The sequence below is a fragment of the Mesoplodon bidens genome, assembly GCF_964165515.1.
Source record: "Mesoplodon bidens genome assembly, chromosome: 18".
In the NCBI taxonomy this organism is placed as follows: Eukaryota; Metazoa; Chordata; class Mammalia; order Artiodactyla; family Ziphiidae; genus Mesoplodon; species Mesoplodon bidens.
The window spans coordinates 19,042,660-19,261,817 of NC_138175.1; the positions used below are offsets into that span (position 1 = coordinate 19,042,660).

Below are 219,158 nucleotides of genomic sequence, written 5' to 3' on the forward strand. Positions count from 1 at the left end.
TGATTCCAAAAGGGTCAAATGAGCCTTACAGGTGCACCTGAGTACAGCCTCAGGTGAAGGCAGGTAAGAAGAGAAATAATGCAAAGGAAAGGGCTAGAAGGAAAGGAGAACACAAAGAGATTGGGGTGGTGGTAAACGAGTGTCACCAATACTGCCTCAGAAAAGTAAACACTTAGTTTAAGGAAAAATACAAAGAAAAAGCAATTCAAACCAACAAAGAAACCTCACCTGAACAAATCAGAGCTATATGCAAACATGGCTAATCCCAGGAATATAACATTGAGCCAAAAAAGAAGCAAATCACAGAATACAAATGATTCCATTCATATGAAATTTATAACTATTCAACATAGAACAATATATTCTTCAGGGATCACACTAAAAAGCATGGCAGGGAATGAGGATAGTGGTTACCTCTAAGAGGGAGGGGAAAAGGATGGAATCAACGAGGGCCACACAAGGGACTTCAAAAGTAACAGTATTGTTATTTTTCTAAAACTGGGTGGTGGGGGCTTCCCTGGTGGCGCAGTGGTTAAGAATCCGCCTGCCAATGCAGGGGACACGGGTTCAAGCCCTGGTCTGGGAAGATCCCACATGCCGCGGAGCAACGAAGCCTGTGCGCCACAACTACCGAAGCCCGTTAGCTACAACTACTGAGCCCGCGAGCTGCAACTACTGAAGCCCACGCGCCTAGAGCCGGTGCTCTGCAGCAAGAGAAGCCACCGCAATGAGAAGCCCGCGCACCGCAACGAAGAGTAGCCCCCGCTCGCCGCAACTAGAGAAAGCCCACACGCAGCAACGAAGATCCAACCCAGCCAAGGTAAATAAATTTTTTTTTTAAAAATTAAAAATTAAAAAAAACGGGTGGTGGGAATACAGGTGTCCATGATATTGTCATTCTTTATGCCTCACTATTTTTTATGATTACTTATCCACTCCATATTCAATTTTAAAAACAATTTTTAAAAACCTTTCTCCGGGCCTCCCTGGTGGCGCAGTGGTTGAGAGTCCGCCTGCCGATGCAGGGGATACGGGTTCGTGCCCCGGTCTGGGAGGATCCCATATGCCGCGGAGTGGCTGGGCCCGTGAGCCATGGCCGCTGGGCCTGCGCGTCCGGAGCCTGTGCTCCGCAACGGGAGAGGCCACAGCAGTGAGAGGCCCACATACCGCAAAAAGAAAAAAAAAAAAAAAAACCTTTCTCCGTCTGAAAAGAAAACAAAGCCTTCAAATAAATGTCACCAGATGCATACCTTATATGGCCTGTTTCTCCAAAGAGATCTATTTCTGAGAGATAAACACCAAAGCTCAAAGTCTGAAAGTACTTCTCAGCAGATATGGCCTCTCACAGTGCCCTCCCTCTTATCATTCAGAAAACAGCAAGTGTTCCACACTCCCCTTCATTTCTTGATAAACACTGATCCATCATCAGGAAACCTTAGAAAGAATGCCTACTCCACAGGACCCTAAACATTCCTAAGGCATTTTACTGGCAAGAGTTACTTTCTTTTGAAGTTATCTAAACTAAGTAAACACTGAATTCTTACACTAGAGGATGGAGAACAATCTTTTCTGAAAAGACTCAGGCAGTCACTGGACTGGTTCAAAGTAGTCAACTTGTCCTTCAGTAAAACTCTACCTCTAACTCTACTTCAGCATATCTATTCTCTAATTTAGTGGCTCTCAAGCTTTCTGACAACCCCAGTAAGAAATATGCTTTACCTTGAGACACAACATACACACGCACATGTAAAGTTTCACAAAACAATACTTAGTCTTCCTGTAGGCAAGACCCTCTGATATAGTCCACTGTATTTAATTTTTATTTTTTATGCTGGTCACGATCCACTAAACTGATTTAATAACTCACCAAAGGGTTGCAACCTACAGTTTGAAAAGCGCTGCTACAATCAGCTCTGCACATCTCTAATACTTATTATTAAAAGACAGAGTATCTAGAACTACCATAATATGTAATATGCTTTAGATAACCGTGTCCAACAAATGCTGTAGTAGACAAAAGTTTAAAAGATGGGTAGGATTTAGGTGGGTGAGGAGAGGGAGAAAGCACTTCACCAGATTAGAAAGGCTTAGACAATCATGCACAGTGAACTAATCCGTTTAGCTTTAGCTTCACTGAACAAGGAGTCAAACATGTTGGTGGGGTCCATATTGTGAAGAGTCCTGAAACCCTTATCCTGTGGTCCATGTGGAATCAACCATAAAGTCACTTAAAGGTTAAGAGTATAGTAAAGAACTGTAATTTATGGAATTCCCTTTTCATCTATGATGTTGCAGAGGCTGTAACTAGGACCAGTGTCTTTTCAGATCTGTAGAGAAGTCACTGGTTTCATATAAGTCTAAATAAATGCTTGAGGACAGGAACCATGTCCTGTAACCTCTCTGGGTGAACACTAAACATCTTCTATGGATGAATCTCTTCGTATTATTAGGACTTGTCCTCTCCAAGAAGGAGCCCATACTCCAGATTCAGGATACTCTAACCTCCTCCTCATTCTCCAAGAGCTGTGAACTCACACGGTTAATGGAAATCACCATGCCAAGCCCTAATTGCTTTACTAGTCAGATTTCAGGGCAGACGTCTGGTTCATTTATTCAAAATTTACTAGGCACCTTCTGTATGCCAGGCACTGTATTAGGACTAGAGGACTATCATAAACAATACAGAGGAGGTCCTTGTCCTCCAAGAATTTACAGACCCTAATGGGGGAAAGAGAGTAAATATATACAATTAAAGACTACCTGAGGGCAAGAAACCTGAGGGCAAGAAAGGAAATATACAGGGCGCTATGAAAGAGAATAACAAAGTTATGGAAAGACTCTCTGAGGAAAAGGGCATCTAAGTTGAGGCCTACAGAAAAACCCAGGTTAAAAGCTGTGAACGTGCAATGCTCATATTTCAGGAATCCTTACCCCAACTTTTCCAAGAAAAGGTCCTAAGATGTAAAGAACTAGGTGCAGAGTGACAAAAGCATGAGTGACTGAAGCACTTTGAGCAGAAGAAATGATGGGCGACTAGGGGTGGGCTTCTGCAATGTCGGCTGCGGAAAAGTGTTTGGACTTTGTTCTAAATGCACTGGGAGCCACTCAAGGGTTTTAAGCAAAAGAGTATCTACGTTGGATGTACGCTTTTACAGGGCCGCTCTGGCCAGTGTGTGGTAGATAGACTGGTTTCCAACTACTGAGATTTCCAACTACTGAGAATACTGTGACTGGGAAAGACCAGTGAGCCAGGGAACCGTGGCCCAGTCGGGGCGCGATGGCAGGAGCTCCGTTAAGATTGCGGCGCGGGTCTCTATCGCTGAAGGGAGAGGCACCAAGTACTATGATAAAGGTCCCGGCGGAGGTGCTCAGTCACAGGCCCAGCTAGAAGCAATGACCCGACTGGATGGCAGAGCCAGGCACCGCCTAGAACCCCGCACTACCGCCGGCCCGGGAGCTCTGAGCCGCCCCATACGGACTCTAGAAAGTTCCTCCAGCGTCCCGAAGAGATGGGTACCCCAGTGTCCCAGTACGACCATGCAACATTCCTCCGCCGAAGCCTTGGGCTGAGCACAGGATGCTGGCTGCACCCCACCCTTCAACCGCGACCCCACCTTCCCAACCAGCCCGGAGCCTCACCGGCCAGGAGAACAGCTCCACTCACTTCCGCCGCCACCGCCATCTTGCCGCGGCAGGCGTGCAAAGGCGGGACTTCCTTGGGCCCGCTGAGCGTGCCGGGGGCGGGGCCCGGAAGCAGAACTGGAAAGCTCTTCCGTCGCACCCCGCGCATTCCCATAGTGCTCCACGACAGCTGCAATGGAGGTCGGTATGACAGCGGTCCTCCGCGTGAAGCGGAAACGCAGTGCGGAACCCGCTGAGGCACTTGTCCTTGCTTGTAAACGCCTCTGCTCCAGCGCAGTTGAGTCGGGAGCCCAAAAGACGCCTCCGGAGGATCTGGAGAGAGCAGCAGAAAATAATGTCTTCCAGTTGGTGGCCACCGTGCGCTCCCAGGTATAGGGCCGGGAGGGAGCCAGTGTGAAAGGGATCTTAGGGCGCAGCTGGGGCGCATCATTTTCCCTAACCATTTCACGAACCCCTGCTTATGCCGCCCCACACCCTCGCCTTTTCCCCCCTCCCCGCTCCCCGCAGGAGGAGCCAGTACAGCCGCTCGTGCGAGCCGCCCTGCGCCCGTCCCAGGGCAGCCAGCAGCGTATCCGCCGTCATCTCCGTGCGTCGGCTCGGGAGATCCGGCAGAACGGCCGCTACAAGGTAGTCTCTAGCCGCCGATCCTCGGGAATTCCTTCGGGCGGCTTGGGGTCCGAGGACGCGCCGAGAAGCCCAGAAGCCGCCGAGGACGCAGGCTTCCAGCTGTTGGACCTGGTCCACGAGGAAGGAGACCCAGAGGCCGCCGCGATCTCCTGCAAAGTGAGTATACGCCGGGAGTCGAGCTCTGGGGTTCTCGGGACAGAGAGTACGCAGTTAGCACACAGTTAAGGAGGGTACACATGGCTTCACTTTAGAGCTTCACTTTAGAGATGGATGATCCATCCAGCTTGATGGACATGTTTTACAGGTTAGATTATCCATTCAACAAGTATTTACTCAGCGTCCACTATGTGCCAGGCATGGTTCTTAGGTTCTGTGGATACAGCAGTGAGGACCTAACATTCAGGTAGAGGAGAGAAACATCAAACAAATTCAATGTCAGATGGTGAAATGGGCTATTGGGGGCGGGGGGAGCGTGCTCCCATTTCAATGTCATTTTCACTGAGAAAATGACTTTTGAGTAAAGACTTGAATGGCAAGGCACTGCGGATATCTTGGGCAGAGGGATTCCACACTGAGGAGCTCTAAGTGCAAAGACCTTCAAGCCGAATTTGTCTGGTGTTTGCAAGGTCATTGTGCATGGAGCCCAGGGGGATGGGGGAAGATAGTAAGGAATTTGGGGAGAGGATACCTGCTAAACCCTTTCAACTAGGTAGTTGCAAGGATACATTGCCTTTCACCCAGAGATGGGGAATCACTGGAGGATTCTGACCAACGTAAAGATAAAGCAGATGGGAAAACTCATCAAAGGGAGGTTAAAGGACCAGGCCTGGGTAGCATACCAAGTTTGAGGCAGATTTTGGATTAGAATGCAAGTCTTCTCACATTTAATTCAGTGTTACTTTTCTTTTTTTTTTTTTTTTTTTAGTTTATCTTTGGCTCTGTTGGGTCTTCATTGCTATGCGTGGGCTTTCTCTAGTTGAGGCGAGTGGGGTCTACTCTTCGTTGCGGTGTGCGGGCTTCTCATTGTGGTGGCTTCTCTTGTTGCAGAGCACGGGCTCTAGGCGGGCAGGCTTCAGTAGTTGTGGCTCGCGGGGTGTAGAGCTCAGGCTCAGTAGTTGTGGCGCACAGGCTTAGTTGTTCCGCGGCATGTGGGATCTTCCTGGACCAGGGATTGAACCCCTCTCCCCTGCATTGGCAGGTGGATTCTCAACCACTGTGCCACCAGGGAAGCCCCCAGTGTTACTTTCTACTAATTACATTTTCTAAGTTAGTTTTGTACCTCACTTCCAAAAAGCAAAGTCAACTACATGCAATAAGAACAAAGAAATAGAAAATTCTCAATCTAAGGTATGCCCCCTCTTGATAAACATTTTTCAAATCTCCTTTGAAGTTTCTGAAGTTCAAAAAATGAAATTTTGGGCTTCCCTGGTGGCGCAGTGGTTAAGAATCCACCTGCCAGTGCTCAATGCTGGGGACACAAGTTCAAACCCTGGTCCGGGAAGATCCCAAATGCCGCAGAGCAACTAAGCCTGTGCACCACAACTACTGAGCCCGTGTGCTGCAACTACTGAAGCCTGCACACCTAGAGCCTGTGCTCTGCAACAAGAGAAGCCACCGCAATGAGAAGCCTGCGCACCGCAACAAAGAGTAGCCCCCACTCGCCGCAACTAGAGAAAGCCCACACACAGCAATGAAGACCCAACACAGCCAAAAATAAAAAATAAATTTATTTTTTAATGAAATTTTTATTCAAAATATATCAAGCAAAAGATATTTAATCACATTCCTATTATACCTGGATAACAATTTGGGCATAATGTCCATAACCACCTCTTTTACCAAAACTAATTCCACACTGCATCATGAGTTACACAGTTTTAAAAGCAAACCAATGTTCAGTGGAATCAAGTCAATTAAATAGCTCATTAAATCATATAAGAAAAACTAGTAGACAAGTTTAAACTGAAAGCAAACTTCAGGTTTTATGCCTACTAGACTATCAGGAAAAGGGTTGCCAGTAGCTCTGCTGGCAAGGCTGTGATTAAAATTGTACGACTGTTGTGCTTAAAATTGATGCAAGCCTTTGGGAAAACAGCAGGGCTTTACAGTAATATCAGGCATCCTAAAAATAGATTGGAGCCTAGTATTTTAAAACTATTTTTATTGTTTGGATTCTAAAGCTGTCCAAAAATCTAAAGAGATTTTTTTGTTGTTGGCTGCGTTGGGTCATCGTTGCTGCACGCAGGCTTTCTCTAGTTGCGGTGAGCAGGGGCTGCTCTTCCTTGTGGTGCACGGGCTTCTCATTGCGGTGGCTTCTCTTGTTGTGGAGCACGGGCTCTAGGTAGTTGTGGCTCACCAGCTCTAGAGCGCAGGCTCAGTAGTTGTGGCACACAGGCTTAGTTGCTCTCTGCAGCATGTGGGATCTTCCAAGACCAGGGCTTGGACCCATGTCCCCTGCATTGACAGGCGGATTCTTAACCATTGTACCACCAGGGAAGTCTCTAAAGAGATTTTAAAATTAGTGAGAGCATTTCTCTGCCACATTACAGTGGGTTTCTTCTTAAATTGAAATGATCTCAGTTTTGGGTTGTTGTTTTTTTTTTAAGTTTTTATTTTATTTATTTATTTATCTATTTACTTATTTGGTTGCATGGGGTCTTAGTTGCGGCAGGTGGGCTCCTTAGTTGCGGCACACATGTGAGATCTAGTTCCCCAACCAGGGATCGAACCCAGGCCCCCTGCATTGGGAGCGTGGAGTCTTAACTACTGAGCCACCAGGGAAGTCCCGACATGATCTAAGTTTTTTTGGGGTTTTTTTTTTTTTTTTTTGCGGTACGCGGGCCTCTCACTGTTGTGGCCTCTCCCGTTGCGGAGCACAGGCTCCGGACGCGCAGGCTCAGCGGCCGTGGCTCACGGGCCCAGCCGCTCCGCGGCATGTGGGATCCTCCCGGACCGGGGCACGAACCCGTGTCCCCTGCAGCGGCAGGCGGACTCTCAACCACTGCGCCACCAGGGAAGCCCTGCGCCACCAGGGAAGCCTGATCTAAGTTTTAAACAAAGTATATCTGACAACAAATCTGAAAAATTAAAGGGGAAAAGTTCAGTTCATTTTATTTAGTAATTTCACCCCCAGGATTTATCCTAGGGAGATAGATAATTCAGCAGAAGCAAATAGCTATGGTATTAACAAAAGCAACTATTGGTGTACTAAGTAATTACGTGTCAAGTACTGTGTTAGGTACTTTCCCCCCCACTTTAACTCATTTTATCCTCACAAAAACCATATAAGGTAGGTACTTTTATTTCCATTTTTCAAATGCAAGAATTGACACATTCATTGCAATGTTGTGTATGGAGGCTAAAAATTATGTCTAAGAAATTGACATGTGCAACTGCTTGGACCATTAAATTGATAACCATGAAGACTGGAAAGATGGGAAAATACTTATTTATGTTTAATAATAGAAAATGCTGTATGTAGCATAATTGAAAATATAGGTAAACATACACAGACTAGACTTTAAAACAATTTTTTAATGAAAATAATATATGTTCATTACAGGAAATTTGAAAAAAATAGTAGCAAAATTGAAAGTAAAAGGGCAGGGGCGAAGCACCCATTTTACCCCCATCCCAAAGATAACTGGAGTAAAATTGGTTTATTTCCTTTTGAGTGTAAAACTGGTTTATTTCCTTTTGAGTGTAAAATTCTATGTCTGGCGTTTTTCTGTATTGCTAGTTTTTTTTTTTTTTAATTTTATTTTTGGCTGCATTGGGTCTTCGTTGCTGCACGCGGGCTTTCTCTAGTTGTGGTGAGTGGGGGCTACTTTCGTTGCGGTGCACGGACTTCTCGTTACAGTGGCTTCTCTTGTTGCAGAGCACAGGCTCTAGGCATGCGGGTTTCAGTAGTTGTGGCACACGGGCTCTAGAGCACAGACTCAGTAGTTGTGGCGCATGGGCTTAGTTGCACCGCGGCACGTGGGATCTTCCTGGACCAGGGTTCGAACCCGTGTCCCCTGCATTGGCAGGTGAATTCTTAACCACTGAGCTACCAGGGAAGCCCCTGTTGTTTTGTTTTTTTAATTTATTTATTTATTTATTTTTGGTTGTGTTGGGTCTTCGTTGCTGTGCGTGGTCTTCCCATTGCAGTGGCTTCTCTTGTTGCGAAGCACAGGCTGTAGGTGCGCGGGCTTCAGTAGTTGTGGATTGCGGGCTTTAGAGTTGCAGGCTCAGTAGTTGTGGCGCACGGGCTTAGTTGCTCCATGACATGTGGGATCTTCCCGGACCAGGGCTTGAACCCATGTCCCCTGCGTTGGCAGGCAGATTCTTAACCACTGCGCCACCAGGGAAGTCCCTGTATTGCTAGTTTTTGTAAATATTTTAATGGCTGCATAATTTGTTGCACTGAAAGCTCGGGGCTTGTGTGTTGGAACCAGAAGTTTTCTTGTGAGCAGCTTTGAGGTTGGTCAAGATTCTGCACAAAAACTGACATCTCTAGTTCCTTTTGACTTTGGAGCAAGAAAGAATTAATTCCCTGTAGGCTGTAAATGATGAGAACATTGGTCTCCCTTTATCTGCCCTGGCCATGGGACATCCCCTGCTTCCCCCTGTATGGTGTCTGGTTTGAGATGCAGGGCTTCCAGTGAGGAACCTGTCGAGAGTGACTGGCAGCATGTCCCTCTGGTTTCCAAAGTGACCTGTGCTACCCTAGACAACACAGCCTCTTGCCACTGGAGCATATCTTACCTGGGCAAGTTCTATTCTGGGGCAATCCATCTCAAACTATCAGAAAAAGGATTATAGGGGAGGCCACTCCTTGTTTGTGATTAAAAGCAGGATGTCAGGGTGAGCAAGCCAAGTGGTGGGTGATGACTGGTGGTAGTCACCAGGGTCCAGGAATTGCCCTCAGGCCCCTATAGGAGGCCACACAAAATGCAGACCCATTTGGGGGTCAACCATAGGGGTGCTGCTGTCGGCCTGTGGATCTCCAAGGGGAGAACATCATACCAAAGGAGCTCAGAGAAGACCTGTAGAAGCAGAGCCTGGGGGCAAGACTAGCCAGCTCTGCTGGCTCTCCCCTTCCTCAGGCCAGTCTTCCCGTGTGCTCTCTTATGTCAGCCAAGCACAAAAGAGCAGGAAGCTATCTTGTAAGCTTCTATCTTAAAAAAAGTACTAAACTGAGAAGAGACTAGTAGGCCATGCGGATAAGAATTTTGAATTCAACATAGAGAACTGCAGGGAGGCTTCCTTCACCGAGGTCTTAGGTTCCTCCTCTTGGGACATCCATGTTTTAAGTTATGCATGTATCATCTGCTGTTCTCTTTACAGACATCTGACCCAGATGTGATCCTCTGCAATTCTGTAGAGTTGATCCGTGAGCGGTTGACTGTATCTGAAGATGGACCAAGAGTTGGGTACCAGGAGGAACAGAAGGACAACTATGTGTATGACATTTACTATTTGGACATGGCCACTCCAGGATGGATTGAGAACATCCTCTCTGTGCAGCCCTACAGCCAAGAGTGGGAGTTGGTAAGGGGGCCCATGAGGCAGGGGCATGAGGTAGCCTCAGTTCATTTTCCAGTCACAGGCTTTGCCTCCCTAGGTTCTACTCCTGATCACCATTGTTCTTAGTTCTTCTTATCCTTGCTTAAAAGGAAAAATTTATGCTAAATGCCTTTTAGAAACCTGGGTTTAGTGCAGGAATTTTGGGAAAGACAGTCTACATGGATAATTTTTGCTCTTAATGAGTCTCTTACGAGGTTTGCAACCTAGTCTTGTTTATGCAGTTGGCCCTATGTAATTTGCAGGTTCCGTGGGCTCTGCATCCCCAAATTCAACCAACCACAGATCAAAAATATTCCAGTGGGGGTAACTCCAGAAAGTTACAAAAGGCAAAATTTGATTTTGCTGCACACTGGCAACTATTTACATAGTATTTGCGATGTATTAGGTATTACAAGTAATCTAGAGATGATTTAAAGTATATGAGAGGAGTAAAGCAACTATACTCCAATAATAATTAATTTAAAAAATAAATAAGTAAAAATTTAAAAGAATAAAGTATATGAGAGAATGTGCATGGGCTATATGGAAATACTTAGCCATTTTGTGTAAGGGACCTATGGAAACAAAAGCTTTTTTTTTTTTAATTGTATCTTAAAGGATGAAAAACCTTGGATTAAGAAAGCTAACATCCTGACGTTATTAAATTCTAAAATTGTTAATGAGAAAAGTTAAGGTCTACCTCTCATCCTCTTATTATGAGAGAAGCACCCTATCCCACACCTGCACTATAACTAGTCTCACAGTCAGGTACCCACCTTGGACTACTGCATAGCCCCCCTCCTTTCTGCATTTCACACTTGGGTTTTGGCGCTAACCTTTGGCATCACCTGTAATCCATCTAATCCCTCTCCTACCTGGCTGGCCTTCAGCAGTTTGAAGATCACTGCCATCACCTGCTCAGAGCTGTCTCTCCTCCGCACCCTGCTGCGTTCCCTTCTGGTGGAGTTCAGATCATCCAACCAGGAAATGTGGTTCCTGGAGCTGGACTCTTGAGTAGGGCTACTGTCTCCCTCTCAGAGCCTAAGGTTACTACAGCCTCTAGCAAACTAACACCTGTGTTTTCTCTTTTTCACACATCACCCTTAAATGACACCTCTCCAAGTTGGTCTGCTGATAGCTTCCTGCAGAGCATAACTTTAGAGGTTTTGACTTATACTCATGTTTCTATTGAGATGTGCAGGTGAATGATGACCAACAACCAGAGGACATTTATGAAGATGAAGATGATGAGAACAGTGAGAATAATTGGCGCAACGAGTACCCAGAGGAGGAGAACAGTGACGGAGATGAAGATTCCAGAGGTAGGTGGTCGCAGCCCTGGTTGGGGAGGGACTGATGGGATCTGGGACTGAGGTGTGAGCAAGGTTGACAGGTGTATCCTAGCTGGTTTTCCTTTTCTGCCCTTTGAGCTCCACCAGCTTGACCACAAGCTTGTGGAGCTGTAGGACATGCAAGGACCAGTGTTCCCAGGGGGGCTGCTGGAGGTATAATGTCAGTTAGGCCTGGATTCAAATCCTTAGTTCTTTCATTGCCTAGCGATGGGCCCTTTCCCTCCTACTTTGAATAGATTGCTGGAGAGGTTTGCCAGTAGGAGTGGGCCCAGGGTTTTCACAAACCAAAGAATTGTTGCATTTACCTTTGCAACAACACAGACGTGGTACCTGGGGGAAGAGGAAGGAAGGATGCTCTGGCACCACAGTTCTTTGACTTTCTTGGTGTTTGATGATAGAGGAACAGTTAATCAAGCTATGGGATATTCTATTGGGGAAATGGCAAGGAACAAAATTATATTTGCAATATGACTACAACTATAACAAGGGGAAATGAGGGGAAATGAGGGGAAAATGGCAAAGCACTCCAATGTTAAAGGACTTGGTTTACATGGTAAGAATTTTATTGCTTTTTAAAAAATTGTTCTATATTCTAAATTTTTTTTATTGAGCAAGTATTTTATAATAGGAAACAAAACAGACTTTTTTGAGAAGGGAAGGGGCTTTTGTGGTCATATAGAAAACCATACAATTAGAGCCCATTCCTGTTATCTCATTCTAGTCTCTGATGATTACAACAGCCTCAGTGAAGAAGGAGACAACAGAGGACCACAGATGTGGAGCAAATACCCTTTGGATGTGCAGAAGGAGTTTGGCTATGACAGCCCCCATGACCTGGATTCAGACTGATGATCCTGTGATATCCATGAGGTTCTACCACAAGCCCCTGAGGGTTCTGTGACTGCAGTGTCAGCCACACTAGTTAACATCCTCTCGGGTTTCCTAGCTTAATACGTGGAAGGAAAAAGCATATCCAACAGCACCATTCCACCATGGTGAAAACTTGCACTAAGGGAGTCCGTCTTTTCTACTATCTGTAGGGCCCCCCTTTGTCTCAGTCAAAACTGACCTTAGAGTCTGGGGGCAGGGGAGATGCTGCGAAAGTGAAGCTTCCTGGCCCAGACATTTTACCTGCATTCCCATTCTCATCCTATGCCAAAGCCAATTAAGGGGAAGAGAGTCTCCCGTTTTGTCAGCACTAAGACTGGGCTTTCCCAGGCCACCTGCCTCCAGTAAAAGGCTGTTTCTTTTGATAGAGGGACTCTACAAGGGTTGCAGTGGGTCCCTTAGGAAAGAAAGTAGAATCTGCCTGAGCCATGAGGGGTTTTAGTTAAAAGCTATCTCTACCTCCCTGCTTCCTGACTCTGATAATGGTTGTAAAGATTGCTAGTTTCCTCTGGCAGTGGTGCCAAGGAACAGGGTATGTATGAATCTCTTTAATAAAAACTAACTTTGAACAGGGGAGCAAGTAATTCCTTTAAAACCTTTTTAAATCTGACTATCTTATGTGCTTTCCCACCATACTCCCTGATCCCTTTACCCCCAACCAAAGAGGGGGAGGGGTTGGTGAGAAGTTTCAGACACTAAGAACTTAAGGCAAGTGAGGAAAAGCAAAGTACATCCTAAACTTGGCTTTCCATTGAGAAATGTTTAACTAGACACAGCACTCACCAAAAACAAACTACAGTCAACAGGACCAATTTTTTTTACCAAAACTGGTATCTCTTGTAAGCACACTCTCTTTCCCTATTCCTTTCCAAACCACAAATGCCTTAACTCTGACTGAGTTGGCAATTCTGCAGTGACGAATAGGTTCTATATCTGCACTGTGCAGTAGTAGCCATTAGCCACATATGGCTGTTGAGCACTTGAAATGTGATTAGTGCAACTGAGGAATTGAATTTTTAAATTTTATTTAACTTAACTAGCTACATGTAGCTAGTAGCTACCATACTGGACTGCACAGGTCTAGGGAAACAATATACAGGAACTTTGATTCAAGGTGTGCCCTCTTGACCTGTGGCACAGACTTATTATCATATGGGAAGATAAATACATGAGGAAATGTCTTCTTCCTGCCAATTCTAAGATTCCATAAGCATCTCTACTTTTCTATCCTACCTGCACCCATTTCACTTTATATTTTTTGTACATCTTTATCTTCTTGTCTACAAGTTGTTAAACCTCCCAAAGTGAGTAATTTCCATGTGTGTGTATACTCGGGCCCTACTGTTGCAGTTATAAAACCAACAAACAGACTTGGTTTCCTAACCTAACTATCCACTAAGGTGCAATTCAGTGCTGCAATAACAGGCAGCAACTTACAGATCTTAATACTAGTCATCTCAGTCTCCTCTAAGCACAGAAACAAAGGAATGAAAACCACTCTGCCATTATAATGTGCTCACTGCTGTTTCTGTACTCATTTACAGTTTGCCAACATTAAAGGGCTGACAGCTTCACAAACTGTACCCACTGCAAAAGGGATTAGCACACCAGGAGAAGGATTGAAGGAGATAAACAACAAAGGCCTTGCAGAAATTAATTCCACTAGGAAGCTTGAGTGCTGTAAGGAGTCTCTGGCATCCCTCCCTTAGAAGGCTTCCTGGGAGAAGTCTGTATCCAGCACAGAGGGGAAGAATGCGGTCACCATCCAGTAATGAGAGGAGGGTGACAGGGCTCACTAAGCAAGTACTAGGGCACCTGGAGTGTGAGGGCCTTGCTTCCCCCTGGAGCCGCTGGGAGGCAACAAGTTCCCAAGATCAGCTGGTCATTTACTTCAGTAGAGAAGACTAAAGCCTGGGTCAGGGATCCTTCAAAGACAAGTACAGTCTGCTTGAAGAATTAGCTCCAGAGGATCCCTGGGATAGGTGCCAGATTGGGTCAGACAAGAGTCATGTTTACACAGTCTGGGCAAGTCAGCCTTTGCACAAGGCTCCCTGTTGTCAGGCAAATCCCCAACCCATGACAGTAGGAATGTACTCCGATGTTCTCACAGATGCATACAAGCCCTGAACCAAAGGCAGCTGTGAGCTGCCCTAAATTGCCTTTATTGAGCAAGTGTGACCAAGGTTAGTCCCTTGTCTGCAACTGGGGCCGGTTTGGTGGAGAAGAATGGTCAGAAAGGTAGACTGCCTCATGGTTCCCGTCTTTATCATTGACCAATTTTCACAACCTAAGGACAAGAAGCCCATGGGGCATACCAAGCCAGCAGGTTCTTCTGGGTCCAGGATGACAGTGTCTGGAAGCATCACAGGACAGTTGTCCAATCCAACATGTGGCCCACGAAGGAACATCCATTAGGGCAAACCTACCCCTTTGGCCAGACCTGGGTGCTAAAGCACAGCCTGAGCACCAGAATTAGTTGCTTCCGATCATGAATCTGCTGATGGAGGTTGAAGCAGCTTTATTTCGAGTCTTCACTGATCTCCACAGAGAGAAAATAGAAGTCTCCAAAGTACCAAGCTTTTCCTGAGACTGCAGCCCCACCAGACCTCAGGCAAGGGGAGGCAGGCAGGAGATGAGTGCATTATCCTGATGATCCACACCAAAGTGGCTCAGTGTAAAAAAAGCCTGGTGTCAGGGACAGAAGAGGAGGAGGATGCAGCCTGGTGTGAGGTTTTCAGAAAAATGACCACTTCTAGCACCAAGATGGGCTTGCATGGGTCTGCACAGCAGCCCCTCATACCGGCCCTTACAGAGAGGAACAAGCTACTTGTCACTTTGGGTCCAGGAGATGTTCTCTAAACCACTGACAGCTGAAAGAATTCAAGTGATTTACCTGAATCCTAGGACAGTTTCTGCCCTCTTAGAGTTCATACCAGAAACCCAGGGATATGCTTTTTGTCAACTAGAACAAAGACCTAAGGTCTCAAGTAAAATAAAGGATTATCTTTCAAAGTAGCAGTATTACCAGACCTCTGACTCATGAATTTATTCACCTGTCCTTGTGGAACTTGAGCAAGGTTCTTGTAACATGTGACCTATCTGTATACTGAAGTGTAACTGGTACGTGAGTAAAAAAATCTCTAAAGTTCACCTCTGCAGGTAAGACTCAACAGAAGACTGTGCTAAAACCGAGCAAAACAATCTGTGGTCAGTCTGACCCACCACCACAGACACCTCTAAAGTCAGAGGGACTTGCTTTGGGATACTTTGAATTTTTAAACACAATCAGCCTACTGCATCCTGTAGATTAATGAACACCAATGCTTTGCTAGAACTGGTGTCCTGGATTAAATAATATCAATAAATAATAGAATACAACTCTCACCAGGGAAGGATTTTGAGCCAGAGGAAGAAATGGTAGCATTTCAGGCCTCTAATGTCAGATGCTTGGACCTGGTCAGAGGAAAACTTCCCATAGAGCAGCCCCTTTGTAGAAACTCCTGGTTCAAACCTCAAATAAATTCAGAAACCACCAGCCACAGCTATTAACCTAGCACTCCCTCTTCCCCCAATGCAGCTCACCAAGTAAGTGTTTGCAAGGGCTGCACCTACTCACCAGGAACAAAACTAAGCAACCATTCCCCTATTCCCCGAGCTCTCCGCCACCACCACCCTCTGAAGTCCCTACCTTCGGGCTGACCCCATACCCTGAGACCCATAGCTTACCGATGAGAGTGACCACCTGAGCAGGCCATCAGCCCTGAGCCCCCTTATGTAATGTGGGCCAACAGCCCTCCTTGAGTATAAGAGAGCTGGGTCCACACAGTCTTGTCATCTGGACTTTGGTGGCTGTGGCCACAGGTAGCGGCCTTCCAGGCCTCAGGGGATATCACCTCTGGCCTCTACTCAGTTTTCCTCTCAACCTGTCTCTCTTCAGCTACATCTAGCTCAGTCAGGACGCAAAAGCAAAGCTTCTGGGTGACTTTGGTGATAGCACCTAAATGAAAATAGAGAATAGAATTTAGCAAACTGACATTTAGCCACAGCCCCAGTCTGAACACCACAAGGCTGATTAAAAGCATGTGGTTCCCTCCCCACCTGTCCCCTGGGTACCCTGTACCAGGCTCACCCCCAGCAAGCCTCACTGTCCTCCATCCCATGCCCCACCAGAGTCTGATGCATGACTCCTTGTCTTGCTATATGGACTGAACTTTCAGGAGGGAGTGTTTTAACCCCAAAATACAAGTCTAAAGTTGGAATTAAAGTGATCATGTCAAGACCAAAAGGGGCGGCCAGGCTTCCAGCATATCACTAGTATGCGGAAGCTGTTAGCCACCACACCCACCTGTGCATGCGTCTTTGTATACACACACACACAAGGCCAGTGTGTGATAGGCAAAGAGAAGCTCACCAAGGACATTCCGAATAAAGAGTGGTCTCCGGGACTCTGGCAGATAAACACCCAGGAAGTAGATGGGGAACCCAGAGAGGGCAATCCCGATGCCAATGAGGGAATTGATGGTGTCACTGAAGAGGGGCACAACCACCAGAAACAAGGAGCATACGCAGAACACGATGGGAAAAAACAGGCTCAGCTGAAATGAAGGGAGGTGAAATATTAGATAAAGCAGGATGGGGGAACAGGAGAATGGGGTATGGGGAAGAAGTCACCTTGGGGAGATGGCCCACCCCTCCTAGTCTGCCACTAGGGGACAGGAGAATGGGGTATGGGGAAGAAGTCACCTTGGGGAGATGGCCCACCCCTCCTAGCCTAGAGCCACTGACCTTGAGAGGCCGGGGCCGCTCGGGCTCCTTCCAGCGAAGGTAGAGCTGTCCAGCAACAGACAGACCCACAAAGAACCAGTAGCTGAAGCTGAAGTAGTTGATGAGCAGGAAGACATCCTCCACAGTGAGGTAGATGAGTGTCATGGTGCACTGGAGGGGGAGAGGTTGGGGAGAAGTGGGCACTGTCACCACCAAGCCACCCAGGAGACTCACCGTCAAGCAGTCAGCACCAGATCTGCTGACTGCTGACTTAGCTTCACCAGATTACCTCCAGGTCTTTTCAGTGATCCCTTGGCATCAGATAGGTCCATTCTTCGCAATGGCCTTCTCTCCTTCTTTTGGGGGCCCTTCCTGCACTCAATGCCTCCCTTCTTTTTGTAAGCATTTCAGTAACAAGCCAGACTCGGTTCCCCTTCTGATGGCAGACAGTGAGGCCCTCCTCACTGCAATGCACCAACCTCAACATGAATCACACTGTGCCCTCTGGAGACTGTTATACGTGGGTCCCAACTACCTGGCATACAAGTGGAGGAAATGTCTCCAGAACTATCTCACTGTCTTGGAGCCTTAGAAATGCAGATTAGCAAAATGGAACCATCCCCCTGGGAAGAAGTATGACAGGGTTTGTCCTCTGGAACAAAAGAGTTCTAGAAGACAGGAGTCAGGGACTAGAGTCCTGGGACAAGGTTAGATTTGCTTTAACAGCCAAAGCAGTCTTGAGGGAAAAAAACGAAGCTGGAGGAATCAGACTCCCTGACTTCAGACTATACTACAAAGCTATAGTAATCAAGACAATATGGTACTGGCACAAAAACAGAAATATAGATCAATGGAACAGGATAGAAAGCCCAGAGATAAACCCACGCACCTATGGTCAACTAATCTATGACAAAGGAGGCACGGATATACAATGGAGAAAAGACAGTCTCTTCAATAAGTGGTACTGGGAAAACTGGACAGCTACATGTAAAAGAATGAAATTAGAACACTCCCTAACACCATACACAAAAATAAGCTCAAAACGAATTAGAGACCTAAATGAAAGACCAGACACTATAAAACTCTTAGAGGAAAACACAGGAAAAACACTCTGACATAAATCACAGCAAGATCTTTTTTGATCCACCTCCTAGAGTAATGGAAATAAAAACAAAAATAAACAAATGGGACCTAATGAAACTTAAAACCTTTTGCAAAGCAAAGGAAACTACAAACAAGACAAAAAGACAACCCTCAGAATGGGAGAAAATATTTGCAAATGAATCAATGGACAAAGGATTAATCTCCAAAATATATAAACAGCTCATGCAGCTCAATATTAAAAAAACAAACAACCCAATCCAAAAATGGGCAGAAGACCTAAATAGACATTTCTCCAAAGACATACAGATGGCCAAGAAGCACATGAAAAGATGCTCAACATCACTAATTATTAGAGAAATGCAAATCAAAACTACAATGAGGTATCACCTCACACCAGTTAGAATGGGCATCATCAGAAAATCTACAAGCAACAAATGCTGGAGAGGGTGTGGAGAAAAGGGAACCCTCTTGCACTGTTGGTGGGAATGTCAATTGATACAGCCGCTATGAAGAAGAGTATGGAGGTTCCTTAAAAAACTAAAAATAGAATTACCATATGACCCAGGAATCCCACTACTGGGCATATAGCCAGAGAAAACCATAATTCAAAAAGACACATGCACCCCAATGTTCACTGCAGCACTATTTATGGAAGCAGCCTAAATGTCCATCGACAGACGAATGGATAAAGAAGATGTGGTACATATATACAATGGAATATTACTCAGCCATAAAAAGGAATGAAATTGGATCATTTGTAGAGACGTGGATGGATCTAGAGACTGTCATACAGAGTGAAGTAAGTCAGAAAGAGAAAAACAAATATCATATATTAACACATATATGTGGAACCTAGAAAAATGGTACAGATGAACTGGTTTTCAGGGCAGAAACAGAGACACAGATGTAGAGAACAAACGTATGGACACCAAGGGGGCGAAAGTGGCAGGGGGTGTGGGGGGGTGAATTGGGAGATTGGGATTGACATGTATACACTGATGTGGATAAAATGATGACTAATAAGAATCTGTTGTATAAAAAAATAAATAAAATTTAAAAATAAATAAATAAAATAGATTTGCTTTAACTTCAAGAATATGGAGTTCCCCCTACCTGTCTTTTCACCCAAATTATCAACAAAGGATTTAAAATAAGAAGAGCCCATTCTAGAGAGAGAAAAGAGACCCTATAGTAAGAGGCGAAAAGTGGGGTGGAAGGTGATTAATTTACAAGACACGATGTCAGATTGCCCTAAATTTATAAGTTCAGTGCTATCCCAATCAATATATTGAGAGGATATTTTGTTATTTTGATAAAATGATACAAAAGTTCATCAAGACAAATAAACAGGTGAGAATTGCGATGAAAATTCCAGGGGGGAGAGGGGAACCGAAGAAGTACCCTCAGCCCCTCTTTAGTTCTCAAATATTCAGTATAAAGCTAAATAAGGAAGCTTGGTGCTGATGCAAGGATGAGGAAGGATGAGTTGAGATGACTGTACATTTAAGGGGCAAATCATGGTACTTGGCACATAAGAAGCACTCTAAAAATTAGCTATTTTTAGATAATAAAAATTTGAAAAATGTGGAAAAGTGGATTATTCAATAAATGATATTTGTACAGCTGGCTAGCCATTTGAGAAAAAAATTAAGTGAATGCCTACCTCACTCCATTCACCAAAATATAAATTCCAGATGAATCCAAAACTTTAAGTAATGAAACCATAAAGGAAAGAACTAAATGACAAGAAAATGAATTATTTTTCAAATCTTGGAGTAAGGCCTTCCTCAGGGTCCCTGTTAGCCTTTACACCTAATAATACCTTAGTGCAAATTAGAAAATGACAGTCCTTCTTCAGGACTCCTTCCATCTGTCAGAATACTTAATAATTTACTGATTTTGTTGAAATAAAACTTTAATGCCATCTACTATATATAAATCTATGATGCCTATGATATGAACAGAGGCCCCTAGGGTAGCTAGTGTACAACTGGCCTGGCTTTTCTAAATATGATTTAAAAAAAAAAAAAAAAGGAGCTAGGAGGAGGAGGGAAAAAGGAAGCCACTGACAGAAAAGATAGATCAATCTTACCAATTCACGTTTATATTCTTTTGTAGTATTTGCCTTCCCTAATATAACTATGCTTTACTTTTATTTATTTTATTTATTTATTTTTTTTGCGGTACGCGGGCCTCTCACTGTTGTGGCCTCTCCCGTTGCGGAGCACAGGCTCCAGACGCGCAAGCCCAGCGGCCACGGCCCACGGGCCCAGCCACTCGGCGGCACGTGGAATCCTCCCGGTCCGGGGCACGAACCCGCGCCCCCTGCATCGGCAGGCGGACTCCCAACCACTGTGCCACCAGGGAAGCCCTACTTTTATATTTTTAAAAAATTGTAAGAAAAAGGAAGAAATGCTGAGAGGCTCAGGAAGTATCCCAAGAAGCTAGTACACCTCCCCCCAAACAGTCTTCTCATAAAGTTGGCAGGAGTACCACACAGATACGTCCAATCCCCACACTCCCCAGCACAGCTTACATTGAACAATAAAGCAGGGATGGGTGTAAAACGCTCAACGTGGATCATGGATAGAAGGTCCGGGAGGTGGCCCTCACGGGAGCCCACAAAAAACAACCTGGAAGGACAAAAAAAGTGTGTCAGGAGGATCTCTATACTCAGTCATGCAGCCACACTCCTCACTCAGACAAACCAGGCTCAGCTCCAGAAGAAAGCAGGGGGCAGTCTCTCAGGAACCTCCCATGTTCTCTATGCATGACCAACCCAACCTACCCCCCTTTTACCCACAGATGTCTCCACCATTACCCATGAATGCCCTACCCCACTGTTACCCGCTGACACCCCCAGCCCCTCAGCTATGCAACCCACCATCACCCAATGGATACCTCACCCTGCCATCATCCATTGGCACCCCAATCCACTCCACCAGGGTACCCCACTCTGCCACCCCACACATTTCCTACATAACATAATGACTTTTTAAAGAAGGGCAGCCAGACTTCTGATGGTCTGCCCTCCATATACCTTCCCTGAGCTCCTGGTATATGAAACGTCAGGGAGAGCCTGGGGCTCAAAGAGACAACCCAAGCTTTCTCTCTGCACCTAATGAGTCCTACTGACTGGGAAACAGAGCAGCAGAGAAATGGAACGCCATCCAGGTAGTCAGTGGCATCACGGAGCACACAGCACCAGGCTTGGGGGTGGGCTGAGGGACAAAAAGCTTCACAAGAGATGATCACATCTGGACTGGGAAGAAGAGTTGGGGTTTTCCAGAAGGTGAGTGTTGGGTGGAGACACAGCATGGGCAAAGGCAAAGAGGCTTAGAGGCATAAAAGAGTATAGCCTCTTTGAAGGTGGGTGCTAGAATGCCTGTAGTCCCAGGATAAGGTGTGTGAGGAGAGTGCTGGGAAAAACCTGCTTATGAGGCCATGCTGTGGAGTCTGAACAAACACCAAGAACCAGCTGTGGCTCTGAAGTAACAGCCTGACCGGATTTGACACAGAGACTCTGGTAACATCACTGAGGCCAACTAAAGCAGGGAGAGGCTAAGGTATGGGGGGATGGCCAGACATCTGTGACAAGGGCCCATAATAGAAGAGGTCTGAATGAGGGTGGACACCCTGGCAGAGGACAAATCTGCTGGTCTTCTGTGTGTGCCCACACATTTGAGCTGGGAGATGAGGGTGGACTCCAAGGGAAAAAATCAAGAGGCTAAGAGGCTGGGAATTCCCTGGCAGTCCAGTGGTCAGGACTCTGCGCTTTCACTGCTGAGGGCCCAGGTCTGATCCCTGGTTGGGGAACTAAGATCCCACGAGCTGTGTGGTGCATCACCCCCCACAAAAACAAAAAGAGGCCAAAAGGCCAAGTAAGGAGGAATGACAGACCACAACCTCACAGCTGGAGACAAAGCACACATGGGGCGCATGTGACGTTTGAGATACTTATGGGCCATCCAGGTGGAGCCACAGGAGTTGATGGTATCATCTGGAAGGATGTCATAGGGCACGATGTTGAAGTTGGCTCACAAGGCTAATATCCGTACTAAAGTAGAGGAGAAATATGCAGAGGGAATGCTGGAGAGGATGTGAAGGTGAGGCAAAGGTGTCTAGTACAAAGCCGAAGACAGCTGCATGGGTAATAAAGAGAAAGTGAAGAAGGTAACACAGGCAGGAACGGTTGTGCATTATCTTGACATTACTGCAGTTCACTTCATGTGCAGGTCCAGATTCTTACTCTGAGTCCCCTACCCTCACCCTCACCCTCATCCTGTCAATGCCACAAGATAGCTGAGTGAGATTAGAATATACCTACTACCTAAATATTTTGGGACAACTGGCAGAGTCAGTTGGGATGTCCTGGGCCTCAATAAGGGTGAGGCTATGGGGAAACATCATCTTTGAGTGGGCAACTTATGAACAGCCACATGGGGTGCAACGTTGGCCACACCAGGCTGAGGTGAGGGAAGATGACACCATACTTTTTTTTTTTTTTTTTTTTGGCTGCGCCACACGGCTTGCGGGATCTCAGTTCCCTAATCAGGGATTTAACCTGGGCCACGGCAGTGAAAGCCCAGAATCCTAACCACTAGGCCACCAGGGAACCCCTGATACCATATTCTTTTACAAGGCCTTGATCTCTTTATTACTCTGGTTGCCCTACAGAGGCCCCAAGTACATGGACTGGGGTGTCAAAATTAGTAAGAAGAATGAACAGGACAAAACTATCTCTTTCATGAATTCATTCTCCTATCTGTTCATGTGGCAGATATTTATTGAATGCCTATTACACTCCTGGCCCTGGAGACAGCAACATTTATAGGGTGAGTGGAAGAGAAATCAAGAAAGAAGACTTCCTCTTAGATATCAGAGGGTCACAGAAGCCATGGGAATAGTTTCAGAGGAAGAAGGGTGGTAAATATCACTTGCTTCAGGGGTCCAGTAGGATAAGAACTAAAAGCAGGCTAAGAAGGAAGTCACTGGCACCCTCGACAAGAACATTCTTAAGGTAGTAGAAGCCTACCTATGGGTAGAAAGATGAATGACAGTCAAGATGCAAACCATTTCCTTTAGAAGTATGTCCAATAAGGAAGAGGGGAGATGAGAAACTGTTTTGTGATTTCTCTAAGTGAAGATGAGAGAAGCTTGTGCACAGCTGCCTCCAAATGAACATCCACCAAGGAGAAGGGCCAAGTGATGAAGTGAAGTGCTGAAGTGGGGACGTGCTGGAACCCTGAGACCAGGTAGCAGAATCAGCCTGAAAAGGCAGAACTGGTCCTCTCTATGAAACAACTGGAAGGACAGTGCTCTTACAGGTAAGTCTCTGTGCAGAGAAAAGAGCTGGAGCCTACCTGTCGGCCGCAGTGTTTTCTGTGATGTGAGGGGCAGACTCATCCTGTACCAGTACCCAGTATACAGCAAGTGCTCAATAATCATTTATTACACGAATGAATCCTGGGCCTGCAGCATAATCTGCAGGAGCCTAGAGTCTGGTCCCCAACAGGATCCCTCCTCCAAGCTACTGTCTTCTTCCCTTCTACCTCTTACCAATCTGTCCTCATCTCACATGGAAACGTAAGCGACCAGCACACAAGTGTTGTACAAAGGCAAGGACACGCATGCACACATGCATACACAACAGAGTACTAACCACTATACGATCATGGCCACACATGCATACACACACATACACACCCTGCATGTCCGAGAGAGGGCTAAGGGAAAGAAGGGCTCCAATGGATTCACCTAGAGCCTCAGAAAATTAAATACTGGTCTGTTATCGGTGAAGCAGAAACACAGTACCTTGATGAAGCAAAGATAGATGCGTTGAGGCCCCCAAAGCAGGACAGGGCAACAGCAATGGGAATGGTCCAGCTAAACATGCCAAATGTCTGGTCAGCAAATGTCTGGGGACAGAGCACAGAAGGGGCACTCAGCACAGGACACGTTTCCACAGCCTCCTGCACCTCTCAGGACAAATGTCGTCACTGCTGAGCAGCCTGCCCTCTGGCTCAGACCCACCACCTGGCCCGGCAGAGCTGGAGTGGCAGCAGAAACAAAGATCCAGCCGTTCAGTACTACGAGATGACAAGCAAGTGGGGGTCCCCACAGACTCACCACGGCCACGGCATCACTGCCAAGGACATCTGAAATGCTCAGCACTGTGTAATAGGCCACATTGGTCAGGATGTAGATGAGCGTCACAATCGGCATAGAAATCCCAATGGCCAGGGGCAAATTTCTGTCAGGACAACAGAAATAGGACTACCTGGAACCAACCTCTCCTTGGGCGTCAAAGTCACCCAGGAATTCCCTGGCCTCTGGATCTTTGAGGCTGACTCCTCTTCCCCACGTAGCCTAAGGGAAGTATGCACCCCCCACCCCCACCCCCCAGGCTCTTTCTCCTGAGAGAGAGAGGGAGAGGGGGGGAGACAGAGAGAGAGAGAGAGAGAGAGAGAGACCCTTCCCCGTGAAGACGGCTCATGATCAATATTTGATCCTCGCCCTAGTGGGACCACTGGGTCCCACTGAAGGAGGAGCACTGTCCTCTAGGGACTGGAGGCAAGGCTGGGAACCTGGCTGCCCAGAATAAGCTTCTGGCTCCCCAGGCTTCAGTGTCAGCACCAGAGTGCAAGGTCTTAACATCTCAGCCCCAGCTGGGTTAGCTGCTGCCCACCGAAGGACCTCTCCTCCAGGAAGGACCCTGGGGATCCTCCAGTGTGAATATGAGGCCAAGGAGGCAGGGGTTTCCCACCTTCACTCACTCCCATCCTCACCCCTAATCCCTCACAGCTGGAGAAGGGGGAACAGGAAGAAGAAGGGATGAGAGACAGAGGGAGGAGGGGAGGGAAGAGGGCAAGCGTGCCCACTATCAGCAGGAGTTCCAGCCAAGTTGGGGAGAGTGAGATCCCACCTTTACCTTTCTGGGTTTTTGATTTCTTCTGTTACAAAATTAAGGGTGTCCCAACCTGAGTAAGAGAAGAGGGCAGAGTAGAGGGCGAGAGAGAGGTCTCCCAAGTCCCAGGAGGAACCCTTAAAGGCATCCTGAAAGTGCTCAGAGTGTCCTGTGGGGGCAAAGGCGGCGGGGCGGGGGGCGTGCAGAGAGGAGAAAGAGGAAGAAGGAGAAGGACAGGAGAGATGGCAGGTGTAAGGAGAAGAGGAAGGAGGGGGAGGGGCAGCAAGAAAGAGGAAGGGGAGAGGCAAGAAAAGGAGAGAGGAGAGTCAAGGAAAGAAGGGAAAAGCAAGAGGGCAGGGAGAAGAAAACAAAAAACAAAAACAATTTAATACCAAAAGAACCACCACCACCAGCTCCTCGCACCCCACCCACTCCCTCTGAAGAGTTCATTTTCCTTTAGTAGAACTAGACAATCTCAGAAAAACAAAGGCATTCCTGGCTGCCTTCTGTCGTGATAACACCTTTTCCAAAGCCCTAGTGAATTTCCATTTCCTGCAGGAGACCACACGGTAGGCCACAGTTCTTCTTATTTTTAGAAAGAACCCTGTTTCACATAGAGGAGTCATTTTTCATTAACGATTAGATCTTCCTGTGGAACTACCTCTCACGGCCCAGACAGTTCCACAACTTGGTCAGATGGGTTTCTCAGTCTCATGGAGAGAACTCTGTTGCTCTACTCGCAGTGGCTATGGTTGTGTGTGGCAGGAAATCACAGGCTTTGAAGGAACTGGGATCTTATTTCTCACTGGGTCTGGGGTAGGCCTGGGCCATCTCCACCTTTGGAGAGGCAGCCTAGACATCTGTCATCCTCCTTGGAGGCCTCCAGACACTGCAGACTTGCAAGCCAAGGGAACAGCACCCAGCTGTCCAGGAGACAGACCTTCTAGACACATTGGAGGTTTTTAATAAGACCCAGACTTCTAAGGAAACCTGCTGTCACCCACTGCAGAAAGCCTAGGCCCATCCCCCAATGTGGCAAAAAGGGCTGGGTGTGCGACAAAGAGGAGGGAAAGTAGAGACTCCTGAACCCCAGGGGTGCCACTCATCATACACAGTAGTTGTTCCCTAGGGCACAGATCCTGGAGGGAGAATTACTCAACTACCCAATTTGACCCCAAGATGTTTCAGAGACTCTAGGAACATCCAGATGGCTGGCTGTATTAACTTGGCACACAGGCACAAAGGTACTGGACCAGCTGCCTAAGATTCACCCAGGGTACTTCTTAAAAACACACCTTTTTCTTTTTTTGTTTTGTCTTGTTTTTTGGCTGCGCCACGCGGCTTGTGGAATATTAGTTCCCTGACCAGGGATTGAACCTGGGCCCTCGGCAGTGAAAGCCAGAATCCTAACCACTAGGCCACCAGGGAATTCCCCAAAACACATCTTTTTGAACACCAAGCCAACCAGAGTTTGATCCAATAGGTCTGAGATTGGAGTCTCAGCTCCTCAGAGGATTGTAAACACAGCCAAGTTTAGAGACAGATGACCCAGAGAACTGTGTTGTCTAATGATTGAGACATCCTTGGCCAAGGGCACCTCAGGACTTCTCTAAGGGGTCAGGGAATATTGGGGAGGCCTGTTTCCCTCCCTGTCAGCCTACTCTGATCTGGGAATGAAAAGCTCTCTAAAGCCAACAGGCAGGAAAGTCAGTGCCAACTTCACAATATTTTAATATTTTGCTGAGAGCTGACTTTGGGAGGAAATGCTAAGTAAGAGCAAGTTCAGATGAAAAGTAAAGGCTTCAAAATAACCACTCATCTCCAGACCCCATCTCCCTGCCACCCACACACTTCCCACCCCTCTCAAGGAGGGCCAAGCCCTCCTCCCCACTGATTGGCGGTCACAGACCAAAAGCAGGAGCCAGAGCAGGGCTCACTCTATCTCCACTGATTACTTTTATGACCCAATTACAACCCAAGTTTCAAAAGCTCCTAGGCCTTCGGCTGGCTTCTTGCAATGCTCCCCACCACCACAGAGGGAAAGTAGCCCTGAGGGAGGGGCTGACTCATGTCCACTAGACCAAACCAGCCTCGCCCAAGAAGCCCGAGAACAGATTTCCTGTTCTCACTGACACAGTCTAGCGCGTATACAGAAAGAGCTGAGCAGTAAAGCTAACGGAGTCCCCACATCCTCCTCAGGGAATCCAGGGGAACTCCCGGAGTCACCCACCCTCCTTCCGACCTGGGGCCCTTCTTACCCTGGCACAGTTTAACAAGGCCCATGACAATGATGGCAATGAGTGCCAGGACCTTGGCGTAAGTGAATGTGTCCTGCACACGTGTGCCCCACTTGACGTAGGCACAGTTCACAAACGTCAGCAGACCTAGGAAGAAAACCATAAAGTCAGTGGCAGGCTTGAGCTGAGGGCACCGATGCCCAACCTCTCTTTACAAAGCGCATCATTTCTATCCTGTCTGCCTAAGGCAAAGGGGCCGATGGACCGGTCAGAACCAGGAGAACAGGCAAATGGGGGACATCCCCCATCTGCCCCAGCTGAGAGGAAAACATCCCATCACTGTTGACAAGTAATGATACAAAGGCATGCACTACCACATATTCATGCATTCTGACAGCCCGAAACATTTTTGGAAATTCCCCCCAGGCCCAGGAATGGTGAACTTCACCCATTCTTCCCCACTCAGATTCCCAAAGTTTCAAACCACCTGGGGCACAAGACCTCTCCATGGCCACATTAGCGAATGGGGACAAGAGAGGCCCAACAACAAGTAAGGTCAATTTAAATGCAGGTGGCAGGTCACCTAGCAGTTAGGGAGACAATGTTTTGCATGTAATTATTTTTTAAAAAGGCTGTCATGTGCCTGACAATTTCACATACATTCTCTCAATTAATTCTCACAACCACGAAACAGACATTCCTATTCTCATTTTACAGATGAGAAAACAGGTTGACAGAGGCTAACTACCATTCCCAAGCTTACATAGACCCCCCTGACTCCCCCACCCCCATTCCTATCCAAACCTCCCAGTTCTCAGATAGGCCCATGGAAAAGTGGGCTCTCGTCAGCACTGCTGGCTTTACGTTCCAGTTCCAGCTCCTCACGTACCTCAGTGATACCTGGGTCCTGTGTTAGAGGTCCCACCACCTTACCCCTGCTAAATAGGGACTGCTCTGATCCTTGGAGAGGACACGAGAACAGGCTCCACAGTGACACCTCTAAGTACTGCCCCTAGCCTCCAAAAATAGAACTTTTACGAGAACCTCAAATGTTATTACAAAATTTGGGGGCTCATCCTCCAGTCCACGTCTACCTACTTCTACCCACGTTGCACTCTCTCCTTCAGCCAGACTCTCTCCTTACTGATGCCGGATATACACATAAGAGAAATGTCCTCCCCTCCTCCTCCTGCCATAGGCAATAGCAACTCCCACTTTCAAGGTCTAGCTCCGTCCCCACTTCCTCTGTAAAACCTTTTGCTAAAATATATCAGCCAGCTCCTCCCTGAGCTCTCTCTCCCTGAACCCTACAACATTCTCACTTCACACACAGCTTAGTACCTTGCGCTGTGGTCATATGGACATATGTCTCAAGAAGGTTCCTCTCTCTCCCTCAGGCATCTGGGTGGTACTTCCCCAAGGAGATCACAAATTCTTAGGGGGAAACAAAAGCATACTGTTTTCTTAAGCTTACTGCCAAGCAAAGATGGGAACTGATCAACCCTGGTTGGAATCAAGACGGTGATGACTTCTGCTTAACTGCCAATCCCCTGGAGCAAGGCAGTTTTCAGAAAGTTGGACATTCCTCCACTCAAATGGAGAGGAGGGCCTAGGGCCAGCCTGTGGATATAAACATGAGTGGCTGAACAGCCTCCATGGCACTTTAAGAGCTTCCATTCAGTACTTTGGCAAATGACATGGGTGCTTACTAGTCAGTCATATAGGGTGCGTGGGGGCAGGGGGGTGGGGGAGAAACGAGGCGGTGGGGAGTAAATAATGGCCAAGGGGGAGGGAGAAGACCAAAGGGATGCACACTGCTGGCAGGTCTTCCCGGGGACCTGCCCTGCTAATCAGAGTTCACTGTGTGAAGCTAAGCCTAGATCAGCTAACATGAGGATTACCTAATAAATAGCCACCAGTAATCCACAGGCCTCTGTGCAATACAGTAAGCATATTCTGAAGTACCTGCCAGGCCCCTTCTTGGGAATTGCTCCCCCTTCCCTATCACGGCTGATAGAGTCCAACAACGGACCCAAGCTGAGCCTATTTGATTATCTCCCCCAAGAATATGGAGTCAGGATACCAAGAGACTGAACCTATCTAACAGCAGCGGAGTCAGGAGCCACAGCAAGTCCAAATCACATGTGAGCCCCTGTAATAGAGGAAGAAAAGCCACAAGAAAGCAGAGGAAGGAAGCAGGACTACAAAAATGAGCAGAAGTGAGAGCAGCTTGTAAGAAGCTGTGCAGCTTGTGAGAAAAAGATTGATGAAGGAGAAAAACAAATACCGTACGCTAACACATATATATGGAACCTAAAAAAAAAAAGGTTCTGAAGAACCTAGGGGCAGGACAGGGATAAAGACAAAGACGTAGAGAATGGACTTGAAGACCCGGGGAGGGGGAAGGGTAAGCTGGGACGAAGTGAGAGAGTGGCATGGACATATATACACTACCAAACGTAAGGTAGATGGCTAGTGGGAAGCAGCCGCAGAGCACAGAAACTAACACACCGTTGTACAGCAATTATACTCCAATAAAGATGTTTAAAAAAAAAAAGGTTGACGAGGAAAGACACAGAAATATACAGAAGACAGAGGCAGAGGCAAGACAGACAAGAGACAAAGACAAGGAGGCAGAGACAAAGAGATGGAGACAAGAAGAGCGACAGAAACAGAAAGATGGACATACACACGGAGAAAGAGGCTGTCTCACAATGTCCTGGCTGTGCTTGCTGTGCTTCTGGTTTGTAGCACTGAAATGTGGCTGCAAAATGGGGAGAGAAGCTGACACACTCCTCAGCCCACTGACAGGCACTCCCTCCTCTGGGTTCTGCTCCTTTTCCTTCCCTCCATCCTGCTACAAACTGCCCCCATGGCTTGGGCCTCTCTGCACACAGTGGGAATTCATGAGTGAAGGCAGCACCTCAATGGAAGCCCCTGCAGAGCCCCTTCTCAAAGACCGGATGGAAGGATGCACAAAAGCCTGGTCACAGCAGCTGCTTCAGGGAGGAAGACTAAAGCTCTGAGAGGGAGGAGACTTTTCCACTGTATACCATTTTATATACTTTGACTTACTTACCATGCACATACACTTCTTTCTTAATAAAAGTACTTAATTAAGAACACTATGTAGGACTTCCCTGGTGGTGCAGTGGTTAAGAATCTGCCTGCTAACGCAGGAGACATGGGTTCAAGCCCTGGTCCGGGAAGATCCCACATGCCGCGAGCAACTAAGCCCGTGAGCCACAACTACTGAGCCTGCACTCTAGAGCCCATGAGCCACAACTACCAAAGCCCACGTGCCTAGAGCCCATGCTCCACAACAGACAAGCCACCGCGATAAGAAGCCCGCGCACCACAATGAAGAGTAGCCCCCACTCGCCGCAACTAGAGAAAAGCCCACGCGTAGCAACGAAGACCCAACACAGCCAAAAGTAAATTAAAAGACAAAAACAAAAAAAAACCCCACTGGTGGCGCAGTGGTTGAGAGTCCGCCTGCCGATGCAGGGGACACGGGTTCGTGCCCCAGTCCGGGAGGATCCCACATGCCGCGAAGCGGCTGGGCCCGTGAGCCATGGCCGCTGAGCCTGCGCGTCCGGAGCCTGTGCTCCTCAACGGGAGAGGCCACAACAGTGAGAGGCACACATACCGCAGGAAAAAAAAAAAAAAAAAAAAAAACCCACTAGGTAGGACCTCCCTGGTGGTGCAGTGGTTAGGAATGCGCCTGCCAGTGCAAGGGACATGGGTTCGAGCCCTGGTCCAGGAAGATCCCACATGCCGCCGAGCAACTAAGCCCGTGGACCACAACTACTGAGCCTGCGCTCTAGAGCCCACGAGCCACAACTACTGAAGTCCATGCGCCTAGAGCCTGTGCTCTGCAGCAAGAGAAGCCACCGCAATGAGAAGCCCGCGCACCACAACGAAGAGTAGCCCCCGCTGGCCGCAACTAGAGAAGAGCCCACGCGCAGCAACAAAGACCCAACGCAGCCAAGAATAAATAAATAAATAAAATAAATTTATCAAACAACAACAACAACACTGTGTAGCCAGGGAGCAGGACCAGGAGTAGAGTAAGCTGAGTAAGGAGCCCAGGGCGCAAAATTTAAGTAGGCACTCACTGTCGGGGGACGACCTGGCAAACCTGAGAGTGAGTGCGTCCTTAAATGCTGGCCCCAGGAGCCCTGCTTGCTTCACTGGACGCTCAGCCCTGCCAGAGAACAGAGAGCTCCGAGAACAGTCTACCAAGCAGAAGCCAGCTCCCTCGAATGTTTTCCTGATTCTAATTAAGAAACAAAATTTCACCATCTGATCCCCCACCTCCCCACCCCACCCCCCACCCGCCTCCCAGAACTCCCATTCCCATCTAGCAGCAAGGACTACACCAGAGCTCAAATACAAGACAGCCAGGCTGAGTCTGGAGGCCAGGCGCTCAGACTCAACTACAACAATTAAAACATCCACGCCTTCCCTCTTCCTCTGATCTCATTTCCTTGCTGCAAGCCTGCACCAATGAGTGTGGGACCCATGTGAGGGTCTTCCAGGCTCTCTAGGGGCTTGTTGCTGAGAAATACTCAAATAGCAGATCCAGATCCAATCCCTAAGCAGAAACAAATCCCCAAAGTCTCTCTGTGGCAAAGATGGCTACATATCTTCTAATATCTGTTCTTCCATCTTTCCTTAGTAATAGAAGTTTTAGCTAGAGTCCGGCTGCCCAAAATAATGATGACATTTCCCAGCCTCTTTTGCAGGCAGGTATGGCCAAGTAACTAAGTTCTTAACCCAGGGATATAAGCAAAGTGTCGCATAAGTAAGACCTTATAGGAGTATCTTTGAAGGGTGAGAGGTGCCTTTCTTTGTCCTTCCTGTCAGCTACAATGCAGACATGACTAGAGCTTGAGTAGCCATCCTGGACCACCAGCCAGAAGTCACATGCTGAGGATGGCAGAGCAGTAAAACAGAAGGAAGGAACCTGAAGAATTATGAAGTCATCCTACTAGCCCCACGCTGCCTACTTTTAACATGTGAGAGAAATAAATTTCAACATGCTTGAGCCATGCTCCTTTTGGTTTTCAGTTGTTTGAAACCCAGACTAATCCTGAGTAATACATGTGCCCACAGACAAAACTGCACCTCTCATACTCTCCTTCTAATGAGGAGATGGCCTGGTGTCTGAAGCTGTAGTTCCAGTTATGCTGACTGTCGCAGCTCCCTTCTCCTACAAGCACTGGGAGGAAAAGGAACCTTCCAATTCCTCCCACAAGCAGGCCTTCAAGGACAGAGGAGTGCAATCCTTAACAACAATGACAAAGTGGGAAAAGAAAAAGAAGGGGAAAAAAACGTTTACAAGTCTCTTAGGAGAGAAATGTTCTACAACAGTCCAGGAGAGGTAAACCCTTCCAAATGGAGATCCTGGAATCAGAAGCTACCTCTTGGCATGTGTATGAATACATAATGTACATGTCTTTTTTAAAAGCCTCATTTTTAATTACACAAGTATACATATTTAGTCTTATGATCAAAACATTCAAACTATATATAGGGTTAGAATCCAGGGTTTTTGAGCAACTGTGGTCAAGACCAGTCCTCCTCAGGCCTGCCACTGTCAGAACATAAAAGCTGTCTATCCATAGCAACAACTGAACAAAATAGGGGAGAGTATCCTTCCTACTCAGAGCCCTGCCCAGGCATGAGTCCAAGACAGCAAGAGGCAATAGGAGGCCATTCAGGCATCACACAGTGTTTCCTCACTGCAGTCTCACCCTTGACAGTATCCCTTTCCTTCTTCCTTCCCCTCCTCCTCCCTTCCCTGTCAGCCTTACCAAACAAACCCTCAGGGACAATGGAGTCTCAGCTGTGAGCAGACCTCTGCTGATGCCACTGTGTCAGTGCTGAACTGACTTCCATGTCAGTTCATGGCAAATACTCTCCAATGATGTATTTGAGGTTACACAACAGACAGGATCCCACAATGATAAATGCACCAAGACCTAAGCCAGAAACACACACTTCTGCAGACAAATCAAGTACTCCTACAATGCTGGGCACCTGGGCTACTGAGAATACTGCTGGTCACCTGGTCAGAGAAAGGACCTATGGACCTCAAGAAGTGCCATTTTCCCCTACAGTCCCATAAGTGAATAAGAGCCCCTAAGCATATGGAGTTCAGCAGGCAGCCTGAGGCCCCACCCACCACAGAAGAGTCCAAGATCCCAGAATACATAACAGCAGAATGACAGTTTCTCAATCTCAGCACAATTGACATTTTGGGCCAGATAAGTCTGTCATGCGGGGCTGTCTTGTGCATTATAGTTGCTCAGCAGCACTCCTGACCTGTACCCACTGGATGCCAGCAACACCCCTTCCTAGCAGATGCGACAACCAAAAATGTCTCCAAACCTTGCCAAATGTCTCCTGGGGGTGGAAACTCATCTCCAGTTGAGAACCACTGTTCTGACATAATGAGTACCTAAGACAATCTGAAATCCAAAAAAAAAAAAAAAAAAAGCTGCTTGGATGTATCTCCCTGCCATGTATAACCTGGGACTGGAGTGAAGGGCTGCTGGAAGCCAGGATCTGAAATAGCAATGCCTTCAGGGCCCGAGAAGGTAATATAAATGAGCAAAGGCAAGAATGCCTGGACATAAAACAAGAGGGAGTGGGGGACTGCAGTGAATGGGAGAATATATGCTCCATTTAAAGGAGTAATCACTACTCAAATGCAGCTGATTGTGTGAGGCTGGAATATGGGGCCAAGTGTGCCAGAACTTTTGATTTTTCAAGAGAAAGGGCAAGTCCTGATTTTTAAATGTTGGCAAGTAATTCAAAATTATTTAGAACACTGTGCAGTATATATCTGTGGGCCAAGGGTGGCCCGTGGGCCAACAGCTTGCAGCTCTGTCCTAGAGTTAGTTATATGGAGACTGCCTATAGGCCCTTTCTTCTAGGATGGAACTTTAATTGTCTAGCTTAGCATGGATATAACTTCTTTAAGCAGTCTCCCAACTAACCTGGACCCCTCTCATGTCTCAGTTTCAAGACTAACGTAATTCTCCTACCCAAGCCTCACCGAGCATTCAGTGCAGATCTTTGTTTTTTCCCCTAATTATGACATAGTTGGTTTCTTCCAATTTAGGTCTCTTGAGACTAGGCTGCTCTCAGTGCCACCTCTGTCCAAGGAGGTTCCCTCCAGAACACCCCAGCTTAGCTGGATGATACATCAGCCTGATTCTACACCCTAATTTCCAAGAAGAGGAGTAAACTGAGCCCTAAAACCTAGTCTGTTAGGATGGGACAAGGTTTTAATGACTTGGCACCACCTCTGACAAGTTTCCCGCCCTCAGGCCTGCTTTATGGAAATGCCTTGGTTTCTGGAATAGGTGTTTTTGGTAATGCATATACTGAGTAGTCTGCGTAAAAGTACATTTGAATGAAAGAAGTTATATGATACCATAACTTTGAATTTCTAAGAGGTGAGGTCTCTCCTCCAATCAAAAGATCAGTTCCTAGTGTGGGGATGGGCTTCCTAAGAAAAAAACAATGGGAAAAATCATAAAAGAAAAAAGATTTAGCAAACAAAAATCTTCTTTATGTGAAAAATTATGTACAGAGGTGCCCTTTGATTTGGTTATTCTTGGAATTCATACTAAGGCCATCAAGGGACCAATGCACAGGCACTCACAGGTGCTCAGAAAAGAGTACAAATTCACGAAACCTTCTAGAAAGCAACTGGGTAAAACAAGAAGAAAATTAAAACAGTTTAATTCTTTAGACACAGGGATTTCTCTTTTATAATTTTATCCTAATAAAATATGAAGAAACTCTGAAAATGATTTCTACACAGCAGCATTATTTTTAATAATGATATTATAGGGCATTTACTGTATGCCAGGCAGAGAGAAGTATTGTACTTTATTTGTATTGATTCACTTATTCCTCACAACAATCTTTTCAGATAGGTACTATCAATGAAATGAAAAAAAAAATGTTGCCTGCCATATCAGTAAACAAAGAATGTTGCAGCCATCAAGCCATCACAAAACAGCTGCTCCACGGAGAGCCCTAAGGGAACTCAGGATAGAAACAGATGCCTGCCATCTAGCAGTCAGCCACCCACTAACTGCAGCCACCCCCGACAGTGCACCCTGAAGAGACTTAGGTTGAGAAACCACAGGATACTGGCCCCAGATAGCTGAGCTACATATCAAAGGAATGATTTCAATGAGCCCTGACTTTTGCACTTTTCCATACATAGAAAAGCGCTAAATTCCTTAACGAGATATCTGGTTTTCTTTAACTAACAGTAATCTTTTGGGACTTCCCTGGCGGTCCAGTGGGTAAGACTCCAAGCTTCCACTGCAGGGGCATGGGTTCGTTTTCTTTTCGGCAGCGAAAAAACAAAAACAAACAAAAACAGTAATCTTTTTATGTTCTGATTACCTGGTCTTTGTTGCAAAAACTCCTATATATCCCGGCCCCTCCCTTACCTCTTTGCAGCAGTGTCTGAGAGCTATCTGAGATGCTGTGCCCCAGTCTTAAGTCCTCAGTTTTGTCTGCTGAATAAAACATAATTCTCAACTTTTAGGTTGTGCATGTTTTTTTCAGTTCACAGTACAATCGATATTCCCATTTTACAAAATGAGAAAATTAAGGCACCAGTAAACTATCTCCTCCAAGGTCAATAGCTACTCAATGGTAAAGCTGGAATCAAACCCAGTCTGGCATGGGAGCCTATGATCTTCCCCCTCCCCCCACCCACTGGCCATGCCGAGAGGCATATGGGATCCTAGTTCCCCAACCAGGGATTGAACCCACACCCCCTGCAGTGGAAGCTCAGAGTCTTAACCACTGGACCGCCAGGGAAGTCCTTTTTTTTGGAATCCTAACCACTAGGCCACCAGGGAACTCCCAAGGGAGGCTATGATCTTAACCACTATATTACACTGACTGGAAACTACTTGTGTGTCCCAAACCATGTTTTCTAAGAACATTTGGTGAAAGGGATTAAATATTAAATTTTTTAAAATGCAGTATACAAACCACAAAGAGTATGATCTCAAGGGTACTTTTTTAAAATGATGGATAAGCAGAAAAAAAAATAGCGGAAGGTATTTCACACAAATAGTAACAACTGTTCTCTGGGAGGTAAAATCATGGGTGATTTTTTTTTTTTAATCATGGGTGATTTTAACTGTCTTTTTTCTTTTTTGCATTTTTCTAATTCTCTGTAGGGTCTATGCATCACCTTTTAATAAAAAATAAGATATATATATATATATATATATATATATATACATATATATATATAACTTTAAAAAAATGTTTCTTTTGGGACTTCCCTGGTGGACCAGTGGTTAAGAATCCGCCTGCCAATGCAGGAGACACAGCTTCGAGCTCTGGTCCAGGAAGATCCCACATGCCGCAGAGCAACTAAGCCCATGCGCCACAACTACTGAGCCTGCGCTCTAGAGCCCACAAGCCACAACTACTGAAGCCTGCGCACCTGGAGCCCATGCTCCGCAACAAGAGAAGCCACCACAATGAAAAGCCCACATGCCACAACGAAGACCCAAAGCAGCCAAAAATAAATAAAATAAATAAATTTATTAAAAAAATGTTTCTTTTGAAGAACATTTCACAAAAAGGGGGGAAATCCATGATATACTAAGTTTAAAAAGCAGAATATCAAGTTATATGCAAAATATGATTCCAATTCTATAACAGAAAGAAATGAAGACGTAACTGAACTATTAAAAGTACCCATACGTCGGGCTTCCCTGGTGGCACAAGGGTTAAGAACACGCCTGCCAATGCAGGGGACACAGGTTCGAGCCCTGGTCCAGGAAGATCCCACACACCGCGAGCAACTAAGCCCGTGCGCCACAACTACTGAGCCTGTGCTCTAGAGCCTGTGAGCCACAACTACCGAAGCCCGTGTGCCTACAACCCGGGCTCACAACAAAGAGAAGCCACTGCAATAAGAAGACTGCACACCACAATGAAGAGTAGCCTCCCCACCCCCGTCTCCGCAACTAGGCAAAAGCCCAGAGAAAAGCCCACGCATAACAACGAAGACCCAACGCAGCCAAAAATAAATAAATAAATTTATTTTTTAAAAAAAAGTACTCCTGGGCTTCCCTGGTGGCGCAGTGGTTAAGAATCCGCCTGCCAATGCGGGGGACACGGGTTCGAGCCCTGGCCCGGGCAGATCCCACATGCCGCGGAGCAACTAAGCCCGTGCGCCACCAATACCGAAGCCTGCGCGCCGTGCTCCGCAATAAGAGAAGCCACTGCAATGAGAAGCCCATGCACCGCAACGAAGACCCAACGCAGCGAAAAATAAAAATAAATAAAATAAATTTATTTTTAAAAAAAAGTACTCCTGTCTGGGGACTTCCCTGACAGTCCAGCGGTTAAGACTCTGCGTTCCCAATGCAGGGGGCACAGGTTAGGCGCTGCATGATGCGGCCAAAATAAATAAATAAATATTTAAAAAAAATAAAAGTACTCATGTCTTGGTGGTAGATTATAGGTGATTTAAGGCTAATTTTAATTTTCTCCTGAACAAACATGTTTTATAATCAGAAAATTATTCCCTTTTTTTAGAGAGCTCAGTCAGGCTAGAGTCCCCCTGGTGAAACCCTATCAGATATACAGCTGGGTTCCCACTTTCTCTCCTCCCAGGGGTATCTGTGGAAGAGTTCCCTTTTAACATCTGTCTTTAATAAATTCCTTAAAGTCAGGAGTCACAGCATACTGTACAATCCTTTACGGCTAAGTCCAAGGTACTGTCAGTCTATTTTTAACACTGTGGATAAACTACACATACTGCCAAAGCTTTTGCAAGCAAAGATATGGAAAGAACAGAGTATAACTAAGTGCCTCTGGCAGCACAGTGCTAAGGAATACAGGGAATTCTGGGCCACTTCTCAGCTAAAACACTAGCTTTACTAGACTAAGTTCACAATAATCTTCTCTCCCTTCCAGTGTTTTCACACAGAATTCCTCCTTACAACCTCATAAGAAAAAAAGGAAAATAAAGAGAGATCCACTAGGATCTCAGGTTCTGCCCTCAGAAACCCAAATACAGGGTAGAAGCCACCTTCCTCACTGGCTGCAGGCAGAGCTTGTTTACAAAGTCAGCATAAAGAAATCTGAAACACCAGTGGGAAACAGCCATTTTGGTGTGGTGCCTGCTGCTTAGATCGGCCTGTGAAGAGTGGCAGCGGCAGGAAGGAGTGGTCCTCCTGTGAGCCTGCAGGACACAAAGCCTTGGGACCCCCACACTCTAGAGAAGCCCATTTCCTCACTGATGGCTTTAAACTGGTCTAAGATTAAAAGCTGGGAAGCAAAATAACTTTTTTTTTTTTTTTTTTTTTTGGAGCAGCAGAATAAACGCTTCAGCACTGAGGGTTTTTCCTGGGTTAAGTTACAACTAGTGATGTTGACACCAATCAAAACAAGACAAATATAAGACATGCACCAACCTGTCACATAGACTGGGGAACAGAACTCAGGGACACCCAAGAAGGAAAGTGAGGCACGAAAAGCCACAAACAGATTCAGACTCTCCCCATCCCCATCCTTTACCCTTACTTATCTCAGGAACAAATGACTTTGGTGAAATTGCTTCTTCAAAAAGGTAAGATGCCTCTCTTCCCCACAGAAAAAGAAAAGCAAATTATGCTGTTCAAATATAAATTACCATTAGCATTATAAAAATAACCCACAGCCCCACGCATACTCCCCCGCTAAGCCCTCAGACTTACACATGCAGGCTGCAGCGAGGAGACGGCAGGCCAGGTACGGGGGCTCGCAGGTGGGAAAGGAGGGCTGGATGATGTAGTTGGCAAAGGTGATAGCGATAATGGCCTGACTGGTGGGCTCAACAATTAGCAGGGAGGCCCAGAGGCGGATAAAGGCAATGAAGCCCCCAAAGGCCTCTAGAATATAAGCGTAGCTGGCCCCAGACTTGGTGATGGTGGTCCCCAGTTCTGCATAGCAAAGGGCACCCACAACGGAGAAAAGCCCACCAATGGCCCATATGATCAGCGACAACCCATAGGAGGCAGTGTAGACCAGCACGCCCTTGGGTGAGACAAAGATTCCTGAGCCGATCATGTTGCCCACCACCAGGCTGACCCCATTCAGCAGAGAGATCTCCTTCTTTAGCTGCATAGTTTCTGTGGACCGCTGAGGTAGCATGCTGACATCTTCTTCCTCCCTGGGCCGGCTGGCCTCAGGAATGAGATGGTATGTGCGTGCGGGGCTCTCCAGCTCCCTGGCTTCCATGGCAAATAGTTCCTTCACACCTGTGTTTACTATGGCCTGGCAAAGAATATAAGTATGTCAGTCTAGCGTAGTGGCTGATAAGGCTCTAGTTCAGACCTGCAAGGCAGGCAGATTTCCCTGCCTACCTCTTGTGTAGGGACAGCATGACTCATACACAGACCTAAATAAATGAGCCTGTCTGAGTTCCCACCACAGGATACAGAGAAATGGAGGCAGGCTGACCTCCACTGCTCCCAGGAAAGACACCAACAGGGCTCAGACATGACACGAGGGTGACTTCTAACAAGAGGCTTGATGCCCAGGGTAGGCTGGCATTATGTTTATCCATAGCATGGATTCTCCCTGAGGTGTAGGTTTTGCTCTGTTCTTACCAACTTAAAACCTACAAACTTGCCAGAGTCCCAGCACTAGGTTCACAGCACTAGCCAGCCTGATGGGCCTCTCAGTTTCCATACTGACTCACCTCCACCCAAACATAAACAGGGACTTCTGCAGTGTCCAGCCACATGTGGAGAGGTCTGTAGCTACTCTCAGGCCAGGAAAGAACATGAACAGGTGGTGGGAAGGGCTAGGAAGATGCTAAGACAAGGGCATATCGCTATTGCAGAGACTAGACCAAGGAGAGAACATCCATGAAAATACACACCCTTGTGTCGCTATGTCCATTAACACCCACCTCACTTCCCACGTTGCTGCTTGCTCATTCAACACCTTTCTTCTTCCAAAGTGCCTAAAAGAGAGAGATAACATAATAAGACCAGATGAAGAAAGAACATTCAGAGGGCACCCTAATGTGGGACTCATCTGCTACTGGCTTATTTGCTTTCCTCCTCAGCCTGCCTCTCACTACCACCTGGGGCTGCAAAGAGATTCCCCCAAAACAGGACCCAGTAATCTTGACACCAAAACAAAGCTATAAGTCTCCTCTTATCCACAGATCTGGCATTGGAAGGCATCCTGTAGGGAGATGGTGTGCACACGTACACACATGCACACAACTTCTTTTGGATCAGCATTGGGCCAGTCCAGAAACCTCAAGGAAGTTGGATCCCGCACCAACCTATCTATGAAGGACCCAGAATCTGTCGGAGGAAGACAAGCACCTTCCTGACCCTGCACTCAGCAGGACCTTCTCTCTTCCTCAATTTCTGTGCCCTAGGAATTGGGAATTCAGATTCCCAACTCCTACTTCATCTTCTGGAGAAAGGAATCTGGTAAGCCACTTGATTCCCTCCCAGGAGTCAGTCCTTTAAGGTCACAGAGATAACTTCCAGGAATAAGAATGGGATCAGTACGTCATCTTCCCAGAACCTTCTCATCTAGTCAACAACGGATGTGCTGGAATCTTGCCTCATGGAGCTCAGAGCAAGTGAACCACAGTCACTTAAGACTGAGTAGTTCTCAGGGAAAACCCCATAAGAATGGGATCAGTATGTCATCTTCCCAGAACCTTCTCATCTAGTCAACAACAACGGATGTGCTGGAATCTTGCCTCATGGAGCTCAGAGCAAGTGAACCACAGCCACTCAAGACTGAGTAGTTCTCAGGGAAAATTCCAATCTCCACAGGCCCCACTCAAAACTCCTGCCTTGGGCTTCCCTGGTGGCGCAGTGGATGAAAGTCCGCCTGCCGATGCAGGGGACACGGGTTCGTGCCCCGGTCCGGGAAGATCCCACATGCCGCGGAGCGGCTGGGCCCGTGAGCCATGGCCGCTGAGCCTGCGCGTCCGGAGCCTGTGCTCCGCAACAGGAGAGGCCACAACAGTGAGAGGCCCGCGTACCGCAAAAAAAAAAAAAAAAAAAAACCTCCTGCCTTACCTGTCCCAGTACCCCACCAGAGTCTAGACCTGAGCCCAAGTGAAAAAGCTCCTCTGGGGCCATTAATAAGCCTTCCCCCACTCCTAGAGGAGTTGAGCCAGCCTACTTCTGCTTATTATGAGGCCTGGCTTTAAGGCAGCACCACTTTTCCTTTCACTCCTGGCACCAAGCCATGAAGGTGACTCTATGCAGGCACGTGGGAAAATATGTTTTCATGTGTCTGTCAGGTGAGCTCAGATATGCATGAAAACAAAACTAGGGAACACCTGAAGAGCCTGTCTCACATAAGAGTCAGGTGCAGGGACTTCCCTAGTGGCGCACTGGTTAAGAATCCACCTGCCAATGCAGGGGACACGGGTTCGAGCCCTGGTCCGGGAAGATCCCACATGCCGCGGAGCAACTAAGCCCGTGCACCACAACTACTGAGCCTGTGCTCTACAGCCCACAAGTCACAACTACTGAGCCCATGTACCACAACTACTGAAGCCCACGCGCCTAGAGCCCATGCTCCGCAACGAGAAGCCACCGCAATGAGAAGCCCACGCAATGCAACAAAGAGTAGCCCCCGCTCGCTGCAACTAGAGAAAGCCCGCACTCAGCAACAAAGACCCAACGCAGCCAAAAATAAATTAAAAAAAAAAAAAAAAAAAAGGGCTTCCCTGGTGGTGCAGTGGTTGAGAGTCCGCCTGCCGATGCAGGGGACGCGGGTTCGTGCCCTGGTCCGGGAGGATCCCACATGCCACGGAGCGGCTGGGCCCGTGAGCCATGGCCGCTGGGCCTGCGTGTCCGGAGCCTGTGCTCCGCAACAGGAGAGGCCACAACAGTGAGAGGCCCGCGTACCGCAAAAAAAAAAAAAAAAAAAAAGTCAGGTGCAGCCTCTTCATCAGTGAGTGCTTCCATGTGTATGCTCTATGCACGTTAATAAACTTGATTGTTTCTCTCTTGTTAATCTGCTTTGCCAGTCTAATTTACAACGCCCCAGCCAAGGAACCTAAAATGGGTAGAGGGAAAGGGTTCCCCCCCGCCCCGCACCTTACATTCCTTTAAAAAACAAAAAAGTCAGTGCACAGAGACTTAGGTTGCCCTTTTCCACTCAACCCAACATGGAGGCAAGCAGAGAAACCTGGCCCCAGTGGTCACTCCAGCCTCCCCCTATTCATCAGACCCTAGCTGGTGGGGAGGGGGAGGAGGTTACCAGGTATTCTATTTGGACTTCTGATACCAGACTGTGCATTTTCTATCAAACAATTCTGCCAACACCCAGCAGATCTGGTGTCTGCTACAATTTAATAAATTCTAACACCACCTACTTGGAAATGGCAACAGATTCCTCAGGTTAAGGGCTCAATCTTACAAAACAGCCCTCCCCACCCAACTTAAGATGCCAAATCGCAAGTCCAGGTTGTTCCTGTGCTTCTGACCAACTGGCTATGAATCGGAGGTTCCCACTATCCCCTCCTCGGGTTCAATTAATTTGCTAGAGCTGCCCACAGAACTCAGGAAAACAGTTTACTTGCTAGATTACCAGTTCATTATAAAGGATATAACTCAGGAACAGCCAGATGGAAGAGATGCAGAGGGCAAGGTATGGAGAAGAGGCACGGGAAGCTCTCCAAAACCTGTCCTTTTGGGTTCTTTATGGAGGCTTCATTACAAAGGCATAACTGATCAAATCACTGACCACTGGTGACTGATTCAATCTCCAGACCCTCTCCCCTCCCAGGAGGTCGGACCTGTACTAAAACTTCCAAACCCTCTAATCACAGGGTTGGTTCCCCCGAGGAGCAACCCCATCCTTAGAGGATCTAGATGCTTTCAAAAAAATCACCTCATTAACATAAACTCAGGTGTGTTGAAAGGGGCTGGTTATATAAATAACAAAAGACATCCGTTTAACCTTTACTAATCTGGAGCTATTTCAGGAACTGGGAACAAAACAAATGTTATAACAAAAGATGCCTCTATAGCTCTTATTAGGAAATTACAAGAGCTGTGGGATAGGAACAGTGGACAAAGACCAAATAAATAATCACAATATCAGAGGGAGGGAAAAAGAGAGGTAAACTCACTCACTTCACTGGAAAATGTAAAAATAGTATGAAATGTAACTGCCTTGACTTCTAACTTTCACTTAAGATGTAGAAATCTGGGAAAAGCATCACTCCCACTCCAATGACAAGAAAAAGGCAGATAATCTACAGAATTGTAACTTTTCTTGAAATCATTAGAGCTGAGGTTACAGGCCAACCAACCAGACTGAGATTTAAGGAAAAACAGATACCTCCCAGAGAGATGCAAGTTCTGGCTTACCTGTGGCGGAGGGAGAACAATGGAACCACCATACAGGCAGGAAAGAAGAATTCAATTCGGGAACAATTTTTAATGAATTACTAAAGGTCAAATATGGGTTAGCAAGAGCCGTAGACACTTAGAGGGTTTTCTCCAGTGAGACCTCAGTGGGTGCTCACAAGAAATACTAGGCCAGAGAAAGCCTCTCAGAAGTGCTGGCCTGGAGAAGGAAAGCAGTCACTGCTCTGGGAAAAATACGAAGGTCCACCTGCTCCCTTCTCTAAAAATCTTAAACCCCTGGGGAATGGGGAAACTCTGTCATTCCCAAGGCAGCTGGAACAGGGTGAAAGAAAAAATAAAACAATCCTCTCTGCCTGGGGGAGGAACAGGAAATTCTGGTCCAGACCATTAGACTTGGCAGGCTCACCCAGAAAGATCCAACCCCCCGGACCCAGGGAAACAGGGCCTGCCTAAGGCTGAGGCCGAACCAAGACAACAGAGAACCCCTTTACTCTCCACCACCAGGTTAGCAAGCACCCAGCAACAAGGCTGTGGTACACTGTGTGTGGAGGCACAGGTGTACAAAGAAGACCTAATGCTGAGGGTGGAGCATAAACACAGAAAAATCCACCCTCAGGGCAATAAAACACCAGAGGAATTTGGAGCCACTGGTGCACCTAAGGTAATCATAGCAACAGCAAAACCCAAACCCAACTCACCTCCTAGCTGACTCAAACTCCCACATTAACAGGCTAGCAAAAGAAGACGTTGTACCCATTTCCCAGAATAAAGACTATGTACCTCAATCTCTACTTTTCCACATATTACATCTGACAATCAGTAACAAATCACAAGCAACATAAAAAAAGCAATAAAAACAACCCACTATCAAGAGGCAAATTAATCAACAGGACAAGACTTAGAGATGATCCAGCTATTGAAGTATCAGACAGGGAATTTAAAATAACTATGACTGGGACTTCCCTGGTGGCGCAATGGTTAAGAATCCGCCTGCCAATGCAGGGGACAAGGGTTCGAGCCCTGGTTGTGGAAGATCCCACATGCCGCAGAGCAACTAAGCCTGTGTGCCACAACTACTGAACCTACGCTCTATAGCCCACAAGCCACAACTACTGAGCCCGTGTGCCACAACTACTGAAGCCTGTGTGCCTAGAGCCCGTGCTCCTCAACAAGAGAACCCACTGCAATAAGAAGCCCACGCACCACAATGAAGAGTAGCCCCTGCTCGCCACAGCTAGAGAAAGCCCGCACGCAGCAACAAAGACCCAATGCAGCCAAATATAAATAAATTTATTAAAAAAAAAGAATATATATATATATATACAATATATATATACATTTATATGTGAATCATTTTGCTGTACAGCAGAAATTAATACAACGTTGTAAACCAACTGTACTTCAATAAAATAAATTTAAAAATAAATAAATTAATTAAATAACTATGATTAATACATTAAAGGCTCTAATGGAAAATTTGGTCAGCATGCAGGAACACATGTGGAATTTCAGCAGAGAAATGAAAACCATACGAGTCAAAATGTGAAAAAATTCAGAACAGAGCATCTAAGAGTTGTAGGACAATATCAAATGGTCTGAGGTAAAATTAAAAAATATACTTTTTTGATTCTATTAATTGCCTTAGAAAATAACTAACTGCCTAAAGCAAAAATAGTAGCAATGCAGTGTTAATTTATTGCATAGGTAAAAGTAAAGTGTATGACAATAGCACAAAGATAAGAAAGAAGAACTGGGAGTTATACTACTGTAAGGTTCTTATATAATATTATATGTGAAAATTGATGTAATATTATTTAAAGGTAGACTGTGGTTAATTAAAGATGTACATTGTGAAACTAGGGCAAACACTAGAAAGTTAAAAAAGGTATAAATAATAAGCCAACAGTGGAGATAAAACAGATCATAAAAAATACTCAATCCAAAAGTAGGTAGAAGAAAGAAGAAAAAAGAAGCAAAGAACATATGAAATAAGTAGAAAACAGAAAACAACTAGCAAGGTGGCAGATTTTAATCCAACCATATCAATAATAACATGAAATGTAAATGATCTAAACACACCAATTATAAGACAGACATTGTTGGGTTAGATAAAAATGCAAAACCCAATATGCAGTCTACAGGAAACCCACTTGAACTATAAAGACACAAGTTACAGGTAAAAAGATGGTGAAAAAACATGTAAACACTAATCAAAACCAAGAGGGAGTAACTATATTAACATCTGACGAGACTTCAGAATAAGAAGTATTGCTAGGGATAATAGAGAACATTATATAATGATAATGAGGTCAATTCAGCAAGAAGAAAATCCTAAATGTGTAGTTCCTCCAACAGCATAGCTTCAAAATACATGAAGCAAAAAGTGATAGATCAGAAAGGAAAAATAGACATCCACAATTATAGTTGGAGACTTCAATACACCTCTCTCAGTCATCAATAGAACAAGTAAGCATAAAATCAGCAAAGATCTAGAACACCTGAAAATGGAATGTTCCAACATAGTTCTTGTCTAAAATTACGTGAATTCTGAGGGGAAAAACAAACAAAAAAGGCACCTGCAATAGGGCTTACCTCCATGCAGGAGATGGGGGCAGATCAGGGGTGGGAGACAGCCTTCCAACAGGGAAAAACTGCTTTGGCTCCTCAAGTTTCACAACAGAACACCGACCTTACTATCTACTGAGTTGGTTGCTATCAGAGCACAGTTAGAGACCCTTCCTCAGGTGCTGCCCGAGGTCTTTAGGATCAATTCCAACCTTCTTATCAGGGCCTTATCACTAGACCCCCTACTGCATATGGTCCCTCCCATGGTCCAGCCACACTGAATTACTTACAGTTTCCAGAACCTGGAGTAGTCCAGGGTTTCCAGAGCCCATCAGAAAAACACATCTTTGCTCATACTGAGTCCTTTGCCTCTAACACCCTTCTTCTCCCACCATTTTCCTCAACATCCTGGCTGACTTCTTTCTCCACACATATCCTTGTGTCCCTGCATGTGTGTGTCTCAGTCTCCCTCTCTCGAAAACACAGTCTCTTGGGAATTCCCTGGCGGTCCCTTGGTTAGGATCTGTGCTTCCACTGCAGGGGGCCCAGGTTCGATCCGTGGTTGGGGAACTAAGATCCCGCAAGCCCCTGGGCACGGCAAAAAAACCCAAAACAAAACAGCCTCTAAACTCATTGTTGAAGACAGTGTTCATTAAACAATTCCACACACCCTATAAGTAAGTTCCTGCCTTGAGAAACTAGTGTTAAACCCCACTTGTAAGGACATAACACAGCTTTCTAACAGGTTTTCATCATATTTTCCAAGCTCCTGTGCAGCAGATAATAAAGGAATTCACCAGACCACTAAAATTTCCTCATGAAAATTTAACCATGAAACTATCATATGCAATTTTCAGGGAGAAAAATTGTCTCTTTCAAAGTTCAATTACAAAGAATATTTTACAAGCCGTATTCTAAAACTTTTATAATTGATGACTATGAAAAAAAAAAAAAACGCTGTTGAGAAAGACACCAAAATCTTAAATTTCGTGAAAACACAGAAGACTTTTTTCTTTTTTATATTTTGAGTTTTACAAAATTTCTACAATGAAAATGTATTACTTTTTTTATGCTTAAACTTAAATTATGTGACTCTTTACATTTGTCTTTTCACCTAGGACACCAGGAAACTCAGTATCAAATTCAGCTCCCAATCACAGTGAATAGATACCCTCACTTTTCAACAGTACTTGATATCTAGTCTTTTCCATGGCTTTGGTTTCCTATTTTTACTTCCTCGTTGCAAGTATCTTTAAATATAAACCACCACAATTACTCTTTAGAAAGAGATATAATAAATATATAATTTATTTATCTAATAATTATAGTGTTACATAACTGTTAATTATGTGAGCCATTCTCTTTACTAGTATTGTACTCAAATAACTAACTAAAACGCTTTACAACTCGCAAAGATCCAAGAAAACTTACGAAGAACAGAGCAATAATATTCACCTGTGAGGAAATAAGCAAACATCACACTTTCATAAGCCACCTCATCATAAATGGTCAGGTACGAAGAAGAAAATGAAGTCTCCACAGCCAGGCCTAATTCCACGTGTCTCCAATTAATCTCTGCAACAAAGAGTGAGAGGCAACTTATCAGAAAATGAACCTAGAAAATGAACCTAGTAAGCAGCAGGACGATATTTCCTTTTGTAAAATCTAATTTTTACATGCCCGACAGGGGTAGCACTCAATTACTTAGAAGTTCCATCACACCCACAGTGGGGTGTAACTGAACACGTGCTTGAGAACCAGCCTGGTCCTTTCAAATCATGCATGTCTAGACAACTGCTGTTCCCTCTGTCCCAGGTCCCATAAGCACCACTTGCATCACTTTTGTAGTAAAGTATCCACACATCCTGGAGACTAAAGCAGGAAGGACAAAGGACAGAAGAAGTCAGGAAATTTCCTGTACCAAGAAATGCCAGAGAGATCAGTCACATAACTGGTATTTATTTTTGGTTTGTAATAAAAATATGTCCACAGTCAGGGAAGGAGGCAGACAGGAGAATATCAGGCTTGTGGTTTCCCACAAATTTGTCAGGAAAGGAAAATCAAATATAAGAACTTTTAATGACACGCTGAGACCAAAGTTGGGAAGCAAAAGCCATTAGCACACAGTGGGACCTCAGCAATGTAGGCAGCCTGGGCCGTTTCCTCAGGGGCTTCCCTACAAGAACAGAGAGTTGAAAATGATCTCAGGAAGCTCTCACAGGCTTTCAGAAGTCTGCTCCTCCCAGATCTTCAAAATCAGGGAACAGCTCTCAGAGATAAGCACCAGAGGGCTGAGCATTCTGCTAGCCCGGTAGTGCTTTTTCTTCCCCATCAAGGGCAGAGACTGAATTCTTTTTACCAAGCACACAGTCCAGTGCACACAAGAGGTACTCAAAAACAAATGTTAAATTAAATATTGATTCCTGCTTATCACTGGCTATAACACAAGTGGTGCCAAGACTGTTCGCTCAGTGCTTTGTGAAGAATTCCCTTAATGTTTCACAAATATCGCCTTCCATTTACGACATGAGATGATCAAACAAGATGACAGGATGTGAAGACACTAAGAAGAGCCATAGTAGCAGGAGCACATACCGTGCTCCCTCCAACGGGCCAGTCTCCCCGCGGCCCCAGGAAGCTCTGCTCAGGTGCTCACATCCTCAAGCTCGTCCCCCGGGCCTTTACTCATTTTCAGAGTCTCTCCCACGCAGCACAGGTTCTTTCTCAGCACCAGACTCACACTGGAGTATCTCACACGGTCTCTTTCACGTTCACAGGGTCGCACTCAGGGCCACTCTGACGGCGGTCTCTCTCACACTCAGTCTCTCACAATCTCCCTCTCTCAGTCCCTCTCACACTCATGGAGTCACCTCCACACTAGGGTCTCTCTCTCACACACACCGAGTCTCCGTCACACTAACAGCGTCACCCTCACACTCTGCGTCTCGCACACTCAGGGTCACCCTCAGACTGAGTCACACACACAGACACACACACACACGCAGCGTCCTCCTCACACGCTCAGTCTTACACTCCTGGAGTCCCCCTCACGCTCAAGGTCCCGCTCACACGCACGGCGTCCCCCTCGGGCACGCGCTCACTCGCAGCGTCTCTCACGTGCCCGCGGCCCGCCTGCCCGGTGCTGGGTTCCGGGAACCGCATCCCGCATGCAGTGGTGGCTCAGAGAGTTCGGCCCCAGCAGAATGCGGCCCCGGCCCGGCTCCCGCGGCCCTGCTCCCTCGGCCCGGCTCCCCCGGCCCCGCTCCCACGGCCCGGCTCCCTCGGTGCGCTCGCCCGCGGCCCGTTACCTCGTGGTGGCCCGGCGCCTCCGGGATGCTCGGTCGCCCTACCACCGCCCCCGCCGCGACCGCTCAGGCCCCGCCCCCGCCACGTCATCCGCCGCCGGATCGCGACAGCGCGCGCCGCGTCGGGACAGGGCGCCTGGCTCTGCGCGGGGCTCGCGGGCGGCGGCGCTTCCGGGCCCCAGGGGACCGCTTCGGCCTCTGGAATTCCGCCGGCCGCGCTCAGGCGTCCGCAGGTGAGGTCCCAGTCCCCGGCGAGCCGCGACCCGGGCCCAGCCCCACTAGCCGACTGATTGGCTGCTCCCCGACCCTGGAGTCTCTCGGGGCCTCCGAGGGACTCAATACGGGGACGCTCCCGCGGGAACCTCTAAGTGCCCCCACACCCGGTTCCTCTGTGGCCCTTGGCCTGGGCCGCACTCCCGGGGGACCCCATACAGCTCACACGAGGAGCTCTAAACAGCCTCCATACCCCGTTCACAGCCAACCCTCCGCCTGGAGACCCTAGGGAGACAGACCCAGGATTCGTCCTCCGAGTCACAGCTCCGACCACCGTGCATCCTTTAAGGTCCCAACAGACACATGGACACCGCTGAGCTTCCAGAGCCAACCCCAGGCTTCCCTGGGGCCCAGGCTTGAGGACAGTTTTCAGTCCTCATCCTGCCTGACCCCTCCTGGAGCTGCACCCTCCTGTCCTCTTCCTCTCCCTGTGGTTGCTCCTCCTCCATCTCCTTCTAGGGCTCCTTTTCCTCTGGTAGCTCTGGGGCTCTGTCTAGGGCCTCCTGATCTCATGGAAAGCTGAGCCCTACCCCTTAGCTTCCTGTCCACACCTCAAGCCATGATTCTCTCCTGGGCCATGGAGTCATTTCCCCCCAGACACGTGTTCACAACTACACATCCTCTGGTTCCAGACTGCCTACACACAAGACCCTGCTCCCCACCACGTAGTGACCCAGCAGGAAATGGGCAGCATCCTGAACCCTTCCTCCTCCTGCCCCCCACCCAGGCCCTGCATCTCATGGTTTTCTTCTCCCCAGCCATAATAGCCTCTCAATCCCTATCCTGCTCTCTCTAACCCATCCCCACAGGGTAACAGCTGCTCCTAAAATACAGATTGGAGTGACTTCGTATCTCCTCTGCCTAAAAACCCTTTCATACTCCTACCTATAGACCTGAGGTGATGATCCTTGAAGAGCGTTCACTGGTGCTGCCCTCCTTGTGCTATCTGCTTGGAGTACTTTCCCTAAGTGTGAATGAGAGTACAGGCATAACATGTTTTATTGCTCTGCGCCTTATTGTGACTCGCAGATGTTGCATCTTTTATAAATAGAAGGTTTGTGCCAATGCTGTTTTGTCAGATGATGGTTATAGCATTTTTTTGCACTAAAGTTTTGTTTTGTTTAATTTTGGCTGTGTTCGGTCTTCGTTGCTGTGCACAGGCTTTCTCTAGTTGCAGTGAGCGGGGGATACTTTTCGTTGTGCTGTGCGGGCTTATTGCGGTGGCTTCTTTTGTTGCGGAGCATGGGCTCTAGGCACGCGGGCTTCAGCAGTTGTGGCACGTGGGCTCTAGAGCACAGGCTCAGTAGTTGTGGCACACGGGCTTAGTTGCTCCGTGGCATGTGGGATATTCTCGGACCAGGGCTCGAACCTGTGTCTCCTGCATTGGCAGGCAGATTCTTGACCACCGTGCCACCAGGGAAGTCCACTAAAGTATTTTTTAATGAAGGAATGTACATTGTTTTTTTAGACAATGCTATTGCACACTTAATAGGCTATAGTGCAAACAGCTTTTAGATGTACCAGAAAACAAACAAAAAAATTCATGTGACTCACTTTACTGCAACCTTCACTTTATTGTGGTGGTCTGGAACCGAACTCACAGTATCTCTGAGGTATGTCTGCATGCATATATTTAGAGTCATTAGAATCTGACCCTTTGCCCCCTGGATCAGTTCCTCCTGCCTCCCTGGCCTGGCAGAGGAAGGGCTCTGGACACTTGTGTCACTCAGTAACAGCCAGTCCACTTGTCCTTGTATCAGCAGCATACATGACCTACAAGCTCTCAGAACCTCTGGCTTCACTGTCTCACAGCCAGTTACAGCATCCTGCCAGCTGAAAGCCACCATGAACCAAGCACTGAATCAAATGTTCTCCAAAACCATCAGTGTATCCTCAGGGCCACCCTACAGTGTACATTTATTCATCCCCATTTTTCTTTCTTTTTTTCTTTTTTTTGGCTGTGTTGGGGCTCTGTTGCTGTGTGCGGGCTTTCTCTAGTTGCAGCGAGCAGGGGCTACGCTTCGTTGCGGTGTGCGGGCTTCTCATTGCAGTGGCTTCTCTTGTTGTGGAGCATGGGCTCTAGGCACGCAGGCTTCAGTAGTTGTGGCACACGGCCTCAGTAGACCAGGGATCGAACCTGTGTCCCCTGCATTGGCAGGCGGATTCTCAACCACTGCACTACCAGGGAAGTCCCCATCCCCATTTTTAAGATGAGCAAACCGAAGCTTAGGGAGGTCAGGAGACTCCCCAAGCTACTTGGCTAGAGGTGGTAGAGCTCAGATTTGAACCCCAGTCTGCTGGCCCTGAAGCCTGCTCTGACTCCATACCCTGTCTCTACGGCTGTGAAACTGAGGGTAGAAGTGGGGTTGAAACAGATCAGGGGTGAGAGGGCGGCAGCAAGGCCATGAGTGGGTATGTGTCAGGGCACTAAGAGGCTGGGCAGGACCTGGGGGTAAGGGTTTACTCCCTTTCATGTTGTCATCCTTTTTACCAAGGCCATTGATGCAGCTGGACCTACGTATTCCTAGGCATCCTAACCCTCTGGGCCACCCATTTTTCCAGGTCTGGCCAATAACTGGTGTAGTGAGAAGATTCAGAGCGCCCTCTAGCGGCCCAGGGTGTATTGACACCTAAAACCCAGGCTGGCCAGGCTCCTGTGGAGGAGGCAGGAACTGGGGCTTCCACCACCCCCACTGGCCCCCAGCTCTGGGCTCTGCACCACAGACTTCTGGCCTAGTCTCCATCCTTACGCACGTTTTCCTGTCTCAGACTCTGGTCCTCTGTCCTTATCCATCTCCATTTGGTCCCCAGTCTCTCAGTCCCTATCTCTGCCCATCTTGGTCTCTCTCCCTCCCTCCTCAGTCTCACTCTGTTCCCAAAGAGGGACAGATGGCGGATAGATGAACTGATGAAACAAAGTAGAAGGGTAGCATCCTAAAAAAATTCAAAGGATGCTGAGACCTGCAAGCTGAGGGAGGACAGAAGGCTGGGAAGGAGAGTCCAGACAGGGCGACCGTCAGGACTGTCCTTGGCTCCCAGCTGTGGGGTGGCATTTGGGGCCTGTTGACCACATAGGAGCGGCAGGATGGGGTGGTGGGCAGGAGCTTCATTCCAATAGGAATGTTTCAGGTCCTGGTTCTCAGTCAGATCCCAGGAGAGGGGGAAGGAGGATAAAACCCAAAGAGGTGCACAGGAGCCATGCTTTGGTGCTGAGAGAACCCATCAAGGGCCCAGGAAGGTCAAGGTCCAGCCTCTGATTACTTGCCTCGCTAGCCCCCTCACCCTTCCACTGCCTCCTTCCTCTCATGTTCAGAGCAGAGGCTAGACCAGGGCACTTTACAGCATCCAGAATACTTTTATTGCCAGAATCGAGGTACAGCCTGCTTAGAGCCCCATGTGGGGCCCACCACTCAGGAACAAAGGGAGAGACAGATGCTGGGTATGAATGCAACAGAGAAAATTCCGCTTCTCAGAAACCTTGTAGGAGCGAAGCACAGTCCAGCCTGACTGTGGCTTTGGGGCTCCACCCCAGAGGCTAGACCCAAGTCTTGGCCTTTAGGCATTGCCCACTTGGAGACCACCAAGGCAGATCCACATCCTCCATCCCTGCTACCACAGGGAGATCCATGCAGCACCTCTGGAGCAGGAGGAAAACCCCTAGGGGGCCCCTAAGGCACCTGGCTCTCTCAGGGGCCCACTCAAGTTTCTGGGTGAGTCCCTGCTGACTAAACACCACTGAGCTGCCTGGTGGGGATGTGTGCTGGGCAGAGTGGGCAAGAGTCCTACCTCCTCTCAGTCCTGTGCCAGCCCACGTGAATGCTAGAGAGATCCTGGGCAGGGTGGCAATGTGGTGGAGGGTCAGCAAGAGGGCAGCTCAGGGTGGCTCTGATTGGCCTTGGCTGCTTCCTTGAGTCCTCTTTCTTCATGAGTACCTACAGGGCATGGCACCAGGCTCTGCTCTCATTCTTGAACCACAGCCCCAGGGCAAAGGGAGGCTGCATCAGTACTGTGGGTAACGGCCCAGCCAAGGAGATCAGGGCTCCTGGGACACAGCCCCGAGAACTGGGGCTCCATCTGCTGCCCAGCCCTGAGCTAGGCTGTTCTTAGAAGTAAGGGAGGTAGGAGTGAATGCCCCAGGGCCTGGAAACCATGGAGAACCTAACAACCCACCCCTGCCTGCAGGGGGAACCGGGCTGCCCCCAGAAAGCCACAGTCAGGCTGTGTGAGCAGCTAGGCCACAGCGAAGACAGCAGCTCCAGCCACCCATGGCCAGTAGCAGGCCGACTTGTGGCCAATGTGTGAGAAGGTACACCCTAGGGACCAGGAGCCCAACCTAGGGACCACAGTTCAGTAACATCCCTCACAAGAAAGCTGAGGAGCCAGGCCCTGGTGGGCGAGTGTGAAAAGGCCACAGGGGTAGGAGGAACACAAGGCCCCAGCACTGGGGATTGGGGCAAGGTGCCAGCCAATCCACCTGCGGAGCCAGTCCTGAGGTCACAATTCCACCATCAGCAGCATTCTTTCCAAGGGTCCCTCAAGTAAGTTCAGACTATGTCTTCCTTCCTCATTCCCAGAGACGAAGGATAAAAAACCCAGCATTTCCCCACTTCACAACCCAAGATCCAGGGCCTTAGATGGTCAGTCACAAACTGCTCAACTCATGGGCCATGGTTGCCCTAGAGTCCAGGAGAAGCAGTGGTGGCCAGGCCATCCCAGAGCCCTGCCCAACATAGGAATCAGGGCCCGAGGAGCACACGTTTCAGATAGGCCAGGGTAGTGGCGTTGGCCAGCATCGCGATGTGCTCGGTGCCCGGCAGTGCCTGCAATGACACTTCTTGCTCCTGGCGGCCGTGCCAGGCCTGGCACTGCAGGGCGCTCTGCAAGTTCACAGTGCCGTCACCATCACCAAAGCAGATTTTCGGGTCACGGTCCGGGAAGCTTTCATAGTAGAAGGAGTCTGGCGTAGGGACACCAGTGCCGTAGAGGCAGTGCAGTCGCACGCCAGGTGGCACCATGGCCTCAACCAGCCCCTCCGTGTCCTGCCGCATGAGCCAGCCATCTTCGAAGCCGATGTCCTGGAAGAAGCGGCGATAGTCCTGCAGCGTGTAGTTGGCTGTGGGTGTGTGCACAAAGACCTTTTTGGGTGACCAGGTATAGTTGTAGGGCAGCAGCCAGCTGGTGGAGACGGCAGACCGCTGCTGCTCCCGGATCTTCAGGGGCCCAATGACTGGGATCCGGTTGTTGTCTCCTGCGGATAGAGGGCTCCAGTCAGTCTGTGCTCGGGAATGCAAGCCAGCTGGGCAGCATGCTCACCGCCAGGGCCCCTGCCAGCCCCCAGCCCGGGCCTGGCCAGCACTCTGGCATCTCTAAGCTGTTAACGCGGTGACAACTCCCCTATTTCCCTGTATTTTTGCTCTATCTAGGAAGTACATGACCAAGATTTGTTTCTTTCCTTTTGCATTTTGTCACCAGGGATTTAGGCAGCACAAACCCATAGGGTGATTTATGGTAAAAACAATACCTTCCCCAGAGCACTTATCACCCGGCCTGTGGGTACTGACCTTGTCATGGGTGAATCAGCAGGCGGGCAGCCCAAAGACACAGTCACAGTCCTCTTAATCTTTTATTACATTGAGCTATGTAAACATTTTTTCCCTTCCTAGGCTCAGACCTACATCCAGCCAGCCCTGGTCTCATCCCACCCACCTGCCTGGCACTAACCTGGGCAGCCAGGACTGCAGGAGACAGGGCAGGAGGGGAGGCTGCAGACAAAGTGAGAATCTTTCTCACATAGGAATGCCAACAGCACAAACGCACCCACCAGCCAGTGAGATCGCCAGAGGATGAGCTGGAACTTGGGAACAGGGGCCTCTGCCCTGCTCAGGACCCACGGCCACCCATCACCACACCACTGACTGCAGGCCTTCAGCTCTGCTGGGGCCTGGTTCTAGGAGCCCTCAGGAAAGGGAACCCCTAGCTAAGGGTCCACGACTACCGCCCGTCCTGTCCCACCCCCACTCCCAGACTGCCAGAGCCTGACAGCAGTCTCCCAGAATCTGAGGCAAAGCTCTAACTAAGGCAGGGGTCCCCAACCCCCGGGCCGCGGACCATTACCAGTCTGCGGCCTGTTAGGGACTGGGCTGCACAGCAGGAGGTGAGCAGTGGGCTAGAGAGTGACGATTTACCTACCGCTCCCCATCACTCGCATTACCGCCTGAACCATCACCCCTCCCAAGCCCCCCGCCCCCTCCGTGGAAAAATTGTCTTCCACGAAACCATTCCCTGGTGCCAAAAAGGTTGGGGACCACCGCTCTAAGGGGACTCATGGAGAAGCTCTGAAAGGGCCAGTACCTGAACTCCACCATGGTAACCTGTCTCAAACTCAGAAGGGCCCACATCTCTCCTTTCAGGTCTAGGCTGGACAGAGTAGGTAGCTGTGATGAGTCCTCACTATAATTGGATTCACTGTCCAGCTAATCCAGGGTCACTACTGGGAGAGGACTGATCACAACGATCAGGTGACCAATAAGCAGGTCAGGCAGTGGCAGTCACTTGAGGAAGAAAGCTCATCAGATGCTTGTACAGCCCTGGCTCACAGCTCCTAAAGTGAGCGGTCACGGTCACGGGGCTCACATCCAGTCCTAGCAGAGGGAGGAAAACCCTGGGGCTACAGCTGGTATGTTCTAACAGTCGTGAAAAGGCAGGTGGATTGGGGAGGAACAGGGAAGGAGGTGGTTTTCCCAACTGCCAAGCAAGCAGGCCCAGACAAATCTGCACCTGCTTCCTCTCTGTGTGGCCCACAGAGGCTCCCCGCTGCCACAGAGGGAGGTGTAACTCATTAACAGGAAACTGTAGCCCAACCTTCCTTCTCTGGGGCGAAGGTGGGGATGAAGAAGTGAGGATGGGGGTAAGAGAGGGAGAAGGCTCCTCCAGAGAAGTTTGGATCAAACCAAGTTAGGCCAGCCAGGCCCAACGCGGGGTGGTGTGTGTGGGGTGTGTGTGTGTACACGTACGTACACGTGTGCCCTATGACCAACGGTTATGCCACTCCATGTACATGTAAGAAACCTACACAGATAACAAGAGTCATCAGCTGGAGAGGTGAATTTAGAAGTAGTGTTATATTCTCTTTTAGAAAGAGATGTTTGGAAAAGAACACAACTCTGGAGAAGGAAGGGTCCTGACCCAAGAGAAGAGACATGAGGGTGGCCCAGGAGGCCACTGTAGAGGGAAAGAAAGTGTGTCATCTCTGATACCAGCACCCCCCATGCTGGGCCAGGCAGGGTCTTACCTGAGGCCAGGACGCGCAGGGTCTTGGCCACGCCCCCCCAGGGCGGACCCAGTGCCACAAAGGCATGGATATACTTGTCCTTCCAGGCCTGTGGCTGCTGCTGCAGAAAGTAGAGCGTGTACATGTTGCCCATACTGTGGGCAGCCAGCACCACGGGGCCCCCATACAGCTGGTGCATCTCCTCGATCATCTCACGGAGGGCCAGGAAGTAGGGCCCGTTTTCATCTGCAGGCCAGAGCCAGGCGGGGGTCAGGCAGGAAGGGTCCTTGGGCCTGAACCACTGACTGTGTCTCAGGCTAGACCCAGGACTAGGTGGGTGGGGAGCGTATGAAAATCCAAGTGGGGAGGGTCTGGTTTCCCCTCAATTTCCATGAAGGGAGAAGAAGCTCCTTTTCCCCTCCTCAGCCTCATTCTCTCTCCCCAGGCCTCAGAGGCCCAGAAATCCTGGGCTGAGGGTGGGGGAAGGACAGGACCTGTGATGGCTGGGCTGGATGCCAGAGACACGGGAGTAGGGAAAGGCCCAGGGCCTTTGGTGGCTGTGATCTCCTCCTCTCCAACCCCCTCCCCCATGACCTCAGGGAGGAAATGAGAGCAACCACTTACTTGGAGCTCGGCGCCAGTCATAGGGGGCCCCCCGGACGTCCTCTCCTCGTGTGTAGCCCCAGCCCACAAGGCTCTCCACCATGGTATGGAAATAGGAACCTACAGACATAAATCCATAGGATTAGAGAGAGTACAGTCATTGTCAGCTGCCCACACCACGCCTGCCAAGGAGACTGTGACACCTACAGCCGGGAGATCCCCGAAGGAGTGCTATAGGGCTCTGTGGCCACACTGGGCAGAGACGGTTCACAGGCTACCCCCACTCAAACCAGCAGGGCTCCTCCCACTCTCGGAGTCCATCAGAACCTCCATCCCCATTCCCTGGGGGCCATGAGGAAGGGCTACACACCCACACTGCTTTTGCTGGGGTCCAGGAACTCCAGTGAGAAGGTCTTCCCAAAGCCAGGGACACGCACATCCACACCATCAGGAGACTGGGTGGTGCGGGACGTTCGGTTGTAGACCAGCCTGCCAGGAGGGGATATTGAGCCAGTGACCCAGAGGTGACACCTAAGTTGGTGTGTCCCAATACTGTCTTGTGTCCTGAGCCATATTCCCTTCCCATCCTCAGGTCTGGTCAGATGTATAGGGGAGACCAAAAAGTAACAAAGCAAATTTGTAAAGCACAGATCAGAGTAACCACATCCAAATGAGGACCCCACCAAGGCTCACTCCAGAGACTGACTCCAGGACCCCTGTGAGGCAATATTCCCTTCTCCTCAATGTCACCCATACTGTCTAATGCAGGTCTTAGATATGGTTGGGAGAGGGGTCTGGCTGCCAGGCCTGGCTCTGCCATGAACATCACACTTGACCCCAAAAGGCAGGCAGCCTAACTTCGCAGGCTCCCATTGCTCCATCTCCATGGATCCAGCTCCTGCCACCTACCATAACACAACACAGGGCAAAGGAGATGATGAATGCAACACACAACAGAACCGGACAGAGAAACCCCGAGCACCTGTGGCTGCTGTGTGAGTGGGTGGGCAAGGCCTGGAGACATGATGGGGACAGGGTGGTGGAAGACAGGAGGAAAGCCTTGTGCCAGGCCAGGAACCCTGCTCCAGCCTCCCCTGATACTAAGGAGGCAAATGTGCCTGAGAAAACACAGGCTAGACCTGCAGTCCCCAGTGGTCCTGAGTCCCACCCACCCTTAAAGATCAGCCACAGAAAGCTGACAAGATACCCAACACTGGCCCAAATAAAAGTCCTGGGGACCCACTCTCTCCAGGGCAATCTGTAGATCATCCCAATGGCCACTGAGCAAAGTTCTAGAAAGCCAAAGCACTCTGTGCTGGATGCAAATCTAAACAGGTCAGAGCCCAACAGAAGTAGATAAGCCCCTCTCAGTATCAGCCTGTACCTCCAACTGGCAGTACCTGAGACCATGCTTCTGCAACAAAAATAGAAATGCGGATCAACATCCCAGAAATAACCCTGATCGCACAAGGGGGAGGAAAGAGTCAACAAAGCAGGTGTCATAAACAACAGGGAAAGGCAGGGTGCCCAGAGAACCAGCTAGAACCAGCTAGTGTGTCTCCAGGGGAAAAAACAATCTTAATTTGAAAGACTCCATTCAGCTCAAATATTTATTGAAAGCCAATCGTGTTTCTGGTCCTACAGCTTTAAAGATAAAAGAGACACAGTCCCTGCCTTCAGGGAGCTCAGGGTGGGCGGGAACCTTAGTTCAGAGGCATACAACTCTGGGTTCAAACTCTAGTTTGTCACTTATTAGCTGAGTGACCCTAAGCAATTTTGTAACCTCTTTGAGCTTCCAGATTTCCTCATCTGTAAAACAGGTCTAAAAACAGCACTTGTTTCACCAGATTGCTGTAAGACCCAATGAAAGAAAGTATGTAAAATGTATAGTGTTTGCATTCAATAAGCAGTAATTCTCATTACATGATTATCTTATTATGGAAGAAATATCCTAGGAAACAATGTTTGGCAGGCAGGGAATGCAGGTTAGAGGAGCAGCCTTGTGGCCAGGGGGAAGGGGAGGTTAAGAGCTCTGGAGATGGACTTCCCTGGTGGCAAAGTGGTTAAGAATCTGCCTGCCAATGCAGGGGACACGGGCTCCTGGGCCGGGAAGACCCCACGTGCCGTGGAGCAACTAAGACCGTGCGCCACAACTACTGAGCCTGCGCTCTAGAGCCACAACTACTGCGCAGCAACAAAGACCCAACACGTGCAGGAACAAAGACCCAACGCAGCCAAAAAATAAATAAATAAATAAATTTATAAAAAACAGACAAACAAAAAGAGCTCTGGGGAGTGGCAGGGAGACTTCACAAAGGAATCAGGCTTGGGTTTTAAACAGTGAGTGGGAGGGAGTTTATCAGGCAAAGGGTGTAAAGGGTGATTCCAGGCTGAAAGAACAGCCAAGTGGAAAGGAATCCCCAAGTAGGTGGAGGGGGCAGGTGTGGCCAAGTCAGAGGCAAGGGAAAGGGTGGGGGCCAAGGTGAGGCTGTGAATAGGGGCTGGAGCATAGAAACCACAAATAGGGCCTGAGGCACTGGAGAGGGTAGGGACAGGAGCAGCAGGAAAGGGAAGAAAGTTCTGTCTGGGAGAGTGCCAAGGTGGCGTGGACCAGACAGAGGAAATGGGAAGGGAGAGAGGTCAATGACGCTGAGCCTGAGATCTCTTGAGGCGCAGGTGAGATAGAAATGGGCTCTGGAGGCGTCAGCGAGCAGCGCCCCACCTGTGCCCCAGCCCCCACCTGATATTGTCAATCCAGCAGTCAATGATGACAGGCAGCAGCAGTTCCAGGTTCAGCCAGAGTGTGAAGTAGCTGTCTGTCCTCTTGGAGCAGAGGTAGTGCACGACTGTCGGCTTGTCCAGCTTTGCCTCCAGCTGGTTGCCCAAATCACCGGGCACTGAAGGGGGACACAGAGCATGAATGAGACCCTGGGCCTGGCAGGCTGGAAACCCAAAGGCCTTCTACCCACGGCTATCCCAGGCTGCAGAGTAGGTGATACCTGTGGGGCTCCTAGGCACAAAAGCCTTTCTGTGTTCCCCATTTCTTTGATTACAGGAAATAGGCTTCATTCAGCCTCCTTGACCTTCCCTGAGTTCCAACTGGCAGATTCATGCAGTTGCTAATTAGGGAAGGGAGGGGATGCAAGACAAAGGAAAAACAGTCAAAGAGAAACCATAGTGCAGCCTTGGGGCAAGGTCCTGGTTCCCCATCAAGCAATATACACAACAATATCTTTGAGCTGTTTTGCAGAAACTGAAACCCCCACCAGATGGGAGAAGCCAGTGGTTAATGGGTTAACGATGGTATGCTGCCCACAAGCACGCAGACCCCAGACGCGCTGGAACCAGAAGGTTGATGATGCTGACTCCCACTCACCTCACCACCAACCAATCAGAAGAATGTCCATGAGCTGATCACACCCTCTTGAACCATTACTATCAAACTTCTCACTACCCTCTCCAAGTTGGGACACACAGTTTTGAAGGCATCAGCCCGCTGTGGCCCCCTTTGCCTGGCAAAGCAATAAAGCTGTTCCTCTCTACTTCACCCAAAACTCTGTCTCTGAGATTGAATTCAGTGTCGGGGTACAGACGCTGGTTTCAGCTTCATAGGCAGGGTCCTGTATACAATGAAAGAAGGGCTGGGAAACAGGACAGAGCACTGGGCCACTTAACCAGAAAAAAATAAATCCAGAGGCGGCAGAACAGACACAGTTGAGAAGCAGGCACCTGCCAGCCTCCTGAGGTCCTCAGGGCTTGCTAAAGGCCAGAGCCCAGATGCTAAACCCTGCTAAAGGTTCCAGAGTGCACCTCACCTGGAGGGCCCTAGCATCTTGGCACACCTGTGTTGGAAATGGCTCTCTTGAAGCAACATACCATTCCAGCTACAGCCCAATGGGGGTGGGTGTGACCAGGCTCCAAGGATGACTTCACTCTACTTATTCAGTCTATACAGAGCCCTGGGGCACTTGTGACACTCAAACCCCTCCCCCCCTCCCCCCTTGCTTCACTGCCTAACATTCAAGGCCCTTCACAGTCCATTTACTCCCAGTGACTTTTCAGGCCTCACCTGCTCCCACATGCCATTCTCTTGACACTTTCCAAACCCCATTTAGGATCCAGTGTTTGGCTCTGGAGGGCATTCACTGGCCTCCAGCTGTGAACACAGCCCTGCAGAGGACACGCCCTCCTTGTGCACCATCCCACTGTGTCCTCAGGGCAGCCATGGGAGGGAGGTGTGGCACCTGCATTCACCTCCCTTCATGATGTGGTGCAGAAGTGGGGAGTCCCCAGCATGACAGCCTCTCGATGAGATGCTTGTGGACTAGACAGGGCAGTGAAGAAACCTTGGTCACTGTTTCCACCAGAGAGAAAATAGCTGAAAGAGGAAGTCACCTGATCTGCTTTGCCTGGATACCCTTTGCCTGGCCAGGCTGTGTGGCCTCTAAAAATACCAATGGTCACTTCCTGGGTCCCTCTGTGCCTAGAACTAGATAAGAGCCATCCACATGCCTTTCATCTCAAGTAACACTGGGAAGAATATCCTTATTGTGCCTACTTTACAGATAAGGAGACTGAGGCTGGGAGAGGTGGAAATAGCTTGCTATAGTCCCTTCCCCCACCCAGGGCCTTCAGTATCCCTTCTCTAGCCTCTGCTTCCTCTATCACCAATTTGAGTCCCACCCACAGAGACTGGTCACCCTTGGATGCTGATCCTCTGATGGCCAAGGTTAGGTCCCTGCTCTGTGCCCAGGAACAGCTTGTCTGTTGCCCACCATGGGGGTTCCCAGGATTAATGCCAATAACCTCATTCTCTGAGAAGCTGGGCAGGTTACGATTCCAGTTGCTCAGTGCCTCTAGGTACAACCTGAGGCTCCTCTGCTGTGACCTAGGATAACTAAGAACTGAATGAATTAATGAGTGCATTTAGCACCAATACAGGTGAAAAGGCCTAGGACCAGTCCGGTCAGAGACCACACACTTCCCAATGCCACACCCTTCATATTCAGTACTCCTTAGGTCCACACAAGGCTCCCTGCAGGCCCCCAAGACAAAGTCCAGATGACCCAACCAGTCACGAGCCCTGCACCATCTACCTTCCCCCACTCCATTCCAGAGAGCCTGGATTGCTTAGCTCCCTCCCTCTGATACGTAGTTCCCTCTGCCTGGAACTCTCTCCTGGACTCAGCTCCAGCTGCGTACTCCAGGAAACCTTTCCTGACTGGGTCAGTGGATTCTCTGTGCCTGCCCAGCACAGACCTCACCTCTGGGAATCATCCTGCAAGCTTAGGGAAGGCAAGGCCAAATCTGCCCAAACTCCATGGTGAACCTGGGCCCAGCATTCCCCAGGAGCATTTCCTGGCCCAGAGCTCCTGGTGGAGGACGCCTGGGATCACACTGCCTGCCAACCCTACCCTTCTGTGATCTGCATCATCCCCATTAAAATACTCCCAGCAGAAAGAGCATGGGGGTCATGCTGCAGCAGACTCAGTATGTAATGTATACCTCGGCATGCCTCTGCTTTTAGGAGCCCTGGATGGTCACCAACACACTAGCTCTTCGTGGGAGTGATGGCCTGAATGAGGCACCCAAAGACCCCAAGACAGAGAAGTCTCATCCCTGCCACACCCACCACAAGGAAATACTACTGGCTCCTGTACAGTTGCCTGGGCCAGCAGCAAGGAGGAGGTAGACAGGGGAGGTTGCCTAGCCACAACATAATGTAGTCCAAGTAGGTCTGGCAGGAGTAGGGTACAGTATGACATCTGTTCATAGCCATTGTCTCAACCCCTCCCTCTGTCTATAGCCATCCTCAGATTCCCTTGGGCCTCCTCCCTCAGGCCCAATGCCACATATTTGATAAGTTAGAGGAGAGCCCTGGTGGCAGGTTAGGAGAGCAATCCTTCCCCAAAGAGCTCCCTTTCAGTAATGCCCTCTGAAACGTGTCGGGCTGGAAGGGTGGAGGAAGACAACGTCCGAAGCCACCCTACCTCCTACAGGCCCTCAAGAGTGGGGCCAAAGAGCCTCGGTCTTTCCAGCTGAAAAATGGGGATGAGGCGAGGCTTGGGAATTAGATGAACAGGCGTACCGATGCGCAAACGGGTGGTAGCCCTCCCACTTACCCCCATATTCTATTGGGTAAGGTGACAAGAGTTTGACCACAACCGCGCCCAGCATAGCAGGAAGTGGATGGGCCGACCCAGGTGACAAAACAATCATACGCTCCCTCACACCATGATTAGAGCAGATGCAGACAGCCCCGCCCGCACCCCATCCAACCGGGCGCACGAGCGAACGGACCCACGACTAGACGCGCGCCTCACCCAGCACCACCGGTGGCGGACGTCCAGCCGGGAGTGCCAGATCTGTGAGCATAAGGAGTAACAGGAGGCCACGCGGGAGCAGGGCGGCGCGGTAAGGGCAGAGGCGGAGGCCCATGGCAGTGACCGCAGCTCCAAGTCCGAGGCGTGGATTCAGCTCTGCGGTCTCGCGCCTAGGCCCGGGCGGCGGCGACGCGCTTAACCCCGCCGCTCGCAGCCTTCACAGAGGCCGGACCAATCAGGACCCGCCTCCTGCAAACGGCCTACCAATAGGAACTCTCCTTCCCAGTCGGAGCTCGCCGACCAGCCCCTACTCATCCCTGGCCAACTCCCTTAACCGCGGTGCACGCCGAGCGCATCGATCTATCGAGGCTCAGCCTGGTTTTCGCGCACGCTCTCAGCTGATCAGACCCAGCTCGCGTCTGCTGGGTACCCAGCCCAGCCCTTGGTACCCTGAGTCCACGCAGCGCAGCCCTCATCCCCGATTCCTGGCGCCTCCTTGACGAGGGATCTAGAATGCACCGGGCCGAATGGGAATTCAGGGTCCAGTGCTCGCCGCTACTGAACTACCCGGGTCAAAGCAAGAGGAAGAAGGGGAGAAGTGAGTCCCAGGCTGTTCTCGAGCCTGAGGAGACTGACCAGGACCTTTGGGCAACTCCCAAGTCGGTTCTTTGCACCCTGCCCCGAGGGCATCTGGGTTCAAGCTACACTGGCCCAGGGGCCACCTGCTGTCTGCCTGGGAAAGGGCCAGGTCAGCGTGTTTCGCTTCCCAGTGAGAGTTCAGTCCGCCTGTTTCAGGGTCTGGAGAGCAGTATCACCCACCACCCCGCTCCCTCCCCCCCGCCCCCTCCCCCCCCCCCCCCGCTGACTAAACAGTTTGCTCGCCGGGTTAAGAGAGGGCTTGAGCCTCAATCCTGCGCCAGCCCATCTGGTTAGTTCCCCTGAAGACCGGAAGGGGTGTTGGGACCTCATGTCCCCCTACCACTCCCACCCCACGCAAACCGGGGATCCAGAGAGGACACAGACTCTCTGTGCATGGAATCGGGGGCGAATAGAGTGGGCAAAGATTTGACAACCAGTAATATTCTGGTACCATGTGTCACTCTGGAATAGGGTGACAAGCATGTTTGGAGACTGGAGGTCTTGATCCTTCACACACCCACTCCTGAGAGCCAGTCAATACCCTGGTCATCCCTGGCTGGTCCCAAGACCTCTATCCTGCCCCTTCCTTCCTCCCTCCCTCCTTCTCTTCCTTCCTTTCTTCCTTTTGGTCAGTGGCTGACCCTTTACAGCCTCTCTGCAGTGACCCTCAATGAATCTACTCACCATCTTGGCCTGCCCCCCCTATATTCTTTTAGTGAAACACATTCGTGGTTGGAATACCCTCCTCTCTTAAGGTCCAACTATCTCCCACCTCAGACCCTGGCCCAGTGACCCCCTTTCAAAACCCCTGCCTCCCTCACCTCCATCCCAGGCCCCAGCAGAGGGGCTGCTGAGGACCAATCTGGTGCAGGCCCAGTATGGGAGACCATAGAGACCCTTCTGCCAGGGCTAGGACAGGCAGGAGTCCAGAGCCAAGGGTTAAGTGGGGGTAGGGTATGGATCAGGACAGCCTGGGCTGCCTTGGACTCTGGCCACAGTCTGAACGTCTTGTCAGCCCTGCAGCCTCAGATGCCCATGGGCTCCTCAAAGGGTGGCCCTGTTCTTGGGAGCGGTTCCCCGTTGCCCCACTCCCATAGGCCCTGAAGATGATAGGACCATAGCCATTGGGGCAGGGGGTGCCAAGGTCTGGTCAGTAATAACCAGTGCTGGCGCTATGGAGAGGGGTCAGAAGGTGAGGTTCCCTCATTTTCACCATGACCCCATCATTCACATGATCCCCTGGGCTGCAGACCCCGGGTCATCCTGGACTCAAGATACCTCCTTGAGTCTCAGACCCACAACTAGGTGGTCACCAAGTTTTGCCAACTCTACCCTCCCAAAGCCACATTACCCTCATCTCCATACTAGCCTCCTTACTGATGTCCTAACTTATGCCCTTATTCATGTGGCATTAAACATTAAAGCAGGCCCCATCACTGTCCACCTAACCCCATTTATGACCCTCTCATTGCATGCATCATATGCATCTCACTCACAGTAAGTGAGGACCCTGGCGAGTATTCTGGTTTCCCCCAACTTCTACTCTCCCTCTTCCTCAACTCTCTCATCTCCAGCCTCAATGGCTTCCTTGCTGCCTAGAACAGGACATCCTTTGTCCCTCAGGACTTCTGCCCTTGTTGCACTGGGACCACTTTGCAGACCCCACTTTTGGGGATCCAACTGATTTAGGTCTCAACCCAGACATGATAACTGGCTTTGAAGCAGCTCCTGCCTAGCTCCCATTAGAATATAATTGCTGGAAGAGCAAGCCCCTCATTTGTCCTCCTCGGTTACCACCTGCATAATCCCTGGCACACAGCAGGTGCTTAATATATGTTGAATCAATGAGTGATGAACCCCCTTCTCTATAACCCTCCCTCTTTCCAAGATAGGGTCCTGGTGCCTGTCAGACCTAGAGAAGAAGATAAGGGACTGAGAGGTCCACAGGTTGGATGTGAATTCTGGGAAAGAGGGAGAGTGTTCCTGTGGAGCAGAACATTCTGAGCAAAGGCTAGAGGTGGGACTGAGGAGCCAGGCCAGTTGTGGTATCTTCCTCAGGTGAGAATCCAGCCAGCAGCCTCTGCCCTCCTCTGTAACTGGGCCCTCTGCAACCACCCCTCCCTCGCCCCAGCTCCAAGCTTCCCTACCTGAACCAGGTGGGTGGCTGGGCTTGGGGCAATCCAATCAACACCAGGGCTTCTAAGCTGGTGTGGTAGCCAGAGCTAAGTCTATTTGGAGGCAAATGATTCTCCCTAAAGCTCACAGCTCAGCAGCCTCCTAGTCCTCTGCTGCCAGAGCCTCCCTAGAGTCATGAGAGGCCAATACTGACCCAATAATGACAGAACCCTGGGGCAAGGGGCCCAGAACAGGGCCTCTAACCTGGTCTAGGCATCAAGGAAGGCTGCCTGGAAGAAGAATTATTAGAGATGGGTCTTGATGGATAAGTAGGAGTGTGCCAGGAAAACAAAGGGATGATTAGGTAGGTGGGTGCTCCAGGCAGGGAGCTTAGCATGTGCAGCAGCAGTCTGTAGACCAGAAGAATAACAGCAGTGTAGAGCACAGTGGTGGGTGAAAGTGGAACAGAGCGGTTTGAGGGCCCTGAAGACCAAGCTTAAAATCCTGGCCTATGTCCAGAGAGCCAGGAGCCTCGAAGACTCTCAAGCGGGGGGTAAGTGGCCTGGGGGGCGGTGTCAAGGGCTTCCCCCTTCACCTGGGGCGTCCTCCGGTCGAGCCTTCCAGAGCCAGCTCCTCCTCCCTGCCCCGCAACACCTGGTTCCGTCTACAGAGTCAGTGCGCCCTCTGGTGGCTATTCGGCGGCAAAGGCGTGGAGATGCGAACCCCAGGGGAACCTAGTGCGCTTGCTACTCTGGAGGCCTGGGAGGTAAGGAAGGGTCGGAGCTGGCCCAGCTGGGAGCCGCTGACCGCTGAGGGTGGGGATGGGCCTGGGCCGGCGAGTGTGGATCGCCAAGCAAGCACCCAGTGTCGAATCCTCTTCGACAGCGGAATATTTCCCAGGAGGGAGTGAGGAGGGTGTTTTACACCATTCCTACACGCCCTGGAGGTCCACGAGAAGAGCCACACTCCCCTGGTGAGGAATCCCACCCTGTATCTGCCCAGACTTTCACGTACCTGCGGCTGGAGCGCCGGCTGTCTTAGTGGCAGGCTTCCAAGGGCTGAAGTGAGGATGGGATTCCGCTAGCTTGCGGGCAGGCTCGCTGGACCAAGTTCCTTTTTCCCAGGTATCCAGAGTACGGTTTGGGAAAGGACTCTGGGTGTGCCGTTGGAGCCTCGCTGATTCCTCCCGCGTACCGTATCTCCGATTCACTCATTTGTGATTCGTGAACACTAGCTAGTAGGTGTGTGGGGCTGGGGGACATTTATCAGTGAAATACAGAAATCTCAAACTACACTGGGGACCCCTGCTAAGGAGGGATGTCCCTTGAGAGGGGAAAATTTGGAGGGAGGGCAGAGGTTAACTAGGGCAAGGTGTGTTGGGAGGGGAGGAAAGGGCACAGATGAGACTCTAGTGCAAAGGCCCTGTGGCCCCAGGGAAGGTTACTTTTCATGGATACGGGAAGAGAGCTTAGTCAACCATTCATTCATTCTTGAGCTACTACTATGTGCCTGGCAGGCCCAGTGATAGGCTCTGGGGTTGAGCCTTTTCTCCAGGATCTGATATTCTCGCGGGTGGGTGGATGGTGGGGTAGGGAGACAATAAATGATTTATCTTGTTAGTAGCTGGTTTAGTGCTGGCAGAAAGGAGACATGAGAGCCGGCTGGGGGCCAGGAGTGCGGGTTGTTTAGTATTAATGGTGTGATCTGGGAGGACCCATCTGAAGATGAGTAAGGGAGCTCAGCAAAGCAGGGGGCCTAACGTTGTTTTAACGAATTTAGTTTTTCAAGAGTCCAAACATTGGGAATTGTCATGTAGGTGGAGGCGGTCGGACAGGTGCACGGGAGTTTTGGGGGAGCCGCCCCACGCTTGGGGTTACTACCCCGCAGGGACCTGTACACGCATGAATGCCTCTCCAGTGGGAATGCGCTCAGGACGGCACCTCGAGGGGGAGGCTTCCCCTGGAGCCCGGCTTTGAGACCCGCGCTGAAGGAAAAATATGGAAGGGCCCAGCGCGAAGGTCTAAAGGTTGAATGGATGGGGGCGCCAGGAAGGGTGAGATTTAGATCAGGTAGCGCCGGGATGGCCCGGGGCTCTGTCGTCTTGGAGCAGAGCCCAGTCTGGAGTCTGACAAGGGGCAACGCACGCCAGGGAAGTTTTAGGAGAGGCTGGGGTGCTGTTGGGGTGAAGTGCAATTAGGTGCGAGGGCGTGGCCGGGAGGAAGGCCCGATTTAGCCTGGCGCACGCGAGCTCCGGGCTGGGTGGGGGAGGGGCCTTACCTCGCAGTTGCGCCCCGCCCACCGAACAAATATTTGACATTCCAGGCTTATCTAGAGGAGGATGGTACCCGAAGAGCGCATTTCCTCCTCCCCCCCGGGCCTGATTGGCTTAGCGCCTTCGGGGGTGGGGTCAAGCGGGTTGGCAGTAGGGTGGCGGTCTTACCAAGGACAGCGGAGCGTGGACATTCGCCTACACCGCAAGGGAAGCGCTGGTCGCTCGAAACCGCTGGAAAACCAGTCTACTTCCCTCTCCCTTCCAGCCGCCGTGTCCCGGGCGCCCTCAGTCTGTTTATCCGCCAAATGGGGACGCGGTGCAGTTTGAATTAGTGGGCAAGGCCTCGGAGGCGCCTCCTCTACGCCGGGCTCTTTCGCTCTCAGTTGTCTGAAGGTCCGAACGTAGCGCCCAGCTTGTCCGAAAGCGTGAGGTGCGGCTCCCGCCCCAGTTCCGTCTCGGGCTTCGCAACCCTCTGTGTCTGCTCCTGCCGGGCTGGAGCCCCTTCTTCCCGCCGGATTCTTCTTCAGTTTCTCAGTCACATAAACGGGAGAATTCGGTAAAGTCCGGGGCGGCCTGGAAACTCGCCGTAAAGGAGCCTCACCAAGCCCGACAGGGCCAAAGTGTGCTGGGAGCCCTCCACGAAGGGCTGTCGGAAGAAGAGAAGAGATGCAGGATTTGCGGCTCCCTTACGCACACTGCACTTTTGCCTCTAGCCCCAACCGGCCAGCACGCTCACATCTCCAGGCAACATGCCTGTTGTCAAGGGGGAAGGGCGAAAACAGGCGGCAGGCCTCACGTGCGGTAGGGGTGAGGCTCCTTGCCGGGACCATCCGGCTCAGCGCCGGGGAGCCGCTCTCGGGAGCTGGGGCCGGGGGTGGGGGAGACGCGCTTCTTCCTTCCCCAGCACCGAGGCCTGCGCACCTCCGACCGCTCTTTGGCACCGCGGGCACTTCCTGGAGCCAGGCTGAGGCCCAGCCTTCGCACTTGTGTGCACAAACCCTGCCCACTGACCTCTGGTGAATACCCAAATGGGTTTAATGATCTCCTGTGCTTCCTGCCACCCTCCCCCCACCCCAGTCGACCTCTGGCGACCCCCCTACAAGCCTTTGGGTGATACCTGGTAACTCTTACCGCCCCCTTTGACCTTGGGTGACTCCTTTTACCCCTCCAGACCGGCCGTCGTGACCCCCGCAGCCTCCAGGCTGCCTCCTGGTGATTTTCACAAGTCCAAAGGACCGTTACGGACTAAAAAAGGCCCCTGGTTTTGCACTTTTCTTGGCGGAGGCCCGGTGGGGGAGCGGAGAGGGAAGGGGGTCGCCCCAGAAGTCAGGCAGGGCCCGCTGGGGGAGCGCGAGCCCAGGCCGGCCTTGTGAGTGTGCGCGTGCAGGACTAGAGTCTAGCGGCCCTCCCCCATGGTTCCCGGGGTCCGCCCTAGGTCACGTGGCCGGCGGGGCCGACAGGTAACTCGCCCAGAGAGGGCGGGGGCCGGTAGCCGCCCCGCCCCGCGGGGCGCCTTGGGCGGGTCTCAGCAGCGCCCACTGCGGCAGCCGGGCCGCAGGTGCCGCCCATAACACACGGTGTCCCGCCCAAGCCGATCCGCGTCTGCCGTCGGTCGGTGAGTGCGTGCGCTTCGTCGGTCCGCGTGTGTCTGTCTGGTCGAGCACCCCCTCCCTCTGCGGTCATGACTCCGCCGCCACCCCAGCCACCGCCCTCAGGCCCGAACCCCGTCGCAGACTCCGCTGCTGACCCCCGTCCCGGGCCTGGACCCCTGGTCGTACTGTTCGGGGCCACGGCGGGTGCGCTGGGGCAGGACCTGGGCTCCGACGAGACCGACTTAATCCTCCTAGTCTGGCAAGTGGTGGAGCCGCGGAGCCGCCAGGTAGGGTGGAAAGAGGGCGGTGGGATCTCCAGGGAGCTTCAGGATCCGAGGGGCGCAGCGGCTGATCGGTTTTCCCCGCCGCTCGCAGGTGGGGACATTGCATAAGTCGCTGGTGCGCGCCGAGGCGGCCGCACTGAGCCCGCAGTGCCGCGAGGCGAGCGGCCTGAGCGCCGACAGCCTGGCGCGGGCCGAGCCGCTGGACAAGGTGCTGCAGCAGGTGAGCGCTGGGGCCGGGGTGAATGGAGGCCCGGCCGGGCTGCAGGGACATTTCTCGGCGGGAGAGGCGGCAGGAGGCGAGGCCTGGCGCACCACAACCAACTGGCCGGGGCGGTAGGACGGGTTCCTGTTGTTTGCAACTTTCAGCGACTCCCGCGTGTGCGTGTGTCCGCGTGTGCCGGCCATTCCTAGGGGGGCGTCTTTTCAGACTTTTCAGTGGTCCACTCCTACTGAGGGGGTGGAGATGGAGGCTGCGAGACCCCTCCCAGAGTCCCCGGCCTGCGGGAGAGCTAGGCTGAGACGCCTCTGGGGACCTGCCCGGCCAGGTCTCTCAGAACAGCAGCCGGAAGCTGAAAGGGCCGAGGGGCCCAGACTTGGCCATAGGTCACGGTCCCTGCTGCCTGCGTCCTCGGCCCACCCACCCGCCAGGAAGACGCTGCAGCAGGGGCGTAGGGCGGTTTCTGCCCAGGAGGCAGGCGCCGCCAGGTGTAAGCTGCTCGTCCAGGCCTGTCTCGGCCGGCTGGCCAGGCGTGGGCGCTGTCCGGACCCCGCCTGGAGGCTACCTGCCTCCAGAGTGCAAAGGCCTGGGGTGCCTCCCGGCCCTGGCTGAAGTGGGAGTCGGTTCCCTTTGCTGTTTTTCTTATCTTCATTACTGGGCTCACCCTGTGCCTGACTCTTGAGTGGAATGAGTGAAAGTGCTTTACTAGCACAAGTTCTTTCATCTTCCAACAACTCTGGTGGTTCCTGATGAGGAAACAGGCACAAAGATGTCGAACCTGAGTCTGTTCCAGCCCAAGCTAGCCCCCACTTGAGGAGTGTGCTGGGTTGCCTTGCTCTACCAGCCTCAGATTGTATAGCTGGGGTTAGGAGAGGTTCTTGGGCCTGTGGTTTGTGCTTGTACCAGTTCTCCAGCAGGGATAGAGGGTGGGGGAGGGGCAAGGCAGCTTTCCGCCCCCTCTATGAGCAAACAACTCAGTGCCAGCCGGTCGATAAGATCTGGGTCAAAGCTCATGCTGCCCCTGGCGTCCAGGTGTGGAGTTCTGTCAGTTCTGTCCTTGGAGTTTCTCTGCCCCTCAGTTGGTCAGACCTAGGGGCGGGGCTGCCATTGACCATGAGCAGGCCGGGCCTCAGGCAGGACTGGGCCTCCCCCACCTGAGGGTGGTGCCTGGTCTGGGACAGGTTTAACCTGCTTTGCCCCGCCCTTTCCCACCTGGCTTGTCCTACTCCACCAGGTGTTTGCTCTGGCCCCATTCCAGACCTGGAGTGTGTGTGATGGGGGCTTGGGTGATATGTGACTGCTCCCATTTGGCCTGGAGAAGGTGACAGTGGACTGGGGGAGAAGGAGGATACAGAGCCAGGCCCAACAGGCATGGCCACCTCCTCCCCAGGCAGGGTAGGGCTGAACATCTGGCTGAACCAGCTTTGCAAGCCTGTGCCCTCCCTCCCCCTGCCTGCCTAGCTGTGAGTCCCTCTGTGTCTCTCCGCTCCCTATTCCTAGTTCTCACAGCTGGTGAGCGGGGATGTGGCTTTGCTGGGCGGGGGCCCCTACATGCTCTGCACTGATGGGCAGCAGCTGCTGCGACAGGTCCTGCACCCTGAGGCCTCCAGGAAGGTATGCCACCACTGAGGGCACAACAGGGGGTAGGGTTCCTAGGACCCCTCTTGTCACGGGGGTGGGCAGGGCAGCTCAGTTTCCCCCATTCATCCCCATTCCCATGTGCCCCCAGAACCTGGTGCTCCCCGACACCTTCTTCTCCTTCTACGACCTCCGCAGAGAGTTCCACGTGCAGCACCCGAGCACCCGCCCTGCCAGGGACCTCACTGTGGCCACCATGGCACAGGGTATCCGTGACCTAGCAGGATTATGGTGGAGGGGCAGCTGTAGGCTGAATGTCTCTGAGTATGTGCATGCTGGTGGGTTGAATGAACACATACAAGTTTACATTACCTGCTGCGTCCCTGCCTGCATGTCTCTGTGCCTGTGCTGGGGCACATTTGGAATGTGGGCATATGTCTACATATGTCTGGGCTGGGGACCTTTAAGGGGATCCATGAGCTGGGCCAAAACAAATGTGTTTGCCAGGATTCTGCATGTGTCTATGTAGGGGACTTGAACCTCGGTGGGACATGCTGGTTGCCCTTACATGCTGGGATTTCCTCATTGTTAGTTCTCTGCTCATAGACTTGGGGCTGGAGACAGATGCCACAGAGGACGATTTTGGCGTGTGGGAGGTGAAGACAATGGTAGCTGTCATCCTCCACCTGCTTGATGGACCCAGTGGTAAGGTTCCCCCGCCACCTTTCACCTGTTCTCAGGGCTGGGTGACTGCCTATTACTTCCTCCAAGTTCCCCTCCCCATTTGTCACCTCTGAGAGACCACAAGGTGAAAGCCCCTTTGTTACCTCCTCATCCCCCTCAACTGTCCTCTTTTTGCAGCGCTTGGTGGGGAGACCCCCCTCCACCAGACCCTGCTGACCCCCATGCCATCTCCTCTCAGGTCAACTGTTTTCGAAGCCCGAAGTGGTAAAGCAGAAATATGAGACAGGGCCTTGGTGAGTGAGGGGGCAGGGTTGGGGGTGACACCAGCTGGACAGCTCTGACTGAGCCCCGCCCCACAGCAGCAAGGCCGACGTGGTGGACAGCGAGACTGTGGTTCGGGCTCGTGGGCTGCCCTGGCAGTCATCAGACCAGGATGTGGCTAGATTCTTCAAAGGGCTCAATATTGCCAGGTGGGTACAGCAGCATGGGTGGACCCAGGAGGGCAGGCCTACCCAGGAGGCACTAACGCAGCACTGGCTCCACAGGGGTGGTGTAGCACTGTGCCTCAACGCCCAGGGCCGCAGAAATGGTGAGGCCCTCATCCGTTTTGTGGACAGCGAGCAGCGGGACCTAGCACTGCAGAGACACAAGCACCACATGGGTGTCCGCTATATTGAGGTGGGGCTCTGGGCTTGGGAGCGGAGCAGGGCAGAGCTGAGGGCGGGCAAGCATGAAACTCATGGGCTGTTCCCACAGGTATATAAAGCAACAGGAGAGGAGTTTGTAAAGATCGCAGGGGGTGAGTGTGCTCCCAACAGCATCTAGATCCCCCTGGTTCTTGATCCATGTCCTGCTTCCCCGACGCCCCTTGCCTTTCTGCTCCCGTGTGCTAGGTGTGGGTGGGTATTTGGAAGGGCACAAATGAAGTCAGTAGGTGACTCCCACGCCCCCCACCAAGGCACTTCACTAGAGGTGGCTCGTTTCCTGTCACGGGAAGACCAAGTGATCCTGCGGCTGCGGGGACTGCCCTTCTCGGCTGGGCCAGCAGATGTGCTAGGCTTCCTGGGGCCAGAGTGCCCAGTGACTGGGGGTGCCGATGGGCTGCTCTTTGTGCGCCACCCTGACGGCCGGCCCACTGGTGATGCCTTTGCCCTCTTCGCCTGTGAGGAGCTGGCACAGGCTGCATTACGCAGGCATAAGGGCACGCTGGGTAAGCGATACATTGAACTCTTCCGGAGCACTGCAGCCGAGGTGCAGCAGGTGAGCCACCCAGGGCTCCCCCTACCCCCGTGTGCTTCTCCAGGGTGCCCCTTCCATGCCCTCCTTGGCCCTGCCCTGCTTGGCATAACCAGCCTGCTGCTTCCTTCCTTACTAGGTCCTGAACCGCTATGCCTCCAGCCCACTCCTTCCCACACTGACTGCTCCACTGCTGCCCATCCCCTTCCCACTGGCAGCTGGGACCGGGAGAGACTGTGTACGCCTTCGAGGCCTGCCCTACACAGCCACCATCGAAGACATCCTAAGCTTTCTGGGGGAGGCAGCGGCTGACATTCGGCCCCACGGTGTGCACATGGTACTCAACCAGCAGGTAAAGCTGCGTCCAGTGGGGGAGCACGCTTAGTTACAGAGGGGTGTGTGATTGGGAGGAAGGCATTTTTGCACACGACAGACTGCTTACAAGATGGTGTGCACAGGGCCGGCCATCGGGTGATGCCTTCATCCAGATGACATCAGCAGAGCGGGCCCTAGCTGCTGCTCAGCGTTGCCATAAGAAAGCAATGAAGGAACGCTATGTGGAGGTGGTCCCCTGCTCCACAGAGGAGATGAGCCATGTCCTGATGGGGGGCACCTTGGGCCGCAGTGGCATGTCCCCTCCACCCTGCAAGCTGCCCTGTGAGTGTCCCAGGGGGCTGGGGAAGAAGGAGGCATGTGGGGGCCAGGATGGTATAACCCTCACTTTCTACGGTGGGGACTCCCTTCTGGCTGCCCCACCCAGGGCAGTGCTGGGCTCCCTGCAGATACGCTCTCTACTTCTGCCTCTAGGCCTCTCTCCGCCCACCTACGCCACCTTCCCGGCCACCCCAACACTCATTCCCACTGAGACAGCAGCTGTGTATCCCTCTTCAGCACTGCTCCCAGCTGCCAGGGTGCCCGCTGCCCCCACCCCGGTTGCCTACTACCCAGGGCCAGCCACTCAACTCTACATGAACTACACAGCTTACTACCCCAGGTACCCTGCTGCTAAGATTACTTCACAGTCTTGCCCCCTTGTCCTGGTTTGGGGGAGGATCATGATCCCCTTCCTGGGCCAAATAACTCAAGGTCTGCTGGAACTTCGACTTTACTCTGAGACGACAAGCGAGTGACAGATGTGGGCTGCCTGATGCCATCTACAAACTAGAACAGAGATGACTCTGTAGAGACAGGGGTATTAGGGAGGAGGAAATGAACCAAACACAAGGCAGAGGCAAGGGAAGAGGCAGGTAGGTCTTGGTCTAGGCCACAGGTGGCACTGCACTACTAAATCCCTGCCTTTCCCACCCTAGCCCCCCAGTCTCCCCCACCACTGTGGGCTACCTCACCACGCCCCCTGCTGCCCTGGCCTCTGCTCCCACCTCACTGTTGTCCCAGCCAGGAGCCCTGGTCCGTATGCAGGGTGTCCCATACACAGCTGGTATGAAGGATCTGCTCAGCATCTTCCAGGCCTACCAGGTGAGGTGTGGCTGGAGGGCTTGGGAACCTGGCTGAGCCTGGAGGTCCCTGCCTAAATATCTGTCACTTCTGCAGCTAGCCCCTGATGACTACACCAGTCTGATGCCTGTTGGTGACCCACCTCGCACTGTGCTACAGGCCCCCAAAGAATGGGTGTGTTTGTAGGTGAGGGAGCCAGGAGGTAAGAGCTGGCTGATGTCCTCAGCTAACGGGACTCTCCTGCATCCAGAGAACCAGCGCCCTCAACCTGGTTGGTAGCTTCTTTCTGGTTTGTCAAAATTCTCAGAAGGCCCCCAGAGGAGCTCAAGCCCCAGCTCCATCCCCCCTACTTATTACTCTGCTTGTTCATCCCAAAGATGATGGCTGGACCCTGAATGCAGGGCTGGGGGTGAAATGGCACTACCCTGCTCCCAGTGGTCTGATCTGGGCCTCTTAAGTAGCAGAAAGCCTTTGTTCTGTTTTGGCTATGGTCCATGCCTACAGATTCCATAGGGCGGATGTCCATAGCAGGCTTGCTTTCTTTTTAAAAAATGTAAACCCTGGTGCCTTCAGCGTTATGACTCCAGGGGGCTTCTGAGTAAAGATCCCAATGTTCTACCTTCCCCTGTCCCTTCTGGTGGGGGGCAGGGTGGCAGAGAGCGCTGGCCCCAGTCCCCAGGATACTGACCTCCGTGGTCACACTGCGCCAGGGGTGGTCCCCCCTAAGGATGCTAGCCCCCCTCTAGCTTGACACAGAATAACAGATGGCAAAAATCACAGGCTGTTTTGATGGACTGCACTGCAATATCCCCAGAGGACAATAGGGGGCAGGAGGCCCTCACACAAAAACTCAGGCTTGACTTTTAAAGGGACTTCTGCCTACTTTTCATGCACACCTTGGGCAGGTCAGTTGTCCTGAACTCAGCAGACACCTTGGAATGTCCTTTGCACCCATTAGAGGGTGCTGAACTGAAGCTTCGGAAGGAATTTGGAACTCTACCCTCTCCTCCGTAAAATAAACAAAGGTTCCCAACCAAGTGGACTTTTTAAAAGCCAAAGTGCCCTTCACTTTGGCACCGAGTGAGGGGCTCCACACCAGCCCCATGCAGAGGAACACTCAGGCAGATTTCAAGGAGACTGTTGACCTGTCACCGTTTATTAGTTCAGCACTGTAAGTGAGGAGCCTGGACTGCTGGCTCTGCTTCCCTTTGTATTTGTGTGAGGAGCACTGTACTCCTATAAAAGGTTTTAAAATACAAAATGTACAAGAAAACACAATCTCAAGTGCTGTAAACATAACTGAGAATCAGTTCCTTAATTGAACATCATCCATTTTATAAAATATAAGGTTTCAACTTGAACCCATCTGAGCCTTACAGGTGACCATCTGTTGTTCTGAGTATCAAAAACAGCGCTTTACAGCCAGACTCAGCAGAGCTCTGGTGATAGTGGCTAACCCTGGGCAGGGGTGGGTTGCACCCCGGGCAGCAGCACCACACTTGAACCCAAAGACATCTGTTCCTAGCTGTTTTCAGCCATGTTTCTCTGTGCATCTCCAGTAAGCAGAAAGCTGCTCATCCCATTCCTCAACCCAAGATATTGCATGGGTTGGAGGGGGAAGGGGTGGGTCCTAGCACATGCCCAGTTGCTCAGTGCTGTTACTAGAAATCAATTTGCATAGTCCAATGGATGTGTGCTGTAACACCACTATGTTGCACAAAAATTAAGGTATTTATCTACAAAACCAAAAAATACTGTCTTTTACACCAAAGCTTTTACAAAGCTGATACAAAACTGCTTACATAGTATACAAAGCTCTATTTTAAAATTTAATTTTTATTTTAAATAGGAAAGAGCATTTCTAGTGCTACAGGCATCAAGGTATTTAAAAGGCATCAAAATTTGGTGCATAGCAACTCTGTATCATAGAGGCTTTTATTCTTGAGGGCAGCAGAGCAACCCCCAAAGGGTCTTGCAAGGGAAGCTCTTGCAAGAACCCCATGTGAGGCAGCTACACCAGGGGCAAGAGGGAGGAGGCAAGTCTGGCCAACTCTCTGGAACTTCATCTCAAGGCGGCCAGCTGCCACAACCCCTCCAAAGCAAACTCTGGGCTTCCAACCACAGGCCCTGAAGCAAATCTCATTATCCACACTGTGACACAAAACTCACTTTCAAAGAAAATGTGACAACAACAGGCTCCAAGAAGGACTAGAGTGATTTGCTGAAGTACAGGCATTTTTTTCTAACTAATTTTAGGGAGAAATCTAAAACATCATGGCTTAAAGGTTAAAAAAAAAAAAAAAAAAAAAAAAAAGGACCATACTTCCTCATCCTCGGTCAATAGCTCCTAACTGGTTGACTAGAGGTGGTAGACAATGAGCTGGCTCCCTCCACCCAGGCCTCACTTGGCCTCAGTAGACAGTCCTGGCATCTAGGACCCACAATCTCCTCGAATAATAGCATAAAGCCTTTGACCAGCCCAGCACACTGTCTCACATGTAGGCACTCAGAAAATTTGCTTCCTGAACAAAAGTACATTTCATTTGAAAACATACTGCAAACTTCAGGGGTGTTGAAATAGGCCCAAGCCTTGGAATGGGAAACTAATCCCATTAAGGGGAGGGCTAAGGGCAGGGTTTGAAAAGAGCACCCAAGTCGGGCACCTCCTTTGGTAGACAGCAGGCTGGAGTTTCTTGCTGGCCCCGCCTTGGGCACCAGCCTTACCAGCAGCACCACCAGGACATCTTTGGTGTGGAGGGTCAGGTTTAGAATGCTATCTCAGTTTTGGAATTGCCTCAAAGCCTTTTAGAAAAAGGCTGTTTTTTAGGCCATGCAGATGGGAGGGTAGGCCAGAATCATTTTAGGCTGTAAACAGAATGAGGGAAAAGCCTTCCATGCCAGTGTAAATCTTAAAAGCGTCCCATCTGGAATCCTGAATGTTCTCTGCTCCTGATCTTGAAGCATAGCTCATTTGTACTTAGCTTCTGACACAGCCTGGCCTCTAGAGATAAGCTAGAAGCAGCAAAGTTGCCTAAACAAATCATCACAAGATTGTGGCAACCAAATGCAGATGCTTCCACTTGGAAAAGGTCTGGGACCAGAGGACACAAAAGGGAAGAGGACTCCACAGTCTACCTGTTTGTAGGATGTCAGGAAATTAAACCTACCAAGCTAAGAAACCCCACCTTTCAAAGTTCCCTTACATGTAGTTATCTTACCCAAGGCCCTGAGGGAAAAAAGCAATTTCAACATGGAGACAGCATGGAGAGATTGCAGGAAGATTACCTAGAAAGTTACAAAAATGCTATGCTCTGGAATGTCATTTTATATTCCAACACTTCAATGATTGGAATGGTGTCATTTTATCTAACAGTTTACTTTTATAAAGAGGTATGAGCTACATTTGGCTTTACTTCCTATGAATCTATGAAAGGCTTCAGGACACATGCTGAGTTTCCGAGGCATAGGTGTGGGCTTGGGGGAATAAATTTTTTTTTAATGTTTGCCTCTGGAAGGTTTTATCAAAAGTTTCTACTTTAAAAATATCATCAAAGCTAAAGAGTCCTTCAAATGACAATAAAGCAGTACAAATCACCAATCCTAGCTAAGCAACCAGATCACCTGCAAAAGCAGCACCTCTGAAATGGAGAGCCTGCTGCATTCACACTCAAAGCACCCATCATATAAAAAGTATCCTATTTAAATATAAAAAGCAAAGCTCATTTCCCCAAAGATCAGACAGCCTGTGCTGCTCCTGTTCTTTTACAAAATCTACCCAAGGCCTGAGTTGGAGGAATGCTGCTTTCCCCACATATGGTGATCCCAACTCCTGGCTCCATCCTGAAGGTTGCAGAGTTGGAAGCCCAAGGTCCAAAGAGAGAAACATGCTGAGAAGTACATGATGGTGGACACAAGGCTGCAGTCAGCGCTGTTAGAGCCCGTCGGATCTTCCTAAATCCAGGGAATCAGGACCTGGGAGGGGAGCCTGCTTGCTCGCCCCTGTTCCTTGGGAAACAGAAATCTGGGACATGTCTCTCCCAATTACCTCGTTCACTGAAAAACAAGAAAGGGAAGAGTGATTAGTGACCTCTGTGTGACTGACCATATGATGCTCAATGCCAAGCACTATTTCAAAGACATTTTTTCCCTTTCCATCGCTTTCTATAAAGATAAAGGCAGTGCTTAAAGTCTGCTCTTGAACTGGATGGCAACATCACTCCAAAAGTACCTTTCAGTTCAATTTTGCTTGGGAAGGGGAATGGCTGAGGGAAAAGGTAAACGTTCTTACCCTCACTCTAAAGGCTCTTGCTCTAGCAGAAGATAGGATACTTTTGAAATGTGTTCACCTTAATCTAACTTTTCCTTAATTTCATCCTTTTAGGAGGGTTTTCCCTCTCTGATTCCTGCACTGCACCTGTATATAAAGTAAATGAAAATAAATGCTTTGATGACAGTAAACCACTGAGATTTGGGGGTTATTTTGTTACCCTATGCTAATGCAAACATCCTTTATCATGTGGGGGCATTTGTATTATTTCTGATCCTTTCAGAAAAGCCTCTTGATTTTGTTGGTTTCTACGATGTGCCAAGCACCTCAGGAAGCACAGTCTTCTGTGAGGTCCAGTACAAAGAGTTTTAATCTTAAGGAACCAACATAGACGGGAACACCCCAAATAAGAAACTTTAGTTCTCTCACCATGAGAACTCTGCTTTGAAATGAAACTTCTTTGCTTTATCAACTAAAGATTCTATTCTAATTCCACTCCTAGGCATATACTCAAAAGAACTGAAAACATACATCCACATAAAAACTTGTACTCAAATGTTCATACCAGCATTATTCATAATAGCTCCAAAGTGGAAATAACCCAAACGTCTACCATGAATGAATGAATAAACAAAATGTGGTCTATTCCACAAAATGAAATATTATTCAGTCTTATAAAAAGAATGAAGTTCTAATACATGCTACAACATGGATGAACCTTGGAAACATTATGCTAAGTGAAAGAAGCCAAACACAAGACGTCATATATTGTTTGATTCCATTTATATAAAATGGCCAGAACTGACAGAAAATAAATAGGTGGTTGCCAGGAGTAATGGGAAGGAAGGAATGGGGAGTGGCTACTCAGGGGTATGGGGTTTCTTTCTGGAGTAATGAAAATGTTTAAAAATTAGATACTGATGATGATTGCACAACTCTATGAATATACTAAAAAACCAATGACTTGTGTATTTTCAAGGATGAATTTTATAGTAATGAACTATATCTCAATATAGCTGTTATAAACAAAAACAGACCAAGACAAAAAAAATCTCTATAATTAGTATTTGAAGTGATCATAGAGGAAAGGAGACACTAATGATTGTTTAAGAAATCTTCAAGGACTTCTCTGGTGGTGCAGTGGTTAAGAATCCGCCTGCCAATGCAGGAGACACAGGTTCAAGCCCTGGTTCGGGAAGATCCCACATGCCGTGGAGCAACTAAGCCTGTGCGCCACAACTACTGAGCTTGCGCTCTAGAGCCTGCGAGCCACAACTACTGAGCCCATGTGCCACAACTACTGAAGCCCGTGTGCCTAGAGCCCATGCTCCACAACAAAAGAAGCCACCACAATGAGAAGCCCATGCACTGCAACAAAGAGTAGCCCCCACTTGCCATAACTAGAGAGAAAGCCCACGTGCAGCAACGGAGACCCAACACAGCCAAAAAAAAGAAAAAAGAAAAGATTAAGAAAAGGAAAAGAGGACTTCCCTGGTGGCACAGTGGTGGTTAAGAATCTGCCTGCCAATGCAGGGGACACAGGTTCGGGCCCTGGTCCAGGAAGATCCCACATGCCATGGAGCAACTAAGCCTGTGTCCCACAACTACTGAGCCTGCACTCTAGAGCCCATGTGCCACAACTACTGAGCCTGTGTGCCACAACTACTGAAGCCCACGTGCCTAGAGCCCGTGCTCCGCAACAAGAGAAGCCACCACAGTGAGAAGCTTGACCACTGCAACGAAGAGTAGCCCCCACTCGCCACAACTAGAGAAAGCCTGTGCAGCAACGAAGACCCAGCGCAGCCAAAAATAAATAAATAAACTAAAAAAAAAAGAAATGGGGGCCTCCCTGGTGGCGCAGTGGTTGAGAGTCCGCCTGCCGATGCAGGGGATACGGGTTCGTGCCCCGGTCTGGGAGGATCCCATATGCCGCGGAGCGGCTGGGCCCGTGAGCCATGGCCGCTGGGCCTGCGCGTCCGGAGCCTGTGCTCCGCAACGGGAGAGGCCACGGCAGTGAGAGGCCCGCATACCGCAAAAAGAAAAAAAAAAAAAAAAAAAAAAGAAATGGCTTCAAACCCCTTTAAAAACATCTTCAAATATTAACATCTAATCTTTTTAAAAATTAATTAATTAGTTAATTTTTTTGGCTGTGTTGGGTCTTCATTTCTGTGCGAGGGCTTTCTCTAGTTGCGGCGAGTGGGGGCCACTCTTCATCGCGGTGCGTGGGCCTCTCACTCTCGCGGCCTCTCTTGTTGCGGAGCACAGGCTCCAGACGTGCAAGCTCAGTAGCTGTGGCTCACGGGCCCAGTTGCTCTGCGGCATGTGGGATCTTCCCAGACCAGGGCTCGAACCCGTGTCCCCTGCACTGGCAGGCGGATTCTCAACCACTGCGCCACCAGGGAAGCCCCCCATCTAATCTTTTTATTGTTTAGGTAGTTAAGAAAAAAATTCTTCAAACTCATATACTCATCATGGCTATAAGGAGAACGGAACTAACATTCACTCCACAAATATTTATTTAGTATCCATAGGTTAACTTTACAATCGAAATTTATATCTTATTTCAGTTAATCTTCACAGCATTTTAAGATCACTGTTACCCCACTTTACAGATCAGTTAACAGAGGCTTTGCCAGTTCACACAATTTTCTTAGTAAACGGTAGAATCAGTTTCAAAACACCTGTTCAACTTCTTGAAGGCCAAAACAGTAGAAGAGCATGGAAATCATTTAGACAAAGATAATGCAAAGGACCTGGACAAATGTGGTGCTCACAGTGAGTGTGGTGATGGTAAGAAGAGGGAAAGAGGAAAGGATTGATTCGCCACTACCACCACCGCTTTAAGTCTAGGAAGAACAGTGCTGTCACTACTGGAAATAAGCTGAGGAGGAATATAGAGGAGGAAGGTGGTAGGTTAGGTCTGGAGTTGGATTTGGAAATTAGAACATCCAAATGGAAAAATCCTATGGGTAAGGGACTACACTCAATGGTCGGAGCATGAAGAGATGTATGTACCTTCTTACTAGAGACCTGGAAGTATGGGAGCAGTTTCATAGTTCCACTGAGGAGCAAAAGGCTGAAGAAAAAAAGAGTGGGAGTAGCCTTGTGATCTGATGAGAAAATAGGACCTGGGAAAGCAAATATGTAAGCAAAGGAATGGCCTGGAAATTAGGTTTGGCTTGAATACAGGCTCTGCCACTAATTCCATGTGTGTCCTTGGACAAATTACTTCATGTATCTAAGACTCCCATTTTCTTAGCTATACAATGATGGTGTTAAACTAATAAGGTCTCTTTAACTGTAGAAGTCTGTGATTTGTCATCAGACAAATTTTCAAGTGGCAATACTCAGAAGGGCAAAGAAGTGAAGGATAAAAATTTGGCTTGGGCTTCCCTGGTGGCGCAGTGGTTGAGAGTCCGCCTGCCGATGCAGGGGACACGGGTTCGTGCCCCGGTCTGGGAAGATCCCACATGCCGCGGAGCGGCTGGGCCCGTGAGCCATGGCCGCTGAACCTGCACATCCAGAGCCTGTGCTCCGCAACGGGAGAGGCCACAACAGTGAGAGGCCCGCGTACCGCAAAAAAAAAAAAAAAAAAAAAAAATTGGCTTGACTGTGGTATTTAATGTAGAATAGTAAAGTGGGACTAGTAAAGCAATTATATTCCAATAAAGATGTTAAAAAAAGTTTTATTAAAGCAAGGCAAAGAAGTAGGAGTAGAAGTTAAAGGAATCTAACTACAAAAGGATGAAGATTAAGCAGTGTTGGCTAGCTCTAATAATCACTAATTGAGATCAATTTTTGAAGGTCATTGGTACAGACTTATGAAGGTCTTTGTCAGATAGAGGATGCTTTTCAAGTAAATTTTCCAGGCTAGGATTTATTGACCATTCATGATGGTTTGCAAAGAAGGACAGAATTAATCTAAACAGATTCTTGACTGTTAGAAATAACTCACTGAAATAGTTTCTATGTAAATGAAAAGTTATGGGGATGCTCTGCATGACAATACATTTTCTCTTCAGTTTCCTCATAAGTATAATGGAGATTTTTAAAAAACCTCTTATATAGTAAATAAAGGGACATAAATAGACAAGGCGGCCTTTGGCACCTCTGTCTTAACAAGGGAGCAGTGTTTTCAGTGTAGATTCTATGTGTGGGTCTATGGGGTAGTCTCGTGCTAAGAAAGAGCACAAGGATGGCCCGTGATCTCTGTGCATGGCTTCTAACACTACTCATCACATTAGATTGTCAGTAGGCATCAGTATTATCTGTCTCTTGAATAGCCTGTGAACTCCTGAAGGACAAGGACTTTACTACCGAGGAAACATCAATTTCTGATGACTGAATAAATGGATAATTCAGTACAATTACTTGGAAGCTATTTGGAATAGTACCCTGAAAGTTCATTAGGTGGTGGGGTTGGAAAGGGACCAGAGAATGTTATTAAGACTAACACAAGGTATCTGATTTTGATTTTGGCAGTGTCTATTTTAAACAGGTCTCACAGCAGCAGTGGCAAAAAGCCAAATATAGAATCAAGTACCCAAGTCACATTCAAGTCATCTTTCCTGTCGCTTATTCCTTCCAAAGACGGTAACTTCAGAGATGTTCCAGGCTGCCATTAAACACACCTTTTTCAAATCTTGTCTCATTGTTCAAGTTTTAAAACACGATGATTAAAAATGGTGCTTTATCATCATCGAAAACCATGTGATATATTGTTTTCTTATGTCTTTATGAGGAAGTCAATGCTTACATTTTCTTGAGGATGAGGGTCTATAACAAGCACTATCCACCCACTTACCAAGTACACTTTGATGATAAGGATAAACACATCATTTTCTGAAGAAGTCAGCTGGTGACCTTTATAGCAAAAGCCTGATCGAAGGTGTGTTATTTCTGTTCCCCCTTACCAAAGTTCTGCTGTTCTTTTGCCTAATGTGCGTAACCTCATTTAGTTAAACCAACCTGCAAGGTTCCTGACAGTTCAGGATTTTAAGACTAGGATAAAGCTAAGAAGATTTTCCACAAAGAAGCACTCAAGCCAACTATACTCAAATATACTTTAATATATAATAATCAGTCAGTAGATTTAAATTCCAAAAGGGCAAGGAACTTGTCTATCTTGTTCTCCATTGACTCCTTAGTGCTTGGTAAATATTGAGTGCTGATTAAAATTATGTGCCAATTGAATCTTTAATGTAATATGGGACTTGGCAAAACAACAACAAAAATTATGCTCAAATAATAGCTACTGAATACGAATTTTAGGCCAGGGAGTCAGAACTGTAACAAAGCAGTCCCTTCACCATCCTTTAGCAGTAACTTGAGCACAGTGTGGTATCCAAGCCCACTGCTCTCCTTTGCCCCCTCACTTCACACTTAGGCTGGGGGCTCTGGGCTCTGGCTCCCACCTCTGGGTTCCTGAAATAGCCTTCTAATGTGACTGGCCAAACTTTGTCAACTTGAGCAAATTAAAATTATTACTGGTAAACAAATCTATAATGTAATTTATATGTAAATCATTAGCAATCTTGATAAATACAGTACTTTTTTTTTTTTTGGCGGTACGTGGGCCTCTCACTGTTGTGGCCTCTCCTGTTGCGGAGCACAGGCTCCGGACGCGCAGCCTCAGCGGCCATGGCTCACGGGCCCAGCCGCTCCGCAGCATGTGGGATCTTCCTGGACCGGGGCACGAACCCATGTCCCCTGCATCGGCAGGCGGACTCTCAACCATTGCGCCACCAGGGAAGCCCAGTACTAATTTCTTTAAAAAATTAGTGCTTGCAATTTTCACTTCCTTTTGAATGTATCTATGCATGAATTTATTGATTTATTTAAGTCCTACTCCACAAAGCATGTGAGTTGGCTTTATTTTTTTTCACCAGTTTAAGGTAGAAACATAAGAAGTTGTTTATTCCCCTACTGTACAATTTTATCACTTCCCCCCTATAAAGAGTAAAGTGAATTAAAAGCCTAGAACAAGGGTCAACAGCCCTCAACACCCGTGGTAACAGGTTATGTAGGTCACAGCATTTGGCCTACTTGTGGCAGCTACCGTCCTTGACTCCCATTACCCCAACACCTGGCTTGCCACAACAGAAGTAGTCAGAGCCAGCAGCAATATTTGCTGTAAGAAAAAACAACTTTTTTTTTTAAATCCAAGAAATGTTCAAATTAACAGTCCACTGTAATGCTATCTCTACACACAAGAATGAGGTGTTTGAGTAACAACCGGCCTCTTATTTAGAGCTATTTCCAATGCTTATGGATTCAGAGTTAGAGCTGGCAAGCATGGTAGGGTATGAAATCTCACCACCAGGTGGAGGGGCAGGGTAACCCAGGGCACTGCCTTTGGAATAGGCGGATGCACATTGTCAAACACACAAAAGTTCAAAGGGCCTTCATAACTAGCATCTGAGCACCTTGATCACTTTTGTAAAGTACTTTTTGGTATAATCAGTCTCCATTTATGTATACTATTTCATTTTAAAGCTGCAATGAACATTCATCAAAGTTTAGCAAATTCATCTTTTCTTCCTTTCCTTACACCCCAAGATTAAAGGTATAATTCATCCTCTGGGTGAACAATTTTATGGAGATATTACTTTTTATAAAATGAAGGCCATATATAAGTACAATCATTTTCTGAATTTCCCTTGAAATGAAGAAATAAGAGAAATTTGGAAGTAAAGGAATAGAAATTATTTTAAATGGATGAGAAACTAGTATTACTTTATGGTTTATTACTCTATAAGCATAGTTTTCCTAATATTTACTTTTAGGTTATTAGATAAGTTATAAGAATACCATCTAAATGAAATACATAAAATACTGAATTCAACTATTTATGGAATGAGCTGAAGAATTAATTTGCATTTATCAAAATCTGATTAATTTGCCTTTTCAAGCTGAAGACAGAAAAAAGTTCCTGAAAACTTAGAAGGTACCTATGGTAGACTGCTAAATGTCCTAATTCATCCTTCTCTAGTAATTGAGTTTAACTAGTCACAGGGCCACTCAGCTACAGACTACATTTCCTGGCTTCCCTTTTGTAGCAAGGTATGACCATGTAACTTGCTTTCTCTAATTAAGTGGGAGTAAAAGTGATGTGTGCATCTTCCTCATCACTTGCTCAGTAACCTCTTCCCCTCCTTTTCACACCCCTTGCTTTGGGCTAAGACTCAGTCAACGTGGTGACTCTGCTTTGACAATACCTGAAGAGGTAGAGGAACAACTAAATGAAACAGGAATCCTGATCTCTGAATTACCATAAGGTGTGAGAGAAAATTCCAGTGTAGTTAAGCCACTGTATTTTGGGATCTATGTTGTAACAACCTAGCTTACATTATTAACAAAAATAAGGGCTTCCCTGGTGGGGCAGTGGTTGAGAGTCCGCCTGCCAATACAGGGGACACGGGTTCGTGCCCCGGTCCAGGAAGATCCCACATGCCGCGGAGCGGCTGGGCCCGTGAGCCATGGCTGCTGCACCTACGCGTCCGGAGCCTGTGCTCCGCAACGGGAGAGACCACAACAGTGAGAGGCCCACGTACCACAAAAAATAAATAAATAAAAAAACCTCACCACCATAAAGGTAAGACAGAAAGAATATTTAAGCATTTTAAGCAAGAACCAAGATAACCAGCTTGAGCTCTATCATACCAAGTTTTTAACTAAGTTATTTTATTCCATTCCATTCTATTCTATTTTTTGGCCGCGTTGTGAGGTTTGCAGGATCTTAGTTCCCTGACCAGGGATTGAACCTGGGCCCGGGCAGTGAAAGCACCAAGTCCTAACCACTGGACCGCCAGGGAATTCCCTAAGTTATTTTAAGTTTTACACTGAACTCTAGATAGCTTCCAACCATAGGACAGATTGAAAATTACATGCACAATGATCAGAAGATACCCTTCACTTTTAACATTAGATTTAATACTACTAAAGGGAAATTATGACACTTTTTTCCACAACTGACTGAGGGGGAGATCAGTCCTGTTATTAAGGGTCCTTTCTTTCTAAGAAACCTCTTATATATGTGATACTATAGTAAGTGCCATACAGATCTTTCCTCTAGAAGAAGTTGTAACTCAAAACATTCTACAAACATTAAGTCTCCAGCTGAGTAAACAGTACACAGTTACTTGAAAGTATATTCAAGTATCAGCACGTATGTTTTTGTATTAGTAAAAACTGAAATGTGGGGGAGAAAAAAAACCCCAAAACAAAAAACTTCTTTTCAACTTAGGTTAAGATGTGAGATTCTGGGGACTTCCATGGAGGCAGAGTGGTTAAGAATCTGCCTGCCAATGCAGGGGACATGGGTTCGAGCCCTGGTCCAGGAAGATCCCACATGCCGCGGAGCAACTAAGCCCGTGAGCCCCAACTACTGAGCCAGTGCTCTAGAGCCCGCGAGCTACAACTACTGAAGCCTGCGCACCTAGAGCCCAGCTCCGCAACAGGAGAAGCCACCACAATGAGAAGCCCACACACTGCAACGAAGAGTAGCCCCCGCTCACCGCAACTAGAGAAAGCCTGTGCATGGCAACAAAGACCCAACACAGCCAAAAATAAATAAATTTTTTTAAAAATGTGGGATTCTGAATTTTAGGCTTATCAGAAGACTGTCCTTTTCCTTATTTTTTTTCATTTTGTACATTTTCTCTGAGTAATCTTGTCCATTTCTATATACTGTAGTGTTGACTCCCACATCTGTTGTCTCCAGGGCCCAAACCTGAGCTCCAGAGCTGTAAACCCACATGACTCATTCCACACCTATGCTATGAATCCCACGTGCTTGCCTCTTCAAGACCTTGCCCCATCAATTTCCTGCACTCTTCTCTTTAATCAATCTACCCACCAACCCTCTCCTCCTGGATTCTTTTCATCATTGCTTAAATATGGGTAAGTCTCAATCTCAAACAAGCGAGCAAGCAAACAAATAAAAACCCTAGACCCCATGTGGCCCTCTATATCTATTTTTTTTCTTTCATTGTTTAACATCTTAAAGGAGTTATCTACACTACCTGCTGTTTCTCTATTCTTTTTTTTTTAATTTATTTACTTTATTTACTTATTTTTGGCTGTGTTGGGTCTTCGCTGCTGCACGTGGGCTTTCTCTAGTTGGGGCAAGCAGGGGCTGCTCTTCTTTGCTGTGCACGGGCTTCTCATTGCAGTGGCTTCTCTTGTTGCGGAGCACAGGCTCTAGGCACGTGGGCTTCAGTAGTTATGGCTCGTGGACTCTCGAGTGCAGGCTCAGTAGTTGTGGTGCACGGGCTTAGTTGCTCCACGGCATGTGGGATCTTCCCGGACCAGGGCTCAAACCCGTGTCCCCTGCACTGGCAGGCGGATTCTTAACCACTGTGCCACCAGGGAAGCCCTGTTTCTCTATTCTTACCTCCTCTTCATTCCTTAGTCATCCATTGATCCCTTCACTCCACAGAAACATTTCTTACCAAGATCACTAGTGACCAACTTGTTGCTTCATACACAGGAAGGGCAGTGGGGTAAACACTGGAAGAAATAAGCTTTAATTTTGGTTCAGCTGTGATGTGACTAGGGCAATTTAATCTTTTTTCAACTGATTTTCTCAACTATGATACAAGGAAATTCATTTAAATCCTTCTATAACTTTCCTGAGAGTTTTATAGATATGTAGAAATTTAGTTGCCAATGATGTGAGACCAGGGTAGGCTGGCCCAGCTTCTGGGAGAAGCCAGGGTTTTGCTGCCTTGTCTGATCAGGAAGCTTTAGTATCTTAAATATAACAATTTGGGTAGTGGACATGATTTCTAAGTCCCCTTTCAAATCCAAATTCATTAAAATGAAATTCAAATGGCATTTTGAGAACTACAATCTGTATGTTTATAATTTCTACCACAGACTTTCTCACGTGGCTTTGAGAGTCTTTGAAGAAAGAAGCTGTGTGAGGGAGAGGGAGTGGTATGGTTGCTTGCTGAGGCAGAGAGGCCTGAGGCCCAGCCCCCTCCTCACTAGCACTGACTCCTTCCAAATGGAGCCCCAGATGAACTACCAGCGTGCAAACATGGGCCTAAAGGACAGGCTCAAGGGTAAACGATCCAGGTTGCCTCTGGCAAATGGCTAACATTTCCTGCTTTATTTCCATTCCATACTGCCTCACATCAAAACTTAGAGCACTTGACCAGAAATGAGTAGGCTTACACACCTTATCAGCAACCAAATTTACTCCGCATCCAAGCCACAGAATTCATATAGACAGGACTCCCTCTGCTTTGGTTCAATAAATCCAATCAATACTTGACTTTTATTCAACCCCAGACTAAAATTATAAGTGTGAGAGCCTGAGTGTAGTTAAATTTAAAAAGCACTCTTACAGTCAAAGTTTAGCTACAGAGATAATGAGTGGGCCCCTACCAAGAAGATGCCCATGTATACCCCCTCCTCTGCAGCACATGCAAATCTGGCCACTGCATGCAAATATCAGACTTGGGCACAAAAACAGTGACACATTTCAATCAACACTCACCCTCTAGATTCTCCAGAAAGGAGGTGGACATGAGAGCTCACTGTGGTTAGGCCATTTCTCTGCTGAACCTGATGGCTGGTGTTCCAAGTCAGACATAAACTGGTCTGTGTCAAAGAAGACAACATCACTACTGAATGGCACAAACCAGAGGGTAACAATCTACTACATGCCCACTTGTTTTTTTCTATAATTAAGAGGAATTTAGTTGTCCTTTATCTGTCAATCACTGCATAAAATGGCTCCCCGCATTTTATTAGATAGTATAAATATTGGAGTCCAGAGAGTTTAGGTAACGCTGATTTATTTTCTAAATTTAAAAGGGCAGCTATTTAAAAAAGTTACAGTGATGGTTTTCAGTGATTTTAAAGGACAGATTTAGTTTTAAATAAACTAGCTTTGTTTTTTTGTTTTTTGTTTTTTGTGGTACGCGGGGCTCTCACTGTTGTGGCCTCTCCCATTGCGGAGCACAGGCTCCGGACGCGCAGGCTCAGCAGCCATGGCTCACGGGCCCAGCCGCTCCGCGGCATGTGGGATCTTCCCGGATCGGGGCACGAACTTGTGTCCCCTGCATCGGCAGGCGGACTCTCAACCACTGTGCCACCAGGGAAGCCCAATAAGCTAGTTTTTATTAGATTAGATCTATCAGTGGTTCCCAAATACATGTCTGTGGCAACATCAGAGTTATCTGGGCACTTAATAAAAAAAAATAAACTCTTGGGCTCTACTTCAGAGCACAGAATCAAAACGTCTAAGGGTACGAGCCCAGAACACTATATGCATAGGTAAATTTGTGGGTCATGGAGGAATATTTTTTAAACTGAAGTTCACATCCATTAGCAGGCTATGAAATCAATTCAGCAAGCTGAAATCAGTATTTAAAAAAATAAATAGAACAAAATAGAAGATAAGCTACATTTTTTAAAAATAAAGGTTAAGGATTGGCTTGTGAGCCTTTCACGTTAGTTGTGTATATGTTTTTTGTGTTTGTTATGTAATGGATCATGCTATAAAACTTACTTCTTATTGTTAGAAGCTGTCAAAAATGTTGAAAGTCACTGTACTCAAGAAGAGTCACTATTACCAGTTTTGTGATAATCGCTGACACACACAGATGCCCAGTTAAAGAGTCCAAAATACAATGAGGCAAAACCTCCTCCTTTGACCTATAAGGAATTATTTTTGGCCTTTGCTGTACGAATTCAAATAAAAGGACCTAACCTTTTATTAGATTCTAGAAGAATGCTTATTTTATCTTGGAAGAGAAGAAACTGTAGTCTCTGTGAACCAATTAATACGCTCCTCTTAGGCAGATAAAAGAGGGAAAACAGGGCTTCCCTGGTGGCGCAGTGGTTGAGAGTCCACCTGCCGATGCAGGGGACACGGGTTCGTGCCGTGCCCTGGTCCGGGAAGATCCCACATGCCGCGGAGCGGCTGGGCCTGTGAGCCATGGCCGCTGAGCCTGCGCATCTGGAGCCCGTGCTCCGCAACGGGAAAGGCCACAACAGTGAGAGGCCCGCGTACCGGGAAAAAAAAAAAAAAAAAAAAAAAAAAAAGGAGGGAAAACAAAGGAGGAGCCAATCTGTTCAAAATGCAGTCTCACTAAAGGGGTCAAAACAAAACACAAAAACCAGAAATCCTTTGTGCGTAGGCAAAATTTTTCTGCCTTAAGCTTTTTTATTACTAAATTTGAGATCACTCACCTAGCTTTCAGGGGTGACTTAAGGATTACAGTGTGTATGAAGTATTTTAAAGACTCCAGATATATTGTCAAAAATCTCCCTTCTGAGGTTGCCCAATCTTCACAACTGAGTCCTTCAAAACAGATTCTGAAGTGTAGAACATGTGAGTCCACGTAAATCAGCACATAAATTAGAAGAAAGAAGCCCAGGCCAACAGACGCTGGGGGCTTTTGTGAGTTGTGTGATACAGTGGTAGTTTCAGATTGTGCTTATGGAAACTTGCAGTCCTCGAGACATTTTTCTAGTTCCTTGAAACACTGGTGACAGCTCCAAAAAATACCTGATTTCTCTTCCTATCACAAAAACTTTCACCAGACATTTAAAGAATTAACACTAACCCTTAAACTCTTCCAAAAGATTACAGAGAAGGGAACACTTCCTCTCTCATTCTATGGCCAGCATTACCCTGATGTCAAGGCCAGACAAAGACACTACAAGAAAAGAAAACTACAGAACATCTCCTGTGAATATAGATGCAAAAATCCTTAACAAAAGTACTAGCAAACTGAGTTCAGCAGCATACTAAAACGGTTATACATCATGACCAAGTGAGATTTATTCCCAGAATGCAAGAATAAGAATAGTCCAACATACGAAAAATCAATGAATGTAATATAGTATACATTACTAGAATGAAGGGAAAAAAACCCACATGATCATCTCAATTAATTCAGAAGTATTTGACAAATTTCAATACTCTCTCAAGATAAAAACACCCAATAAACTAGGAATAGAAAGAAATTTTCTTAACATGTTAAAGACCATATATGAAAAACCCACAGATAACATCACACTCAATGGTTAAAGACTGAAAGCTTTCCCACTAAGAGCAAGAACATGACAAGGATGTTCACTTTTGCCACTTCTATTCAACACAGTACTGGAAGTTCTAGCCAGAGAGATCAGGCTACAGAAATAAAAAGAAGAGGTAAAATGACCTCTGTTCACAAATGACATGATCCAATACATAGAAAGCTCTGAAGAATCAACATACAAAAAATGTTAGCACTAATAACTTACAGGATATAAAATCAACACACAAAATTTAGTTGTATTCTATACACTTTTAATGAAAAATCTAAAAAGGAAATTTATAAATCAAGTCCATTTACAATACCATTAAAAAGAATACTTAAAAATTAACCAAGGAGGTGTAAGATTTGTACACTGAAAGATACAGATTGCTGAAGGAAACAGAAGATCTAAATAAATGGGAAAACATCCCATGTTCAAGACTTCATATTGTTAAGATGATAATACTACCCAAAGCAGTGTACAGATTCAATGTAATCCCTATCAAAATCCCAACAGTGTTTTTGCAGAAATAGAAAAACCCATCCTGAAATTCATATGCAATCTCCAAGGACCCTGAAAAGCCAAAACAGTCTTGAAAAAGAACAAAGATGGAAGACACACTTCCTGATTTCAAAACTCACTACAAAGCTACAGTAATCAAAACAGTGTGATATAGGCATAAGGACAGACATACAGACCAAAGGAATAAAATAGCCCAGAAAGTGCTCACTTCAGCAGCACATATACTAAAATTGGAATGGTACAGAGAAGATTAGCATGGCCCCTGTGCAAGTATGACATGCAAATTCATGAAGCATTTTGTATTTTTAAAGAATCTAAAAAGAGTGGATATACGTATATGTGTAACTGATTCACTCTCCTGTACAGCAGAAACTAACACAACATTGTGAGTCAACTATACTCCAATAAAAATTTAAAAGAAAAATAGCCCAGAAACAAACCATGACAATATACAGTCAATTCATTTTCACTTTCAAGCAAGGGTTCTATTGGACATGCAAAAAAAGAATGGAAGCTGGACTCATCCTTCATACCATATACAAAGTTAACTCAAAATGGATCAAAGACCTAAACATAAGAGCTAAAATTATAAAACTCTTAGAAGAAGAAACATAGGGCAAGTCTTCATGACCTTCAATTGGGCAACAATTTCTTAAGTATGACACTAAAAGCACAGGCAACAAAAGAAAAAATAGACAAACTGGACTTCATCAAAATTAAAAACATCAAAGGATCCTATCAAGAGAGTGAAAATATAATCCACAGAATGGGAGAAAATATATGCAAATAACTTATTTGATAAGGATTTAATATTCAAAATATATAAAGAACTCCTACATCTCAACCAAAAACCCAAACTCAACCAAAAAAATGGGCAAAATATTTGACTAGACATTTCTCCATAAAAAATATACAAATGACCAATAAGCTCATGAAAAGATACCCAACATCATTAGTAATTAGGGAAATGCAAAATAAAACCACAATGATACCACTTTATACCTATTTAGGATGGCTTTTTTTTTTTTTTTAAATAAAAAGTAAGTGTTGGCAAGGATATGGAGACACCGGAACCCTCGTGCACTGTAAATGTAAAATGGTGCAGCCACTGTGGGAAAAATATTAGTTTGGCAGTTCCTCAAAAAGTTGAAAAAAGAATTCCATTTGATCCAGCAATTCTACTCCTAGAATACCCAGTAGAACTGAAAATAGAGACTCAGATACCTATACTCCAATATTCAAAGCATCATTATTCACAACAGCCAAAAGGTGGAAACAAACCAAATGTCTTTCAACAGATGAATGGACAAACAAAATATGGCATATACATACAATGGAATATTATTCGGCCATAAAAAGGAATGAAATTCTGATCTATGCTTACAACATGGCTGAACCTTGGAAACATTACACTAAGTGAAATAAGCAGACACAAAAGGACAAATGTTGTATTCCACTTATACGAGGTATCTTTAGTAGGGAAAGTTATGGAAATGGAAAGCAGAATAAAGGTTACCACAGGCTGGGTTGTGGGGAGAGAATGGGGAGTTATTGCTTAATGTGTATACAGTTTAGGGTGATGTAAAAGTTCTTGACATACACAGTGGTGATGGCTACACACTACTGTGATTGTACTTAATGTCACTGAACCACACACTTAAAATGGTTAAAATGGTAAATTTTATGTTATGTATATTCTACCAAATTTTAAAAATTTCAAAAACAAACTGCATGGGACTTCCCTGGTGGTCCAGTGGGTAAGGCTCCGCGCTCCCAATGCAGTGCACCTAGGATCAATCCCTGGTTGGGGAACTAGATCCTGCATGCATGCTGCAACTAAGAGCCTGCATGCTGCAACTAAGAGTCCATATGCCACAACTAAAGAAGCCCACATGCTGCAACTAAGCATCCACATGTCGCAACTAAAGAAGTCCACATGCCACAACTAAAAGATCTCGTGTGCCGCAACTAACACCCAGCACAGCATAAATAAATAAATAAATAAAATAAGTATTAAGAAAAAAAACTGTGGGTTTTCTCATAGAACATTGCATGAAATGACTAAATGAGGTTTTCACAGATCTAACCATTAACTCAAAGCAACACCTGGAGGACTTCTGTAAATCCCTCTTAAAATTTATAAATCTGGGATATGGAATCTGTTCCTTTTTAAAAAATTTTTATTTATTATTTATTTATTTAGGCTGCGCTGGGCCTTAGCTGTGTCATGCAGACACTTAGTTGCAGCATGCATACAGGATCTAGTTCCCCAATCAGGGATTGAACCCGAGCCCCCTGCATTGGGAGTGTGGAGTTTTACCCGCTGGACCACCAGGAAAGTCCCAGAATCTGTTCCTTTTATTAAAAAGTTTTGAAAAATTAAATATTTATAAATTATGAAATATGTCTGTGGGAAGATGACCAAAATTTCCCCACTTATCCAAGCTGCCTCCCCGTTTGACCAAGCTGCTTACTTTAGCCACCTTATCGATATATAGGCTTTTCTGGTTTATACAAACAAGACAATGATCTGGTGGGTATTAGAAAAGAAAGGCTTTGGAACTGTAGTGTCATCACTTACTGGATTGGTGACCTAAGGGAAGTTGTTTAACCCTTGTAAATCTGTTTATTTACTTGTGAACTTGTTTACTTATTTATTCAAAGTCTCCTGAAATGTAAGTGTAGGTACTCTGCAACATTTTACAGAAATACAATTATTATTACCTAAATTGATAAAGGCAGGACAATTAAATTATCACTTAATGACCTCATCTAGTCTTGTGGCTTTAACTACCTCCTGCATGCCAATAACTCTCAAATTGATATCTTCAGTCTATAACTCACTTCCAAACTCTAGACTTCAGCCAACTGACTACTTTATATCTCTACTTGAATGTTCAACAGATACCATAAACATAACACATCCAAAATTGAACACCAGATCTTTCTCCAAAACCTGCTCCATCCAGAGCCTTCCCCATCTTACCTGACAGCAACTCCATCTTTTCAATTGCTCAGGCAAAACCCCATTAGTGTCATCTTTAACTTCTTTCTCTCACATCTCACATGGAATCTGTCAGGAAATGCTACTGGCTCTACCTTTAAAATACATCAAAAATCAGTCCATCTCTTAGTCCAAATCATCATTTCTGGCCTGGATTACTATAATAGCATCTTAACTGGTCTCCCTGTTTCTGTCCTTGCCTCTCTACCCAGCAGCCAGAGTGACCCTGTTAAAACCTATATCAGGGGCTTCCCTGGTGGTGCAGTGGTTAAGAATCAGCCTGCCTCGCAGTGGTTAAGAATCCGCCTGCTGATGCAGGGGACATGGGTTCGAACCCTGGTTTGGGAAGATCCCACATGCTGCGAAGCAATTGAGCCCATGTGCCACAACTACTGAGCCTGCACTCTAGAGCCTTCGCACAACTACTGAGCTCACGTGCCACAACTACTGAAGCCCATGCGCCTAGAGCCCATGCTCTGCAACAAGAGAAGCCACCACAAATGAGAAGCCCATGCACCGCAACGAAGAGTAGCCCCTGCTCGATGCAACTAAAGAAAGCCTGCGTGCAGCAACGAAAACCTATTGCAGCCCCAAAAACCCAAAAAACAAAAAAAACCCAACAGTAATTCTTTTTTTTTTTTTTTTTTTGGGGTATGTGGGCCTCTCACTGTTGTGGCCTCTCCTGTTGCGGAGCACAGGCTCCGGATGCACAGGCCCAGCAGCCATGGCTCACGGGCCCAGCCGCTCCGCGGCATGTGGGATCCTCCCAGACCGGGGCACGAACCCGTTTTCCCTGCATCGGCAGGCGGACTCTCAACCACTGCGCCACTAGGGAAGCCCACAACAGTAATTCTTAAAAAAAAAAAAAAACAAAAAGAATCCACCTGACAGTGCAGGAGACATGGGTTCAAGCCCTGGTACATGCCATGGAGCAACTAAGCCCATGTGCCACAACTACTGAAGCCCACACGCCTGCCTAGAGCCCATGCTCTACATACAACAAGAGACGCCACCACAATGAGAAGCCCATGCACCGCAATGAAGAGTAGCCACTCCTCGCCACAACTAGAGAAGGCCCGTGCTCAGCAATGAAGACCCAACACAGCCAAAAATAAATAAATTAAAAAAAAAAAAAGAAATCTGTATCAGATCATGATGACTCATCTGTTCAAAACTCTACAACAGGGCTTCCCTGGTGGCGCAGTGGCTGAGAGTCCGCCTGCCGATGCAGGGAACATGGGTTCGTGCCCCGGTCTGGGAGGATCCCACATGCCGCGGAGCCTGTGCGTCCGGAGCCTGTGCTCCGCAACGGGAGAGGCCACAGCAGTGAGAGGCCCGCATACCGAAAAAAAAAAAAAAAAAAAAAAAAAAAAAAACCTCTACAACAAAGGCCTACAAGACCCTATGTAAGAGTTCTTAAAAGTGTGATCAAGGACATGTGGGGTTCCCTGAGAACTTTTAAGGGAGCCTTCGAGGTCAAAATTCTTATAATAATACTAAATTTTTTTGCTTTTTTCATAATCATTCTCTCCTGAGTTTACAGTGGAGTTTTCCACTCGGAAACATTAAATTGTATGTGATGACTTCATTGCTGTGATGGGTGATGGAAAGTGTCTGTGTATTCTTGTTTTCAAAAGTTCTGTTTTAACTGCTAATACAAATAAAAACTGATACATACAAACCACCTAAATAAAAGTTCCTGGGGATCCTCAAAAATTTTTAAGATTATAAAGGAGTCCTGAGAAAAAGACAGTCTCTTCAGCAAGTGGTGCTGGGAAAGTTGGACAACTGCATGTAAATCAATGAAGTTGATTTACACACCCTCACACCATGCACAAAAATAAACTCAAAAGGGCTTAAAGACTTAAACATGAGACATGACACCATAAAACTCCTAGAAGAGAGCATAGGAAAAACATTCTCTGACATAATACCAATGTTTTCTTACGTCAGTCTCACAAGGCAATAGAAATAAAAACAAAAATAAACAAATGGGGGCTTCCCTGGTGGCGCAGTGGTTGAGAGTCCGCCTGTCGATGCAGGGGACACGGGTTTGTGCCCCGGTCCGGGAAGATCCCACATGCCGCGGAGCGGCTGGGCCCGTGAGCCATGGCCGCTGAGCCTGTGCGTCCGGAGCCTGTGCTCTGCAACGGGAGAGGCCACAACAGTGAGGGGCCCACGTACTGCAAAAAAACCCCAAAAAACCCCAAACGGGACTTAATCAAACTTACAAGCTTTTGCACGGCTGAGGAAACCATTAAAAAAAAAAACAACAACAGGGGCTTCCCTGGTGGCGCAGTGGTTGAGAGTCCTCCTGCTGATGCAGGGGACACGGGTTCGTGCTCCGGTGTGGGAGGATCCCATATGCCGCGGAGCGACTGGGCCCGTGAGCCATGGCCACTGGGCCTGCGCGTCCGGAGCCTGTGCTCCGCAACGGGAGAGGCCGCAACAATGAGAGGCCCACGTACCGCAAAAAAAAAAAAAAAAAAACAAAAAGACAACCTAAGGAATGGGAGAAAACATTTGCAAATGATATGACAGACAAGGGCTTAATCTCCAAAATATACAAACAGCTCATACAACTCAACAACAAAAAACCAAACAACCCAATCAAAAAATGGGCAGGGGCTTCCCTGGTGGCACAGTGGTTGAGAGTCCGCCTGCCAATGCAGGGGACATGGGTTTGTGCCCCGGTCCAGGAAGATCCCACATGCCGCGGAGTGGCTGGGCCCGTGAGCCATGGCTGCTGAGCCTGCGCGTCCGGAGCCTGTGCTCTGCAACGGGAGAGGCCACAACAGTGAGAGGCCAGCGTACCACAAAAAAAAAAAAAAAAAAGGGCAGAAAACACATGGGCATGCTAACAGATGCTCAACATCAGTAATTATTGGAGAGATGCGAATCAAAACTACAATGAGGTACCACCTCACACTGGTCAGAATGGCCATCATTAAAAAGTCTACAAATAAATGCTGGAGAGGGTATGGAGAAAAGGGAACTACACTGTTGGTGGGAATGTAAGTTGGTACAGCCACTATGGAAAACAGTATGAAGATTCCTCAGAAAACTAAAAACAGAATTACCATATGATCCAGCAACCCCACTCCTGGGAATATACCCAGACAAAACTATAATTCAAAAAGATACGTGCACCCCTATGTTCATAGCAGCACTGTTCACAATAGCCAAAACATGGAAATAACCTAAATGTCCATCGACAGATGAATGGATAAAGAAGATGTAGTACATATATACAATGGAATACTACTCAGACATAAAAAAGAATGAAATAATGCCATTTGCAGCAACATGGATGCAACTAGAGAGTATCATACTAAGTGAAGTAAGTCAGACAGAGAAAGAGAAATGTCATATGATATCACTTACATGTGGAATATAAAATATGGCACAAATGAACTTATCCACAAAACAGAAACTGACTCATAGACATAGAAAACAGACTTGTGGTTGCCAAGGGGGGCAGGGGGGAAGGAGAGGGATGGACTGGGAGTTTGAGTTTGGTAGATGCAAACTATTACGTTTAGAATGGATAAACAACAAGGTCCTAATGTATAGCACAAGGAACTATATTCAATATCCTGTGATAAACCATAATGGAAAAGCATATAAAAAAAGAATGTATATGTGTGTATAACTGAGTCACTGTGCTATACAGCAGAGATTCACACAACACTGTAAATCAACTATACTTCAATTAAAAAGAAAAAAAAAAGGAGTCCTGAGACCAAAAAGTTTGAGAACTGTTGCCCTACACGTTTGGCTCCCCATTACCTCCTTGACCACATCTCCTACTACTTACCCTCTAGATCCTTCATATTCCAGCCACACTGGCCTCACTGCCATTCCTCAATAAGCCAGACATGCTCTTACCTTAGGGTCTTTCCTCTGCTTGTCCCTTTGGCCTAGAATACTCTTCCCCCAGGTATCTACATCGGTAATTTCCTCATCTTCAAGGTTTTTTCGTCTCATCTTCAAGTTTTTGATCAAATGTTACCTCATCAATGAGGTTTATTTACTGTATTTAAAATTATACGGACTTCCCTGGTGGCACAGCAGTTAAGAATCTGGCTGCCAATGCAGGGGACACAGGTTCGATCTCTGCTCCAGGAAGATCCCACACACCGCAGAGCAACTAAGCCCATGTGCCACAACTACTGAGCCCGTGTGCCACAACTACTGAAGCTCACGAGCCTAGAGCCCGTGCTCTGCAACAAGAGAAGCCACTGCAATGAGAAGCCCATGCACCGCAATGAAGAGTATCCCCTTCTCGCCCCAACTAGAGAAAGCCCTCACACAGCAACGAAGACCCAACACAGCCAAAAAAATAAATAAATAAAAAATAAATAAATAAAATATTTTTGTCCCTGTGAATGATTCATTTCCAAAGGAACTCAGAAACAGAATATGAATTTTAAATTAGAATACATCTTTAGACACTGGCTTTGTATCTTACACTTGACAGACATCGGAAAGTTACTATGTTTATTGTGTTTATTTTTATTTTTATTTTTTTTTTGCGGTATGCGGGCCTCTCACTGTTGTGGCCTCTCCCGTTGCGGAGCACAGGCTCCGGACGCGCAGGCCCAGTGGCCACGGCTCACGGGCCCAGCCGCTCCACGGCATATGGGATCCTCCCACACCGGGGCACGAACCCGTATCCCCTGCATCGGCAGGCGGACTCTCAACCACTGCGCCACCAGGGAGGCCCTATTGTGTTTATAGAAGTGAGATTATATAAAGTAATCAACTATAGTTATTTCAGAAGCCACTAAACACGTGCAAGACGATCTAAATTTCAGACAGACCTGGATTCAAATGCCAGTCCCAGTGTCTGTGGTCATATAACAGTGGTAAAGTGCTTAAGCTCTCTGAGCCACATCTCTGAAAATAAGGTTAATAATTCACTTTTTACAGATTGTTGGGAAGAACTAATGAGCTACTAGCAAAGTGCCTACCACAGGGTTCAAAAAAAAAGTTTTATTATCAAGAAACAGTAACCATAATTCATTATTATTATTTTTAGATTGTAAAACATTTATTTATCACAGATACATCCAGGTTTCAGAGATGTTAACATGTTTGAAATAAAAAGTGCCCAAAAGAATCAATGAAATACATAATACTATAAATAGTGTTGGGGCAACCAGCGAAGTGTTTAAAAATTAAATTTAGATCCCACCCTCAATATCTTACAACTCAGTGTCTTATACTCCAATAAAGTCTAGGTTAAATAAAAAATTTAAATATTAACAGTAAGATCATTCAAGTCCTAGAGGAAAATATAAGTGGGAACTTTGTATAACATTGGGGTGAGATAAGCCTTTCTAAACAAGATTCCCAAAGCACAAATCAATAAGAAATGCTGTGGAGTAACTAAGCCCGTGCGCCACAACTACTGCGCCTGCGCTCTAGAGCCCGTGAGCCACAACTACTGAGCCCATGTGCCACAACTACTGAAGCCCGTGTGCCTACAGCCCGTGCTCCACAACAAGAGAAGCCACCACAATGAAGAGTAGCTCCCGCTCACCGCAACTAGGGAAAAGCCCTCGCGCAGCAATGAAGACCCAGTGCAGCCAAAAATAAAAACAAACAAACAGAAATCAAAAAGAAAAGATATATTAGGTTGGACCACCTAAATATTTTACATTTCTACAGATCAAAACACTATTTTAAAAACTGGTAAACAAACGAACTAGCAAAATATATATGCAATACATGTGAGACAGAAAATTAATTCATTAATTATTTTTAAATACACTTTTTGAAGTGAATTTATTTTGAAGACTTCTGATATGCTGTGATATGCTGGCTATTTACTGGTAACCTCTCTTGGATTTTTCCCAGTTTATGTATAAATTTTAGTGTCAAGTTGATTCAAGGAAAAAATTTTGTTCATATACAATATAACTAATTTGTGCCATGTGAGATAACACAGACACACCTGATATGAGAAATAAAAGGTCTTCTCAAATGCTTGCCCTTGCTTCACTGGGTCTAAAAATTAAATTTTCTTATTATATGTCCAAGAGTGGTTGTGTCTAAGGTCCTGAATCCCCATCATGATCTGTTCTGCATAAGCCATGATCCAAAGCCTACATGGGTATTATTTGTGGGACATTTTGCCTCTGGAATTATCCATCATAAATATGTTTGAGGCTGGATGGTACATGTATGCCTCCCAGAAGAGTATTCATGAGCTACCCAGAGTCCTAGTTGAAAGAGAAAGGTCAGTATTATTTACCTCCCTTCACTACTGAGCCCCTAAGTGATTCAACACCTCATTTGGGACCCATTCTCATCACTGGCTATGCATGGCTTTCTTTTGTTTTATTTATTTAAATACAATAAACACCAGTAAATGAGTATCTAACAGGTGGGCTAGCACACTGACAATAATATTTACCATTCTGCTCCTCCATACCAGTCTCCTGATTTCCCATCCAAGTTAATCACCTGAATCTTGTATTTATCATTTCCCTGCAACTGAAAAGCAGGTTCATCTGCTTGTCACCTATATAGAACTGCAGTAGCAGAGGTCACGTCTAGAGTCCCTGTTTACAGTCAAATTAGCAATTGCCCTACATTCAGGATCAGCATGTTACTGCACAGAGCCTGCAAGTGGCAGTGTCAGTTTTCACCACAGCAGCAGGTCAGGCTATATTTAACATGTACCCTCTTCTCTGCTGAAGAGCTGCAGTTAAGGTTCTGTTAGTTTGTGAACAAAGGAGGACAAGAGGGAATTGAGGGACTCTAATGGATTAAAGTTCTTACTGGATTCAGCTCAATCACAAATTAAATGGGCCTGTATTTAAAAGTCTAAGACAGTCTAGTTTAACAATACTATAATCTTAATTAAAATGCTTAAAACACAGCTGTGACAATTTCTATATTTTTGTACTGTTTTAATGTATATCACTTGGTCCAAATCTGGGGCATACACACCATAATGCACAGAAGTGTTTAGAAAAAATTATAGCTCCAGGCACACAAACTTTAACATCTGAGTAAAAACTCACTGATAATTTTACAGAGTAGCACATGCTTTCCAAGCAGGGGCAATGGTACACTTAGGTAGCAAAGAAAAATGAAAGTAGCATAAGAATTTTGAACAATACTCTAATTGGTTGAGTAAGTATATATTACAGCCTTCCAAGGAGACTGCTTGAAAGAGAACATCAATTGGTAGAGGTCAGTATTCTGCTGCTGCTACTACCCCAAGGAATAATCCCCCTGAGGAGGGAGCCACATTACTCTGAAAACGAGAAACGCTTCTGGGACTCTTCTGAGTTTGGAAGATTGACATGAGGGGTCAAAATCACCTCAATGAAACTGAACAAGGATTCAGTTTCTGAACAAACTAAACTGCAAAGTTTAGTCCTGGGTTCTAAAAACATATGTAAAAATCCATGGTGGAGGGGTGAGGGGTGGGGATACAGAATGGATGTGAGTTAGTTATGACTAATTACTAGCACTTATGACTCACTAAATTAACAGCAAGATGGAGCTAAGAAAATCCCCTGACGTAACACCAAACTGATAAATAAAGTCTTCTGAACAAGAAAGGTGTCGGTCCCAATCCACTTTGAGCCGGCTAGAGTGTTCCCTTCTGGATACGCCCTACGAAAAGGAACTAAACACCAGGGTTCAAGCAGAAGGGAACTACCATGTTAGTGAGGCTGAGGGAAGGATGAAATTGCTGGAGTGTTTTTAAGACTTGGGAAAGAGATCAAGATTTCACACATGTGAAGGATTATTACAGAACAATGATTAGATTTGTTCTGCATGATTCCAGAGGCATCAGAGTCCACATAAAACAAGGGCAGCTGGAACTTAAAAGGCCCTGAGATGTTCCAGAGAATCTGGAGATGAAGAGACCAACAGGAATATAAAATCACTAGGAATACCAGAGTATGAATTCCAGTGTGAAAGACGAGGATGGAGCAGACAGCCTTTAAAACTTCATCTATACTGAGGATCTAGAGTTTTAAGATTGCCCTGGCCCCTCTCACAAACCAAGGCTCTGCTGAGAAAACAGCACTTTCTTTCATCTATTTTGCTTGCTCTACATCCACAGTCTCAAACCACAGACTGATGAAAAACATGATTGCAGATACTGAAAAAACTCTTAAGAGTACTGAATTAGGAACCAGGAGACTCGGGTTTTAGTCTTTACTCTGCTATTAAATCAGTGTTACCCTGGATGAATACCTTAAGCTCTGTAAAACTCAGATTCTTTATCTATAAAATGGGGGAGCTGTATTAGAGTATTTTTAGTTCTACAAGTCTAGAATTTCTGAGCTGAGGTGCACTAATATCTTCTCTATTAAATGTCACTGAATTTATAATAAAAAATTAAGGTGAAGTAACAGTCAAGTGATACCTGAATGATTCTTGACAGACCCCATCTTAATTAAAAATTTCGGGCTTCCCTGGTGGCACAGTGGTTGAGAGTCCGCCTGCCGATGCAGGGGACATGGGTTCGTGCCCCGGTCCGGGAAGATCCCACATGCCCTGGAGCGGCTGGGCCCGTGAGCCATGGCCGCTGAGCCTGCGCGTCCGGAGCCTGTGCTCCGCAACGGGAGAGGCCACAACAGTGAGAGGCCCGCATACCGCAAAAAAAAAAAAAATTCAATAATAAAAAGGATATTTTATGTTTTAATCTTTAATTTGATAAAAAAAGAAAGGGGTAAATAAATATAAAACAAATAGGATTAATGAAAGTTATTAGGATTAGATGATAAGTATATTTAACTAGTATAACACAAATTTAAAGAAATTACTTGTGTCCTCTAGTTGCGGAGTGGACATTACTTTGTACTTAATGCTTAGCACAATATAGAAAAGTTAAAAGAAAACCTGAGCTCAAGTTAACTGCAAAGTTCGCTTTAAGTACTTCTAATCCTTTTTGGCATGTTTTATGGCTTACTTTTAAAGCTTACCAGAAAGGGGCCATTCAAGTACTACAGAGTTCCAAGTACTAGGGAGTTCAAGGCCTATGAAATATGTTATTATTGTTTTTTTAATGAATTTATATTAAAACTCTGCAGAACTGTAGGATTTTCTAAGCCTCTAGTTTACCTTCAAAGGCAAATCCAAATAACATAATCAATGAGTCAGTTGGCAAACATCAAAAATTCATTTGATATTTGATAGCATCAAAATGTAAATTGCAAAAATTATACATCCAATAATCTGAGGTGCCCAGGAGTGTATTTTAGTTCTCCCACCCCCTCTTTAATTACTGCTAGCATCACTGAGCTTCTATTTTTTTTTTTAAGCTTTTTTGTGGCTGCACCGCACAGCATGCAGGATCCTAGTTCCCTGACCAGGGACTGAATCCATGCCCCCCCTGCATTGGAAGCACAGAGTCTTAACCACTGGACCACAAGGGAAGTGCCACCACTGAGCTTCTATCAAGTCTCTTGATAGGTGGCAATAAGGAAATTCGTTAGTCAGTCCTTGTCCTCTGTGGGGAACTTTGCTTAATTGTGAACGGAACAAAAATGAAATTGCTTTTATATTTGCCCGCACAGACCTCATTTTTCCAGATTCTGTTTCTGCAACATACCTTCACATATTCAAAAGATGAAATAAATAAAAATTCCATAAAACCTTTCTAAAAGTTCCAATTTGCTGTCCCCCCAAAAAATCACTCAATCTGTGGTAAATTAGAAAGAGCAGGTTCCAGCTTTGGTCTCTTTTTAGAAAAACAGTCTTCATTTGGAAAGAAAACGAGCTGGAATACCCAGCGCTAAGAGACCTGCTTAATAAATCTTGTGTTTTCAGTGGCATCACTGAAGTGGTAGGTTATCACACTCCAGGTCTCACCCCTTGTTTCAGGGATTAAAATTCTAAACACAAACCTTGAAAGCAATACAAGTGTGACAGATCAGATGCTGCTGTGAACATATATTCATGCAGTGAAATTCTGCACATGCATTCCTAGAGAATGTTCCACTGTTCTCTAGGAATTAAAAGAGCTTGGGGGATCCCCTTTAGCGCTGTGCTCTAACCACCAAGGCCTGCTGTTGCTGGGGGGCAGCTGTAGTACTGCAAGAAAAAGACTAGACTGAAAAGACCTGCCTCCAGTCTCAGCTCTGCTACTTACCAGTTACGTGACCTTCAGAAAGTCTGATTCTCTAAATATAGCTATCTAGAGAATTAGTAAGAGTTAAATTAGACAACAATGCTACGCAAATTGTAGGTTTTGCTTGTTTACAGCTATACCTTCTGTTTATACACAGATGACCTGGCATATCCCCATGTGGCTTTGAAAGCCGTCCTCTACTATGCCATCTGCCCTCCAGCCACAGAAAATCATGCTTTCCCAGACATAGCTCTATGTTTCTGCTTCTGTTGTCTGGTTTTCCCTTTGATTCTCATTTACTGATACTACACTTGTTCTTAGCCAAAAGGATAAGAAGTGATTGATCCTTATTTACTGAAAAATATACTCATCCTCCAAGACTGGCTTAAAAGTCATCTCCTCAAGGAAGCCCCTCTGAATCCTTCTTATAGAATCTTTCACATCTCTTTGCTGATCTCCCAGGGTGCTTCTTTTATATCTTGGTTGTAAGTGACTAAGACCTACTGCATCACTGTATCGTCATATACTGACCTGACAGTAAAGCCCTGGTGCCAGGTCAGGGGTAGGGTGGGGGCTCCCACAGTTTATCATTTTATATACCTCCCTTTTCCCTTATGTTTGGAATTTGGAATTTAAAACCAGCTTTGCAACTAAGTAGTAAATAGCCTCTCCAGATGTATAAAGGAGATGGCTGACCTAGAGTTACTTTTCTACAGATTAATACAGAGAGAGAATTAAAATTCTGTGTCCATGTTTTAAATTTTTCATATTGTACAACACTTACACACGTAGCTTTCACTGAATTCCTATTTCGACAAAATTTCACTACCATATACATGACAAAGCCAAGGATAAACTCTAAAATTATTACCTGAAAATCTTACCTTGGGGGAATTTTCAATTATTAAAATAATTAATTTCCAGAGTTTGCTGTCCAATTTATGATTTCATAAAAACAGAGGTCTGCATACCAACTTGCTACATTTACATAAATAGCTTCTTTTTATCATGGTGCCAACAGCTGTACCAGCAGCAGCAAACCAGTCTGGTCTTGTACCATCACCACTGTCTGACTCAGCAAGGTGGTAGGGCCACAGAGAAGCAGGTTCTTTACTTTTGTGAGTCTCCTCAAGGACAGGAACTCTATCCTCATACCTTCCTAGTATTCCTAGCATTTAATTCTGTGCCCTGCAAAGAGATGGCATTCTGCAATGTTTAATGAATTAACACTTCTGAATTCCATTCTCTAGACACTGTGACCTCACTGTATGTTCTGAAAGGAAAAATGCTCAATAAAAGCTCACATCTTCAGTTCCATCACAAATAGGTGATAGGTTATTACTCAAGGTCTCACCCTTCCCAACAGATATAAGTGATAAAATAGACTTTAAAGCATGTATGTTCATGTCTATCTTCCGAGTCATATATCAACATATTTCTAGTAAAAACAACTTATTAAAAAGCCCAACCATATGCCAATAAACAATCCATGTAACTTTCTCATGACTCTTAAGGGAAGGAAGTTCCTGGATCTTCACTGCTTCAAAGCATAAAGATGAACTTACCATCATCTAAAGTGATGTCCTGAAGACCAATTGTAGAAAAGTTAGGTTCCTGCTCTTCAGGTTCAGGTTTAATGTTCACAGTTGCCTCATCAGGTGGAAATGAAGCTGGATCGCACAAACTGTGACATAAGGATGAAGGTGCAGAAAGACCTCCCTGGCCTGTACTTTGTGCTTGAGTTGAGTGCTGTCCAGAATGCATTCTGGTGGCTAGAGACTGTGATGAGGCAGTTCCTGAGCTAGGAGACTGGTAAGGCATAGGCTGCAGCTGAGGAGATGGTGGCCCAGAAAGTGGTGAACTGGCCAAGGGACGAGAGGTTGCTTGGGAAGCTGTTGTAGCAGTCCCTGAATGTGAAGGACCATACGTAATGGGTTGTAACTGAGGGGAAGGCTGACCTGTGACCTGATCGGCCACTGGAGAAGAAAGAGATCTTTGTCCTGTGTTTGAACAACAGTATCCCATTGACTGCAGATGAGGCAAGGTCTGCACAGAATGAGGTGTGTGGGCTAAGAGATGTCCTGTTGAGCCTGAATTTGAAGAATGAAAAGGTATGGATGATGGTGGCTGACAGCCAAGATTTATTAAATTAGGAAGAGTTGCATCCTGCTGAAACAAAACTGGATCAAATTCTTGACTAGAGGCAGCATTAACAGGAAGACAAGTTGGTCCATTGAATACATTAGTTTGCATAGGCTGATAGGAAGACCCTACAGGAGGTGTTGGTGTGACTTGAAAAGGCTGGTGCACAACTGAAGAAGGTATCATATGCTGTTCTTTACCAGCACTCTCATCCCTACACTGCAACTGTGGCAGATGGGTTGAGGTTACCATGGATGCATATGTTAGCTGGATGGGACAAACCAAGCTTCTCTGTGCAGACAGTACACTGTCATGTAGGTGTCCTGTATCTGAGGAAGGCCTCTGGGTCTGGACAGGATGAGGCAATGATGGAACTGAAGACAAATCAATCTCTTCTCTGTGTTCTTGCTTCATCAAAACTGAAAAGAAAGTGATTAATGCAAATGTTATTACATAACACATAAAATAATTATGAAAGGCCTTCATTCTAGGCTACACAGCTGTAGTGCACACACAAGCCAGGGGTTGAAAACTCAAATGCCTTCAGGGAAGGCAGATAATATAAAATATGTGAAACCAGTAAATAGAAGACAACACGGAGTGGTTCTTGCTTCAAAAGTATTCAAGTTAAAAAAAAGAAAAAACCAACACTGCATAGACCTCTATGAAGTGATATTGGAAAGATCTCTAAGACACGTTATTAAGTAAAAAAAAAAGTCAATTGCAGAACATGTGTATATGTCACATTTCACGTAAAATATTGTGTGTGTATATATACACACGCATATACACATGTACACATGTTTTTGCTTATATATGTGTGGATATCTCTGGAAAGATGCACAAGAAACTGATAACTGTTGTGTTTATTGCTGGGAAGGGAAACCAGGTGAATAGGGGATAGGAGCATGAGGAAGATTTACTTTTTACTGTCTAAGTTTTGGGGCCTTTTGAATGTTTTCCACCATGTATATATATTACTTATTTAAAAATAAATAAATTTTTAAAAACCCCACCATCATTATGAGGTAGGGATTATTAGTATCCCTGCCTTACAGATGAGTGAGTATACTGAAGAGGAGATTAAAGACACTAAGATCTCACAGCAGCTAAGTGGTATCATAAGGACTTGAACACAGGTTTTTCTGCCTCCAAAGTCCATGCTTTTATTCATTGCAGTATACTGTATTACCAACGGAAATTCTACTTCACCATTCCACCAAGCAAGCAGAGGTTACAAATACCAATCATCATCCTTTATGACATTAGAAAAGTAGCAGATCCATGATTTAGGATGAGTCTACTTGATGAAAGGACTGCTTAAAGTAGGAATCAATGCATTTTGCTTATTTTATTTAATATGCATATCAAAACAGAAAAGAACCGTCAGTTAATTTATTGTGTGTCAAAACAACTGATGTCATTGTTTCTCTTAGCAAGCACTTCAGTCTATTTTTCTAAAAATTATCTACTTTAGCCTCCTATTGAAGTGCTATAATACATTTAAAAATAATTTTCCTAAATTCACATCTCATTGTTCCTTCCAAGTTTGTACTAAAAATTAACATAATTAAAATTTTCATGATCTTCACAAAATATAAGAAACTCCATTTTATGTCAAAGGAAAATAACGAGACCCAAAGCAAGGTCAAATCTCATCTGTCCATTTATCAAACGTTTGCTGAGTGCAAGTCTCTTCACATAAGCATGGTCTCAATCTGAGAAAATGAAGGTAAGAATTAAGATAGCCCTGATAGTATATTTTACTGTAGAAGAGGTAATTAATGGAGGACTTGTTTGGGGTGCATTTGAGTTCTGCACTTTGCTCTGGCTTCCTAGAAGAACAGGATGGGTTCATTATTCATCTGCTTTAGCCTCTAAATCTGGCAACTGGTGAGCCCACCTCTAACAATGAGACAACAACCCTAAGGACCGAGAGAAAGGTTTATCACCAATCTTGTTGCTTCTGCCACAATGCTCATGTTCTTGATCCAGACCTCCATCCAGTTTCTGATTATTGCTCAGGTATTTCAAGTATGGTTCACCGTGTCTATTGGCTCCTGACCTCTCCAATGTCTTTTTTTTTTTCTTTTCTTTTTTTTCCCCCCCAAATGTCTTGATGCTCTTACTTTTCTTCTGACTTTGGCAGAACTAGAACTTTGTCCTTGGACTACTGGATTTTTTTGTTTTCTACTTCAGCTCCTACTCTGGTCTCAGGAAAGCTACAGTGAATCCTATATCCAGACTCCTATTTCTACATAAGGAAGGAGAATATCCAAGAAAGCCTACTCTCATCCCTTAATCCTGAATGGAACAGGTGGGGCCCTTGGTTACATAAGTGGTTGGTTATCATGCACTAAAAAGGAGACAGAGAGACTGAAAACTACAGCATAACGTCCATATTTTTTGCATGATCCAATCCTTATTTCTATGTTCCTGACTGACATCTGGGTACCCAGATTGAGAATTCTGCTCTACTAAATCGACTGCATTTCCACTCTGCCAAATCAAGTATCACTCTTTTTGTCTATAAGAGATTCAGACTCCAACCTGACCAAACCATAAGAAGTCCTCACTGCTGGTCTATGGTAATTTATTCTTGTTTGGAGGGAAATACAGTTAAACAGATCTTATAATATCTACAATGAGATGAGTTTTAGAAACAGAATAACTCTACCTTTTGTATTATACATGCTAATTCTCAAACTTAGAATGTTGATGAACAGAGGCATCCAGAAAAAAAAAAATCAACTGGTCTAGTGGTTTTCAAACCATGAGAAGCCTCACACTCTTCTTGAAGTGGTGGATGTAGAAGAAGAGGATGTAAAGAGAAAGAGCTCTGGATTTCCTTTTCCAGTGCAAAGAGAGCACCCAAGCTAGCTTTCATCCTTTTTCATAGACTGGCTTTTTGTATAAGATTTTATTTGAAGAATAAACAACCTAAGCAATTTGAAAACCACTGCTTTAGTATTATATCCTCATTTTATAGAGGTTAATCAGTAGGTACAGTCTGTGGCAGAGCTGAGATCTGATCTCCTGACTGTAAGGCAGGCTTTTTCTCCCAATCAAAACAACCACAATACAAAAGTCAGTCTGTCCAGTCAACTATTTGGAACACAGAATATACCCTTCCACAGGCAAAATATTATACACGAGAGTTTGGCTCTAATGCTGCTCTGAAAAATCCCCATGATTCCAAAAAACCAGAGCTCAGATGGTACCCCCAAGTACAAATAACTTCTGCTGGGCTTCAGAGGGAGACACATTTCCTCTAGGGTGGGGGTAGAGTCTCCCACATTGGAAGTTCTGAAGCTAGAAGCTGGGCAGAAGTTCAGACAGCACCACTAAGGAAGGGCTGTGTGCTCTATTACCATCTGTGGTAAGGGTAATTTGTGAATCATACACATATGCTGCTAACTGTCTTCATTCTACAAAGTAAATGGATAGTGGGACAAATAATACTAAACATAATCCCTAATTAAAAAATTTTTTTTTAAATCAGCCACTTGCAGCTAATGATTATTCCTCCATTGGATATTGATATTGGTCAGATCCCTATTGCTAGGGGGTTGCCAAAAAGGAAACAAATTAACAAATCCTTTAATAAAAAACATGCAACTTACAAATATCTAAAATTTTTATAAAATTTAAAAAGGAATTATTGCCCCAACATAAACAAATGACTAAAATCTCTAATATAAAGAATTCATAAAATTAAAAAGACAAACACAATAATTCTAAAATAACAAAGGGGCATACAGTAGAATACTAAAAAGCGATCAAAAGTCTGTTAAACTCTATCTGCTGTTAAGGAAAAATAAAAATGTTCAGGTTACAAAATTAGTATATATAATATAGCATGGTCCCATTTCTATTTTTAAAAGGATGTATCTATATATGGATCAAAAGGATCTAAAAGGAGAGAATGACATAGTGGAAGAGAATATGGGTGTTTAAAAAATTTTTTTCAACTTGTCTTTTAAAAAAATTCAGTTATGTATTTGCCTTTGTAAAAACTTTATTCAAAATTTCATTTTAGAAAAAAAGTGAAAAAAGCCAAATGTTACAGACAAAAAGCAGTAATCAACCAGAATAAGGACTGTCCAAACACTCCTGTGTGTCCACTCTTCCTTCGTTAGTGTGTGCCATTTGATTTGTATTCTGTCAACCATAAAGCCAGTTATGACAGCTCCAGTCCAATCCAATATCTCCCTGCACTCTGGAGCCCCATTGATTTCCATTTTTACATGTAATGCCCTCTAGGACTCTGCCTTTATATTGTCCTCTCAATTCAAGAGCTGATAATGTAAAGGCATTAATATTTGCTCCTTTCTGTTTGCCTATTACCACCACTATGATGGTAGTAATCAACACCTCTAACATGCTGACCCTATTGTCTTTTTACCCCAATTCTAGAAGCTCTCTCCTTTCTTATTCAAGTTAAGATTCTATAGTTCCTCACCTCAAAAGAATTTGCTAACATTCTTGGACCCTATTGTCTTTAGTAACTCTCACCATGGAAGAGCTCTACTATCCATATTTTACCACCTGCCCTGAAGAATCTGAGTGCTGCTTAAGAAAGTTACACAGCAGAGCTAATTAGTATCCATAAATTAACAAATATCAACATCAAAGGTGCCCTTTGATCATGCCTAGAATCCTATTACATTTCTGTGGTAACTTACTTTTCCCTCTTTACAACAACTTTTTCAAACTTCTCCATACTGTTAAACTGCCAAATCACCGCCATTCCCCTCTCTCTGCTCACAATAGGAGACTTCATGTCATTCTTTACAGAAACAAAATTGAAGCTATCATATGGAAACTCCCTAAACTCTCCATTACTAAATCTGTAAACCTTCCTAATGTATATCCATCTTGTTCATCTCCTTTACCTTCCCTCTTGTTCCTTCTCCCATTTAAGGTCCATTCCAACTTGCATATTTTAAATCCTATCCTTTCCCACCTTTCCCAGAAACCTGATATTCTTTATCATCACTGATGCTCTCTCCTCTGTATACTCAAAATACTCTAGCTGTCTGAATCACCTTTTTAACCTTCTTGGGCCTCTCCCATATAAATCTCACCCTCCAGTTAGTAAGTTGAGAAAAGACTAAACTGGTCAATGACATCTTATAAAGTGACAGAAGAAACATGGGAAAAATTATTTTTGAATTACAAATCTGATCACGTCACCTCCCTATTAAAACTCACTTCTTAGAACTCTTTCAATACTCTATGATCCAACCAACCATAAGGCCTTTGCATATGCTACTGCCTTTATGTGGAATGTTCTCCCACACTTTATCTAACAGTAATTAACAGTATAGACTGTATAGCCACACTGCCTGGATTAAAATCTCACCTCTGCCTTTATTAGCTGTGTGGTCTCAGTTCACTCACTTGCCAAATGGGAAGGGCAACACTATCTACCTTATAGGGTTATGGGAGGATAAATGAGTTATTACGTATAAACTGCTGAGAATAGCACCCAGCACACACTAAATGCTCTATATGTTTACTAAATAAATGAACAAACAGATGTAGTCTAGGATACGTTATGAGCCCAGACTCTGGAACCAGACTGCCTATGTATGATGTTTGGCTCTAGGACTTATGCTGTGAGACCCTGGGCACATTACTTAGCCACTCAGTCTCCTCATTTGTAAAATAAGAGAATAATCTATCCCATAGGTTTTTTTTTTTTTTTTTTTTTTTGCGGTACGCGGGCCTCTCACTGTTGTGGCCTCTCCCGTTGCGGAGCACAGGCTCCAGACGCACAGGCTCAGCAGCCATGGCTCACGGGCCCAGCCGCTCCGTGGCATGTGGGATCTTCCTGGACCGGGGCATGAACCTGTGTCCCCTGCATCGGCAGGCAGACTCTTAACCACTGCGCCGCCAGGGAAGCCCCCCCCCATAGGTTTATTAAGAGGATTAAATGAATACAGAAAGGTCTTAGAACAGTACTAAAACATAGTAAATGTTACATAATTATAAACTATTTCTATTATTTTCCAGTTCTCAACTCCTCATAGAAGTTTTTTCACAGCCAGTTAGCCTAGACAAGGGTCCCTCTGTTATTTCCACCGACAGCACTGTTTCCCTTTCCTTAACGTTCCTTACCTGTTTCTAATTACAAACTTGTAAGTAATTTATTTATTTAGAGGTTTATTAGCTTCTATTTGTTCCACTAGATTATAAGCTCCATGAGAGAAGCTAAGAGAGGTTTTACCCAACTAGTGTGCACCCTTAAATACTTATTGAATTAATGAGTAAATGAAATGGCTAATCAAAATCTTGTTTTCAAACGTTTGTATTCTATTTGAAAATTATCTGAAATATTTTATTACCAAGTAATGTATTAACACGATCAAGTAATAATAATTTTCAGATTCTGGAATATAAGTGGCTTTCAGAGGCTCTAAAGCCAGGCTTTAAAGAATATGATGACAAATGAATGACATAACCAATACCCTCTGAAATTCATGTGTTTGTTCTTTTCATTTACTATAAACCATTTAAAAGTTTTTACAACAAGTTTTGAAGAATAAGGTTCACTATGATTTTTTTATCATTATGTGTTCTGGTGACAAATGCAGCACCTAACACAGAGAAGACCTCTATAAATGTCTGTTCTCTATGTAAACATCAGCGTGAATTAGTGCATATAATATTCATGTGTCACAATCCAGATCTGGAAAATTACAGCACTTGAACTGCTGCAGAAAGAGGTGTGAAAGCCTCCTTTGTTATGGTGTCTCTATAAAATCAGGAATTCTGCCATCAATGTTATATTCCCCCAAAGCCAATAATATATGCTACAGTTGCTGCTTGTCAAATGAAAATTTAATGAGAGATTTTCCGTTTTGATTGGGAATGGTTGAGATGAAGACACTATGAAACAGGCACACTGCCTTTCTGCAGTGCTAAGGACACTGGAAGGGCACAAGGAAAGTTCACACGTATTCACAAACACCTACTATTCCAACAGTGCTGGTGATTTTTGGTAACTCCTGAAAAACAGACTTCAAATCTATTGATACAATCTTTTAATTTCCTTATAATAAGTGACTACAAAATAACAATTGCTATCAGATCTAATACTTAAAGTCAATACAAACTTTACAGATTAAGCATGCGCTGGGATTTTTATTGATTATAAGGACCCTACCTTTAAACACTCTAATACAGGATTCATTTAATAACTTTTTATTCATTATGAAAGAAAGCTCTATAGTAAACCATCACAACTCCTCGTACCTGGTGTGTAAGTAAAACGTTGAGACTGGCTTTTTTTCCTCTTGCCATTGCAAAGATAAAAGTGCACCTGCACTGCAGCTGTAACTGCTGGGTTATGATATGGAGGAACTTCAAGGACAATGTGAGCCTAAGGAGCATGGAAAGCAAGATTGTGTTACACTCAGAACTAAAAATGAAATGCACCTGCTAAACTCAACACGTCTCATGAGTCTTAACTATTCAGGCTCATTATGTGAGTAAACTGGTATATAAGTCATCTGGAGATTTACTCTATGGATACTTCAGTCTTAGCAGAGAAAAGCTCTTTCAAGTAAACCATTAAAGGAGAAATTGCTTTTCACTCACCCACTTGGGTTTCTAGTTGTAACAGAAATCAAAAGTCTTACATACTATATAGCCAGATATTTTGCTCTAATAAATACTACATATTACTATACATCTTAAGTGGAAGTCTGTTCTAATTTTTAATCAAGCTTAATAGTTCCCAAGTTGTGTTACAGTTTAGATTTCTTATCTTAATTTTTTTTTGGCGGGGGGGCCTCACTGTTCAGCTTGCAGGATCTCAGTTCCCCGACCAGGGATTGAGCCTGGTCCATGGCAGGGAAAGCACCGAATCCTAACCACTAGACCACCAGGGAACTCCCTCATCTTAAATTTTATATTCAAAATGTTCTAAACTGGCAATACACAAAATCTGCACCTATATTAAAAATAATTTTACATATGCAGGGTGAAAACTTTTAGCCCCAAATCAACTGCAATCCTTTTTTTTTAAGCCTTCGGCCGCTCCGTACAGCATGTGGGGATCTTAGTTCCCCGACCAGTGACTGAACCCGCTCCCCCTGCATTGGCAGCGTAGAGTCTTAACCACTGGACCACCAGGGAAGTCCTCAACTGCAATCCTTAATCTAACTTCTCTAGGTCTTTGGAGAGCACTGTAGGAAGTGGTACTGTCTATCCCAGAAAAAAATTCTGTCTCCATTCCAACCAGGATGAAGGGACCACAACTTTCAGTGCTGATTCCTGGAAGGCTTAATGTGAAGGAGTTGGAAATAGTGTATTAAATACACAAAACCCCGAGGGCTTGTCCTCCTCCTATTTTTTGCCCACTGTATAAGTTCTTCACTGAATTTGTTTGATCTCTTCACTGAATTCAGAGAAATAAATCAATAACTTCAGTAAGAACCTTGTAATAATCTTTCATTCCTAATTTCTCCTTTCCTATACACAAAAAAGGGGAAGAAAGACACCAACTGTTTATCTTTCTTAAACTTTAATTTTAGTACCAGGAAAGTATCTATCTCACGTCCAAACTTCTAAAAATTCTAATTTACTTTTCCATTACTCAACAGATAAGACTCCTCACCTATACCATAAAGCAGCATTATCCAATTTTCTCATTAAGTTTCTTACATATTTCTAAAGAAGTAAACTTCTTACCCCTTGACATTTTTCTTTGATGATTTTCCCTTCTACTTCCCACTGAGGTCGTCCATCTATTGACAGAAACAATATACAGTTAAAAGGAATTCAAGTCAAAAAGCATACAAAATCTAATGTATTTAGTATCACAAATTTATTGGCAAAAGGAATCTTTACCCCGCTGACTTCCATTATGAAAATAAAATGTGTACCCATGGGGAAAAAATGGGGAGAAAGATCTTGGGCTGCCCAAGTTTGCAGGGCCCAGAGAGTTTATTCTACTAAGTGATGTTTGAAAATCTTCTGAAAACACCTCTCTACCAAGTGGTGGTCAACTTCTGCTTGTATGCCTTAAGTAATGGGAAACTCATTCCCTAACCAAGTAACCCATTTCATCTTTGGATAGTAACTGCTGCTAGAAAATTGCATCTATCTTCATGATAGACGACATCTGTCTCCTTCTAGTATCCAACCTCTGGTCTAAGCACTACGCCTTGTAGCCACTGCCCCAAAATCTTGAGCATTTCTGTGAGACAATACTTCAGATGTTTAAAAGCAGCTGTTTGCCTGTGTCTCCTTTTCTGCTGGCTAGCACCCCCAGTTCTGCATTTATCTCTTAAACAATATTTTACCCTTCCTGGTCACTCTTCTTTGAATTCTCCTCCAGTGTGACCATCTCCCTCCAAATGCACCAGGCTCAGGACTGAGTAGAAAAGGTGAGAAATGATCCAGAAATGATAGAGTGTGACTGAGGCTCTTGCCAAATTCTGTGGAGATGCTGTGTCTCTGTTAATAAGTTTTCTGGGGCAGCTACACCATGCTGACTCATACACTTAGTGTGTGGCCAGCAGTGTCCCTCTGTCTGCCACATTTCCTACTGCCAAGCTCAAGCTCCCACACTGTGTACTTATGCAGCTGGCTTTTTTTTTTAACCCCCAACCCTTGTTATGTTAATTTCCCCCTACTAGACTTCACTTTCTAGGATTGCTTGGCTTGTCAAGATCTTCTTAGATACTGATGGTCTTATGAACTATTTCCTAGGCTTTCCAGATTTGTGTCACCTAAAGATCTGGCCAGCTCATTTTCTGTCTCTTCGTCCCAAGTGAATTATTTACCTGGGGAAAGCCCCACCTGCTACTAGAGCTCTCACTCCAGCATTCTTTTTATGTCATGGGCATTTACCCAGTGACTAACCCATACAAGTATCTTCACAGCTAGCATGACTTCATCTGGTCTGTGAAAATATCAGAAGACTCAATGAAATGCTGTCTAGATTGTGACTATCACTTTCCAGTCCAATATAGCTAAGAGCTACCCTTGTGCACAAGAAATACTACAGAAAAATGCTTAGAACTACAGCTCAGTTCAGCAATCATCTGCTGGGTCCCAACATGCCAAGCACTTTGGGTTGCTGAGATAATGGAGATAGGATACCCTGCCTTCAGTTTGTGGATGAAAGGCAGATATAAACAGCTCATTATAATGAAATGTGGTGGTTACAATAACTAATAAAGGTGCATTTTGGATGTACTAAGAGCACAGAGGTCAGGGTCTTTAACCTAGTCTTGGCTACTGTAAATACTGCTGCAATGAACACTGGGGTGTATATGTTTTTTCAAGTTAAGTGTTTCTGTTTTTTTCAGATAAATACTCAGAAGTGTACCACTAGATCATATGGTAGTTCTACTTTTAATTTTTTGAGGAACCTCCAAAATATTTTTTGTAGTGATTGCACCAGTTTACATTCCCACAAACAGTATGCAACGATTCCCTTTTCTCCACATCCTTGCCAACACTTGGTTTTTTCTAGTCTTTTTAATAATAGCCATTCTAAGAGGTGGAAGGTGGTATCTCTCCATGGTTTTGACTTGCATTTCACTGATGATTAACAATGTAGAGCGTCTTTTCATATCTGTTGGCCATCTGTGATCTTCTTTGGAAAAAAATGTCTGTTGGGATCTTCTGCCCATTGCTTAATTGGGATTGCTTGATTTTTTGCTATTGAGCTATATGAGCTCCTTATATGCTTTGGATAGTAGCCCCTTATCAGATATATGATTTGTAAATATTTTCTCTCATTCAGCAGGTTGCCTTTTCATTTTGTTGATAGTTTCCTTTGTTGTGCAGATGCTTTTTAGTTTGATGTAGCCCCTCTTGTTTATTTTTGCTTTTGATGCTTTTGCTTTTGGTGTCAGACTCAAAAAATCATTGTCAAGACCTATGCCATGGCTTACCACCTATGTATTTTTCTAGTTTTACGGTTTCAGGTTTTATATTCAAGCCTTCAATTCATTTTGAGTTAGTTTTTGTGTATGGTTTAAGAGAGTGGCCCACTTTCATTCTTTTGCATGTGGCTAATTTTCTCAATACCACTTATTGAAGAAACTTGTTCTTTCCCCATTGTGTATTCTTGGCTCCTTTGTTTTATATTAATTGACCATATACATGTAGGTTTATTTCTGGGCTCTCTATTCTGTTCCATTGATCTATATGTCTGTTTTGATGCCAATACCATACTAATTTAATTACTATAGCTTTGTAATATAGTTTGAAATCAGGGAGTGTGATGTCTCCAGCTTTGCTCTTCTTTCTCCAGATTACTCTGGCTATTTGGGTCTTTTACAGTTCTATTAGGATTGTTCTATTTCTGTGAAAAATGCCACTGGAACTTCGATAGGGATTGCACTGAATCTGTAGATTGCTTTGGGTAATATGGACATTTTCACAATATTAATTCTTCCAATCCATGAGCACAGAATATCTTTCCATTTATTTGTGTCTTCTTCAATTTCTTTCATTAAAATCTTGTAGTTTCTGATACATAGGCCTTTCACCTTCTTGGTTAAATTTATTCCTAGGTATTTTATTCTTTTTGATGCAATTGTAAATGATATTTTCTTAATTTCTCTTCTTTTTTTTTTTTTTTTTTTTTTTTTTTGTGGTACGTGGGCCTCTCACTGTTGTGGCCTCTCCCGCTGTGGAGCACAGGCTCCGGACGCACAGGCCTAGCGGCCATGGCTCACGGGCCCAGCCGCTCCATAGCGTGTGGGATCTTCCCGGACCGGGGCACGAACCCGCGTCCCCTGCATCAGCAGGCGGACTCTCAACCACTGCGCCACCAGGGAAGCCCTTAATTTCTCTTCTTGATAGTACATTATTATATAGAAATACAACACATTTTTGTATATTTGTTTTATATCCTGCAACTTAACTGAATTTATTAGTTTTAACAGTTTTTTTGATAGAGCTTTACGGTTTCCTATATATAATACCACATCATCTGCAAATAGTGACAGTTTTACTTCTTCCTTTCCAATTGGAATACCTTTTATTTCTTTTTCTTGCCTAACTTTTCTGGCTAGAACTTCCTATACTATGTTGAATAAAAGTGGCAAGAGTGGGCATCCTTCTCTTCCTGATCTTAAGAGGAAAAGCTTTCAGCTTTTCACCATTAAGATATTAGCTATGGGCTGGTCACATATGGCCTCTATTATGTTAAGGTACATTCCTTCTACACCCTCTTTGTTGATAGTTTTTTAAAGTTTTTTTTTAATACATTTATTTTATTTATTTATTTTTGGCATGTTGGGTCTTCGTTGCTGCACGTGGGCCTTCTTTAGTTGAGGCGAGCAGGGGCTACTCTTCGTTGCGGTGCAGTCTTCTCACTGTGGTGGCTTCTCTTGTTGCGGAGCATGGGCTCTAGGTGCGTGGGCTTCAGTAGTTGCAGCATGCAGGCTTAGTTGTTCTGCAGCATGTGGGATCTTCCCGGACCAGGGGTTGAACCCATGTCCCCTACATTGGCAGGCGGATTCTCAACCACTGCGCCACCAAGGAAGCCCAACAGTTTTTAAATCATAAATGGATGCTGAATTTTGTCAAATGCTTTTTTTAATCACGATAATGTGGTGTATCACGTTGACTGATTTGCCAATGTTAAACCATCCGTCTATCTCTGGAATAAATCCCACTTGATGATGGTATATGATCCTGTTAAAGTACTGTTGAATTTGGTTTGCTAATATTTTGTTGAAGATTTTTGCATCTATGTTCATCAGGTATATTGGCCTGTAATAGTTTTGACATCAAGGTAATGCTAGCCTCAAAAAATGAGTTTGGATAGTTCCCTCCTCTCCTGTTTTTTGGAAAAATTTAGAAGGCTTGGTATTAGTTCTTCTTTGAATGTTTGGTAGAATTCATCAGATCCTGGACTTTTGTTTGTTGGGAGGTTTTTTTTTTTTTTTGCGGTACGTGGGTCTCACTGTTGTGGCCTCTCCCGTTGTGGAGAACAGGCTCCGGACACGCAGGCTCAGCGGCCATGGCTCACGGGCCTAGCCACTCCGCGGCATGTGGGATCTTCACAGACCGGGCCACGAACCCGTGTCCCCTGCATTGGCAGGCAGACTCTCAACCACTGTGCCACCAGGGAAGCCCTGTTGGGAGGTTTTGATTACTGATTCAATCGCCCTACTAGTATTTGGTCTGCTCAGATATTCTATTTCATCATGATTCAGTCTCTGGTAGGGTGTATGTTTCTAGGAATTTATCCATTTTTTTCTAGGCTGTCCAATTTTTTGGCATATGATTGTTCACAGTGGTCTCTTATGACCCTTTGTATTTCTGTGGTATCAGCTGTAATATTTCCTCTCTCATTTCTGATTTTACATGAGTCCTCTCTTATTTTTCTTGGTGAGTCTAGCTAAAAGTCAACTTTGTTTCTCTTTTCAAAGAACCAACTCCTAGTTTCACTTATATTTTCTATTGTCTTTTTAGTCTCTATTTCACTTATTTCTGCTGTAATTTTTGTTATTTCCTTCCTTCTACTAACTTTGGGCTTCATTTGTACTTCTTCTAGTTCCTTGAGGTGTAAAGTTAGGTTGTTTGAGATTTTTCGTGTTTTTATTTTTTTTAATTAATTTTAGTAAGTTAAAAAATATTTATTGATTGATTTATTTGGCTGCACCAGGTCTTAGTTGCAGCACATGGGATCTTTGTTGCAGTGTGCCTCAACGTGGGATCTTCAGTTGAGGCATGCAGGATCTTTTAGTTGTGGCATGCGGGCTCCAGTTCCCTGACCAGGGATCGAACCTGGGCCCCCTGCATTGGGAGTGTGGAGTCTTAACCACTGGACCACCAGCGAAGTCCCTAGCAAAATGTTTTTAAGGGTCATCCATGTTGTAGCATTAATCAGTACTTTATTCTTTTTTATGGCTAAATAATATCCCATTGTATGAATATATCACATTTTGATTATCCATTTATCAGTTGATAAGTATTTGAGTTGTTTACATTTTTTGGCTATTATGATTAATGCTGCTAAAAGCATTTGTGTCCAAATTTCTGTGTGACTTATATTTTCAATTCTCTTGAAGAAATATTGGGGGATTCTTTTACTTTTGAGATATCCTTAATGAGAACTTAATATTCATATGAAAATTTAATAAATGTTTGGTTTACAGTAAAATCTGTGTAAATGATGCCTATAGCTTTAAGAAAACTATTTTGTGATTAATGTCAGTGAAACATCTGAATAATTCACTTTAACCTTTTGCCCCTTAGTCTGAGTTCAATCAACTCAAATCTTATCTATCTATCTATCTATTTATTTATTTATTGAAGTATAGTTGATTTATAACATTATGTTAGTTTCTGGTGTACAGCAAAGTGATTCAGTTGTGTATATATATGTATTTATTTATTCTTTTTTGGATTCTTTTCCATTATAGTTTATTACAAGATATTGAATATAGTTCCCTGTGCTCTACATTAGGACCTTGTTGTTTATACAGTATATATAGTATATATAGTAGCTTGTATCTGCTTATCCCAAACTCCTAATTTATCCCTCCCCGCCTCCTATACCATTTGGTAACCATAAGTTTGTTTTCTATGTCTGAGTCAACTCAGATCTTATATTATTTACCTTGTCCTTTTTCAAGAAAGATGATTTTGGATTCTGGAAGAAAATTAGATCCAGTAACAACCATTTCATGACCTCCATTTACAGAACAACTGTTGATACTGTACTTCTCAATATGAGGAAGTTCTTGAGCAGATCGCTGGGCTGTTTTTTTGTTTTTTTAAGAGTTGAGAAGAAACAAAATATTAGTTTACACTCTTTCATATGTAAATGACAAAGTCTAGCTATAAAAGAAGCAACTCTGGGTTTTTAAAATGCAAGGCAATGGTAACAATATCCACTAAAATAACTGTGCTATTTAGAAAACAAAATACATTTATTACAGTCAAGTGATTTTAAATAATTTTCTTAGACTACAACTATAGAGAAACTAATAAAGAGAAATTAATTAATGCCTACAACTTATACTGACTCCAACACATTCACCTCATCCACTTTTCTTTTTTTAGCTTGTCTTTAGTACATTTCTTCCCCACAACTTGTCTGTTACAATTGATAAATTTAATATAATTATAAAAAGCAAATTAAATCCGAAGATGCATAATTATATTGCATACAATTAAAAGAAGACAAGTTTCTAAAGGACAAACACCAAGTAGCCCTTTCATCAAGAAAATAACCAGATCATCAGTGAGGCATCAGAATTACATTTTGGACATCTTCCAAAAACTGAAGTATACATGAAGTACACATTTCAATACAGAATTTTAAAAAATGAACATAAATATTTCTTAGTGCACTATACTCTTCCTTCCCAGGGTATGTGAACATAATTTTTCTTAAAGCCTACAAGTTATTATGTAAACTATTAACTTTTCCTTGTTGCTGCCTTTTTCTAATATCTACTGATTTCAAGTTGCTGTATTTTCTGGAGATCCTACTTCTGGCTTTTCTTTCCTTTTTAAAAAATGCTTGAGTTTCAAGCTATACATTATACTTCTTTTGACTGCTTAGGTTCTCTAAGGGTTTATTCCTGCCAAATGCCTCAATAACTAGGTTTCTCTCTGGAATAAAACAAACAAAAAGGGTGGATTATACCTTCTTCTTCACATTTTGGAAACAGGTCTACTTTTAGTCCTACTACTTGGGTGGAAAATTGGTGGCTTTGAGGGTCAGCTGTGTTTTGTTTGGCCAGAACAACATTTTAAAGAAATTTAAACAACTTGACTGCCTTTATGAAGCATGCAGTCCCAGTTCACTATGCCTCTTCCAACTATTTATTTTTTTGAAGATGTATTTATTTTATTTACTTTTAGCTGTGTTGGGTCTTAGTTGTGGCATGCAGGATCTTTCGTTGCCATGCGAGGGCTTCTCTCTAGTTGTGGTGTGTGGGTTTTCTCTTCTCTAGTTGTGGCACGTGGGCTCCAGGGTGCGTGGGCTCTGTAGTTTGTGGCACGCGGGCTCTAGTTGAGGTGTGCAGGCTCAGTAGTTGTGGCATGCGGGTTTAGTTGCCCCGCGGCATGTGGAATCTTAGTTCCCTGACTAGGGATTGAACCCCCGTCTCCTGCACTGCAAGGCGGATTCTTTACCACTGGACCACCAGGGAATTCCCTCTCTTCCAACTATTTAATACCAAGACACAAAAGGTATATGAATTAGGATCCCAGCCCCAAAGAGAATGTTTCATAGGAGATGGGTCTGGGATTTAGGATGAACTACAACTTAGAAAGTACCAAGCACAAATCTAGATCTCAGAAAACACTATGTCCTTACTTATGTTCTAAATGGCTCACAAAGAAGGGGCATAAAAACAAGCACTGACTAGCCTATGGAGTAAGACTAATTCAAGTTTTAGATATTTATAGTGGAAACTAGCTATCACAAGTACATTCAAAGTAACAGCAAAAATGTGTTCACCAAGTGGCATAGCCATAATAAAATATTATGCATGTGCTAAAAGCATTTTTGAAGAATATTTAACTATATGAGAAAATGCCCACTGTAAGTGAAACTACCAAATATTGTGTGTGCGTGCACACGCACGCACACACATAGACCAAAAAAAAAGGAAAAAAATCCAAAAAAAGGTTAATAGTGACTATCTCAGAGAAGTACTATTACAAAAAAGATTCTAATGCTACTCTTTGTACCATTTTGCATTTTCTATACTCTCAACAATAATCACACAATAATTTAATAAACTAAAAGAGAAAACAGAATAATTTTAGAGTAAATTCATCTCAAAAACTCAAACTACTCTATGAACTTAAATTATTTAAATTATGTTGCTAAAAATTAGAGAAATATATGCTTAAATGGGCATTTGTCGGGCAGGGTAACAAAGATTGTGGCAATGATAGCTGTTTCTAAGAAAGGGAACTAGCTGACTTGAAAATTTACTTTTCATTCTATGCTCTTTTACTCTTTTTGAATTTTGTACCATGTACCTGTATTATCTATTAAAAATTAATACAAAAATTACTTCTACAGTGATTCTATTACCATGGATTTGCTCAGTGATTCCCATAGTCGACTGGAAAATGATAAAGTATTACTCCAGTGAACAGCAAAAGGAGGCATAGGAAAGTAATACAGTAGGTATGATCCCAAATTAAGAATGCATGTGGTTAATAGAAATAAAATGATATAACATAATCAAAAGAGTACTAAGAAAACCTGTGTTCTAGCCACAGCTCTGTCACACCAACAAGCAAATAACCTGGGAAGAGCACTTAAGATACTTGTGCCTCAGTTTCCTCCCACACAAAATTAAGACAAGGAATTAGAACACTTCTAAGTCTGTGCTCTAAAAATCTAAATTGCAATCTCAATATTTCAGTCCTATCAGCTAACTGCCAGAGGTCCACAGTTCTCAAGGGCTTGAGTAGATATCAGGTTCTAGGCCTTTTCTCATTTCTTGGCTCTGAAAAACCAGGGAAAAAGCATTCACTTTCTCAACCTGGTGTTGTACATAAATTTATGGTAAAAAAAAACCCAAAAACCAAAATCCTGTAAGTCCCTATTCAGCTGAAGTGTCAGCTTGCAGAGACAGGCATCTTCCAACATTTTAATGAAACAAAGATGACCAAGTATCAATGACACTTAATGTGAGAATCATAGCTTCATAATTTGGTCCTCAGGTGTCATCAAGCCCACCTTCCTCATTTACAAGTAAGAAAACTATGGTCAAGAGAATGTCTATAGCCACACAGGCTACCTAGGGTCAAATTATAATGAGAAGCCACTTTCTAACTCCAAGATCAGTACTCCTCCACCTAAACATGTAGCTTATTTCCATATAAGAAAATCACACCAGCTATCCAGACCCTGGGTTTCAGTTGACTTTTTAAAAAATTTATTTTATTTATTTTCATTTTTGGCTGCGTTGTGTCTTTGTTGCTGCATGCAGACTTTCTCTAGTTGCAGCGAGCAGGGGCTACTCTTGGTTGCGGTGCATGGCCTTCTCACTGCGGTGGCTTCTCTTGTTGCAGAGCATGGGCTCTAGATGCGTGGCTTCAGTAGTTGTGGCACACGGGCTTAGTTGCTCCGTGGCATGTGGGATCTTCCCAGACGAGGGCTTCCCGGACCTGTGTCCCTTGCATTGGCAGGCGGATTCTTAACCACTGCGCCACCAGGGAAGCCCTCAGTTTACTTTTTTTTTTGGAAACATTTTTTTTAATATTTATTTTATTTATTATCATTCAGTTTTGGCTGCATTGGGTCTTTGTTGCTGCGTGCAGGCTTTCTCTCGTTGTGGCGAGCAGGGGCTACTCTTCATTGGGGTGCTCGGGCTTCTCATTGCGGTGACTTCTCGTTGTGGAGCATGGGCTCTAGGCATGCGGCTTCAGCAGTTGTGGCGCACGGGCTCAGTAGTTGTGGCTTGCGGGCTATAGAGCGCAGGCACAGTTGTAGTGGCACGTGGGCTTAGTTGCTCCGCAGCATGTGGGATCTTCCTGGACCAGGGCTTGAACCCGTGTCCCCTGCATTGGCAGGCGGATTCTTAACCACTTTGCCACCAGGGAAGCCCCCTCAGCTTACTTTTGATCCAAACATTACATTATAAACAAAACAGAAAATAACCTATTATAAACAAAACTTTAAAATATCACAGTCTCACTTACAGCATTCAACAGGTATAGAAGCTGTCTGCAGAGAAAGGACTTTTCCATTGGGCTGTGGGATGTGTACACGAAACACAAGTCGTACTCTAGTATTCTTTCTGCCAATATCAGTTTCTCCTTTTCGAAGTTCTATATCTGAATTGCGGAGTTTCAAAATACCTGCACAGTCAATACTAGGAAAAAAAAATATACAAATTTTATTTGCTTACTAGAAATTAGTGGTTCTAAACAACTCAGCGAAACAATTATTGTTAATTTGCCAGGAAGAACTATCACTATCTAAAATCAGGTCAAAAAAGAAAGATATGATTGCTATTTTCTGCTATTTAAATTTTAGGATTAAAAATGTTTTTGTATGACAAAAGTGTAATACTAAGTGTGGCATATTGTCTGTAAAGAGGGCTGACAATAATTCCTCCCATTCTTGTATTCACATGCCACTTCTCCAATTAAGAGGTGGAGTAACTATGTCCCCTCTCCTTGAGAGTGAGCCTTATGACTTGCCTTGACAAACAGAATGTGGCCAAGTGATGCTGTGTAAGTTACAAGCCTAGCACTTAAGAAGCTCCATAACTTCCACTTTTGTTCTCTTGGAGCCCTGAGCCACCATGAAAATGTCCAACTACCATGCTGGAGAGAAAAGCCCATATAATCCTCTACTTGAGCTACCCCAGCTGAGCTCCCAGCCGAATTCAGGGGCATGAGAGATCCCAGCCAACACCACATGAGTGGATCAGCTGAGTCCAACCAACCAGAAGAATCATGAAAAACAATAGTTACTACTTTAAGCCACTTTAAGCCACTAAATTTGGGGAGCAGTTTGTGTTACAGAGCTAGATGAGTGAAATATAAAGTAAAAGACTCTAATTCTATAAATATAATATAATAATATAATATAATAATATAAATATAATAGGCCAGAAAAGATTAACTTATAGGACTACAAATAAGTCATTAATAACATATTTAAACTTTTATTAATAAAAACAATCTCTCAGGCTTTCATTTCTTTCTTTCTTTTTTTTGGGGGGGAGCACACTTCGAGGCTTGCAGGATCTTAGTTCCCCGACCAGGGACTGAACCTGCGCCCTCGGCAGTGAAAGCGCAGAGTCCTAACCACTGGAACACCAGGGAATTCCCAGGCTTACATTTCTAAGAAATGCACATATAAGATTAAAGTTTTGGTATTTAAGGTCTAAAATTTCATTATCTTCAAAATTTATTACTAAGTATAGCTGCTTAACACACAATCATGGTAGGAAACACCAGTACCTATAACATATCTTTGTTATTCACATATTAGAAGAATAAAGCAAGAGGTAACTAACAATCAAACATTCTAGTTAAAGTTTACTCTCTCTTATGGCATTCCTTATTATCCATCCTCTTACTTTATCTACCCACTCTAATGCTCTAATGTTCCAACTCTAATGCTCACTGCTCAGAGGTTAGAGAAGTCACTCTGAAGGATAATATATGTTACAAAGCTAGGTTATCAAGATAAGAACCAGTAAAGCTCAAGGAAGAATCTGAAAAATATAAATATTTTCATCTTAGGAAAGACAAAGGAAAAGAAATTTCTAAAAAAGTAAATATTTTTGGAAATAAACACTTCATTTATGGATAAATTATATTTAATATTGAAAAACTGCACTTTAGCTCAAAGCAGTATTGATCAAATTGTATCAAAGTAGTGATTATTCATGTTAATATGCCAACATGAGTATTTAGTAGGAAATACCAGAGATTATCCATTCTTGAGTTTTTTGTTTGTTTGTTTTTTTGGCTGCGTCTGCATGTGGGATCTTCATTGCAGTGTGCAGGATCTTTAGTTGCAGCATATGGGATCTTTAGTTGAGGCATGCGGGATCTTTAGTTGCGGCATGTGGGATCTAGTTCCCTGACCAGGGATCGAACCCAGGCCCCCTGCATTGGAAGCACAGAGTCTTAACCACTGGATCACCAGGGAAGTCCCCATTTTACTGAGTTTTGGTTTTTTTTTAATACATTTATTTATTTTATTTATGTTTGGCTGCTTTGGGTCTTCGCTGCTGTGCGCAGGCTTTCTCTAGTTGTGGTAAGCAGGGGCTACTTTGTTGCGGTACATGGGCTTCTCACTGCGGTGGCTTCTCTTGTTGCGGAGCACGGGCTCTACGCGCATGGGCTTCAGTAGTTGTGGCATGCGGGCTGAGTAGTTGTGGCTCGCGGGCTCTAGAGCACAGGCTCAGTGGTAGTGGCACACGGGCTTAGTTGCTCCACAGCATGCGGGATCTTCCTGGATCAGGGATCGAACACGTGTCCCGTACATGGCAGGCAGATTCTTAACCACTGTGCTACCAGAGAAGTCTGCATTTTACTGAGTTTTAAGGGAAGGTATTTTAGCAGAGAGTTAAGTTTCTAGCAGAAGATTTGGAATAAGAGTATCAGAAATGACAATCTTAAAACTCTGGCTAAGAAATGCAAAAAAAAAAAAAAAAGAAAAGAAAAGCTACCAAACCACCAAAAAAACTACATTTATAGGAATGAAAATAACTATTAAATTCTGTTTACAACACAATTATATTTTAGATCAGAGTGCAACACTGCCACATTCATATTCATCGAGTTTTAAAAACAGGGAGGAGTTATGAGTACGGTAAGGCAATGTACTAGCGTGCTATATTTAAAGCATCTTGTAGAGTGTCTCTATAGTTTATGGGTTGGTATACTGGTCTTAAATAAAGGGTCTTACACATCCAAGAGAGATTAGGTTTGAAATGACCAAGCCTGTGTGATAGCAGGCAAAACAAGGGGACTATCTACCAATCTTTCCCCACCTTAAACAACAGAGCCTTTTTCTTTTTTTTTGGCCATGCCACATGGCATGCAGGATCCTAGTTCCCTGACCGGGGATCGAACCCGTGCCCCTTGCAGTGGAAGTGTGGAGTCATATGCTTCTAGCGTGGACCACCAAGGAAGTCCCCACTAGAGCCTTTTAATACATACCTACAACTCACTTGTGCATAAATTATTTTGAACAACGGTCTTATCATTCGCAATTTTTTAATCTACCACTACCTGAAACTATATTACATTCAGTCACTACAGTTTATCCTAGTAATTAGTTCCTGGATAAAACAGGCTCATTCAGCATTAGCTGCCCCGTTATCTAAGGTACTTAGAAAAGGTTTCTTAGATTTGGGTAACTTCCTAGTTGCTCCTTACTCAACCCTTTCTTGGACACACACAATGTTGTTGTCACAAACCTTGGTTCCTATAGAATTCCTGTTCCCCAATCTAACAGTTCAGAGTGGACAGATAGCCAGAGAAGCTTCAGGTGTGTGTATGGCAGAGTAGGATGGAGTAAGGGGGATAAGCTGCTTGCTACTAGTAATAATGGTATTTCTACAACTTTGTTCTTTCTGGTCTGATCCAGGCAGGCAGTATATGCCAGCTCTGGTTGGAGAAGGGAACATGAATCTTGAGAACCACCTCTGTTCCATGTGAAAAGGAGGAGGAAGATATGTTCAGATCCTACTGCTCTGATTTGTTCATGCTATTCTGTAGGTAAGGCTCTCCCAAGTTCTTGAGAGAATGTCTTAGAAACTCATGTACTCTGTTTTCTTTAATTTATTGATTTATACATTATTTTAAAAAAGGATATGAGGCATTTTACAACATAAATACAAATAAGGTCAAGAAGAAAGAAATAGGAAATATTTTTGAATAGAAGAAACAGAAGATAAATATATCCCAAATCTAGGGTTATATGAATTACTATAATTACTATAATTGAGCTTGATCATGAACTTTTGGGAAGCTGAGGCAAAAAGTAAAGATGATAGGGACTTCCCTTGTGGTCCAGTGGCTAAGACTCCACACTCCCAATGCTGGGGGCCTAGGTTTGATCCCTGGTCAGGGAACTAGATCCCACATGCCACAACCAAGAGTCCCACTGCCTCAACGAAGAGTTTGCATGCTGCACATGCCACAACGAAGATCCCGCGTGCCACAACTAAGACCCTGCACAGCCAAATAAATAAATAAATATTTTTTTTAAAAAGTAAAGATGGGGCTTCCCTGGTGGCACAGTGGTTGAGAGTCCGCCTGCCGATGCAGGGGACGCAGGTTCGTGCACCGGTCCAGGAAGATCCCACATGCCGCGGAGCGGCTGGGCCCGTGAGCCATGGCTGCTGAGCCTGTGCGTCCGGAGCCTGTGCTCTGCAACGGGAGAGGCCACAACAGTGAGAGGCCCGTGTACAGCAAAAAAAAAAAAAAAAAAAAAAGTAAAGATGATAAAGCTTTTGTAGGTCTCTCCTTGTCTGGTAAAGCAAAATCTACCGTGTCAGCAAATACCAACTTTTTTCCTTTAACATGAAAAGACTGTGTGTATGTGTGTGTAATAATGACCAACTTAAAAGATAAAAGCTTTTTAACAGTCCATTAAGTTATAAGCTTCTGGTGATTTCTATTTACTTGATTCAAGTTCACTGCTTGAACTATCCAGAGGAATCAATGGAAACATGGTCTGCAAACTCACCTAAGAATCACTTTTATGAGTTCTTAGAAAAAGATAGTTCAAAGTTGAGTTTCAAATTCCCCTCTGCAGCTGAATAATAGTATATTCATATTGCTTTTGATGCTAGATGAAAAAGTAAGATCCTAGGGAATTCCCTGGTGGTCCAGTGGTTAGGACTCTGTGCTTTCACTGCCGAGGGCCCAGGTCTGATCCCTGGTCGGGGAACTAAGATCCCACAAGCCACGTGGCGAGGCCAAAAAAAAGTAAGATCCTAGAGTAAAAGAGAGGAAGCCTTCTTGTATCCTCATTCAGAGGCTGGCTACCTCACCTTATTTGAAGATTGGTCAAAATAGGATGCCTGGAGTCAATGTTTTTCTTTCTCTCTTTTTTTTTTTCAATGTTTTTCTTAAGTGTTTTGCTCAAGTACCTGAACAAAGGATTGGCTGAGAATTCAAAGTTCTTTTTTTAATTATTACAGAACACAGAAATTTAATAGTAGAGATTATCAGCTAGCTGTCTACCTCTGCCATGAAAAAACTCTATCGTAGCCCGTGTAATGACTTAGTGGAGTTGAGTTCTCGAGTACTGTTCCTTTGAACAAAGCAGGCAAAGATAAGGTTTTATTTAAATCAGTATTAACTTGTCTTTTCTGGTGATAAGTAGATAAGAGGCAATTCTTATTTTATACTAGTACAATTATGTCATAAGTTACTATGTCCTCAGGGGTATATTCAGTTTACCTAAAAAGTTATTTAGGGCTTCCCTGGTGGCGCAGTGGTTGAGAGTCCGCCTGTCGATGCAGGGGACACGGGTTCGTGCCCTGGTCTGGGAAGATCCCACATGCCATGGAGCGGCTGGGCCCGTGAGCCATGGCCGCTGAGCCTGCGCGTCCGGAGCCTGTGCTCCGCAACGGGAGAGGCCACAACAGTGAGAGGCCCGCATACCACAAAAAAAAAAAAAAAAAAAAAATTTAAAAAAAGTTATTTAAATATAAATTTAAAAGAGAAGAACTCGAGACTGAAATCTGATTTTAATAGGACTATTCTTGCAATAACCTGGGACAGATATCATTGCCATCTTAAGAAAGACCTATATTATAGTTTGAACCAATTTCTCTAACAAACTACACTGTAAGTTTCACATACCTGGTTGTGGCAGAACCTAGTTGCCTACTAAATATTCTTTTTTTCTGTTTTTCTTAGTAACAGACCCCCATCTTGTTAGCGGTGGCAATGCACTCAGGTAAAAAAAAAAAACATACCCAGGTCTTCCTTATATACAAGGATGATCTATGAGATGTAGTAAAGGTGTTGGATACGTTTCTGGGAAAAGCTCTTTAAAGAGGCCTGACTCAGATGGAAGTTCTCTCTTACCCTTCCTCTTACCCATTCTTCCTATTCCTTCCAGGATTACAGTTATGATGGCTAGAGCTCCAGTAGCTATTGTGGATCATAAGGCAATCTTGAGGATGGAAACCACATGCTAATAATAGCAGAGAAGAAAAAACAGAAGCAGCTTGGGGCCCCAATGACTTATGGAACCACTGTGCTAGCCCTAAGATGCCTATGTGTATATTTCTTTTATGGAATAAAAAATTAAACCTCTAGCTGTTTAAGCCACTGCATTTCAGGTTTCTGTTACAGGTACTATATATATTCCTAACTAATCCACCTGAACAAAACTCTACTGCATTCTCATTCAGAAGTTGGCCACCTCATTTTATTTGGAAACGGGTGAAATGGGACACCTGGAAGTAGAGTTGAAGTTTTCCTCAAGGAAACTTAACAATCATAATTTTACTGCAATTGTTTACTTACTGTCTACCCTATTAGACTGTGAGCTACTTGAAAAAAAGTCCATATACTTTTGTCTCTATCACCTGGCATGATGCTTGGCTGGTACTACATGGTCATAAACTTTTGCTGAATAGAATTTTCTTTATGGAAATGTGGTACCAACCTTAGCAAATATACTATAATTATTTACATAATGTTATTCAGTTAATTTAGAACAATGACTTTTTTTTTTTTTTTGCGGTACGCAGGCCTCTCACTGTTGTGGCCTCTCCTGTTGCGGAGCACAGGCTCCGGACGTGCAGGCTCAGCGGCCATGGCTCATGGGCCCAGCCGCTCCGCGGCATGTGGGATCTTCCCAGACCGGGGAACGAACCCGCATCCCCTGCATCGGCAGGCGGACTCTCAACCACTGCGCTACCAGGGAAGCCCCAATGACTTATTTTTGTACTATAAAAATAAATATACTTTTCTTCTGAAAGTTATTTTAGGAAAAGAAAGAACAGTCCATTTTGGGATATGTTTCAAGATACCTGGCTGACATATTGTTTTCAGGAAGAAGTGGAATTTCCAGAACCTTTGTGCTGGCAATTATTATCTCTTGGCTTGCAGTAGCAACTGTCTTCCCAGTGATCCGATGCACCTGGTAAAATGCATGAGGCCGTAAATATCGATCATCTGCTGTTCCAATAAACATCTGTAGATTTACCGGCTTTTCACTATAGCCCAGGAGCTAATTTGGAAGAGCAAACACAGAAAAATACAATTCATTATCCATGCATTTTACAATAAGCTTACAAGAGTAAGTCTATTATATTTGTATCATATACTATTGATACATAAAATGTTATTTCAAAAAAGATAATAATAAAAACAAGTAATAAGTGAACAGCCCTCTAAATCACAGAAATATTTTAAGAGTTATAAAATGCTGCAATATATTACAAAGGGATGAGGGAAGTTTTTTTAATTAAAATCTAGATCAACCTAAATTTTGAAAAGCCTTGGTAGAGTGCTGTGGAGAATACAAAAGAAATGTTGATTCTGTGCTCCAGGCAACATTAACCATCCAGACCAGACCTAAAGATCAGGGTATGTGGGAAGGTCCTATAATGGGCTGTTAAAATCAGAGACACTTTTAGTAGAAAGGATCTGAAAAATCCTACTGCATGTTTCCAAGTTAAAATTTCAGCTGACTTAACAAGCTAGGCTACTTGACTTTCTTTGGTACCCTTCACTACTGCTGAGATTAAGATGGCTACACAGGATTAATAAGGGTGATGACCAGGAGGTGCTGGAGGTAAAAACAGTGACCACAAGAAAGGAGGCAGTTAAAAGAAACAGAGCCTAAAGCACTTAGGGAGACTCCTATGTCCAGTCTGATGGCTGAGTAGCACCCATTGGACCCACCTTGAAAGAATGGAGAGAACACCAAAGTAAGCAGATACTGGAAACAAACTGACACATGTAAGAAGAGAATAACAAAAGGTGTGTTTCCTGTTTTTAAGGCTTTTAACCTGAGGGAAAGCCACAGTCCATGCCTTACAGTGAGACTAAAACTACCAAAGAAATCTACAGTCTGAAGGGCTTGAAGAACCAAGGACAGTCTGTCACAACCTCTGGAAAGAAAGAGGCAAATCCCAGAAAAGAGACAGCCAGAGAGGAGAAGCTCCAAATTTTATATATATATATAGACTCCGCCCAATCCTCTGGCTGACCTGTAAACCATTCAAGAACAGGATAGATCCAAGCAGCCTAAGGCTAAAATAACTGAAATGAGATTATAAACTACCACCAACCACAGAGAGACAGATTTTACAGGTTGACTTCAACCAAGTTAAGTGCCTGCTTAAACAAAAAAACTCAACATTCTTTGGGAGTACATATGGGTGTGCATTTATATTAGTTTTGATGCTGAGTTGTACAACTTCTTTATATATTCTGAATATTAATCCCTTGCAGTTATGTGATTTGCAAATATTATCTCCCATTCTGCAGGCTGTCTTTTCACCTTCTTGGTTGTGTCCTTTGATGCACAAAAGTTTTTAAATTTTGATGGAGTCTAATTTTTTTTGTTTCTTTTGTTGCCTGTGCTTTAGGTGTCATACTTAAGAAACCATTACCAAATCCATTGTTGAGAAGATTTTCCTCATGTTTTCTTCTACGAATTTTATAGTTTTAGGTCTTTGATCCATTTTTAGTTAATTTTTGTATATAATGTAAGGTAAGGACCCAACTACATTATTTTGCATGGGGATACCTAATTTTCCCAACACCATTTGTTGAAAAGACTGTCATTTCTCCTACTTAATGGTTTTGGAACCCTATCAAAAATGAATTGATCATACATGTTAGGGCTTATTTCTGGGCTTTCTATTCTATTTCATTGGTCTGTCTTTATGCCAGTATCATACTGTTTAAAATACTGTAGCTTTGTAGTATGTTACAAGTCAGGGAAAGGGGGTCCTCCAACTTTACTCTTCTTTTTCAGGATTGTTTCAGCTATTTGAAGCCCCTTGCAATTCCATATGAATTTTTTAAAAAATAGAGTTATTTATTTATGGCTGCGTTAGGTCTTCGTTGCTGTGCGCGGGCTTTCTCTATTCGCGGCAAGCAGCGGCTACTCTTTGTTGTGATGCGCAGGCTTCTCATTGCAGTGGCTTCTCGTTGCAGAGCATGGGCTCTAGGCACGCAGGCTTCAGTAGTTGTGGCACATGGGCCCAGTAGTTGTGGCGCATGGGATTAGCTGCTCTGCAGCATGTGGGATCTTCCTGGACCAGGGCTCAAACCCTGCTCCCTGCATTGGTAGGCAGATTCTTAACCACTGCGCCACCAGGGAAGTCCCCATTATAAATTTGAGGATATGCTTTTCCATTCTGCAAAAAGGGTTGTTGGAATTTGGGTAAGTATTGCATTAAATCTGTAGACTGCTTTGGGCAGTACTGATATCTTAACAATGTTAATTAAGTCTCCTCTCCATGAACACGGAATGTCTTTATTTATTTTTGTTTCATGTATATTCGGATTTTATTTTCACTTTATATATTTCCATTTATTTTTATTTCTTTCAGAAATATTTTACAGTTTTCAGCATACAAGTCCTTATACCTTCTTGGTTAAATTAATTCCTAAGTATTTAATACTTTTAGATGCTATTGTAAATGAAAACTGCTTTCTTAATGTCCTCTTAGGGTTGTTGATCACTGATACACAGAAACACAATCGGTAAGTATGTGTTGATCTCCTACCCTGAAACTTCGTAAACTCATTTATTAGCTCTAGCAGCTTTCTTGGGGATTATTTGGGGTTTTTAAAGTATGTGAGCATGTCATCTGTTAATAGAGATAACTTTACCTCTTCCTTTCCAATTTGGATGTCTTTTATTTCTTTTTATTGCCTAACAGCTCTGGCTAGAACTTCCAGCACAAATGTTGAATAGCAGTGGCGAAAGCAAGCATCCTTGTCTTGCTCCTGATCTTAGGGGAACAGCTTTCAGTCTTTTACCATTAAGTATGATGTTATTAGCTGTGGGCTTTTCATAAATGACCTTGATCATGTTAAGGACTTTCCCCCTTTTCTTAGTTTGCTGCTTTTTTTTTTTTAAATGATACGCTGGTACGTTTTGTCAGATGCCTTTGGTGTCAACTGAGATGATCATGTGGTTTTTATGCCTTCATTCTATTAGTATGGCATATTACAACAACTGATTTTCATATGTTGAATCATCTGCATTTCTGAGGTAAATCCCACTTGGTCATGCTGTATAATCCTTTTAATGTGCTGCTGGATTTGGTTTGCTAGTTTTTTTTTGAGGATTTTTGTGCTTATATTCTTTACGGATATTAGTCTGTAGTTTTCTCTTCTTGTATCTTTGTCCTTATCATTATCCTTTTGATTAGAAAAATTTTTTCCCATGTCTTTATTGAAATTCCTTCATCTCTTCACATACTTAGCCCACCTTTTCTACTAGATAATTTAGCATTTTCATCATTGTTATGTTCAAGTCTCTTTCTGATAACTCCAACCCAGACACAGAGTTAGATTTAGGCCACCTCTGGGCCAGCTTCTATTGATTGTTTTCTCTTAGCTGTGGGTCACACTTTCTTGTGTGTGTATGTATAGTTTAACATATACTAGACATTTTGTATAGAAGAACTCTAGGAACTGAAGTAGCAAGTATTTACCTTCAGAAAGAGGCATGCTATTTTTTTTTTTATTTTATTTTTTGGTCAGGTCACAGTTCTTAAGTTGTATCGGCTTTACTGCAGTTTTAGTCAGATTCCTCTGCTTTGAGGTGGTGGCTTACGTGCACTTGGTGGAGATCTTACAAATTTCAGACAGATCTTGCTCAGCAATTCCCACTCCTACTTTTGGCCCCAAATGCCTCTGGGAGGAAGATCTGCTCTATGGCTGTTTTATTCCATTGAACCAGCAAGGGTGCAATATGATAACACAGACTGCCTAAAGTCAATTTTTTGGTAAGCACAGTGGAGTGCCCAGCTCTTCAAGACGGTAGTGGTGGAGTTTCTGATGCCCAGTCCTAAGCACTGTCCCTACAAGTTGGGATTGTGAGTCACAGTGTCAGTGATGTTTTCACTAGAGCAAAACTGGGTAGGGTGGCTGCACACTGTTCTAGGCCACATAGCTTCCAAACCTGAGATTTTATGAGCTACCTAATAACCTTAAAAGAAATTCTCTTCTGTTTCTTCACTATGGTTTTGTAAAGTATCCTGACACATGATAGCAAATATAGAGTGCCTAGTACAGTGTCTGGCATGTACCTAACAAACGTTAGCTATTAGTGTGCATCCAGATTCTAAGTATGGAATCTAGTCAGTTTCAAATATGTAGAAGGAGTTTTATTTGATTATGTTGTCCTTCAGGTGACTGCTTTACTCCCTCCTGCTTGCTCATCCCTGGCTTTACGGTGGAGTTTGTAACCAAGCAACATCATAATTTATTGATTATCCTCCTCTACCCAGGAAAGGACATGAAGTCTTTTGCCTATTATCAGATAAAATAATTTACCCAGGATGATTTTCAGCCCTGTGCCTTTACAGAGAAGCAAATAAAGCCTGGACCAATGCAATAGCCTTATAACTGCTCTCCCTGTTCTTACTCTTGCTCCCTGATAGCCTATTCTCTGTCCAGGAGTCAGAACAAACTTGTAATATTAACCAGATAACTTTACACCCCTGCTCAGAACTCTCTAATGGCTTCCTTCCATACTCAGAACTAAATTCAAATGCCCTATGATGATTTACAAGTCCTGTGTGATCTGGGCCCTGGCTACCTTGTTGCCTTACCTTCTCCTACTCTCTCCCTTCCACAGTCTGCTCTGGCCATCTTGGCCTTATTGCATGAACCACTCAAGCTCATTCCTAACCTCAGGACCTTCATACTTAATATTTTGTCCCTCTGGAATATTCTTCCCTCTGATCTTCATATCACTTCACTCCTTCAGCTCTACACTCAAAGGTCAACTTCTCAGAGAAAACCACCCTATCTAAAACATCACATTTCTATCCCTTTATCCTGTTTTATTATTTTTCATAGTATTTAGCCCTATCAAAAGTATTTTAGGGACTTCCCTGGTGGCGCAGTGGTTAAGAATCCGCCTGCCAATGTTAAGGGGACACGGGTTTGAGCCCTGGTCCGGGAAGATCCCACATGCCGCGGAGCAACTAAGCCCGTGTGCCACAACTACTCAGCCTGTGTTCTAGAGCCTGCGAGCCACAACTACTGAGCCTGCATGCCACAACTACTGAGCCTGCATGCCACAACTACTGAAGCCCGCACGCCTAGAGCCCGTGCTCCACAACAAGAGAAGCCACCGCAATGAGAAGCCCACGCACCGCAACGAACAGTAGCCCCCGCTCTCCACAACTAGAGAAGCCTGTAGGCAGCAATGAAGACCCAATGGAGCCAAAAATAAATAAATAAACTAATTAATTTTTAAAAATTATTTTATACATGTGTTTATATCTGTTTTCCTTATTACCACATAAGTTCCCAAAAGGCAGAAACTTTGTCTTGTTCACCACTCCACCCCTTCCTCTTTTTACTGAGGATCCATTATGTAAATATCTATATCAAATGTCACTGCTTCAGCCAGTATTATATAGGTGACACACAAAAAAAGAACAAGTGGCATGTATCAAATCTTAAGGAATTAGTGAACACCTTAACAGGCAGAAATTTATTAATAATAATAATATAGGATATAGGGAAGCACATGATAAAAAGCAATTAAAGCTCTGATAAGGAGAGAAAAGACGAAATCATGGAAACCAGCTAACAGGCTGAAGCACTAAAATCACGTGTACTGAAAGTTTAAAGAAGGGTAGAAGTGAGAACATAAATAGAAAATAGAAATGAAGGAGGATTAATGCAATAAGTCTTTCTTATGAGATCCTAAAGAGATTTTTTGTAACTGGCTACGTATAGAATAATAAAGAGAAGGGAACAAAGAAATTAGAAGTTCTGAGCTTCAGTACCCAAGAGAATGATGGTATCACTAGCAAATAAAGAAATGAAGAAGTCACTGATTTAGAAAAGGTTTGGAGGAAGATAAGGTAATGTTTTCAATGTTAGTCATGTGGTATTCAAGCTAACAGTGAGACATCTAGATGGAAATGTGAGGCCATATAATACATACGTTCTTTTAGCCCAGCCATAGTGTTATTGCACAATAACAAAATACAGTCTACTGTGCTTTAAAAGGATGACTGAAATCCTGTCTGTTTCTTGTTTTGACATGATGAGTAGAATGATGACATCATGATGACATGATGAGTATGCACTGTGAAAGTTTCAGTACTCATAGCACTTTAAACACTACTGAGTTTTAACTGCATCACTGTGATTTGTAGCTCCCTGAGCAGCAGCGTAAAATGATGAGAGTGCCAGTATACTCTCTATCTTAACTACTCTGCCATTGTTGCTGCAAAACAGGCTCAGTCAATTTATAAATGAATGACTATGGCAACATGATGAGTGAAGTGCATATAGGTATTTAATGGAAAGGGGCCAGAAATTCAAACTCCTATCAATGCACGAGATAATCATTGTTCTTCAAAGAGAGGAACTAGCCTATGTTGCACAGAACTTCAGAATGTCCCATCATATATATTCGGTATACAGAAACGTTTACGAACTTGGAACCCAACTCCTTAGTATATATAAATACCACCCAAATCGCAGTTTTAACACATATGAATTTTTCATGAATGCAACTGCATGTAAACTGAGGTAAACTTTATTTATTTTGGCCACTCTGCGCAGCACGTGGAATCTTAGCTCACCGACCAGGGATCGAACCCGCACCTCCTGCATTGCAAGCACAGAGTCTTAACCACTGGACCGCCAGGGAATTCCCGAGGTAAACTTTAGCAAGAGTTGATCATTTCAGAAAATCATGTCATTGCTAATAATGCCACTCACTTGTGGAATTTAGGTTGCTGATCAACACACTTGCCTATGTGCAAGTGTGATGTAGTGATGCTGTAGGTACAAGTATCTGATTATTTCATTGTTTTCTCTATAGTCATTACCAAGCCTTTTCATTTTGAAATATAACTTTTTGTTATAATTTGTTTATAACTGTTTTCTAAATTTATTTCCCCTTAATAATAAAAGTATTATATTGGTATTTCTAAAATTACACGTGTAGGCTGATTATATTGTCCTTGAATTTCCATTTCAGGTAAATAAAGTATTATAAAATATTTGTTTAAAATTTTAAAAGAGTGGGGTTGGGTCTGATAGGGTTGAGAACCACTAGCCTTAGAAGATTTGCAAGTCAAGAGGCACACTGGTATTTTATCTTGGACCAGTTTGGCTAAAAGCAAATCCTCCAGTCTCCAGTCTAGGGAACATAAACCTACTGCAAGCATTTTGGGAGTTAAGAGGAGTAAAAGCTCTCCCTATTCAGTACACAGACTTTCATTATGCCTCCCCTTTCATCCCCACCCCATTTTCTGTACAGATCCTCAAGCCCTGACTTTAGTTATTCTAGAACCTAGAACTTCTATTTCACTCCCTCTAAAGAATAAATCTCCAGAATCCTCCCAAGGTAAGCCAGTGGTTATCACTTCGTTATACAACATAAGGGAGAAAAATCTGGGAAGTTTAACTGCTTCTTTTGTAGACCTTCAACAATATTTCTGTTTTTGGCCTCACCTCACATCCCACTTTTTTTTTTTTGCAGTACGCGGGCCTCCCACTGTTGTGGCCTCTCCTGTTGCAGAGCACAGGCTCCGGACGCGCAGGCTCAGCGGCCATGGCTCACGGGCCTAGCCGCTCCACGGCATGTGGGATCTTCCTGGACTGGGGCACGAACCCGTGTCCCCTGCATCGGCAGGCAGACTCTCAACCACTGCGCCACCAGGGAAGCCCACATCCCACTTTCAGAGACACCAGTGCCTCAACACCCTGAGCCTTTCCAAGGTTCTTTAGTATAAAATGATTTGTGCTTCTTAATTTTTGGTTCTTTCTCTCCAACCAACAAGCTTAAGTTGTAACTGTTTAATGTCTAATGAAGGTAAAAACATGTGTTTAACCTAGTATATTTAACTGGAAATTGCAGTTTTCTGTAAATATTTAAATATTTGTGTATTTAAGAAATCTATCAATATTTCAGTTTTGATTTCTTTTTACATATTTTGGTATAAACAAGTTAATAAATGTTAAAGCTTGAATTGAATGGAAAATATTCCATAAAAAATAAAATGCCAACATGATTACAGTAAAAAAAAAAATAAAGCCTAAATAAATCAATAACTAAAGAAGAAATAGTAACAGTGTGGGTGTATGTATGCATATGCACACAAATATGGTTCAGTCACTTTTCCCTTTTGGTTTGTATGGAGGCAGATGGGGTAAGTGATAATGTAGAATGAGAGTCATCCAAATTTGGATACAGAGGTGAAAAAGTAAAGGTAGAAAGTGGTAATATACTTTAACTAAATTAGTTTATGTAATTCTAAAACTCCTGTGGAGTACACGCCATTTTTTCCAGTTTATAGATGAAGAATCTGAAGCTAAGAAAAATCAAGGAACTACTCCAAACTCATGGCTAATCATCCTTTCTGCTATACTTATTGTTGCCCTTTCATGTTTAATCTTACATTGAACAAATTATTCTATGGAACCAACTGTTCTTGTAGTGGAGGAAGAAGTACCAACAACTTTATCACTTGCCTCCAAGTACTGTGAAGGGGGCAGTGTCATTCTTGTTATCTCCAGAGCCTAGTATAGTACCTATCACGTTATGGGCATTTAATCATTGCTGAATGAGTGAATTTTGGAATGAGAGAGTACAATTTGGTGGAACAAAATAACACGAGGTTAGTCAACAGAATTATTTAAATAAGAATTATAGGGCTTCCCTGGTGGCGCAGTGGTTGAGAGTCTGCCTGCCGATGCGGGGGACACGGGTTCGTGCCCCGGTCTGGGAAGATCCCACATGCCGCGGAGCGGCTGGGCCCATGAGCCATGGCTGTTGAGCCTGCGCATCCGGAGCCTGTGCTCCGCAACGGGAGAGGCCACAACAGTGAGAGGCCCACATACCGCAAAAAAAAAAAAAAAAAAAAAGAATTATAACCACTAAAGTAGCCGTTTAAAATGAAGTAGTAAAATCTAAAATAGAAAATACAAACTAAAAATTTTATTGCTATCTATTAAGTTACCCAAATATCACGTAACATACCAGTAAGTACTATATTCCAAAGTATCCCAGTCATATTAGATGACTCATATTAATACCAGCTTGGCAAAGACATAAGCCACCTGTCCTTTATACTTTGATAGTAAAATGAGCCAGTGATGGGGGAAGGTAATCAGGCATATAAGATTTCAAAGGGAATATATTTCATAACACATATTTCAGCCAACATCTGCTCCAAGCATATATACTACAGCATAAGAAAAATAGGGGTTCTCCTTTGCAACTCAAGGACTTTAAAAGAACATCAAATAAATTAATTAGACTATCATTCCATCCCATCCTATTTGCTGCCAATGTTATAGGCAACAAATTATTGCTACTGTTAACACTATTCTCTAAAATCTTTCATCTAGTATCAGGATACTTCTCTTCAGGTCACCTTCTGCTTTGTAGAAGAAAGTAAGCTAAGTTGTTTGTTATGTTTCTGTACGTTTCCATAGCAAAGGTCTGTGCCTGCTTAATTTAACTAAAGCTGGAGGGTTAAAGCCTGAAGGTATACGACAGACTAAAGCAGCTTCAATAAGAGGAGTTCTATTATCAGTCCTGCTACATTACTTGGAGGGAGCGGATCTGAATATATTAGAAACATGACAACACAATGTAGAGATAATAAAAATACAAAATTAAATTTCCAAAATATAAATTGCTTCAAACTGAAAATGTACATATAACAACATCAAACAAAAAATCATCACCTAGAAATGAATCTTGGTGTATAATGAAATACAAAGTCTAGTTATGGAAAAAAATACTACAATCTCCATTTTAAATTTCAGTAACTTTTGGGATAAGGCTCAAAATATTTATTCCTTCATAAAACTTACCACTGTATAATAAAGTATGTGTGTAATTTTATGCAATTTTATCTCATATGTAGATTCAAGTAACCACCGTAACAGTCATGATCCAGAACTCTTCCATTACCACAAAGGAACTCTCTTGTGCTACCCGTTTACATTCACAGTCTTCAACCAGTTCCTGTTCCCTGGCAACCACTAATCTAGTGTCATCTCTGTAGCTCTGCCATTTTGAGAACGTTATATATATAAACGGAATCACGGTATGTAACCATTTGAGATTGCCTTTTTTTCCACTCAGCATAGTTCCATGGAGAACCTTCCAACCTGTGTGTATCAACAGTTTGTTCCTTTTTATTGCTGTATAGTAGCTAGTGCATTGTATGGATATACCAGTTTGTTTAACTCTTCTTCCGTTTGGCTTGTTTCTAATTTTTGACTAAGAAAAATGACACCACTATGAACCTTACAGGTTATTGTGTGAACAAGTTTTTATTTTTCTGTGATAAATGCCAAATGTGATTCCTGGGTCACGTGGTAAATGCAAGTTTAGTTTTTTAAGAACCTGACAAACTATCCTGCGGAGTGGTTATACCATTTTAAATTCCTAACAGCAGTTTAGGTGGGATAAAGTTTCTTGGCATCCTTGCCAGCATTTAGTATTATCACTATTTTTTTTTTTTTTGCGGTACGCGGGCCTCTCACTGTTGTGGCCTCTCCCGTTGCGGAGCACAGGCTCCGGACGCGCAGGCCCAGCGGCCATGGCTCATGGGCCCAGCCGCTCCACAGCATGCGGGATCTTCCCGGACCGGGACACAAATCCGCGTCCCCTGCATCGGCAGGAGGACTCCCAACCACTGTGCCACCAGGGAAGCCGATCACTATTTTTTTATTTAACTGTTCCATAAGGCATATAGTGATATCTCATTGTGGTTTTAATTTGCATTTTTCTAATGGCTAATAATGTGGAAAATCTTTTCACGTGCTTATTTGCCATCTTATCTCCTCCTTGGCAAAATGTCTGTTCATGTCTTGTGCCCATTTCTTAACTGAATTGCATTTTTAAAAATTTTATTTTATTTATTTATTTATTTTTGGCTGCACTGGGTCTTTGTTGCTGTGCACGGGCTTTCTCTAGTTGCGGAGAGGGGGCTACTCTTCGTTGCCGTGCATAGGCTTCTCATTGCAGTGGCTTCTCTTGTTGCTCTAGAGCACAGGCTCAGTAGTTGTGGCTCACGGGCCCAGTTGCTCTGCGGCATGTGGGATCTTCCCAGACCAGGGCTCAAACCCGCGTCCCCTGCACTGGCAGGCGGACTCCCAACCACTGTGCCACCAGGGAAGCCCCCTGAATTGCTTTTTTACTGTTGAGTTTTCAAAGTTCTTTATATATTCTAGATACAAGATCTTTGTCAGATATGTGGTTTGCAAATGTTTTCTCCCTGTCTATAGCCTGTCTTTGCCATCCTTTTTGTTTGTTTGTTTGCCATGCTGTGCAGCATGTGGAATCTTAGTTCCTCGACCAGGGATTGAACCAGTACCCCCTGCACTGGGAGTGCTGAGTCCCAACCATTGGACCACCAGGGAAGTCCTCCATCCTCTTAATAGGATCTTTCACAGAGCTAAAGTTTTTAATTTTGATGAAGTCCAATTTATCAATTTTTTCTTCTAGTATCATGCCCGAGAACTTTTCTCATAGCTTGAGGTCCTGAAGATTTTCTCCTATGCTTTCTTCTAAAAGTTTTATGGTTTTACAATTCACATTTAATTTAACAATCCATTTTGAATTAATTTTTGTATAAGATGTGAGGTTTAGGTTAAGGTGGTTTTATTTGCTTAAAGATGTCCAACTGCTACAGCACCATTCGTTAAAAAGACAATGTAAAAGCTCTTAAAGAATATTCATCTTGGTCTATAAACAGTGTATTTTTTATATAAATACAGTTGCCATTACCTATACTAAATTAAAAATTGATGTAATTTCAAATGATTTTCACATTTTGAAAAATGAGAATAAAATGTTTCTGATAATTCCTAAAATACTAATACTTTTTGGACAAATGAAATCAAATTCTACTGTTGTGTATTTCTTGTAATTCATTAACATGCCATATTTCCTTTGGTCTCAGAGCCTTCTAAATCAGCACTGCTCAACAGAACTTTCTGCAATGATGAAAATATTCTATATCTGCATTGTAAAAAAAACCCCATGATCCATGTCATATCAATTGTTGTGTAAGGTGTGAAGTTTAGGTTAAGGTTTATTTTCTTGTCTATGGATATCCAATTGCTACAGCATCATTTGTTCAAAAGGCAATGTAACCATTACCCACACTGGCTACCAAGCCTTGAAGTGTTGTTAATGCAAGTGAAGAACTGAATTTTTAATTTTAGTTAATTTAAATTTAAATGTGGCTAGTGGCTGCTGGATTGGACAGTGTAGCTCTAAACCCTTTCCTCTGCTTAATACTTTCACTTTCTTAGTATTTAGCTTTTCCCTGGCTAATGTTTATTAATTAGCTAGGAACTTCACTCAAATAAGCAGTGCCTGATTCAACCCCTTCATCTGGGTTTTAGGTCCCTATTTGCTCTCAGAGAGATCTGAATTTCCCCCATTAAGGCTTTATCATACTTTTGTTATTACCTTGTTTGCAAACTTCACTGAACTAGAAATTTCATGAGAGTAGGAAACATGTCTGATTCCACTCCCCCTCTTGGATCCCCAGCTACAATAACAAACTACCCTGAGTGTATTACATATTTGCAGACCATATTAATGAATAAGATTATTTACTTGGAATAAAAGAAAAAGTTAATTTATTAGCTGGCTAGAAAGTAGGTGGTATTTTTCAACAGCTTCATAGTTTGAGTTTTTAAAATTTCAAGAAATACATACTTCAGAAAATTCTTGGCTCTCACCATATAATTATATTGAGAACATCTGAAATCCTCCTTTGGGGAGTATCAGAAAGATTTATAGAACTTGTGCTTAAGTGCTCTTTCTCTTTTCATTTTGATACAACACTGGCCAATGGAATGCAAACACAGCTCTTTAAAATGACAGCAATCAACCCAGCTGAATTCTAAGATGCCAATGTAGATATCTTATTCTGCTGCATTTTCTCCATCAGGGTTCACAGAACATTGATCAAGCTGCTAAAAGAAGCCTAAGTAATAATATCAAATAATATTTACTGAACATTTACTATGTTCTTTACATGCAGTGTTTCATTGCATCCCCACACCAGCTCTTAGGTAGGTGATATTATTCTCATTCTACAAAAAAGGAATTGGAGGTAACGTTCCTTCCATAATTAACCTCTATCCCATCATATTCTAATTTCCAATATAGCCCTTAATACATTCTAATATTATTTTGTTTATTTGCTCATTGTCTCTTCTCAGTATAATGCAAGAAAGACCCATAAGGGCAGGGACCTTTTCTGTCGTATTTATCTCTGGATCCCCAGCATCTACAATATTGCCTATAATGTACTGAGCAATCAAAAAATATTTATTGAATGAGTGAAAGGATAGGTGAACGAATAAACTAAGCAATGAATGATTCAATAAAAGGTCTAGAAAAGTTAAACTGCTTGGCCAAAGATACAGTACAGCTCAGGATTCAAACCCAAGCAGTATGACTGCAGAGCCCATACCAGTCATTTAGCTACTAGTATTAGCTCCTGAATGTACTTAAAGACCAACACTGTATAGGGAATGTGGACGAGAAGACAAGCTGACCACCAAAGATTTATGTATAGAACTGTATAGTATACCTTTCCTAGTCCTCTTGCAAATGAGTAGGGCCACTCATTTGCACGTGATTACTCCTGGACAGTGAGTAGTAATAATTGGTAGTAATTTCCAGGTTCATGTATCTTATGTGCCTTTCCTATACTTTCTTCCCTTTTCCCAGGGACCAGGGAGGCTGTGTGATGAACATGATTGTATCAAAAAATAGACAGACCTTGTATTCAAGAGTGACAATACAAAAGAAAATAAACTTTTCTGTCCCAAACCAACAAGAACTAGAGATTATTAGTCATAGTAGTTAGCCTACCACAATTAATCTAAAAGAGCTTAAACTAAAATAATGGTAAACAAGGTCCAAGATTTTTATTAGGAGCTCCAAACGTTGTAGAAACAGCACTTGTCTTTAAATCAAACACCAGGTTTTCTAAAAAGGCTTATTTAGAGAATTAAAGGAGATAGTGTGAAAGTACTTTATAAAATGAAAAGCACGTGAAATTATAAGATAACTATAAGAGGCAACATGGTACAATGAAAGTGGAACAGCAGAGTCAAAAGACCTGGGTTTAAGATCTCTACCAATTACATTAAGTGTAATCTTAAATCATCTATCTGTACAATATACTTGCCTTGCCCTTTTCAAAAAACTTTAGCAAATATTAAATATAAACTCTGAGAAAACATTTTGTAAACTACAAAGAACTACAAAAAAATCAATTTTTGCAATTAGCAACAGAACAAATATGCAAAATGTCACTAAATTAGGCAATTTAAGAGCATGTTGGCGTCTAGCATTTCTTGGATAAATGTCAACATTAAACCAAATTCTTTTAAAATTATTTGTTCTAAATCCTAAACATTATTCTAAAAGATATACTCTATACTATGTTAGACCATCTAAAACAAAATTCAGAAAGTTAAGACCTGCAAAAGTCTCTTTGAATCCTAGGACTGAAAATGTGTATTTTCATTAGAGGACTCCAATAAAAGCTATTGACTTTAATTAAACAGACAATTTTCCTAATTTGGATAAGAAAAATAATCTGATTAAGTACTCATTATACACTATGTTAACTTTATTAAAGATTAATTTCCTGACAAGTAAACAAGTTAGTTTCATTTTAAATTAAACTGCATCACTCTATTTACAATAGCCAGGACATGGCAAGCAACCTAAGTGTCCGTCGACAGATGAATGGATAAAGAAGATGTGGCACATATATACAATGGAATATTACTCAGCCATAAAAAGAAATGAAACTGGGCTTCCCTGGTGGCGCAGTGGTTGAGAGTCCGCCTGCCGATGCAGGGGACACGGGTTCGTGCCCCGGTCTGGGAAGATCCCACATGCCGCAGAGCAGCTAGGCCCGTGAGCCATGGCCACTGAGCCTGCGCGTCCAGAGCCTGTGCTCCGCAAGGGGAGAGACCACAACAGTGAGAGGCCCACGTACCACAAAAAAAAAAAAAAAAGAAATGAAACTGAGTTATTTGTAGTGAGGTGGATGGACCTACAGTCTGTCATACAGAGTGAAGTAAGTCAGAAAGAGAAAAACAAATACTGTATGCTAACACATATAAATGGAATCTAAAAAAAAAAAAAAAGGTTCTGAAGAACCTAGGGGCAGGACAGGTATAAAGACACAGACGTAGGGAATGGACTTGAGGACGTGGAGAGGGGGAAGGGTAAGCTGGGACGAAGTGAGAGAGTGGCATGGATATATATATACGCTACCAAATGTAAAACAGATAGCTAGTGGGAAGCAGCTGCATAGCACAGGGAGATCAGTTCGGAGCTTTGTGACCACCTAGATGGGTGGGATAGGGAGTGTGGGAGGGAGATGCAAGAGGGAGGGGATATGGGGATATATGTATATGTATAGCTGATTCACTTTGTTATACAGCAGAAACTAACACACCATTGTAAAGCAATTATACTCCAATAAAGATGTTAAAAAAAATAAAAAATAAAAATAATTTAAACTGCATCTATTTCTCTATTGTGCTTGTATATTCTGAAGGCACTACAGAAATTTTTTACCCCCACCACACAAAAACATTGTGGAGTATGTAAAACCCAAAAAACCTCCTGGGAAGTTGGAAGAAGTTTCTTAACAGTGCTCTATAATTCTACAGTCCCTAACCATGAACAATAAAAAGAAATGAGATTACATATATTTTTCATCTATCAACCCAATTTGATAATAAAAGGACATTCAGTTTCTACTTTGTACTCTCCATCTATAAATTCATTAGATTACAGAAAATACAAGGAAGAAGTAGACACTGGCTGTATGGTTCTTTTTAAAAATTTTTTTTTTTGCTTATTTATTTTTGGCTGCATTGGGTCCTCATTGCTGCACACGGTTTTTCTCTAGTTGTGGTGAGCAGGGGCTACTCTTTGTTGCTGTGCGCAGGCTTCTCATTGCAGTGGCTTCTCTTGTTGTGGAGCATGGGCTCTAGGCGCATGGGCTTCAGGAGTTGTGGCACATGGGCTTAGTTGCCCCGCAGCATGTGGGATCACCCCGGACCAGGGATCGAACCCCTGTCCCCTGCACTGGCAGGCGGATTCTTAACCACTGCGCCACAAGGCAAGTCCCCCAGGGGATTTAAAGTAGTGACACCCGCACCTCATTTTTCTTTTTCCCCTTCTAAAAGCCACACATTAAAGACTAGGATATTTAAAAAACAACTGAATCTCTGGGGAAAATTAGAAAATAATCACCCATGCCCAGGGAAAGGCTCAAAAAAGACCAGAGAAGACCTTAAGTTCATACCTCAGGCTGATCCTTGGCAAAAAAAAACAAAAAAAAAACAAAACAAAACCAGCTTACAACAATCAAAAAGACAAAAACAAAAAAGAGGGCGAGAATCTGATTTCTAGCTGTGAACAAAACTTTACAACTTAAGGAACTAGAAAAAGAACAAACTAAACCTAAAGCTAGCAGAAGAAAGTAATAAAGATCAGAGCAGAGGTAAATGAAACAGGAAACAAAAAATAGAGAAAAATCAATGAAACCAAAAAGTTGGTTCTTTAAAAAGATCAAAATTGACAAACTTTTAGCTCAACAGACCAAGAAAAAAGGAGAAAATACCTGAATTACTAAAATTAGAAATGACACTACCAATTCTACAGGAATAAAAAGGATTAGGGCTTCCCTGGTGGCGCAGCAGTTAAGAATCTGCCTGCCAATGCAGGGGACACGGGTTCGAGCCCTGGTCCGGGAGGATCCCACATGCCGCAGAGCAATTAAGCCCGTGCGCCACAACTACTGAGCCTGCGGTCTATAGAGCCCACAAGCCCAACTACTGAAGCCCGTGCACCTAGAGCCCGTGCTCTGAAACAAGAGAAGCCACCGCAATGAGAAGCCCACGCACCACAACGAAGAGTAGCCCCCGCTCGCTGCAACTAGAGAAAGCCCACACACAACGAAGACCCAACGCAGCCAAAAAAATAAAATAAAATAATTAATTAATTATTTTTAAAAAAGGATTATAAGAGAGTACTATGAACAACTGTATACCAGCAAACTGGATAACCTACATGAAGTGGACAAATTCCTAGAAACGCAAACCCTTAAAACTAAACCACAAAGAAACAGACAATATGAATATTCCTTTAACTAGTAAGAAGATTGAACTGGTAATTAGAAATCTCCTGACAGGGGCTTCCATGGTGGCACAGTGGTTAAGAATACGCCTGCCAATACAGGGGACATGGGTTTGAGCCCTGGTCCAGGAGGATCCCACATGCCGCGGAGCAACTAAGCCCATGTGCCACAACTACTGAGACCACGTGCCTAGAGCCTGTGCTCCGCAACAAGGGAAGCCACCACAATGAGAAGCCCATGCACCACAACAAAGAGTAGCCCCCCACTCACCGCAACTAAAGAAAGCCTGCGCGCAGAAACGAAGACCCAATACAGCCAAAAAAAAAAAAAACTCCTGACAAAGCAAAGCCCTGGACCCAGTGAATTCAACCAAACATTTAAAGAAGAACTAATACTCATCTTCTTCAAACCTTCAAATAAGTTGAAGAGGAGGGAACACTTCCTAACTCATTCCATGGAGTCGGCATTACCCTGATACCAAAGCCAGACGAAGACAATACAAGAAAACTACAGACCAATATCCCTTATGAGCACTGATGAAAAATCCTCAACAAAATACTGGCAAACCAAATTCTGCAGCATATTAGAAGAATTATACACCATGACCGAGTGGGATTTATTCCCAGAATGCAAGAATGGTTCAACACATGAATATCAATCAATGTACTAAACCACATTAACAGAATGAAGGGGAAAAAAAATCACATGATTATCTCAACTGGTTCAGAAAAAGCGTTCGGCAAAATTCAATACCCTTTCATGATAAAAACACTCAATAAAGTAGGAATAGAAGGAAAATATCTCAACATAATAAAAGCCATATATGAAAAACCCATTTGGGACTTCCCTGGTGGTCCAGTGGGTAAGACTCCATGCTCCCAATGCAGGGGGCTCAGGTTCGATCTCTGGTCGAGGAACTAGATCCCACATGCATGCCACAACTAAGAGTTCGCATGCAGCAACTAAGAAGTCCACATGCCACAACTAAAAACATGCAGCAATGAAGATCCCGCATGCCACAACAAAGACCCAGTGAGGGAGGGAGGGAGGGAAGGAAGGAAGGGAGGGAGGAAAGGGGGAAGGAAGAGAGGGAGGGAGGGAGGGAGGGAGGAAGGAAGCCCCACAGCAAACAACATACTCAAAGGTGAAAGACTGAAAGTTTTTCCTCTAAGATCAGGAACAAGTAATGATGCTTGCTTTCACCACTTCTTTTCAACATAGTACTGGAAGTTCTAGCCAGAGCAATTAGGCAAGAAAAAGAAATAAAAGGTATCCAAATTGGAAAGGAAGAAGCAAAATTATCTCTGTTCTTAGATGATATAATCTTATATATAGAAAACCCTGGGCTTCCCTGGTGGCACAGTGGTTAAAAATCTGCCTACCAATATAAGGGACACAGGTTCGAGCCCTGGCTCAGGAAGATCCCACATACCGTGGAGCAACTAAGCCCGTGCGCCACAACTACTGAGCCTGAGCTCTAGAGCCCACAAGCCACAACTACTGAGCCCACGTGCCACAACTACTGAAGTCTGTGCACCAGAGCCCATGCTCCACAACAAGAGAAAGCCACAACAATGAGAAGCCCGTGCACCACAACAAAGAGTAGCCCCCGCTCACCACAACTAGAGAAAGCCCGTGCACAGCAACGAAGACCCAACACAGCTAAAAATTAATTAATTAATTTTAAAAAAAAGAAAACACTAATGATTCTACCAAAACCAAAACAAAAACTGCTAGAGATAATAAATGAATTCAACAAAGTAGCAGGACACAAAGTCAACACATGAAAATCAGTTGCATTTCTATACACAGTGAACAACCTGAAAAGGAAATTATGAAAACAATTCCATTTACAATAGCATCAAGAAGAATAAAATACCTAGGAATTAACTCAATCAAAGAGGTGAAAGTTTTACACAATGAAAACTATACAACATTGCTGAAAAAAATTAAAGAAGACATGAATAAATGGAAAAACATCCCCATGTTCATGGATTGGAAGATTTATTATTGTTAACATGTCAATACTACCTAAAGCAATCTACAGATTCAATGCAGTCTGCATAAAAATCTCAAAGATATTTTTTGCAGAATAGAAAAATCCATCCTAAAAGTCATATGGAATCTCAAGGGACCCTGAATAGCCAAGACAATCTTCAAAAACAAAGAACAAAACTGAAGACCCACACTTTCAGATTTCAAAGCTTATTACAAAGCTACCACAATCAAAACACTGTGGAACTAGCACAAAGACAGACACAGAGACCAATGGGACACAATAGAGAGCCTAGAAATAAACCCTTGCACCCATGGTCAAAGGTTTTTGTTTTCTTTTCTTTTCTTTTTGACTGTACCACACAGGGATCTTAGTTCCCTGATCAGGGATTGAACCTGGGCCCTGGCAGTGAAAGTGCTGAGTCCTAACCACTGGACCGCCAGGGATGATTTTTAACAACTATGTTAAGACTATTCAATGAGGAAAGGAGAGTCTTTTCAACAAATGATGCTGAGAAAACTGGACAACTACATGCAAAAGAATAAAACTGGACCCTTACCTAACACCATATATAAAAATTAACTCAAAGGGAGAAAAGACCTAAATGTATGATTTAAACTACAGAACTCTTAGGTAATCTTTTTTTTTGGGGGGGGGGCACCGCCGTGAGGCTCGTGGGATCTTAGTTCCTTGACCAGGGATTGAACCCGGGCCCTCTGCAGTGAAAGTGCTGAGTAATCTTAATCAAAATCCCAGCAGGTTTTTTTTTTTTTTTTAATTTTGGGGGTGTGCTGGGTAGAGATTGACAAGCTGACTCTAAAATTCATACAGAAATGCAAAGGGCCTAGAATAACCAATACAATCCTTAAAAAAGAGCCACACTATCAAATATCAAGATTTACTATAAAGAAATTATAATTAATGCAATGTAGTAATGGTACTAAGATAGAACAAATAGTCCAACGGCACAGAATGAAGAGTTAGGAAAGAGAGCCACAGATATATGGTTGGTCACCTGATTTATGACAAAGGCACCAATGTCGTAGAGTAGAAAAATAATGGGCTTTTCAATAATGGTACTGGATCAACTTCTATCCATAAGAAAAAAAAAGTACCTTAATCTTTACCTTTAATTCATATACAAAAATTAATTTGAGATAGATCACAGACCTATATGTAAAAGGTAAAGCAATAAAGCTTCCAGAATAAAACACAGGAAATTATCTTCATAATCTTGGAGTAAGCAAAGATTCTTGAAAAGGTATGAAAGCACCTTCCATGGAAAAGAAGACTGATAATTTGGACTTCATTAAAATTAAAAACTTCCATTTATCAAAAGAAACAATTAAGAAAGTGAAAAAGCAAGCAACAGGGCTTCCCTGGTGGCGCAGTGGTTGAGAGTCCGCCTGCCGATGCGGGGGACACGGGTTCGTGCCCCGGTCTGGGAGGATCCCGCGTGCCGCGGAGCGGTTGGGCCCGTGAGCCATGGCCGTTGAGCCTGCGCGTCCGGAGCCTGTGCTCCGCGGCGGGAGAGGCCACAACAGTGAGAGGCCCACATACAGCAAAAAAAAAAAAAAAAAAAGCAAGCAACAGACTAGGAAAAGAAATGTCATTTGCCATACATATAGCTGACAAAGGACTTATATCCAAATATTAAAAACTCCTACAAATCATTAAGAAAAAGAGACAATTTAAAAATTGGTCAAGAGATGTGAACAGACACTTCACAAAAAAGGACAGCCAAATGTCTGATAAACATATGAAAAGATGTTCAACAATAAACAACAATTTAAAACCAGTGTGATACCTCCACATCCCTGTCAGAATGGTTAAAATTAAAAGACAAGAACCAAGTGCTGGTATTATTGGTGAGGATGTAGAGTAACTGGAACTTTCACATATGGCTGGTCAGGAGTAAAAACTGGTACAGCTCCTTTGAAAAACCAGCAATTCCACTCTGAGACATATAAACATATACCAAAAAAATGTGAATGCTTCGTCGATCAAAAGATATGTGTGAAAAAAGCATACAGCAGCTTTACTCATAATATTTCAAACCAAGTGGACACAAACCAAGTGTCAATGAACAGAATGACAGATAAAGAAATTGTAGCAAATAAATACGATGGAATATTATACAGCAATTTTTTTTAAACTACAAAAAAACCCAAACTGGATGAATTTCATGCTCATGTGTTGAATAAATGAAGCTAGACAGAAAGCTGAACATTTTGTATGAGTCCATTTATTAGCAATTCATGAATTAAAAAACTAATCAATGATAATAAATGGTCAGAAGCACAGTTACCTTTGGTTAGAAGATATAAACTGGGAAGGGCACAAGGGAGTCTTCAGGGGTGCTTAAAAATTCTGTATCTTAACCTGTTTGTAGTTTTACCTGTGTGTGTGTGTGTGTGCATGTGTCTGTGTGTGTATGAAAAATTCATTGAGCTATACATGTTAAGATTTGTGTACTTTAATGATGCTTTCCCATACAGCAATGAAACATTTTTTAAAAGTCTGCACATACAGAACAAAATCAAGGCATTTTTCCCAGGCTTGAGAACCAAGCACACCACTCTTATGTGTAATGGTCAGACTGGTCTGGAATGGCAATTGGTGCCATCCTCTTTCTCTTTCTGAGTATTAAAAAATTCACAGAACATCCAGTCCCTACCATCAGGAAACTTGCACAAGCCTCTTAGATAGCCTCATCCACCAGAGGGCAGACAGCAGAAGCAAGAACTACAATCCTGCAGCCTGTGGAACAAAAACCACATTCACAGAAAGATAGACAAGATGAAAAGGCAGAGGGCTATGTCCCAGATGAAGGAACAAGATAAAACCCAAGAAAAACAACTAAATGAAGTGGAGATAGGCAACCTTCCAGAAAAAGAATTCAGAATAATGATAGTGAAGATGATCCAGGACCTCGAAAAAAGAATGGAGGCAAAGATCGAGAAGATGCAAGAAATGTTTAACAAAGACCTAGAAGAATTAAAGAACAAAAAAACAGAGATGAACAATACAATAACTGAAATGAAAACTACACTAGAAGGAATCAATAGCAGAATAACTGAGGCAGAAGAACAGATAAGTGACCTGAAAGATGGAATGGTGGAATTCACTGCCAAGGAACACAATGAAGAAAAAAGAATGAAAAGAAATGAAGACAGCCTAAGAGACCTCTGGGACAACATTAAACGCAACAACATTCGCATTATAGGGGTCCCAGAAGGAGAAGAGAAAGAGAAGGGACCAGAGAAAATATCTGAAGAGATTATAGTCAAAAACTTCCCTAACATGGGAAAGAAAAGAGCCACCCAAGTCCAGGAAGCACAGAGTCCCATACAGGATAAACCCAGTGAGAAACATGCCAAGACACATAGTAATCAAATTGGCAAAAATTAAAGACAAAGAAAAATTATTAAAAACAGCAAGGGAAAAATGACAAATAACATATAAGGGAACTCCCATAAGGTTAACAGCTGATTTCTCAGCAGAAACTCTACAAACCAGAAGGGACTGGCATGATATACTTAAAGTGATGAAAGGGAAAAACCTACAACCAAGATTACTCTACCCAGCAAGGATCTCATTCAGATTCGATGGAGAAATCAAAAGCTTTACAGACAAGCAAAAGATAACAGAACTCAGCACCACCAAACCAGCTCTAAACAAATGCTGAAGGAACTTCTCTAAGTGGGAAACACAAGAGAAGAAAAGGACCTACAAAAACAAACCCAAAATAATTAAGAAAATGGTCAGAGGAACATACATATCGATATTACCTTAAACGTGAATGGATTAAATGCTCCAACCAAAAGACACAGGCTTGCTGAATGGATACAAAAACAAGACCCATCTATATGCTGTCTACAAGAGACCCACTTCAGATCTAGGGACACATTCAGACTGAAAGTGAAGGGATGGAAAAAGATATTCCATGCAAATGGAAATCAAAAGAAAGCCGGAGTAGCAATACTCATATCAGATAAAACAGACTTTAAAATAAAGAATGTTACAAGAGACAAGGAAGGACACTACATAATGATCAAGGGATCAATCCAAGAAGAAGATATAACAATTATAAATATATATGCACCCAACATAGGAACACCTCAATAAATAAGGCAACTGCTAACAGCTATGAAAGAGGAAATCAAAAAAAAAAAAAAAAAAAAAAGGAAATCGACAGTAACACTTTAACACCTCACTTACACCAATGGACAGATCATCCAAAATGAAAATAAATAAGGAAACAGAAGCTTTAAATGACACAATAGACCAGATAGATTTCATTGATATTTATAGGACATTCCATCCAGAAACAGCAGATTACACTTTCTCCTCAGGTGCACACGGCACATGCTCCAGGATAGATCACACCTTGGGTCACATATCAAGCGTCAGTAAATTTAAGGAAACTGAAATCATATCAAGCATCTTTTCTGACCACGACGCTATGAGATTAGAAATGAATGACAGGGAAAAAAACATAAAAAACACAAACACATGGAGGCTAAACAATATGTTACTAAATAACCAAGAGATCACTGAAGAAATCAAAGAGGAAATCAAAAAATACCTAGAGACAAATGACAATGAAAACACGATGATCCAAAACCTATGGGATGCAGCAAAAGCACTTCTAAGAGGGAAGTTTATAGCTATACAAGCCTACCTCAAGAAACAAGAAAAATCTCAAATAAGCAATCTAAACTTACACCTAAAGGAACTAGAGAAAGAAGAACAAACAAAACCCAAAGTTAGCAGAAGGAAAGAAATCATAAAGATCAGAGCAGAAATAAATGAAATAGAAACAAAGAAAACAAGAGCAAAGATCAATAAAACTACAAGCTGGTTCTTTGGGTAGATAAACAAAATCGATAAACCGTTAGCCAGACTCATCAAGAAAAAGAGGGAGAGGACTCAAATCAATAAAATTAGAAATGAAAAAGGAGAAGTTTCAATGGACACCGCAGAAATACAAACCATCCTAAGAGACTACTACAAGCAACTCTATGCCAATAAAATGGACAACCTGGAAGAAATGGACAAATTCTTAGAAAGGTATAACCTTCTAAGACTGAACCAGGAAGAAATAGAAAATATGAACAAACCAATCACAAGTAATGAAATTGAAACTGTGATGAAAAATCTTCCAACAAACAGAAGTCCAGGACCAGATGGCCTCACAGGTGAATTCTATCAAACATTTAGAGAAGAGCTAACACCCATCCTTCTCAAACTCTTCCAAAGAATTGCAGAGGAAGGAACACTCCCAAACTCATTCTATGAGGCCACCATCACCCTCATACCAAAACCAGACAAAGATACTACAAAAAAAGAAAATTACAGACCAATATCACTGATGAATATAGATGCAAAAATCCTCAACAAAACACCAGCAAACAGAATCCAACAACACATTAAAAGGATTATACACCATGATTAAGTGGGATTTATCCCAGGGATGCAAGGATTCTTCAATATACGTAAATCTATCAATGCGATATACCATATTAACAAACTGAAGAATAAAAACCATATGATCATCTCAATAGATGCAGAAAAAGCTTTTGACAAAATTCAACACCCATTTATGATAAAAACTCTCCAGGAAGTGGGCACAGAGGGAACTTACCTCAACATAATAAAGGCCATATATGACAAACCCACAGCAAACATCATTCTCAATGGTGACAAACTGAAAGCACTTCCTCTAAGATCAGGAACAAGACAAGGATGTCCACTCTCACCACTATTATTCAGCATAGTTTTGGAAGTCCTAGCCATGGCAATCAGAGAAGAAAAAGAAATAAAAGGAATACAAATTGGAAAAGAAGAAGTAAAACTGTCACTGTTTGCAGATGACATGATACTATACATAGAGAATCCTAAAGATGCCAGCAGAAAACTACTAGAGCTAATCAATAAATTTGGTAAAGTTGCAGGATACAAAATTAATGCACAGAAATCTCTTGCATTCTTATACACTAATGATGAAAAATTTGAAAGAGAAATTAAGGAAACACTCCATTTACCATTGCAACAAAAAGAATAAAATACCTAGGAATAAACCTACCTAGGGAGACAAAAGACCTGTATGTAGAAAACTATAAGACACTGATGAAAGAAATTAAAGATGATACCAACAGATGGAGAGATATATACCAGGTTCTTGGATTCGAAGAATCAATATTGTGAAAATGACTATACTACCCAAAGCAATCTACAGATTCAATGCAATCCCTATCAAATTACCAACGGCATTTTTTATGGAACTAGAACAAAAAATCTTAAAATTTGTATGGAGACACAAAAGACCCCGAATAGCCAAAGCAATCTTGAGGGAAAAAAACAGAGCAGGAGGAATAAGACTCCCTGACTTCAGACTATACTACAAAGCTACAGTAATCAAGACAATAGGGTACTGGCACAAAAACAGAAACATAGATCAATGGAACAAGATAGAAAGTCTAGAGATAAATCCACGCACTTATGGTCAACTCATCTATGACAAAGGAGGCAAGGATATATAATGGAAAAAAGACAGTCTCTTCAATAAGTGGTGCTGGGAAAACTGGACAGCTACATGTAAAAGAATGAAATTAGAACACTCCCTAACACCATAAACAAAAATAAACTCAAAATGGATTCGAGACCTAAATGTAAGACCGGACACTATAAAACTCTTAGAGGAAAACATAGGAAGAACACTCTTTGATATAAATCACAGCAAGATCTTTTTTGATCCACCTCCTAGAGTAATGGAAATAAAAACAAAAATAAGCAAATGGAACCTAATGAAACTTCAAAGCTTTTGCACAGCAAAGGAAACTATAAACAAGACGAAAAGACAACCCTCAGAATGGGAGAAAATATTTGCAAACGAATCAATGGACAAAGGATTAATTTCCAAAATATATAAACAGCTCGTGAAGCTCAATATTCAAAAAACAAACAACCCAATCCAAAAACAGGCAGAAGACCTAAATAGACATTTCTCCAAAGAAGACATACAGATGGCCAAGAAGCACATGAAAAGCTGCTCAATATCACTGATTATTAGAGAAATGCAAATCAAAACTACAATGAGCTATCTCCTCACACCAGTTAGAATGGGCATCATCAGAAAATCTACAAACAACAAATGCTGGAGAGGGTGTGGAGAAAAGGGAACCCTCTTGCACTGTTGGTGGGAATGTAAATTGATACAGCCACTATGGAGAACAGTATGGAGGTTCCTTAAAAAACTAAAAATAGAATTACCATATGACCCAGGAATCCCACTACTGGGCATATACCCAGAGAAAACCATAATTCAAAAAGATGCATGCACCCCAACGTTCATTGCAGCACTATTTACAATAGCCAGGACATGGAAGCAACCTAAATGCCCATCAACAGAGAAATGGATAAAGCAGATGTGTTACATATATACAATGGAATATTACTCAGCCATAAAAAGGAACGAAATTGGGTCATTTGTAGAGACGTGGATGGATCTAGAGACTGTCATACAGAGTGAAGTAAGTCAGAATGAGAAAAACAAATATTGTATATTAACGCATGTATGTGGAACCTAGAAAAATGGTACAGATGAACCAGTTTGTGGGGCCGAAATTGAGACACAGATGTAGAGAACAAACGTATGGACACCAAGGAGGGAAGTGGCGGGGTGGTGGTGGTGGTGGTGTGATGAATTGGGCGATTGGGATTGACATGTATACACTGATGTGTATAAAATTGATGACTAACAAGGACCTGCTGTATAAAAAAATAAAATAAAATTTAAAAATTATAAAAAAAAATTCTCAGAATAGTGTAGAAATCTTACAAATATTCTTCTTAGTTCCTGGAGAGGGGCCACCTCTGCTGGTGGAAAAAATGTGGCCTCAGAAGTGGGCATGCACAAATAGAGTGTTCCATACAACGCACAGAGTTCTGCAAGTGTGGTAGAGTATGTACAATCAGGAATGTTTCATTTTCAATTTGGCATGACCTGCTCTCATCATATAATGCTTATTTTCCTCTTGATATTAGAAAAAGAAAAAGAACTTCTGGATAAAGACAATGAAATGAAGTAGTATCACAATCTTCTTCCCCTAATACCTAACAAAATAAACAAAATGTATATGTGTGGGGGGTAGGAAACAGCCAAAAATCTACCTGTAATAACCAAACAAAGAACACCTTTGAGCTATAAACTTCAAAAGGGCAAGGGGGTGGTGAGGACTGTGAAACAGAAGACTCTGATGCAGTGTGGCAGAGCTGCTAACCAATCCATACCTTCACTCACCAGGAATGGTAATAGGAAAAGTGAGCAAATAAAATTAAAGAGTAAATTAATGGAATAAAAGTAATAAAGTGCGGAAATAAAATAGCAGAGAATGCTAACTAATTTGTAGCAAAGTAGACCAAAGTTCTAAGTAGGCAACTCTGAGGCAAGTCAAGGAAAAACTCTCAAAGAAAAGATCCTACATTCTGCTCCAGGGCTTTTGGCAGAGGCAAAAAAGGTCAGGAGTGCTTACATCTTCCAGAACTCTGCGTTGTACAAGAGGAACAAGCAAAGCTCATGAAAATATGATACATACTAAAATACTGGGAGTGGGCCACATACATGATATTGTTCACTTTCTTGAGCCAAACCCAACAAGGCCTATCCTAAACTAATTCTCTACCTCTTTACCCCAATTGCCTCAGGTTATAGACCAAAGCTCTCAAACAAAATGGGAGGAAAACACAAGGCAATTAGGCAACCATAATATACATGGTTTGTTTTTGTTTTTATTTAAGGAAAAAAGTAAGAAATTATGCAAAAGACAGTTGAAAATACAACAAAAATGAAAACAAAACCTCCCCTCAACATACACACACAGGAAACAGAACCCAGAAATTGACTGCTGGTGAATGCTCCACACTAAAAGATTCAAGAATATAAGTTCAATAAATCATGAGACCAAATATAATGATAAAATATCAAATGAGTGGAAAGTGGAGCCAAGGAACCAATTTAAAATTCAAAACACAAAACACAATCGCAGGGGGCTTCCCTGGTGGCTCAGTGGTTAAGAATCTGCCTGCCAATGCAGGGGACACGGGTTCGAGCCCTGGTCTGGGAAGATCCCACATGCCGTGGAGCAACTAAGCCTGTGGGCCACAACTACTGAGCCTGTGCTCTAGAGCCCGCAAGCCACAACTACAGAAGCCCACATGCATAGAGCCCATGCTCCACAAGAAGAGAAGCCAATAAGAAGCCTGCGCACCACAACGAAGAGCAGCCCCCACTTGCCGCAACTAGAGAAAGCCCACGGGCAGCAATGAAGACCCAATGCAGCCAAAAATAAATAAATAAATAGATTTACTGAAAAAAAAAAAAAAGACATTAAAGTATCCCGAGAAAAGAACATAGATATGGAGGACAGACAAAGAAGTCAACATCTGAATAGTAACTGGAGCCTCTGAAGTAAAGACAAAACATATGGAACAGGAAATATATAGATACATAAAGTAGAAAATTTTTCTTGCAGGAAGGAAGAATCTCAATTTGAAAGGGAGCATCATAGGTAGTGGGGAAGACTGAAAAAGAAACATCAACCTCCAGACATACTCTGGTTAAGTAAATAATTTCAAATATAATGAATGATATAATTTCTAAAGAAACAAGTTAGAAAAAAAAATAGGGCTTCCCTGGTGGCGCAGTGATTGAGAATCTGCCTGCCAATGTGGGGGACATGGGTTCGGGCCCTGGTCTGGGAGGATCCCGCATGCCGTGGAGTGACTAAGCCCGTGAGCCACAACTACTGAGCCTGCGTGTCTGGAGCCTGTGCTCCGCAACAGGACAGGCCGCGACAGTGAGAGGCCCGCACACCTCGATGAGGAGCGGCCCCCGCTTGCCACAACTGGAGAAAGCCCTCGCACAGAAACGAAGACCCAACACAGCCAAAAATAAATAAGTAAATAAATTTAAAGATCCTCAAATTTAAAAATAATAATAATAATAAGTCACTCACAAGGAGAATATAAAACATTGATAATATTCAAAGCGTTAGTCTCCCCTTAAGCAGGGAGCCCTGGCAGTGGAAGCACCGAGTCCTAACCACCAGGCTGCCAGGGAATTCCCCCGCCCCAGCCCCACTTTTTTTTGGCAGGGAATCAGTTTTTTTTTTTTTTTTTTTTTTTTTTTTTTTTTTTTTTTCTTTTTGCGGTATGTGGGCCTCTCACTGCTGTGGCCTCTCCCGTTGCGGAGCACAGGCTCCGGACGCGCAGGCCCAGCGGCCATGGCTCACGGGCCCAGCCGCTCCGCGGCATATGGGATCCTCCCAGACCGGGGCACGAACCCGTATCCCCTGCATCGGCAGGCGGACTCTCAACCACTGCGCCACCAGGGAGGCCCAGGGAATCAGTTTTTAATTAAAGGAATACTATGGAAACAAATCACTTGTACTCCCAAAAGATTTTGTTCATGTAACACTTGTAAATAACTTCTTTCAAAAGGCAAAGATACAAGAAATGGGGAATTCCCTGGCAGTCCAGTGGTTAGGACTCTGTGCTTTCACTCCCAGAGCCTGGGTTCAATCCCTGGTCCGGGAACTAAGACCTCACAAGCTGCTTGGTGCAGCCATTTATAAACAAAGGTGGGGGGGGGCTTCTCTGGTGGTCCAGGGGTAAAGAATCCACCTTACAATGCAGGAGACTCTGGTTCGATCCCTGGTCAGGGAACTAAGATTCCACATGTCATGGGGCAACTAAACCTGCGTGCCACAACTACTGAGCTCGCACGCCTCAACTAGAGCCCGCATGTGGCAAACTACAGGGCCCACGAGCTCTGGAACCCGCGCGCCACAACTACAGAGCTGAAGCGCCCTGCAGCCTGAGCGTCACAACTAGAGAAGAGAAAACCCGCATGCCACAGCTAGAGAAGCCATGAAGAGCCCACATGCTGCAACAAATGATCCTGCATGCCTCAACGAAGATCCCGCATGCTACAACTAAGACACAACGCAGCCAGAAGTAAACAAATAAAATAAAATAAAAAAATAATAAACATATAAAAATAAATTTTAAAAATTTTTGAAAAAGAAAAGAAAAAAAGATACAAGAAATGAAGCAAAGAAACCTTCTCCTAAATTAAGCTGTCATTAAGAGCAAACTGTAACTCTGATAACAAAGGGTAAAATTCCTATGTTGAGTTTTCCTGACCGTTTCTTTCTTTCAGTTTTATTGAGCTATAATTGACATACAGCACTGTAAATTTAAGGTATACAGCATAATTACTTGATTTACACATATTGCAAACTGATTACCATGATAAATTTAATTAACATCCATGACTTCATACAGTTATATGGGGGAGGGGGTTTTCTTGTGATGAGAACTACTCTCTTAGCAACTTTCAAATGTACAACAGTGTTAGCTACATTCACCATGCTGTACATTACATCCCCACTACTTATTTATCTTTTTTTTGTTTTGTTTTGTTTTGTTTTGTTTTTTGCGGTACGCGGGCCTCTCACTGTTGTGGACTCTCCTGCTGCGGAGCACAGGCTCCAGACGCCCAGGCTCAGTGGCCATGGCTCACGGGCCCAGCCGCTCTGCGGCATGTGGGATCTTCCCGAACCGGGGCACGAACCCGTGTCCCCTGCATTGGCAGGCGGACTCTCAACCACTGCGCCACCAGGGAAGCCCAACTTATTTATCTTATAAATGGAAGTTTGTACCTTTTGACTACCCTCATCCAGTCCCTCCCACCAACCTCCTGCCTCTGGTAACCACAAATCTGATCTCTTTTTCTAGAACTGACATTTCTTGCTACAAGTCATTTTAAAACCCACCTAAAATGTAAAGGTTTGTTTGTCAAGAACTGTAAAACATGTTTAGATAATGACAATAAATCACAAAGCATGGCTGGTATAGGAAATGATAGCCTATAAACTGTATTAGTTCAAATTTACTTCAGATATAATTAATTTCTCCACTACAATACACAATGCCATAAGACAAGTACTGAGAGAAAAAATGAGTATCAAGATTATTATACATAGCCATTCTGATGTTTGAGTATATAAAGGCAACAAATAAACATTCTCAATCGTGAAAGAATGCAAGGAATATAGAATCCAAAGTCCTCCTTAAACAAACAAAAACACTTGAAAAAGAAAAAAATAAAAAAGAATTAGTAGTAATCATTGAATCCAACTATCAATATATATAGGACTAAGCTAAATAACAGGAGTGGTGGGACATGAGGCAGGGAGATGTCTATAGATCTAAAAGGAAGAATACTATAAGCAACAAAATTCAGGAGGTAGAGGGTAGTGCAGGGGAAAGAAGTTTAAGAGAGACAATTACCTCATTTTCAGAGAAGGGAGCAATTTATACCATCTAAATCTAAAATAAAAATTCAATCTTTCAATAATTTATTTAATCTCTTTGACCTTAGAAAGATCTTTTAGGACCTCTTAGAGTGAAGAACAATATCTAAGATTCAGTAGTTCATAGTTTTTTTGTTTTGGGTTTTTTTTTTTTTTTTTTTTTTTTGCGGTACGCGGGCCTCTCACTGTTGTGGCCTCTCCCGTTGCGGAGCACAGGCTCCGGACACGCAGGCTCAGCGGACATGGCTCATGGGCCCAGTCGCTCCGTGGCATGTGGGATCTTCCCAGACCGGGGCGCGAACCCATGTCCCCTGCGTTGGCAGGCAGACTCTCAACCACTGCGCCACCAGGGAAGCCCCCATATAGTTTTATTTCTGTTTCATTTTTTAAATGTTTCATTCAAGTAAAATGAAAATTAATATTCAATTCTTATAAGTCAAAACTTACATATTATATTTTATATACTTGAATATTATAAAATTATAATAATTTCACTTTAGTTTTATTTTCTTCTAATAAATTCAAATAAAAATTAATTTAATTACAAAGATGTTCAACATAATCCTATTCTTAAAAAAAATCCATGCATTTTTCTAGCCATCCATCTAGTCTTCCACTAAACATACACATAGAGAATTATCTGGAATGTTAATCAAAGTTAACAACTGCTTATTTCTGAGGGGTTTAGATTTTAGGTATTTTATTGCTTTATTCTTTCTACTTTTCTGTATTATTTGGACTTTAAACAAGCATGTATTGTACTTATAAACATAACACAATTTTTTTCTTTTTTAAATCAGAAAAACAACTATTTGACCATTATAATCTTTCCCCAGAGTTTCACCAGCTGGAGAGGCAGTCCAGGAAGAATATCTTTTAGCCTAGCAAAAAAAAAAAAACCTCAATGCGGAAGTGCTGCTATATCAACAAGGACACAAAATCTCAATGTAAGCTTTCTAGGTTTTAAAATTTTCTCTCTTCGGGCTCAGCAGTACCTGACTGAATAAACTGTATCATTAACAGATGTATAGTATCTGCAGAAACACCCCCAAAATCTCATACCTTCACAACAGGATGTCCCCCAGTAGATGCTTTCACTGCTCCTCGGCTACCTTCAGTTTCATAATGGGCTCGATGATGAGTTTTAGGTTGCACTTCTATTTTCAGTTCATATTGTCCAAAATGAGTTGGTAAAGGCCAGTCTAGTGGAGGTAATGAAGACGTGCTATAAACAAAACACACAAAGATGCATTTCACCACACTAGTATTGTCAAGCAATGATTCAAATTACTTGCACCAACATTTCTTCCCATGATCATTGAAGCAAAGTATTCAAAAAATAAAATAAAAAAAATAAAACTTCACTTAATAAGTTATAACACTGGATATGGTGGGTGTTTAAGAAATAATTCTTTAACCTGAAGAATAAAATCAATTTTATCTACTTTTTAGTTTCATATATATATTTTTAAAAGGATAAATTCTAACATTTCATAAAACTGTAACTTTCTCAAGTATGTGTATATAATTACAAAAACAATCAAAATAATTTAAACAGCTTAAAAGGGAGAGGTTCATTTAGATATATTAGCATTGAAAATATGGCATTAGAAAAGAAACAACTTCTATGTCCACAGGTCAAATATTAATGGACCAAAACCTAGAATGATCTGTATTAGAAAGTAATATCTTCTTAATGATTGGTGAAATGGGACTTTAAAGGTCTCTTCTACCTTTGAAATGCTATCATGCCTACAGTAAATTCCTAAATCATTTCATTACTTCCTTGAATGTCCTCAGCCTAGCTTTACCAGCTACTCTGAAGCTCAAAGGTATTAATTTTTATTAGTCTGAAGCAACAACTCAACTTCATCAACTCTCAGCGAGTTTCTGCACTTGTTCAAGCAAACCCCTAAAAAGATTAAGATAATCTTCAGATGCAAAGTGATGGGCTCAAAGGAATCTTCAATACCATAATTCCATATTATATTTTTCTAAAGATCTAGATCCAGAAATAAACATTCATACCAACAAAAAACCATTTTTTAAAAAAGTAAACAGACCCAACTCCGTGTGGGGATTTAATACATTGTAAGTTGTCTTTTCTAATCAATTATAGACTAGATTGATTCTATAAATGGCATTGTGGTAACTGATAAGCCATTTAGAAAATAAAGTCATTACAATAGTCTTTACTCCAGTCCTTAGCCGGACTCAAGATTCAAAAAATATATATACATATATATATATATATATATATATATATATATACATATTCTACATATGTTACATACATATATTATAAAAATTATACATAGGGGCTTCCCTGGTGGCGCAGTGGTTGGGAGTCCGCCTGCCAATGCAGGGGACGCGGGTTTGTGCCCCGGTCCGGGAGGATCCCGCATGCTGCGGAGCGGCTGGGCCCGTGAGCCATGGATGCTGAGCCTGCATGTCCGGAGCCTGTGCTCTGCAGCGGGAGAGGCCACGGCAGTGAGAGGCCCGCGTACCGCAAAAAAAAAAAAAAAAAAATTATACATAAAAATTTGTTAGAAACTTATGAAAGTTAGATTTTTTTATTTGTAGTTACTTTAGAGTGGGGTATGCTTTCAAATATAACATAAAATCCAAAAGCCGTGAAGGAAAAGACAAACTTGAATATATAAAATTTAAAAATTCCTCTACAACAACAAAAAAATCACAAACTTATAAAGTCAAAAGACAAAAAAAAATTATGGAAAAGAACACTTGCTACAAATATAAAAAGCAAATTTCACTTGTTCTTAAAAATATAAAAAGCCTATTCCCAAGTGGTTTTATTAGTAATTTAATTCATACTATAATCAATCTTTTACAAGAAGCTTTTGTGGATAAGAAAATTCCTTCTAGGGATTCTTAAATGTAATTAATTTGTTATTATCTACAACTCATTATACACTTTAAAAATTATAACTTTAGCCTATCTAAAGACACTTTTAAGACTAAAAGGAAAATAAATGTGGACTTTGTCTGGAAGAAACTGAAGAAAAAAAAAAAGGAGGAGGAAGAAAAACAGTCAAATAATTCTATATAGATAATGTAGTTACATGCCACCAATAACACATAAACATGAAAAATGACCATCATCTATTTCCATCAACTCACCGAAATATAGGGGTGTGACCAGGCTTTGGTTTGCTCCAGGTAAAGGGTGAAGGAACTGAAAGAAATTGGTCACCAGATGAATCTTTCTTTAAAGGATACTGAGATCCAAGGCCATCATCTATTGAAGTTTCCCGGGATGGTGAAAGATTCCCTTGGTCATCTGAACAGAGCTCTAATTTTCCTGGTAGTACGGTAGCTTGATCTTCAGAAGTCTTCCTTGTTTTCAGAGGAATATCAGTCTCTACACAGTACTGAAATGGAAAAAGTGCAGGGCCAAGGCCTGATCCACCCTGGACAGAAGCATTGAGCCAGGTATCTTCTGTTACACTTCCCCTGGGGGAGTGACCAGGAGAAGGAACAGGTGAGTGATGAGGCGAAAGGGACCCAGCATAACAAACCTCAGCACTAGAGTGCCGCCGTTTCCCACAAGGGGAAGTAGGCCTTGATGAGGGTCCTGAGGCTGGCCTGGGGCTCAGCCAATTCTCATCAGTGACACTAGATCTAGGAGAGTGGCAAGGAGACTGCCTAGGTGACAAGGAGTGTCCAAGTCCATACTGTTGATTCCAGGACTCTTCTCCATGGCAGCCTCCTGGGGAGCCACCAGGAGAAGTCAGAGGGGATCCGAGAGTAAATCGGGCAGCAGCTTCATTCAACTCCGAATCCACATCATCATAAATATGTGAAAGAGATTCACAAGAAGACGCATCTGAGAACCAGCTCCTAGAAGAGATACTGCTGGCAGGACTAGGACTAAGGGAAGACTCCCGGTAGGATGGCTCAAGAGGAAGATAGAGATGATCTCTAGAAGGCCTTTCCAAATATTCCCTTTCTGGGTCATTTATGTGTAGGTCATCTTCATGAGCATCAATTTCTTGATGACAGTTAGGAGAGATGGATGTAATTTGAATACTTGGGCACTCAAAGGGTTTGGGACCACCTAATGGGCTGTATTTAGATTCAGGAATTTCACAAGTTCCTTCATAGTTTTTGTGACCTTGGAGCTGAAACGATGGTGACAAAACAGAAGAGTGAGACGGTAATCCATGATGTGGTAAGCAAAGTGGTGAGTTTAAAGTAGATGGAGGTGGATCTACATTAAAGATGTAAATGGATGCACAATCATCTGGCTCAAGATCTATGGGGGTTGGGGGGGAGCAAAAAAGAAAAAAATTAACAAAACAAGAAATTAGAAATCTTAGATGTATAATTACTAGATGAGAACGTAAATAATAATAATCTTGAGAGGAAGAAAGTGGGACATAAAATGTACATTAGCTCCACTGAAGAGTGGTGTGTGTGTGTGTTTTAATGTATCTGATTATTTCTGCAGATATATATAATTATCACATATTTAATTTTTTCTTTTTCTGTATTTCTGTATTTTCTAAAATAAGAATCTGAAAAAAATAAATGCTTTTATAAAAGAAATAACCATATCCATAATTCTAAAACATATTCACAGAATTATGTAATGATATGATCATATAAATTCAGCCTCATCTGGGGTCTGCAGGTTAAAATGGAGTAAAGGATAAAGCAGTCTTTGAAAGGTTTTTAATTATAAGTATACACACTAGTTTATTAATGCAAAGTATTACAGACTGAAATTCAGGAGACCTAGACACTAGCCTACCTCTGCCATTAGTTGTGAGCTTAGTCACATATTTTGACCTCTCCAAGGCCTCAGTTTCCTTGCAATGAAATTCAGGAAATGTTTATGATGAACAGAAAGAGTTCTTCCCTTCACAGTCACACCATCAAGAATTCATATCTTTGGTCATGGCAAACCAGGTTACAAAAGACACATGACCCCACTGGATCCTTTACCTCAAATAGAAAATAACTCAACAGGGCTTTTAACTATTGATTAATTGTTAAAGTAATCCTCATAAAGGCAGAACTTTTAAAATGTACCCCTTGCTAGAGTATTTAACACTAAACAAGTCCTGCCAAATTACCTACTGAGAGCACCTGCAGCAATAAGGGTGTTTTTTGCAACTTCACTTTTTGGAAGGAACGATTATTTTCCATTTTCACAGAGGCAGAAGTAGTACTAACCCCTCATACAAGGTACTGGTTGAACACGTTCATTTTTTCCAAAGAGATCATCACTGGGAAACCAAAGACAAAACTGTTCATAGATACAACAAAGAGAAGCACAAATCTGTAGCCTCTTCTCAAAAGTACTCAAGTAGATCATATTTAATTACATAAGTACCAGTGGAAAATAACAAACACATGTCTTTAGACTCTTGGTGTTGTCATTAGCCAGCATCCTATAATTTAACTGCCTCCATAAGTCCTAGATTTTGGAGCTTTTAAGATGTTCTGTGGTTAGTGAATATACTCAGTAAAGAGTTCTTACATATATTAAAACAACAAAACAAAACTCCCTAGGTTTAAACCCTGGCTCTGCCTTTCCACCACTGTGTGAACATGGACAAGTTACTTAACCTGCTTGAACCTCAGTTTTCTGAGGCACTTTTTTCTATAAAACTGGAAGGCTGTGAGTAGAGTATTACCTGAAATGCACAGGACCATTTTAAGGCAAGCAACCTAATACAATGACTAATATTTAGCAAGAACCCAATACATATCTTATTTTTTTTAATTCTGAAATATTTCCTAATAAATTGAAACACCTTTCTAAGTATACCACTCACTCCACTCTCTCACCCCACTTACTGAATCAAGAGAAGAAGGAAATCAGAACACCAAAGAAGAAAACCCATCTGTGACTTAGATAAAAAGCTGAAGGGGGCTTCCCTGGTGGCGTAGTGGAATCCACCTGCCAGTGCAGGGGACATGGGTTCAAGCCCTGGTCCGGGAAGATCCCACATGCCACGGAGCAACTAAGCCTGTGCACCACAGCTACTGAGCCTGCACTCTAGAGAGCCCACGAGCCACAACTACTGAGCCCGCATGCTGCAACTACTGAAGCCTGCCTGCCTGGAGCCGGTGCTCCACAAGAGAAACCACCGCAATGAGAAGCCCGCGTACTGCAACGAAGAGTAGCTCCCGCTCACTGCAACTAGAGAAAGCCCACATGCAGCAACGAAGACCCCAAGACAGCCAAAAATAAAAACAAATGAATAAATTTATTGAAAAAAATAAAAAAGCTGAAGGGAAAAGCTATTAAAAATAAACAACAAGGACTTCACTGGTGGCACAGTGGTTAAGAATCTGCCTGCCAATGCAGGGGACACAGATTCGAGCCCTGGTCCGGGAAAATCCCACATGCCGCGGAGCAACCAAGCCCGTGAGCCACAACTACCAAGCCTGCGTGCTGCAACTACTGAAGCCCGCACGCCTAGAGCCAGTGCTCCGCAACAAGAGAAGCCATCGCAATGAGAAGCCCATGCACCACAATGAAGAGTAGAAAGCCCGTGGGCAACAAGGAAGACCCAACACAGCCAAAAATACATAAATAAGTAAATTTATTTTAAAAATAAATAAATAAACAACAAAATGAAGAGGTTTGGGGGAAAATGGGGAGTGACTGCTAATGGGTATTGGGTTTCTTTCTGGGGTGATGAAAATGTTGTAACGGTGACTGTGGTAATGGTTGCACTATTCCGTGAATAAACTAAAAACCACTAAATTGTAAACTCTAAATGGGTGAGTTGTACGGTATGTAAATTATATCTCAATAAAGCTGTAATAAATATATCATGAACATTAATACGTATATTTTTCACGATTAAAAGATAAACAATTTGTTTCTTCTCTGACTGTGAGAAAATCATCAGAGAAATTGTAAACAAGTGCTATCACCTCACATGTAACATGTTCATGCATGTCCTGGTCTACATGGGTATATATGTTATACAGTTGTGACCATAACAGTTCTGGGTTTTTTAAAAAACCTTTTATTAAAGGATAAGGTACATACACAAAAGTACACATATCGTAAGTATATCGTTTGGGTAAACTGTCACAAACATACACACCCTGTAATAGCTCCCTTTAAAAAAAGAACACGGGAGGAGGTACAAACTACTATATAAAAAGTAGATAAACAACAAGGTCCTACTGTATGGCACAGGAAGTTATATTCAATATCCTGTAATAAACTATAATGGAAAAGAATCTGAAAAAGAATATATATATATATATATATATATATATATATATGTACACACACATACATAAATACCTGAATCCCTTTGCTGTACACCAGAAACTAATACAACACTGTAAATCAACTATACTTCAAAAAAAAAATCTCAGAAGTCCCCCTTTGGCTCCCTTCCAAGTTATTACCTCTCCCACAAAAGTAACCACTATACTGACTTCTAACATCCTAGATTTGTTTTGCCTATTTAACATACAACTTGGTCTTTCAATTTTTTCATATTATATTGGGCTTTATAAAGTTTCTAAACAATTTTCAAGGCCATATAAAATGTCAAAAGTCAATGAATGATCACAGTTATTTCCTACATTTTACTCTTATAAATAATGTAGCATTGAACATCTCTATACCTATAGCTTTTTATCTTCTTTTGAAGTAGTCTTCAAGGACAAATTAAGGGCAGAGTTACTAGATGACAGGGCACACACATTTTTAGCACTCCTACTACATAGAGACATTTGTTTCAGAAGACTTGTTTTAATTTGCAACACTGGAGGGACATAAGACAGTTTCTTCAACCAAGATGTTATTTTAAAATTTAGTGTAATTTAGGACTAAAATGGTTCTGTATGAAATATGTTTGTAGGCTGCAAAGAACAGAAAACTGAACCCAAAGTAGCTGAGGGGGAGGGGCAGTATTTTTCATCCAACAATAACACCAGGTCCAAAGGTAGAACATCTCCAGTGTAGGTGTTATTTCTTCAGTTCAACAAAGTCATTAACCAGTTTCTTTCTGTATTCCCATTTTGCCATTTCGCAGGTGCTAACTTTGTCCTATTCACTTTTCAACCATATATGTGTATTTTGCCCTAAAACCAGAAGCAATGTGATCATTCATTTAATAAATATTTTTTGAGTAGCTACTATATAGCAGGCATGTTGTAGACACTGAAAACATGAGTAAGCTTTACATACGAGTGAAGTCCCCATCCTCTTAGAATTTAAATTCTAGTAAAATGTCAGGTGGTGATATTTGCTATAAGGAAAAATAAAATAGAATAAGGAGAATGGAGTAGGGAAGAGGGGAAGTTACTTTAGATAGGTCAGAAAAGGGCTCTTTCTCCAATGTTTGAGGAGATACCAAAAGGATATGAGGAATGAGCTATACAGAGATCTAGGGGAAGAATATTGTGGGCATAGGAAATAGTGAGTGCAAAAGGCCTGAGAACGGAGTATTTTTGGAGTTTATGAGAAAAAGCAAGAAGGCCAGTGGGAATAGAGTGAGGAGATAAAATGATAAGGGCTTGGTGGGGGGGAGCACTGGCTACTCAAGTAAGGCCTCACAAACCAGTAGAATGACTGGTTTTTATTACGAGATGAGAAACCACTGGAGGGGTGTAAGCAAAGGAGTGTCATGATCTGATATATATAATCTGATATACATTTAAGAAACTATTGTTATAAGCCAGGTGCAAAATAATGGAGCATAAGGACCCAGGAGGTGGTGGGTTGTACAAGTAGAGGAAACATTAAGAAGTGAGTTTTTTTTTTATTACAGTAGAGCTGTCAGAACTCGCTGATGAATTAAATGGGAGAAAGAGGGGACTCAAAGATGACACCAAGGTTTTGGGCCTGAACTACTACAAGAACAGTACTTCTAATTACTGAAATGAAGGAGAAAATGAGAAAGAGTTGAGAGATATGAAATAAAAAACTTTACTTTGTACATATTAAATGTGAGATTCCAATAAACTTTCCAAGTAGAGATATCAAGTAGATAGTGACATTAAAAAGTCTCAGCCTGGGGACTTTCCTAGCAGTCCAGTGGTTAAGACTCCACACTCCCAATGCAGGAGGCACGGGTTCGATCCCTGGCTGGGAGCTGAGATCCTGCATGCCGCATGGCGCGGCCTAAAAAAAAAAAAGTCTCAGCCTGGCCATGTAAATTTGGGAGTCTTATGAATGTATAGATAATATTTGAAGCCATAAGACCACAAGAGATGACTAGGGAGTGAGTTTAGATAGAGATAGATATAGAAGAAAGCAGGCCACAGGGAGATCAGCTCGGTGCTTTGCGATGACCTAGAGGGATGGGATAGGGAGGATGGGAGGGAGGCTCAAGAGGGGGGGATAGGGCTTCCCCGGTGGCGCAGTGGTTGAGAGTCTGCCTCCCGATGCAGGGGACGCGGGTTCGTGCCCCGGTCCAGGAAGATCCCACATGCCACGGAGCGGTTAGGCCCGTGAACCATGGTCGCTGAGCCTGCGCGTCCGAAGCCTGTGCTCCGCAAAGGGAGAGGCCACAACAGTGAGAGGCCTGCGTACTGCAAAAAAAAAAAAAAAAAAAAAAGAGGGAGGGGATATATGTATGCATATGGCTGATTCACTTTGGTGTACAACAGGAACTAATACAGTATTGTGAAGCAATTATACTCCAATAAAGATCTATTAAAAAAAAGAAGAAGAAAGCAGGCAACTGAGGCATAGAGGATTCCAAACTTCAGCGACAGGGAGACAAAAAAAGAATGGATAAGAAGAAGAGACAGTCAGTGAAATGGAAGAACCAAAAGTGTGGCATACCAGAATCCAAGTGAAGAAAGTGTTCATTCATTCAACAACTATTTATAATGTGATTAGTATTTTCTAGGAATTGTTCTAGATGCTAGGTATAAATAAGACATGCATGGTCCTTGCCCTCATGAAGTGTACAGTCTCAGAGGAGATCGACAAAAATTAAAAATTATAAGTATAGGGCTTCCCTGGTGGTGCAGTGGTTGAGAGTCTGCCTGCCAATGCAGGGGACATGGGTTCGAGCCCTGGTCTGGGAGGATCCCACATGCCGCGGAGCAGCTGGCCCCGTGAGCCACAATTACTGAGCCTGCGCGTCTGGAGCCTGTGCTCCGCAACGAGAGAGGCCGCGATGGTGAGAGGCCCGCGCACTGCGATGAGGAGTGGCCCCCACTTGCCGCAACTAGAGAAAGCCCTCGCACAGAAATGAAGACCTAACACAGCCATAAATAAATAAATAAAATAAAATAAAATAAAAACAGGATTCCTAAGCCTAATATTTAAAAAAAAATAATTGTAAGTATTACTAAGTGGTGGGAAAGAGACTAAAGAAGGAAACTATTTTAAAAAGAGTACACGGATGGCCTTTCTGAGAAGGTAGCATAGAAACCAGCAAGCAAAGAAAAGGGGGCTTCCCTGGTGGCGAAGTGGTTGAGAGTCCGCCTGCCGATGCAGGGGACACAGGTTCGTGCCCCGGTCCGGGAGGATCCCACATGCCACGGAGCGGCTGGGCCCATGAGCCATGGCCGCTGAGCCTGCGCATCCAGAGCCTGTGCTCCGCAACGGGAGAGGCCACAGCAGTGAGAGGCCCGCGTACTGCAAAAAAAAAAAAAAAAAAAAGAAAGAAAGAAAAGGGAGGTGGGGGTGGAGAGGCATGGGTATAAGAGCTCCAACGCAGGGGGACAGTATAAGCAAACACTGAGTCAGACAAGACCTTGGCTTCTTTGAGGAAGCGAAAGGCCAACTATGGCAACAGCTAACAACTGAAGGGGGAAAACTGAAAGAAGCAAAAACCTAGAAGGATCATTGTAAGGAGTTTAAATTTTATTCTAAAGGGGCTTCCCTGGTGGCGCAGTGGTTGAGAGTCCGCCTGCCGATGCAGGGAATACGGGGTTCGTGCCCCGGTCCGGGAAGATCTCACATGCCGCGGAGCGGCTGGGCCCGTGAGCCATGGCCGCTGAGCCTGCGCGTCCGGAGCCTGTGCTCCGCAGTGGGGGAGGCCACGGCAGTGAGAGGCCCGCGTACCGCAAGGAAAAGAAAAGAAAAAAAAAAATTTTATTCTAAGGATAATATAAACCATCAAAGTTTTATAAAGGAAATGCATGATCTCTATTATATTTGAGGATAATTTCATTCAGAAATATATAGTAAATCTGGGATTGACCAGAACAGGAGGGTTTCATTTTTTGGATCAAGAGTTTAAAATGGGGACTTCCTTGGTGATGCAGTGGTTAAGAATCCGCCTGCCAATGCAGGGGACATGGATTTGAGCCCTGGTCCGGGAAGATCCCACATGCCACGGAGCAACTAAGCCCGTGCGCCACAACTACTGAGCCTGTGCTCTAGAGCCTGTGAACCACAACTACTGAGGCCCACATGCTACAACTACTGAAGCCCGTGCACATAGAGCCTGTGCCCTGCAACAAGAGAAGCCACTGCAATGAGAAGCCCGTACACTGCAACAAGGAGTAACCCCTGCTCGCCACAACTAGAGAAAGCCCGCGCACAGCAACAAAGACCCAACAGAGCCAAAAATAAATAAATAAAAAATAAAATAAAATAAATTTATATATATAAAAAAAGTTTAAAATGGCAGATTAAAAAACTCACCCCTGCAGGTGCACAAAAATGGGACTATACTTAATTCCACTAAACTATACACTTATAAGTGGGTAAGATGGTAGATTTTATGCTATGTATAGTTTACTAAAATTAAAAAAACAAAAATATAAAAAAATGCTGGCACCTTGGTTCAAAGCAAGACAGCAGCACCCAACTATACAAACTGTCATTGAATTCTTCACCACCATACTTTTGAAGTTAAAAAAAAAAATCCAATTTTACTTAGAAATGTACTTGATAGGAACTTCCCTGGTGGTGCAGTGGTTAAGACTCTGCCTGCCAACGCAGGGGACACGGGTTTGAGCCCTGGTCTGGGAAGATCCCACATGTTGCAGAGCAACTAAGCCAGTGCACCACAACTACTAAGCCTGAGCTCTAGAGCCTGCGAACCACAACTACTGAAGCCCGCGCCTAGGGCCTGTGCTCCACAACAGGAGAAGCCACCGCAATGAGAAGCCCATGCACTGCAACGAAGGATAGCCCCCACTCGCTGCAACTAGAGAAAAGCCCACACGCAGCAATGAAGACCCAACGCAGCCCAAAATTAATTCATTCATTTTTTAAAAAAAGAAATGTACTTGATGGGCTTCCCTGGTGGCGCAGTGGTTGAGAGTCCGCCTGCCGATGCAGGGAACACAGGTTCGTGCCCCGGTCAGGGAAGATCCCACATGCTGCGGAGTGGCTAGGCCCGTGAGCCATGGCCGCTGAGCCTGCGTGTCCGGAGCCTGTGCTCCACAACGGGAGAGGCCACAACAGTGAGAGGCCCACGTACCGCAAAAAAAAAAAGAAAAAGAAAAAGAAATGTACTTGATAAAGTAGCAAAAATTATCAATTTATTAAACTTCAACCCTTTGAGGGGGGAAAAAAGGGTGGGGGAGAAGGGAAGAAAGTCACCCTTGGAAGATATAGTTTCATTAAAATGTAAGTATTGTACCAATGCCATTTTTTGTTGAATAATGCTGAAATCCACATCCTTCCCCCAAGTAAACTGTAGATGAAGAAACATTCTATATCAGAATGATGTCTTAAAGCATTGCAGAGATTTGCATGCAAAATTTGGGGGAGTGCTATTTCATCTTTTTCCTAAATGTCACCAAAGTCCAAGCTCTGGAAATGATATGAGCGGCTACTACAATCTCACTATGATAAACAGTCCTACATCTAGATATCGAACTCTAGAATTCTCAAATTCATGGTGCTTCAGTTATTTGACCATCTCGAGACGTATTTGCCCCCTTCAGCCACCAGGGGGCCCCAGGCAAGCATGCAGTAATCTGGGCAACACAGGTTGCCTACAAATGTATTTGCTTAAACTGTAAAGCAAGGGTTGGTAAAATATAGCCCACAGGCCAAACCTGGCCTACCACCTGTTTCTGCACAGGCTACAACCTAAGAATGGTTTTTAAATGGTTGGAAAAAATAAAAATAGTACCGTTTAATGACACAAAATAATGTGAAATTCAAATTCTGGTGTCCACAAATGAAGTTTTATTGGAATACAGCCATGCTCATTCTTTTATATACAACCTATGGTTACTTTCATGGAACAAAAGTAGAGCTGAGTAGCTGTGAGAGATAATGCTTCCCACTGTTACTTGGTGCACTAACAAACTGCAGTGACACAGTTCTATGTGCATTCTGAGTGCAAAGCATATTGATGTATCGCAACATTTTTTAAAACTTACTGGTACATACCTATCACTAAAAAACAGGAAAGAGAAAAGTGGACTTCAAATTGAATGCCATGCTTTTAAGGCACAGGAGAGTGTGAGTTATCTTATCAAATTAGATGGCAAAGAATTATGTTTATTGTGCAATAACATTATGGCTGTGCTATAAGAATACCTTATATATCAGCATTACCAGTAAGCAATCATCACAATACTCCCAACTCACAGGAAAACAAGAGGAAAAAATGAGAAAAAACAGAATACCTTATCACAGCAGGATTTCTTAAGAAGAAAAAATTAAAATGAGGCTGCAACCAAAGAAAGTTTCTGAATGGCTCCTCTGTTAGGCAAGCAAAGAAAGCCACTTAACTAATGGTGATTTACTTAAATTGTGTCTGACTGCAGCAACTGAAGAAACTTCAGAGAAAATAAACTAGTAAAGACTATCAGCAAGGATGGTTGGTTGAAAAATTGAGGACACTGGTAGCAACATCAAGAGGCAATTACAAAAGGCAAAAGGTTTCAAGGTTTTCCTTGGCTCCTGCTGTGTAACCAAATGTTACTGATTTTACTTAATTATTATTTACTTGAAGACTCAATGCAGAGTTTAAACTGAAAAATTAGCCTTCTATGAATAGTTTGCATGGAACAACTTCAGGCAAGAATATTTTCAAAGTTGAGAAAATAGTTCAGTACAACCTAAGTGTACTCTGTTAGGATGTGTTATAACTGGTATTGGTAGAAATATGTACGAGAATACTATGAACAACTGCATACCACCAACTTAGACAATCTACAAGAAATGGGCAAATTCTTACAAACACACAAATTACCAACAATGACTCAGAAGAAACAGAAAATCTCAAGAGACCTACATCAAGAAATTGAATGAGCAGCCAAAAAATCTCCCAACAAAAGAAGTCCAGGACAACATGGCTTCTACCAAACAGTTAGATTAAGAATTAACAGCAATCCTTCTCAAACTCTTTCAAAAAACAGAAGAGTAGAGAACACTTCCTAACATTCTACAAGCCCAGTTTTACCCTGATACCAAAACAAGACAAAAATGCCACAAGAAAACTACAGGCCAATACCTCTTATAAATACAGATGCAAAAATTCTCAACAAAATACTAACCAAATCTAACACCACATTACAAGGACCAAATGGAATTTATCCCAGGAATGTAAGGGTGGGTCAACATACAAAAATCAATTACCACATTACCAGAATGAAAGAAAAAACCACACAATCATCTGAATTAACACAGAAAAGGTATCTGACAGACTTCAATACCCTATCATGATGAGAAAAAAAAAAAACCTCAGCAAACTAGGAATAGAAGGGAAGTCCTTAAAATGATCAAGGGTGTTTATAAAAAACCCACAGCTAACATCATACTTAATGATGAAAAACAGAAGGCTTTCCCCCCCAAATCAGGAACAAGACAAAGACGCCTGCTTTCACCACTGCTATTCCACATTATACTGGAAAGTCCTAGCCAGCAATTAGGCAATAAAAAGAAATAGAAAGCATCCAATTCGGAAAGGAAGAGGTAAAACTATCTCTATTTGCTGATGACACGATTCTATATATAGAAAATCTCACAGAATCCACAAAAAGCAACTAGAGCTAATAAACAAATTCAGGAAAGTTGCAGGGTAGAAGATTAACACATAAAATTCAGTTGTGCTTCTATATGCTGCAATGAACAATCGAAAAAGGAAACTAAGAAAATTCTATTTACAATAGCCTCCAAAAGAATATAATACTTAGGAATAAATTTAACCAAAAATACTTGCACACTAAAAACTAAAAATTTTTGCTGAAAGAAATTAAAGAAAACCTAAATAAATGGTAAGAGACTTCCCTTGTTCATGAATTGGAAGACTTCAATATTGTTAACACTGCAATACTCCACAAAGCAATATACAGAGTCAATACAATCTCTACCAAAATTTCAATAGCTTTCTCTGCATAAATGGAAAGACCAATCCTCAAATTTATACGTAACTGAAAGGGACCTAGAACAGCCAAAATAATATTGAAAATGAAAAATGAAGCAGGAGGACTCATACTTCACAATTCAAAACTTACTATGAAACGACAGTAATCAGAACAGTGTGGTACTGGCACAAGGAAAGACATATAAACTAATGGAACAAACAGAACTGAGAGTCCAGAAATAAACCCAAAACATCTACGGACAATTGATTTTTTTAATACAATTTGTAAAGGTTACACTCCATTTACAGTTATTACAAAATATTGGCTATATTCCTCATATTGTATAATACATTCTTATAGCTTATCTTACACCCAATACTTTGTACCTCCCACTCCTCCATCCCTATACTGCGCCCCCCCCCCCCGCCCACTGGTAACCACTAGCCTGTTCTCTGTATCTGTGAGTTTGCTACTTTCTTGTTATATTCACTAGTTTGTTGTATTGGGTTGCCCTAAAAATTCGTTCAGGTTGTTCCATAACATCTTACAGAAAACCCAAACAAACTTTTTGGCCAACCCAATATTTTTTAGATTCCACAAGTGACATCATATAGCTTTTGTCTTTCTCTGTCTGACGTATTTCACTTAGCATAATGCATGGCCAATTGATTTTTTTTCCTTTTTTTAAAACTGAAGTATAGTTGATTTAAATATTGTGTTAGTTTCAGGTGTACAGCAAAATGATTCAGTTATACTTATATATATCTATTCTTTTTCAGATTTTTTCCATTATAAGTTATTACAAGATATTGAATATAGTTCCCTGTGCTATATAGTAGGTTCTTGTTGTTTATCTATTTTTTTACATAATAGTGTCTATCTGTTAATCCCAAACTCCTAATTTATCCCTCCCCACCCTTTTCCCCTTTGGTAACCATACATTTGTTTTTTATGCCTGTGAGTCTATTTCTGTTTTGTAAATAAGTTGATTTGTATCATTTTTTTAGATCCCACATATAAGTGATATCATATGATACTTGTCTTTCTGTCTTACTACTTCACTTAATATGATCATCTCTAGGTCCATCCATGTTGCTGTAAATAGAATTATTTCATTCTTTTTTATAGCTGAGTACCATTCCATTGTATATGTGTGTGTGTATACATGTATGTGTGTATATATATACACATACATGTATACACACCACATCATCTTTTTTTTTTTTTTTTTTTGCAGTACACAGGCCTCTCACTGTTGTGGCCTCTCCCATTGCACAGCACAGGCTCAGCGGCCACGGCTCACGGGCCCAGCTGCTCCACAGCATGTGGGACCTTCGCAGACCGGGGCACGAACCCGTGTCCCCTGCATCAGCAGGCAGACTCTCAACCACTGCGTCACCAGGGAAGCCCACACCACATCTTCTTTATCCACTCATCTGTCGATGGATATTTAGGTTGCTTCCATGTCTTGGCTACCGTAAATAGAGTTACTATGAACACTGCAGTGCATGTACCTTTTTGAATTAGTTTTCGTCTTTTCTGGATATATGCCCAGGAGTGAGATTGCTAGATCATATGGTAACTCTATTTTTAATTTTTTAAGGAACCTCCATACTGTTCTCCATAGTGGCTGCACCAATTTACATTCCCACCAACAGTGTAGGAGGGTTCCCTTTTTTGCACACCCTCTCCAGCATTTATTATTTGTAGACTTTTTCATGATGGCCATTCTAACCAGTGTGAGGTGATACCTCACTGTAGTTTTGATTTGCATTTCTCTAATAATTAGTGTGTTGAGCATCTGGCCAACTGATTTGTGACAAGGGTTCTAAGACAACTCAATGCAGAAAGAAAAGTCCCATCAACAAATGGTGTTGGGACAACTGAATAACCACATACAAAAGAATGAAGTTGAACCCCACCTCACATCACACACAAAAATTAACTCAAAATGGATCAATGACCTAAATATAAGAGCTAGATCCATAAAACTTTTAGAAGAAAATATAGGTGTATACTTTCATGACCTCAGATTTGGCATGTATTCTTAGATTTGACACTAAAAGTATGAGCAACAAAAGAAAAACTAGATGAAATGGACTTCATAAAAATTAAAAACTTTTGTGCTTCAAAAGATACTATTGGGGGCTTCCCTGGTGGCGCAGTGGTTGAGAGTCCGCCTGCCGATGCAGGGGACACGGGTTCGTGCCCCGGTCCGGGAAGATCCCACATGCCGCGGAGCGGCTGGGCCCGTGAGCCATGGCCGCTGAGCCTGCGCGTCCGGAGCCTGTGCTCCGCAACGGCAGAGGCCACAACAGTGAGAGGCCCGCGTACCGCAAAAAAAAAAAAAAAAAAAAAAAAAAAAGATACTATTGGAGGAGGAGCCAAGATGGTGGAGTAGAAGGACATGCTCTCACTCCCTCTCATGAGAACACCAGAATCACAACTAGCTGCTGAACAATCATCGACAGGAAGACACTGGAACTCACCAAAAAAGATACCCCACGTCCAAAGACAAAGGAGAAGCCACAATGAGACGGTAGGAGGGGTGCAATCACAGTAAAATCAAATCCCGTAAGTGCTGGGTGGGTGACTCACAGACTGGAGAACACTTATACCACAGAGGTCCACCCACTGGAGTGAAGGTTCTGAGCCCCACGTCAGGCTTCCCAACCTGGGGGTCTGGCAATGGGAGGAGGAATTCCTAGAGAATCAGACTTTGAAGCCCAGTGGGATTTGATTGCAGGACTTCAACAGGATTGGGGGAAACAGAGACTCCACTCTTGGAGGGCACTCATAAAGTAGTGTGTGCATCAGGACTCAGGGGAAGGAGCAGTGACCCCAGGGGAGACTAAACCAGACCTACCTGCTAGTGTTGGACGGTCTCCTACAGAGGTGGGGAATGGCTGTGGCTCACCGTGGGGACAAGGACACTGGCAGCAGAAGTTCTGGGAAGTACTCCTTGGTGTGAGCCCTCCCAGAGTCTGTCATTAGCCCCACCAAAGAGCCCAGGTAGGCTCCAGTGTTGGGTTGCCTCAGGCCAAACAACCAACAGGGAGGGAACCCAGCCCCACTCGTCAGCAGTCAAGCAAATTAAAGTTTTACTGAGCTGTGCCCACCAGAGCAACAGTCAGCTCTACTCACCACCAGTCCCTCCCATTAGGAAACTTACACAAGCCTCTTAGATAGCCTCATCCACCAGAGGGCAGACAGCAGAAGCAAGAAGAACTACAATCCTGCAGCTTGTGGAACAAAAACCACAGTCACAGAAAGACACACAAGATGAAAAGGCAGAGGGCTATGTACCAGATGAAGGAACAAGACAAAACCCAAGAAAAACAACTAAATGAAGTGGAGATAGGCAACCTTCCAGAAAAAGAATTCAGAATAATGATAGTGAAGATGATCCAGGACCTCGAAAAAAGAATGGAGGCAAAGATCGAGGAGATGCAAGAAATGTTTAACAAAGACCTAGAAGAATTAAAGAACAAACAGAGATGAACAATACAATAACTGAAATGAAAACTACACTAGAAGGAATCAATAGCAGAATAACTGAGACAGAAGAACAAATAAGTGACCTGGAAGACAGAATGGTGGAATTCACTGCTGTGGAACAGAATAAAGAAAAAAGAATGAAAAGAAATGAAGACAGCCTAAGAGACCTCTGGGACAACATTAAATGCAACAACATTCGCATTATAGGGGTCCCAAAAGGAGAAGAGAGAGAGAAAGAACCAGAGAAAATATCTGAAGAGATTATAGTCAAAAACTTCCCTAACATGGGAAAGGAAATAGCCATCCAAGTCCAGGAAGCACAGAGAGTACCATACAGGATAAACACAAGGAGAAACACGCCAAGACACACAGTAATCAAATTGGCAAAAACTAAAGACAAAGAAAAATTATTGAAAGCAGCAAGAGAAAAATGACAAATAACATATAAGAGAACTCCCATAAGGTTAACAGCTGATTTCTCAGCAGAAACTCTACAAGCCAGAAGGGAGTGGCATGATATACTTAAAGTGATGAAAGAGAAAAACCTAAAACCAAGATTACTCTCCCCAGCAAGTATCTAATTCAGATTCAATGGAGAAATCAAAAGCTTTACAGACAAGCAAAAGATAACAGAATTCAGCACCACCAAACCAGCTCTAAACAAATGCTGAAGGAACTTCTCTAAGTGGGAAACACAAGAGAAGAAAAGGACCTACAAAAACAAACCCAAAATAATTAAGAAAATGGTCAGAGGAACATACATATCGATATTACCTTAAACGTGAATGGATTAAATGCTCCAACCAAAAGACACAGGCTTGCTGAATGGATACAAAAACAAGACCCATCTATATGCTGTCTACAAGAGACCCACTTCAGATCTAGGGACACATTCAGACTGAAAGTGAAGGGATGGAAAAAGATATTCCATGCAAATGGAAATCAAAAGAAAGCCGGAGTAGCAATACTCATATCAGATAAAACAGACTTTAAAATAAAGAATGTTACAAGAGACAAGGAAGGACACTACATAATGATCAAGGGATCAATCCAAGAAGAAGATATAACAATTATAAATATATATGCACCCAACATAGGAACACCTCAATAAATAAGGCAACTGCTAACAGCTATGAAAGAGGAAATCAAAAAAAAAAAAAGGAAATCGACAGTAACACTTTAACACCTCACTTACACCAATGGACAGATCATCCAAAATGAAAATAAATAAGGAAACAGAAGCTTTAAATGACACAATAGACCAGATAGATTTCATTGATATTTATAGGACATTCCATCCAGAAACAGCAGATTACACTTTCTCCTCAGGTGCACACAGCACATGCTCCAGGATAGATCACACCTTGGGTCACATATCAAGCATCAGTAAATTTAAGGAAACTGAAATCATATCAAGCATCTTTTCTGACCACAACGCTATGAGATTAGAAATGAATGACAGGGAAAAAAACATAAAAAACACAAACACATGGAGGCTAAACAATATGTTACTAAATAACCAAGAGATCACTGAAGAAATCAAAGAGGAAATCAAAAAATACCTAGAGACAAATGACAATGAAAACACGATGATCCAAAACCTATGGGATGCAGCAAAAGCACTTCTAAGAGGGAAGTTTATAGCTATACAAGCCTACCTCAAGAAACAAGAAAAATCTCAAATAAGCAATCTAAACTTACACCTAAAGGAACTAGAGAAAGAAGAACAAACAAAACCCAAAGTTAGCAGAAGGAAAGAAATCATAAAGATCAGAGCAGAAATAAATGAAATAGAAACAAAGAAAACAAGAGCAAAGATCAATAAAACTACAAGCTGGTTCTTTGGGTAGATAAACAAAATCGATAAACCGTTAGCCAGACTCATCAAGAAAAAGAGGGAGAGGACTCAAATCAATAAAATTAGAAATGAAAAAGGAGAAGTTTCAATGGACACCGCAGAAATACAAACCATCCTAAGAGACTACTACAAGCAACTCTATGCCAATAAAATGGACAACCTGGAAGAAATGGACAAATTCTTAGAAAGGTATAACCTTCTAAGACTGAACCAGGAAGAAATAGAAAATATGAACAAACCAATCACAAGTAATGAAATTGAAACTGTGATGAAAAATCTTCCAACAAACAGAAGTCCAGGACCAGATGGCCTCACAGGTGAATTCTATCAAACATTTAGAGAAGAGCTAACACCCATCCTTCTCAAACTCTTCCAAAGAATTGCAGAGGAAGGAACACTCCCAAACTCATTCTATGAGGCCACCATCACCCTCATACCAAAACCAGACAAAGATACTACAAAAAAAGAAAATTACAGACCAATATCACTGATGAATATAGATGCAAAAATCCTCAACAAAAACACCAGCAAACAGAATCCAACAACACATTAAAAGGATTATACACCATGATTAAGTGGGATTTATCCCAGGGATGCAAGGATTCTTCAATATACGTAAATCTATCAATGCGATATACCATATTAACAAACTGAAGAATAAAAACCATATGATCATCTCAATAGATGCAGAAAAAGTTTTTGACAAAATTCAACACCCATTTATGATAAAAACTCTCCAGGAAGTGGGTACAGAGGGAACTTACCTCAACATAATAAAGGCCATATATGACAAACCCACAGCAAACATCATTCTCAATGGTGACAAACTGAAAGCACTTCCTCTAAGATCAGGAACAAGACAAGGATGTCCACTCTCACCACTATTATTCAGCATAGTTTTGGAAGTCCTAGCCATGGCAATCAGAGAAGAAAAAGAAATAAAAGGAATACAGGGGCTTCCCTGGTGGTGCAGTGGCTGAGAGCCTGCCTGCCGATGCAGGGGACACGGGTTCGTGCCCCAGTCTGGGAAGATCCCACATGCCACGGAGCAGCTAGGCCCGTGAGCCACGGCTGCTGAGCCTTAGCATCTGGAGCCTGTGCTCCGCAACGTGATAGGCCATAACAGCGAAAGGCCCACGTACCACACACACACAAAAAAAGGAAAACAGATTGGAAAAGAAGAAGTAAAACTGTCACTGTTTGCAGATGACATTATACTATACATAGAGAATCCTAAAGATGCCACCAGAAAACTACTAGAGCTAATCAATGAATTTGGTAAAGTTGCAGGATACAAAATTAATGCACAGAAATCTCTTGCATTCCTATACACAAATGATGAAAAATTTGAAAGATAAATTAAGGAAACACTCCCATTTACCATTGCAACAAAAAGAATAAAATACCTAGAAATAAACCTACCTAGGGAGACAAAAGACCTGTATGTAGAAAACTATAAGACACTGATGAAAGAAATTAAAGATGATACCAACAGATGGAGAGATATATACCATGTTCTTGGATTCGAAGAATCAATACTGTGAAAATGACTATACTACCCAAAGCAATCTACAGATTCAATACAATCCCTATCAAATTACCAATGGCATTTTTTATGGAACTAGAACAAAAAATCTTAAAATTTGTATGGAGACACAAAAGACCCCAAATAGCCAAAGCAGTCTTGAGGGGAAAAAAACGGAGTGGGAGGAATCAGACTCCCTGACTTCAGACTATACTACAAAGCTACAGTAGTCAAGACAATATGGTACTGGCACAAAAAAAGAAACATAGATCAATGGAACAAGATAGAGAGCCCAGAGATAAACCCATGCACCTATGGTCAACTCATCTATGACAAAGGAGGCAAGGATATACAATGGAAAAAAGACAGTCTCTTCAGTAAGTGGTGCTGGGAAAACTGGACAGCTACATGTAAAAGAATGAAATTACAATACTCCCTAACACCATACACAAAAATAAACTCAAATGGATTTGAGACCTAAACGTAAGACCGGACACTATAAAACTCTTAGAGGAAAACATAGGAAGAACACTCTCTGACATAAATCACAGCAAGATCTTTTTTGATCCACCTCCTAGAGCAATAGAAACAAAAACAAAAATAAACAAATGGGACCTAATGAAACTTCAAAGCTTTTGCACAGCAAAGGAAACCATAAACAAGACGAAAAGACAACCCTCAGAATGGGAGAAAATATTTGCAAACGAATCAATGGACAACGGATTCATCTCCAAAATATATAAACAGCTCATGCAGCTCAGTATTAAAGAAACAAACAACCGAATCCAAAAACAGGCAGAAGACCTAAATAGACATTTCTCCAAAGAAGACATACAGATGGCCAGGAAGCACATGAAAAGCTGCTCAACATCACTAATTATTAGAGAAATGCAAATCAAAACTACAATGAGCTATCTCCTCACACCAGTTAGAATGGGCATCATCAGAAAATCTACAAACAAATGCTGGAGAGGGTGTGGAGAAAAGGGAACACTCTTGCACTGTTGGTGGGAATGTAAATCGATACAGCCACTATGGAGAACAATATGGAGGTTCCTTAAAAAACTAAAAATAGAATTACCATATGATCTAGCAATCCCACTACTGGCATATACCCAGAGAAAACCATAATTCAAAAAGACGCATGCACCCCAATATTCATTGCAGCACTATTTACAATAGCCAGGTCATGGAAGCAACGTAAATGCCCATCGACAGACGAATGGATAAATAAGTTGTGGTACATATATTCGAAGGTATCTTACTCAGCCATAAAAAAGGAATGAATTTGGGTCATTTGTTGAGATATGGATGGATCTAGAGACTGTCAGACAGAGTGAAGTAAGTCAGAATGAGAAAAACAAATATCATATATTAACGCATGTATGTGGAACCTAGAAAAATGGTACAGATGAACCAGTTTGCAGGGCAGAAGTTGAGACACAGATGTAGAGAACAAACGTATGTACACCAAGGGGGGAAAGCTGTGGAGGGGTGCAGATGTTGGTGTGATGAATTGGGCGATTGGAATTGACATGTATACACTGATGTATATTAAATTGATGACTAATAAGAACCTGCTTTATAAAAAAATAAAAAAAATTAAATTTAAAAATTAAAAAAAAAAGATACTATCAATACAGACTTCCCTGGTGGCGCAGTGGGTAAGAATCCGCCTGCCAACAGGTTCGATCTCTAGTCCAGGAAGATCACACATGCCACGGAGCAACTAAGCCCGTGTGCCACTACTACTGAGCCTGCTCTATAGAGCCCAAGAGCCACAACTACTAAGCCTGCATGCCACAACTACTGAAGCCCGTGCACCTAGAGCCAATGCTCCACAACAAGAGTAGCCACTGTAATGAGAAGCCCACACACCACAATGAAGAGTAGCCCCTACTTGCCAGAACTAGAGAAAGTCCACGCACAGCAACAAAGACCCAACACAGCCGAAAATAAAAATAAATTAATTAATTTTTAAAAAATGGGCAAAGGACTTGAATAGACATTTCTCCAAAGAAGATATATAAATTGCCAACAAGCACATGAAAATACGTTCAACATCATTGGTCATTAAGAAAATGCAAATCAAAACCACAATGATACCACTTCAGACCCACTAGAATGGCTTCAATTTTAAAACAAAAATAAAAAGAAAAGGAAAGAAAAAACAAACAAAAAACCCGTAGAAAATAACAAGTGTTGTGTTGGTGAGGATGTAGAAAAACAGGAATCCTTATAATGGTTGTGGCCAAGTAAAATGGTGCAGATGCTAAGGAAAACAATTTGACATTGCCTTAAAAAGTTAAACATAAAATTACCACAGGACCCAGCAATTCTACCTCTAGGTATATACCCAAGAGAATGCAAATATATGCCTTCAGAGAAGCTTTGACACAAATATTTACAGCAACATTACTCATAATAGCCATAAGGTAGAAACAATAAAAAGGACCATCAATGAATGAATAGGGCAGCAAATTATGGTGCATACATACAATGGAATACTGTTCAACCATAAAAAGAAGCAAAGTATTAACAGATGCTGCAACCTGGATGAACCTGGAAAACATTATGCTAAGGAAAAGAAGCCAGACAAAAAAGGTCACATACTGTATGATGTCTTTTATATGATATTTCTAGAATAGGCAAAAGCAGATTAGAGGTTACTGAGGATGGAGGGGGAGGAGGAAATGGGGAGTGATTACTTAATGGGTATCAGGTATTTTAAAGAGGTGATGAAAAAGTTTTGAAACTAGAGAGAGCTGACAGTTGCACAATACTGTAAATACACTAAACACCACTTTAACTGTATTCTTTAAAATGGTTGTGTTATGCAAATTTCACCTCAATATAAAACAAAAACCAACTGAAAGAACTTCCACACACAGAACTGAAAACACACATTTACCCATTCCCTACTGAAACTCCACTAAAGGATAGTAAGAGAATTTTTTTTTAAGAGTGTAAACTCACAAGAACAAAAAGAACAGCAGATGAAACCATGGCAACAGAACTTTTAGAAGCTGGAATGCAGGACACATGGTAACTGATTTAGCACCTGAAAAAGCTAAAACTTAAGCCAACAGTGAAAAGAAAACTTATTTCCAAAGAATTCCAAACACTCAGGAAATGCACTACCAGGTACTTTTGGAAGTAGAGGTGAAGGCAAAGCTGAAAACAAGATTTGGCACAAAGTTTGTTTATTTAGTGAGTCACTAACCACCTCCCCAATTTCCCACACCTCCTAACTCTGCACTGCTGGATGACTGTCCCTCTAGGCAGAAGACTAGAGATTTTCTGAATAGGTAAAACAGGTTAACTGAGAGCCAGGGTAACCATACTGAAAACAGACTGATGAACTAAAAGTCTAAAACTTGTATATTGAAACCCCCAGCACTTTTCCCTCTCTTGTCACAGTTTAATAATGGACTTATACTCTGCAGACAATAGGCTGACATCACAGTTAACCTAGTACAACTCCTATGATGAGGCCTGCAGTTAGCAAGTGCCACGTGTGATCACAGAATTGCCATTAAGATTTTTGCACCCCGTTTTAAAAAATAAACAGATAGCCAAAGAGCATTAAAGATCCGAGAAAAGCTTCAACGTTAAAGACAGAGGCAAAAAGAGAAGAAAAGAAAGGTGGAGGGAAAAGACTATGCAATAAGATGGAAACCTCAACAATAAAACCGAAACCTATCCTCAATAACCTCAGAGAAAAAAAGAAGATATTGCAACCCAGAAACAAGAACATGTGCTGACTTAAAAAGATAAGAGCGAGCCCATAAAAATTAAAAGTAACAGTGTGCCACAACTACTGAAGCCCACGTGCCTAGAGCCCGTAATCAAGAGAAGCCACCACAATGAGAAGCCCACGCACTGCAATGAAGAGTAGCCCCCACTCGCCGTGACTAGAGAAAGCCCACGTGCAGCAATGAAGACCCAACGCAGACAAAAATTTAAAAAATAAATAAATTTAAAAGAAAAGAAAGATCAAGTTGAAGAAACTCCTCCAAAGAGTTCAGCAAAGAGACAAAGGAAATTGGAGAGAATATGAGAATTTGTCCAGGAAGTCCCACAGTTGAAACTTTAAGTTCCAAAAGAAGAGAGAAGAAAATGAAGAGGAATAAAGGATCACTGAAAGTCCAGCACAATGGGTGAAAACAGATCCATACACATCGTCATGAAATTTCAGAATACAAAAGACAAAGAGAAAAACCTAAAAGACTGGGAAGAGAGAAACAGGTTACACATGAAGAAACGAGAATTAGAATGTCATCAGACTTCTCAAAAACAACTCTGGAAGCTGAAGAAAATGGAGAGCAATACCTTCAAAAATTTGAGGAAAAATTATATCTAATCTAGATTTCTAAAACCAGCCATACTTAAGTGTGAGGAGAGAATAAAGACATTTAAAAATATGTACGGTCTCAAATATTTACCTCCCATTACTTTCCATAAGCTACTGGAGTAAATACTCCACCAAAAGGAGTGTGAAGTAACCAAGCAAAAGGAGGACCTGTAACACGTATGCAAGACAGTGGAAGAAGGGGAAGAAAGAAGGTGAGGTAGAGGCAGGGTCAAGGAACTACTTTTTCCAGAATAAGCTTTACTGAACAATTTGATTCTTTAAACAAAGACATGTATAACTTTGACAATACTTGTAATAACTAAAAAAAAAAAAAAAATAGTACTTTGTAAGAAAAATGAGAGTTAACAGCTATTGGCTAAATTCAAAATGATTCAGTAACTCGGAAAGAAAAATTAAAACATTACCAAAAAATGAGTAATAAAAAAGCAAAATTCTGTGTAGAATGAAATTATATTAGCACAGCTAGAGTAGAAAAAATAATGCAATAAAGAAGCAAGAGAGGGACTTGGTGGTCAAGACTCCACACTCCCAATGCAGAGGGCCCGGGTTCGATCTCTGGTCAGGTAACTAGATCCCCGCATGCTGCAACTAAGAGACGCATGCTGCAACTAAAAAGATCCCACATGCCGCAACGAAGATCCTGCAGGCCGCAAATAAGACCCAGCACAGCCAAATAAGTTAATAAATATTTTTTTAAAGAAAAAGCAGCAGCAAGAGAAAGTGAACTAATTTATACCCCAAATTCATTAAGCAGAGGAAATCCACTTCATTCAAGAACATATTAAGAAGCTAGTACACTGAATGCTAGAATGAATGTGGAATTTCAAACAGGTACTCAATTCCACTATATCCCACCAAAGCAGAAAGAAAATACTTCCTGAGAAGAGTTTTTAAAAGCAAGAAGGGCCTCCACTGTCTTTAGCTTCCATCATTACTGAAAAATAATAATAAGGAACAGTTGACCAAAGGAATTCTCACCAGGGGAAGAAAAAACAGAAGAATCATTTACTTAGCACTACTATGCTTGATTATAGGGAAGAAGTCAATAGCATAGAAATGGGGCTGCAATCATAGCTTAACAGCCACACGTTGGAAAAAATAAATAAGGTCATCTTATTTATCTAAATTTAGTCATCTATAGAATATGTACTAGTCTGATTTTGTCTAAAAAAAAAAAAAAAAGAGCCAAGGGACTTCCCTGGTGGCACAGTGGTTAAGAATCCGCCTGCCAATGCAGGGGACACATGTTCGAGCCCTGGTCTGGGAAGATCCTCATGCCGCGGAGCAACTAAGCCCATGTGCCACAACTACCGAGGCTGCGCTCTAGAGCCCACGAGCCACAACTACTGAAGCCCGTGCGCCTAGAGCCCGAGCTCTGCAACAAGAGAAGCCACTGCAATGAGAAGCCTGTGAACTGCAACGAAGAGTAGCCCCTGCTCGCTGAAACTAGAGAAAGCCGACGCGCAGCAACGAAGACCCAACGCAGCCATAAATAAATAAATATATTTAAAAAAAAAAAAAAAAAAAGCGAGGGGCTTCCCTGGTGGCGCAGTGGTTGAGAGTCCGCCTGCCGATGCAGGGGACACGGGTTCGTGCTCCGGGCCGGGAATATCCCACATGCCGCAGAGCGGCTGGGCCCAAGCCATGGCCGCTGGGCCTGAGCGTCTGGAGCCTGTGCTCCGCAACGGGAGAGGCCACAGCAGTGAGAGGCCCGCATACCGCAAAAAAAAAAAAAAAAAAGCGAGAACAATTTTCTCCTAAGATAGCCATTATAGTGTCCTACAAGGAGAAAACAATTAAGAGAAAAATTAAATCTACCTAGATTATAATAATAAGGCTTTGAGCCCATCCCATGTGACATTCTCATGAATAGGGCAAGAAATCATGGTAGCAATTAGGTAGATAAATTGTTTTGAAGACAGAGACATGGATATCAGCATTTAGAACTTATCCTTTTCAAGTTACTTTTGAATAAACAATATAAAGATATCAAATATATATTCATATTTCCCAGTATTATACTATCTGTATTAATTATACATAACGGCAGGTACTACAGAAGACAAAATTCAAATGACCATGAGAAGCTGGGGAAAAATCCCTTAAAAGAAGAGAGAAAACAATGAAGTGTTCTTATGATGATTCCAACACAAATACAGAACACAGTAAGACCACACTAGACGAAAATTGGGTTGTGTATCATATTTAGGAGATAGCATGTACTAACTCAATAAGCCTGGGGGGCGGGAAATCAAAGGAGAAAAATACATTGGAGAACACTGTCTTTGGAGTCAAATATACCACTTACTAGTTGCCTTACCTTCATTAAGTTAATTAATCTGAGTTTCAATTACCTCATCTGTAAATTGAGGATAATATCTACACTGAAAGGTTGTTGTGAGGATTCTAGATAATCTATATCAACACCTATTATTATATCTGGAACAGACATCAAATAAATGTCAGACTTATTATATATAACATTTAACAGAACAGAAACAAATCTGGGTCTCAATAATCTGCATATTACTATTGACTATAATTTTTAAATCAATGATAGAGTTCCACTACTTAAAAAACTAACAGCAGGGAATTCTCCGATGGTCCAGTGGTTAGGACTCCATGCTTTCACTGACAAGGGTCCAGGTTCGATCCCTGGTCAGGGAACTAAGATCCCACAAGCCGTGCGACACAGTCAAAAAACAAACAAAAAGACTGACAGTGTATTATCAAATAATAATAAAAGCATAATATAAGAATTTTAAAAGTAGTCCTCTAATAAACCACACCAGTAAGTCCTTTACCACAGTGATATGAATCCTAATCCTTATGCCTTCAATGAGTGTACAAGAACCATGGTGTCTAGAAAGAAATGTCATGTATTATAATCACTCCCTTTCTCCCAAACCCAGTATTCTCTTTTACATCTTGTTTCTTCTCTTAATCCCTTATTACTCTTCACTTTTCCCCTGGGCTTCAGGCTACAAATAAGGATGACACCTTCCACCCGACTCCTCTCTGCTGTCGATCTCTTAACAGAAGACTCCCTCCCATCCCTATCTCTCAAATTTAAAGTTGGTTCCCTTAATGACACTGCTTCTCTAGTAGTCATTGTAATGTATGGCTGCCTACCCATCAACTCTGAAATTCATATTCTGGGCCCAAAAGATAGAGTCAACACTCTTTCAACTATTCCTACACACCTCTCCCAGCTTTTGGAACATCTCTTACCAGTTTTTGGAAGGCCCACACCATCCAGCTAAATCACCTTCCACCTGTTATTACCAGTATCTAATGGCCTTTAGGTCACTGGCATCTGACACAGGCTTCCTTGACACTCCATGTCTACTTGATCCTAGGTGTCTTCAACATCCTTGCCCTTCACCCCTCACCTTACTTTAGTATCCAACTCCCAGGAACCTAACTTGGACTTTGATATTGCCAGAGCCCATTTAACATCTGTAATCTTAAAACTCAGATTCCCATCTCTGAACACTAGCCCTAACTATTCATCACTCTCTTCTCTTATTCCATTATACCCACTGTGTTACCTCATCTAGATGCACAGTCTCTGAACCCCTCCCTTTTCTTTCAAACTATCTTTCACCTCCTGGCTTTACTTCCTTCCTTATCTAGTCTGTATCGCAAATTCCATCACTTCAACTGCCTTCTCTCCCTCTCTTATTTTCCATATCCCAAACTTCTAATCTCTTCAGTCATCGGCTCCATAGTGACATCCCATTTAGCAAGGGATCCTGACCCTACTTGACAAAGAGCCAATATCTCCTATGCCACCCTCAAAAATACATGTATCTATACAAATTCTACATTTATCCTTTTCATTTCTTCCTTTTTTGTAAAAAAAAAAGTGACTCATCTCAGATAGAAAGCTATTCTCTCCAGCTATGATCTAATTTCCAGCCCCGAATTCCATCAGCTATCTTCTTTTTCATAACTTCAACTTTTCCCTTCTCTCCTTCTCTCACTGGCTGCTTCCTTCAATCTCTCACTTCCTTTAAAAAGCTTCCTTGAGATTTGAGTTCTTCTTTAGGGTCTTCTCCGTCCTCCTTCCTCTAAAACACTGGTTTCTCAATAGGGGACAATTTTGCCCCACAGGGAACATTTGACAATGTCTAGAAGCATTTTCGATTGTCACAGCTAGAGGGATACAACTGACATATGGAGAGTAGGGGCCAGGGATGCTGATGCTGCTAAACATCTTACCCCCTTTTTTTTGGCCACACTGCGCAGCTTGAGGGATCTTAGTTCCCCAACCAGGGATCGAACCCATGCCCCCTGCAGTGGAAGGGCAAGTCCCAACCACTGGACAGCCAGGGAATTCCCTCAGCTCCCTTTAAAACAAAGAATTATCTAGTCCAAAATGTCTATAATAGGATTTCCCTGGTGGTGCAGTGGTTAGGACTCTGTGCTCCCAATGCAGGGGGCCAGGGTTCAATCCCTGGTCAGGGAACTAGATCCCACACGCATGCTACAGCTAGGAGTTCACATGCTGAAACTGGGGAGCCCGCGTGCCACAACTGAGGAGCCCACCTGCCACAACCAAATAAATAAATAAATAAATAAATAAATAAATAAATAAATAAAGTCAATAATGCCAAAGTTGAGAGAACTTGCTCTAAAAACTAAATTTTTAGAAACAGTAGTGTACTGTCACTGTCTCCACTTCACTTTCCAGTGTTATCTGGCTTCGGATACACTGTACCTGTATCAATCTCCTTGAAAAAGCAGATATTAGCCACTCCTCTTTCTTAAAATTCTCTGTTTGAAAGGCAATAATGAAGATCAAAGCAGAAAACAGAGAACAGAGAAAAACTAATGAAACCAAAACGATTTTATGAGAAGACCAAGTGAATTAAAAACTTATGTTCACACAAAAACCTGTATGTGACTCTTCACAGAAGATTTATTCATAATTGCCAAATATCAAGAGGAACCAAATTATCTTTCAACAGGTAAATGGATAAACTGTGATAAATCCATACAGTGGAATACTTTATAGTGATAAAAAGGAACTAGATATTTAGTCATACAATGACACAGATGAATCTTAAATGCATTTTGCAAAGTGAAAGAAACCAGACATAAAGGTAAGAGGGAGTGGGTGAATTTTTAAAATAATGAAACTGTTCTATATGGTATTAGGGTAAGGAATAAATAACTCTATGCATTTGCTAAAGCCCAAAGAACTATACATCACAAAGAATGAAACTTTAACCTATGTAACTTTAAAAAAATCAACCAGGGGGACTTCCCTGGCGGTCCAGTGGTTAAGACTTCACCTTCCAATGCAGGGGGTGAGGGTTCAATCCCTGGTCGGGGAGCTAAGATCTCACATGCCTTGCAGCCAAAAAACCAAAATATAAAACAGAAGCAATATTGTAACAAAATTCAAAAAGACTTTAAAAATGGTCCACATCAAAAAAAATCATTAAAAATAAAATAAATAAAAAATCAATGAGGGGTTTGGGGGATTCTAGGATGGAATGCACACCATGTGAAAAGAATGTACTGTTACAAGCATATGATATAGTCTCAAACAGTATCCAGAATACCAGAATATATAAAGAACTCTTAAAACTCAACAACAAAAAGACAAACAACCCAATTTAAAAATGGAAATATTTTTAGGACTTGCATACACATTTCAGCAAAGAAGATGTAAAAATAGCCAGTAAGCATATGAAAAGATGTTCAACATTGTTAGTCGTTAGAGAAATGCAAATCAAAACCACAGTGAGAGACCACAATAGAAAAATAACAAGTATTAGCAAGGATGTGGAGAAACTGGAACTCTTGTACACTGCTGATAGGAATATAAAATGGTGCAGCTAGTCTGGAAAACAGTTTGGCAGATTCTAAAATTTATATGGAAAGGCAAAAGGTTTAGAATAGCCAAAACAATCTGGAAAAGAACAAAGTTGGAAAAATGACACTATCTGATTTCAAGAGTTACTATAAAAAAGGTACAGAAATGACAGTGCAGTATCTGTAAAGAACAGACACACAACTCAACATAGAACACAGTCAAAAAATAAACTCACGCATATATGGTCAACTGATTTTTGAAAAAGGTGCAAAGGTAATGCAGTGGAAAAGGATAGCTTTTTCAACAAATGGGGCTGGAAGAACTGGATATCCATATGTAAACACAATGAACTTGGGTCCATACCTCACACCATACACACAAAAAATTAACTCAAAATAGAACCCAGACCTAAATACAATACCCAAAACTATAAAACCTCCAAAAGAAAACCTTGGAGAAAATCTCTGTGAACTAAGGTTAAGCAGATTTCTCTATTTTTTTTTTGCAGTTTATTTTTTGAAAGGTTATATACTTCATTTATAGTTATTATAAAATGTTAGCTATACTCCCCATGTTGTACAATATATACTTGCAGCTATTTTTCTATTTAGTGGTTTGTACCTCTTAATCCTCTACCTCTTTATTGCCCCTCTTCCTTTCCCTCTCCCCACTGGTAACCACTAGTTTGTTCTCTATGAGTCTGCTTCTTTTTTGTTCTACAGATTAGGCAAAGATTTCTCAGCTGTAACATCAAAAGCACAATCCACAAAAGAACAAATTGATAAATCAAACTTCATCAAAACTAAAAACCTCTGCAAAAGACACTGTTAATGAAAAGACAAGCCATAGATTAAGAGAAACTCTTTGCAAAGCATATATCTGATAAAGGACTTGTGTCTAAAAAAAGTAAACATTGCTCAAAACTCAACAATAAAAAAAATTTTTAAAGATGCAAAGACTTCAATAGATGCTTGACCAAAAATGATATACAGATGATAAAAAAAGATGCTTAATAGTGTTAGTCATTAGGGGAATATCAATCAAAACCATAATGAGATATCGCTACACACACATCAGAATGGCTAAAATAAGAAATGCCGATAATACCAAATGCTGCCTAAGATGCGGAGAAACTGGGTAACCTGTGCACTACAGGTGGGAATGTGAAAGTGTGGCAATTCCTTATAAAACTTAACTCACATATTGCAGGTTGGGGGGCAACTGCACTTTTAGTCATTTATACAAGAGAAATGAAAACTTATATCCACACAAAAATCTACACACAAATGTTCACAGTAAATTTATCCATAACAGCCAATAACTGGAAATAACCAAATGTCCTTCAATGGGTAAAAGGTTAACAAATTGTAATACATCTGTATCAAGGAATACTACTCAGTAATTAAAAGGAACAAATTTAATATACATAACAACTTGGAAGGATCACCAAGGAATTATACTGAGTGGAAAAGCCAATCTCAAAAGGTTAAATAGTACAATATATGACTCAATTTATATAACATTTTCTTAAAATAAAATTATAGAGATAGAGAACAGATTAGTGGTTACCAGGAATCAGAGACTGGGGTGGGGAGGTGGGAGGGAAGTAGGGTGGCTATAAAGGGATTAATGAGATGGAACTTTGTGGTAATGAATAGTTCTGCATCTTGATTGTGGCAGTGGATACACGAACCTACACATGTGATAAAATTGCACAGAACTTATATGGGAAAAGAATCTAAAAAGAGTGGATATAGGTATATGTATAACTGATTCACTTTGCTGTACAGCAGAAACTAACACAACATTGTGAATCAATGATACTCCAATAAAAATTAATTTAAAAAAATTTTTTAATTGTCCAGAACTACACATACACACAGAGAGTGCATGTAAAAATGGTGACCAAAAAAAAAAAAAATGGTGACAAGTGAATAAGTTTGGTGGATTGTAGCAATGTCATTTTCCTGGTCTTGATATTATACTATAATTATGCAAGAGTTTATCACTGGGAGAAACTGACTAAAGCATACCCAGAAACTCCCTCTCTGTATTTTTTGCAACATTCTGTAAATCTACAATTATTTCAATATGAAAAGCTTTTTTCAATAGGCAAAAGACTTAAACAGACACTTCACAAAAAAGACATATAAAAAGATGTTCAACAGCATTAGTCATTAGGGAAGTGTAAAATAAAACCACAAGGAGATACTACTACACACCTATTAGAATGACTAAAATTAAAAAGACTGACCACACCAAAACATAGGTGAAAATGTGGAAATGTACATTTTCACTGCTAGTAAGGAATGTGAAATGATATATCCACTTTGGAAAACAGTTTATCAGTTTCTCAAAAAGTTAAACATACCTACCACATGATACAACCATAGGTCCAAGGATAAAGGAAATATATGCCCACACAAAGACTTATACATGATGTTCACAGCAGCTTTATTGGTAAGCCAAAACAATCCAAGCCCATCAAGAGGTGAATGGATAAACAAAGTGTGGGATATGCATACAATGGAAACTACTCTCCAATAAGAATGAATGACCTGGGACCTCCTTGGTGATCCAGTGGCTAAGACTCCACGCTCCCAATGCAGGGGGCCCAGGGTTCGATCCCTGGTCAGGGAACTAGATCCCACATGTCTCAACTAAAGATTCTGCACGCTGCAACCAAAAAAAAAAAAAAAAAAAGGATCCTGCATGCCACAACGAAGATCCCGTGTGCCCCAAGTAAGACCCAACGCAAACAAATAAATAAATAAATATTTCTTAAAAAATGAATGACCTATTGATAGGCTCATTAACATGGATGAATCTCAAAATAACAATGTCAAATGAAAGAAATTAGACAAAGAAACTATATACTTCATGATCCCATTTATATGTTTTCTATAGTGATTTCAGTGGTTGTCTGGGAAAAGGGGAAATGTGTGTGGGTGGGAATGATGACAAAGGACACGTGGAAACTTTTGGGGTGATGGATATGTTCACTACCTTTAATGTGATGAAATTTCCATAGATATACATGTGTCAAAACTTGCCAAACTGTTCACTTTAAACAAATAGTTTATTATTGAAGGGGATCAGAATATGCTACTCCAAAATATGCAACTTTGGCATAAGGATTATTTGAGCTGAAGTCAATTGAAAAACAGCAAACAGGAAGAACTCTCTGCCCTCTCCCTTTCTGCCCAAAAGCTGGGCAAAAATTTCCCTTTATAAAGGTGTTCCCCTCTCCCGTACCAGGAAGAGAACTACTCCTGTCTGCATAACAAATCTTACAAAACAACCCTTATTTATCATACATTTCCTAGTCACCTACCCACAACTTACACCCCACCATAAGTCCAAACCCCCTTTTTACTTTGTCTAATCTCTTCTCCAAACTTTATCACTCTTTGGTAAAACAGCATATAAGCCTCCCAGACTTTTCATAGTACCTGGTATATTTTATTAAAATGAATCATCTTTCCCCCTTCCCACCTCCAAATCTGTTTCTCCTATCACAGTTGACCAAAATTAGAAAAACAGAAATAATCCTAGTCTCCTCCCTCTCCTTAGTCAATTGATACCAGTCCTTTTGATTTCTTTCCCCTAAATCTATCTCAGCGTCATTCCCAACTTGCCATCTCCACTCCTCTGCCCATTATCATTTCTCAGAAACAACACTGCTCTTGCCTCCATTCCTGCCTTACTCAATCCGTTATCCACAGTGTAGCAGAGAGATCTAAGCCACAAATCTGACATTCCTGCCCAGCTTGGAATCCTTTGACAGCTCCCTGTCTTCATTCAATCTAAAATCCAAACTCCTCAATACAGCATAACAGGCTCTCCTTCTCCAGCCACATCTGGATACTATAGCCTGATCTTCAACCTTCCAAAATGAAAGGACCATGCTAACTTGTGTTTTTGGGAGTGGTCATCAATGGGCCTGAAATGTATTTCCTACCCTATCTACCTAAGGCAAATCATCCTACTGGATTCAGGTCAATTGTAACCTCTTCTGTGACCTTTCAAAGTTAAACTCTGTCATTTACGCTCTCAGTGGGCCTTCTCTGTACCTGTATTACTGCTGTATTTAATATACATCCACTCCAATAAACTGAATCATATTCATACATAATAATACTGACACAGTAAGTTTTTCTTTTAATTAATTTGTTTATCTTTGGCTGCATTGGGTCTTCGTTGCTGCGTGCGGGCTTTCTCTAGTTGTGGTGAGCGGGGGCTACCCTTCATTGCGGTGTGCAGGCTTCTCACTGCAGTGGCTTCTCTTGTTGCAGAGCACAGGCTCTAGGCGCACAGGCGTTAGTAGTTGCAGCACGCGGGCTCAGTAGTTGTGGCACACGGGGTTAGTTGCTCTGCGGCATTTGGGATCTTCCCGACCAGGGACAGAACCGTGTCCCTTGCACTGGCAGGCAGATTTTTAACCACTGTGCCACCAGGCAAGTCCCACTGCTACCATTTAAAAATGTCTAGAGCAGGCGGGAGTAAGAAGCATCCCTCAAGTGGCCATTCTGAGCCAAAAGCAGAAAATCTAGTCACAGGAACACACGTGTAACTTGTAAACCCTGGCTCAGACATGTTTGAGTCCATGTGCTTCACCATGAGTCTTGGTTTTACCAAATGAAAAACTATTTCTATACTTAAACTCTTCCTGGGAGGAGAGAGGCAAGAGGAATAGTAGAAAGAGCCAAACTCAGAAAACCTGGGTTCAAATCCCAACCCTTCTACTTTCTAGATGGTCAAATCTACCTTCATTTCTGCTTCCTCAGGTAAAATGGAAACAGTACCTTCCTCTTCAGGTTATCATGAGACTTAGAAATAATGTATATAAAAATAACTTGCACATAAATAGGTAGTCAATAATATTGGATTAAATATTTACCTCACAACGCACAAAAAAAGGAACAGTTACAAAAATGATCAAAATTATAGGCTGTGCAAAAACAACTCTAGGATTTTCAAGCAGAAATTAAGCAATTAACTAGAGAAGAACAAAGACTAGGAGCCAGATATCCTGGGTCTCTGTTTTGTAACTAACTAGTTAAATGACCCTGGGCAAGCCATCCTGAACCTCAATTTCCTCTCTTATAAAATGAAAAAATTAAATTAGCCTGAAATTATTCTGTGCTTTTTAAGTAGTGTCACTCAACTAGCAATAGATATGAATTTAGAACCCAGATCTAGCTCAGCACTACTCAAACTAATGTTTCTAAATTGCCTCACAAAAGAAAAAGACTATGAAATAATATATGGATGGCAGAGGCAGTTCAGACAAATGGGTAGAAGGAAAGATTTCATGTTAGGACTGAAAAGAGATAAATAAAACCAAAGATGATGAACTTGATACTAATGTAAGAGTAAGGGATATAAAAAAGGTAAAACACAGGGGACTTCCCTGGTGGTGCAGTGGATAAGAATTCGCCTGGCAATGCAGGGGACATGGGTTCAATCACTGGTCCAGGAAGACCCCACATGCCGTGGAGCAACTAAGCCTGCGAGCCACAACTACTGAGCCTTAGTGCTGCAACTACTGAAGCCCACACGCCTAGAGCCCGTGCTCTGCAACAAGAGAAGCCACCACAATGAGAAGCCTGTGCACTGCAACAAAGAGTAGCCCCCGCTCGCCGCAACTAGAGAAAGCCTGCGTGCAGCAATGAAGACCCAACGCAGCACCCCCCCCAAAAAAAAAGGTAAAGCACAATGAGGAAAACGAGTGAAGAGGCAGGTTACAGACACAAGGGAGCAGGAATCAAAGATGATCTTAGCTGTGACTTTCAAAACTTATTTGGGGGGCTATAAAGTATGAAGAAAAAACTACACAAATCCAAACAGGAGGTGACCAAGACTTGATTTTGGCCATAGAGCAGAGAAAGGGGAAGATATAACTCATTTTCAGGAAGTGGCATAATTTATCAACCAACTAATCCAATAAAAAGACAGCAATAGGGGCTTCCCTGGTGGCGCAGTGGTTAAGAATCCGCCTGCCAATGCAGGGGACAAGGGTTGGAGCCCTGGTCCAGGAAGATCCCACATGCCACGGAGCAACTAAGCCCGTGCACCACAACTACTGAGCGTGCACTCTGGAGCCTCCGAGCCACAACTACTGAAGCCCGTGCGCCTAATGCCCGTGCTCCGCAACAAGAGAAGCCACTGCAATGAGAAGCCCGTGCACAGCAATGAAGAGCAGCCCCCGCTCGCTGCAACTAGAGAAAGCCCACATGCAGCAACGAAGACCCAACGCAGCCATTAATTAATTACTTAATTTTTTAAAAGACAGCAATAAGCTAATTCAATAAAAAATAATTTTTTAACTTAAGTATAGTTGATTTACAATGTTGTGCCAATGTTATAGCAAAGTGACTCAGTTTCACACACATATACACATTCTTTAAATAACATTCTTTTCCATTATGGTTTATCCCAGGAGATTGAATATAGTTCCCTGTGCTATACAGTAGGACCTTGTTGTTTATCCATTCTAAATATAATAGCTTGCATCTATCAACCCCAAATTCCCAGTCCATCCCTCTCCCTCCCCGCCTCGGCAACCACAATAAAAAATAATTTTAAAAAAATGTATTAGGGCCTCCCTGGTGGCGCAGTGGTTGAGAGTCCGCCTGCCGATGCAGGGGATACGGGTTCGTGCCCCGGTCTGGGAGGATCCCATATGCCGCGGAGCGGCTGGGCCCGTGAGCCATGGCCGCTGGGCCTGCGCATCCGGAGCCTGTGCTCCGCAACGGGAGAGGCCACAACAGTGAGAGGCCCGCATACCGCAAAAAAAAAAAAAAAAAAAATGTATTAAAGAACTACAGACATGGGAAATATGGCTTGACTAACAAGAACTTGTCAATGACCTAATAGTTTTAATATAATCAGAACTACGAAACCATCTCCTAGAGCTCTGGTTTTCAAACTGAAGGTAGTGATCTATTAGTAAGACATGACCAACAATGTTTTAAAATAATGAAAAAGAAAATGTGAGGGTAATGCCAGAGTAAAGGTAAATGCTACTTTATTGAAACTTCTATCTCAGTTTTCTGTGTATAAACATGTATGTGTGTGCTGGCTCAAAACATAAAATGTATTTCTTACTCTGCATCATGGTTTAAAGATTTCAAAACTCTGTATTACAGAAATTTTCAAACATAAAGAGGAACTTCCCTGGTGGCGCAGTGGATAAGACTCCGTGCTCCCAATGCAGAGGGACTGGGTTTGATCCCTGGTCAGGGAACTAGATCCCACATGCATGCCTCAACTAAGAGTTTGCATGCTATAACTAAGGAGCCCTCGAGCCGCAACTAAGGAGCCCACCTGCCACAACTAAGAAAGACCTGGTGCAACCAAATAAATGAATAAATATTTTAAAAAGAAAACAAAGTAGAGAGTATAGTATAATGAGTCCCCATACATTTATCATCTACCTTCAATAATTTCTGAATGCCATTCTTCATTGAAAAACCTTTACTAAAAGGAAGTAAAAACTCTAAGGAAGTGTTGATGGCAGAGGAAATAAAGTTTCCTTAAAACGTGTATACAGCAATAAAAAAATTAAAAAGTAACATTTAGATAAAACTTTGTATATTTTCCCCAAAGACTTTCCTTACATAAAGGACAAGGTTAAAACTTGTATTCCTTTAGTATTCAATATGATTCACAAAATGTAAGATATAAATTTCAGATCTTCTTTGCTCTGAAATGTTTACAAATCAAAAGGATTTATATGTGTATTATTTTTGTGAATTAATCTCTACTAATTATACAGTAAGATTAAAATTCTAAGCTTAAAATTAAATCGAGTTCTCTAGTTTCATTTCATCATAAATTTAAAAGTTTAAGAGACTGACAATACTTGATAAACATAGGGGACTACCCTGGTGGTGCAGTGGTTAAGAATCCGCCTGCTAATGCGCGGGACACGGGTTCAAGCCCTGGTCCGGGAGGATCCCACATGCCGCGAAGCAACTAAGCCCGTGCGCCACAACTACTGAGCCTGCGCTCTAGAGCCCGCGAGCCACAACTACTGAGCCCGTGTGCCACAACTACTGAAGCCTGCGCATCCTAGAGCCCGTGCTCCACAACAAGAGAAGCCACCACAATGAGAAGCCCACACACCGCAACGAAGAGTAGCCCCAGCTCCCCACAACTAGAGAAAGTCCGCGTGCAGCAACAAAGACCCAACGCAGCCAAAAATAAATAAATTAATTAATTTTTAAAAAATAAATAAACATTAGACTGATAGATACAAGCAACATGATCAAACATTAAAATTTTTTTCAAACATTAAAAATTTTAAGCCCTTAAATCATTAAACAATAAGTGAATTTATCTGATCCCATATAGTTACTTAGAAAATATTTTAAAAACTAAAAAATACCTACTCAAAAGCACATCACAAGATCAGTTTACTTCCTATTTATGTACACTACTAACACCCACTACTAATTCTACCCAAAGAGAGAAACGAGTTTTGTAAATCAGACATACCACAACTAGTTTTTATTTTTATTTGTTAAACCAGTTTTCTAAAAAATTACATGCAACAGCAAATTCCATTAACTTCACAATGCTGTTTTTTTTTAAGTGAATATTTTTTCTATCCTAATCTAGAACATTAAAGAGCTTGAGTAGTTTTTTTTAATGTCATTTTTAAACTTTTTATTATGGAAATTTAAAAACATACACAAAAGTACAGAGAATACTATGTGTATTCCCATACACCCATCATCTAGCTTCAACAATTTCTGAATGCCATTTTTACTTAAGTCTTTTTTATTTTAAAGTAATACTGGGGCTTCCCTGGTGGTGCAGTGGTTGAGAGTCTGCCTGCCGATGCAGGGGACACGGGTTCGTGCCCCGGTCCAGGAAGATCCCACATGCCGCGGAGCGGCTGGTCCTGTGAGCCATGGCCGCTGAGCCTGCGCGTCCGGAGCCTGTGCTCCGCAACGGGAGAGGCCACAGCAGTGAGAGGCCCGCCTACCGCAAAAAAAAATAAAAATAAAACAATAAAGTAATACTGAAAAATATTTACATTTAAATATAACTCACAGGACTTCCCTGGTGGCGCAGTTGTTAAGAATCCGCCTGACAATTCAGGGGACACGGGTTCGAGACCTGGTCCAGTAGGATCCCACATGCCGTGAAGCGACTGAGCCCCTGCGCCACAACTACTGAGCCTGCGCTCTAGAGCCTGTGAGCCACAACTACTGAGCCCATGTACCACAACTACTGAAGCCCGCGCACCTAGAGCCTGCGCTCCACAACAAGAGAAGCCACCGCAGTGAAAAGCCCGCACACCGCAACAGAGTAGCCCCCGCTCTCTGCAACTAGAGAAAAGCCCGCACGCAGCAACGAAGACCCAACGCAGCCATAAATAAATAAATAAATAAATAAATAAATAAATAAATAAATAAATAAATAAATAAATAAATAAATAAAACTCACAAACTGTCCATTAAAGTGTTCTGGCCAATGATGGAAAAAAATGTTTTTAGAAATATTTTTACATGTGATATAAATCAACATTATTGAAAAAAGTTATAATTTCAAAGCTCACATAATCCTACCTATTTTCTAAAAGCTGATGAAAATTTAATACAAAATTAAGAAATATAGAAATTTTAAGACACTGAAAACGTATTTTAAAATATTAAAAATCTCACCTGCTTCTGAAACATAAGACATATGGAAACTGTACATTTTGTAGGAAAATGAAGACTTCAGGTTACTTCTCCAGTGTACCTGAGACTTTCAGGCTTTCATAAAGATGAATTTCCCTTACACACAGGAATACCAATATGTTAACTAGAGCTGTCCCAACGATTAAATGTCCGCTATCAATTCACAGACAATTCATACAACATTCTGCTTAAATATTACAGGTCTAATTGTTCCTCTCTTCTCAAGTTTACCGAATTCAGGCAAACAGGTGAGAGTCATGCAATATAATTATATAAACATTACCAGAAATGCTGAAATATATGCAGACTCATGCTATGTTTGAGCTAAAATTATGGCTGTTAAAAAAGCTTGCTACTGCTTGTGACTCTCCTAAGCCTCCCTGAACAAACTCACTCCTCTTAAATTCCACTGTTACTTGAACCTCATATGGCATGCCTGGGCAAATTTGATGACTTGGATTTTGTTTTAGAAGCCAGGCTTACTGCCAAGTCTGCTGTGTCTACTCCCCTGACCCACCAGGACAGCTTTAGACAACACCTCCCTTATTTATGTTACTGCTGTGAGCAGTCAAACTACTGCTTACTATCAAATGAGGCTCAACCTACTCAGGTTTCCTAACTCTCAGGAGTAATGCAACTGACTTCAATGTATTCTGGCTTTCTCAACCCCACCTCTTACTTAAAATAAAACATCACATATTGAATCACCAACTACTCAATACTAAGAAGGAAAGTAAAGGGCGTTAAACTTCACAATCAATAACACAACTAATTATCTTCTCTTAAAATATTCCATTTTATATATTTGTATCTTATTTATTACTTTTTCTGAAGAACAAACTCCACAATTTCTTACCAAAAATGTCCTCATGATCACACTGCATTGAAAAAATAAATACAGAGCAAGACTCAAAAGCAGAGTTTGGGATATACTTCAATAAAAATACAGTAATTTTACGTGAAGCTTACTGGTTGCCACAGAAAGGCAAGTCATAATAAGTTGATTCTATAATTTACCTTAATATCTCAAATGCCCTTAAATACTTAAGATTCAGGCCTTACTAGACCCCCACAATTTCTTAGCGATGTACATAATGCCAACTTTTAATTTTCATATCATCTAATAAAACCACAGTATTACCTCTGCTAATAGTTTAGAATATATGTCAAAATATCCCTTCTGTATTGGTAAATGGGAAAAGCTAAGAAAGCACAGGTATAGCAAATGCTCTTACAGTGATAAAGTTTTAACAAAACAATATGACATTGAAATTTTTTCCTCAATTTTTCCCCATACTCACTAAAACACATTTATTCATTAATCTCCATCACAAAATTCTGCTAATACCCTTAGAAGCATCCTCTACCCCATCAGGAAAAGTGTCAAGGAAACAGAATATTATATTATTCTTCCAAGTGAAATGGTGAAATGTTTATCCAATCACTTAATATATATTCTCACTGCATTCGAGTCTAAAAAGAAAGCTGACCTATGGTATGAAAGTAAGGTTCAGCAGTAATCAAATCTTCCTTTACAGTATCTAATGCGCCGTGCAAACACACCATTAATTTCTACAGGAAACCATACAAGCAACTTCTCTTTTTTCATACTGATTTAAATATCCAATTATACTTAGTATGGTTAACAAATTAACCATCCTTCACACCATACTTAGTAACAACTTAATTCAAGAAAGTAAAAAACGTAATTAAAAGCAAGTGACTTTCAGTACTTATGTTTAGTAAGATATGAGAAAGAAGGTAACATTGAAAAGATAATAGAATTAAAAGGAAAAAATAAAAATATCTAAGACAAATATTCCAACTCATCTAAGAAAGGTTTAAGACAGGATCTCTCATCTGCCCCTACTCTCTCTAAATGTTTTAGTTTAGTATAGGAAAAAGGTCTAGGAAATAGGAGGAAATAAAAAATAATCTATCGTCAGTTTTTGTGTTTTTAAAAAAATGTTAACCACCATCACTTAATGAGCACCACTGGGCCAAGGACTGTGCTAAGAGCTTTAAATATATTAGCTCATTTAAAACAAGATAAAACAAAACCACTGAGTATAAATTATCAATAAAAACAAAAAAATGAGAAAATGAAATTATCTACAAGACAGTAAATTATAAAGAACAGAATCAGATGTCCAAGCACTAAACAGAGTAGAACACTACAGATTAAAGACGAGGACAATGATCTAGAAAAAGTTCCTCAACTTCATTTTTTAAATTTTTACTTAAAAATTTTTTCCTCAACTTCATGTGAAAAAGGTACTAAACTGGTATCTGATAAAACTACAATTTCTTACAAAAATACATATTGTATCTAAGATATTTCTCCCCTTTCAAAAAGCAGCAGGAGATAAGACATAACACACCTATAGCACACCCTCCTCCCAGTGACTCTCATTCAGGACTAAAAAGTCAGTGTTTAGTAATGAACAAACCCTGAGAATGAAACTTTGAATTTGAAACATAAAGATTATTACAACATCAAACTAAATTAGAGATATACAATCAATACACTAAAATAGAGCACCAGAAACTGCCCTTTATAATGGCAAAATATAATGGCAAATAATATTAATGAAATACATTAAACACTTAGCAATTTTAAATTCTCTATTTCCTATTGAGGTAGCTCTTCATTTTGAAACTAGGTATTAAGTAAAAGAAATGTAAACATAGTATTTTGATTCATTTTTAACTGGAAAAAATCAAAGTTAACACTGTCCTATTTAAAAAAAAACAAAAAGCTAAAGACTAGGATCTTAAATTTTCTTTAATGGAAAAATCTCAAAACACCTTGGTAAGCAATAAACTTAAAAAGTCAGTTACTGGCGATATATGTTTACGTATAGCTGATTCACTTTGTTATACAGCAGAAACTAACACACCACTGTAAAGCAGTTATGCACCAATAAAGATGTTAAAAAAAAGTCACAACAGGGCTTCCCTGGTGGCGCAGTGGTTGAGAGTCCGCCTTCCGATGCAGGGGACACAGGTTCGTGCACCGGTCTGGGAAGATCCCACATGCCGCAGAGCGGCTGGGCCCGTGAGCCATGGCCGCTGAGCCTGTGTGTCCGGAGCCTGTGCTCCGCAACGGGAGAGGCCACAACAGTGAGAGGCCCGTGTACCGCAAAAAAAAAAAAAAAAAAAAAAAAGTCACAACATATTGAACTTATCAAGTGTCAAATCATCTAATTTGTACTTTAACAAGCTTGCTTAGGATATTCACTAAATTAAGCCCCTTGGCTTGTTCTCAGTCTCCATCCACTATCCCCCCCCACCTCCAAATATTTTTCAAAAAGCTTCTGTATGGAAATTTAGATGTGATACAAGTACTCTTAAGCCTTGAGAGAGAAGGAAAACCTGCAGCCCAAAATTACCAAGATCTGCTGTCTTACGGAATTGACCAATAAAAGTCAAAGAACTGAAACAAGTCTCATAAACTTCCCCTACCACCAAAAGACAACAACAAAAAAACCGTAAGGACTTACTCAAAACTTAAGTGGTACTTTTTCATTAACTGAACAAATACTGGTTGCCTACTATGTTAAACGCACTGTGTTAGGCATCCATGAACAAGATACAGACATTATCAATGCCTTCATGGAATGTTCTGCTTCAGTGAGGAAGAGAATTCAGAAACAAGTAAACTCACTGATATGACCCAATACTGATCTGAATCCTAGTAAGCAATTTTACTTTCATGGCCCACTTTACTTCACCTTATCATCCTAAATGTAGGTCAGTTAATCCACTTAGTTCCTTCAAACTACACACTCATAATTTTGCATAGTAAAATGAAATCAGGGACTTCCCTGGTAGCGCAGTCGTTGAGAATCCGCCTGCCAATGAAGGGGACACGGGTTTGATCCCTGGTCCCAGAAGATCCCACAAGCGGCAGAGCAACTAAGCCAGTGCGCCACAACTACTGAGCCTGCGCTCTAGAGCCCACGAGCCACAACTACTGAGCCCGAGTGGCCACAACTACTGAAGCCCGTGCGCCTAGAGCCCGTGCTTCACAACAATAGAAGCTACCACAATGAGAAGCCTGCCAAAAATAAAATAAATAAATAAAATTTTAAAAAAAGAAATGGATTTAAAAAATGAAATTAATTTTGTGGACAAATACTTTGAAACCTTAGTTTTGAATAACACATCCTTTTCAATAGAATTTAAAAATTAGCTGCTAGGTGTTCATAGCAACACTATTTACAATAGCCTAAAGGTAGAAATAGCTCATGTCCTGTCCATCTATGGATGAATAAACAAATTGGAGTATATATACAGTTGAACGTGATTCAGTCATTAAAAAAGAATGACGGGGCTTCCCTGGTGGCACAGTGGTTGAAAGTCCGCCTGCCGATGCAGGGGACACAGGTTCGTGCCCCGTTCCGGGTCCGGGAAGATCCCACATGCCACGGAGCGGCTGGGCCCATGAGCCATGGCTGCTGAGCCTGCGCGTCTGGAGCCTGTGCTCCGCAACGGGAGAGGCCACAACGGTGAGAGGCCCGCGTACCGCAAAAAAAAAAAAAAAATGACATACTGAGATGTTCTACAGCATGGATGAACCACAAAAACACTATGCTAAGTGAAAGAAGCCCGACACAAAAGGTCACATATGTATGATTCCATTTATATGAAATATCCAGAATAGGTAAATCCATAGAGACAGATCCCAGATTAGAGATTTGGCTGCCAGGGACCTGAAGGGGAAAAGGGAGAATGAGGAGCAACTGCTTACTGGGTTTGGGGTTTCCTTTTGGGGTGATGAAAATGTGTTGAAATTAGATGTGGTGATTGCACAACACTGGGAATACACTAAATGCCACTGAATCATTCAATTAAAAATGGTTTATGTCATGTGTATTTCAACCTAATTTTTTTTAATTTACAAAAAATAGCTACTAGAGGAGATATGAGGATATATGTATATGTATAGCTGATTCACTTTGTTATACAGCAGAAACTAACACACTACTGTAAAGCAATTATACTCCAATAAAGATGTTAAAAAAAAATAGACTACTTTAAAGTGAACTTTTTGTCACAAACAAAACTGCTCAAGTTTAACTTTGGGAAAATCAGTTGTAAATCAAGTTTCAAACCTTAACTCCTCTAGACCCATTTAGTATCAAAAAAATTTTTAGGGGTTTTATGGCAAAAATAATTCCTTAAATAGCTGTTTTTATAGCATTTAAATGTTATTTAATATTTTGGATGTACATACAACTCCTACTTGATGATAATCCTTTATTACTTATATGTTTGGTTAACATCTTTATTGATCATATATTTGGTATTTAAGGTACTCTAATCAAGTTTGTGCCCAATAAAGGTTTGCTGACATCATCAACTCTTTATCTTCTTTATAAATACTCATTCAAACAAGATTTTATTTTATTAAATACCCATAATCTAAGTACAATTCAATGCAACCCTCTCCACCAATGCCACTTTCCCCGTTTCTACCTCTATTATAAGCTGCACCACCATTCAGTCAGCCTAGTAGCACAGTTATTTGGGTTATGTGCCCCCCATTCCATTTCCCAAGCTCCTTGAGGGGCCTCAGTTCTTTCTGTATCCATCATAACACTACCTAACACTACCTTGAGCATAATAGGTGCTCAAATGATGTCAGTGGAACTGAAAAAAACGCAGCCAACAAATAACTACTGTAAATTATTTACTATGTTGAGAAAGACATCTAACATATAAAGACTAATAGGGCTGATAATACAGTACAAATACTTCCCAGAGAATCCTTATGCCATACGTTCAGATACGTTTTTCAGTGCAACCCTACAGAACAGTCTATTGAACATCAATATGAACATAAAGTAATTCACCTAACACCGGAAAAAATAAAAGGGGATTAGTCTTATCCATCTCCCTTTTGAAGTTCGCCTGCATAAGTAATAAGGAAACTGAACTTAATGAACCACAGTATTCCAAACCAGGTCACAGGAGAGTCCCCAACCATCCTGTTTCTATTTCCTGATTGGTCTGACCTCCAAGCATTATGGTGCCCAGGCTTTCACTCTCTCCTTTAAAACCCAACTCATGATCTCCTTTAAAACATCTTCCGAGGTGAGCTTTTTCTTAAAAACTGACTTCCAGAACTTTCTAGGGAAATTACAAACACGGCACCCCACTTCTTAAAATCTTCCGAAACACTTAGCTCAAAAAAAAAAGAAACCCAGTTTTCGGAAAAGTCCCGTTATAGTTACACTTAGAATTAAATGTGGGCCATTAACTTGCACAAGTGGAAGTTAACACTACAGTGTAACTCTCCTAGCAAAGTAGATTTAAACAGACATGTGCACTAATTTTAGAGAGCTCCTGCACTTCCAGAATGCGCATCTTTCAAATGAAGATTGTTTTTAAAACCTAGAATAGATGAAAAACCAAACCTGCTTACACTTCACAGGGACATTTCCTCCGCACCACGCTGGCAAAGCAGCGACAACCAGACGCCACCTGGGCAGCAGCCCCGACCCTCGGCCTCCAAACCCCGGGCGTCCACTAGCCACAGGCGTCCCGGAGTCCAGTTTCCCACTAGTTTGCTTCCAGCCTAGCCCGCGGCCACTTCCACGTCGCTGCGACCCACACACCTCCTCAGCGGTTTAAATCCGCTCTTCACTCACCACACACACACTATGTTACCAGACACTCACCACACACACACACACACACACACACACGTTACCACTCACCCCCCCCACGATGTTACCAGACATCACCACACACACACACACACACACACACACACACTATGTTACCAGACACTCACCCCCCCCCAACACACACACACACACACACACACACACGATGTTACCAGACCCGGGACAACCAAGGGACCAGGCAGGGAGGGGGCGAGCTCTTGCGAGCGAGAAGAGCTGACGCTCCTCGTTCCCGCCCCGCCCGGCACCCACCTGCAGGCCGCGAGACCGGGGGCGGCGGTGGCGGCGCCCCGTCCTCGCCAAAGACGAGTTTAAAGTCGAGCTCGTCGTGGGCGCCACAGTTTGCAGTAGTCATCGGCGTGGCCCAGGGTGCTGCGGCTCCTCCTCAGGCGGCGGCGGCGGCGGCGGCTCCTCAGCGCCGCTTCATGCCGGGCCGCGCCGGCCAGGAGGTTGCAGCTCCGCAGCAAACTTTCCGGGCGGGGACCGCGACGTCGAGCGTTCCGTTCCGAACTCTAAAACTGGACGCGCGCCGAACCGCACCAGGAGCCGCCACCACTGCCAGTCGTCGATGCCCAAGCTGCCACGGTCGCCTTAGACGATATTCCCCGCCCCCCTACAGCGGCCGCCACCGGCGCGCTCCCGCGCCGTGCCGCGAGCCCGGTCCCGCCCCCTACCGCGCGCCCATCTGACCCGGCCGCCCATAGGCCACTGGCGCCGCGGACGAGCCCGATGGCTCCGCCCCCTCACCGGCCTATCGCGTGACTCCCTCTCCAGGAGAAGGAAGTCACGTGAATATGGAGAGCCAGATAGCCCTACTACCTCTTGGGAGTCGTAGTTTGCATCAACTCTTTCTAAGCCAGGACCCGGTACCAGGGTGTGAGGTCGATAGCCCTCTAATTATATTGAGGCGCCCACCACCGGCCAGTCAGAGATCCCTTGCCTTATTAGGCAGACCCCACGTTGGGGAAGGGGCGCCAAGAGCCTTGGGGTTAAGGGTGCGGTGACACGCGGCTGTAGTGTTATTCCTGCCTGGCTGGGTTTGAGGAAGGTAAAAGCGCCCCGGAGGGTTACGTGGACATCACTCATTCCCTCATCCCTTTACCCCAGCCTTAATGGCGGAGTCTCGAGAAGGCTGGGACTGGGTCGGGCTTCCAACTAAGGTGGGGCGGAGCCGGAGGAAACCTGGGTTGCGCAACGAGGCCCAAGTCTGAGCTACCAGTCGCTGCAGACCCACCCTTGCGGGGCGGGGCCCGCGGTTTGCTGGCTGAGCCTTTTGTCTGCTCGCCGTCAGCCGGCCAGGCAGCTGCTCCTTCGAGGACAGCCGGCGCATTCGAGGCGTCGGCAAAGCCCCCGGGGCAGGGCCTGTCCCTGCTGTAAGTCAGGCCGACTGAACGGGAAAACCCCGTCGTGAACTCGCACCATTCAACGGGCTCTGTGACCTCTGAATCCCGATGCACATCGGTTAAAGCGGGAGGGATTGTGTTACCCAAACTGAGTGGCGGTTAGGAGGGAGGAAATGACACTGCGTCAGAACAGTTTCACTCTCTGCCCCTCCCCAGCGGGCCTGTCTTGCCTGGAGACTACCCAAGATGCCTTCTCCTGGGCCCTGGGGTAGAGGCCGGGCCCAGGGACGCTGAGCCTGGCTTGTTTACTTAGGGCTCCTCCAAGGCACAGGGTGGACGGAGAGCTGGAAGAGGTGGCGGTGACCAACTCCCCTAGCTCCAGGCTGCAAAGGGCATAGCATCCCTAGAAGTGTGTTGCCAGAGGAACCAAGTTGCTATGTCTCAGAAACTTGGGTGCAGGTGCAAGAGCCCAGGCATATCCCACGCTGTCCACAAAAGCCGCTGGAGAAGAGGGCAAGGTGGAGCACCCTCCAGAGATGTCTCAATATGTGGACTGACAACCTGAGCTACCAGGGAGCCCTAGGGAAAGCCCAACTAGGCCTAGGGTCAGGAGGACAGGGAACGCACAGAGCCGTTGACACGTTTATCTTGGATTGGTTCACCCCTGAGGTCAGAAAACTTTTCCTGCCCTGTGCTCTGTACCCATACCTGTGCTGGACCTGGGAAGGCAGAGATAAATTAATCTCCCTTCAGGCATCAGGGAGAGGAAGCAAGCAAATCTATAATCACTGTGCATAGAGATTAGGGCTGTGCCAAGAGCTCAGAGAAGGCTTATAATCTCCCAGACTGCAGGCGTCCACAAGGCTAAGAATTGGAGAGATGGGCAAGAAGTGAGAAATATGGTTCCAGGCAGAGAACAGATTTCCAAAGACTTGGAGACCAGAGAGTACACGCAGTGAACAGAAGCCAAAGGTAAAGCCAGATGAAGGGGCAGGGTACTGCAAGCCACTGCAAGGTATCTGGACTTTATCGTGAGTGCAGGAGGGAGCCATAAAAGGGTTTCCAGCAGGAGACTTCCATGTTCAGAATTCTGAATCTCTGGATTGGAGTGGGGGAGGGGAAGGTTAGAGGCAGAAGGAGATAACAGTAGTCAAGGAGAGGGAGCAAATGGTATTGAGTGGGTGAAATAGCCTTCCAATAAGCAGTCCTGCCTTCAAAGGATCTCCAACCTTGAGGGCCTAAGTGTGGAATTTAGAGCCCAAACTCCACACTAACTTTACAGCTTTCGGCCCCAGGCAGATGGTTGGTCTGCCAATTAGTACTACATGTAACATGACCCTTAGTATAGTAAAAGGCCCCAGAAGCTTAGCCAGCTCACCTCTCCTCCTCATAAAACGATGCAGTTTCAGGATGTGTGCCCCTACCACCCCCCCACAATACCTCCCAGGTTATCATCTGGAGAGAATGGACCTTCATCTAACCCCTCTGCCCTCTACACATGACTTTACCTGAACCAGGGGCTCAGCCAGCCAGGCCAGGGGGGAAGGCAAGAGGGAGATCATGGGCCCGTCAGCCCCACCACTGGGAAGGGAACAGAGAAGCTATAGGTGGCTTGAAAAATTCACCCATTCATCAAATGCTTAGCGATGCAACTGCGTTCCCAGCTACCATGCACCTGGAGAACACTTAAAAGGGCTCATGTCTTGGGGAAGGTTTCTGCTCTGGAGGAAACTGAGAACCCTAACCTGGAGTGATGAGGGCTGAGGCAGGGGGTGGGCACCAACTGCAGGAAGAGTGTTACCACCTTTGTAAGAAAGGCAGCAATGGCTGGGAGCTCTGCAGGCTGTGACGAATCAATACACAGACATCAATATACAAACTCTCTCCACCCCTTTTCCTTAGCCAGGTCCAGGACCTCCCCCATAAGCTCCTCGTCAGGTCAGCTCCAAAGCTCTCTTAGGTGGCAGGAGGCCATCTGACCCACCTCCAGCCTTCTGAGAGCCCTGTGAAACCAGGAGGCCCAGGGACCCAGTGCAACAGATAGAACCCCAGACTTGGCCAGGCTGGTGGACAAGGACTGTGTGGGTCCCCTCTCCCTCCTGTGTGCATGCCAGCCAGGCTCGAGACTGAGGAAAACCATCCCTTTCATCAGCTGCCACAGGCCTGGCCCTGAATTCTCATCGCTGAAGGCTCTCCTGTGGCGTCTTGAGCCATGGAATGGTACAGCTTAGCTCAGTCCAGCCCCCCTTGTTCCACATTAGGGCAAATAGGAGCCTTGGAGGAAAGTCAAAGTTTAGAAAAGTTCCTCCTCTCCATGGCACACATCCCCCCAACACAAGCTCTTGTTTGATTTTTCCTCTGTGCCTGCTCCCTACCCCCATGCCCAGGCTGGCCAGAGGGGACACAAGGAGTGCCCTCCCAATCTGGGCGAAGGCAATATGACCAGCCAACTACAATGGAAGAAAGTTAGTTGCTGAAGTCAGCACATGGTGCTGAGAAGACAGGGTCAGCACTTTGTCCTCAAGTGCTAGGCTGAGGAGTTTGGACTTGATCCAGGGGGCAACTGAGAGCCATGGAGGAGTTCTGAGCAGGAGTGACACCTGGAAGGACTGAGTATGCAGGACTGCAGGGGCAAGGGATTACCCACCCATCTTTGCACCAAGTCCAGTCTGCTTGCTGTGGCCTTGGGAAGACCTGCCACCCTCTCCAGCCTTGTCCCTCCCTCTTGTGCTCATATCAAAACCACGTGTCCCCAAAATATGATGAGCTAAGAGGAAGTCCTCAATCAGGGTGGCTGGAATGGATGGATAAGTATGGTGGTTACCAGACCAGAGAGGGGTTTGGGCATCTAAGTGGCCTGAGTTTAAGGTGGGCATGATGAGAACAGTGGGTGGAGCTTTCAGACCTGACTGGGCCCTCCCAGT

The 219,158-nt window shown here is 43.4% G+C and overlaps 6 protein-coding genes across 24 annotated transcripts; 3 read left to right on the top strand and 3 right to left on the bottom strand.

The window, feature by feature from the left end:
- The first annotated feature begins 3,783 nt into the window (after positions 1–3,783).
- Positions 3,784–12,625, top strand: SLC7A6OS (solute carrier family 7 member 6 opposite strand). Its single transcript, XM_081217793.1, has 5 exons — positions 3,784–4,011; positions 4,150–4,425; positions 9,598–9,801; positions 11,018–11,138; positions 11,890–12,625. The coding sequence occupies exons 1-5, from the start codon at positions 3,817–3,819 to the stop codon at positions 12,015–12,017; spliced, it is 924 nt and encodes a 307-aa protein (XP_081073919.1). The 5' UTR covers positions 3,784–3,816; the 3' UTR covers positions 12,018–12,625.
- A 147-nt stretch (positions 12,626–12,772) lies between these two features.
- SLC7A6 (solute carrier family 7 member 6) lies at positions 12,773–49,952 on the bottom strand. Of its 7 annotated transcripts, XR_014013879.1 has the most exons (13): positions 49,866–49,952; positions 47,504–47,623; positions 40,033–40,086; positions 38,834–39,392; positions 27,090–27,215; positions 24,856–25,000; positions 24,054–24,177; positions 23,739–23,842; positions 20,461–20,557; positions 16,842–16,991; positions 16,468–16,651; positions 15,783–16,053; positions 12,773–14,741 (listed from the first exon to the last, which is right to left on the bottom strand). XR_014013879.1 is itself a non-coding variant. In XM_081217775.1 (12 exons), the coding sequence occupies exons 4-12, from the start codon at positions 39,354–39,356 to the stop codon at positions 15,959–15,961; spliced, it is 1,548 nt and encodes a 515-aa protein (XP_081073901.1). In that variant the 5' UTR covers positions 39,357–39,392; positions 40,033–40,086; positions 47,504–47,623; positions 49,866–49,952; the 3' UTR covers positions 12,773–15,958. The 7 variants fall into 7 exon arrangements, 6 of the variants coding, with proteins under 6 accessions (XP_081073901.1, XP_081073903.1, XP_081073902.1 ...); XM_081217775.1 differs by having other exon boundaries at positions 12,773–16,053; XM_081217777.1 differs by having other exon boundaries at positions 12,773–16,053; positions 49,820–49,900.
- Positions 49,379–49,963, top strand: LOC308606659 (uncharacterized protein). Its single transcript, XM_081217802.1, has 2 exons — positions 49,379–49,586; positions 49,831–49,963. The coding sequence occupies exons 1-2, from the start codon at positions 49,382–49,384 to the stop codon at positions 49,941–49,943; spliced, it is 318 nt and encodes a 105-aa protein (XP_081073928.1). The 5' UTR covers positions 49,379–49,381; the 3' UTR covers positions 49,944–49,963.
- A 1,295-nt stretch (positions 49,964–51,258) lies between these two features.
- On the bottom strand, positions 51,259–69,845 carry PLA2G15 (phospholipase A2 group XV). 8 transcript variants are annotated; one of them, XM_081217787.1, is made up of 8 exons: positions 69,017–69,839; positions 67,591–67,827; positions 60,499–60,618; positions 60,240–60,396; positions 57,870–57,988; positions 57,521–57,619; positions 56,918–57,142; positions 51,261–54,874 (listed from the first exon to the last, which is right to left on the bottom strand). In XM_081217787.1, exons 3-8 carry the CDS (start codon positions 60,566–60,568, stop codon positions 54,363–54,365), a joined length of 1,182 nt encoding a protein of 393 aa, XP_081073913.1. In that variant the 5' UTR covers positions 60,569–60,618; positions 67,591–67,827; positions 69,017–69,839; the 3' UTR covers positions 51,261–54,362. The 8 variants fall into 8 exon arrangements, with proteins under 8 accessions (XP_081073916.1, XP_081073917.1, XP_081073913.1 ...); XM_081217790.1 differs by lacking the exon at positions 60,499–60,618 and having other exon boundaries at positions 51,259–54,874; positions 56,918–57,017; positions 57,874–57,988; positions 67,591–67,727; positions 69,017–69,845; XM_081217785.1 differs by lacking the exon at positions 60,499–60,618 and having other exon boundaries at positions 67,591–67,727; positions 69,017–69,841.
- Positions 69,846–70,443: 598 nt separating this feature from the next.
- ESRP2 (epithelial splicing regulatory protein 2) lies at positions 70,444–80,456 on the top strand. 6 transcript variants are annotated; one of them, XM_081217756.1, is made up of 15 exons: positions 70,444–70,727; positions 70,816–70,944; positions 72,442–72,555; positions 72,671–72,857; positions 73,126–73,224; positions 73,442–73,496; positions 73,563–73,673; positions 73,749–73,881; positions 73,960–74,002; positions 74,162–74,463; positions 74,579–74,791; positions 74,898–75,096; positions 75,247–75,433; positions 75,750–75,915; positions 75,991–76,260. In XM_081217756.1, exons 1-15 carry the CDS (start codon positions 70,530–70,532, stop codon positions 76,078–76,080), a joined length of 2,226 nt encoding a protein of 741 aa, XP_081073882.1. In that variant the 5' UTR covers positions 70,444–70,529; the 3' UTR covers positions 76,081–76,260. The 6 variants fall into 6 exon arrangements, with proteins under 6 accessions (XP_081073882.1, XP_081073885.1, XP_081073883.1 ...); XM_081217759.1 differs by having other exon boundaries at positions 75,331–75,433; XM_081217757.1 differs by having other exon boundaries at positions 73,566–73,673.
- Positions 77,605–215,524, bottom strand: NFATC3 (nuclear factor of activated T cells 3). The gene is given in 12 exon segments (XM_081217752.1): positions 77,605–79,947; positions 90,666–90,702; positions 90,705–90,769; positions 108,396–109,391; positions 116,233–116,359; positions 117,673–117,728; positions 123,575–123,715; positions 127,633–127,805; positions 134,457–134,656; positions 167,244–167,406; positions 169,323–170,457; positions 215,144–215,524. Coding segments are annotated over 12 exon segments (3,318 nt in total). The 5' UTR covers positions 215,247–215,524; the 3' UTR covers positions 77,605–79,825.
- Between the last annotated feature and the right edge of the window lie 3,634 nt (positions 215,525–219,158).

Excerpts from the sequence above, each read along its gene's own strand:
- PLA2G15 (XM_081217785.1), bottom strand. The coding sequence starts at position 69,039 with ATGTCCACGCTCCGCTGTCCTTG. Across the intron at positions 60,397-67,590 it reads AGCCGGCGCTCCAGCCGCAG|TGCCCGGTGATTTGGGCAAC; the intron begins GTACGTGAAAGT and ends GTCCCCCTTCAG. Across the intron at positions 57,620-57,869 it reads CCCCAGCAAAAGCAGTGTGG|GTTCCTATTTCCATACCATG; the intron begins GTGTGTAGCCCT and ends TTATGTCTGTAG.
- SLC7A6OS (XM_081217793.1), top strand. The coding sequence starts at position 3,817 with ATGGAGGTCGGTATGACAGCGGTCCTCCGCGTGAAGCGGAAACGCAGT. Across the intron at positions 4,012-4,149 it reads TGGCCACCGTGCGCTCCCAG|GAGGAGCCAGTACAGCCGCT; the intron begins GTATAGGGCCGG and ends CGCTCCCCGCAG. Across the intron at positions 11,139-11,889 it reads CGGAGATGAAGATTCCAGAG|TCTCTGATGATTACAACAGC; the intron begins GTAGGTGGTCGC and ends ATCTCATTCTAG.
- LOC308606659 (XM_081217802.1), top strand. The coding sequence starts at position 49,382 with ATGCTCGGTCGCCCTACCACCGCCCCCGCCGCGACCGCTCAGGCCCCG. Across the intron at positions 49,587-49,830 it reads CCGCGCTCAGGCGTCCGCAG|CCAACCCTCCGCCTGGAGAC; the intron begins GTGAGGTCCCAG and ends CCCCGTTCACAG.
- ESRP2 (XM_081217756.1), top strand. The coding sequence starts at position 70,530 with ATGACTCCGCCGCCACCCCAGCCACCGCCCTCAGGCCCGAACCCCGTC. Across the intron at positions 70,728-70,815 it reads TGGAGCCGCGGAGCCGCCAG|GTGGGGACATTGCATAAGTC; the intron begins GTAGGGTGGAAA and ends CGCCGCTCGCAG. Across the intron at positions 75,916-75,990 it reads GCATCTTCCAGGCCTACCAG|CTAGCCCCTGATGACTACAC; the intron begins GTGAGGTGTGGC and ends TCACTTCTGCAG.
- SLC7A6 (XM_081217775.1), bottom strand. The coding sequence starts at position 39,356 with ATGGAAGCCAGGGAGCTGGAGAGCCCCGCACGCACATACCATCTCATT. Across the intron at positions 27,216-38,833 it reads CCTCGCTGCAGCCTGCATGT|GTCTGCTGACGTTTGTGAAC; the intron begins GTAAGTCTGAGG and ends TTTTCTTCCTAG. Across the intron at positions 25,001-27,089 it reads CCTTGTTAAACTGTGCCAGG|GACACTCTGAGCACTTTCAG; the intron begins GTAAGAAGGGCC and ends TTGCCCCCACAG.